Below are 235,542 nucleotides of genomic sequence, written 5' to 3' on the forward strand. Positions count from 1 at the left end.
AAAATGATGAAAAATTAGTTCTTGTAAGGGCTAGACTTTGTCTTTTGATGATAACACTGCAATACGCTGTATCTAAGAGATCATCACTCGCTTTAAGAACCTACATGTAGACCTGTCAGACCATATAAAAAATATGAGTGTTTTTAGTAACCTGACCCATCTTGCTGACTCTTGACACTTTTTTCCACATTTTCAAAACAGTATTAGCAAATGCTTTAACTTTCACCATATTTAATCAGTCTCCGCCATCAAAAATAAAATAAAAGCAATTCCTCCTACTTACTTACCCTAATTATTGGAGGCATGTAACCGTAAACACACTTTTTTATCTGGCTTTATTAAGAAAAAAGATAAGATGTTCAACAGTTATAGCTGTTATCCTGACACGATCATAATTGATAAGTAATGTTAAAATATTTAGAGTCCAGAATAAACGACATAATGACCCTATATTGATTGAGGTTCACGTGACCATTGTGTCCTTCATCATGTTAAATTTGTGATCTTTCAGAGGACATGACTTCTTCGGTCAGAAATTAGTGATGTGGAAACTTAGTGAGTTTACCATGCAATGCATCTAAATGAAAAAGTACACAAAAGTATGGATGCAAACAAACATAACATCCACAACAAAACTCCAGTGGCTTTACCAAAGTTTACATTGACCACAAGAAACGGGTAGCTGAGCTTTAGAGTCATGAGTTGAAATCATGATTATTTACTGTTTAGAGAGAATACCAAGTCAGAACTATGACCGTGTTTTACTATGTAATACTAAAACAATGGACTATATTTGTGATGATCTGTGCAGCGAATTCGGCATGATGCAAGAAATATTGTGTTTTTGTCAAATATACTCATATTTGTAAATTCAATTACATCATAAACAATATTTACACTTTTGATACGACTATAAATTGCACCTTCTGCTCCCATGTTCAGACTGGTCAAGGGGGTTGCTCAAAAGTGGAGGACAAGAAGGGGGGGGGGCTACTTAATTTTCTTGATATGTACTGAAGCATTTAGTGAAGTTATGAATTAATACAACAATAATAGTAAAGAACAGCAATAAGTATGCTTGAGATATGTATGTTCAAACCTGGTATATGTACACACACACACACACACACACTCACACACACACACACACATATATATATATATATATATATATATATATATATATATATATATATATATATATATATATATATATATATATATATCATAATACAGGTGGTTTCAAGTAGAAACTAAAATCTCATTACACTATGTGTTTCACGTTATTGTGATTTTCAGACGAGAATTATCAGCTATTCGACGTGGCAAGCCTTATGTTAGAGGCTAGTACTGAGTACATTTTTCAGTATTTCCTGATTAAAGATTGATATACTTGCCTGATCATTCATGAGAAACATCTGCTTTCTATATTCTACATTGTATAGGTTACCGATAGGGGAAAATGTGTAAAGCGAGCTAATTTAGATTCTATAAAGTTTTTGCAGGAAAATGATAACAAATAATAAATGTGAATAAATGTATGTCTGTCGCTATTTTTTGTTTTCAAAAAATGTAATCTTCATTGAAATCAGTGAACTGGAATATAAGTATTGGAATACTGTCTCAGATTTCTGTTCCTTTGAGTTTTTTATACGAAAAAAATTTGAAAAAAATACTCCCCAAGTGCCACCAAATAACACCATTTTAATCTCTTTTTTTTCAAAAGCCCCCTCCTGACCTCCCCGCAACCGCTTGCGCAGTCGCTTGTGGTGCTTTCACACCACATCGTCGCCCTGTTGTAAAAAAATCCTACGGAGAACACTGCATGTCATCAGAGCACTGGATACAGACCTGTACATCAGCCCCTGTCACAGCAGTGGAACCTCTTTAATCAGGGTCTGTACAGGGCCTGTCGCAGCAGCAATCCATTTTACTGTATAGATACTGAACTTTCCCAATCTTTTTTTTCTTTTTTTTTTTTTTTGGGGGGGGGGGGTGTCACTCAAAATTTCTGTAGCAGAGAGCGGGGGGTTACTCAAACACGTCATGGTTGGCAAGGGGGGGTATTCGAAATATTGGAGTTTCTAAAGAAATTCCTACGACCCCCCCCCCCGGGCCATAAATAATGACGGCTCCCTAAAGGCAGGAGACTGGCAGTTTGCAGATTTGTTTCATGTGCCGTTTTTATGGAAGAAATTTGTCTTTTTGCAAAAAAGAAAAGAATGTGCAGCGACAAACAAGATAGAGGACTCTGTGCACATAGCCTTGTTAATTAGTCCCCACCCCAGCGAAGAAAAAATTCATGACTTTATGAACATTCATGAACATTGATGAACTATTCAACGTAATTCATAAAAAAATCACCTGTCAGTTCATGTATTATTTTGGCTTGTACCACAAAACTCCTGTACATGAATATTTGATGAACATTTATGAATAAGAAAATATGTTAATGAACCTTTGATGCACATTTTGTGTATTGCTCATCAGTACATTTAAAATTCATGAAACATTCATCTCAATGTTGATGAAAATTTCCAGACCTTTGATGAATTTAATAAGTTCATGGTTTATTCATGAAATTTCATTGTGAATTTTTCATGAACTTATTAAACTCATCAAAGGTCATGAGTGAAATTTAATGACAATATCGTAACTTCTGTAGTAAAAAATATTGCATAGTGACCCCTATTTGAATGATTTTGAAAGAGCATGATTAAAACGTTCCTGACGATAAGTTGCAGCAATAGTAGACGGCTTTCATCGAGGCGCATGCTACCTTAAAGTGTTTCATGTCTCTGGAGTTGCACTTTGAATTGAAGATATCGGTAAAACTTGGGTAAATGGTAATTTCTGTATTTGAAATTATTCCACGGTGACTCCTAATTTTTATTTTTTATTTTCAAAAAGGGAATCTTTAAAATATTTCTGATGGCAAGTTTCAGAAATGGTATAAGCCTTTCATTCAGACGTATGCTACCTTAACGTTTCCCTGCCTCTGGAGCTGCTCTTTTAATTGAAAATATTCGGTAAAACTTTGGTCATTTGTAATTTCTGTAGCAACAAAAAATTGCACGGTGACCCCAGTTTTTACTTTGCTAGATAACTACTTTGGTAGTTTCCCATGATAAATGTTTTGCTTTGTCGTCATTATCTAATACAGTTCCAACAACCATCATTTTTCAAAGTAAGATCAGTGACCCTCCTTCCCCTGCTGGCATTATTCCCTGAGTTCGAGCTGCTGGTCTTGTTAGAAGATGGCAGCAATACATCCTGGTTTTTAGAAGGGGTCTTCGTAAAAAAATATAGCAGGGTATCGAAAGGTTTGACCTTGCTTTCGTACAATACCAGTTGTAATAGACAACAGCTTCACTTTATTCATTGTCATCTCAACAGATAATTTGATGGCGGAAGTGTAAAGGTTTTAGTGTCAATGCATCGGCAATAAAATGCGAAATAATTGGCATCTTTGTTTATATCATGTTTCGGTTATTTTATGTTTATATTATATTTGATGTATATGTATATATTATTTAAGACGCTGTATGAGCAAAATATCTAAAAATAACTGTACTGTAGACGGTTAAGAATATATAGCTTTAATTTTCTTTTGTTTATTATTTCAGACTAATTTGCCTTGCGTATGAACAAAAAAAATGTTTGCCTGACAAAAGCAAAATGGCAATAACGGATTTTGATATCATACCGAAATCTCGCACCCCATGAGGGTGTTACCGCCGACAGGGAGGGAAAAGGCTGCTCTCCTACTCTAATGCCAAACCCCTTCTACAGGTCAAAGCCTGGTAGCCCCAGCACGAGATTGTTAGGTCGCGCCTGGGAAACGCCTAACTATCGCCAGGTGTAAGGAATTAAGTGCTCCTCTGTATTTAAATGACGGCAAAACAGCAAAACTCTATCATCAGTTTCTTTCAAGCTTAATTACCCGCGATTAAACACCCAAGCAAATTGTAACTCGCGATATGGTTACTTCTGTCTACACATGGAAAAAAGGAAAGAAGGGAGAAAGCGTGGAAAACGTTGATTATAACGTTGAAGGAAAGATTTTTCATCGAAATTTTCTTACGCAGCGTTCAACAACAACGTTTCACGTTTTAACGCATCTGCATAATAGTCATAAATTAAGCCAAGACCCAGGCCTTTACACACTGCATAATTAACACCTACTTGTTTAACGGCTTGAACGGTGTGGTTAATTTTGCGGCTGACTCGCAGCGTGTTTGCAAGGTTATATCTGATTGGTCGATTGTCACTATTCACAGCAACTTAGGGAGTCTATTTGTATTGTTTTCATTATATTGGTAAGATTCAGCCACCCAATTGGATAACAGCTTCGAAATCGCTGCGAGTCGGCCCTAATTTTGACCATAGACCCTCGAAGGTCTATGCTTTGACATGCAATGCTGGTCAGGACTAGTCACTATAAAATTCAAACAAAACAATAATAGTGAAGTCTACAAATACAGACGCTATTTATATGAACTGCAAAAGAATAAGCGGGAATATTCTGCCAATTCGGGAATTTTATGCGCTTCACATTGCTCCTGATTGATTTGAGGTAAAGTATTGAGCCGATGCACGATTCTTTCGCAGTTAGATCTCCTTTAAAAGAATGTATATCTAGAAAGAATGTAACACTCTTAGTGTTTCAATTGAATTAAAGTTTATCCGCGTGGGGAGGCTAATCATCCAAAAACTGACCTGCAAGGAGGCTGTATGTTGAGAGTAGGTCAATTATATGTTTGAATATAAACTAAATATGCAAAGCAAGTTTAATCATTTCAATTTTAAGAGAAAAGCGGAAATATTCTGCCAATTGCAAAACATTTCACAGTCCCCCCGTATTTTTATTCTTAATTTTGAATGAGCGTGGTTAACATATTGCTAGAGAAAGCGTGGACGAAAGTTTAAGTCTTTCATAGAAGTGCACACTACTTAAAAGTTTTTCCTGCCTCTGGAGCTGCACTTTGAATTGAAAATATCGGTAAAACTAAGTCTGTCATTAAGGCGCATACTACCTTAAAGCATAGACCCTCGAGAAAAAGAGTCTATGCTTAAAGTTTACCTGCCCCTGGAGATGCACACTGAATTGAAAATATGATTAAAACTTCGGTAAATTGTAATTCTCTAGTAAGAAATATTGCACGGTGACCGCCGATTATTATTCTTGATTTTAAAAGGGCATGGTTAAATTATTTCTGACGGTAAGATTCCGCAAAAGTAAAAGCCTTTCACTGAGGCACATACCACCTTAAAGTGAACCTGCCTCTGGAGGTCCACATTTAAAATATCGGCAAAACTTTGGTAATTTGTAATTTCTGTAGTGCAAAAATTTGAACGGTGACCCTCAAATTTAATTCCTGATAATGAAAAAGTATCATTCCAGTATTGTTTTAAAAAAACTTGCGCGACGGTTTAAGTCTTTTATTGAGGCGAAAACTGCCTAAAGTTTACCTGCCTCTGAAGCTGTGCTTTGATTTGAAAATATGAGTAAAACTTCGGTAAATTGTAATTTCTCGAGTGCGAATCTTCGCACGGTGACCCACTAGTTTCGTTCCTGATAATGACAGAGTATTATTGAAATATTGCTTGCAAAAGCTTGAGTGAAAGTTTAAGTCTTCCATTGAGGCGCATACTACCTTGAAGGTTAACCTGTATCTTGACCTGCACTTTGAATAGAAAAGATAGTCAAATTTAGGCATTTTTTTTAATTTCCCTAGGACGAAAACATGCACGGTGACCCCCAATTTTTATTCTTGATTTTAAAAGAGCATGGTTAGGATATTGCTCGAGAGAAGCTTGAGCGACAGTTTAAGTCTTTCAATTTAAAATATCGGCAAATCTTTGGCAATTTGCAATTTCTCTAGTGCGAAAACATGCACGGTGACCCCAAAATTTTATTCTTGAGATTAAAAGAGCATGGTTAAAATATTGCTTGAGAGAAGCTTGAGCGACAGTTTATGTCTTTCATTGAGGCGCATACTACCTTAAACTTCACATGACTCTGGAGCTGCCCTTTGAATTGAAATTATCGGTAAAATTTCAGTAATTTGTAATTTCTCTGGTGCAAAAGTTTGCCCGCTGACCCCCAATTTTTATTCTTAATTTTGAAACAGCATGGTTGAAATATTGCTTGAGTAAAGCTGCAGTCAAAGTTTAAGTCTGTCAATGAGGCGCATACTACCTTAGAATTTACCTGCCGCTGGAGGCGCACTTTGAATTGAAAATATTGGCAAATCTTTGGCAATTTGCAATTTCCCTAGTGCGCACCTTTGCACGGTGACCCATAATCTTAATCGTGATTTTAAAAGAGTATCATTCCAATATTGCTTCAGAAAAGGTTGAGCGACAGTTTAATCTTTCATTGAGGCGCATACTACCTTAAATTTCACCTGACTCTTGAGCTGCACTCTGAATTGAAAATATGAGTAACAAGTCATTGACAATGACATAGTCCCCACTTGTAATAGGGGAGTATTAGTCTTCATGGGGCAGGGAAATGTGGTCATTAAGAAGTATCACTGGAGTGTATATGTTGAGATCTATGGGCACATAGGTCTATGTCGTTGTTCCCAATTTGAAACACATGAGGCATGTCTAAGTGATGGTTCTAAATCGGGAAAAAAGATCAGACCTCTAGCTGTATTGGCCAGCCAAGAAATACATATGTGCATAATAACTGAGGTACAAGATGTGACATCTTAAGGTCTAATATCCTATCAAAATTGGAGGGTTCTTAAAGACCATACGACAGTCGCCTGTCTCGAAAACCTACATCGTAAATATGTTGTGGTACCGATAGATAAAGTTGCAAACAATATTGCATTTGTGTGCAAATCGTTCTATATAAAGCGTCTCCTTACTGAAGTGGGTATCATGAACGGAGGGTCAGACACATACGCAATATCAACAAAAGATGTGACATCTGTTATCACGAACAACATTGCATTATGTGACAGATTTGGACTTAAAGTATCAGAGAAAGAACAAAAACTACCACTAATGTACTGGATGCCCAAGATGCATAAGAACCAATCCGGAGCTCGCTTTATTGTAGCATCAAGCACTTGCAGCACTAAACCACTCAATAAAGCGGTTTCTAGTGTCTTTAAATTAATTTTTGAACAAGTACACAGATTCCATCTAAAAAGTAAATTTTACAGCAACATCAAAACTTTCTGGGTTGTGAAAAATTCTTTTCCAGTAAATGAAAAGTTGAACGTCATCAACACTAGGAAAAAAGCTAAATGCATCTCAACATTCGATTTCAGTACACTGTTGCCATCGACAATTATCTTCCTCGGGGAATCGCCATGCGAGAGGATATCGGGATACAGAAACAGCGTAGAGACTCCAAGTCTTCAAAGTTAACACCGTTTATTTCTTATAAATGGATGCTACATATTGCCAGATAGTTCCTTCTCTCAAGATGTTGCCCCTTCGTCTGAGCTGGTGTTCGTAAAGACACCGTGTATATACAATTCAATGCATACAATCCTTATCTACATACAAATAAAATGCAATCTTTCCCTGACGTATTTGGTGCCAAGGTACCTACGTGTATCAATCGCCAAGACCATAAACACAAGAACAATATGTACTTGTTAGATTTCTCACCTAAGGTATAATCATCGCACATAATTAACAAAGTCTGAACCTGTCTGAACCTGATAATTAACCTTTATGCAGAATTGACGTCAGAGTCAATGAACTCTGTAACATTCCCCTTCTTTCTATGAATGCGTCCCGCATGAATTTTCAATTAGAAATAAACGGTAAAATGAAAAGCATACAACCAGTAATGAAATGAACAAAAGAAGAAAAAAATTACATAACTCAAGAAAGTGTGTTAAATAATTCTACACAACAGTTGATTTACTTCGTCATAAATATACATGAATAATGAGTAATAAGGGCCCTTTCTAACTACAATTTACACAGAATATTTTCATAATTTCTTACAAACCCAAAGTGGAAGGGTCACATCCCTTCATTCTGAAAAGTAAATCCTTCCTTTGTTTCATCTTTTTTTCTTTGTATCACTACGTATTACAGAACCATCATTAATCTCTCTCTTTTTCGAAACTTGCATTTCTATTTCATATCTTGTACAACTTCAGACACACAAAATTCACCATTATAGGAGGCAGAGTGGGTTTTATCGCCGATTTTTCAATTCAAATTCCAGAGAATGACGGCTTAAACTATTCCCGTCCTTTTCACCTCGTGTAGCTCCCATTAGGGGGCGTACTAAATTTAAATAGTCTCAGTTAAGTCTTTCATTTGGTTTCTTTAAGTGGAAGGACTAAATCTCGATACTTTCAGAAGATAAATACAACACTATAAATTCATATTTTCGTTAATTTGATCACATTCAGGGGCAAACGAATCGAGTCACGCCACTCACAAAGTTCTAACATACTTAGGCCGGCCTTGCATACACACCAATCATTCATCCCAGACTAACCGGCGACCACACATTCGTTTCACCTTTATATGTGACAAATTAGCAAATTCGTAAAAAAAACAACAATGCCTTGCCTGTAACTTTCACAGGGTGCTCTCGTAAATACTCTCGTGCGGCATCATTCAAATTATTTTCATCTTCCCATGTATTATGTTTGTGTGAATAGTCCTTCCACTTGACTAAATATTGTAATTTGCCGTTTCTATATCGACCCCTTACAACTTTCTCAACTTCATAATAAGGTGCCTGTTCACTTTCTGAGCCCACTGATCGTGGAGCGTTATCGTCATTCTCACCACCAACTGTTAAATATTCGTGAACTGAATGTTCATTGTCATCATCATTGTAAGAATGCACACTCTGACTGGAAGCTGAACTAACATCGTCATCAGGAGAATTCCTGATCTCATCAGCTACTGACGATTGAAACGGAACTTGTAATTCATCTTCAGACTCATCAGAAGTCGACGAATTAAACTCTGATGGACGCAAATAAGCTTTCTTCAACCTATTTACGTGGATCACCTTACGATAATTCTTATTGCTATTCAAAAGTCGTAACTTATAATTAACAGGAGATACCTGTTCCGCAATTATATAGGGGCCCGTCCACTTGTGAACAAATTTCTTATTTACTCCTGGCTTAATAGACGGCTTGTACAAATACACCGCATCTCCTATCTTAAACTCTTGAGATTTCTTAATACGGCGATCATAACGCTCTTTCATTTCACACTGATATTTCTCAATATTCTCTCTTGCTAACTGATTGGCTATGTTTCTTTTACTTGCCAAGAATTTCAAATGGGTGTCTATATTTCGTGTTCTACCCTCAACTGGTTGAAATTCTACATCCATAGGGAGGGTAGCCTCCCTTCCGTATAACATGAAAAAGGGAGATAGCCCTGTTGCTTCTTGTGGACTAACTCGATAAGCAAATAACACAGAAGTTATATATCGGTCCCAATCTTTCTGTTTGCTGTCTACAAACATTGATAACATGTCAACTAACACACCGTTAAAACGTTCCGTTAATCCGCTGGTCTGAGGTCTATATGGGGAGGACATTTTGCGCTCTATATTAAAATATTTACATGTTTCTTTTACTACCTGAGATAAGAAATTTGATCCCTGATCACTCAACAAAACTCTAGGACTTCCATATGTAGTAATTACTTCATCAAACAATATTCTGGCCACAGTTTCTGCCCTGGCATTTCTTAGAGGGAAGGCTAAGGGAAATTTGGAAAAATAATCAGTGAGCACTAAAATGTATTTATGACCATCATAAGTTCGGGGTAATGGTCCAACGATATCCATTCCTAGTCGATCCCATGGTCCAGAAACTGGAATCGGCAGTAATTTAGCACGGGACGGGGGCACAGCACGTTTCCTAGTATGACAATGGGCGCACGTTTTAACATACATATTAACATCTCGAGGCATTCGCTCCCAAAAGTACCTTTGTCTCAAAACTCCCAGTGTTTTAGTGTAACCAAGATGTCCACCCAGGACACAATCGTGGGCCCTCTTCAACACATAATTCCTCATAGATTTGGGGATAACTACCTGCCTAATACAATCAGTTTTCGTCGTAGCTTTCCCAGTGGGTTTCCAATAGTGATATAGAACTCCGTCAACAATATCATAATTAGGAGCCATATTTACTAATTTCTTAGCTAACTGTTCATTCTCAGGTAGTTTGTTACTCTCCATATAATTTAAAAGGTTAATCAAATACGAATCATTTCTCTGTTCCTTTCGTAAGTTTTCTATAACTTCTTTGTCAATTTCATTGTCTGCCTTATCGGTATGGGTTTCCTGATCTGAGAAAGTGTCTTGGCCTGTGGCGTAACCTTTGTTTAAGCTTTCCTTGCTCTCAACAGTCAAACTAGAAATGGTAGGAGGCTGAACTAAGTCTGTATTGACTGCTTTATCAACCATCTTGGGACTGTGATCAGGTCGATAATTTATTTCAGGAGCATTCTCAAGATCTGTGACGTCGGAAGGAAAACCTTCACACTGACGATATGGTCGCCTTGACAACCCGTCAGCGTTCATGTGTTTCTTTCCAGGCCTGTAAATAATCTCATAATCATATTGCTGCAATGTCATTATCCAACGACCAATTCGACCTTTTGGTATCTTTTGTTTGAACATGAAAGTTAGATTGGAATGATCAGTTACAATAACAATGTGATTGCTCCTTACATATGGATCGCAATATCTTATAGCATGTATAACGGCCAGGGCTTCTAACTCTGTGATAGAATAATTCCGTTCATGACAGTTTAAACTCCGTCCGCCATACAAAATTACACGCTCGACGCCATCTTGCTGTTGTGCCAAAACAAATCCAAGGGCATAAGTCGAACAATCAGTATACAAAATAAATTCTTTACTCATATCAGGGTACCCAAAATGGTGCTTCGCATAGTATCTGTTTCAATTTCTCAAATGCCTCCTTGCATTTATCAGTCCACTCAAATTTAACATCCTTTCCCAATAATTTGTGTAAAGGCCTTGCTATTATTGAAAAATTCTTAATAAACTTCCGATAGTAATTTGCCATTCCCAAAAATGACTTCAATTGTGTCACTGTGTGAGGGCGGGGATAATTCTTTACAGCTTCTACTTTACTTTGATCAACCGAAATTCCATCTTGACTTATGATATGTCCTAAAAATTTAACACTACGCTTCATAAATTGACACTTGCTAGGCTTCAATTTTAACCCTGCTTCACGTAATCTCGTCAAAACGGTGTCAATGTGTTGTAGATGGTCTTCGAAGGTGTTACTAAAAATAATGATGTCGTCAATATAACACAAAACATACTGCCAATTGATGTTACGTAGGACATATTGCATGGTGCGTTGAAAACAACTGGGGCTATTTCTCAACCCTTGAGCCAGCCTCCGATATTGATATAACCCTTGATGTGTGACAAAAGCTGTCTTTGGCCTACTTTCTTCATCCAATTCTAACTGAAAAAAGCCAGATTGCAAATCTAAAGTCGAGAAATACTTGGGATTGTTTTTACCAAGCATTTCTAAAGATTCGTCTGTTCTTGGCAAGGGAAAGGAATCAGGTATAGTTAATCCGTTTAAAAGCCTAAAGTCCGTGCAGAATCTAAAAGAATGATGATCTGATTTCGCAACTAAAACCACTGGACTTGAAAAAGGAGAAGTAGATGGTTCGATAATACCTTGTTCTAATAACTTGTCAATTTGTCGTTCTATTTCCTGCCTTTTATCAGGGGTCACTCTGTAAGGGGCGCGACGAAACGGAACAGAACCCTCTTGCAATTGAATCTTATGCTTAATCAAATCACAGTGACCCAGTTTACCACTAGAATCAACAAAAGCATCGGCATTACGCAGTAAAATATCTTTAAGTTGATTACGTTGATTATCAGTTATGTCTAACTCATCAAGTTTCAATTGACCAAGCAAGTAATCTCTCTCATATTGTGATTGACTGTGACTGCTATCAACGTTATTAATCATGGGTTCAACCAGTGGAATAATTTCACTTGAGAAATGAAGTGGTGAAAATGCTCCGACAATACTATTTTTCTTGATCTTAACATCTGTATCTAATGTATTCAAAATTCTCATTGGCATTGATTTCTTATTCGAATACACCAAACCACTAGCTACTAAAACACCAGGCGTTAGTCGGGTTCGTTTATCACAGAAACACCCTAACACTCCATTTGCATACTTATACGGCACCTTAACGGGAATTATCATTTCACGCCCTTGGGGAATTATCATATCGACAGTAGTTCTCAATGGTACATCAGATTGTAACTTAACACTATTTGCAGTAAAATCAATGACAGCTCTATAACGCTTCAAAAAATCAAGTCCCAAAATTAAATCATGAGTGAGAATATCAACTAAGTTAACATTCAACATTACACGCTTATTTCCAACATAAGCAGGTATCTTCATAAACCCAACAACATTCAATTTTCCCTCCCCCGCTGTTTGTACACAACTATATTTTGATGTCAAAATCGGATATTTCCGTAACTCGGGAATTAAATCTAATAATCGCATGGGAGCCACTGTAATACTAGCCCCTGTATCAATCAAAGAATTTACCTTTCTGTTACAGATAGACACAGGAATTAAATTTTCTTCAAAAGTATTATCTTTCCCGGAGGAACAATCTGTATGGAAAATTTTACGAGTTTCACCTTCAGTACATGACATCCCACAAACAGCTGACTTAGTAAATTTGCTCTTGTGAAACCCTATAAACTTCTTAACACATTGACGGGCTATATGCCCTGGTTTCCCACAATTATAACATATTCTACTATCGGAATAGTCTCTTGAATTTCTAAAACATTTCGAAATATTATGTAAAATACCTTGACGGCGATTAGACCGTATTGCTTTGCTGTCAGCCTTTCTTCTTCCGTATTTCTGTACTTTCCGTCGTCTCTTGCCTGTCTGTTGTGAGTCATTTTGACGCGATTGTTCATGCAAGTTCGATTCAATGTCCGACATTTCTTTCACAAGTTCTTTCAATTGTCCGATTCTTTCTTTGATCTCCTCCGTTAACTCTGCTGACTCCTCTGGCTCCTGTTGCAATTTGTTGACAACTTCGGCCGTCTTCGCGTGTTCATAGGCGCTTGTAAAATCGGTGGGATTCATTCCTGCGACGAACGCTTGTAGTGGAGGTTTCAGTCCATTCATAAAGTACGATAAAATTTCCTTGTCGGTTTTCCTGGCTTTCTCTGCCTTCAGCTGTAACAGTGATGCGTATTGGTCGACTGTCTGGTTAGACTGCTGTTTCAATTTGAAAAGCATTTTATCGTACAACCATGTAGGACCACACTTATCAAATCGCTCAAGGAAAGTCTCTCCTAAGATTTCCATGTCAGCCCGTCGATCGCCAGGTAAATTCCGAAACCACCTCTCAGCTTCATCTGATAAGTAAAGGCCAAAGCCTTTGAGTCTTTTTTCATCTGACCAGCATCGAAAGTCCGCAAAGTTAGTGTATCGCTGCAACCATCGAAGCGCATTCTCATTTTCGAGACCGTGGAAAATGCCCGGTCCTAAACAATCGCCGTTTCCAGAGACGATGTCCTGTAACTCTGCCAACCTGGCCGTGACATCGCGCTGCCATTCAGCCACATTTATACCTTCGTTCTCGGCTGCATCCATCGTACTGTACGTACTTTTTGTTCGGTGTTAACTTTTCCAACTGGAGCTTGCTCTGTATGTTCGGATTCTTCCACCATGTGTTGCCATCGACAATTATCTTCCTCGGGGAATCACCATGCGAGAGGATATCGGGATACAGAAACAGCGTAGAGACTCCAAGTCTTCAAAGTTAACACCGTTTATTTCTTATAAATGGATGCTACATATTGCCAGATAGTTCCTTCTCTCAAGATGTTGCCCCTTCGTCTGAGCTGGTGTTCGTAAAGACACCGTGTATATACAATTCAATGCATACAATCCTTATCTACATACAAATAAAATGCAATCTTTCCCTGACGTATTTGGTGCCAAGGTACCTACGTGTATCAATCGCCAAGACCATAAACACAAGAACAATATGTACTTGTTAGATTTCTCACCTAAGGTATAATCATCGCACATAATTAACAAAGTCTGAACCTGTCTGAACCTGATAATTAACCTTTATGCAGAATTGACGTCAGAGTCAATGAACTCTGTAACAACACTATACACCAAAATTGAACATAAGGATCTACTGAAAGAATTGTACAACGTAGTTGACTTTGTATTTGAGGGTGGAACTAAACGATATATTGATTTCTCTTCTTCTAAGGCATTTTGGCGCAAAGAGAAACAAAGCCTTTGTTTTTCTCAGGCATCACTAAAGTCTGCTATAAAACATCTCATAGTTGTAAGCTATTTCCAGATGGGCAACATACTCCTGTTACAAAACACAGGCATTCCTATGGGTATTGATCCAGCACCATTTTGGGCAAATTTACAGTATATCTACACAGGCATGAGTATAGATTCATGTCAAAACTCGTTCATACCGATATAGCTCGTGCTCGAAAATTTCATGGATGCGCACGATTCATCGATGACATATGTCTTCTAAATGATGGTGGAGAGTTTTGTAGATCATACGAGCAAATATATCCTGCAGATCTCACGTTGAAGTGTGAGCATAATGGACAACATGCTACATTTCTCGAATTGGACATATCTATAGTAGATGGAATATTCGTCTATAAACTCTTTGACAAGCGCGATGATTTCAAGTTTTCTATAGTGCGAATGCCAGATCGCGAAAGTAACACCCCTTCGTATATTTTTTATGGCACTGTATTGTCAGAATATCTTCGCATTGCTCGCGCAACACTTCTAATAGAAGATTTTCTTCCAAGAGTTGCCAGCCTGTACAACAGGATGTTGTCTCAAGGAGGACAACAACCTAAAATTATCAGACAGTTTCATAAAGCTATGTCAAGACATCCTCAACTTTTTGAAAAATTCAATGTAACACATCATATATAACATCAGACTCAGAATAACTTAAGGTGTGGTGGTACCTGATCATTACTGCTTTGGGAGCCAAGGCAGTTGACTGTATTGTTTTCAAATCCCCGAAACAGTCGCCTTGGTAAATAACTGATGAACACCTAGGAGATTTTGATGATGTTATTTCTTTGATGTATATTAATTGTTATAAACTAATCCTGCTGATGTCATATCTTCATCATTCATATGACACAATCATAGAGAACCCATAATGATCTATTGCTTGCACTTGCATGACGTTACTTTACATCATTGCTGTGTTTATTTCCATCCGAGTGAATTTAAACTGTTTAACTACTTTTGACTATATATATATATATATATATATATATATATATATATATATATATATATATGTGTGTGTGTGTGTGTGTGTGTGTGTGTGTGTGTGTGTGTGTGTATTATGTGTTTTTTTATGAGAGTCCAGAACCATACGTTACATACTGCCCTCTCTGTTTAATGGTTGTTACGCGTCAAATCTTTTCACTATTCTTGGTGTATAGGTGAGGCAGGTACACGTAGACAACCTGAAATTACATGCCTTGTCTGTCACGTAAAAAGCAGGGAAACTGTGAATACCAGCTTAGAGATTCCCACATGTGTAATACAATGAGAGCTCACAGAATTATGTAGTTCATTGGAGTCGTAGACGAGACCGGCAAAAGTCCAACATAAAACATCAAAATTTGGTAATATACCTAAAAAAATAGCGTCAATGACACTGTAGCTCCCATCCTGGACTATTTAGTGTTTGTTCTCTGGTCAGATATTTGAACATGTGTGAAAGGGATAAAGTGCATGAAGTGAAAATACTTAAATGAAATGTACTGGAGACAGTGAAATATGTTTAATGTAATTATTCAGAATATAAAATGGAAAAAATACAGAATTAGATATATCGAATACTGTGATACAACCATTAACTCAACAAGTCATTTACAATGACATAGTCCCCACTTGTAATAGGAGTATTAGTCTTGATGGGGCAGGAAAATGTGGTCATTAAGAAGTATCACTGGAGTGTATATGTTGAGATCTATGGGCACATAGGTCTATGTCGTTGTTCCCAATTTGAACCACATGAGGCATGTCTACGTTATGGTTCTAAATCGGGAAAAAAAGATCAGACCTCTAGCAGTATTGGCCAGCCAAGAAATACATATGCGCATTATAAATGAGGTACAAGATGTGACATCTTAAGGTCTAATATACTATCAAAATTGGAGGGTATAGAACTTGTGGTTACTGAAATATGCATATATATGTATAATCAAGGTCAAAGGTCATTGAGGTCACATGACATTTTGAAAAAAAATTATATTGCTAATTAATCCCTATATGCCAAAAAATCAGATCTCTAGCTCTATTCGCTTGCCCAGAATTAGATGTGTACATAATTAATGAGGTAAAGCGTGTGTTGTCATAAGGTCTCCCATCCTACTAAATACAAAGGACATAGCACTTGTGGTTACTTATTTATTGACATAAACATATATTTGAGGTCAAAGGTCACTGAGGTCACGTGACATTTTGCTAAGTTATCCCTATATACCAAAAATCAGACCTCGAGCTCTATTGGCTCGCTCAAAATTAGATATGTGCATAATTAATGAGGTACAATATGTGGCGTCATAAGGTGTCCCATCATACCATACATGAAGGCTGTAGCACTTGTGGTTACTGAGTTATGGACAAATATGTATATTTGAGGTCAAAGGTCACCGAGGTCACATGACATTTTGTCAAAAAAATTGTATTGCTAAGTTATCCCTATATACCAAAAATCAGACCTCGAGCTCTATTGGCTCGCTCAAAATTAGATATGTGCATAATTAATGAGGTACAATATGTGGCGTCATAAGGTGTCCCATCATACCATACATGAAGGCTGTAGCACTTGTGGTTACCGAGTTATGGACAAATATGTATATTTGAGGTCAAAGGTCACCGAGGTCACATGACATTTTGTCAAAAAAATTGTTTTGCTAAGTTATCCCTATATACCAAAAATCAGACCTCTGCTCTATTGGCTCGCTCAAAATTAGATATGTGCATAATTAATGAGGTACAATATGTGGCGTCATAAGCTGTCCCATCATACCATATATGAAGGGTGGTAGCACTTGTGCTTACTGAGTTATGGACAAATATGTATATTTGAGATCAAAGGTCATCAAGGTCACATGACATTTTTTCAAAATATCCGAGATATCTGCGTGAACGGATGGACTCACTGATGGACGAAGAGACGGACATGACCCAATCTATAAGCTCACTGGACTTCATCCGTGGGGACTAAAAATTGTGTCACTGCATCCTTTTTGCAATATGAATACGATGAGAAACTAAATTTTTATTTTTCGTGGCCTTATACATGGGAGTCTATGGAGATCTGCCTTATACATGGGAGTCTATGGACGTGTAAACTAAAAATATGCAAATTTCACCATGATTTGCCCAAATTTGGGAAAGGTCACTCCTATGCACTTCCATACCAAGTTTCAAATCAATCGGACTTGTGGTTTCAGAGCAGGAGATTTTTGACCAAAAATGGGAGAAAATTACAAAAAAATTCATGAAAAATAGCAAGTCCAAGATACTGACCCAAGATGTGCACAATCATTTCATGTCAGCCCAAAGTACTTACATGCTAATTTTTCATGTAATCTGCTCAGTGGTTATTGAGTTTTTTCAATTTTGACTGTTTTTACATTTTTTCACTTAATTTGCATATTTTTGGCAATGACAACTTCATTTGAACAAAATCTCATCTACAACCCATCATCCATGTACACACCAAATATCAAGATGAAATGTACAGCGGTTTTGGAGTTTTTGATGTTGACGGACAGACATACAGACATACAGACATACAGACGTACAGACATACAGACATACAGACATACATACATACAGACATTTCCCTAGCCTATAAGAATAGCTTCCATTGCCATATATACATATGGCTATGGGAGCTAAAAACAGAACATTTTTTAATGTAACAAAATAATGCACAATTATTTTGCATGATTCAAGTATTTTAATTGTTAAAATGCGAGAAAACAAATTTATTGGATGAAAGAATAGCAAGTTGAACTTATATACCACATTCAATAAAATTTTAAATGTTCACATGTGCATATTATAGTCCTGTCCTATATTATATCCTTATTTTGTGCAGGATAAATGATCTCAAATTTTACATCACAAAACGTTTAGGACTAGTTAGCTCTTCATCGTGTCCTTGGCGCAAACTACTACTGTTGAGTTAAAAATCAACCCATAGCGGTTGCGTATGGGAATGGATAAGCGCCATGTAAGGAACTGTCAAACTTCAAACTCACACCCTTTCCGAAAGTTGAAACGATGTCTGGGTTTGCACTATTCTTAAGCCTTAGTGGTTCCCGTTTGGAAAACTTATCGGCGGGAGCGGATATTTTTAAAATCGTAGCGACTGTGCATTTTGGGAAAGGGTGACATTCTCTTCTAAATGTTTAGTTTTTTCAAAATACGTCAGAATAATGATATGACACACGGCTACCATTTCTCAAGCTCGGCTTGTTGGCTGTCCGCATAGGCTTGAACACAGTGTTCTTTGGTCCATTGGCCACATATCATTGTTTAAACAAAACGCAGGTTGTGGTATAACTGATTTCTCTTTTTGATTATCAATATCGTGCAAGCGGATGGACCAAAGTTTTGGATTTTCGTTAAATACAAAACCAGCAACAATAAATACAGTCAATTAAGGCAAATGTATAAAACCCATCACAAAAATAAGCGCAATAACTTCTGTTAGACTTGAACATAATAGCAGTAAAATGTTATATTTCTTGTCTTATATTTACAACTTTATATTGTAACCTGTGCCTGCTTCATGTTACACACTTCAACATGCACCATGCCGTAGGATAAGCCCATATTTATATGCTTACAGTTGTACAACAATACTTTTACGTTAGGAATCGACATATTCATGAATCTTACTCTAGATTCATTGTATTGTAAAATACGCAAGCGCGAATATTCTCACCGTCGAAGTTCGCCGATGACAAGTTCGTTAATTCATGTCTCCAATTATACGGTCTCGGTATGGTAGATATTTTAAACGTTTCTTCAAAAGATGAATATGAAAGGAGCTCTCCCTGCGCTTCAGTCTGTCACTGCCAATCATAATTACGGTGCATAGCCCTACTTTACATTATCTTTCCCCCTATATGTCATCATAAGTGCCAGTGGGGACCATCCCTGTTCACATATTTAATATTCTTACAGTCGTGTATCAATGGCAACACCGTCTTCAACGGTGCTGGCATCCAAACCAGTGGTAGACTGGTCGTGTTGGGGTTCACCACTGACGGAAACATTAACAGTTCCCGCGACATTGTCATGTTTTCCTGAACTGTCGTTTTGTGGATCAACGTAGTCGTAAACAATCGGATTACGTATACCGTCAACAGCAATAGGCGAGATATATCCGGATGTACCATTGCCATTGCTCAGGTTACTGTGGGTAGGCGAAGCCGGGATTTGCATGTTGGGGTTGCTAGGCGCTTCACTGGTGATTGGCGAAATGTACCCGCTAGTGACCGGCGAAATGTACCCGGAAGTGGCCTTTCTGCCGGCTGGAGGAGGAGCCAACTGTAATGTCGGTGCGACTGCCCTGTTATTCTGGATGACAACTGTATTATCATACAGCACATTTTGAAGATGAGCATACTGATGTTTTGAGCTGTCATCCTGGACGAGCGGCATGTAATCAGAAATCCGTCCTGGATGATGTCAGAAAAAATGAAAGGAGTCGGTCGTTACACACACTGAAACCACTTAGTGTTGTGAAGAACAAAACTGAGAGGAAATATTATTTAGAACGAAATTTTTGTTTATTTGGCGAATTTGTTGTGTCCGTCAAACTTCTTAAATATGAAACCTTTTATGCCGTGGGCTGATTTTTCTCCTATTCGTCGGTCAAAAATTTCCCGCTTTGTGGAACAAATTTTGTGGAACAAATTTTGTATACTAAATATAAATTAAAACAATTTTCTCGTGATGCTTGGTACGCCCTTTACAATTATTTTTGCGTGATCGATTACCCGCTTTACGAACAACGGACTTCGCGAGCTTTTGTAAACCAGTGCACACTTTTTGTATACTTAAGCTGCATTCACAAACACCTCTGGAGGGGATTCAAAAAACCTAACAAACTCAAAATGGGTTTGCAAGTCCCCCCTTCAGACTTGCTATAATTTTGAAGTCCTCCCCCAAGGAAGGCAAAATGAGGCAGATAAAGTGCTTCGTCCAAAAAGATCAAATCATAATACACGGGAGTCTATTGGGCAAACTATTAACATTTTCCCCATAAAAACAACTATATCTCTATATTTATATAATGCATGTAAACGTAGTTTGCTTGAAGTGGCAGGTAAAAAGTGCATGTGTATACAAAACATTTGGATTTTGGATTTCATTGATAATGTTGATTCACTATATATGGTAGTCTATGAGAAAACCATGAACAATTATTTTCCAATATAAAACTAGCAATATCTGTTCATCTATAATCGTTTGATATAAATGTACTTGATTAGCATGGGGTGTTTATAGTGCATATGTGTACAAGACGTTTTATTTTAGAATTTCACTGAAGATATTCATCCACTATACATTGGAGTCTATGACATAACTGAAGATTTTTTCCAAATATAAAAATAGCAATATCTGTGCAAATATGGACCCTGGATAATTAACATGATTGTACTTGATTAGAAGAGGGTGGTTAAAAGTGCATAGATGTACAGGAAATTTGATTTTGGAATTTCACCGAAAATGTTGATTCTCTGTACATTGTAGCCTATGAGGAAACTATGAATATTTTTTTTTACAAATATATACGAAACTAGCTAAATGTTTGTATCTATACACGTTTATAATTGATTTTAATGTACTTGATCAGGCTAAGGTGATTACAAGTGCATGTTTGTTCTAGGAATTTGATTTTGGAATTTCACTTAAAATCTTGATTCACCTAACATTATGAGGAAAGTTCGGATATATTTTTACAATACAAAACTAGTTAAATCTGTGCTTTTATAAATGTTTGACAACTGATATAAATGTTAAATGTTCGTGATGAAAACAGGGTGTTTGAAAGTGCAGATGTGAACAACAAATATGATATTTGAATTTCACCCAAGTGATTATTTGTAGAGGTTAAAAAGTATTCTATGAATCAAAGTTCAATGGTTAAATAAGAAATTATATGTCAGTTTAGATATTATAAATATGGACTGTGACACGCAGGGGGGGGGGGTCAGTGTTTTTTGCGCATGAAAATTAGGGAGGGTCACTCTTTTTTCTAGCAAACACTTTTGAAATGTAACAGTTCTGTATGGAGGGACTACGTGGTCAATGCATTTTCCCAGCTGGAGTCAATTTCACGAGGATTTGGACACATAGGTTATCATCTATGACACTATTCTAAATAGTTTGTATTCTGACAAAGTCCTCAAAAATGTATAAACGGTGACGTGAACTTTTGACACTGACCTAGAACCAAAATATTGTGACTGATTGTATTCTTTATTTCTTTTTTTGCGATATGTATGTAGTGTCTTCTTTATGACTTTTTTCTTGTATTTTCAGTGAAATTTTTGAGACACTTTAATTTTTTTTCCATTCTGAGTCGTTGTAACCCTTTTCATCCCCACCATGGGATGTGTGTTAATAAAGCATTAACTTGAGTACACGTAAAATGAAAATGTACCTCACCTCTAGTTTGATGTATTAATTTCAGTTTTTTCTCAAGGTTTTTGAGTTTTACACACTTCACAACACTCAGTACGAACACGAGAAGGAGAATAGCGCCAACTGCGACCATCCCATACTCCAATGATTCTAAATGATGTAAAAGATCACCGATGGATGCTGAACTTTGATCTGTTGTGGTCTTCATCTCAAGGGACTCAACAGAAACCATTGTGGATGTGGTAGGTTGTGATAAATTGGATATTCTTGAGTCAGTTGTCCGCTCTTCGGTCTTCGATGCTGTTGTTACATCTGTGCAATTTTCAGACACTGTACGAAAAGGGAAAACAACAGAAGAAGAAATTGAAATCCAAGTAGGTATTAAAAGAAACTAGTCCGACAGGTAATAACTCAAGTCATTTCATAGATATAGAACAGAAAGAAAATATTCCCCATAATGGTGTAAACCTGGGTCTCTGCCAGTATTGTGATCGATCTACCTAAATACGGAAAGAACACGAAGGAAGCCTTTCAATCCCGAATAACCTGAGTCATCTACATCTGATCAAATTAGAGTTACACATGAATGTGAATGTATGGCAAAAGGAGTTTCTTTCAAAGTCGACGACAACGGTTTCAGGTCGGACAATCCAGGTGAGACAAAATTGATAAAATAGTGTGAATGTATAGGTAACCAACATAAACAGTATCAAGTTGAACGATGAATGCGCAAGTAACATGCGTAGAATGATCTCATGAGGGCGCGACATAGTCTTTTTTTAGTATCCTATGGTCTGAGATGTCTAGGTTAGAGAGTTTTCAGGAGCATAAGACGAAAGTGCTCTGACATGGATAATATTATCCGATAAAACAGTGTTTTTGGCATTATTCACAAACCTACTTCTAATATTAGACTCTAACTTAGGTGTTAGACGATATTACAAATTTTATCTGATAATATCCGATAAAAGCAGCATTCAGGCACGACGACTACTACTCCACGCTTCTAAATATTAGACTCTTACTTAGAAATTAGAGATATTGTCGATTTTATCCGATATTATCCGATAAAACAGCATGTCGGGCGTCGGCCACTACCCCAGTATCAGACTCCAACTTAGACGTTAGACGATATTATCGAATTTCTCCGATAATATCCCATAAAACAGCATCGAACATCCGCCACTTCCAAACCCTTCTAATCTTAGACTCTAAGTTAGAAGCTGGAGAATATTATCGATTTTATCCGATATTATTCTACAAACAGCATGTCGGGCATCGGCCACTTCCCCAACTTCTAATGTCTTCTAGTGTGTGAACAACATTTTTCTGTAGACATTGTAGTAAGTACATATGTTTTGGAGATATATAATCACAACCTTATATACATGTACCCATAGAGTACTTCATGTTCCACCCTTTCATCATAATTTTTTGGTCCAACAAGAGAGATCAATGATGAGAAAAAATGGACCTGTTTACAACTGGGGTGGACAGTTTAAAGTGGCAAAAACCCCGAAATATTTTGGGGGAAAAGAGATAGATTAAACTTACGTTGATCACAGTTGTTGCCAGTATAGCAGGTTGTGCATGTACAGGTGTAGTCAGTGCATGAGTTTGCCACGGCTGAACACACACCGCCATTCAAACACCTGTTTGGCTGACAGGGGTCTTGCAAAAACTGACAGGAAATACCCCTGTAACATTCTTCACACTGGCAAGTGCGGGTGGTACATGATGTCACTACGCAAGTCGCACCATTCAGGCAGGGGTTGGAAACACATGGTTCTTGCTCTGAATGAAGGCAATAGATATGACAGAGAATGTGTAATTATTGTTTTCATAGCCTAGAACCAAAGGATCAACCACAAGTACAATAATAATGTATAGTTTAAAGCATCAACAGCTATGTATTTTCATATTTATTTTCATGTTTTCAGATGCTAATTGATGTTTTCTTCATAGAATTATACTTACACTAAGAGAAACGTATATGCCTGTTACTACACCTGTACAAGGTCTGAATATCTGCTCTTTGCTGTTATCATTCTGATACGCATAACATCATCACAGTATTTGAATCGTGATTTGTCCACATCAATATGCCAGACAATGGTTATGACAATCTGAAACATGCTGTCCTGATTCTATGAAGTCATCACATGCAGCAAACACAAATTAAAACATCGAGAAAACAAGAATAAGACAACTAAGCAAGTCATGAGGACTTGTTAATGGGTACTTCAATTACAAGTCCTCAGAGTAGATAGAGTCCTCTTCATTAATTAGGGACTGGTCAGTTTCTTCGGCCTTGGGGCCGATGGATTCATGGGGGGATCACCCTGTTTTTGACTTTGGTGATAGGGGGGTCACCATGTTTTTGAATTGCCTAATAGGGGGGTCAGTGTGTTTTTGAATTGCGACACAAGCTCATCATTGCCTAAAATGTATTGTGTTAGCCACAAATTTCATCATTCAGTTGCATTTTCGGCGCGCCCTTCGGGCGCATAACTTTAATAATCAGACATGTCTTTCAGCATGCCCAACTTTAACATATCAGGCATACATATATCTGAGATATCTGTGTGTTCCATATTTTTCAGCGTGCTCTTCGAGCGCAATAATTTAATATATTAGACTTTTTTCAGCACGCCCTTCCTGTGCATGACTTTAACATACAAGGCATATAGGCCTATATCAGAGATATCAGGATGTTTCATATTTCGGGCGCCATACTTTAATAAATCAGAGATATATGCCAGAGATATCTTGATGTTTGCTAAGTGAAAGTGTACCGTTATGAAATCTGCATTTCATATGAAAAGCATGACAAATTCCTGATACTTTTCTGTTCTCTCTATGAGAATTCAGTATGAGAAAGTGACATGCACAAATATTTCACAATATATATTTGATACAGTGACTTATTTTAGAGATAGAAAAATGACAAGATATCTTTCGTTCTCGTTGATGCAACTGTTTTCCTTTGTGTCTCAGGTTTTCCGTAGAATGATGCTTTTTTATGACCAAAATAACAGTTAAAAAAGGCAGTTTTTGTCATTATTAGGTGTGCTTTTATGGTTTCAATGTTACAAGAAAAGGTCATCTCAGACATTGCACACATCAGATTTGGATAAAATGCCTCTCTATGGCTCCTAAGGAGATTGAATTGGATGGCTGGCAAGTCTTTAACACCCATCAAAGTTTTTGATTTACTGCTTTTTCCTCTTTGATATTAATGATTGACACCCATTCCTGTACAACAGTTCAGGACATCTGGTTAAGCATAGACAGTGTGAAATACATTCACAGCTCATTCAAAATGTACTGTATTAAACTTTCAGATTGACACTTTGAAATTCCTGTTTTACATGTCAGTTTTACTGACATGTCAACAATTTCATTAAAACACAGAATGACTGTTAAAACATAAATGTATGTAAAATATATATTATATATATATATATATATATATATATATATATATATATATATATATATATATATATATAAGCTTATATATATTATATTTTACAATACATAAGGTATGATATATATATATATATAATTTATGTCCACCTTTTGTTTTACAGTTGTCGGGTGCGGGGGTCACCCTGTTTTCGAAATTTGGAATAGGGGTCACCCTTTTTTCAATATTTGGAATAGGGGGATCAGCGACTTTTTGACGTCAGCAAAAAATAATCCACCGCCCCCCCCCCACGCCGAAGAAATTGACCAGTCCCTTAGGTCTGTGATAAAAATACTGCTATATAGATGGCGCTCCATGGCCGAGAATGAGGTCCAATGAGGTGAAAACATAAACCCATGTAGGCCGCGATCCTAATTACAAAAGGTCATTAAATGAGTCAATTAGGAATTAATCGACAGGATGTTGCCACACATTTTTGCATTCTATCATGACACTGACAGATTATCACCGGTACCATTTTTCATAAGCTTTGATGCAGTATTTCTGGACATTCACCCTAAAAACAAAAATTCATTATGTACATACAAATTATCAATTAATTTAAACGATACCGCTAAGTGCCATTTAATTGAATTTACAACACTATGAGATCAACATCCGTACCAAGTTTCATCACATTTAATGCACTATTTATGGACATATCACTCTAATTAGGAAAGTTCATTACATATGCAATTATAAATTAATTAACATGACACTGATAAATGTCTTTATTCACTGTTTAAGCAATATCAGCTTAATATCTGTACCAAGTTTCATGAAATTTGAGAAGTATTTCTTGACATATCAGCCTAATTAAAAAATTCAATAAGTGACATCATACTACTACATGTCGTGAAACAAACTGATGTGCATAATGTGTGACATATGTCAATGTCCTTGTACCAACTTTGAATGATATTGGTGGAAACATGTCTGAGTTATTGCTCTGTACATGAAAAAAATCGTAACAAATAGCTACCGGCCAGCCATTTTACATTATATTGTGACACCAATACATATGCATATTTATGACATATTCCAACTTTGAGTAAAATTGGTTGATACATGTCTGAAGTATGGCTGTGGAAATTAAAAAATCGTAACATAATGGCCGCCACGCAGCTAATGCATTTGATCTTACCGTAAAAAAACCAAAGTGCATATGTATGACATAGATCAATGTCCTTGTACCAAGTTTAATAAAATACATGCCTCAATGTCCTTGTACTAACTAACTACTGAGTTATGGTTCCGGACATCAAAAAATCGTAACAAAATGGCCGCCATGCAGCCATATTGGATTATATCCTAAAACAAATTGACGTGCACATGTATGACATAGGTCAATGTCCGTGTCAACTTAGGATACAATCGGTTGAGATGTGTCTGAGTTATGGCTCCGTACATGGAAAAATTGTAACAAAATGGCCTCCATGCGGCCATGTTGGATGGGATCACAAAACAAATCGACGCGCATATGTATGACATAAGGAGTAATCCTTGTACCAAGTTTGAATGAACATCTCTGAGATATCTGCGTGAACAGACCGACGGGCGGACGGACGCACGCCTGGATATGTACAGGTGTAAGTGAAACACGAGCCAAAGTTTTGGCAGGTTCCTCCGCTTTGACATGGGCCGCTTGAACATGGATCAACTCCCGCCAGAAACACAAGGAAAAAAGTTTGTGATAAAATCTTTAACATCTCCTTCATTGACTTCAGGAAAGTACTTCTGCGAGGTCAGTAGGATGTGTGAAAGCCACAAATAAAATTGACCTGAAAACAGAGACATCACTAGGGCATTCAACTGGCTTATAAATATTATTCAACTTCATCCAGATGATGTGCCGATGACCATTAAAATTTTCTTCAGGTAACCTACATCTAAAATTAACCAACATTTCACCACAAAAGGAGTTGAGAGAGTGAATTTAAACTTAACTTACTTTGTCCACAGTTGAAACCTATATAACACGGGGGACAGGAGCAGGTGTAATCGGTACAGGATGGGGAAAGGGACACACAGACTCCTCCATTCAGGCATGGCGATGGCACACATTGATTGATGACTGAAAATGAAAGAGCCATATGTTTTGAATAATTATGAATTATAGAACAATGTTTTCCCAAATAGTAAAATAAGTGCTAGATATATTATGCATAGCTGGATGTAAATTTTGCCATACAGTTGGAAAGTAACACATTGTTGTGACTGTCATATTGCCCTGTGATACAAAGCAATCTTTTGACATGGTTTACATGTAGCATTGTACCTGCTAAATGTCATTTGTCATAATATTTCAATTAGTACTATACGCCAAAAAGAGGGGGGTTGTTTTCATGAACATTCCTCATAGATACCCACCAGGTGAATGGATGATGATATTGTATCGTTCACCAAAGCAACACACAAGTACAGTACATAACTTATGTTGTGCTGTTGTACCAATATCAAAATGTCAAACTTTGAGGTGGTGATAACAATGTCCTTTCACGGTTTGGAAACAACATACACACACTTCATAATCAGGGGGCGGGAGTAATATGTGTGTACAGATCTTGATATTTAAAACGAGAGAGAAATTAAATATCCCACTTACAAGATTCACAGAAATCGCCTTCAAAACATTCAACACATGCACAGGAGAATTCCCGACAGTTTATGGCCGAGGGTTGACACGCTGCTCCATTCAAACATCGATTTGGCTGACAAGGATCGTATGCTGGAAGCATTTGGGTGAAAAAAAGACAGGTTGAGAAGTTACAGGACATATCAGAAGCAAAACAGAATGATATTGTAACTGGTGCAAGTATAGAGGATGAGTAAATTCTTTTGGTTGTCCCAAGAACGACTATCAAATGCATTATTGGTGGTCCTACATCCATTCTCTACCATGCAAGGCCATTACAGTGTCCTAATCCTAACTAATTGAACTTACTCAATTACTTTGAATTTACTTTTGACCAAATTCATGCGGAATCCTTTCTTACAAAAAATACTGTATGGCATTGGGCAAATACAATACTTTTTTCACCCATCAACTAGGATTTCTTTCTTTTTGAACCACATTATTATGAAATATCTTTTCTCAGCAGGTTATGTGTTCTACATATTTCCTACCCATTTATCCTCGCAGAAAAATTTGACACACATCAACACAGTACACTGCTCTCATTCATACACCGACTCAAACACAATTACTCACTTTTTGCAGTCATCTGTACAACAGTATAATATGAATTCATGCATATTCATAAGTCATTGTTCCGTATACAACAAAGCTTGATAGATGGTTACAAAACACAATTGCCACACACAAACATCACACGGGGGACACATCCAATCTTTTGCACACTGCACACTGCTGCACACAAAATTCAACACATGAATTTCTAGACGTACGTGTAGTACAGGTAGTCCCCGTCCAGCATTCTTGACAAGTACAGGTGTATGACGTACAGGAATTGATATCCTGGACACAGATACCACCATTGGAACATGGATTAGGATCACATGGATTCAACACTAAATTTCAAGAAGAAAAATACTATTGTAACTTTAGGCATGCCATTTCTCCAACTCTACATACTCACTGTACATAATGCTAGATTTTTGTTTGTTCGTTCGTTCGTTCGTTTGTTTGTTTGTTTGTTTGTTTGTTTGTTTGTGTTTCTTTCCGGTACCGGGCATCACTATCTCAGTTCATGGTAATATTCATAACTACAGTGAACATGATGTAAACTTTCAAAAAGTACTTCAAATTAACCAGACATTGCCACAGTATCTAATTTGATATGTATCACATCCATGATGTACTGTATTCCATGGCCATACCGCATACAAGTGTTTGGGGCAAGACTAGAAATTTCTGTTTTCACTAGCAGTATTTGATTCATGTTCTGCCTAAGACATGCTACAGTTTTTCATATATTTTTAAAAACTTAAAAGACTAATGTGCATAAAACAAAATTATGATGTCCGACAACGGAAGACATATTTTGCAATTTTACACACAATGGAAGCATTAGTTGACATTTCTACACACGGCAGAATTAAAACGAAGGAAAAATGCAATCAACTGAATAAATGTGTTCAGTTGTCTTTAAATAAAACATGAAAAGGGAAACAGATGAGAAAAAGAATGGAAACGACATCACATCACAAATCGATTAACCGAGAGAACTTGTTTTCTTACCTGAATAAACGTACAAAAAACAGCTATACATGAGCATTTGAGTGTTATGATAGAAGAAATATAGGAAACTTGCAAAGCAAGGATGTTCATGAGAGTGCAAAGATTCGTCAAAAGGCCTGCCTAGCCTAAGTAATTTGTTGAAATTTTCACCTCCGTATTTTATGGCCTGATATTCCGTGAAATGCTAAGGTTGAATCAAAGCAAGGGCAGACAGTGTGTTAGATGCACACTAAGATTTGGTGGTTGGTTGAACATGTCAAGGGTCTGAGGCTGTGCACAGCACATAATAATAGAAAGCGAACATAAAATTTCAGTGAAGTAACAGCTGGAGCATGCAGAACAGGCATAGGTATTAACGATTAAGCTTTAAATTTAGAGACATACATAAGTTTGAATCAAAATGTTGCTTTGTATTTGTTTATGCGCTCTTTGAAATATTTCTTTCAACAAATGATGCAACCTGCAGTTTCCAAAAGGTAATGATTGCCAAAATAAAAACTGCCTAAAATTGATAATATCTGAAATCCAAGACAGCATATACTAACACTAGCCTACATATATTTGTAACTATCAAGTAACATTGTGACCACCACATTTTGTCAGATCTACCCGTACGTTTGCTGTGAAGATTGCATTTCACATAATCAAGGCAATGTATGTTTATTTACTGGTCTTTACAGTTTTTTTTAGGCAGTCATCATGATCCTGTGATAAGTTTTCAAAATAGCCCAATGCACACTATGTTGACTAAAGAGATATATCAAATAGAGTAGCTGTACAACACAGTGCGTGGTGTGTAAGTTTGGATCAAAGCAAGGGCAGACAGTGTGTTAGATGCACACTCAGATTTGGTGGAAACAGACTGGCTTGTCTGTAAGTGAATTCCCACAAAACCTTGTAAGCTGCGTGTGTCAGAGCATTAGTGCTATAGAGTTTAAGAGAATAAGTGCAGAGTTAAGCGGGTATGAAGCCGATTTTTGTTGCATTTCAATGTCAGCTTTGTATGGTTGAAAACTGGTGCAACGTAGAATGTTTGGCAAGCGTGTTTGGGATGTTAGAGAGCCGTCATGATACATATCGAAATTAAACAACACTATATGGTTTGATATTGGTTATAGCGTGAGATTGTATATCTGTATTTTGTTGTCACGTTTTGTTGTATTTTTATAAATTTTACAAATAAATGTATTGGTATTTCACTTTATTAAGTGGGGGAGGGGGGGGGGTCAGTCAAAATTTCTTGGTGTGAGAGGGGAGTTACTCGAAATTTTGGAGTTTCCGATGACATTCCTCCAATCCCTCGGCCGTAAATAATGACGACTCCCTTAGTACATTTCAGTTTGATTTGCCGTGACAATCACAATTCAAAATAAGTTGACAGTTTGTTTTTCTGCCCAGCTTAGCTGGTTCTGATCACATGGATACTTTGGATAATGTACACGGCAAATCTTGGTTCATTCTTCTGAGAGATATGACAGTACAATTACATAGCACATAATAACATCTCCAGCTTACCATTAAGCTTACTTATATTTAAACATCTGTATAAAATCGTTATAAAAATAGTATTCGGGAGAAAAAAGTCTTACATGTATTTTTGATAAAATCTGTGAGAGTAGAATGCCAACTTACAAATTTCACATCTGTCACCACTAAAGCATCCAGCAGATGGGCACTGACAGAAGAAATTCTGACAGTCTCTTTGGCTGCATACTCCACCATTCACACAGGGGTTGGGTGAGCATGGGTTCAATACTGATAAGCAAAAAAAATGGGGAAAGTGACACCATGGGTGAAGATCCATAGGAATATGCCTGTCACTCAGAGACGCAATGATGCATGAAAAATGTCTATTACTTCACTCCTAGATGGTATAAGCTTAATACATTTGTCTAAAATTTCTTACAAATTTTTCAGAAAACCATCCTCCTTTGGTGGTTGTGATGACTAAACAGTGGCAGTACACACGTATGCACACATGCAAACCTTGTCCTTATATATACGACACTGCAGACAGAAAATCATAATTCTGACTTTGTTCCCATAACATCTCTTGACATATTTTCAGACAATACGATTAATCAAGAACAAACTTTGAAACTCCTTGACATTAAGCTTACACCTCTTATCTCAGTATTTATTGCCTGATGAATAATTTGTAAACGAGAGCGCGAGACGAAGTCTTTTAAACTGAAACCATTTTAAAATAGAATGCACCTCAGGGACAGACATTCAAACTCTTAAACTTCTACGATACATTTAGTCTTCCTATTGTTGGGGTCTCATTTGGAAGCTCATTACATAAGTAAATACAGTTTTCATCAGCCTCCTTTTGAACGAAAATCAAAAATTTCCAAAAGAGACAACATAGGAATGGCAGCCATTTTGAATTTCAAGTATCAGTAAATATTGGGTAATTTATTTTTTCCGTACCAAATTTTGCATGGTGACCCCTGATTTTTATTCTTGATTTCAGGAGGGAATGGGAAGTCAGCCAGAAATAGAGCACAACAATTAATTACTCTGGCTGTATCAGTCTTTTGAGCACCCTGTATATAATATGCAATGCCACTGTAGACAAACGAGTCCAAGTCCACGCACAGACTAAGGGACCCAGTTTTTGTGGTAAACAAAAACCACGCTCTAAAATGCTCTAAATTGAGAAAATGACCTTGTTTCAATGTTATACAGTTTTCTTGCTTCTCACATCGTGAGGTTTGAAATGCCAATAACGTTGAGAACAATGTAGAAATAGAAACCAATTAATTGAACAGCTAGTGTCTATGCAAGGATAAGTTAAACACGGGGAGGAGGGCGTGACATTCTGTGTACACTGAAAAACGTTCAATACGCAGATCAAACAAAGTGTGCATTCAGGCAGAATGGAAAAATAAAGTTCCTGTTGTGTGATATTTTGCAAATTATTAGCTCCGCTTTTTCACTTGTAATTCCAGTAATTATGATATAGTCATTGTCTTTTTTCCTGTGATATAACTCAAAAATTGGTCGGGAAGGGAAGCGAAACATTTCATGTTGTTATTTATTTCTTAATATATTTATTTAAAGACACATTTTCGCCAAATTACATCCCATCCATTTTCAAATAAATATACTCCTAACTATGCAAGGTAAGTTGCTTTCAACGTTTCAGTCTTTGAGGAAAGTAAGCCCTGACGTCCTAGAATTGAAATACAGCGGCATTTACTCACGTGTTTGACAGTTGTTGCCCTCATAGCAGTTGGCGCATGCGCATATGTATTCGGTGCATGAACCTGGAATGGGTACGCAAGTTCCGTAATTCAAGCATGGGTTAAGATAGCAGGGGTTTGCATCTGACACGAAAAAAGCAAAAGAAAGATAGATTTAATGAACGAAGATAAGAATAACTCCTCAGTTTAAATGCGACTTATTCGAATCAAGGAAAAGTTCTTGGTAACAGAATGTCATATTCAAATGATCAATAATATGAACGAAAGTCGTACAATAACTGGTAAAGTAACACCTTGCACGTAAAGTACTATAATTATTGCCCTGTAAGGTGGAAATTATACTTTGATATATTACTGTAAAGTTAACAAACGCGTTCTGGATCTGACTCAAATAGGAATGAAGAAATTGAGTTTTCAATATTGTCAACAAATCAGCGGTATTGAAATATGGAAACTGCTCTTTCCATTTTAATTAGAGAGCTTATATACCACTTTTTCGAGATTCTTGAAAACCACAAAGGTATGTGTGGATTCACATCATTTGCTTTTTTAAGAACATTACACTCTTCCCGTCAGTCTGAACGCGACGAAACGAATGTGTATGTAGAGCCGTGTCTTTGACGTTTGTCCACTTCTGACTGTGTCATTAGATGTGGTAGAACAATGGGTTCCAAGATAGATGCCTCAGAGGCGATGCAATTGACTCTGATCGAAGAGGTTCATCAATTAGTTAATTAATTAATACGCTTTCCTAAAGGTTTAATTAATTAATTAATTAATTGATTAATTAATTAATTAATTAATTAATTCATTCATTCATTTATTCATTCATTCATTTATTCATTCATACTATTAACACCAAAGAAATGCAAAGAATATCTTTTTGTCATCCTGATCAAGTAAAAATTGCTCTCCAGCAATATTATCATTGTCGAGATGACTGAGTTATTGTGCCAAATATTCACATCAAAATAAATTCAGAACATGCACGGTTACTTAATTTCTGTCAATGGAGAGCGCGTTCTCTGAACCTCTTGTTCGAAGTAATGATGGCTCACTAATCTCAGTCACTATGTCATTTATGTATTATTATTTTCACTGTCCACTCTTATCTGCATATGACAGTAATAAATTACTCCACCTCCTGAAGGATAGTTAAATGGCAAAATATACCGACAATGCGAAGCACCTTACCTTGTACCGCCGTCTGGCATGTCTGACCGGTATAACAATCAGTGCAGTCACAGTGGTAGGAATACAGGCCGTCCTGTACGCATTGTCCATTATTTGCACATGTACCAGTTGTACAATAAGTTAAACTTTGACCTGGATTAAAAAAAAGCCGATACAGGTATAAGGGAGCCTTCAATTATTATCAGGGTATGGGGAGGGCTACATTTTACAAATTTAGCCTGGGGTCATGGGGCCCTTTGGGTTCACAATTTACATTGTTAAGTTTATGATGGATGTATAAAGTCTGAATGAGTAGCGCGAAGAACTTCACAACAATCCTGCCATATATGGTGAATCAACAGTTTCCATGAAATTCCAAACCAAATTTTTTGTACACATATGCACTTGTAACCACCCTATGCTAATCAGTTACATTTAGATATAGCTAGCTTAATATTTGAAAAAAAAATTGTTTGTAGTTTTCTCATAGACTCCCATGTATAGTGGATCCACATTTTCACATGAGCAAGAATTGGAAAACATGCTTACAAAACAGAGTGATTTCGCGATACCATAAATTTGTGATTTAAATTTATTTATTATACATTGATGAAAATAGATTACAATGTGATGTGTATGGAGTAACTGAGGGAGATCAAAACGGAGTGTCCCCCCTCCTTATATAGAGATTTGGAAAATGTACAAACAAACTTTGGGTGATTTGGTCACATTTGGTAGCTCTTTTATGATTTATTGTTTTACCTGACATGCGCAAGAGGTGTTTCGACAATTATCCCTTGATCAAAATGCTATGTACATACTCCGACAGCACAAAAAAAATCCACTTTGCATTTTGTTATAGAGTGTTTGTGAAATTCATGTTGCTAAAAATAATTAATGCTTCCACTAGAATAAGACTAAAAGTTTTGTTCTCTGACATTGCTATTTCATTGGAAAGATAAATGTATCAAAATCAACAGACGGATGGTGATTTTGACATTGATGATTCCCAATATTAGGAAACTTTTTAACTTCTGTGTACCAGAAACATGCAATTTTATCGACTTTGGTTTTGTTTGATCTTAACAGCTGAAAGATTCTGTCATATTTTATGAAAATTTCATAAAATATGATAGAATTTTTCAAGTAATTTTGTGATATATATATATATATATATATATATATATATAGAGAGAGAGAGAGAGAGAGAGAGAGAGAGAGAGAGAGAGAGAGAGAGAGTTGAGTTGTAGTCAAGTAATAATGATAAACTCGTTCAGTTGTGACTCAGAGTTTCACGCTGTTACACGATCATCAGACAATATAGGGTTGTCTGATGATCGTGTAACAGCGTGAAACTCTGAGTCACAACTGAACGAGTTCATCATTATTACTTGACTACAACTCAACTCTAAATCGCTCTGCGGGTCCGTATTGAGCACGTTTTATTCCCAGAGAAGACACACCTTCATATAGTCGCGGTCTCAAATAACTTAACAGGCTGTTCGTCCGTCGCGACTTCGTATCCTATTACATTATAGCTAGATATTGCACAGTGTTGAGGTCACTAGGTCAACTTAACGTGGCTTACCTTGTGAAAGTAATGTAAAGACGCCGACAAGTAAGACAGGGTAAATGATTACTTTGAAATTAGACTTCATATTATCTTGACACTTCACGATCGTGTGAAATCGATGAGCAGTCTTTTGTCTTTTGAGTCTTCCAATACCACTATCAGACCTTTCTGGTATGTTCTTGATGTCTTCAGACGCTTTTACATTCCACTGATGTCGCATTCACTACGCCGAGTCGCTGTCTAGCTGACTGTTCTCCTAAACTGATCTCATTTAAACAGAAATAACTTTCTAGGAAACACAATGATGTCGCAAGACCTAAAATGCCGCTCCCACCATAGAAGGGAAAATGACAAAAGAAACACTCATAACGTTAAAGCATAGGAGAAGTAAAGAGTTATTTTGCATGACAATATACACACCTTCCGTCACAATTGTGCCCTGCCTGCAAGCACACACTTTAGGTCAGGAGGTCCCTGTGCGTGGACAAGGAGGTCCTTGTGCGTGTGCAAAAAGAGTATCCGAGAGTCTATATACGGATGTAGGTTTGACGTCGAACAATTTACAGTCAGCGGTATATGTCTTTCTAGTCACTCCTACAGGGGTCATGGCTTTACTCTGGTCACCATGTTGCAATCCCGTAACAATTTACTTGAAGGCCTTTACGGAACAGCCACCTCTCTTAGGCTGCGTTCACAAAAAAAACTGTTGGGGGGTCAGCTGGAGGAATCGCGATTGAAATCCTTTTTATAGATCCCCCTCGATACCCTCAAAAATATTCAAGCCTCCCCTCCCCATTTTCATATAAGCACATACGGTATGAAAAGAAAAAACAAACATGCCAATAGGGCAGTTCTGCTCCCAGATTGTCAACACTACTTGTTATTAGCAGTTTGAAGAGCCATGCTCATTTTTAAACACATCAGTGGGCTATTTTGATTTATAAGTCAAAGCTGACTTGAGTTTATCCAACTTAATCTGCCGACGGCACTGCTGAAGAACACGCAAAATGACGATCATGAGAGAGTATGCAAATTGTGAATTCCTGGCTACATTAGATGCTACTTATAAGTTTTACAAAATTGACAATACTGGAAGGTTAAAATATTAAATATTCCATCAAATAAACGTTTTAATCTCTGAAATTTTTGGTGTAATAATGGTATATTTGGTAAAATTAAAATAATTTCATTTAGTCACACATTTTACATTTAAATTAGTGTCTTCAATGCTCAAAGTTTGTGTGATTCTACGATGAGATGTGAAAATTTCATTCCGGGCATGAACTTGAAATGAATGGTTTTAATTATTGATTTCAAGTGATTTGAGAAAAATGTGGCTTTTCATCGTACATTTGTATAAAATCAAGCATGGTGACCCGATCTTTTTCCTCTAATATTTTATTATTCTCATATGCCAGAATTCAAATATCCATGGTAACTGTTAAGTCTCCTAGTCTCCTATGTGTTGACCTCTGCCCTGATCTTGTGTACAAGTACATGTATGTTTCACTGTCAATTGAATGGCCTATGACCCAAATCTTCTTAAACTACATCAGAGTCAGAGTTATCACTGTCACTGCCGATATGCAGTGGCAGTGACACTGTCCGTAGGCAGTAACAGGGCAGTAGCTGTATTAAGACACTATTTTTGTTCAGTTTATACGACTGTGTTCTTGTTTTACTCCCTACAGCATATGTTGAGCTGTCCAGTATTTAGCTTGCCAACAACACAGCCTACGTGTACCGTGCATTTATATCATTGACAAATCAACTTCCACAATTATCGCCAATATTTAGACAAACGGGCTTTGTTGACAAACTCAATATTGTGTTTTTCAGCATACTGTAAAAAACACCAAGAAGCTGTTCATACATATATTGCAAAAAAACTTATCAACAGCTGCAGCCAACTTGTAGTTTTTACGAAAATTTAATGGTATTCATACACTTTTAGATTTTTTCGGTTCTAGATTTTGTTTAACTAACATTAGAACCATCAGACTACATCAAAATGTTGGAAGCCAAAATATTTTCAGGTCCCTCTCGACTGCCCCCAGAATTTTCGAATCCCCCTGAATTCCTCCAGCCCCCGTCACCATTTTTTTGAACGCGGCCTTGTCACTGAGTCTGAAATACTCCAATTTGGTACAAAACCTATGTATAATAGCCAGCATATCTGACTTTGAATGGACCCTGTCAAAACACGAATGTCTGTTTTCATATATGCACCCTAAAATTTACAAATACATTCAAATAAAACTTCCTGTATTTGTCCTGGCAAGACACTTCACATTTTATGTTTTATTTATTGCTTTATTTCAAACAAACCATGACAAACAAAGAAAAAATTCATCTTTATGTTTCAGCTACGTTGATATTTACTCTTTGTGTATGTCCGTAAACAAAAAGCAAACAAATAAACAAACAAACAAACAAGAAAATATAAAAAATCGGAAACTGAGTTCTCAGTAACGACAGCTTGGACCATGGAGGTAAACTCAGGCTTAGACCCATAAAATACGGTAAAATTACTAGAATGAACTCAAAATTTTTTCGAAAATGCGAAAAAAATGTACATGCATGGTCGGCGAGTTTTCCTGTGGTAGGTCGGATTACAGGAAACACACACATTTGTTATTTGGCGATACTTCCATGTTCGGACTTAGGGACCGTTCAGTTTTTACCGCCTAGGGGGACCGGCAAAATCTTGTCGACGGTGTTCAAAAAATATAGACCCCCCTGCATTTTTCGTGAAAAAAAGATGACCCCCCCCCCTTTGTCAGACGAAAAAATTTGATGACCCCCCCCCACCCCCCCCCCCGCTGAAAAACAACCAAAATCCATATGTCAAATTTACCCGCACGGTTTGGATTTGAACTCCGGTACGCGGCACACTTTATTCGTGTAGCAGAGATGCCAGTGCACAAAATTCTCAGCCACATCCATGCAAACGTCTGTTAATTAGGACGACTGTAAGGCAATTTTTAACTTCATTTCCATAGACAACTTATGTCCATGGACATTGTATAAAGTAAACTTTATTGGAGTGGTTCGCAAAAGGCAGCCCTCCGGTTAAGAGGGTCATGGGCCATTACGTAAAGTCAACTGTGGCCCACTGGTAAAGAGGGTCGATTATGGCCATTGCATAAAGTAAACTTTAGTGGACAGGGCCGTTGAAGGCGACCGGCCATAAGATGGTCATGGGGTATTACAATAAAGTCAATTTATTGCAGTGGGCTGCCGCAGGTGGCCCACTGGTAAAGAGGGTCGATCATGGCCATTGCATGAAGTAAACCTAATTGGAGTGGGCCGCCAAAGGCGTCTGCCCCTTAAGAGGGTCATGGGTAATACATAAAGTATATTTATTGTAGTGGGCCGCCGAAGGTAGCCCGCCGGTAAAGAGGGTCGATCATGGCCATGGCATAAAGTGAACTTTATTGTAGGTATTATGTTTTTGAAAATGTGGTGACCTCCCCCCTTTCCTACCAGTGAAAAAGCAATGACCCCCCCTTCGCGGATTCCAAAATTACGATGACCCCCCCCGGCCGTAAAAACTGAACGGTCCCTTATTTGCAAAAAAAAGATGTTGAAGCGAGAGCTTCCGACTTCCATGTCTGCAAATAATTTCAATTAGCCACAGTAACTTAAAGCACCAGTATTTCTTACTTTTAACCTGTTTTTATGTTCGAAATTACATGTTATTCCCTTACATCCATCGTGAAATGTTGTTCAGTGAAGAAATAAGCCAAATTTGTGCTGCTGTAGTGACATACAAACGTTAAATACTGTCCGATCGAGTGCTTTCGAGAGACTTTAATGTGACATATTAAACGTTGACTGCTTGATAAAAGTGACACATTATGGATACACCATGCAGATAACAAGTTGTCTTTGAATATTTTATTTAATTCTTCTCGGTAACAGCTCAACACATTAAATATTCCAATCTCGCGAGATTTCACGAACGAGCAGAAAATACGGTTCGAATTGATAAATCACAACCACCGTGCATTAAAATGACCAAGGTATCTACAAACAGATTACCAAATCTCGAAAAATATATACAATGATAAGGATATGCTTGCAGTCCACAGGGACGCGTTATCTTTGGAATGTAGCCATGCGATGCGTAGACTGAGAGATCCGTCGCTCGAGGGCGCTCTCTACGCTCAGCGTTGAGAGTGTCCTCGAGCGACGGATCTTTCAGTCTACGCGATGCGCTACCGTGAATGATGACGAATTTTGGTACTATGTGTACCTATTTTTGAACACTATGATTCGATCTATTGCGACAGTTGTTTGCCGGGTTTGCTTTCCCATAAATAGCATATTAATTATTAATAAATATTTATATTTCAATGTGGCCAGTAAAAAACAGTATTTTCAAGATTAAGTTTATTGTCGTTGTTCTCATATAAAACATCAAGGGTGGACCCGAAAGAAAACTGCTCTTTACGTCAATCAAATTAAAACGGCAACTGTCATTAGACAGCAGGCCCATGAAAAAGAAAAGTGCTAGCAATTAAGGAATGAAGCCAGAAGAGCAACACATTTTATTGTCGTCATTCAACATCAGCTGTGAACTACTTCACAAGTTTAAAAAGAAAGGAAAGTGAAAAGATCAGACATAAACAGGAGGAAACACACAAGGTGTTCGCATTTGACACCTAATAAAATATCAACAGCTTGATAATGGAAACAAGGGCAGGAAACAGATCAGCTGTCGCCACGTTTCTGCATCAGGGTCTATGGATTCGGACTGTACCACGGCGGGTAACTCCACAAGTGAGTGTGGCTGTACAGTGTACGTAGCACCGGCCCCTGTCCAACGCCAAACCTCAATGATCCGTATTTACGCAGTAGTCGAGAAGGAAAATGTGACGTAAACAAAGAAATCTGGCTTTCTAAGAAAATGTTTCAATCCACGTTAATTTGACATGAAAATATTTAAAGTTACCTTTGATATTGGAAGACCGGTGGACGTTCTTCATATGACCTCTGAAACCGCTCGCACTTTTGTACTCCTTACTGCACTGTAGACATCGGAAGACTAAATTTCGGTTTGAAGTCACTTTGGCATCAACTTAAGAAACGACGTCTTCTTCTTCCAAAACCGACGTCCAATCAACATGCTAGCCGTCTAAATCCTCGAAATCGTCCTCGAATTTGTTTTAACTCGTGTTGCAGAAATAAGCAGGTCACGATGTCAAAGTTCATAACACCTCTCATTATTAGGGGACTATCCTCATTAACAAAAAGACAATAAACAAGGCAATAGAAACACGATCTATAACAAAAGAATTGGCTGTGTTGCTCGACTACAGTCCCCGTGTGTGGAGGGACTGTGGCTCGACGGTTTTATGGGACGGAGGGGCGGTGTTCCAATATCGTGTTATTGTGCGTCCTCTCAAAGAATATGGATACTTACACAACTTAAAACAAAAGAAATGGATAAAAAGAAACACAGAGAGCGTTGTTTCTAAGGTGTTGAAGGTCAAAAATGGTGGAATAAAGCAAAAAAACACAACAACTACTACTAAGATAAATGATAAATGAAGAACAGACTGATAACACTTAACACAAATGGGTTAAGAAACCCAACAAAAAGGAAGCAATTCTTTGAATTCATAATAAGACGAAGAGCAGACATCACACTGTGCATCACAGATTGAAGCTGATGCATGGACAAAAGAATGGGGTGGTGAGGGAATATGGAACAACTATAAAAGGAATAGCAGAGGAACGGCCATACTCTGGAAGAAAGACTGTGAACTTGACATTAAGGTAATTAAAATGGCTCACGAAGGACGAACTATTATAGCTATGTTAAAATATGACAATGTTAATATTTTACTTCAGTGAACATCTATGCTCCAAACTCTGTTAAAGAACGAAAAAACTATTTCAATTTACTCAGTGAGGAAATTGAAAAAGCCTCACAAGATCATGTATCAGATTCCATAATATGCGGGGTTAGATTTGTCGTTAAAGTTAAGCGCTGTCCTGAAACACTTGATTACTCGAACGTCACAAGAGATAGAGACCATAAAGATGACGATAACCAGCCATTTCTTGTTGATGATGGGATGCGCAGACTCCAGTAATCAAATTGAAGTTAATATCATTAAGTTCTTCAACTTGGTCTTTGAAAGGTTAGGTTCGTTTTCCACAGTGAATAAGTATGTACAGCAGAATATCTGAAATACGCGCTCATGATTATGCATTCAAATTAGAGAAAGCAATTTGGATTTGCTTACAAGTGTTGCCGCTGTAGATGGTAACTTTCTGTTCCACTGTAACGGTTAAAACAATACTAGTTTTGATTTTATGTCTTCATTGTGATATCAAAAAATAATAATAGTTTGTCTCAAGAACGATTCACTTACAAAGTACTTTCAAAACCCCAAAAATTACCCGTGACAACTTTCCAAAGTGCACACTAATTGTTTAAGTACGTTGTGGATAAACAAAGAAGCGAATGAGTATCGTACGCGTGGTCCATCCTATTAAAACCCAACTAGCTTGTCAGCCGTATCTGAAATCACGTGTTATCAATACTAACAGATAGTAACTGTTAATTACTTAAATTAGGAGGAATTCATCTGGATTACAGACCCGAGAAATTTATATGTACAAACAAGTGCACTTGTATACAGACACGCACGTACACAGAAAACAAATTTGTGAACGCACTCCGTCCGAGTGAGAGAGGGCATAGCGCATGGAGAGAGTGTCGACATTGAAAACTAATAGAGGGCGCTATGCACTACCCGTTTCGGTCTCAGTTACCGGCAACTTGATTGATCAGCAACCACGAAACAAAAAACTGATATGGTCGGTCGTTGAGCGCGCTCTTTGAAAACCTAATCCTTGGCACCGCCTGTTCTTGTTGTCATTATTATTATTATTATTATTATTATTATTATTATTATTATTATTTGTTCTTCATTAATGACGCTTATTAGCAAACGAGAGATACATAAAGGCCGAAATGTTTGGGAAAAAAATGTGTGGTTCTGCATGTTATTTTGAGCGTACCTTTCCCCCCTTCCTGGTTCAAGGCTGGAAGTTCTGGAAAATCAGCTGAAAAAATTCACTTTTTACAGCTCACAGTCACTTGAAATTATAGCATTTTCAGGAGTATAGTCAGCTGTGTTCCATGGCAATTCGTGTTCACATCATAGTCATTTTCCTGGGAGACTAAATATCATAATTCATAATTTAAAAAATGACAAAAATTGGGTAATGTTGAATATATTTTGAAGAAAGAAAACTAAAATCTGGAAATAATTTAACAATATTGCAACCTTGATGTATGGTATGAAAATCAGTATGTTAAGAACCACTATTTGCTTTTAGGAGGTAAACTATAATAATTCATCATTATTAATGATATAAATTTGATATTGTAGGCAATGTTATAGTGTTTCATCTAGACAGGGGGATGGGGGATTCCCCTTCTGTTGACATGTTGACACCCCCAAGTAATTTGTCAAGGGGGACCCGACGCCCTCCTCCCATCAAATGGTGCCAGTCACACCTTAGAGATTCAAGTAGAGCACATGAACTGGTGAAATCCTCCCTAAATTTTCTGGTAAAGGGGGAAAATCACCCCGCCCTCTTGATGCCATCCTCGATGAAACACTGTGATATTTTAAACACAGAAAACGATAAACTTCTACGCTGTGCTTTAAATTAAGAACCCTAATGTTGGGTATAAAATAGGTAAATGAACAACATTAATACCGTTTTGGAGGTAAAAATGATGATTTATTTATCAATAATGATTAAAAATGGTGACCATATTTTCACAAATAGAAATAAAGTAACAACCTTGATATGGGATATAGAAATTTGTACGTTCAGGAGCTCACAGAATGGATTTAACCTGACTATCGTTTTTGAAGTGACTTCGAAGGTCCCGCTCACAGACTCATTCTTGTTGGTGTGGATAGACCGAAAAGCTGTACATATCTCCAGCTGTACGTACACATTGACGCCTATGGCAGTGCATTGCAGTGTAACGCACCGCCGTCCGTACGTCGGCCTACTAAAATGGGTGTCTGTAAATGTAGTAACTAGCCATAACGACCAGTAACGACCAGAAACGAGCAGTAACGAGCAATAACGACCCAGAACTAGACAGAACGAACAAGTAACGAGCCATAACGAGCCAAAAAAATATGTTCTGTCCCTAAATTAAACTACAGGCGCAGTTCCCGCCAAGCTAAGAAATCACGCCCTCTATGACATTTGGTATTACCAAAAACCTCTGTAACAGTGCTCATAGAGTAAGCAATAATGAGCTAGAAATAGAAAGAACGAGCCAATAACGAGCAATAAAGAGCAAAATAAAAATGATCTGCCCATTAATTGAAAAACAAGCGTAGTTGCCACCTGTCCTTGAAATCCCGCCCTCTTTGACATGCTCTGTACAATCTCAGAACCTCTGCAGCATAGCTGTGATATCGCAGCGGAACTTGTGACGTAATCGAACGCTCGGGTCAAGGGTCATTGCAAGGAACTATGGCGATGACCCTTGACCTGAGTACGTTTGATATACGCCACAAGTACCGCTGCATTTTCACAGCTATATTCGTAGCAGTGCTCAGTAAACACCTGGCATATGAGTGAAACCCGATAAACAGTTTTCGAATAACAAGAAAAATTCACTTTTATTTATGTATTGTTGATATAAAAAGATAGAACAGTCACTTCCCGGTGGGCTTATATACTTAAGCATGCGTTGTATCCGTTTTGCATTCATGAAACCACGCTTGCCTGAACTCTGACCCTTGACGGTGATTATGGTAAGGGACTGGAGAGAAATTATAAGGGGAGGGCCCCATTTTAAAAATAAAATCACAATACACGGGAGTCTGTTGGGCAAACTGTTGATAAATTTAACATCAGAACAAGCGACATCCCTACATTTATATATGTTTGATAACTGATATATGTATTTTATTGAAATTGGAAGGTAAGAAGTGCACATGTGTGCATGAAATTTGATTTTTTTCTAATTTTACTCAAACTGTTGAATTACTATATGGCAAATCTATAAGAAAAGCATGAACTCTTTTTGCGATACAATACTGACTATATCTTGGCATTTGTAAACGTTTGTCAATTAGAATGTGGTGTTTAAAAGTGAAGATGTGAGATTTAAAATTTGATATGTGAATTTCAGTCAAAAACTATAACTCCACTTCACATGGTAATCCAGGGATAAACTATAAACAATTTTTCTCTTACAAAACTTGCTATATCCATGCACTTATATGTTTATTATGTTAAATACTTAGTATTAGGCTGTAATAAGTTTCTTGACATTGATTGTATTCTCTGTAAAACTACACGCCAAACTGTAGATGACAGTGAACATTACAGACATTGCCCCTTTCAATTTGAATAGCCAAATGCACTGCAGGCAGTTGACAGAATTATTATTGTGACATGCGATCTCTATTATAGTGGCATGTGATCTCTTATTAGTTGACATAAAACGTTACATGATGTGATTATTTTTAAGAGATAAAAGTAGTCTTTGAAAGGTTCTCTGCTTGTTTTTGAGTATGTAAATTGATGTGCATCACTGTTTTTTATGGAAACACATTTGAAGTTCACTATTCACTATTTTTTTCCTTCCTCAGCGTCACATTGAAAAATATCAGCCCTCTCACCTTATAATTTCTTTTCTGTCCCTTATCATGAGTAAACCATTAGAGGAAAACATCATGTTTTTTGGCGCTTTACTGCTCCTTATTGGCTCGATCGATCTTGTTCTGGCCCCTTATTGTTCATTATTGCTCGTTACTGCTTGTTTCTTGTCGTTATTGGCAGTAATTGCTATGCTGCAGCTCGTTACTCGTAACGGGCTACATCATATCCAAACATGCCGTAGAGGGCAGGAGTTCCAGGATTGGCGGGAACTGCGCTTGTAGATTAATTTATGGACAGATCATATTTGTTTTGCTCGTTATGGCTCGTTATTGGCTCGTTCTGTCTAGTTCTGGGTCGTTATTGCTCGTTACTGCTCGTTTCTGGTCGTTATGGCTAGTTACTACATTTACAGACACCCCTACTAAAATTCAAACTGTAATAAATCGAGAAGTTTTTTCGTAAGAAAAAATCAAACCATTACCTTCGAAGACAGTTTAAACCCACGTAATTACTCTTCTCTTGTTCCTTGGTGCGCTTTAAAACCCACGATCGTACAGAGAAGCTTGACCTCGCGATCGCTTGTCCCTTCACTGAAATGACAGAACCGTAGCTCCGTCGGTCGCTCCCCTGAAAAGTCTGGGCTCAATCTCTACATGTAGATTGCGCGGCGCAATATTGCGCGCAGATGGCGCGGATTACTAAAAACTGCCAGTTTGGCGCGCAGAGTACGACAACTTCCCGCTCGTCCGTCTGCTAATGTACATATTTCGCGCGAACTCCACTGAGCTATGGAAGACCGGTCACGACCTGTGACGTACGACCTGCGTCTTTAACTGTGATCTGCGACCTAACCCTAACCCTAACCCCTAACGCTAACTAACCCTAAGTTGTGCCCTTACAATTTTTCTGTCCTTTGGCCTAACCTCCAGGGTTGAGAGCGAAGTAAGGCTTTTACGAGAGAAAACCTAACGCCTAACCCTAACCCTAACCCCTACCCTAACCCTAACCCCTAACCCGGCGAGTCACAAAACCCGGACCGAGACGAGTCGAGACGAGACCAAAAGACCTCCTATCTTACTGATAGAAAAGTTACGTTTTTTTGCACATACGCAGCATCTGTACTAGACTTGGTTCAAGTCTGTGATTTGTGAATGTTTGAGTGGAGTGAACGCAATGATTTGTATTTTGCTTTCATGTGAAACGCGCCCGTGAGTGGACGCGATGAGTGGAGTGAACGCTATACAGCGGAGTGGAATCCGGCAGAAACTAACTCACTACTGCGCAGACTCAAACGTGACGCATTCAATCGCTGGGAAAACCTGGCGTGAGCAGCCAAATTCCGGATAGGTTGTACGAAATAGGAGAGACACAAGAGAAACTATTATACCAAATGATTTTATTTTTTTTAAATTCACCGACTTGAACCAAGTCTACATCTGTACCAATGCCAAGGGGAAAAGGACGTTGTTCCACTTCTGTCTTAGTCAAAGAAGTGATATCCCACTCCTACCATTGACTTATGCTTGTTCATTTTCTTACATTCTAGTCTGTGGTTACATAGCTCTCCGAATCTGAATCTTAATCTGAGGCTGCCTCAGATTCCACACACATAACATACATATACTATAGTATCGGTAATGTAGAAAAATGGTGCAGAGCCACTGTAATAAATAAAACATATGAGCTCTCAGTTTACTTTCCTATGTGTTTATAAATGGCGAATCTAATTTCTAAAAAATGATCACTTAAATCTCCTGTATGTATGTTTCTAATACAAGGTTACTTATTTTGAATTCACAGTAGACATCATAATAGAATCTGAATCTGGCGCTTATCGCTTAGGCCATAATGCCGACGTCGCATCGCAGTTCGCATGTTTCGAGCTCGCCTTGAACTCAAGTTGAAAAACCTCGACAAATCTTTTTTCAGTTGTTCCAATCGTTGATTGTGCTATCTCTTGCTTTGTGCATCGATCTTTGACACTCTCAACAAACTGCAAGCTTTCTGTAGTGTTGTATATATGATGTATTTACAACGCCTTGCCTGAGGGGTCATTATGGTCTCGTCTCGACTCGTCTCGGTCCGGGTTTTGAGACTCGCCCCCCTAACCCTAACCCTAACTGCAGATCGCAGTTTTAAAAACTCGCATGTCGCATGTCGTGACCGGTCTTCCATACTGAGCTGAGCTTCGATGACTCCTCATATAGACTCCGCCAGGGGACTACACACCGATACACTCCTAGCACGTGGAGTTTTGTTTGTTTTCGTCGTAATTCTTTATTCAAACTGCAAAATAATGATAAACATACAAATTTTTGATATTTTCTACAGGTTAAATCAATCCAAATGTGCGAATTTTAAACAATTTCTTTGTTTTCCTTCGGCAACATGAAATCACAGAAGTGCATATAGGGGAAGCGACGAGGGTCACGTATTGGGCTAGCTCTGCGTAGCAGGGTTGTGTGTTACCGGCGTTATACGGCCTCCCACCACAATGTGGCCACGCAGAGCTAGTATCGGGCGTTCGAAAATGGTGTCAAGTAGTAAATTGAAGAGCGCGAGAACGGCGCAATTGCATATTTCTTTATACATCCTCATGCTTTCATTAAAACCACATTTGCTAGAGTATGTATTTGAGAATAGATTAATTTTGTTAATACATTGTATTTATTTGCCAATTATTACAAGATGCTTTGCAGAACCCTGCTGAATGAAATAGTTATTATGTTCTGTGAAAGCTTTGTGCGCTACTAAAATAATTGAGAAGTGTCAGATCCAAAATTGTTGAAGTGCCTTGACATGATGGGTTAAAAGGTGAAATTCGTCACCAACATAGATATACAACCAGATATGAACTGAAAATGCTCATGACATTTTTCTTTATATATGTCAGTTATGTGTAAATTTGAACCTTTACCACATGTTTGCAACTTCATTGCAAGTGTTATTATCAACATAATGAACAATATTCACCACATATTAATTCTAGAGGTCATTAAGTATTCAAATATGTAATTAGCTAAAAAATAAAGATAATTAATTTTTTTGACTGCATGTGAGTCATTATATCACCACTTTCTATAGCAAGTGTTTGTCTCTTGTCAAGCTCTTCAAGCTATATATGCCAAACTGTGAAAGCTCATTAGATATGCAAATTAGAAAAAAGCTGACATCAAAATGCGAAATGACTTTCAATGCTGTTATAAACTGGTATATCATCAATGTACATGGCATGTTTTGCCAACTTTGATCAAGTAAATCCCAGTATCCCCAATTAGGAAAGTTCATTAAACATGCAAATTAGGAATTGACAGTGGGACAGAAAAACAGACAGACAGACAGACATACATACAGACATCACTATGACATGATAGCTCATGTGTGTGAACACGTCAGCTATTAAAAGAAAATGTATATACTTTCACAGTTTGCTTTGTGAATGTAAAGTTGGTTCGCAAGTCCTTTTTACCTCACATGTTTGCACACACATGAGCTGATGTCACAGCGATGTCTTTCTGTCTGTCTGTTTGTGCGCTTGATATCTCAAAAATGGCTCATCAGGTCAGAATCAAATCTATAGATAGATTCAGTTTGCAAATGGCAAGAATTGATTAGTTTTTGATGGGTGTGGCTTGCTTACTTTTTGCTCATTTGCATAATTAATGAGTTTAGAAAAAAAACCCAGATAATCTTTGCCGGAGAATGACTGCACACAATTTGATGAGATTTGCTACAAATGTTGATCACACCAAGATATGTCAGCCGTGAAAAATATTTAAAGGCCCAATAGCTGTATCTTTTAGCATTATTTTTGTGAACGTTTTACTTCCAAACTAAAACAATTTCGTGGGAATGTACTCTTTTAGGAGTGTTTATACAAGTATAATAAAGTGTGCAATGGGACTGCATGTGCAATTTTGAGCAAGAGAATAATAAACGTTTGCCCAAACGTAAAATGGCGCCCTTATGCAAATAAAGCAAAAATACTGTACATCATGCATATATGCATTTGAATCTTTACAGAAAAAAAACCCAGATTAGTTCAATATATAATGCACGGTGTTGAATATGGGACATCATATGCTTTGTTTTCTTTGTGTAATATAACCAGTTTTTAAAAATGGCGGGAAATCAAGATAAAGGTTAAAAGTTAAATTTACTTGTCCAATTTTTCAGTAGTAAAAGACTATATATCCTTTAAATTTGTAGAATTTAAAGAAGACCAGAGAAAAAAGAAAGCCTTTTTCAGGTCAACAAATTTCAAGAGTTACAGCTACAGGGGCTTTAAGGGGTGAAAAGAAAGATAATTTCTGATTAAGCCACCTGTTTTACTTCAGTGTCATTTTTGGATTTCTAAAAGTTTGCTGAAATTCGAACGTCTAAAGCTCATCCTCTATCTAGATTTGTGGTATTTAAACTCAGTCAGTTCACTACGATTAATGATTTGCATGGTTTTCTTGGGTACCATCGTCTCTAAACCATTGTAAAATATTATTATTTCAAAATATATGATGTTTGCCGACAGAATACATTGATTCTTTCAAATACATACAATCGACGAACTTCACAAGCAAAGAAGATGCAGTGGTAATATTTCTACATTAAACACCTTGAACAGTTCAAACTGATGAGAGACAAGAGGCAAAAACATACGGGACAAATTGCAAAGTGTATATCAATTATCAAATGTCTATAAATGCGCAGATATTGTTAGTTTTATGTTTTATATTGGCAAAAACTTGATTCTAGTTCTCTCATCATAAACTACCATGTATAGTAAATCAACATTTCATTGAAATTCCAAAATCCAATTTCTTGCACACAAATCCATTGCTAACCACACTAGTCTAATTAAGTACATTAATATGAATAATCAAGAGTACATAATTACACAGATTTACCTATTTTTGTCTTGGAAAAAAAAATTATTCATAGTTTTATCATCAGACAACCATGTATGATGAATCAGCATTTTAGTGCAATCCCAAAATCCAATTTCTTGCACACACATCCATTAGCAACCACCCTAGTCTAATTAAGTATATTAATATGAATAATCAAGAGTACATAAATACACAGATTTACCTATTTTTGTATTGGAAAAAAATATAGTTTCATCATTAGGCTACTGTATGCTGAATCAACATTTCGGTGAAATAAAAAAATCTGATTTCTTGCACACACATCCATTGGTAACCACCCTAGTCTAATTAAGTATATTAATATGAATAATCACGAGTACATAAATACACACATTTTCCTATTTTTGTATTGGAAAAAAATTATTCATCATTAGACTATCGTGTATGTTGAAACAACATTTTGGTAAAATTGCAAAATATAATTTCTTGCACACACATCCATTGGTAACCACACTAGTCTAATTAAGTACATTAATATGAATAATCAAGAGCACATAAATACACGGATTTACCTATTTTTGTTTTTGAAAAAAATATAGTTTTATCATTAGACTACCAAGTAATATCAACATTACAGAGAAATTCCAAAATCCAATTTCTTGCACACATATGCATTGGTTAATGCCCTAGTCTAATTAAGCATGTTAATATGAATAATCAAGAGTTCGTAAATACACAGATTTATCTATTTTTGTATCGGAAAAAAAATATTCATAGTTTCATCATTAGACTACCATGTAAGTATGATAAATAAACATTTCGGTGAAATTCAAAAATTTAATTTCTTGCACAAAAATGCACATGTTACTTCTAACTTCAAGCAAAGTATATAATAATATAAATATATTATCAAACATACACAAAAAATCAGTTTTAAAAATGATATTTAGATGACTCAGTTAGCTGCTATACAATTCTGATGGCAAAGTTATTAATTAAAAGGCGAAAAAAAAAATTGATGCTAGGATGTTGAAGTGGTGTCTTATTATTTTTTCAATCAAATGTTCTAAGCCCCTTTACTGAGCGCAGGTAAAAAAAAATTGAATTATATTTCGATTTGACCAGGGGATCGGACCAGTTTTAATCTCAGTATCGTTATTTTGCGGGTCGACGGGTCAAATTGCGGGTCAAAGTGCGGGTCGATTTGCTGGTCGCCCGAAAACGATAGAAATGAGACTTATCTTCGTGTAAAATTGTTTCTTTAAATAAAATGAACCATGAGAAACACCTAGTTCCTTTAAGGTCATATTTCCTTTCGTGGATACCACGAAAAATACAACATCTTTGCCGATAATTACACTTCCGGGTTTCACCGATTGATCGAAAATGCAGGTCTGAGTGCGCCACCAACGACCTCATGCATGAGAGGAGTAAGACTTTTATTTTATTACCCAGGTCGCATGTCGCATGTCGTGACCGGATTTCCATACAGTACAGTACATTCATTACCCACAATTTCTCTTGATTTGCATGCTTTAATGTTTCCTGTGCCAAGCCTGTTTTCTCTTCAACACATTTGTAATATTTTAAACTGCAAATTATCAGCTTATTATTATTTGATAAAAGTGTTCAGATGACATGCAACATTTCTGTTTGAATTACATCAGAACTCAAATTACAGAGGTGTTGAAAATACTCTGATTTTCGATGCAAAATAATCACTTACTGAGGTGGCCTACACCTGTTAACAGTCTAAAGTGAAAATGTTCTTTAAAGACAAGAATAATATCACTTTTCAGGAAAGACAAGTGCAACTGGTTTCCCTATTTTTATTGAGATATTAGATAAGGCATTTGAAAATGTCAGAAATTATACAAAAATTTAATGCAGCGCAGCAACCAGCACTTTGCAACCTCGAGTACCCCAAAGCAACCTGAAAACCCGTAAGAAAATAATGGCTGACAGTGACCCACAACTTGTAAACTGCTCAGAAAGTTGTAGCCCGCAGCGACCCGCAACCTAAATATTGGCCAGAAAGGAGTGACCCGCATTTGCCGGCAGCAACCACACTGGCCCGCAACCTAAAAACTGTCAAGAAAGGAGTGGCCCGCACTAGCCCGCACTGGCCCGCAGTGACCCGCAGCCCGCACGACCCGCACAATAGTTACACAGGGCCAACGAGTTTTTAAAGTTTCTGGCCAAGCGTATTTTGTTGCTCTTGGCTTTATCGATCGCCGTCTGGTTTTGAGATATTTTAGGAAAGAAACTGTTACAATGTTGCATTAAACAAAGGAATGGAACGTTGACCTGGATTGGTGACCCCTTCGATTACACAGTCAACCGTCTTGTGGCCCCTGCTGTTTCCTAAATCTACAATTCCCTGTCTGGCATTGCAAAACATGAAAAAATATTAGCAATAATGGACCCTCTTCCGTTCTATTTATCCTAGATTATTGATATTAAAATACTTTATTAGACTACGGTGGTTACAAATGATTGTGTGCAAGAAATTGAATTTTGGAATTTCACAGAAAATGTTGACTCTTTATACATGGTAGCTGTGATATCGCAGCGAACGCGCTCGGGTCAAGGGTCACCGCACACAAATATTTGTATATAATGTTTACAGTAGGAAAGATAGAAAGTGTTGCTATCATATTTACAGAACAATTTTGAAGATAAAATGCAGCAGGTTTGTGATCCTTTTTGTGAATCATAATTATGGAATCATGACAATAAAACTCAGGCCTGAAAGTGTTAATAATAATTCTGAAATGCATAGTAGTACCAGTATTTGAAAAATTGTAATTATGAAAATTATAAAATTTGCATGACAAATAATTTATTTCCGTTGTCCTTTCGTTTCACCCATTAAGCAGATCTGATAAGGCCATGGTCTCGGAGAACGTGTACCCAAATCGATGCGTTGCGCCAACAGAGACCGACACGTTGACTAATGATGTCCTGGAATCGATCTTGTAGAAGTGAAATATTCTTGTATTGGTCTGGAGACGTGCTATAGTGTTCGCGAGACACTTTCGCGAACAACTAATGTGTAGGTCAACCCCATTCAACGTACCACGTAACGATTTAAAATCTGCTTAAACCAATATGCGTGTTTTTTTCGATTTGGCGGGAGCTGAATTAAATATGTCAAAATGTCTGAGTAACAAAAGTGTTGCAGATTTGGACAAATAAAGCAAGTTGGAATTTTGCGGTTTGTTAAATTTTCATAGAGACGAACAGTAGATTTACTTTTGGGACAGGCCAATTGAAAATTAACAGCAAAAATATATTTTTTTCATAATCATTAAAAATAATAAATCGCAATTATGAAATATTGATATCACATAACCGAGTTATGCGCCAGTCAATGTAAACCCCCACCCACCCCACCTCGGGGTTTAGTGGGGGATTTGGAAATTAGTCCTGTGAAATCTGCCAAATACCCCACCCCCTGGGGCAAGACAATCTGGAAAATCCCCACCTAAACCAAGTAAATCCCCCACATATGGGGATGGGGAATTTGTAAATTCCTACACACAACCTCTCTTTGGAATTTCCATGTCGTAACAACCTGCATCAATATAAACAGTTCATGTTCAACTTTAGAACAATTTTTATCATTTAAAATAGGGTTTTGTGACATTTATGCTGTTCACAAATGTCTATCACAATCAACACAAATAGATCCAGGAAAATAACATACTTTTCGCATTTGTTTTTCAGCCACTTATACTGTGACCAGATAAAAGTGTTGAGGTGTCACTGTCACTTAATTCACCTATTTTGGAGCAAGAATGTACAATATTTTTCAGTCTAGTTTGCTTGTATGTTGTCAGGCATAAACATATTTCAGGCTAGAACAAATGATTTAATTAGATCAAAACACCAGATGTATCACACAAGACATGTCGCCTCAAATAAACTAATTAAAGCTGATAAACAAGATACATGATGTCCAATCTCACAAGTGCAGCTTTTTTGTCTTCTCGCTCTCATGTTACAAGCACAATAAGTCTACGTCAGTCATGCACTGATTTAAAACAAGTAGAGGAATGAAAATTCACAATGGTCTGTGTTTATTCATCACAAAACACGGCAGAAAGATACTGTGTAAAACTCAACAGAACAGATGATCAGAATGATCACACTGATGAAACAGAACTGTTTCCCTAGCTGTATGGGTCATCATGAATAAATTTGATAATACATTTAGCAGACATAAAAGGGAATCCCGTCGTGACCGAACATGTTTTCCAAATACATGAGCAACTTAAAGGGACAAAGTCGGCCATTTTTCATGAATTTTGTTTGATGTGAGATACTACTTATATTGTTTGACATGTCGAAAGATACCGAATGAATGGCTGACCATGCTTATATTCGACCCCGGTTTTAGACACGATACATGCAAACCATCGCGAAAATGAATTCATGGTCATGACCATTAATTCGTTTTCGCAATGGTTTTATTTAATTTGTATAAAACCGGGGTCGAATATATGTATGGTCACTCATTCATTCAGTATCTTTCAACATGTCAAACAAAATAAGTAGTATCTCGCATCAAACAAAATTCATGAAAAATGGCTGACTTTGTCCCTTTAAGTTTTATCAAAATAGAGTTGACCCGGAGGTCTTTTTAGTGCTGGATCATGTCGATGACGCATCGTGAACGTCCGAAATGTCACGCTCACGTGGAAAAATGTGGGAACTTTTGCGTATGGTATGTTCAATTTTTCAAAAAATAAGAATACACGGTGGATGAAAATCATTTATTTGGTTATCGATATTTCAGCCACCAATCACAAATATACTGTCATACACACCTCTGAATATTGCTGCATCGCGTTCATCAATAGCCTGTCGAAAAGCTGCTGTAACCGGCCCACATGGCCTTGACAGCCACCTTCCGCCATGCTACGGCTCTGAACAACAACATACCATTACCAGGGCCTGAAAATTTCTGTTTTTTCCCACTGGTCCCAGGACCAGTGACCTTTTTTTTCACTGGTCCAAAGGTAAAATCCAGTGGTCCTCAAAAATTTGCATAACAATACAAGAATGATTCATTTCTCATACTCATGTTATATATGCATTTCTATCAGATTTGCTTGGGATTTACATACAGCATAAACTGCCAATCTTTGTAATACAGACAAACTGCATAAACATTTACTTGGTAGTTTGCTCAAGTTCTTGTACACACACTTGACATGTTTTTTTTTACTATTGCTATAAAGTTCACTTCATTTTTATAATTGCCCAGCGGTTGATTCTTTTCCATTTAAATTGTAAAAAATAGGTTGAAAACACCAAATATCTGAGAGGAACTTCTTTTTCCTTTGATAGCAATAGCAAATTGCCATAACGCTGTTTTGACAAGCTAGGCGGTTCTTGTTAAGGTCAACTACAATCGAGCTAGGGGATCTTGACTATATAAGGAATTCAGCATGGTGACCTTCTAAATTCAGAAGCTTGCTTGCTACGGACGATCGGAAAGTTGTAATGAGACTCCTTTCAGAGAATTTTACTGCAAAATACTACTTTGATAGACAGAGATATAATATTTCCACACAATTGTGGGGTTGCTGATATTTTTAGCTGAGGCTATGGTCTGGTTTTTACCACATTAAATTTTACATGTAAAATGAGTACGTGGCCCGTCATTTGATTTTTGCAGTGCAGTGGCTAGTGGTCGCTCATCGCCTTGCTCATATCATGAATCGCAAACTGTAATAGAGTAACTGATTTTCCTTTAAGAGTTTACGTTGTGATGAAAGAAATAGACTAAATTTTAAATGTTTGATTGACTTAAAGACGCAATAATTATTGTAATTTTGTAGGTAGAAGACGTAGTCTCTCAATGGGCTCTTGGTTTTAGTGTAACCATGGAGCCATGGTGTAACTGGCTTTAGTTCGTCTCTGCTACCTCCATGGTTTCAGTAACTTCGGTATTTTGGGGGGACGTAGTTTCTAATTTTTCGTCAAAAGACACTAGAACACAATCTGGGAAAAACTGGAAATTCCCTTGCAAAATAAATTGGCTCCCGTTTGCACTGGTCTGCGGACTTTTTAGAGGTAATTTGTACTGGTTCGTGAAAAAAATCACTGGTCCGGGACCTCGGATCAGGGTAATTTTCAGGCCCTGCATAGTGCGCATGCGTAGTTATTTACGAACATTTTCTTGGCCTGTCCGTCAAAGGAATAGGGGGATCAAAACGAGGCAATTGCCCCACCCCCTCGGACACAGTTTTGTGGCACACACGGTCTAATCCCCCACATTTTTCCCGTATCGCCCGAGGTGGGGGGGGGGTGGGGGTTTACATTGACTGGCGCATTAATATTTCATCAGGATTGAGCTTCCTTTCTGGAGAGTAGCACTCGATAAAATTGCTGTATGTGTATGAGTTATGTATGACATGGGTATTCCCATTTATATATATTCTCGACCGCGGGTCATCCGGGTACTAGCGGTTATTTACGTCATTTTTGCGTCACAGCGTCGTGAAAACAAATAATCGAAGTTCGGATTTTCAACCACCAACACAATATTCAAAGTTTCAATATACATAAATGACATAACTTTTAGTTCTTTTTTCCACACAATTTCTGTATCATTCGCTCTTCTGTATCGTCTGATCTCTCATTCACCTCGCTTGTATGCGTTTCACCACGGTGTGGAGGGACTGTGGTTTCACCTACGACGTCACTCCGCGGTCGAGAATACATGGACCTCAGGCAGGTGCAGCCAACGGAGCTATTCATCGAAAAAGCTATTCCAGGAGCAATATTTGAGGGCAGGGGAAATTGTAATTTTGCTTGGGCAGGGGACATATTTTTAGGTGGCAGGGGAGCAAACTTCATTTTTTTTTGTCGGGCAGGGCAGATATCGGTTGGTTGTCCCGGGGAGAGGGCTTTGCGAAAAACGAGGAGAGGGGGAGCTACTTTTAAAACGGGTCAGGGGAGGTGTTTTCATGGTAGCTTCATGTCTGCAGGGGAAATGGAATGACCAAATTTTTTTTTGGGGGGGGGATTTTTTGCAGGGTAGGGGAAATCGGCAAGTTTTTTCCGCCACAGGGCAGGGGAGCTTCAAAAATTGACAGTGGGGAGGGGGAAAAGGCAAAAATAAGTGGGGAGAGAGTAAAAATGAAGTTTGAGTGCGGGAGAGCAAGTCAAAAAGTTTTCAGTGGGAGGGCAAATTATGAATAGCTAAATAATTACCCTCATGACTTAAAATTAGTCAGTTCACATTACTTGTCAAGCACAATATATCTCATCATAGTAAGGACCCCTTTAAAAGTACATTGTTCGTTGGCTGCACCTGCTCAGGCTTCTATGGGAGTTGGTCAGAGGTGAGAGGCCGCAGCAAGAATACCGCGTATCCGTCAGTAGACGTCATTGGGTTTTGGGACGTCACGAGAGCAAATTTTTTTTGCAGTCTGTGAGCGATTGATTTATGAGGGTAGAGCGGAATCGGGTTGATTTCGGCCGAAAATAGTTAGAAAAGGTAGTTTTTCGTGCGCGGTCCAAATCGGGACCGCGTCCGCCGGATTTTTCTATGAGAGTCAGCAGAGTTGCGAAGGAGGCCGTATAATACGCCGGGAACACGCAGCACGGTACGCAGGGCTACGTAGTACAGTAGCTCGAGGTTTCAAGTTTGCCTGGGTATTTGGATCGGACGGCAAAACCAGATTTTGCCGTCCGACCCAAATACCCAGGCAAAACCTCGAGCTACTGTACTGCAGCTACGTAGTAGACAGCCAACAAAGTAAAGTGCGATTGGCTTCCATAAAAAGGTTGCGTTTTTTAGAAAGAATAGAAAAGCAGAAAAACAGTATAGTGAGTACTTGTGCTCGGTACACTCAGTGTGACATTTTTCGGACAGGGTAGTAAATTTCGCCCAAAGTCGTTTCGTAAATGACCAGCAATACGAAATCTTATTACCGATCCTTTCGAAACTTTATCGTGGTTATCCTCAAACTCAGTTGACACGACGGGAGTGATATTTCGGGGTCAAAGTTGCCAAAGTTTTGACCCCATGTCGATGGCGTAGTAATCGGACTGCAATCCCAGAAATCGGACGTCGTGTTTGGAATGTGATTAGGAGCTAAGGATTGATAATTTGAAACTTCAAACCACCGATTTTTAATTTCGATGTGTTTAGAAAACTGTATATAAGAATATTTCATTATAATTAGTTATGTTTAATCCATGGACGACTCAACTATATTTCCACGTGTATAGCGCTTAGATATCGGACACGGGCTGTCTCCGTGTGTGTTGCTTTCGGCACCTTGTATCTTACGATGTGGCTAACTTCGCTAAGTTTGTTCAGTGAGTATTACTTATAATTGTTTCCATTGCATATTTTGTTTGTATTAAAATCGCACACAAAAATAGCGAGTATATTTCATCGTATGGAATTATTTACCTGTCAAGGTAAGTCACTTACTTTACGCGGTAAATCACTTACTACGTTTACACACATGCTAAATATTGTCTGTCCGAAAACTTGTACACTTCTTACGTTCATTAAATGTACTTTTTTTCTAGAAACAACTGCGCAGTTTTCGTTAAAACTACATGCAATCGTAGCGAACAATGGAAAGAATATTTTCAAAATCATTATTCTCCCCCACATTCAAAATTCGATGCTAAATCAGGACTTTAGTCAAAATTTCAGTTACTTTGACCTGACGGCAGTATGTTGACAGTATCACTGACGCGGTATCAGACGACAATTTGTGACCGCCGCTCGTAGCGAACTCAACAGCTTCTACCAAAAAAACTATCGAAAACGGGACAACAGTATCACCTGACATAATATGAGGTCACACGACCTGTAAAACGCTATCGATGCGGAGCGAAGTGAGTGTAACTAACAGCATGTCACTAAATGTCCGAAAACTGAGGTGGTCCGAAAACTGTCACACTGAGTGTAGTTCTGGTAGCCGATGCATACTTTTGAAGTTCAAGCACAAAAGTTTTCAAACTATCGACCAATCTGTCAGCATAGCATTGTGGGTAGGATTTACAACGCATGTCCATTGACCCCTGACATCCACGTGCAACCGGACAGCTGTGTGCTGTACATGTGCTTTAATCGAGTGACGAAGATGATTTACACATATTAGTGGTTGTTCGGACATGGTTTCACATTGACAAGGATCACCTTGTTATAGTACAGTGTTTATACTTCTTGGAAGCTCAAGTTATTCATGGATAACCTGAACATCAATATTCGCGCAGCCTTGGATTTGATAACAGAGAGCGTGGTACACGATCAGCTCGTTTCCAGTCTGCAAGTATTTCAGGCAAAACAGGTAACAGTAGTAACACCATAGTTGATTTACTATGATTTACTATGATTGCAATGGAAAAAAAAAGCCATGGCAAGAAAGGGAAGGAAGCCTTAAAGGCTTATATAATCCCTCATTCTGTTAATATGCTGGTCCAGTCTTATTTTAAAGTCACACACAGTATTGGCTTGAATAACATGCTCAGGTAAGTCATTCCAGTGGGATACAGTCCGTTGAGTGAAAAAATATTTCCTAGTGTCCAATCTGACGGTTGATTTGGCAAGCTTTAGTGAGTGTCCTCTGGTTTTGCTTGAATGGGCAAATGTAAATAGTTTGTCTACAGCTACTTTATCCCATCCTTGTAGAATCCGAAAGACCTGAATCATGTCCCCACGACGACGTCTTTCCTCCAATGTAGTTAAGTTCAAAGCCTTTAACCTGTCTTTATAACACAAATGCTGCAGCTCTGGTATTAACTTGGTAGCTCTTCTTTGTATGTTTTCAAGTAGATCTATGTCCTTCCTGTAATATGGGTTCCAACATTGAATTGCATACTCCAAGTGTGGCCTGACAAGAGATTTGTATAGTTTCATGATGATATATTTTGATTTGTACGTTATGTTCCTTTTAATCATTCCAAGTGTTCTGTTTGCTTTCATTGCTGCTGCTGCACATTGATTGCTTGGCTTTAGTGAGTTATGAATTAAAACACCCAAGTCCTTTTCTTCTGTTGCAACTTTCAGCCGAATGTCATTCATTGTGTAGTCATATGCTGGATTTGTTCTGCCAATGTGCATTACTTTACACTTGTCAACATTAAAGGCCATTTGCCAATCAGAAGACCATTCTGTTAACTTAATTAAATCCTCTTGGAAATTGTTCTTATCATCAATGGAATTTACAATTGTACAGAGTTTAGTGTCATCAGCAAACTTCAACATGAATGAATTTACAGCATTGTCAATGTCATTAATATAGATTAAAACAGAACTGGTCCCAACACAGATCCTTGAGGAACACCACTTGTAACCGGTAACCATTGTGATTCCGCTCCTCTTAGTACTGTTCGCTGATATCTATTTGATATATCTATTTGATAGCCAATTACTTATCCAGCATCCAATATGTCCTGTGATACCATGGGCTTTCAGTTTCGCAGCCAGTCTTACATGGGGAACTTTATCGAAAGCCTTGCTAAAGTCTAGATATGCAATGTCTACTGGATCACCATCATCAATAGCCTTTGTTACATAGTCTAAAAATACCAATAAATTTGTCACACATGACAGACCAGAAGTAAATCCATGTTGGCTGTCCTTAATAAGTGTAAACTTTTCTAAGTGGTTGACTATGGAATCTCTTATTATCGTCTCCAGAACTTTACAAAGAACAGCTGTAAGGCTAACTGGTCTGTAGTTTCCTGCACTGTGATTAGGGCCTTTTTTGTATATCGGTGAAACATTTGCTCTTCTCCAAGCCTCTGGGATGACTCCATGCTTCAGTGATAGATTATAAATGACTGCAATTGGTGATGAAATTTCTTCAGCAAGTTCCCGTAAGACTCTTGGGTGGATGCTATCTGGACCTGGAGTTTTGTGTGGATTTAGCTTCATTAACTCTTTGTATACATCATCAGCTGTTACAATAATGTCAGTTAGCCAGTCGTTTTCATTCGTAAGAAGTAGTTTTGGCTGTGGAATATTACTGGTGTCTTCTTTGGTAAAAACAGAACTAAAGAAATTGTTCAATGTCTCAGCTGTTTCCTTATCTGAGTCTATCACTTTGCCTGTATTGTCCTTTAATGGTCCAACAGTGTCCTTGGTTTTCTGTTTCCTTCTAATATATGAGTAAAAACTTTTTGGGTCCTTCTTTATGTTACCACATAGTTTTCTTTCTTGTGCTGTTGCTCACAGCTTTCAACATCAAACTCGTACGTTTTGGTCAATAGGCCTTGGAATGCGCAATATCCCCGTGTAGGGGTACGTATTACGAGCATGTACCCAACACCGTGTTCATGCACTCATGGCATGATCTATTTTTGTTGTAATTGTACATCCATGACACGATGCACCGAACAGGTGAATATCGCGTCAGGGTACTCTGTACTACACATAGGAAATGGTTGCTTGGATATGAAGACTAGCCATGATGCTTTGATCATAGAGCTAAAAAAGGAAGACTGTTAGCCCTGCGTACAGGTCTGTGTGTTCCCGGCGTTATACGGCCTACACCACAGGCCGTATAACGCACAGGTGCTTAAATCAACCAGTGATCGCGGAGCCTCCTGTACGTTTACAGGAGGCTCCGCGATCACTGGTTGATTCAAGCACCTGTGGTATAACGCCGGGAAAATCAAAACACACGCTGTAATTCAGTGTAATACATACAATATAGACATGCTAGAGAAATAAATATGCACCAATTTGACTTGCCGGTAAGTTTTAAAAGAGGGAAGCTCAAGAAAGTTCAGCTGTTCTTAGGAAGCTGTTTTATCCCAAAGTTTAGTTTAAGAGCGATCCAGAATTACTTGGAAATTTGTTCCCTGTTTTACAGTCAAACTGAATTACATACAGTATATACACATATACATACGGTATATACACATATGTACAATGTAAATACATATGTAATTAACAAACACAGTCATACAGTGAATAAGTTGACATCCAGATAAGCAAAAGTATTAAACATTTCATTTTCCAGTACACATGTTAGGTAAGAAAGTTCATTGCTGGACATCCAGTGTTACTGTACTCTTGCACAGAGTTTTAATGATAGCGAGGAGACAGAGGTGAATATGGAAGGTGGTTGTCATTCAGAATAACAGAAACATCGATCCTCAATTATTATCAAAGACTATTCAACAAAACAGAGCTTACATTAAACTAAAACCTTACACTGAATGCAGCATGACATCAAGGGCAATCATAGCCGTGAATTTCCAAAAATGACGTAATACCGTAAGCTGTCAATCCTTCCGAACCTCAGTATTCTGTCTTTTCTCTGCAAGTGGCATCAAACACACAGTGTGAAAATACTGGGTGACAACTGAACTCAAAGACTATGTGACATCAACTATCATATACAGTATATATATATATATATATATATATATATATATATATATATATATATATATATATATATATATATATATATATATATATATATATATATATATATATATATATATATATATATATATATATATATATAACTACTTTCAGAAAATCACCTCAGAACCCCAACATATTTGGCAGGAGCATAGAGGTTTGCAGATATTGCAAAGATAGTGTTTAACACAGTCTTCTTGTAAGCATCTGTGCATTTTTGATTGACTTAGCTACTATCGCAGTGTGTGCGATAACTTCATTTGTTACTTCTTACTTGACTGTCTTGCCAATCATGTCAACTTTAATAACTGTATCCTGTCTAACTTGATCTCAGATATGGACACCGCATGACAGACATGAGATATTGGAAACTCTAGCCAAGTACTTGATAGTTCCCAGTTGTACCATTAGTATTGGCAGGGCGTTCAGACCCCTTATACTAGATTTGCTAGACAGAACACTGAGTAAAGCATCCAAGGGGAGACATTGGAAATATGACCAGCATGAACAATTATGTATTGCCCTCGGAAAGTTAGTGCACATAACTCCAGATGCTCTTAGGTGAGTATTTGGATGATTTAAGTCTCATGTTATTTGTTACGTGTAACATACCCCATTCAGACAGGCATCTTTGGGCTACTGCTGCCCTGATTATGTCTTTGAGTGGCATGAGATGTAGTATGAAGTTTCTGTAACACAAGCAGTCAATGTTTTCGATCTGTCATGGATGACAATCTTCATCAGAATGACAAAAAGAAATGAATAATTTATAGTTGAGCACTAGGTGGCGGCGTGAAAAACATTGACTGCTTTTGTTATAGAACTTCATACTATTACTACATATGCACCTTCTGTAGAAAATGATATGAATGGTTCTGTGAAGTGAAGTTATACAAGTGTACATGGTGACACATTTAGAGATAGAAAATTTGACTGTAAATGACGGTTTTTGTTTGCATCAGCCATTCAGGGGAAGATAGCTTTACCTGCTCATTTCATCAGATGCATTCATGAAAGTGTGTTGAACTTTCTCTGAAGTGTTCAATCTTATTCTTTTTCTTGGTCTAAAGTTTTACCATAAAGTATTTCCAGACTGCTCCACCGTTCTTCCAGCGGCTTGTAGATGAATCAAATACAGGAAGGCCACCACCTCTGAAGAAGGTATGTAACAAACCCTTTACCATGACAACGTAACGACAACGTAAAGTACTTTTTAGCAAATGTTAGCAGAGTTATCATTGAATTGATGACATTCATAGACATTTGTGATTGATTTGAAATAACAGTTAGTTTGTTAGACTACAATTATTCTCATAGCCTGGATAGGTGATACTAACTTCAACAATTTTCCCATCTCTCAGTACCCCACAGTGTATACATCCAAGGTCACTTACTGAAGATTTACTTCATTTCTCATTCCAGATTAAAACCAGTACAATTCAAAAAGGTGAACACTGTGACCTAGCTGTGACTGCATATAGATTTCTTAGCGTGGCGCCGGATAAATTCCGGGATCTCTGGAACTGGAGTCCGTTCATGCAACTTGTGCAGGACGAAGACGCAAAAACGAGATGGTAAGAAAAAGTTGACCTTGCTGTCAACAAGCATATTTCCTCTTATGAATATACAGTACCTGTATAACTCTGTTACTGTGCTTTGAACTCTGAACTCTGTCATACCCATGTGCTTTGAACAATGGAATCATTATAGTTTTCTTTCTACATTTGTATGAAAGACGTACTTCAGTTATTTAGTGGATTAAAGGGGTAGGTTTTGTTTCAGCTTTATCTCTGAGCAAATTGACTGTGCACAACGTTCAAAGGGAAAGAAAGGACTAAAATCTCACAAACAGTCAATGTAAACAACCACTAATGTGAGAACCAGGGACTGAGGACTTCCCCTTTAAGTAGTTCTCCATACACATTGGTATAATTATAGGTAGCTAAGTGTTCAATATCTGTCTTACTGTTGGCATACAATCACATTTATCTTTTCTACAGGTTTGTGACCCAGAGCATTGCTATTGTACTCAGAATGACAGATTTACAGAGGAAAGAACTAAACATGAAGCTCTTCACAACGGAAGATATAAGAAGTTACACACTCAGGTACATTAGAAATATGCCCTGATCTGTAGGTGGCTTTGAACACAGTCCCTCCATCACGCGATTGAGGGACTGTGTTTTGAAGGAGGATGTAAATACAGTATTTTCAGTGTTCTTTCCAGTATTTAATCATCCTGGTTCTGCCATGCTGACTTCCTCCACTGTTAAAATGGCCATATGACAGCCATGTTCCCATGTCCATGATGCTGCTCTGTATTTGTAAAATCCTTTCACTTTTGCTGATGTTCCTTGTTTCAGAAAGAGGTTTTTTCTTTTGCGTTCTTAGGTCACTTGTGTGACACATGTGGGCTTATGGTTTAGCAATGTCTGTGTGTGTATATGTATGTGTGTGTGTGTCTGTCTGTCTGTCTGTCTACACAATATCTCAACGGCTGGAGTGATTTCAACCAAATTTTTTTACATTTCTTCAAATATCAAATGAGAAGAAGTGATTAGATTTTGGTGGGCGTGGTATGCATATTAATGAAGTTATCAAAGTTTCGATTTTTCTGTTACATGGTTGTCTATGGGACACGTGATGACCATAGTGTTATATACCAAGACTTACTGGACTAAATATGGTGAAACTTGCCATACAAATAGTAATATGCAAGAAATGATAATATTTGAAACATCATGCCAATTAAATGCTATTTTGAAAATTGTAATTAGTTATAAAATTCTGAAATTGGTTCACCAATTTTGATAAAACATGCAGATATTGAAGTGACAGACATTTGACAGTGCTGTGAGACATTCAGCAGAGCCATATTAATTAGCAGCTCACAGTGTTGATGGTATAATCTGAACCTGTGAAGGAAAGGACTGCTGAGTACTGAATGCTGGATTTTTCACGTCTTTGTCACCTCAGTCCTGTGGTGAAAGAGGCTAGTGATAGGGCCACTGCTATGTGGAGTATGAATATGTTAGTAAAACGATAGTTTGACCATATCGGCCGGTTGAGGGCGCTGTAAGTACAAAAGAAAAGCTTTCACCGTCTTAGATTTTCAAAAATCGAAAATTTTATTTTTTCCCATAGAGTTAACACAGGGATGGCGGCCATTTTGAATTTCAAATATCGAGAAATCGCAAGTTATATGTCTCTCTAGTACCAAAGTTTGCACGGTGACCCCTGATTTTTATATGTATGGAGTGTGACTCGACAGAGACTTTGAATATCAACTGGAATAACTATAAAAAGTCCTTGCTCCAGCTTTTAAATTCAGACAAAAAGTGTCAGCAATGCGGTAAATGACCTAAACTGGAAGATATATCATAGAGGTTTAGTCACAGAAAGTTTGGCAAAGAATTTCAAAGTTAGTGATGGGAAATGCCACATCTGTGGGGACGAAGAGACCATTGAACATGCAATTTTGATTGCAGATATGCAAACAAACTATGGGGTAAATGCAAATTGTTCTTAACAAAAGAGCATGGACTACATGAAGACACTGACTTGAAAAATATGGCAATAACTAGAGCAATAACTTGAACAAGCATGAACTTATCGAGGTTTCACTTCAGTGACAGGAAAATACTATAGGGTTATTCACAAAATAAGGCCCTGTATGGACGAGGGCTCAGTCAGTGACGTATTGGACGAGCCGAAGGCGAGTCCAATACGTCACTCACTGAGCCCGAGTCCATACAGGGCCTTATTTTGTGAATAACCCTATTATTATACACCTTCCTCCATTAATCGTCCGTATAAACTAATTCTATGGTAAATTTTGAGGGATGCGGCACGTGCGATATGAGTGGAACGCATGCGATCTACTGCTCCGTGGTACAAGTCCCTTGCGTTGGCACGAAGCCAAAATTAATTTTCAGTGCAGTACAAGCAAACTTTGCTGAATGTTTTCAATTTAATTAGTTTTTAAAATAAAAATCAATTGCATTTAGACTCAGTTTTGTGTTAAGCTTGTTTTAAACCTTATACTACGAATACATTTTGGTGGAAGTTGTTATTATGTCTATAACTCATCGTAAAATAGTTTATTTACATCCGATAATCGCTAGGTCAAAGGTCAAACAGGCGCATCGCGCGTCTCCCGTATTCGGGACTCCGCGTACTATACAAAATACGGAAAGTTATTGGACGGTCAAACTCCCATAGGTTACGGCAGTAGGTGTATATTTACTTTAAAGCTAAAATCGGCTAAACAATTCAAAGTGAACAATGTCCACAAAAAGTAAAACCACATCAAGGCGTCATATTTTTTTAAAGAAACCTATTTATTCCGTATAGTTTACAATTAAAATTCTATATGAAAGTGCTGATATAGTGGCAAAAAAGACATTTCAGGATAAGCAAAATTCTATCAAAATTGGGGGTACGTGAAAGCGTCCTCAATGCCAAAGATTGAGAGAAATTGACCGTAACTTCTGCAACTGCACACATGAGGGCGCACTTTCTACTCCACTCCACTTTTAGGTATTGCTGTTACATAAACAAATCCATACTGTACCCCTCTTCTACAAAGACATTTCCAGGAAAATTTGTATAATGAATGTAGGGCAACACTCCAAAATCTAATAGCATGATCATCTACACTGTATCAAACCAAAGGAGTAATTTCTCCAAACATTCTGTGATCAACTTTTATCATCATTTATTCTGAAAACATATTAGCATATTAATCTTACAGACATCTTTCTGCACTATGTGACGACATTTAAGAATGAAACTCATCAGCCACTAATTACCATATCCTGTAATTAATCACAAAAATTGATGAAACTTGCTACTTTACGCTTATATCACATACCACTCACATTAGAACCTTATTAGTGTTGATTGTACTGTGAACAAGATGGAGTCTTACTCAGCTGAGGGTATATTAATAGTTACATACATGTAGTATTGTAGTCAGTGGTAAGGTGTGAATGCAGAGAGTGTTCTCCCAAAATGCATCAGGTTTACAATACTGATACACAGTAGATATTACACAATGTTATAAACTCACAGGAATGGTTCCTGATACTGGAAGCAGTTTTGCTAGGGCAATACTCTCCTTGCTGCATGTTGTACTGCTGTCTAGGCACTGTACTTCACTGGATAGTACTGCTGCAAGATTGCCATTCACATTTTTGTCATTGCACTCTTTCACAGGTCTGATGAAGTTATCGACCAAAATACAGAGAAAGCTGTCTTACTGACCAACCCCAAGGAACAGGTGGCAACTGAGGTCTCTGATGCATTGACGCACACACAAGGCAGCATTGTCAGTAGCGATCTCAGTGATACCCTGGTATCTCTATGCGGTGTTGTATTACAGAAGATATCTGTTGAAGAGGTAACCATTCTTGCCTGTATGGTGGGTTTAGGGTAGTTTAATTTGTGCTATCAGCTTTGACCAGCTATTGTGGCATTCCTTGTTGGTACGGCTCAGTACATGTGTAGTTAAAGTGATGTCTTTTCCTTTTACAAACTCAGTTGTTTCTTTTGATAGAAGTCTTGACACAAGTGAAGATACTATCGGAACTCTGTTCAGTTATAGTTTCAAAGATGGAGTCTTTTTGAACAGCAGAAACATTTTTTTTTACTTTTAAAAATTCACATTTGAAGGTGTGTCTCATTGCATTGTTTACATATGCATTGTGTAAAATTCACATGTTAAAAGTGTGTCCAAAGCATAACATGCGCTGTGTGGCAGACCTGTATATACAGTGTAAGAGAAGCATGTCTTCTGAAATTTATTCCATGTAAATTTGTTTGAGAAAATATGCGCTTGTTCAAATTTGCACAGTGTGTAAAATGAAGCACCTCTGCTCTGTGATGTTAGCTGTGATTGGCATTTGATATTAGTCAGTGGTCAGACCTAGTAAGCTTTTCTTCTTCATTTGTGAAAGAAAACTTCCTCGTATTGCATTATTGTACGGCCATATAGGTTATTCTGATGTTGTCAGGTCTAATTTGTTATGCATTTGTTTGCTTCCAGACACCACCAACACATCTAGTGCCTGTGCCGTCAACACTGAGGAATCTCCACAGTCTAGCCCTAGCGGTAGCCAACAATCAACCAGTCTTACTGGAAGGGCCCGTGGGCTGTGGTAAGACAGCCCTTGTGGAGCACCTAGCAGCTGTCACAGGCAGGGTGAAGACTCCACATTTGATGAAAGTACAACTGGGTGATCAAACAGATAGTAAGGTACATGTAATATTGAATAGCTCCTGAGTTTTGTGAAACATCCTATCAGGATATCAGTGTATTTACCAGTGTATACCCTGAAGAGACTTCGAAACCACTTTGAAGTGTTTTGAAGAGGCTATTCTTACTGCTAAATAAACTATCAAATAACCAAAATATTTTGCTTACATAACTTTTGAATCCTTACTTTGAAATTGTTGTTTGAATAGTATCATCATTTTGAGAGCAGGGTGTGTGCATGCGGTGAAAGTCTTTGAATTGCAAAGCCTGGGAAAGCCGTTGGAAAAGAATCCTTGAAAGTCCTTGACAATTGGAAATTTTTGAAAATTCAAAAATTAATATTGATGACACCACAAATATAGTTTGTAAAATGATATGCTTATCCATACTTGAAATATAGTATTTTGGATCCCAAGAATCAAAAGTCCTTGAATATTGCTGAAAAAGTTGTTGAATTTCAGGTGACTTGAGTGTGTGGAACTTGTGGGAAATGTCATTAGTTTTAGGATGGCACTCTTTTCCTGTTAAGAGTAAATTTGAACCCGTGGAAAGCCCTCAATCTGATTAAAACCATCCACAATTCTACAAGAATACGAGTCACACAGCAGAATGGCTGCCTCAATTGACCCATTCACCCCGATTTCCTTGAACCATTGATAACACCGACTGTGCACATTCTTCCATGATGTTGGAAGGGTTAATCTAAGCGCTTGCTAAAACCATGTGACTGAAATATGTTCCAGTGCTTGGCCATTCAGTTTGGTCCAGCCACCTTTGAAGAATATGATGGTTTCGATCGGGTTCAAACTCACAACATACGGTACCCAATCACCTAGCAGAGAAGCCACAGTCAAAACCTCTCGGCCCAATCCCCAATCTCAAAAAGATTGGTTCAATAACCGAGCTAAGTTGTTACAATTCTGACTGTGACCTCTCCACACACTGTAGAGTTTGTGAAGCACTCGCGCTCGTACGCTCACTACCATACATTGCACACAAACTTTATCGAAGCAAAGCAATGAATACATCACTTAAACTGGGCGAAAGACAGCCTCCGGGACAATTCTGTCCACCAGCAGAGCTATCAACCCAGAGTAGAGAATACGATGGTTTCAATCGGGTTCAAACTCACAAGTATTTCCAGACCAAATTGTTTGATGGTGGAAACTGCACTGGAAACCTCAACAAACTCAACCGTGATTTAGAGGGATGTCATTAAGTCGCGTTTCTATCATTTGATATATATGATACATATCATGAAATGTGAAAGAAAGAAGAAAAGAAAGGCATAAAATTTCATACATGGTTGGTAAGTTTTCGCCATTAAATCTTGTTTATATTTCTTTGTAGGCACTTCTTGGCACTTACAGATGCACTGATGTTCCGGGAGAATTTGTATGGCAAGCTGGCGCCCTCACTCAGGTAAGATCCACTTTTGTTTAAAACTTTCAAAAGAATGTACATTGATGAGACATTGTTTAAAATTTTCTATGAAGTTTATACATTTGTGAGTTAATCTCAACGTCTAGTCATGAACAATGCTTTTTTACCAGTTAAGTACTAAGCTACCTTTAGAAAAGTCAAATTTATAAATGTACAGTGTAAAGGGAAAATGCTTTTGTATGTTGTGTTTCTATAATTTTACCAAATGTAACATAATTGATATAGATTTAAAAAAAATGAATGTTAGATTTTGTAGCAGCATACACACTCACTCTATGTAAGGGATATTTTCTTGTTGATTTTCTTTTCAAAGGGAAAAATGTACTATACATTTTTACACATTTTGTAACTTTTTTGTACTTTGTCAGTCAACCATTATACTTGAATATTGATTGACGGGCATAGCTCTGTTTTCATTTCATACATCTCGCCAAATTTTACGTAGATTTTGACTGGACGGTGCTTGTATTGTTCTTCAAAGTGAAATAGACATAATGGAATATTTTTTTAACCTCATTGAATTTCACTGAACATTTCTGTTGAGCTCATGACATCTTTGAAGATATAAGGTGGCAAGTGAATTCTGGTGTGGACGAGAATCCAAATGTAAATACTAACAGTGCATTTTGCACATATAGAGGCTGTGTTGACAAGCTAAGAAGTGGGTGATTCGACAGGGAGTAGAACAAGAACTCACACTTGACACAAAATACAAAACTAGTGAAAATCCATCAAACATCAAAATAGTGAAATTAAATCCCTATAAAAATTATGAATTGTACAGGCAGTGACCCAGGGTCATTGGATTCTTCTGGAGGACATTGACTATGCTCCGATGGATGTCGTGTCAGTTCTTGTACCGCTTCTTGAATCTAACACTCTGTCAATCCCTGGACATGGAGACACCATCAGAGCAGTACCAGGGTTTCAACTTTTTGCATCTCAAAGGTAATAGTATTCTATGCCTGTTTAAGATAAGTTGGAATAGATGTGCGTTTCCTGAAAGGACATGATGAATGGTGTGTGTGATGGGGAGTAATGATAGAGGTATGAAGTGGATTTCAGAGAGGATAGTTTTTAGCTCATATTTGGTTTTATATATAAATACCAAAAAGAGCTTATATGATGAGTCTGAGTGGCGTCTGTATGTCTGTATATTTGTGGGTATGTGCGGATGTATGTCCGTCACACACAAAGGCTCCCATACCGCCAAAGCTACCGTCTCAGTATTTGGTGTACCGGTAGATGTAGGGGTTGAGATGTGAATTTGTTCAAATGAACACATCAGTGTCAAAAATGTGCGAATGAGGTAAGAAAAAGGGAAATTCTGCAAATGTTCAGGAGTGGTGGCATGCCAGCATGCTACTCCACTGAGCTTGAGTCATTTCCTGTCATTGTTTATGAACTGTTACATATTAACAGACCTGCTCAAACTAAGGGATGGACCATTAGATCTTGGAAGGGGGTGGTCACAATGAAATTGTGAACATTTTTTTTACAATTGTAAATTTCTAAAAGCTGTGCTAATTTTGTTTTCTGAGTAAATTTTAAGATTTATAATTTATTTTAGTTCGACGCTGTCTGAGGATACAATGTACATCCATATCACTAGCGCAAGTAAGATTGAGTGCTGTAACTACAACATACATATGGCCCAGTGATTTATATTGCTGAGAGATTTCGCGAAATGTTGCAGGTCATCTTTTGACAAGCTGAGAAGCTGTTTGCAAAAAAATGTGGTGAAATTCGAATATTTGTGTATTTAGGACAATTTTTGCCCTTTTTTGATCAAAACATCTATTTCTCTGTTGCAGCGTGTCCAACTTTTGTCAACTTGTTTTTCTGGTTTAAATATTTCTTGTATTTTTTCTGGTTGTACTGTGCAGAAATCATTGTCATAACATTGAAAATAGAATTTTCCTGCCCTGAACAGATAGAAACAACATTAATTGTTGATCTTTGGTACCCATACTGGTATGTGCCAATTCTGATCAAATGTGAGCGACACCGTATAATTGCGGTATTTTTACAATACATGTAATTCTGCATAGCACACAGTCCTTTTCAGATAGTACAGTGGTTTGCAATGAACAGTTGGTGATATAGGAACTAGACAAGCTGTCAAAATTGAGGAGTTGACAACACTGTCAGGTGTAATTATCCTCTGGGTGGTAATATCAGTCAATAAGAAAGAAATCAACTCTGCAAAAGTTGAAACATTGTCTGGAAGGAGATCATGGGTAGTCAAAGCAACGCCATACATCCACACACTCCTGCTAACTGTCCAGAACTTATCATTTACAAAATATTTGTAGATGGTAAGCCTGCTTCCCGTATTGCCAATTGTTCAATGCAAACCGCTATCAATCAATCAATCAATCAATCAATCAAAATTTTTCAAAGCGTCAGTATCCTATGTTTCCATAGTTCAAAGGTACTGAACAGTTTTGAAGCAAACGCTTCAGTAAATAAGTAAGTTTTAAGATTCCTCCTGAAGCTCGTGGCTGAGGGCTTCTGTCTAAGTTCAAGATGAAGTTTATTCCACAATCAATAGTTTCCTTGTTCCAGAGAACATCAATGTCCTACTTGAGACATTGCAACACAATTGTAACCATAGATTTGTTATTTACTTTAGGCTGCTTAGCAGTACCAGTGGCTTGTACAAACAACACAATTCCAACTCTACTTTGCTGGAGAGAATGTGGACAAAAATAAGTGTGGAACCGCTGTCAAGGGATGAACTCAAAGAGGTAAGTTTCTTTTCCATGTCAGAAAGCATGTACATGATTTTAGTAAAAACAGTAAAAACAACAGCCAGAAGGATGATATCAGAGAGGGTACTACAGATATGAAAAGTGGATATCATACTATCCATTCACAGACTTATGTCTTTGAAAATAGATTCTTGCCAGTGTTCATAGCTCAGTTTGCCATTAAATGGTTCATAGTAAACTGAATACAAAAATAAATTCAAATATCAAATGTTGCAAACAGCTCTCTGTTGTGAGGCATGTGTTGGGTATGAAAAGCCCCCTAGTTTTGTAGGGATTCATCTTTGCAGTGACCACTTGAGCTCCCAGAAATTGGCATTTCTTTACCACTCTTCCAAATACATACAATGCACATTATGAAGGCATGTTTTGTGAATATATCTATGGCATAACATGGGTGTAAAAGTCAGTCAAATTGGGGAAAATGTCACAAAGCTCAAGTGTGCATTGCATGGATACTACTTAAACATTTGTGTTGACTTCATATTTAGATTCATCAAATATAATGGGTAAAATAGAAATAAACTGAAAAAGATGTCATAAATACTATGAATTTTCTCCATAATGTTTTAAAAAAGTTATTACATTGTGAAAATGCTGTCAAGGGAAAATAAAAGACGTACTCTGCATAAACAGTCAATATCAACTGATGAAAAGAATCTTGTCTTTTGCACTTAGTATGTAATCCTTCTTTGCCTTCTTCAGGTGATTGTGACATTATATCCAGGACTACTTTCTGTAGTAGATAAATTACTAGATATCTACTCTATGCTGTCTGCTGGTAGACATGATTTGAATACTGACACTGAGAGCAGTGAGGAATTTTCAGCCGTGAAGATTCATCACCATGAAAGCCGACCCATTTCAACAAGGTAGGGTTTATTATGAAGGAAGTGTCATGGCTACAAATTGTTTTTCCAGTAATGAGTTTTATCTGTTCAGTATGTGGGATTGTTGTGTTTTCATCTATCAGGTGTTGAAGTGTATCTCATTCCTGAAACAAAAAGCTGTCAATCACACAATAGATATCAATCAAGGTTTAGTGCAAAAACAATGTCCTATGGTAAATCTCGGTCCCTCTATCACCGGTCTGGCAACTGCAGGTTTCCTATTGTCCCTATCCGCGTTGACGGCAAACAAACCTTTCACACTTGATAGGGAGGCCAGCAGGTCGCCCAGGACGTGCTGAATTGACACTCAATCACCAGTGACTTAGTCATGTTCAAAATTGAAAAACATCGATAACGGGAAAGAAAATTGTGGAAAAAATACATGAGGCTAAAAATTAAAAATCCAGCTATTCTCTCATATGTTTTTTATTTCTTTATATGAACTACTTACTTTTTGAATAAACTGCAAAATTGAGCTAGAAACGGTACCGGGAACGGCGATCTGAAATATGGCAGCACCTAATATTTACATCGCCGATTTTGAAACGCGTGTTTGAAGGTGAGCCAATCAAAACATCCCTTACATCGAATACTCATTTGAAAGCCCAGATCTCGCTCTTTCTCGCGATATAAGGTTCTTCACCAACATAGGGCAGTGTATATGACCAAATCCGAGACAAAAAATTGAGAGCGATTTTTCCGAGACCTAACCCGACCAACTCTCAGTGAAACGTCCTCTAGTACGCAGTTTATCATTATTTCTTTTGAATTTTTGCTAGAAAAATGAGAAATTTTGAACAGCTCACGTATTTATTGACGGAGATATTGACCACGCTTCACAGTAAGTGAGGCTACCCACAATTCTCCATGATCCGTACACACGGAGATCACTCATTGAACTGGAGCAAATTTCTTCTGTACACAGAACAGCTCGCTCCATATATCAAAATTCTGGGACCATAGTTTTGATAATCATAATTCTCTAATTTCTCACGGTGAATAATAAGAAGATCAATCCCTTTTGCGCAGAGGAGATAGCAATTTTGTGATTTTGTCGACATAGATTTTTGACAGCCATACACAATATTTTCAAGGAAACTAAGGGTATAAGTTGCATCTGTGTTGGCAAAAGAAAGGGTATTGATTTTTTTAAATGTTTGTAACAAAGGAAATTTGCATGTCTGACAGGTGGTATGATGAGACCATCTTAGTTGCTGATAACTTTACCATGACAAGTATGCAATTTTTAGCACCTCCAAACATTGACTTCTCATTCACTTTACTCAGGAATTTTAAAGATGATCAATAATTTTGGAACATAGTTTTAACCAATAATCCTTAAATTAAATTCTAAGTTTCAAATTTTTCAGAAACTGATAAAATTGAAGAAGCCTTTACCAAATATTGTCAAAACTCCACATGGCCCCAGTGGTGATGTTTTGAAAGCCTTTATTTGGATAAAATACTTTTTGTAGGTAGTTTTAATGCAGTAGAGCTATTCAAAAGTGTCATCAGCTCAAAAAGACCTTCAATTTGATATATCACTTATGCCATTTGAGCTTAATATTTTCATTTTGTCATATCTCGTTAAGTGTCGTTCATCCGTTGCCATGGATAAATCCAATATGGCCACCATCGTAATCGCGTGATTTTAGGATACATTTGTGTGTGCCATTGAAATCTATCTCCATGCCAAATTTGGTACAAAAAGATGTTTTATTAACAAAGTTACAGCAAATTTACTGTAAATTTCAGCTAAAACTCCTTCATTTTTGTCCCATTGTTCCCATTGTTATTATATGTATTGTCTTTCTACAGAAAGAGTAAAAGTGAATGTTTTAAAAAGCTATAAAATTGTAACCGTTCATCCAATTTCGAAAATTAAAAAAATGTTTAGCTTCTCTCATTGAAATCTAAAAAACTACATTAATTAAAATGCAGATTGAACATTTCAAAATTTCAGTTGGCCTCCCTACAACTTGATATCGATACCCAACAGGTTGCCGTCTTATGAATATTCAGATCTACGTCAGAAAAATCACCAGCATGCAATGTAGTTTGGAGGGAGTTTTGTGCTTGCGTACTGCGCATTTATGTACAGTTGATGTAATAACAAATGTAACGTTACTGCCGCGGTCAGAGCAGAACATGTGTAAATGACGTGGCGATTTTGTCGTTTGGACAATTAAAATACTAGTATTGATTGGAACTTCATTCTCGAAGAAACTGTCGACATGGAATGCCAAATTTGACATGTTAATGACGATGAGGTGAACGCCAACATTCAACAGCTGCCCGGGGCCAACGTCACATAAGACAGCTGGAGAATGAGCAAACTGATTGCAGCAGAGTGGAACGTAAACAAATCATGTAAACAAAATAAATACTACGAAAATTCCAAACTCGGAAACAAGAATGTTAAAGTACCTCACCAATTTATAAAAGACATTTTTTGTCCATTTAATTCAAAATGAATACACTGCATTTGACTTTCAAGTTGTAAAAGAATCTAAGCTTCACATTAGCTGGTCGGTCATTGCAAACTAAGGATCATCCATTATTATGCATTCATCGGATCGCACCTACCGAAAAAAGACTACCAATGTCTCATTTCGTGTAACATTTAGATCGCTCAAAATCAAGAATCCACATTGTTGTGACCGATTTTAAACAACTATCACAAGTTCATGTACTAATATAACTATAGGACATTTATCGACGAGGTTTAAGTACACGAGTTACTGCTCACGATAGCCACCATCTTGACTCAAAACAACAATCACTACTTTGAAAAAACACTTGATATTTCAAGCGGCTTTATGATATGTAGTCATCAAAAACCTGCCCACCAATTAAAAGTAGGTTTAAAGCATACGATGAGGACAGTAGTAATTTTTTTCTTGAAATGTACACCAAGAAAAAGAGTCTACAACATCGAATACGTTTCGATCGGCATACAAGCAAAGGAGATCAAACATGAACACAAAAATCATTGCAAATGTTACAAGGAAATGCTGCTAACTATTCATATAGGGCAACACTCACCCGAAAAAATGTACATTTCTGCTCACTGTAAGATGATTTGGACTCAAAAGGTTTGCTGATTTTACAAGAAAACGGCTATAAACTGGCTATAAACAAAGAGCACTGCATTCGAAAATGGTGTCCAAAACTCCGTTGATCGCATCGCTATGGACTGACACAATGGTCACGGTGATTCACACCTTTGACAATTAATGGAAATTAATCTGCATTGCCAGACCGGTGATAGAGGGGCCGTGGATAAATCTATGGGTAGTTCAAAATGATCAGCTATGGCTGCCGCATGCAAGGCAAATGTATTTCAGAATGTTTTTGATGAAGCGCTAGCACTTAGATGCTGTGGCACTTGTCTCATTCAAACTTTTCAAACGTAGTATACTGTGATGTAAACATTTTACAAATGTCAGTTTGGTCCAACTCTTCAAAGTAACTCACGGTGCATATATTCTGAACTGGTTTCTCCCTAAAGTAACTTCCTCTATGGTTTGTCTTTGTTGTGTGTTTCAATATAGCTGAATAAGTCATTTTGTTCGAATCACTCCATTCATGGGTCAGTTTATCAATCTGTTGGGCCTTGTGACATTGTTATACATTACTTTAGCAGCCCTGTTTATGTCCAGCAGACACATCACAGACAATGGTTTATTTTATTCAGAGATTTGGTGAAATGGTGTGCAAGAATTGTATCTCATTACGAAGTTGTATTGTCTTCGACTGCCAATATGGTCTTTCAAGAGGTAAGGTCAAGGACATATTATGTCTAATTATCTATCCCCAGACTCAATTATCAGTCATGCGGTTGTTCTAGCTTTAACTTAGTTATATATGAAAAATGTGTTCAATAATGAGATAATGACTTCTGCATAAAAATATGGCCAGTTACATGTAGCTCAGCTGTTGTTGGTTTGTAGCCTATAGAATTTGTAGAAGTTGTTTGTCAACATTTTGGACATCTTTGGCTTCTGATGAAAATCTCCTCATCCAATAACCTGATACATGTAATTGTGTCATGTTTTTCTAGGTATTGTCGCCCCTGTCTGATTTTTGTTCACACTGTGATAAAATTGCACATTTGTATGTTTGATGATTTTGATACGTAGTCTTTTCCTCATATGTGCATCAGGCAGGACAAAATTACCAGTCATGCATGGCATAAAATCTGATCAAAAAAGTTACACGCTTTATCTCAGGATGGTTGATGACAACTGTTTGCCTGTCCAAAAACTTTCAACATTTAATGTCACTGTGATCGTACAATGTTTCAATAAGAAAGAGTGACATTACAAAACAGGAAAGTATTCAAAAAAGTCATACATGTAAGTGGAGAAATGTACTGGCAACATTGAAGGAAGCCCTTTCCTGTGTCCAAATTAAATGTACAGCCATATTTGGCCGGTGAGCAGTTTTACTTGGTCTGCAAATCTCCACATTTCTCAGTTTTTTTATATCCTAACAAAACCCTGATGAAGTGACCTCGACTGAGAGTTGAAGTCGAATACAAAACTCTTTTAAAAGCATTTTTAATGAACTCTCCAACTTATTCAAGACTGCCAATTTTAACACTTTCACACACCTACTTAGTTGTTGACTCAAACACTACATTTTGTATCATTTAAAAGAGAACCCATGGGGTAAACTATAAAACAAGCATCCCTCTGAAGGGAGGATTAATGGTTTGTTCTGTATTGCAGGCCTTGGACTGTTTTTGTTCCATGTTGTCAAAACCCACGAGGCGACTCATGACTGCTGAAGCCATTGGTGCAAAAATTAACATCAGCAAAGAGAAAGCCAGTTTTTACTGTGAAAAGTATAAACCAAACATTGAAATTACAGCGTCATCTGTTCAGGCTGGGAGAGCAGTCTTGCCAAGGAAGGAGAAAGAGACAGCTAGTCTTGAAAAGTGAGTTTAACCCTTTCACCAACATGGTTTGGCCCAGCCCATTGTTTGTATTGGGTAGTGTGAATTTGATGCACAGAGTACTGGAGACGAACAGGTTAAGTAATGAATGCTACAATATTGATAATTAGATTTATTTATAGCATGTTGAAGACAGATTGTTGTCTCCTTTCTACCAATTACAACTTTAAGATCAAGTTTCGAGTCCCTAGGATGGTTGATGGTTTTGGTCATGTCCATCCATCTGCCATCCATCCATCCATAAGTCATTTTTGGATATGCTTGGAACCATTCTTTCAAACGAGGACATAACCCTAACTCATTGTGCACATTTATTTGTTGTCTATACTATCCAATGTGGCAACAAGCCGGCCATTTTGTTTTGATTTTTTCATATCTTACCTTTAACCAAGACATACCTGGATTGATTTCTTTTAAAAGTGGTACAAGGACATAACCATATGTCATACCAGATGCCTGTGGATTTGTTTCCCTACACGGTCCAATATGGCTGCCAGGCTGCCATTTAAGGTCTTAGTGCTGTAAATAAAGACATGCCTTGACTAATTTGTTTCAAAGTTGGTATGCGTGTTTGACATTTTCTATGTCCAAAACCTTTGCACAGACATATTTGAATTAGTTTAATTCAAACAAATGATACAACGATTATGTACTTTGACTTACATACGCATGTCAGTTCTTGTCGTGAAACAATCAAATGTGACTGCCAGCTTGCCATATTAGCATGATTTTGTAATGTCCATAGCTATTATACAGACATGACTGAACAGATATAATGATAATGTACACATGCATGTCAATTTTGCAGTCTCTATACAATTTTGGATACCATGCTGCCATTTTCTTAGGAGATTTTAACCAAGTTAGTCCATTCAATGAACACTAGGACATTGTACCATGAGTTATTATGCATGTCAATTTGCGTTTGGCTTAGTTAATTGCACCATATACAAACAAAAGCTGTTACACTCAAAACAGGGATTGACAGTTCCCAAGAACATTTGATCCAGTGGGGACTATATCAATAATGATGACTTGGTTTTACTAAGTTGCTGTCATAATGCCACCCATGAAAAGTCATTCTTATTCTGTGATTAATTTTCTGTGTTAGGACTGTACCCTCAACGTTTGCACACACAAGACATACAGCAGCATTGATAGAGCGAGTGGCTGTGTGCGTGGCAAACAGTGAACCTGTACTACTGGTTGGAGAGACGGGCACTGGGAAGACGTCATCGGTGCAGTACCTGGCAGAAGTCACAGGTCATAGGTTGAAGGTCATAAACATGAATCAGCAGAGTGACAGCACTGATCTGTTGGGAGGGTGAGTCTACATTTATAGAACAAGTTCGAAACTGCTTCTGATAAAAAGGGGTGCAGAAAAACTAATTTTCTATTCAATACAAAGCAACTCTTGGTGCAGAAGGAATAAATCTAGTGAAAACTGTGTTCTTGCTTTGTATCGCCATAATATTAATATTCAAAAAGTTTATCAAAATTGAAAATTGAAAAATGATCAGAAGTATGGCAGAAAAAAAATCAGAAAATATTATAGTTTAAGAAATCCATATCTTGAGAACTACAGGTCTGATCTTGGTCATTCAAAGTTTGCTTTGCTTCTTTGGGTGAGGTCTTTCATCAAAATCATGTTGTGTTTGGTTTATCATTTCATAAAATATTAAAAAATAGCCTGATAAGCTACTTACAGTATTTGTATAATTAAATGCTACATTTATCATATTCAGTTTTAATACTTATATGAGTTTCTAAAATACTGTGTACTGGTTATCGACATTTAAAATTAATCTGTGATGTGAATTCACTCAAATGACACAGAACTTCTGCCCAGATCACTTCAATTTCATCGAAGTTGTTTTTCTCTTTTCCCCCAAGATATAAGCCAGTTGATGTCAGGCAGCTTGTAGCTCCATTCAGAGAACACTTTGAAAGCGTGTTCTGTCAGACATTCTCCAGGAAGCAGAATGCCAAATTCCTGGGACATATCCAAGACTGTTTTGGACGAAGGAAGTGGGATGACCTCTTCAAGTTGATGGGTCATGTGATTGATGCTGCACAGAGAAGATCTGAACAACCGACAACTGGTATGGACTTATGCATACGATAACTTCTGTAATATTTATGGTTTTTCATAATTTTTTAACGGATGATATGAGTCGTTTTTTTTGGACTTTACCTTTTATTAAAAATCGGAAATGACAGATTGTTCAGTGAAAAATATCAACAATGTTTTGTAAACTGATCTGTGCTTGACATTTTTGTGAACAGAGGTCCCAACTTTAGAGAAGACCATGCCATCAGAATGGCAGGTGATTGGTCGGAGACTCCAACAATTGAAGACACAGGTGAAACACGCTGAGAGTGCCCTAGCATTCTCCTTCATTGAGGTGAGTAAGGTCAACTGATGGTACCTTTTTGCCATTGTCAGCAGTCAATGAATGCGATCTGGATTGTCTCAGCAGTCAAGACATGGCAGTATGTGTCATCAGTGGCAGTACATAGAGAGGAATAGTTACTTAGTGCATTACTTCTGACAATAGAAATTAATTTATCACTTATGGCAATATCCAGGTCTAGCTATTAAAGGTATACTGTCACCTGTTCCAATTTTGCCACAGTTACCATGGAAAGAGAAAATCTAACTAATAACAGATTTTACGCAGGTGGCCGCTTTTTTAAAAACAGCGCCCTCACATGGGCATTTTGAATACCAAGGAATGCCCCTTTGACCATATATGGGCATATTTAGATTACAGGTGACTGTATACCTTTAATTTTTCACATCCATTATTCACAGGTAAAGTGAGGTCTTTATGTCCTTACAATGTTATTATGCTTGCATCACATCTCGTGTAGCTTGTGTCACTAATCTAATGAAATTCCTATTGAGAAATGCATGGTGACCTGATAATGACCATCATTCTGTCAGTGAAGACTGCTGCTTTACAAGGCAGATATTCAAACATTTATATATCTGTTCATTTTTACACCATCTGCCAGGGAACTCTGGTAAAAGCACTGAGAAGAGGAGACTGGGTGTTACTCGATGAAATCAACCTAGCAACAGCTGAGACTCTGGAATGTCTTGGCGGTTTGCTAGAGAGCAAATCTGGATCAGTGGTTCTCTTAGAAAGAGGGTAAGACACTCAGCATGTAGAGGATAAAGCCACCACATATTAGATGTAGCCCAGTCAAGAACTAGCCTTTTTAAAAATCATGTACCTTCTAGAAAATTGATATTTTTCCCAATATCTCTGAATTCTAGAGATCCAACACATGGTCATCAAGGACACTGCATGGACATTTACACAGTAGAAAAAACACTAGTATTTGCATGAAACTTTTCAAATGCTGGACACCATAAAACCCTTGTCAGGGCATATGAAATTTTTGCACAAAAGTTTACTATATTTATTAATGAGGTGATAATGGTACTTTATTGTGTACTGGTACATGTACTTCATTGTGTACATGTGTAATATTTTGTCCATGCAGGGATACTGAGCCAATCATGAGGCATGAAGATTTCCGACTGTTTGCGTGCATGAACCCAGCTACTGATGTCGGCAAGAAAGACCTCCCTGCAGGAATCAGGAACAGGTGATTGTTACATCCAGAAAAGAAAGCATTTGTCAGAATTGAAAGTATACGCATTTCAGACAGAAACATTAGAGCGCCGGTAACTTTAACTGTTGATGACTTTGTCATTGATTTTGTTTTGTTTTAGATACACAGTGTTGAGCTTGTCAACTCAACCTGTATATGTGTAGACAACATTGTTATTGTTGACAAGTGAATCCTAGTCCTGAATAGAATTCAAATGTAAACAATATCAGTGCATTGTATACCTACAGATGCTGTGTTGACAAGCTGAATAGCAGGTCTTTCTACTTGCTTTGGGCAGCACAAGAACAAGAACTTGCAATCAACATACAAAAAATAGCAAATATATCATCAAAAGTTACAGCGTCTGTACATGTACAATGCACTGTCATTGTTAACATTTGAATTCTTGCCTGGACCAGAATTCACTTGTCAAAAATAACAATGCAGTCTATATGTGCACAGGCTAAGCTGACAAGCTCAACACTACATCTCAGCATGCTATGAGAGAAAAACAAAAAACTATGGCTGATATGAAAAACAGAAATGAAAAAAAATCATCAAAGTTCCAGTTACTAGCCCTTTAATTCACAAAATGTATATTGATGGGTATTGTTCAGAGCCACTGTCCAGGTATAAATAACAGATTAGAAATCATGAACTATTTCTTCAGGGATTTATGATGCTTCAAATCACTGTGCTTGCTTTTTAAAGTTTTATTACATGGGGGCATTGTAAAAAGAAGCAGTCTTTTTTTAGCTCACATTTGGTTTTACCAATGTGAGTTTATCGTATAGGCTGAAGTCGATGGCGTCTGTATGTATGTATGTATGTATGTATGTATGTACGTACAGTATGTCCGTCAACATCAAAAACACGCAAACCGCTGCACGTTTCAGCTTGGTATTTGGTGTGTGGATGCATCCTGGGCTATAGATGGGATTTTGTTCAAATGAAGTCTGCATTGCCAAAATTATGCAAATGAGCTTACAAAATGTGAAAATGGTTAAGAATTAATAACTCAAGAACCGCTTTTTTGATTGCTTTGAAAATTTGTGTGCAAGTACCTTAGGTGAACCTTATACAGTTTTATGAATATTGTGAAGATATCCTTAATTTTGTATTTTTGCTGAATTTTTTTGTGATTTTTCTCATTTTCACTAAAAATTCTTCTTCTCTGAAACCGCTAGCCCAATCGCTCTCAAATTTTGGTTGTCTCTTTGCAAGGGTGTTACTCTTCTAATTTGTTGAAATTATGACAAAATTGGGAAAATTACTATTTTTGTGCAATATTGTCATTTTTGGTCAAAAATCTTAGACAGTATTTCCTTTTTAAAACCCCTGGACAGACAGCTTTCATATTTGGTACACAGACGTACAGAGATGACAATAGTTAGATATGAGGAAATTGTCCTGAAATATAAAAAATTGTATTTTTAAGACAATATTGTCATTTTTGGTCAAGAAAACTTTATCTCAACATTACTTGTTTGATAGCTTTGTAATTAGGTATAAAGTCCCTTGTTTGATAGCTTTGTAATTTGGTATAAAGTCCCGAAAGATGTTATTAGATAAATTTTCTGCTCAAAGTGTTGGGAAACCCCAAAATTTGTATACTTTTCTCAGTTTGTGACCTTAAATGACCTACACCAACCCAGGATATGTTGTGAGACAATTTTGAAGGCTGTGAACATAATTTTGTCATATTTGGTACCAATTTGTAGGAAAATTTGATCCAGAAAACAAAGCTTAGGTGATTTTTTTCATTTTGGACCAATTTTTGCAACTTTTCTATGTAAGACATACAAGAACTGATGAGAAATTGGGATCCAGGATAATTCCAGATGTTATAATCACCACACACAGTGGAAGGCATTTCACTATCTGTAACTAACTTAAGTGCTGTTTACATTAGAATGATAACACTCATGGCATTAATTAAAAATCTCCAAGGTTGTGTAAATGTACTTCCTGTCATTTGGTCTTATGTAACACCAAGGGGTGGAACATTTGATATTCAGGAGGCGGTAGGGTCTAGAAGATTGATGATGTTGCATTACTTTTTTACCAGATCCCTTGTACATTTTTTGCCCACTCCCACCTTTTCTTTTATCAAGCCTTCTCTGTTTTTTGTTGTTGACATTTGCTTTTGTATTTAGGATCTGCTTCTCCCATTGCTATAGAAGTTGATATGTGTGTTCCTAAAGATGACCTCCAGTACCTAAGTTGGAGACCTTATTTGCTTTTGTCATTCTTGTTTTTCCTGGTTTAAATATTTCTCGAATGGACCAATTCAAACTGAATGTGAGCACATAGTGTCCTTGACCGTATTTTTCCTGAATTTTGCTGAACAAACTTGTAAAGTTTGAACATACGTGTATTTTATTTAGTATGTCATTTGCAGCATCTCTACCTTGTGATAATTTGTCATATTTTGTGTTGCTGTTTCAGGTTCACAGAGTTCTTTGTTGATGAGTTGGAAGAGATATCTGATTTGAAAGTACTGGTAAACAGTTACTTGGAGGGACTTTCATTGTCTGCAGCTCAGGTTGAAGGCATTGTCAAGTAAGTGCCAAAAAATGATTGCATCCCCATTTCTCTTAACGCTCTGCACTACCAGAGCACCAGGCCACCGGTAAAAACAAAAGAATGAGCAGTTTGAACTGTGAGGACCCTGAATGGTCCACAGCTCAACAGAGGCACAAGATATTTTTCATTCAGATTGCAAAACATTAAGTACGTGAACGTGTGCTCCTCATTGTTGACTTTTAGAACCTAGTGGTGAAAAGCTAGTGGTGGGGAAAATTTTACCACAGGTGTTAGTAGTAGCATTATGATAGATTGGTTTTGTTAGGCCAAGAGAAAATATAAAGTATATTTCTCATCCTAGACATATTGCAAAAATGAAGCACATTTTTTTATTCTTCAACCAACACTGTAGCAACATTTCTGCAGTTTGACTTTTAGTGCAGCAATGCACAGTTTTGACAGCTTAATATAACGGTGACATATGTGTACAGTTGTGAATGGAATGTTAATGTCAGTTATTTGTTTACAGTTCTGTTTTATACAGCACTGTGTTATGCACTATCTTCGCTTTTTTTTGCATTTTTTTTGCATTTTCTTTCATCATGAGCAGAAAAAAAGGTTGACACGGCGGGTCTGAATTGACGTGCGCGAGGACGAGAAACAAACTTTTTATTTTTCTTGGCCTTAGTTAGTGTCTCAATATTTCAGTTTAGACTTTTTCAAAATCAGTTACCCAAAGCATAGTGATTTGAAATCAATTTTAGTAATCAAAAAGCAGTTCTGATTGTAGGGATTTACTATGTTCTATCAATACAATCAATGTTGTTGTCATATGATAAATTTGACACTGTGTATGTGAAGTGTACATGTTCAAAATGTCATAAGGTTATAATTATGTATATTTTTGGATTTTCCCCATGTTTTCTGTAAATTTAGGCAAACAAGCTTGTAAAGTGTTACAGTGAAGTAGCCAGGATGTTTCAAATCTAAATATGTGTAGACTTTGCTGCAGTACAAGCAATACATCCTATGCTTTGCTGACATAAACAAAGTGTTGTAGTCTCTATGTACTTTTTAACGGGCACTTTTGAAGATTTCTTTGAGGCGGAATGGGCCTCGGGGACAGATATTCGGACTCAAATTTTTACAATGCGGAGTAAATAAAGCGTTGCTTTTGAAAAATTGAAATTTTCGTTCGTGAAAATTGAAATTTTCATTTGTGCTGCCATCAGACATAGCAGTAAATGTGTGTAATTAAACATCGCATAGTCATCAGAGATGTGTGGAACAAGTCCCCTGATCATTGGAAATCTATTGAAGTCTTCTGGATAGACTTAGAAATAGTATATTGGACCTCAAAGAGTCCTTGAAAATCACTGAAAAGGTTCTGTAATGTTTCCTTGATTTTTAAGTGACTGAGTATATGGACTGTTCCATTCTCACTTGAAATTGATTGTTGTCATTGTAATTGGCAGGTTCTACTTGATTGTGAGAAATGAAGCTGTCAAGAAACTGACTGATGGAACTGGGCATAGGCCGCACTACAGGTAAAAATATTTTATAAACCGCAAAGATTTCTCACCATCGACAAATCGTCAGTTGATATCATTTACCTTGTGTATACATCACGGCCTCATTTAACTGACAACAAGCAAATGCAGATCATCAAAATGTTGACATTACACTCGAATATGATGCAATATTGACCAAACTTTGTATTATAACCCATAATAAACCCCTAAATGTTATGCATTGAAAGTGTTATTTGGATTTTGTCTTTTGTGTGTGTAGCTTGCGTACACTATGTCGAGCACTGAGACAGGCTGCCAGTAATCCATATGGTAATATACCAAGATGTCTCTATGAGGTGAGGACATTACCTGTGTATTGCCTTGATAAATTAATGAAAACAAATTAAGAAGATAGCAGTTGAAGGGGCCAGTAGTTGCAAATTGAGATGCTTTTTTTCACTATATGTATTTTTGTATTCACATCAACTACATGTACAGTTTCATGTTCTAATTCCAAAGCCATATTGAGATATACACTATTCAGCTTGTCAACTCAGCCTGTACATGTGTAGACTGCATTATTATTGTTGACAAGTGGATTCCCATCCAGACTAGAATTCAAATGTCAACAACAATAGTGTACTTTACAGGTTTACAGACTGTGTTATTAATCAAATACTTTCCACTCACACAATAATACAGTGTGTTTAGAACAAATCAATTTTACACTGGTGTTCTCACATTTCCAGCATACTATGGATGTGAGAAAGAGATTTTTGTAATTTTTGTTGATTTTTGTTGCACATTTCATGTACAAGCAAGTCGCATAGACACTTTTTCAAGACTTTCTTACTATTCACCTCACTTGCCTCTTTGTATGTTGTTCAGAGTTTCTGTCTTAGTTTCCTGACTCAGCTAGATAGATCCTCACACCCAGTTGTTGAACAACTCATCTGTAAACATATCATCGGCCGTAGCAACATCAAGAGTGTCCTCAAGCAACCATTACCTCCTCCAGCTGCCACAAATATTACTAAAATTGAAGGATACTGGGTTTCAACCGGTGACTTGGAGCCAGTGATTCCAAAAAACTACATCCTGACTCCATCTGTGCGGGCAAATCTCCGGGATCTCTGTAGGATAACATCTGCAGGGTATGTTTGTTTCAACATTTTTGACCGAAAGTGTTTGGTTTACCCATAAACAGACTGTTACACAGTACAATCAGACTGTTACACAGTACAATAAGTTTGTTTAGGGTTAATGAACAACCCTGATGTGAAAAGGATACTCAAGGCATTAAAATACATTCCTGAAGTAAGATTAAGGTAATATGTGCATCTTGATATTGAAACGATTTATAAGTAAACTTTTGGTCAAACTTATTGTAAGGACACTTTGAACCATTTCCTTTCAAAATCAAGAATAAAAATCAGGGATCAGCATGCAAAATTTTGTACCAATGAAACAAAACCCAATATTTAATGGCTGCCATCCCTGTGTTAACTCTGAGGGAAAAATAATGTTCTATTTTCACAAAACTAAGACGGTCACAACTTTATTTACACCATAAACTTCAAACTAAGCCTCTACAAGTGACCAACAAAAAAGGTATTTTAACGGTTTTAAGGGTCTGGTAGTAGGTTCACTAATTGTTCATTTTCTTCCTATCTTTAGGAGATATCCAGTTCTATTGCAAGGTGAAACTTCAGTTGGAAAGACAAGTCTGGTCAGTTGGCTTGCCAAAGCCACCGGCAACCACTGTGTTAGAGTCAACAATCATGAACACACTGACTTACAGGAGTATGTTGGGTTCTATGCTGCTGATGAGACTGGCAAACTGGTTTTCAAAGAAGGTAGTGCTTTTCTCAAGTATCTATTTCATGGCTTTTCCAGTTTGAAAATCTGAACACATGTTCAAAATTAGAATTAGCACTTAAGTGTTCCATATCCTATCATGTCCATCATATTCCTTAGTGTGCATCCAACCTATGGCTGATAATGCAAACTTGAAAAATATATGTATACACATAGAACCTCACCCAATTCATAAATCTGCACCATCACTAATTTAACACGGTGTGTCTGTTACAGTGACATTTACCTGATAACTGTTTTACCTTATGCAAATATTTTCCTTCTCACCAGGTGTGCTTGTCTCTGCCATGCGTAAAGGTCACTGGATTATTCTAGATGAATTAAACCTTGCTCCAACTGATGTTTTAGAAGCCCTCAATCGTGTAGGTTGTTTCACTCTTGTTTTTAATGATCTATCCAAGCTATTTGCTGTGCTTTTTTTGCTGTTTGAAACTCAAGTGCTCTGTGGCAACTGACTCAAAACAGGAAAAGGAGTTTGAAGTAGTTATGGGATGATGATTTGGAAATGTATCAGAGGTCTAAGTGGAGTTGATTATAAAATAATCTTTTAATGATTTCAAACAAAATTTTAGAGGTTGTTACGTGCAGAGAAAACGAACAAAAGGGTGAACTCAGCAGTTTACGTTTAAACAAAATTTATTACGAAAACAAAACTAATTGCTAAGTCAGGGACAGAGTACAAGCTTAAAAGTGTACAGACTACTTATCTCAGCTGGGACGGCAAAGCTCCAGTCTCAGAGTTGTAACAGTCAGTCGGATGAATGAACAGTCCTTTGGCTTGCAGGCTTGAAGCTGCACAAAGTCCACAGTATAAATCCAGCGTTGACAGTGAAGGTCTTGAAAAGTCTTGAGAATGACTACTGCTGGAGTTTAGTAACACACAAGAGACACGATCCCAAAAGTCTGACTGGAAGCTGAGCACGTCCCTTTTATAAAGGCATATAAGAACAATCTAGAACTTTTATTGACATGCTAATTACTGTTCTAAAATTATCTCTCTTACACAACTAATCAACTTTCCAGAACATTCCAAACATGACTAATTGAATTCAAGGTTGTGAGGTCATTAAGGGCAGTGACCTTGAGAATGTTCTAGACTAATTGAACTCAGGTCATGATGAGTGTGGGGGGAAATGACCTACATAACACACCCCCTCTTCAAAAAAAAAGAAAATTTTTCAAAGAAAAAATCTTTCTTTTGCAAATGTAATCTTGAAAAAGATTTAAGTACTCAATTTTTTTTTCTTACTCTAAAGTAAAACTTCTTGAAAGTGAACAACAATAAACTCTAAATACGAGAGAGACAGTCTGCAATTAAATTCTCTCTGCCTTTGATATGTCTAATGTCAAGATTAAACTCCTGTAACATTAAACTCCATCTTAGCAATCTCTGATTTTTGCCTTTGAATTTCTGCAGAAAAACAAGAGGGTTGTGATCAATATAAACCACTATTGGCTGATTTGAAGAAGTAACATAAACTTCAAAATGCTGTAAAGCTAATATCAAAGATAAACACTCTTTTTCAATTGTAGAGTAGTTTCTCTGGGATTTGTTAAATTGCGTGAAAAATAGCAAACAGGATGATCTATACCATGACTATCCTCTTGCAATAAAACAGCACCAGCAGCCGTATCACTAGCATCTACAGCTAATTTGAATGCAAAGTGAAATCTGGTGCAGACAACACTGGGGCACTTTGCAGTATGGCTTTAAGTGTATCAAATGCCTGTTGGCATTGCTCTGACCAAACAAACTTTACTTTCTTTTTAAGTAAGTTAGTCAAAGGCTCAGTAATTGTGGAGAAATTTGGACAGAATTTTCTGTAGTAACCAGCCATACCGAGAAAGCGCATCAGTTGTCGTTTGCAGTTTGGTATGGGAAAACTTGAAATGGCACTGATTTTGGCATCAACAGGTTTTACCTCACCTCTGTCCTACAGTATGTCCGAGGTAAGTTACCCTTGCCCAACCAAACTCAGATTTGGCAAGGTTGACAGTCAACATTGCTTTGCTCAGTCTCTCAAAGAACTTCCGCATGAGCTTGATGTGTTCCTCCCAGGTGTCACTATACAGGACGACGTCGTCACAGTAGGCTGCACACCCGTCTAGCCCGGATATGACGTCGTTGATCATCCGTTGGAACGTTGCCGGAGAGTTCTTCATTCCGAATGGCATCACCTTGTACTGGAACAATCCGTCTGGTGTAACAAAGGCGGATATTTCACGAGCACGATCCGTCAGAGGGACTTGCCAAAATCCCTTCAGTAGGTCAAATTTGTCACATACTTGGCTTTTCCCACTCGGTCGATGCAGTCATCAATCCTCGGGATTGGGAAAGTGTCTGTCTTTGTTAAAGTGTTGACCTTCCTAAAGTCCGTGCACATACGATAACTGTGATCTGATTTGGGAACAAGTATGCACGGCGAACTCCAGTTACTTTTACTGGGTTCAATAAAGTCATTGTCCAGCAGGTATTTGACTTCTTCCTGGAGATATTTCGCTTTTGTTGGATTCAGTCTGTATGGATGCTGTTTTACAGGCTTACTGTCCCCAACATCAACGTCGTGATAGATGACGTTTGTCCTCGTTGGAACATCTTGAACAGGTGTTTATATTCATGGAGCAGTTCTTTCACCTGTTGTTGTTGTTCTGGCTGGAGGTGTGCCAACTTTGTAGACTCCAGCTTCTCCAGGATTTCTGAGTTCTGAAGCTTGACCGAGCCCAGCTTTGAGTTTAGAGTATTTTCACTCAAGTCAGTTTCAGTATCACTATCTTCATAATGGTTTGAACTGACTGCACTGACAGGCTGAGTTATAGTAGGATTATCCCTATCAAAATATGGCTTAAGCATATTTATGTGACATAGCTGTTTTTGTTTTCGCCTGTCAGGTGTTATTATGATGTAATTTAAATCACTCAATTTCTTATCAATTAGATATGGCCCAAAGTAACGAGCATGGAGTGGTTTGCCAGGAATTGGAAGTAGAACAAGAACTTTTTGACCTGGTTCAAACTTCCGTTTTGAGGTGTTTTATCATATTTGGTTTTCATTGACTGCTGAGATGACTCAAGATTTTCTCTGGCTAATTCACATGCTTTAGAGAGTTTTGTATGAAAATCTGACACATATTGTAAAATATTCAGACAATCATCATCGTCTGATAGGAATTTCTCTTTAACGAGCTTAAGTGGGCCACGGACTGTATGTCCAAATACAAGCTCAAATGGGCTAAAACCAAGAGACTCTTGAATTGACTCTCTAACAGCAAAGAGCAGAAAATGAATTCCTTCATCCCACTGCTTCTCTGTGTCAAAACAGTAGGTCCTAACCATGTTTTTCAAAGTTTGATGAAATCGCTCAAGAGCACCCTGACTTTCTGGATGATAGGCGGATGACCTATACTGTTTAATGCCTAGCTGATCCATTACTTGTTGAAAAATACCAGACATAAAGTTGGAGCCTTGATCGGACTGGACACATTTAGGGAGGCCGAATAAAGTGAAAAATTTGACTAAAGCTCTCACTATAGTCTTTGTCTTTATGTTTCTCAGTGGTATGGCTTCTGGGAACCGAGTTGATGTACACATAATTGTCAACATGTACTCATTTCCTGATCTTGTTTTTGGTAGGGGCCAACACAGTCTATTAGTATCCTACTAAATGGTTCTTGAAATGCAGGAATTGGCTGTAAAGGGCCTTTGGAATAGTCTGATTCGGCTTTCCTACCATTTGACATGTGTGACAAGTTTTACAGAAATGTGCTACATCCTGCCTGAGATTAGGCCAATAAAAGTGACTGAGAATTTTATGATAAGTTTTCCTGACTCCTAAGTGACCAGCCCAGGGCGTTTCATGGGCCAGGCGCATATTTCAGCACGGTAGGGCTTTGGAACCACAATTTGATGTTTTATAGCCCAATCGTCATCAACCAAAACATCTGGAGGTCTCCATTTACGCATGAGAATACCAGATTTTGTATAATAGGAAACAGAGCTATCTGAAGTTTTACCTTCATCATCTACCCTGTCAAACAAAGACAAAATATCTGGGTCTTTGTGTTGTTCTGCAATGAGATTTGATCTAGAAAATGTCTGACTTTGGTCAGCAGAAGTTTTACTGGAAGTTTCAAATCCACGAGGGATAACGGAATGATCCGTGTCAAACACCTGACTGAGAAAGGTGTCATTTAAGTCAACATCTGTGACATTATTTTTGAGAGTATTTTGATTCTCGGAAGTTTTCTTTGACATGGCTCGAGTAATAGCACATGAAGGAAATAAATCGGGTATCTCTTGTTCAATTGGCTCTGGATCCTGATCTAAACTAGGATTATCAGTCACAAGTGGATTAGTAATGACCTTGTCCCCAGCAAGGTCGTTTCCAAGAAGAAGGTGAATCCCTTCAAAAGGCAAAAAAGGCCTAATACCTAAAGTCACAGGTCCAGAAACAAAGTCCGAGGACAAATAGACATTATGGAGAGGAACAGGAATGTAGTCATTACAATCTACCCCCTTAATAAGAACTTTAGAACCTGAAAATGACTTTTCAGAAAACGGCAGGGTATCTGCCAACAAAAGAGACTGGGAAGCCCCGGTATCTCTTAAATTTTGACAGGGGTAGCGGAAGAAAAATCACTAGAAAGTGATATAAAACCATCGTGAATAAATGGCTCGAAAATACCCATAATGCTATCTTGAGAAGAATTGACCTTGACCTCATTAATTGGGATGAGAGGGTTTAACCTCAGAAAATGTGTTACACACATTATTAGACTCTAATTGAGTTGATGAAGAAATAAAGCCAGTGGGCTTAGATCCACTTTGACCACTTTGACCTTCACGTTTCTTTTCAATTTGAAACACTCTGACATTAAATGGCCGTCTTTCTTACAATAATTACAAGAAAGTGTACCGAACTGTTTGTCAGAAGGAGATTGAGACTTGGGATCTGATGATGTGGGAGTGTTACTTGAACTCTGTGAACTGTTGTCATTTGATTTTCTACTGTCCTTTGAAAAATTCTGGATGAAAAGGAGGAGTTAAATTTACCTGCATTGTTTCTGTATGAAAAGGACTGGGATGGTTTGCTGAGAAAGGAAGATTTGTGGGTCAATGAATAATCATCGGCCAAACGTGCAGCAACCTCCAATGTATCTGCCTTTTGTTCATTGATAAATGTCTTGATGTCACTCCGAATGCACCTTTTAAATTCCTCAATCAAAACAAGTTGTCGTAATTTGTCATAATTCTGACTGACCTTTTCCGAAGAACACCAACGATCAAACAGTTGTTCTTTTGTTCGAGCAAATTCAACATAAGTTTGATCCTTCACCTTCTCACAATCCCTAAATTTCTGACGGTAAGCTTCAGGCACCAACTCATAGCCCTTGAGAATTAATTCCTTCACAGAATCATAATCTGAAGCCTGCTCTACTGACAACTGAATGTAAATTCTCTGGCTTTACCCACCAAAGCACTCTGCAAAAGCATAGACCAGGACTCCTTAGGCCAATTCAGACTCTGAGCAATTTTCTCAAAATGGAGAAAATATTTGTCAACATCCTTTTCTTGGAAAGGGGGAACTAACCTGAAATGCTTAGTGATGTCAAACTTGTCTGAAGGAAGAATTTTCCTGACTGTCCAAGCTCTAAACGTTTTATTTCTACCTGTAATCGCTGTTCTTCTAATCGCAATTCTTTTTCTCTCTGTCTTTCTTCCATTTCTAATCTTTCCTGCCTTTCTTTTTCTTTCATTTCCAATTCCCTCTCTTTCTGTCTTTCTTCCATTTCTAACTGCATTTGTATTTTTTCTTTTCTAATGCCTGTCTCTCCTTTTCCATTTGTAATTCTTTTTCTTTCATTTGTAATTCTTTTTCTTTTTCTAATGCCAATTTTTTAGCTCGAAATCTGCCTGTATTTCTAATTCCAATTTTTTGAGTTCGAAGGAAGACTCAGGCTCATAATCTTTTAAGGCAGACTCCTCAAAATGGCCAGAATTAACTAAATGTTTTGCAATCTTGAACTGTATTTCTCGCTTGCGCATAGATCTTTTGACTTCTACTTTAAGGAAATTGGCCAGTGTTATGAGGTCGTCTTTTCTGAGGGAATCAAATGTGTCCTGATCAAGGTCATCCATTTCCTCTGGTTTAAATTCCGCCATGATTAAATTTCGCTGAGTTCACAGTATACAGTAGTTTTAAAAAGGCTGGCAAAATGTTGTCAAACGGCTCAAAATATTCGTCTCCCGGACGAGCCCCCAATTTTGTTACGTGCAGAGAAAACGAACAAAAGGGTGAACTCAGCAGTTTACGTTTAAACAAAATTTATTACGAAAACAAAACTAATTGCTAAGTCAGGGACAGAGTACAAGCTTTAAAAGTGTACAGACTACTTATCTCAGCTGGGACGGCAAAGCTCCAGTCTCAGAGTTGTAACAGTCAGTCGGATGAATGAACAGTCCTTTGGCTTGCAGGCTTGAAGCTGCACAAAGTCCACAGTATAAATCCAGCGTGACAGTGAAGGTCTTGAAAAGTCTTGAGAATGACTACTGCTGGAGTTTTAGTAACACACAAGAGACACGATCCCAAAAGTCTGACTGGAAGCTGAGCACGTCCCTTTTATAAAGGCATATAAGAACAATCTAGAACTTTTATTGACATGCTAATTACTGTTCTAAAATTATCTCTCTTACACAACTAATCAACTTTCCAGAACATTCCAAACATGACTAATTGAATTCAAGGTTGTGAGGTCATTAAGGGCAGTGACCTTGAGAATGTTCTAGACTAATTGAACTCAGGTCATGATGAGTGTGGGGGAAATGACCTACATAACAAGGTACTCTGACAATCAGTGTTTTCTTAACAATTTCAGATCTGGTACAAGTTTTTCTGTAACTGTACTTTTTATCCTGATTCATCATTACCATAGTAGGAAAAAAGATTGACTAAAATTTGGTGGCCAAAGGATTTAACCAGTGATCGCTATATCACCATAATATGATAAATTGCAAATCTAAGTTTGATAATGTGCCACAGAAAATGGAAGTGTTTTTTATCTTCATTTGACTTCCTGTAAAATATTCACAATTTACATGGTTCTTCTCACCTTTGACATTGTCTTAACAGCTTCTTGATGACAACAGAGAGCTGTTTATTCCAGAAACTCAAGAAACAGTAAAAGCACACAAGAGATTCATGCTTTTTGCGACTCAGAATCCACCGGGACTGTATGGTGGAAGAAAGGTAGGCTTAAACTTTTTTGTGAAATTTATAACCAGACATTTACTTTTGACCAGGCTTGGATACAAAAAGCAAGTAAATAGGTAAATACATGTAGTCAGGTTGGTACATAGTTATATGAATAGGCACACTTTAATTTTGGGTAATTATGTGTAAATTATGTGAATGTTTAATATTGTTTTTACCACTTTTGTTTGTAATGCCAACTCTTCTCTTTTTCTTATCTTCCAAGCATGTTTAAATACACAGAGTTCAGCTTGTCAACTCAGCCTGTACGTGTGTAAACAGCATGGTTATTGTTGACAGGTGAATTCTGGTCCAGACTAGAATTCATGTTGACAAGAACACTGCAGTCTACATGTATTGATACTGACTTCACAAGGAAATAGCAGGTGTTTAGACATGCCTTGTTAACTTGTAAAAAATTGTAAACTCCTTTTGTCAATAAATATTTGTAAAAAAACTGTCAAAGTTACAGATACTGGCCCGTTAATGTTAAAAAATACATATTTTTCCAAAGTTTCTTTTTACCAGACTCTTGAACAATATGCTTCCAAGAACGGCACAATTGGTACTTTCTTTCTGCCAATCCGATGATTGACATGAAAACCATGTGTCAAGGGACCCTATCCCACAGGGCAGCCATTATTACGGGTGTAAAGAGACAAAACTTTGTCCTGAATTTCTGTTGGCTGAAGCCATTTTATGTATACAATGTCATATTTAGTAACCAACCTTTTATGCCAACAAGTTCTTGTTAATTTCTGTTCAATGTCAATTTACCTGTATACATCAATTTTCTGCTTTGTGCAAGAGTCATCTAAAATTTGTGTATTTTTCCAGAACAGTTGACAACTTATGACCCTGTGAAGATGATCAGTTTTAGCTACTATAGACTATAGTCTATAGAAGCTATTGGGATGGGTATCCGTCTGGCGTCCGTCGTCAGTCTGTATGTATGTATGTATGTATGTATGTATGTCCGTTTGTGAGGCGTCCGTCCACTCAAATATCTTGAGAACCGCAGTACTTACTGATTTGATATTTGTTGTGTAGATGAAAAATATGATTTTGAGAAACTATTTTTTTTTATTTTTTGATATTGTTGAAAATAGGCAAATTAATGCCAAAAAAGGTGTTTTTGGTAAAAAATCTTCTTCTTCATAACCGCTGGTCAGACAGCTTTTTTATTTGGTATACAGGTCCCTAGGGATAACCCAACTTAGATTTGTTCAAATTGTGATGAAATATGCAAATGTGTATTTTTAAGGAATTTTTTTGTCATTTTTGGTCAAAGTTTGACTTACATTGTATGTAATTCTTGTACTGTATAAACCCTATCAATTCACCCAGAAAAAAATTAATTAATATAATTTTAAATAATTGAATTAATTAGGAAATCATCAAAGCCAAAATAATTTTAGTGTGGAATTATCAGGAAGTTAAACTTTTTTTGACAGTTCATAGTGAATTGAGGATCAAAACATGTAAAGGCAACTTTCCTGAATCCCAACTTTGATATATTCTGAACCACCATTTATGTTATCTAAAAGAAATTGCTCATAATAGTTTATCATGATAGGGTGGTCAAATAAATAGAGATAGAGAAAGTTCTAATTTCCATTTATGGTTCCCTAGGATGACCTTAGTGAGATAATTTCATACAGTCAGGAAATACTTATTTTGTATCCATGTCTATGGCCCTATGTTTTACATATTGACTCCCTTCCTCTCAACTTAGGTTTTGTCCAGAGCCTTCAGAAATCGATTTGTAGAGCTTCACTTTGATGAGATTCCAAGCAGAGAGTTGGAAACCATACTCCATCAGAGATGTGAAATACCTTTGTCTTACTGCAAGAGAATGGTTTCTGCTATGCTAGATCTGCAGGTATGTATAAGCAGTCTTGACAGTACCCAGTTATACATTACTTTTCATTTACTTTTCAGTCATACCTTACTTTTCAAGAATGTCAAAATCTTGAAATATTTGGAAACAGCATCATTCACCTCTGACCTAGAAGAGCTAAGTCTTGGTGATAATAACCGGTGTCTGGTCATTTTTATAACCCCACTTTCAGAATCATGTCGTGATTTCAAGTTTCTTCTTATATCAAGACTAATCCATTCATAAACTTTTTTTCATGCAGAGCCATACATTATATAGATTATGAAGTAGGATTAGATTTTCATCAAGCAGATTTTTATACAATCCTTCATTTCAATTGAAAGTCAGATCTATCAACCATTGCAATTGGAATTTAGATATACCCATCAATGTGTAGTCCTCAAATTACATTGAAACGTCCCTCTATTTAGCTTGTCAACACAGCGTCTGTACATGTAAAATGCACTGTTATTGTTTACGTTGGAATTCTAGTCTTGACCAGAATTCACTTGTCAACAATAACAATGCAGTTTACACATGTACAGTCTAAGTTGACAAGCTGAATACTGTGTATCTTAATATGTTTTGAGGAGAAGGACAAGAAATTGTAGTTGACATTAAAGACAAAAAGTATGTAAAAGTCATCAACAGTTACAGCTATTGGCTGTTTAAGTCCATAATCATGACATCATTACTACTATCCACACACTTACTTACAATGCAGTTTTACAGGTTTAAATTCTGTTTTGTCAAACAAAATAGTGGATCGTGAGCAGAAAAGAAAATTCAATCGAATTTAAAAACATAAATAGTGAAAAACTCATTAAAAGTTACAGCCAGTGGATCTTAAAGGGCCTATGACATGCCACAAATTCAGATACTGCACCTGTAGCCCTATATCCAGATTGTACTTTTGTAAACAATCTCCTCTCAGGCCTTCGACACGGTTTTCATACTGGCGTACGTGAAGCACCATGCATTTTTCGTGGTCTGTTCAATTCTCCACCTGTGTGAATCCTCCCAGGCTCATATCACATCACATGACCCCCTGGGCCCGAGTCACCTGTCTGTTACAGAAAAGTGAAGTACTGAAGTAAACAGCAAGTTATATAATACACAATGAGCAATGCAATATTGTCAGAGAGTTGCTATACCCCTTCCCATCACAAAAATATTTCTAAATACACATGATTATTTTTATTGCTCTGTGAAAATTTGAAATAAAATGACAAGATCATCTACTCTGCAACTCCATATTATGTCAATGCATATGCTACTAGTTTCTTGTTTGTCTTTTTGTACTTCCAGGCAAGGAGGAGGGGATCAGGTGTGTTCGCCGGCAAACAAGGCTATATCACTCTAAGAGATCTGTTTAGATGGGCTGAGAGGTACAGCATGACTAGCTCTGAGATCACTCAGAAATTCTATGACTGGGACCAACACATAGCTGATGAAGGTAATACCATTTTAAAGCTTAGTGTGGAATGCATCTTAGGGACAGATATTCAGACTCAAAATTTTACAATACTGCCTTGTCTACAGCTTATGTACACTCAGGTTGAAGCTCGTTCAGTAAACAAGGGTTCCACTGTTCTGTTTTTATGAAAATAAGAAAATTTAATTTCCCCTCATAGAGTTAATACCTCGATGGCGGCCATTTTGAATGGCAAGTGTTAGTAAATATTTGGTAATTTGTTTCTGTAGAACCAAATTTTTTCCATAGTGACCAGTCACCATGGTGATGTTGAAGAGAAACTGGTTTCATTGTGTTTTGTAGACGTGACGAAGTAATGGAACAAGGCTTAGAGTATCTTAAATGTTGTGCTGTTATTCGTAACCTCTAGAATTGTACCATTGTTTACCAGGGTAATGGGTAAAAAATCAGGTACGATGTAATGATTGAAGAAGATAAGAAATGAGAGCATAACAGCAATGGGTTAAACCCAGAACAGGACTTGACCACAGTGTAAACAAAACCATGTATGCAAACCTGCATAGAAATATATGTATTTCCATATGCAATTTTCCATGTGGGTTTGTTTGTACCACCATCATGTGATCTCTTTGGCATACTGAGTCTGCTAGAATATTCACATTCCCTTTATTCTGGAGTATAACCGTAGTAAGTTTAGTTTCATTGGTCTTATCCTTTAGGTTTCATGTTGCTTGCTGGTAAAGTAAGACGTTTTGAGGAACAGCTGGTGATCCAAGAGGTCTTACAGAAACACATCAAAAGGAAGGTTGATCCAGTAAAGTTATTCAGCCTGTCAGATGACACGTCTGCCACATCACGTCCAGTTCTACAGGAAGTGATGCAGAAGCCTCCACAAGGGTTTTCACACATTGTGTGGACGTATGGGATGCGGAGATTGGCCGTACTGGCGGGACAAGCCATGAAGTTCAAAGAACCTGTCTTATTGGTTGGTGACACGGGGTAAGTAAACATGTATTTTCACTCCTTCATTCATTGTGTAGACCCATCTGAGGATGGTTCAGTAATGATTTAGAAAACATTCTCTCCTGAACATATTCTTTTCCAAATTTTGTTTTGAATTCGTAAATCACTGAAAAACTTTGTGAGCATATATATTTTTGTACAGTAGGCGTAACCCTCTCATTACTTATTTCCCATGATATTGAGAAAGTATACAGCTCAAAATGCATTCTCATTATATAGTCTGGCTGCTGCTATGTGAGGGAATAAAGTCAAAAAGGAGTCTTAAAAGGGCAAATTAAGGCACTGTAAAGTGGTAAGGGTGTTCGTGATGTCACAGACCATTATTTTTTTTCAAAATTTTTACTTTTTCTGTTTCTCAAACGCCATGGCTAATAGTTTTTGAATTTAGTTTGTAGCTGCCATAGAATGACTTCATTCAGAATTGATTGCACAACAGTGAAATATGCACATGTAAATATTTAGTCAAGATTTATCTCTTGAAGACAAGCTACATGATAGCATTCAACTTTGGTATATTAAATTTACTTCCAGTTGCCTCTCGATTATATTTGTATAAAACAGAATTGGTCATCTATATGTATCTCCTATTATGTTTGACGAGGAATAAATGCATTTTCACCTGCTTCATTTTATATCGAGATGAACAAAACTTAAATTTCAGGCAATTCACTTTCCTTCAGACTGAAACAAAATTAGCAACATGACATTCTGAAAATTTTCTGTCGTTTTTGCGTTTGTGGATGAGTAAGCACGGTCTTCTGTCTTAACAATATTTTTCTTACCACTGAATGTCTGTACACCATTGGTGACATACTTGTTCATGTCAAATCTCTATTTTCATGGACATTACATATTCTGTTAGCAGCTACAGCAGAAAATTATTAAGATGTACCCTTAGTTAACAATTTTCTGAAACTCAAGCAACATTAAGAATATTGTCTTTTCTACTAACAGGTGTGGTAAAACAACCATATGTCAACTTTATGCCGCTTTGGCAAAACAGAAGCTATACACAGTGAACTGCCACCTGCATACGGAAACATCAGACTTCCTAGGAGGTCTGAGGCCAGTTAGACACAGGGCAGTGGATGAGGTAAGTACATGGGGATGACCGGGTTATTCAAATTTATCGTATTTCAAAAGGAAAATAAAATGGAACAGTACTAGAAATTAGGGAGAAAAAAGCTGCTGGTCAGAACGACCAACTCGGTCAGAAGAAAGAACTAGCCTTATTTGTGGAAACTGTTGGTCCTTCAGACCAAGAGTATATTGATTGGCCTGTGGGTTCAAAATTGAGTTCAAAGCCTTTCAGACCCGTATGTAGATGAATACTGGTAAACAACTTGACTGATTTCTCTAATCAATAGACAGGAATAAATAAATTGGTGTTTATTTTGAGTTTTGTTTTGGTGCAAACAGCATAAGAGTGAAAGAATGATAATTGTGCAATACATGATAACATGATCTGACTCGGATCACAGTGCTGTGCATATCACAGTGCCCAGTAACAGAAACATCTGTTAAGCCATAATTGATCATGAAGATGCACTTCTGTAGGCACATTTTGTTTTGTTTTGTTTTAAACTCAATGATAGTAGAGATCAGCTGTTTGCAAGTAATACACCATTTTGGTGTGTCTGCCTTACATCTAAACTTAATTGAACTGTCAGGGATAATATCCAGAATGATTTCAAGGTGACAGGTTACAATGATAACAGCCATGTTAAATTATCCATGTGCGTTAGCTGTTCCAAAAAGAGACGTTGAATTGGTTTTTACCAACCACTCACAATCTCTGACGTGATCAGGTCAGTGATCCTTATGACTTGTAAACTGCTGTACTAATTAGAGAAAATGACCTAAAAAATACCGTTTTTGTGAAGAACTCAAAAACCAAGATGCTGTTAAAATACTGGGCCATAGAAATAATCCAGGAGATATTTTGGGTCGGTCACAAGGACCATCTCCTTGTCAAAACTCACAGGAAAACAGTCTGTCTTCTTTATGTGTACCGTTATATTAGTACAACACTTTTCAGTGTAGAGAAAGCTTTTCCATTTTCGATTTCAGAAGAAATTTGTAAACTATTTCTTCTGCATTGATCATTGACTATAAATATTTAATATGCAGATGGAAAAGGACTTGAAACAAGAAATGAGTCTGTGGAGCAAGTTTGAAATTTCTCAATATACATTAGCCATTATATCTGTCAGCCTTGAAAACCATCAGCTGCCTTTCTAATCTTGTTCATTGTCACAATTAACAGGAGTCAGAAGATGAGCAGAGGTTGTTTGAATGGTGTGATGGCCCCCTAGTGTTGGCAATGAGAGAGGGCGCTGCATTCCTTGTGGATGAAATTTCCCTGGCAGATGACTCTGTGCTGGAGAGACTGAACAGTGTGTTGGAACCGGAGAAGACGCTACTGCTTGCTGAGAAGGGAAGTGGAGAGAGTCTTCAAAGTGATGTGGAACAAATTGTTGCCATGGAAACATTTAAAGTGGTTGCTACAATGAATCCAGGAGGAGATTTTGGCAAGAAAGAGGTAAGAAAGAAATAAGATTCTTTTTTCAAGTTGATCATTATTTCTGTTTATTTTATCTTTGACATTGTTGGAAACATGTGAGAAGAGGTTACTAGTGACCAACCAAAGCAAAACTATCAACTTAAGCAAGCTTCTATTTATCAAGAAAGTAGAAAATATTATATTTGAATAAAGACCAATGATGTTTGAACATGTCTTTCATAAGGTTTTGTATTTCTTCTTTCTGTTATTCATGTCTGTTTTAGACTATTATTGGAAAAACTTTTGCGGTAGAAAGAAATATATAATTACAAGATTTGAATTAGAGGCTTACAGAAAATGTACTACAAAAATTCATGTGAAACTGGTGATACCGAGGTTAGTCGGCAAATATATATGTGAGTGTGAACCTCTAGAAGCTGTCAAGTTTAATTTCCTGCTTGTTTTTATACATTTAGTTGTCCCCGGCCCTGCGGAACCGTTTCACAGAGATCTGGTGTCCTCAGTCCAATGATCGGGAAGATCTGGTTAACATCATAGAACATAACCTTGCAGAGGGAATACAATTATGCAACCAGGAAGATGGAACAAGTGGAATAGGAAATGCTATCATGGACTTCATGGAATGGTTTTCAAACAACGAAGTTGGCAAAAGGTTTGTGATGTAAATTGTGTTGGAAAACATGAACAATGCAATAGACCGTTACTCTGACCTCATATGTTGCTCCAAATACCCTACTGAAACCATCAAGTTTTATGCAAATCTGATTACATCGAGACTGGTGCTGACCACTTGTGTAACACCTTGATCTTCCCCATGTTGCCTGTGGACAGCCATAACACTAGTATTGAAAAATAAACCATTGGATTCTCCCTAGCCTCCACTTGATTTTTGCATACAACAAGACTGACCAGTCTGCTCAAATCAACCAAAGAAGAAATTAGGTTCCATTGTAGTAGTGGACTGTGTCTCAGAAATTTTAGCTGAGGAAGTACAAACTTTGCGCCCACATACCTACCAGTGTATATAAATTTTGTAATGTTTGTAATCCTCCTCCTTGTGTTGTTACGGTGAGAAAGATAATTGTAAGGTACATGTACATGATATCCATGTATGTATCACTGTATTCCTTGAGCCAGAACCTGATCTGATAACCAATGTTGAAATCTTCATACTACTGTGTGGGAGATCAGTTATTTTTATCCACCTTGCTGTTTTTAGTATGAAGTTTATGATGAATTTTTCCTTCCTCTTTCCATCAGATGTACTGTTAGTATACGAGACATGCTCTCATGGGTTGATTTCATCAACACAGTATGCACAACAGACAATTCAGACATCACAGGACGCTGTAAAGGCCTGGAGCCGTCCGTTTCTTTCATCCATGGCGCATGTCTGGTGTTTCTTGATGGCCTTGGTACTGGTAAGTCTCCAGAGTCATTGTATAGTTTGTAATTTCATTAAAAGAATGTCCATGAGAAGCAAGCATGTTTTTAATTTGCTTAGTTCTGTATGGTGGTATTGTTAGGCTGCTATTATCTGAGAAGAGGGAATGCTAGAGAACTTTGAATCATCAATTCACAGAAAAGCAAATCGACTTAGTTTTTGAAGATCCTAAAGGAGCGTAAATCTAGTGGTCCTGTAGACAAGTTTGTCGGTCTTGCATTCAGTGTTTACCACTATGTTTCCTTAGTGCATTTGGGCAATTGGAAAGTTATTCTACTGTATCATTACAAAACAAATGTCTGTCTTTAGGAAGATGCATATTCTTATGTTAGAAGCAAGAAATCATCAGTCATGCTTAGAATGGACTGATGAGATGTGCCCGTTAGTTTCAATATTAATTTCAACTGTTCCCAACACATGTAACTAAATAATGCTTTGAAATATTAGACTTGGTTGGTATAATACATGAAGTCGTTTGATATTAACTTACCATATGAGCTTCTGATAACAATTAGCGTTAATATTATATAGGGCTCAGCCCTTGGTGTCGTGCCAGGGGTTAAGATTGGCAATGTTATTTGTATTGATTCATGATAAACTGTAATTGTTACTTCATAAACGTTTATATGACAACTATGCCCAGTTTCCCTCTGATGAAAGCAGTTCACGTACTTACACGACGTCAAACCCTGCAGCAGGGCAGGTATAGATTTTCTGTAGCGTGTAAAAATTTTGGACAAAAATTGGCAATTTTTACAATGATAACAGCCTATTGCGTTAAACAAGGGACGTATTATGCAATAATTATCATTGCAATGGTAACCGCACTGCCCACCTTCCACTTGCAAGCTGAAAACTATAGCGTTCCGTCTAAAAACTTGCAATTTTTTAATCTAATTATTGACACAGGGGGCGCTCTTCTATAATTCAATCCCAGCATTCTTTGCGTATGCCCCTGTTCATATGCACGACAGTTTTCTCCGTTTATCTATATCAACGATACTTTGTATCAGCGACAAGGTGTATAATAAGATTTACTGGCTAATAAAAGAGGTATATTTTATAAAAGGCATGTTATATCATGGTAATTTGTTTCGTATTTGTTAATTTACGAGTACTCAAAAAAAAACAACATGGCGGCGCCCATGAAAGAAGGGTACACTTCCGGTTACTCGCATAGTATATTATGAATAAGCGCATGCGTAGTCAGTAAGCCGCTGGCGCGACTATTACACATGCCTCAATGTGAGTGCAAGCGTGAGTGCATTGACTTGAATAGGAACATCTGGGGAGTTAGCAGGCCCCGTGAAAGATGTACTGATAGGTTTCCATAGTTACCTGGTCCAGTGAAGCCCTTTCAACATTTTCGACGCTAAAATAGACGCTTAACGTTAGATGTAAAATATCCATGTGCGCACTGCTATTTTGACTTGTGTTAAAATGTGTTTGGATGCTGGTCGATAATGATAAAATTGTTTGAGAATGCCCTGCAAGTAACTAAATGTTGTATAGTGTTTATGTGAAGATGCATGTAATAAAAATATTATCGCCTGAATACATGGGTTTATATGCCCTCGCAGCAGGAGACAATTTGCCCTCCTGGCGTCGGGCAAATTGTCACCTGCTCTCGGGCACATACATGTAAACCCGTATATTCAGGCAATATTATATAAAGGCAGAACCAGGGTGATGAAAGGTTTTGTAGATGATAGGAGAAGCAGCCACATAGGAAGAGAAAACAGGCATGGTTCCGTCACTATTACAAATGTGACTGACTGGAAACTGATATACATAACATTATTAACATCACATAAATTTTCCTGAAAGATCTGTGTCAGTAAAAAATACTGTGAAAACTAAAGTTTTTATCCTTTCCAGGAACCACCAGTGGCTCCTCTCTCTCACCAAATGAAGCCAGAACCATGTGTTTGCGATTCCTTCAGAAGCAGATTTTTGAGATGACTGGTCAGGCAGTAGACATGACATCATTAATCGTCAATTCTGATCCAGAAGGTGCCGTGTGTGCTAATCCTGTGGAGCTCACAGATCAAGCCTTTGGGATTCAACCTTTCTTCATACCAAGAGGTAAAAATCCATGCTTTCAGAATAGAGCACCCTTTGTTATGTATCAAAGCAAAGCCCTTTCCTTTTGTTTGCTACATAGCAGTACATCAAGGGTTTTAACACTTTTGCTATGGAATTTGAATAAACTCATAGTGAATGACTGGTTTAAATTATTAGTAAAATACTCTCCCTTTTCTGCAACAATTTGTAATGTATTCTCCTGAGTGAAGTCACTAAATGTAACATTTCTGAACACAGATAATGCCAAGGAGTCACTTCAAGTTGTAAAATGAAGGTACACTTGCAAGTTCAAAGTTCACACTACCATTTGATCTAGCCACATTTTGGCCAAGTGCTAACTGATGTGTAGATACTGCTCTAGAATCAGTACCATGTGTCCTTCCAGTTTAACCATATGTGTCATTTTATACTCAGGGCCAGCAATCAACCATGCAGCTCAGCAGAACTACACTTTACACGCTCCGACCACCGCAATGAATGCTCAGAGACTGCTCCGAGCCATGCAGCTGCCCAGAGCCATTCTATTGGAGGGTTCACCAGGTGTTGGGAAGACCAGTCTTGTCACAGCCATGGCCAAAGCCTCTGGTCATGAGTATGTCAGAATCAACCTGTCTGAGCAGACAGTAAGTGAACTCATCAAAAAAATCCAACACCTTGGTTGTAAATTTGGCAGTCTTTTCACAGTGTGTCACTGGTCACACCCTAGAAAACAGTTTATTCTATTGCCATAGTATACTCTAAATTATAGTGGCCTGGTGGGGTAACACATAACTTGCTGTTAAGGGAGGGTATTGTAATTGCACAACTCTGTGCTTTTTGTCAGATGTTTGTATTACATGTATGTTTATCGCACAACCGTCCCACACTTTCTATGATCTGCAGTTAAACATTCATATTTAAAAAAAAACAAAACTATTTTATGTCAAAGAGAAATTGTAGAAGACAAAAACATAGTAACATGATTTGATTATTCAGCAATCTCATAAATGGGAATTACACAACTTATCGACAGACAGTGTTTGCTGAAAAGATGGTCAAACATGGCAGTAATGTCCCAGCTTGGCATAGTGTTCTTTATCCCTGTTGAAAAATCAAACTGCTTATGTAATACCCTGGTAAAGAAATGACATTTATGGGAAATTTTAGTTTTGAATTAATTCTTGAAGGAAAGAGAGATGTAAGTACAAAGATGACAAATATCAAGCTGATCTGAATCAATTGACATACATGTCTTTCATAAAAATAACAGAGCTTTCTAAGAAGTGTCAAGTAAAATGTAATGACGTATACTTTTGGACAAACTGTACATATGTGTAAAGTCACTATGGGTCATAGTTTCTTCATTGTTTGATACATATCCATTGAACTCTCACTATACATGTACAACTAGTGAGCGCACAAAAAAACTCCTTCACAAACATGCAGCCATTTACTTTCTCTCACATATAATGACATAATTCCTTGCCGGCAACCTGATGATTGACCTTTTACCTCTGCAGGATGTCACTGATCTGTTCGGTGCTGACTTACCTGTTGAAGGAGGGGAGGGTGGTCAGTTTGCCTGGCGAGATGGTCCACTGTTGAGAGCTCTGAAAGCTGGTCACTGGGTGGTCTTAGATGAGGTAAGTTGCTGGTTTTTGTGTTGTACTGTACTCTCTCATTACAAAAATCAGTACCAAAGTTCATCCTAAAATTTCAGGAAAAAGTCTTTCCTAAACTTCTGCAAAGTTCAGATAAATTGCACTTCATTTAACCCTTTCACCCCCAGTTCCCCGTATACAGGTCCAACTTTACCATAGAAAACAATGGATTTGGGACAAACCATGGTGGTGAAAAGGTTAAAGTGCTAGATTTAACTGAATCTCCACAATCTTAACAGAATTCCTCGCTAATTTTTATCTGTCACAGTTAAATCTTGCATCACAATCTGTGTTGGAAGGACTCAATGCTTGCCTAGATCACAGAGCTGAAGTCTTTGTCCCAGAGCTTGGCAAAACGTTTCACATCCAGCACCGTAAAACCAGGATATTTGCCTGCCAGAACCCTCTGAACCAAGGTGGTGGACGTAAGGGACTGCCCAAGTCATTCTTGAACAGATTCACACAGGTGAGAATCAAAATATATTTTTCACAGGTAGCAGGAAAGAATAGCTGTCATGAGTTCACTCATATTAGTTCTCATATATTGTACTGATGACCTTTCCTGAAAAAACTCTTGTCTTTTTTCCTTAGTTTGAGATACATTTTACAGTAGTTTGCATTGAACCTTTGGCAAAACAGGAACTGGACATAGTCTGTCTAAATTTAGGAGTTTCCAACATTGTCAGACATAATTATCGTTGAGGTGGTAATACCAGTCGCTAAAAAGGAAATTGGCTCTGTCGAAGTTGCAACATTGTCTTGAAGGAGCTAGGAGCTGTCCAGAATGCATCATTTGCAAACATTGTTTATGCTGATCTGATGGTGGTGTTTTGACAATGTCTGACATCCTTCCAGACAATGTTCCAACTTTCGCAGAGTTGATTTCTTTGTGATCAACTGATATTAGATGATAGTGAGACTTGACGGTGTTAGCAACTCATCAATTTAGACAGTATGTCTAGTTCCTGTATAGCCAAAGGTTAAACGCAAACCACTGTATGTTGACTAAAAATGTCTTTGACTTATTTTCAGGTTCACATAGAGCCTTTGTCAGCAGCTGATCTGCTGTTTATCACTCACACAGTTTATCCAACAATTGGAACTGAGACACTAAAGAAAATGATTCACTTCAGCAACAAGGTAAGAAATGTTGTACACTACTTCTGTACAGGAGGTTTTTCACAAATTTGTTATCAGGTTGATTGAATGTCACGATATGCACAGCTGTTTGAACATCTAGCATAAAAACGGATAATTTTATCAAGTACAGTAGTGTCAACTTGTATCATAGACCAAACTAGGTAAAGTAGATGTCCTTGCTGAGAGCAAGTACTGCATAATGCAATAAATCACCCATAATTCAGTTTGATTTGTACTAGTGAAGGCTACTTTTCTGTGAACCTTTTCTGTACTATGGGTAAGCAGTAATGTGATGCATCTAGATAATTGTTTTCATATATCTAGTGAAAGATTGTTAAGATATTATGGTGAAAATGTCAAAATTGCCTTTCAAATAACAGTGAAAATCATGGTCTGCAGGGTACTACAAATGCCCATACTTGTTGGAAGCATTTATGACAAACTGAAGGGGTCTTTCTCTAGGAAAAATTAACCATAGACCCTAAAAACGGATTAGGGTCTATGAATTAACATGTAAATTTCTTTTGTCAATTTCATTTTGCAAAAAACATAAGAAGGCAACTAGTGTCTCTATTTTCCATACTACACTCTATATGGCTGTGGACACACTGTTTCTCCATGACAAGCCGCATTTTTTTAGGGACTCTCCAAGGATACAAATCATAATGAATCCTGGGATGTTTCCGGTATTGTCAAGTGCTATCAGAACAACTACAGATCAAGTGTTCTCTAACCTCCTATCAGCTGAATTCCTAGGTTCAGTCTGGTACATGTTACACATCAGTACATTAATGACATTGTGCTCATGACATTGATCTGACAGCTATATGATGTAACCATGGTAGCATGTGAATGGGGTCAGAGAGGAGGACCATGGGAGTTCAATCTCAGGGACTTGTTCAGATGGTGTGACTTGATGGTGAAAAATCAAGATGGCATGCATATGAATCCCGGTGAATACGTCAATCTTATCTATGCACAGAGAATGAGAAGTAAACCGGACAAGGAAAAGGTAAAGTCATAAAATTGATTTTGATTGGAACATCCTCAACCTCTGTTAGTAATCTGTCGGTGTCACTTGGTTGGGATGACTTTGGTTCAAGTGCATCACTTAGATCTGCAGGAAGGGTTTTCATGCACTGCCTGGTCTTGGTAAGGAGTCGCAGACTACTTCACAGATCAACAACTGTAAAAATGCTTTAAGTGTTTGTCATGTCTCAGGTGGCTTTGTGTATTTTGTAAATTATGATATCAGCTCTAGCCAGCTGCATTATCTTGAGTCAGTTCAAAATGCTGCAGCTTGCCTTATGAGCAGATATCGCAAATTCAATCATAATATTCTTGTTCTCACTGATCTGCGTAGGCTACCAGTTGAAGGTCACATGAAGTTCAAAATGTGATCATTTACTGTGCTGCATTGCTTTATTCAATTGCGTTCATTCCAGCAAGGAAACCCTGTTTACCTGATACAGTGCATTTGATAAGGCATTGTAGCAAAATTCAATGAGGTGTGTGGAAAGTGAGTATTTTCTGTTTTTGTGCCTTTTCTATGGAACTCACTTGCCATCTTAAATTTGCTAAACTTGAGTTGTTAGCTATTCTGCTGCAAAGTCACAGTCAAATGTCTGCCTTCCATAGCTGTAAATGAGGTTAAAAAACCAATCGGTTTATTCAATACTATTTGTAATTTGAATTTTCTATCTCATTCATAAAATGCACTGAGATATAAATGTATTGTGCCTTTTGTAAGAATTAAAACAATGAAATAGCAAAGTTATTTATCATTGAAACTTAAGCCTTGCATTGCATGAGAGAATGAAATATACCAAATGAAAATTCAACTGTCTTGATCTCAGTAATATATCAGTCTTTCACACATCCGGTTGCACATCTTTGCCATCCAGATTCCCACCTATTCTATGGAAACCTGGATCTTCCTACTGTGTGCTAAATGAAAACAAAGGATAATTAACATCTAGTTGGTATCTGATAACTAGATTGTCAGTCTCCTTTGGACAGAGAAACATTACCTCAGTGAACAAAGATATTTGTAACACAAGTCCCCGGGCAGACAAATGTATGCTGTTACCTTCATAGCCAGTCAATATGTGTAAACTCTGACCTCACTTTGATTAGACAGATTATTGAAAAGAAGACAGTATGAAAACCTAATGACAAAAGAACTCCCCAAAGAGTTCAGTGTATGGTTTGACAAAAATAGAAATCTTCATATTTTTCAAAGCGTGAAAATAAAAAGGACACGTCAATAAATAATTAAGTAAGTGAGTACCAATTTTCGAGGTATAAAGAAAAGATGAAGTTGACACCACAGTGAATGGTATGAACAAATCTAACAATAGTTTGTAAACGTAAAATGTTCATGTATTTCCTCAAAGAGGTGAAGATGGCTACTTTGATATTTAGAATGATTACCGTTGGTCATGTGTGATGTGTCCTTCATCAACTTTTGATGTTACCCCGCCAGGTTTTGGAACTGTACACATCAATGCTCTGTCACTCAGCTGACAAATCACCATGGGAACAACTGTACCAGTCCAGCAGATACTTCCATATTACACCAGAAGTTGTTCAGGTAAGTCACTTCATGGTGTGGATATCATAGTTGCCGTGGTACGCAACAGCTACTGTGTCATTGGCTCACTTGATTCAACATAACACAACCGTAAACTTTTTATAGATTGGCTGTCACACAAAATATAGTACTGGTCACATAGATAAAACACTAGAGTGCCCATTGTCCCCCTTGTTAATGATTTTGCCAGATGTTTAAGTGTAATTCTCGGTACCTTAAATAAAATTTTGCCACCTAAGTGAGTTATAAAAGTCGACGGTGGTTGACCATATTTTCAATCATGGCAGATTTCTACAGGTAAAACATATGATTACAAAAGGTTGTGCAGGAATTTTTTACAAGAAATGCCTAAAAAGATGAAAAGGTGCATGTGAGTTTAGCTAGTTTAACAAACAAACAGAATTTTCAGCCATTTAAACAATTGCATTTATCTCACGCCGCCCTGGAAGATATCCTATAATGCATTGCTGTAAGGCCAACGCCTAAACCGGAAATAGGCTCATTTGGCGTCAAGACACCAAGGCGAGCGGATCGGCTTGGCTCATCCAATCTTGCCGCATATGGCAAGCAATTGCGATAGTGATGAATGCCTTATTTCCAAAAATCAGTAAATGACATGCTTTATCCATCCCCACTTCAGAGAGACACGTTCCCTAGTCAGTAAATGACAATGGGCCGGGGTACCCCAGGCCTCCCATGGCCAACAAGTATCAGATTGTTCACAGTCCCGGGGATTGTTGTAGCAAAGCCAGCAGCTTTTCTCACAGAAACAAGTTGCATAATGTACTCAGTAAAACGTTGTCAGGTACATGTAACATGAAAAGTGCCTGAGGTCGAAGTGACTGAGGTCGAAGTGACTAAGGCATAGGGATTGATCTGACCACAAACAACGACAAGAGGGTGTGAATTACTTGGGCCGAAACGGACAGGGGTCGAGGTGACCTGCTGCCCCGGCCCCCCAGCTGCAGGCCTAGCGGCCTGGCTATGTTTACATAAGGCGTCCACATTTTAGAAAATCGCTAAAAGTAGGCAGAAAGAAAGCCCCCATTACGTGAAAACGCTAGGGGTTGATAGGGGTTGATAGGGGTCGGATGACAGTTTGACACATTTCGTACCATTAAGAGTCGAATGATACTACATTGACTGGGTTGACCATATGACTTTCATCAAAAAACGTCCGGGGAAAAGTGAATACATTGGATGTTTGACCAAACTTTACAAAGCATCAATTTTTCGATCAAAAAATTCATGCGTAGAACTAATGAAAATTCGTAAAAAAATACCACTGCCTTGTACATCAGGCAATAAAATGTCGTAGGCGTGAAAATGAGTTTACTAGAAAATACATAGTGGCTCTTAAAATTAGTTTGAAAATTTAGCGTCTTTACCGCGGTATCGCTAGATGGCCGTCATTTTTGAAGCGAAGATGAAGTGGTGGATTCTGGGATATCTTCCAGGGCGGCGTGCTTTATCTCAAACTCTTGCAGTGGTGAGAAGTCTACTGTATACCCACAATGCATTTTAATATCATGTAGTCCCCCCTCCCCCTAGCACAAGACAAAAGCAAGTAAAGGTGACAAGAATTTCTTACAAAGTAATAGGATGGTCAAACATCAATAGCCTGTTTTGTGTAACAGGTAATGGCTTTGTATGCCTAACCTCTTGGTCAATGATAGATTGTGAACTGGCAGCACATCCTTTGTAGATTCCATATCCTACTGCACATATTTGCCATCCAGATTCTTTTACATTCCATAGAATCCTGGATCTTCTAGTCGTGTGCTATAGTAATACCAAGGATAATTAACATCTAGTTGATATCAGACAGCTAGATTGTCAGCCTCCTTTGGACATCATATTTCTGTGTTTAATATTTTCAGTGATCATGACAGCTGATTATCTGACAAACATGTAACTTTGTCGTATTATTGCAGGCTGGTCATTCATTCCTTCTCAGAAGTCAACAAGACAATATGAATTCTTTAAGTCTGAGAGTTCCACTGAAATTGCTCCATCATCTTTTGGAACCATTGGAAGCCTTAATGACATGCATTGATATGAACTGGATGGCCATACTGGTAAGTGCAGTTCTCTTTGTACAGTCTCTTGAAGGAAAAACACCTGGCCTGCTGCTGTGTGCAGTTTTCATTTAGTTATACATAGTCAGTATCCAATCTAGAATTGACTGAAGTTTCTACACTGGGTGAACAGTTCTGCTGGTGTTCAGAATTGACCCAGAGGCTCTCTAAAGTCAAGTTTAGTGATGTATTTGTTGCTTTGATTGAGTTTGGTGCAGTGTATGATGTCAAGTATATATGTAAGAGCGCTTCGTGAACTTTAAAGCATGTGGACGGGTTGCCGTCAGAAAACTGTAATGACTTAGCTTGGTTATTGAACCTCCTTTGATAAAAGTGGTGGGTCAATTTAGTGAAGTGTTTTGACAGCTGCTGTCTTTGCTAGGTGAATAGGTTTGTTGTATATTGTGGATTTGAATCAGACCAAGAATTTACTGAATTATTAACCAAATTTGACTAGAAAAGGCGTAATGTACTGTAGGTGATTATCTTTTAATGGAAACATTGAAAGTTTTTAGGCAAAATAGAAAACACTAGCTTCACTTTAATTATGTGATATTGTGATAAAATGGTTGATGATTCAACATACAAATAATCATAAAACAAATAAATTGCATTGTTGTTAATCTGAATTGTAAATTCGACAGGTTGGTCCGCATTCCAGTGGCAAAACATCCCTGGTTAAACTCCTAGCACAGCTGACTGGACACACATTGCATGTGATGGCAATGAACAGTGCAATGGATACAACTGAACTCCTGGGAGGATTTGAACAGGTCAGACTGACTGTCTGTGACTTTGTGATTGTTTGATTTGAATGTGATTTATCCTCTTGTATCAAGGGAACATCAAGTTTAGTTCAGTCACAGTAACCTTGATATGATAAACTGATTCATATGTGATATGGTTCTCTTGAATGTCATAGCAAACATCACTTGTGATTAAAGAAACTTACGCCAAGAGCATGTCATTGCAGTATATGTAAAGAGCCAATATCTGTAACTTTTGATAATTTTTTCAACTTTTTCTGTTTTTCATATCAACTACAGTTGCTTTTTCTACTCCCCGCAGCATGTTTAAACGGCAACTATTTAGCTATTGATCTCAAACAAAACCTTGATAACAGCAACAGCGTTTCTGACATGACATGGTGTTGCAACTTTGTGACGTTCCTGGGATATCCGTGTGTTTGTTTGTTGTAATCAAATATTTTACTGAGTTTCTCAGAACAAGCATCTTTGCTATTTTGCAGTTGACTGTTGTGCTACCCCGTTGGCCCTGTTCTTGACTCCATTTCTATTTCATTTCCACACACAGGCTGATTTGAATCGTCACTGGGAGCAACTGACTCAACAGTTTCAATGTCAAGTCCTGGCTGCCATCAGATATCTAATGCTGAAATGCGATAAGAAATGCAGACAGCAAGCACAGCAACTGCTAAACACATGGTTTAAATTCTATGAAAACTTCCAATGTGGTGAGTTTTATACTTAGCTGAATGTCCCAACCAGATAAAGTCCAGAACATAAGCACTTCAATGTAAGTTTGCACATTATTGCATGTGCAGTTACATGTAAATGGTCAAGAAGGGTGAACCAACTGTTTTCTTTCAAAAGTTGTACATGTATACCACTCTTTTGTGTATGTACTGTAACTTAAAGGGGCAGTCCTCAATCCCTGGTTCTCACATCAATACGTGTTGACATTGATACGTAATATTAATTGATTTTTCCCCTTTCAAAGTTGTGACAGGTCATACTTCGAGCACAAGGTCCTAAAAGCTAAGAATGCAAACACCAGAGCAACCTAATATTTCAAAGGCTTTGCTGTACCTACACTGGTTTTATTGTGTTCAAAACCTTGAATCGGTAGTCTTGGTCAGTCTAGGAAACACACAAGTGGTATGGGAGCCTTCCTAAATTGTTCCCTGAAAATAATCAGTCCAATGTACCATGATAACATGATTCAGCAAACCTTGTAGCGTTTGCTTGTGTACACCTCCTGAAGAAAAACACTGTCTTTGATGTCAGCTATAACCGTGAAGGAGATGTGAACAAGGAAATATAGGTCAGTAAAGTCTCTAGTCTGAAACTGATGAAAGGAATGTTAGAAAAGTACCTTAGCATGTGAGTTACATTTTTGGCTGTTTTTTGTAATATTTTGTTGAACATCTGTTGATATTTCAATCCTGACAGGGTCAGTTGTTGTGAAGGACATTGGAGACAAGCCAACACAGACAGGAATGTCAAAGAAGCAATCAGATCCATGGACAAGGTGCTCAGTCTGGTCGAAAAGCTTTGCAAGAAATATGATATTTCAGATGTCAAAGGTCAGCTCTTCTTTGATTGTTACACTTTTGTCTTCTCCAAAGTGAGGCATTCTCTCACACAGCCATGATTGTATAGCAGTGAATACTAACAATCAATCTGTGAATATTGTGACATATATGCAACTCTTACCATATATCAACACATTAAAAATTTTATCAGTACGCAATCCACCCCTGCCATAACTGGAAGCTCCCTTAGGTACACATAATTGTATGGAATATGACAGCTTACAATATGCATAGTACAGTTCATAACGCCAACATGCAATACATTTATTAGTTTGTTCAATAACTTTATACACATCATTGACTTTCTGTCATGTCCAAAGTCTTGGTTCAGTAATCTTTCCACATTCAGAATTTCTGAGCTTCAGCTTTGGTTACACTTCTAGCATAAGAAAAAACATACTGCTTGGTAAAAAAGTCCTATGTAAATTTTCTTTTATCAAGTATTATTTTTAATCGATGGAATCTTTTATCATTTTTTTCTGTAGAAGAGTTATCTGCTGTCAAATTTAGATATGAAGAATTAAGAAGAAGGTTTGAAAATGATATTCTCCGTGATGGCAAAGGTGGGGGTAAATTTGAATGGGTTGATGGACTCTTGGTGCAGGCTTTACAAAGTGGAGAATGGCTCCTGATTGACAATGTCAACTTCTGCAGGTATTATTTTTACTTCTGTTCACTTGTTGAAAACATGTCCTCCTCTTTCATGAGTTGTGTGCTTTCTACACAATACTACATTGTTTTATGCAACTGTCTGTGATGCAAAGTGTATCACAAGGTTGATTGTACAGTGTTGTCCAGCTCCAAATGCCAATCCAACCACTTGTCAAAAACTTTGGCTATTACCTCTGTAAATAATGATTAAAGTTTTCAGCAAGTTTTCATCGGTAGAGCCCTTGTATCTTCATTTGGATTTGTGATTTGAGTATGATGAAGTATCACTTTCGCTTAAACTGTAATGGAAGATATCTGTATTTGGTCTGTGTATTTCACATTGTTGCTTGTCCGTGTTCCAGAGCAAGCCCTTCTTGTACACACAAAACTTTGGGCAAAAATGGGATTTTCCTTGAGTTTCTTAATGTCATGATTGGAATAAAGAAATTTGTACCAGTAGAATTTATCAATGGACTTGGTGAGAGGGAAGTGAAATTAATGTGTTGTACACGTACCTTGCCTCAACTGTTCATTTTGGGCATTTCTTTCACCCTTGCTCACCCTTGCTATGAATAACCATTGACAGTCGGTGCATTGACACTTATTAATTCCTTGCAAGGGTCACGGAAAATTGCAATTATCAGCTGATAAGAAAGAGGAAGAAGCATACTTTGAAGGTGACATTTGTGATGTCTTTAAGTAATTATTGGATTTGTCATTCATCTCCACTCTTCTCTGCACAGTCCATCTGTACTGGACCGATTGAACGCCTTATTGGAACCTGATGGAGAACTCAGTATCAATGAAAGAGGAGTCATTGATGGAGAAATTCCAACCATCAAACCTCATCCAAATTTCAGGTAAGATGAATTTAGCATTCTCTTGCATGGTCTAGTGAGAAGGTTGACTTGAGTGTTAATGGGCATGCATTTGGTGTGCTGACATAGCTGACTGAACAGCTGGTGAATGCTGGTATGCGCTGAGAAGCCCCGGATTTATGATCTTTGATGTGATATTTCTGTTTGTGTACAGGTTAATACTCGCCATGGATCCCAGAAATGGTGAAATCTCAAGAGCAATGAGAAACAGAGGTGTTGAAATCTACATTCTTGGAGAGGTAAGTTATTACCACCCTTTTCAGTAATAGAGCGCGAAGCCACTGCAGTGAACTCCAATAAAACTGCTCACACTAATTAGTTTCAGCAGTAGCCAGCTGGCAAAGTCGACAACATTGTATGTCCCATGCAGACAGTTTGTCTGGGGAAGTTGAAATAAAAAAGATTTGTACATGGACCAGTGCATGGTAATGTTACATTGTATCTTAATCTTGAACACAGGGTGCCCATCGTAAACTCTCATTTACAACTCGAGCCTCAGACAGAGCTAGTTTTGCCTTTGTACAAGCAGACGTTTTTGGTCTTTATCAAGTAGCCTTGTTCAACACCAAAGTGGCCACGGCTACAGCTGAAACTAATTAGTGTAAGCAGTTTTATTGCAGTTCACTGCAGTGGCTTCGCGCTCTATTACTGCAAATGGTTGTAAAAATTGTGACTGACTTTCACTATAGAATTTTTGTATATATTTCAGGCATTGACATCAAACAATCATTTTTAGTGTCCAGTGGTATTTTATTCAAAGTGGAGCTGAATTTTCATGAATTGACGTTCTTTTCTCAGTGACTGGCTTTGTTATTTATTTACTGGCTTTTAACAATAGGCTAAAGGGCTTCAGTTGAAGTTAAGCCAAACTTTTAGTGTTACTTCATAAATGCACAGTGTCAGCAATACTGGATCAGTGTCTTGAGATCTTGCAATATATGAAGGTTAGGTTATCACATAAGAGTTAGATCTTAAGCAAATAACAGGACTGATACAGATTTCATGAGTTATTATATCTCCAAATTCATGAATGCAGGGACTGATAATTCAGCCGTTGACATCTGTGTCTTCAACTCTTGTCCTTGAGAGATCATTCTACAGTGTTTAATGGATGCATATAGGACAGAGAAGATGTCATAATAGTATTATTTCAGTGTGAGAAATACATGTACATCATTGAGAAACATCCAGGAGAAACAAGTCATTGTGTCATTCCAGCAAAAACACATCACGTTTGTAAGTCCAGGATAAACATAGGAATTTATCATTCCAGCTGAACACATCACTTTATCATTCCAGCATTAACAAGTCATTGTAATTTTTCCATTAGAATGAAGGCGGCAAATTTGGATCCCATGATTTGAAGAGTTTACTTCATGGCATTGGACTTGTTGGTCAGCAACCTTGCCAAGTTTTGATCGAACTACACACAGCACTCAGGACAAAATTAACAGGTACAAATTTACTTTTCATATAATGAACAATGCAAATTTTGTGTCGTCTCAAGCCCATCAGGTTTGCTTTTAAAGTGATCAATTTTGAAATGCCTGACTGTAACTGAGAATCCTAAACATGTACAATACATGTATTTTAAGTAAAATTTCTACTGTTCTCAACAATTCTAACTTACAGTTTTGTGTCGCTAATATTGTCGCAATTGTGAACTATTATTGATTAGTCATTGCAATATGAAATGCATAAGAGAATTATAAAAACTTATTGGTTCATTGACAGGAGCGGAGCCTTGCTCTCTTTTGGATCTGCTTCATGCTGCATCTCTCACAGTACAGGAGCTACACAGAGGAAATCATATCATCTCAGCCATGTTTGCAGCCTGCATCAATGTGTATGTCAGAGGTCAAGGGTCATATGCTAATAGGCAGGTCAGTATCAGGAGAAATATATCTTGTCTTTACATAGCTTAAAGGGAAACCTAAGTCCAGCGCATGTCACCCTTTATCCCTTCCAAAATCACCCCTGAATAAAATGCGGCCGGAATTTTCAACGTGCTCGCACGCGTAAACGACTACGGCGCGACGAAAAGAGAATTTGAAGTAGACGACATTTATGAAAATGAGCTCCGAATCCCATGGGCGCGAAAGGGCTCATGGGAGAAGCGGGCGTGACGTCATCGGCGATACACAGACGATTGTGTAGCCCACTGACAATCTGCGTGAACAGTCTTAGCGCGTTCGCAAGACTGACTATGGAGAGTTCGGACAGCGATATTTCTGACACAGAGTGTTTCTTTTCCCCGACTGAAATCAAACCATACCAATTTGAGCCAAGATACACCGAAGGCGAAGTTTCAGACAGCAGTGACGATCAGGATGAGAGTGATGACAGTGTTGGCTCTGACAGTACTGAAGATTCAAGTCGGCAGACTAACAGTGACTGGTGTCACTGTGAAAATTGTATAGCGATGCCATTACTGTCAGAGTGTGTTTGCTGCCTTGAGAATGATGCCATCGAACAGAAGTTAGAAGGTAAGTACTAAGTTTGCATGTTCTGTCAACTGACTTCACCGTAAGGTTCAGAAAACGAAACTTGATATATTTTTGTAACTGACTTTCAAGAAGCTCATCGCGTCTATCATCCGTCTACGCTATGGAAAATCGTCGAGTGTTACGTTTTCCTACTGGTAATTGAACGACGAACCGTCGAGCCAGCTTTTATACTCATGTGTTACTTACTGTAACTCAAACTTTATTTTATTTTCTACATAGGTGAGACATGTATCACAAGCGGCACAACAATTTTCAATCTGTTTGCCTGAACCAAGCTGTTCTGGAAACTGCACTATTGAGGTTGCAAGACCTGCGTTGCGATAAAATTACCAATCCAGTCGAAAATCGGTAAGTTCTCAATTTCTCAATGCATTTTTATTTCCTTAGCTGATAGTTCGTAACTTTTTTTCAGCTCTACGACTAGCTTTATTCAAATTTTGTGTTGTTTACAGGCACTTCCCAGTGTCAATTCACACCCATAGAGAACATCGATCTTGGTACATTTACATAATACATGAATGCATGAAAGATGACACACTGAAAGTTTAAGATGGATACCTGAGTTTGATCGATCTGTAGATTGATATTTTCTAGCTCTTAGTTATTTAGAAAAATCACGTTTAGTTTCATGTAAGAGAAACCCTGAATCAGCTACTTCTGTGCATGGAGAGATTCACTTTCTCGTAAGCGTTTCACACATGTACATTTGAGTTTGCATAAGAATGAAAGACTATAAAGACTAATATATCGATGCAACGTCATGACTACCAACACTTACTCACTAAAAAGTTTTCTGTGTCGTTTATCTGTAGTACGTATCGCTGGGCAGCATATACACAGTTCACTTATTGGATCTATGGAAGGCTTGGACGGCGAGTAAGGAGAGTTATTCCCGCCTGTGTTGTATTGGCCATTAGAAAGTTGTATCCAGAAGAGTCCGGAGAGTACGTTGGCTTTAAAGATTGTCACCTTCCATTTTAATGTGTGTATACTAAGACTGATAGAGGAATGGTGTAAATAAAATATCAAGAAATAATCTCTGTTAGCGTCGAGTGAATGTGTAATATTTTTGACAAGCCCCATTTTCCGGTTTTCTGATCGGTTCTTCTGCCCTATTTTTTACATTTTAAAAACGTTATGCGTTCATTTTCTGAAACCTACCGTTTTCTGAGGGTCACATCTGAAAAATCGATGTATTTAAACACAACCCCCTTGCAACCCATCGAAACTCTATTGTGCATATTCATCGAAGTTCAGAAACGCTATATCCGTAAGGAAGGTACGCCATGCTGATTCGGCATTATTGACAATATGTTACTGGCGGAATCTAGTCAGGTGTGCGGTAACAACATCTTCAACAGGGGGTCTTGGAGTTGGTGCGATATTGGCAGGTAAGTCTGGAACGTTGATGTTTCCATCTTCACGGCCACTCCTTCTTCTTCCGATGACATCGGACATCATTTCACTGACATGACAGTAGGATTTCTTCTCCTTAATGGGTTTAGCCACCCATGCCTTCCTGTTCTTTGGGAACACAGTCCTGTACCTATGTTCCCCTTGTCTGTCACCATTCGTAATCGATGCGTGGTTTCTGCCGGAGTTTGCATTATGGTCTAATGCAGCAAGTTGTGCTCTCGCTACCATACCTGTAAGATATCAAAAATATTAAATTGTAAATAGTATTTTTATATAGTCAATATTCAAATGTACACATTCTTAACCATGAAATTAACAGTGCAACGCGAGATGTGAGAAACAATATTTTTGACGTACTGTATGATAATGACACTGCAATAAGGTAAGATTATTTGTAAGATTAATTTTACCTTTATATGAGAAATGTTGTCGCTTTGGACAGTACTTGGTAAGCAAAGCATGAAATGACTCCAAACTACCAGTATGGCAGAATTCTGAAAGCTTCTCAGCAGCTGCCTGGATCTTTTTATCAAAGACCACCTCTTTCAGTACGTCATGGCTTGGTTCTCCTATTTTCAACCACTTGATGCTTTCTCGTCGTCTCTCTCAAGCGGTGGGTGGGCACAGCCATGGAAGTGTGTACATCCATCCCAATCGTGGACATTGGCAGTATGATGAACGATGGACAGCCATTTTTCCCGAAGGATATCTGGATTTCCATCACACGTTGCGGCGCTCCACCACAGATGGTTTGAGACGGACTGAACCCATGGCTTCAAATCTTTGTATTTCTTCCTCTTGGTGTACTCGGTTAGCCGTTGGTTATAGACTTCGCGACGTGCCAGACATCAAACTGATGGGAAATTTCAGGGTAATCTTTCTTCATGGTGTTCGCGATTTGTAGATGCCTGTCAGTTGCTACTGTTGACACTTTGACTTCGTCGGTTAGAATTCGATCGAGGGTTTCTTAAAGCCTGCCTTTTCCATCGCGTTAGAGTTTGCAACCTGCGACACTTGGGTAACTGTAAAATCGACCACTTTCTCGCTGCTCTGTTCGATAAACGAGTACAGTCCGTATTTTGCACTGTATCCAGGAGAGTCGCAGCGTCCATCGCCGGATAGCTTCACTGTCTCCATATTTCGCAGGTCGGCTTTAACTTGTGTTGATTCTCTTTCCCATGCAGTGTTAATGACGGGAAACAGATACCTATTTTGTGTTGACAAATAGGTAACCTCGCTAAAGAACGTGAGATTGAGAAATGAGAAGCACTGTGCTATACGATTGAACGTGTTCCCACTGAAAAGTATTGCGGCAGCCATAAGTAAATTGCCGACAGACATTCGGTTTATAATTGGCTGTGAGCGCCAGATAACGTTATGTGAACGTATGCATGTCATCTGTACTGTCAACATCGATCCGTTTGTACTTCTGGAGACTTCTGTTACAATTTCTCCGCATTCCGAACACCTCTTGAATAGTATATCTAGGCAGCTTTCAAACACGATGAATTTCCTGTCACCAAGAAAGTCTTTCTCGTGTTCTCCTTCGGAGTCGTCAATTGTCTTCCCACTTTCGCTTTCGTCACTGTCGCTTTCAGCAGTGAATGAATCATCTGCATCTACAATACTTGACATCGATACATTTAAGAGAGAACATTTATTTTCAAGGTCGTCGACAATTCTTAGTGCCATGGTAGGATCGAAATCACCTTTGTCAAATCTGTCATAGTGCACGTGAGGACTGTTCTCACACCCTACATCCTCTATGGCGTTGTGTAACCTGGCAGTGATCTCACAAACTGCGTTTGTGTGCGTAGGAAATTTTTCACTGTCAACCATAAAAGACAGGTCTTGTACCAGTGGATCTATTTCTATATCAGTGTCATTTGTACATTGTAATTGCGTCGGTACAGATATCGGGGAATTTCCTGCGTTATTCCGCCTCTTCGTTGATGAAAACGTGTCGCTAGAGTATGGATGGTCCAATTTTACAGACATACAGTGGGGATTCTCGATGTTGTAACAGCTACATGAACACACTGTCTCAGTTTGCGTACCAACGTTTATCGATGACGTGTAGGCCTATAAAAATGGAATTATAATTATTATTATTACTATTATCATTATTATTAATATTGTTGTTGTTTTTGTCAAAACCGGCTACGTTGTTATTGAAAAGGATTTTTCTTATGGTTAATTCTCACCTGAGTTGAAGCATCGCAGCTGTTGGCTTCAATTGTAGTATCATCATTGGCGTACATCTCGCACGTGACGGGTAATTGGGGACTTTCTGTAGTCAGGCTATTGACAATCTGTAGGGGAAAAACCGTACGTAAACATAAATTTTGTACTTTAAAATTGTGTCTTTAAAATTTTCAAAAGTATTAAACCTTAAGTTTCGAAAACAAGAGTACGACGACCAAGTTCGATGTTCTAAATCGATTAACTTTACCTGACTCGTCTGTTTTCGCGACTCTCTCTTTGCACTGAAAATCCTCTTCTTGGGGGATGACAAGTGTTTGAAAATCGTAGGAACAGCATCGTCTTTCAACTGTCGACGTAGCTTAGTACCGAGCATTTCGTGCTGAAAAAGACATTCAGAAATAATATTACAAATTGGTTACAACATGGTTTCGATGGAAGTATCGACAAAGTAATTTCTGTAATCGTTCTTGCTTTCATTAACGGATCAACAAGTCCAATATCACTTGATTTATATGAGAAAACACGTTGCCGTGTGAGATAAATTCGATTGACGACAGGAAAAGTTTGCAAACACCAAAGCAATTATAAACACACCAGTCAGTCATTCCGTGGTGAATAAAAACATTTATAATTACCTGCAGCCCGATCTGACTGGACATGCGTGTATAAGACAAGGTATAGTTTTACAACACAAAGAGATTCACTGGATTTGTTTTGTCTGTGAATTTGTCGACATATTCGAACTCATGAATGTAAATTGGCCTCAGAGCATGGAGCTAAAACAGGAGCACCATGCCAAGAGTAACCGTGATTTGCCAAAAGGCTAGCAGTGACTTTCAATTTGCGACGAATGCATCAGTATTCCACTAATACATCACAGTTGCCGTGTAGTGAAATAAACATGTTTTCAAAGGAATTTTACACGTACTTTATTTTGGGTTTCGTGCTCAATTTACTAAACAGGCGTTTTTTCTGTGTATCCAATAATTAACACTTCGCATTGTATACCATGTACGGAAGTTAAACTATCTGTGCGAAAACAAGCCACACTTTGACGCCTCGTTCGACAAGCCTAATCACCCGCAGACTGACATCCTCCTACTATGTTTTTTTTGTCCAAATCACCTGCCGCAGGACATGAAATACACGTACTGAAGCTGCTGAAACATCCCATCACGAAAAAAATCCACATTTCTGCAAAATTTCTGATCGCGATTTCAAGCTACTCTCATCTGTATCACGATCCTTTATGGAGGGACCGTGTCTGTATCCATAACAAAGTACCGTTAATTCCAGATGAGTCGTAATGTCTCAGCAATTAACCGCGACCAGTATTTTTTATATTTCTCTAGGGGATCAAAAATGATTGAAAACTTACCTTCAAATCCCTTATAAAACAATTATCCTTGAAATGTGCAGAACATAACTTTGCATCTTTTACAGTTTTTAACAAGTTATCACCTCGCCCGACTTTCTTGAGCCACTGTCTCCGGAAAAGCTGACTTGTGGGGAATCGGTAAAAACTGACACCGTTTTTGTTCTTCCTTGAGTCATTTTTGCACCCAACTGCACAACAGTAAACCATTTTGCATGCTACTGAGCAATCAATAAAAAAGCTGTAACGCGCAGAGATCAAAACTTATAAAACTGCACTACTATAGTCATAGACTCTAACGCTGTAGTGCGTTGTAACACACGTCTGTGTATCGCCGATGACGTCACGCCCGCTTCTCCCATGAGCCCTTTCGCGCCCATGGGATTCGGAGCTCATTTTCATAAATGTCGTCTACTTCAAATTCTCTTTTCGTCGCGCCGTAGTCGTTTGCGCGTGCGAGCACGTTGAAAATTCCGGCTGCATTTTATTCAGGGGTGATTTTGGAAGGGATAAAGGGTGACATGCGCTGGACTTAGGTTTCCCTTTAACCTTTCTTGTGAGTCGCATTTTTCAATGAGCAAGTTAGAGAATATCACCAAAAAAATTACAAACTGATACTGCATAAAACTTCTTGTGAAATTTTAGATTCTGATGTGGCAGGTTAGTAAGTGATCAAAAATTACAGTTTTCTTTGATCATATTTGTGTGCAATTCTTGGCTAACAAACTTTTTGTCCAACAATCCTTTTGTTTGGCATAGTCCTCTTTATTGCCCTTGTCCTCAGGATAACCTTCAACCACATGAAAAGAAAATAGTAACCAATCTGTGAAATATTCTTAATCTTACGGCACAATCATCAGCAGTTTTCATCGACAGATATGCTCAATAGACCTTATTCTTAAATGGCGGACGAGATCTCGTTTAGCCCGAGAAAGCGCGTGAGTTTTGCTTTGGGGGGCAACTTTACTTCCGGGAAGCCATGCGTGCGTTCAGTACTATGGAAGTCAAGGGTGGACACGATTCCTGTAGCGCATATGGCTATTTTAAAGGAAGAGATTAGTCTTATATGTCATTTCACCAATTCATAAACTTTTTAATATTCTGAAAAACAACCCGCCCACAACCAACTCACCCAGTTCCAACTCGCCCGGTACGAACTCACCCAATTCCAACTCGCCCGATACCAACTCGCCCGATTCCATCTTGCCCGATGCCAACTCGCCCGATACTATTTTGCAATGTTTTGAGTACCTTTTATTTCTGAAAACAAATATTGCTAACATGGAGAACCACAGGTGCCGGCTTGAAATATGTACCAACACCGACAAGATTTTATTTGTAAATTTCACGTTTTACAAATCTCTTGAAAGAATAAATTTCGTTTGACTTCTTTACGTATAGGGATAGTTACTGCAGTTACTGCAGTTACTGGCTCACGTCTTTAGGAACAGCAGGACAGTCTTTCACGTCTTTCACGTCTGGCCCGGCATGAAAATAGCTGGCCTCGGGCCATCGGGTTAGCGTACATGGAATCTAAAACTACACCCATCTCAAACAACGGGCGAGTTGGAAAAGGTGCGAGTTGACTGTAATGCCTGAAAATCATACGTCAACACACAACAAAAATATCACTATGGTGTAGATTCAGAGACGATATTTTCCTGATCTTCATTGGAACAGAACACAAACTCCACGAATTCATAACACTAATTAACAAAATGCAACCTACTTTCAAATTTTCATATGAAAGTTCTTCCCACACAAAATAACACATCTTGATCTAGTCATTTACAATGACAAAAACATACTGGACACGAGAACACACACAAAACCAACAGATACATTTAAGTTCTAACAGAGAAAATCATGTCATCCAAAATCAACTTCAAGGGCCTGATCATGAGGACATGTTACAATGAAGAGGACTTTAACAACAAAGTAAAAAAATTTAATGAAAAGTTAATACAACGAGAATATTCACAACAAGAAATATCAAACATAAATGCGAAAACAAATTACGCAACACTACCGACACACTCATAATGCACAAGTACACAGCTTGCGAAATTCACGCCAACCCGATGGCCCGAGACTAGTTATTTTCATGCCGGACCAGTGACTCCTGAGGGATGTCCTGCTGTTCCTAAAAAACAATGGCCAGTAACTTTCGCTATATGGAAAGACGTTTTCCCAAACGTTTTGCTAAGCTTAATACATTACAAAATTATTCAAAGACAAGAAATTTATTTTTTTCAAGAGATTTGTAAACTATGAAATTCGCAACTAAAAACTTAACAGACTGATCGGTACTGCATCTAGCTATAGGCGAAAGACCTTACCTCATTTTTTTTTCGCAAGAGTAGAACGCTATTCAATATGCTCCCCATTTCTGAAGCATACGTGAAATCTTGTTGTAGTCATAAAAGAGTCCTTGTTTAGCGTATCGACCGTGTCGAGGTAAACTGGATTTCCAGGACACAGCGACATTGCCCTTTAATATTATATCGTATACTGACAGCAACTAGACAACACAGTATCGAAATTAGAATTGTTATGTGAGTTGGTGAAATTTCCAATATAGGATATTTACCCACAGTTTTAGACAAGTCTAGTATCGTATAGTAGTCGGACTACGGAAATCGGGCTCGGCCAGACCGCTGGGCTAGATCTGTAATGTAGTGAAATCCCAGATATACATCGAATATTTACCCGCAATTTGACAAGTATAGTATCGTCTAGTATCGAAGTAATAGTCGGATTGAGGAAGTCGGGCTTGTCAAGATCTGTGAGATGGTAAAATCTCATATATATTATTGGATATTTACCCGCGATATGACAGTCTAGAATCAACTAGTATCGATATTAGAGTTCCGAATATTTATCGGCAATTTTACATAGACCAGACGTGCCGGAGACACAAGGCAAGTCATTCTAGTATCGATATTAGAGTCCCAATTGCCGATAAAGATGAAGTAAATATCTGTGATTTCACAGATCGGGTGTGTCTAGACGCAAGGCAAAGTCATTTTGGAATTGTGTAGTATATAGATTATTAGAGTCCCAGCCTGAGGTAAAATATCGGCAGTTTCGCAAATCTGGCGTGCCACGACACAAAGCAAGTCTTTCCTGTGTTGTCTAGTATCAATATTACCGTATACCCGATATATAGATTGTTATGTATGACAGAAATATTTGGCTTAAATCTACACCAATAGCCGAACACACAAAATCAAACATGAAAACAGAGAACATAAAAATAGTGTAGGCGATGTGGGGAGCAGCTTTCCCTTTATTACATTAAAAATCTAGTTTGATTGTTAGCTTCTATGTTTTGTACGTAGCCTGCATAGAACAGTCGATAGGATCGCAGAGTTTTGTATTGCCGCATGGAGTCACCATCCTTTCATTTTCTCCATGCCAAAATCACTAGGAATTTGATGGAACCGTAGAGAGATATATATTGCGATCCTTTAGAAATGCTTTCAGCTCAGACGCCTTCCACCGTTTCAGTATTTTGTAGGTCAGAGTACTTTTAGGAAGATCGGCTGTGTTCTGCTCATCACTGTCGTACGCCATACTGATGCTAGTATTCACGAACCGGAAGTAAAGTTGCCCCCCAAAGCACAACTCACGCGCTTTCTCGGGCTAAACGAGATCTCGTCCGCCATTTAAGAATAAGGTCTATTAAGCCTTAGCTTTTGCAATGAAATCCAAAGTCATAGTTCTATACCTGCTGTCTTTACAAAATGTAATGATTACCCCTATCAGGTTGCCAAGCAGGTGATAGAAGAACATCTTCTGCATGTTGATTTTCTGGCCATGGAAAGAGAAAAGAATCTTTCAGTTTTGACTGAAGAGGGCCAGTGGCCAGACTCCTTACCATCCATACAAGAATACAGCAATGATTCAGAATTGGCAACAATCAGAAGACAAAGCTGTGTTTTCCTTCATCTGCTTAATCAGTTGTCCCTTCACAGACCCAACAGGTGAGAAAGACAATATTCTAACGAGAAAAAAGAAAGTTGTAACAAAGTGTGATTGTTACAAAAACTTCATTTTGTGAGAAACTTATTGGTATTCAGCTTGATTTACCTGAAGGATTTTATCATAGAAAGTGTATTTCACTTCCACAAAGTTTTCAAGTTTGTGAAATTTACATGCAGAAAATTTCTGACTTGTCGATATCTTGTAATGGTCGGTGATTTGGTCTTTATCTAGGAAAGAACTGTTAACACTGACAGAACTCTCAGGAAAGACACTCAAGATGGACGTGCAAGAGACAAGCCATCTTGAGAAGTTACTGCTACCAGCAATGCTGACCTTTGTTGAACTTTCATCCGTCCATGATTGGAGACTCCGGCTTGATTACATCTGTGATGTCATCAGACGTAAACTGCCATCGGTCAAAAGCAAAAAGACAAGATTACCTCACACATACGGAAATGAATTTATGCAACATTTGCCAGACACCATCTCACATATAATGGACAGTGTTTTCAGTCATGAACTAATGAAAAAACTTCAGTGTGCCGTCAGAGAGATGGGTCTTTCAGAATCAGGTAATTGTCCCTGTCATAACAAAAGTAAATTTTAAATATGCCTATTTGAACATCTCAGCAACTATTTTGTCTAAGGCTAAAAATATTTCATTTCAACAAATGTTATAAAGGAAAACTATATCAATAAACCTATCGGTAATTACATTTTTTCTGTGAAAAAACTTGCCATTCGATTTGATTTGAGTTTGGTACCGAGCAAAATATGTAGATGTGGCATAGCTACCAGTGAAGGCCACATGTGTGTTCTGTAATGATCTATTTCAGTATTGTCACTCTCGTTAAGTTGTCGTTGAATCAAATGATTGCAAAATATGAAAGTTAAGAGCTGTTCACTCACTATAGTTTTATTCCCTTTCTTCAGACATCAAGTTGTTGGCCAGCTTTCCATATGACATGCAGTGGAATGTACAGTTGCAGGGTTATCTCGAAGCGAAAATAAACAAATTACGAATTTCTAGAATGGATACAGACAAAAATGGCAGCCCTATGAATTTTGATACAATGAGATCTATCACCAACAGGTAAGATATTTGGTATGATGTTTCTCATTAGTATAGATGTAGTTTAATCATAATGCTGATTGAGATGTATTCTCATAAGAATCTTGTTTTCAACTTAGAGTCAATAGGCATGGATATTTAATCACCATACGATACCCTCTTTCGTGCAATGTGCTTTTGTGGACATCGGTTTTCTGCCTACACTGTATGTCATCACCAAAAATATAATTAACTCAAGTTCAAAGTGATCCTGTCCCTGTAATATTGACATTCAAAAATAAACACCAATGTCCACACTGCAAATGTACATTGAATAGATGATTTGTTGGACTGTGAGTTCATTAAAAAAAACCAAACATTTGACATACTTTCAAGGAAATTCAACTTTGCAATTTATGAAGTGCAAAACCTGGTCAGAAAGACGAAAGGTTAGGTAGGCTGTAAGTGTCATGCATAGGACACTGAGACAGTGTATTGTGTCTTGCAGGTTGTACATTGTTATGCACAGGGCCATGAGACAGTACACAGAAAACACAGTTTATGTTGAAGTGAACAAGAAGCAACAAGCCAACACATTAATACAGTTATCCTTTGCATTTAATAAAGGTGAGTTATTAATCCTTTTCTTATACATTTTAACTAGCTTAAGGTTCCAAGACAAGAAACTGACCTTTTTAAGCTAACAATTCTCTACTAGTTAATAAGCTCAGAACTCCCGTAAATTATATATTTTCAAAAAGCCTAGATATAGGGGAACATTTTGGTTACCAAAGTGTTGTCATTGTTTACATAACTATCACGTGACAGGTAATTTGCATAACCTTTCAAAAATCGGTTTTCTCAATGTTTTGTCTCAATGCTTTGAGATACGTGGCTGAAATTTGTATGAGTGCAAGCTGATATAAGGATCTTGCAAAGTTTGTCTCAGAATTTTTTTAAACTTTCTTGAACAATTTTTATGCCAGAAAACCTTCCAGAGTGGTGAATTTAACCCTAGTAGGTTTCTTTAAAAATTGTGCTCCAAAAAAACGAAGCAAGATATTGAAAATCTGAGGCACACTTTGAAAGAGCGTTGTAACAGCTTGCATTCCAGCAAGTTTGAGTAAGATATTTTGAAGTATCGAGACAAAACATAAGGAAAACCGATTTTCGAAAGGTTATGCAAATTACCTGTCACATTATAGTTATGTAAACAATTGTGACACCATGGTAACCCAAATGTTCCTCTATATATAGGCTTTCAGAAAGTATATAATTTATGGGGGTTCTGAGCTTATTAAGTACTACAGACTTGTTTGCTTAAAAAGGTCAAATTCTTGTCTCAGAACCTTAAAGGGTCAGTAGCTATATCTTTTTAGAATTTTGTTTTGAAATTTAGAAGGCATTATTGGCAAAGGTTAGGGTACTGGCTCACTGTTGGAGGATGGTGAGTTTGAGACCCAGTAAGTCCGGAGTAACAGACTTACTATCGAAGGATTGTGAATTTGAAACTCAAGCAAGGTACTATTTCCTCTTCATTGCTACATATTATAGGAATCAGTCAAACAGGCAGAACAGATTGACATCTTTTATTTGATTGTGAACCCCAATCAACCAGATGTATGTGGGGGATTGGCAGTGGGTACTTCAACCTTAATCAGGTGATGAATTGAATGAAAAAAAATAGTTACATTATTTAAAGATAATTCAAATTTATGTAAAATTATTTAAAATTCTATTTGGTCTCTATTTTTTGTCATCTCTAGGTTTTACAGCCATCGAATCTCTTCCGGATCCAGTCATTGTTCACCTCTATCCTTTCTTTGTTCAGTTTGACCAACACATTGCTTCATGCCTACAGGCAGATTTACTGTTGACTGAGGATGGTGTGAATCAGGTAAGTTCTGCTGCATTATCTGGCAGTGCCATTTCACTGTGTGGGCATTTACTGCTCATCCAACTCAGGTGTGTATTTTGTGTTTGTGAAAAAGGACTTTCAATTACTGATGAAGTTAACTGATTGATTGACTTTGTAAACGTTAGCATTTTGCAGTCAGTGTTCTGTTCATTAATACTTTTAGTTTGCTATAGAGAGCCGCTGATGTTTACTTTAACTGTTTATTTGGTGTCAATGTCATGTAACATAATTTACATGTAATGTCCGTCCCTTTGACTTTCATCCGGAAAGGAGATTGTAAGTAAGAGTTGATTTTTTCCAGGTATTGGAAGCATTGTCATGGAGAGACAGACTGTGGGATATCTCTAACCAGTCTGTGTTAGATAGACAACATATGACCTTGTCACAGCTTAGTTTACACTGGAATTGGGTTTTCAAGAAGACATTGTTTACAGCTACAGAATATTTGGCTGGCAGAGATGCTGAGTAAGTTAAGTTTTAAGAGTGCTCACAACTTAAAGGTAATTCACACCTCAAAAGTGAAAGACTTCAACTTTTGCTCAAACATTCCTCAATGAAATTTTCGACCATCTCTTACCAAATCAAGAACAAAATCAAGGATCACCATGTACATGTACAATGAGAGAAACAAATTCCCTAACATTAGTGATATTTGACATTCAAAATGGCGACTATCCCTATGTTAACTCTATGGGTAAAACTGCAGTTTTCAATTTCCACAAAATTAAGATTGTGAAAATTTTTCTTATCCCAAGAGCTTTAAAATGAGTCCTCACAAGTGGGTAGATCAAAAAAGTATTGAAAAAAAAATTTGACAGATTCTTGTTCTACTCCCCAAAGCATGTTGATATACACAGTATTCAGCTTGTCAACTCAGACTGTACATGTGTAGGCTGTATTGGTATTGTTAAATTCTAATCTTGATTAGAATTCAAATATAAACAATAACAGTACATTTTACAAATATAACTTAATATTAAATCAAAAATAGTGAAAAACATCATTAAAAGTCATGGCCTCTGCACATTGCATCCATATAAACACCATTGGTCTTCTATCTTCCGTAGGTTACCATCAGAATTAAGTACCGTTGTAAGCAGAATCCTTCAGTCGCTGACAAATGATACAAGGGCATCCCAGGCCCAGTTGATCGTTTGGAGAGATCTCGGATTTCCAGTTCCATACAAGAGTGCTATTGTTGCTGATCTAACACAACATGTCCACAAACTGTGTCAGTGCATAGATGTGTTTGGCAACAACAATGATGTCGCAGTGTTGAAAGTGAGACAGGACCAAGAGAAGAGGATTAGGTTTCATCTTGCAGATCGGCAAAGTGTTTGCAGGCAGCTGGAAGATATCCTAATGGAAGTGTACAGTATCAGTGAACAAGGAAATGATAATATAGGTATTTGAAAGTTTGGTTTTTCTTTGCTTAGGTTAAAGTTTCTGTGAGGGCCTCTGTTGTCAAACTTTTACTGGATGATATTAAATTGATAACAATCACCAAGTGAAAGTGGGACTTAGCTTCCACTATAGTTAAAATAGATGACTTTATAACTTATTCAGTTTATTTTACTTTTTTCATTTTCTGATATCTACACACAGGAAATTATTCACACTTTTACTGAAATATTCCTGCTGAGTAACAGCAGCAATAAGCAGGGTTTTCATTGAAGTAAATGAGCATTTTTAGAATTTTAAAGTGCTTTCTTCAATGCAGGAGTATAAAATGTTGTGTTCTTACAGTGGTTTGTATTGAACCTTTGGCAATACGGGAGCTAGATATACTGTACTGTCTAAATTGAGAAGTTGTAATATCAGTCAACCACAAAGAAATCAACTTTGCAAAAGTTTAAACATTGTCTGGAAGGAGCTTGTAGGTCAGACATGGTCAAAACCACACCACCAGATCTGCACAAACACCCTCTGTAAATGATGCATTCCTTACAGTAAAGTGGTATGTGTGTGGTGATATTTTGTTTATGTGTGAGTTGCTTCCAGACAATGTTTCAACTTTCACAGAGTTGATTTCCTTTTTAGTGACTAGTAGTACCGTCATATGACAATGTTGGAAAGTCCTCACTTGAGACGGTATTTCTAGTTTGCGTATTGCAAATGGTTGAACACTAACCACTGTAATAATGTTGTCGTTCATCACATATATCTTTAAATTAATAGATAACCTGTTGAATGGAGTTGATACAGTTGAATCTTTGTTGGTCAGACATCAACTTTATGATGATGCTGACAGTGTGACCACTCTGATGGAAGTTGACAGAGATCCAAATGAAACCATGGCAACAGAGGGCACAGTCTCTGATGCAGAATGTGAGATGAGAGTTCAACTGTGGCCAGTATATGAATGGTTTGGAACGCAGAGAGAATGCCAATTATTGGTTGAATTACTCAGTCGGAATGTCAGCCATTCAGGGAAACAGTAAGCAAAATATCTATTCCTTAAATTTTATGGTGATCAATGTAATCTGTACAAGAAATGTGAGAGGATATATATATGTGCTTTGGTTTGATCATATATTGCCATTATTCTATCACTCTTGATTCAAGGATTGCTTTGAAAATTACAAAAATTGTTTTCGAATACATAGATATTATTGTAATGCATCAAATCTGAAGGATGACAGTGTGTTTGATATTATTAGTTTTCTGTGGTTCTTGAACCTTAAATCTTACAGAGTGGAGGATCTGAGTATACCGAAACCGGCTAAATTTCCAAATGCATTGTGATAGATCTTTCAAATATTAATGTTATACTATTTTGTAATTTTTTCATGTTCAATGTTTTGTTTGTAAGTGTCAATAGTAAAGGAGAACATGTCAAATTTTCCTTCACAAAGCATTCGAGAAGCATAATACTGCACTGTAATTTTACTTGTCTTTAACCATCAGGTTATATTCTTATGCTCCTCATCCGTTTTTCTCTCAGAGTACACATGGAAACGGCTCAGCGCCTGGAAAAATTCCATCAGTACAGAGAGTCGCTGACTCCATGGCAACCACTACAGCTCATCCTGTACAGGAAAATGGCAGATGCTAAACACAGTCAACAAAACATCAGAACTATGACATCTGAGGCGCTGATGACATACTTACAGCATTTATGGTCGTCAAGTGTTACTAGACAACCGAATCAGTGGTTGGCATGGAAACCAGCCTTTGACAAAGATTCTGATGCTACTTTCCCCAAGAGGAATAGTGCATTCAACATTGAAAATGTAAGTTCTTGCAGGAAGTGTTGATTTTGTGATTCGTTTGAAATTTTTTAAAGCCAATGTTATGACCTGCCAGAGTACGGCCCAGTCTGCACTTTGCATCATTTCAGCTTCTGCGAACAATAACCATTGTTGATCATTTTGTTGAATTATCCACGCAACACAAAAGCTGCAAAAATATAATGATTTGTTTTTTTTTCACAATCTCAGTTTTTTCCAGAAAAGGTTCAGTACGTATGTTAAGTTACTTGATTCTAGAACATCAAAAGATTTACATGACTCATAGCAAAATATCAATTTTCTTAGCTTGATCTCTGTGATACAACTCATTTCTCATAACTATTACAGAGGGAAATGTCTCTTGAAGGTTACAGAAATGTACTTATGCATAGACCATTTAGCTATGATAACGACAGCATTTACAACTTTCTACAGTTTGGTTGATTAAAAATAAAATTCTTTGCTCACATCAACAAAATGTTATTCAACTGGCATTTGAGACAAAAAAATCTAATGATTGTTAACCTTTTTATTGCCAGGGACCTGGGTCGTTGTACTTAAGTACAGTTGGAATTTTCTCTTTCCATCTGTTGCTTCAAATTGAAGATCATCATCAACATGAACCCAAGCAGCCAAGGAGATATCTCCAAAGTCATGGACTATCTCTTGGAAAAGTTCATGAGAAGATCACACAGATTCAAAGATTGTCAGAGTTTTTGTGGACCAATGGAAGTAGTATTGCTGATACGGCACAGCACTATAGGTAAACTTTACTTTTTTAACATCCATCCAGTTTAAATTATAATTCATTACACATATTTTTGTAATAGTTTGAGCCCCAATTTAAAAGTTACAATATGACTTTATGTTGTTATAGCATTCGTTGTTATACCATTGACGTATGGCTCGGCCAATCTGTTTCCATTTTTCAGATGAAAAGGTGCAAAAATAATCACAAACAATGAACCTTGACGGGACAGATATTCAGTCTGTTAAATTTTTACAATACATTTTTGGTCTACCACTTGTGGGAACTCATTTTTAAGCTCTTGGAGTAAATAAAGTTTTCATCGGATTATTTTGGTGAAAATTGAACATTTTGTTTCCTCCCCACTTCCCATAAACTTAACACAGGGATGGCGGCCGTTTTGAATTTCAAGTGTCAGTAAATATTCAGTAATTTGTTTCTTTGGTATCAAATTTGCACAGTGACCCCTGATTATTATTCCTGATTTTGAAAAAGGAATAATTTAAAGTTTTCTTTATGGAAAATTTTTAGCAAAGTGTAAGTCATTCAAGATGCAGACTACCTAAACTCATGTCATTTGTACTCAATGGATTGTGATTGAAATTGGAGTACAGTGTCATTGATACTAATTTTCAACATTTCCTCAAACATATCAGAGTTATGCTGTGGCATGCCAGCACTTTCCGGTATCCCTATATTAAAAATGATAGTTTGCTCAAAAGATTGACTTGTACTAGTAAGGTATTACCTGTGGCCCTTTTGACTTGATTCTTATCTTTTTAAGAAAAGGAAAATGAAATATCAAGGACATGCTATCAGCAAGTATCTAGAATTCTGGTTTTGTTTATTTTCCAGATCAAACAATTGGAATCTCTTGGCAGCAAACCTTGCAAATCTCATTTATGCCGTGAGATCCTTCGTCTATGAGGAAAACAGGAATGCCTTTATCAATGGGACCAACCTTTTGAGTGTTACCAGTGATGAAGTGACTCCAGATGGTTTAATCAACTTCCTCAACGAACTGATACAAATGCTTCCATTTGAAGAGGAGACTAGAAGACAGAATCTTTTTGATCCTCATAAAAGCAGTGTGAATTTGCCAGCATATGTGGAAGACTTGCTCAGGAAGTGCATAGACTGTATAAAAATGAAACACATGTCAGAAATCGATCAAAGACAAGCAGACCACATTGGCCAATCAGGGGGCTCAGGACTTCATGGTTGCTATGCTGACCAGCTGCATTGTGGACTTGGCTGGGTGCATCTCGGTCTGTTGCAAAGTTTGCTTCTGGCGCCACAAGGACCGGTTGATCCAGCTGAAAAGACGGCCATTAAACTTAAATACAATGAAGATGAAGTAAGCTTTAGGATTATATTTGTTATTAGTAATTTGATGTTAATGTTCTTGGTGAATAAAAAATTTTCAAACATTTATCTGAATAATGCCCCAACTTAGGCAAATGAATATCAACCATTGATAATGACTCATTATTGGTTAATTTGCATACTGAAGCAATGATCATCAATATACTTTGCATAAATGAACACAATTCTCGAGGAAATTGAGCATTAGACAACTTTTCCAATGAAATGCCATCAAATCTTTTCATGGTCATGTACTTGTGTAAGCTGTAAATCTTAGGTAAGCGTCATATCTGTTTGGATGACTGTCGTCTTCTTTCATTTTTACAGTTTGACAACCTTGACAGTGAGCTTACTGTTAGAGACAAGATGTCAGAATTGTTGACTGGGCAGACACTCAATATGTATCAAGACTCTGTGCTGCCACCAAGAGTCAAATATCTTCAAAGAAGACAGACCAGTCTCAAAGAAATGGCGGCTGATCTTGCCAAGAAAACTGCCTGCAGACCTGTACCTTCCAAAGTGAGTTTGTCATGAAAACAGAAAACAATGACAAAATCTTTGTGACAATTCAGACAAATGGAAGCTTTTTACTTGATTTTACTTGATTTTAATGAACGTATTGTTGAACTGAATTCATCATAATTTTCATCACAGTGAGAAAGCAATATTACTACCAAGCAGTTTGTACATATTAACCCTTTGAGCAGCAATGTCAATTTTTATCGCCATTATAAAATATATTCAAGTCAATTATTTTTTAGAATTTTACAGATATCTTGAAAAGCCATTGAAAGCAAAGAAAAATTCAGTATCTGTACTATACATACTTCTGTAACATGTTCAGAATGTGATAAATTTCTGCTTGTTCTCTCTTTCTCATTTTCTCCCCAAACTCTCCTCCTCTTCAGTTTGATGTTCTTCTTCAAGACATCGGCCACTTTACTTCGAGCATTGGTTCACTCAACTCTGTCCAAAAACTTGTCGACAAGCTGATGAAAGCCTTTGGAAGTCAGAAACCAAGACGTGGAATGCAGTCTCTTCTCGCAAACATCCTTCAAGAAGAACAGGCTTGGCAACGTTCTGTAAATCAATTCATCGCACGCATGGAAAAAGAATACCCCATGTACAAAGACTTGACTGTTCCATTTCTCTCAGGGGTAGCACAGCTTTCCCATGGCATGAGAACCTTGGCTCATGCAGTGTTCTGTAAAGATATTCAAGCAAAATTCCAGAAATCTTCGTCGACATCTTGTCAGGTACATAGTAACATCAGACATTCATTAGAAACTTTATACATTAGACAAACTTAAGAATCAGTTTGTTGTGTATACCTTCGCACAGTGAAAAATGTTTCTTTGGTGCCGAAGTGTTTGAACAAGGACCCTAGAGTGCCAATGCCAGCGTCATGTCTTATATTGTTAGAATATGTGGTTCTGCGTTTCATTTGTGTGTGAAATTTTTGTTGTTTTCAGAAAATTTGTGGCATTTTCAAGTACATTGTTGTTCACAGCAAACCTGCTGATGTACAGTGTGCTCGGAAGGTTACATTGTCACTATTCACAGCAACTTAGTGAGTCTGTTTGTATTATTCAATTATTACAGTAAGATTCATCCACCCAATTGGATAGCAGCTTCTGAGACACTGCACATTAGCCCCAGCAAACTTCATAGGACTATAATTTTAATAAGCTACCTGCGAGATTGTACAAGAAACTGTAATACCAGATGATTTAGCATGTGCAACATTACATGGGTTCAAATTTTGAATTTTACAGATCAGTTCTGTTCAAGATTTACTTCTGACACTGGTCAGATTTCCGTATCAGACAAGAACCTTGCCGTCGTCACTGAGTGTAGCTGAAGCTTTGTGTGAGGAAAATACACTACAACTCATTGATAATATTGAATCTGTCCGTGAGAAACAAGACGATGCTGAACTTGATGATGACGTAAAATCTGTACAATTTGATTACAAGGCAAAGTAAGAATCTTGTTTGTTTTTTTTGTAAGTTGATTTCTGTTTTCTGTCTTGTTCCTAGAAGACTTCGCCAAAGTGAAATCTTGTACACAGCAATAAATGTGTAAAATTGCTGTAAACTCCGTTAGATACAGGTCACAATTCTGAATCTACCGGACATCTGTTATACCACAAATCTTGTGATGCTATACAAAGACTATGCTATGTTGGTTTAGCACATTTACAGTTTAAGTAATAATGCCATAACAAGAATTCGTCTGAACTATTCTTTGCAATGGAAGACCTGTAATAATTACTTTGTTTTATATTTTGTAAATTGCATGGAAGGTACGATACATTTAGTCTTCAATGTACATGCACCAATTGGTTGCACTGGAAGCATTTTGCCATATCATGTCAGCTTCATAAAGAACACAAGAAGATTGATTCAATTCAGTTGTCACTATATTGCACACTACAAGGCATGCATCATTATGTAACGTGTTGTTATCATTCCAGACTTCTGAAGGTAGCTCTTCTACACACCTGTAACCATGCCTTGCAGAGGGGTCAATTTGAAGAGAAGACGCTGGAGCTCCTGAAGCAGTTGCTTGATGCCGTTGTCACTTCCTGGAAGGAGGCTGAGGAGGAGGCAAGAAGGAAAGAGGAGGAGGAAGCCCAGCTGTACAAGTACAGAGTAAAGGAACATGGCGATGGTTTGACGGAAGAGGAACGGGAAGAGCAGGAATTCCGGAGAAGTTTCCCAACATTCCACAAGGTAAAAGAAGTCATAACAGTTGCACAGACCGTGTTTAACTTATACAATTGCCTGGTTTGCAAGAAATCTTTGATGACATCGACAATGTGTATATTTCAGAGTTGTCTCATTTGTAAAGCCACTATTACTGTACCTTTTACTATCTGTCAGTTCCACAGTGTAGCTGTTTATTGTTCTTGTCACTCTACCATAGTCATTCCCATTTAAACATCAAGTTTAATTGCAAAAAAATAAAAAGGGATAGACAAAAATTACATGTAATAGAGTAACAGTTGTGTTTGCATGAAATATTAAGGCAATGATATGATACTATCAATATTTGGTGCTATCAATTTTATTGTGGCACTCACTGTGCCATATGTAAACATGGCACCAAGGTTGTAATTTTGCGATGAGAGCTTACACAAAACAGGTGTTAAACACTACGTATAACACAAAACTAATGTCTTCATTTAGGATTTTGAAGACATGACAGAACCACCATCACTAGAGAGCAATGACAATGAAGAAAAGAAGAAAGACTTGCATAGACCACGAACTGAAAGTAGCAAGACGGATGTGACAGAAATGGCTGAAGTTTGTAAGCTACATCAGGTGTTGTATTGCGGTCTGACAAGAACTCATTGGCTGTATCCTACAGAGGCAATCTTGGGGACCATAGACTATGTGGAACCATTCTCATTGGCCTATCAGATTTCCAGAAGATTGGTACAAACAGCAAGGCCAGCTACTGGTAATGAAGTTTCTTCAAAAATTTCAGGATATTGGTCTCTGCAGACATTGATAGAAATTGTTTCTGTCATTCCATCTGTGGCCTTTTGGGCATTATTTTTTTACATCAAGAACTATTATCTGACATGCATTAAAAGATTTATCGAAAGGAGGTGTAGGAACAATATACCATGTACATGTAGGCATGCCAGTTTTTGTTGCAATACAATCCATAGATAAGTCATCTCCAAACCTAAGGAAACAAAAGCTCTCAAAAAACATTTGATCCGACAGGGACTACAGTGTATCATTTATGATGACTTACTCATATAAGATTTGCAAATTTCTACAAAAATAAAACATATTCCATCTTTCTTTTCAAATGCCTTTTCATCAGAGCTGTGTACATTAGGTCATTGTGAATAAACTTCACCTGTATTTCTATGATGGAGATATCAGATTTATTTGTGTTTTTCCCCAAATTTTGCAACTTTTACAGACAGCAGCTTGGACATTGGTCTACTTGGCGGTCATTTACTAATGGGCCGGCGGCTTCAAACAATGACTGGTCTACAAAGCAGTGAAGACAATTCCAAAGAGACGAAAATAACCAGCAGTATTCTGTTCAATAAACCGTTTGACATCTACCATGATTCCAACACTGAACAAGCTGTCCAATGCAGACCATTAATGGAGAAGTTCCTGGCAAGAATCAGAGAGCTGCTTGCTGAGTGGCCAGATCATCCTACACTTAAACAGGTATCGTATGACACAAACATTTTGTATTGTCTTGGCTTTCTCACTGACAATAATGTGAATAATTTCCTATAAACCTCAGTAATGTTGTTCAAGTACATGTATTTGATACATAAAGGATACAGTAGTTCTCCTGATCTGTCTTTGGCTGAGTGGCCAAGTCGTCTCAAGACAAGAAAAACAAATCAATTTGGTGATGACCAAAGATTGTACTTCCTTTCTACAAGGCAGTTATTGAGAGTGTTTTTACATTACATATCACTGTTTGGTACAGTAACACAAGACTGCAGGAAAAATACAGCCTTGAAAGAATAATCAAGACTTCTTCCAAATTGATCAGATGCAATGTTTCATCCATTGACTCACTGATAACATTTGTGGGTAAATTTTGTGCTTTTAAAGAGGCACTCCCACTTGGTAACATTTTTAAAACACATTTTTTTAATGCCGACGGTCAATATTTGACGTGGCAACTCCGCGCGGAGTGCGAGATATCGATAAAAACATCTCATCCCGAAGTTTTACGATCGATTCTGGTTATGACCCGAAATCCTCCAAAAGAGTGTTGTTGTGCTGATTGATGATATTCTAAGGAGTCCAAAAATGTTCGAATGACGCAATTAATTTACCTCCTACTGCGATGATTTTATATACATCATTATCAATGCCTTTACCTCTGGTAATTCTTTTTTAAAACTTCTCCTAAGTTTTTGTCGTTTTCATTATTCTCAATCAGTTGTATTAAATTTTTAAACAATACCACATAGATATCAGTTTTTACGTGTAAAATATTAGTTGCCTCTGATGACTACATTTTGTCGTCTGCCACACAGTTACGCGTGGTTCGATACATAGCGGCCGCCGCGTGTGGTATGCGTGCATACCACGCTGCGGCCACTATGCATACTATGTATCAACCGCACCTATCTGTGCTAGTCACCTATGCAAATTCTGGTGGAATCAGCAAACTTTGTCTTTCGTTTTTTTGCCGAGTCAGTAGGACTCGGCTTTCTCCCATGGGACATGACCGCTAACCGACGCGAGTGGTACTGCTGTGGTGTACAGCAGCGTCAGCGTAGACTCGTACTCCATAGCTTAGTTGACAATGGCCCCAGTGCCGAACGTTCTATGTTCGGAAGCTGAATTCAGGTGGGCCACCGGAATTCAAACTTTAACTTTTTTGAGGACATGTTTTTATCGATATCTCGCGATCCGCGCTCAGTCGCCATGTCAAATATTGACCGTTGGCATTAAAAAAATTTGTTTTAAAAATGTTACCAAGTGGGAGTGCCTCTTTAATGTCCTTGATATTTCTTATTTCAATGTATTGTTTCTTTATTACTTTTAAGTATCAGTGCTTTGGTTTTTAAATATGCGTGGTTTTTTGTGTGTGTCTATTTATGGCAATGCCAAGGAACAGTCCTCGTGAATTTTTCTTGATTTGGCTGATAAATAGTTATTATTGAAAAAGCTGAAGGTTATTCACAAGATATCTACAAAATACTTGAAGTGAAGGATTTAGCAGTATTCCTATTCTTCTTTTACAGCTTGTTGAAGTGATTAACAGAATAATGGCTTTCCCTGTGACAAGTCCGCTGATGAAATTTGTGACCGGCTTAGAAGTGCTTCTCCTGAAGGCTCAGGTATGTTCCCCAACAAAAGGACACACTGAACCCCTCACTGGCGAGAACAGTTACAAATGTGCATATGGCCATAGATACAGCTACACACACTCTGAATGAAACTCAAAATTTTATACACATTGATGCCATGCTTACATCTGTAACTACAGTTGATTAGTTTACAAATAAATTCACAAGCAATGTTTGATGTACGGTGTTATCCAAAATGTAAAGTGTAAAATGTAATTTGACCAGAAAGATTTGCTAGGCCCTACCTCAAAAGTGAGGAAAACAAAATCACAATGAAGAATTCATAATAAGTGGAGGTGTGTGTCTTTATTGTTTGTTAATTCCAGGAATGGGAAGCCAATGCGTCCAGGGCAGTGTCAGTTCTGATACATCTTGATAACATCACTCAGATGATTATTCAATTGAGGAAGATTGAACTCAGGTAAACTTGGCATTGCAATTTGTAATTTGATGTGAAACCTTGTTAACATATCCCTCTCTGCCATAAAATTTCCATTAAACACTACAGCATTGAGGAAAGTCAAATCGGATTTTTTAGAGGTTATTCACACTTACTGTCACATGATTGTTATGTGACAATGATTGCAAAATGCAGGTCATAGCGTTTGCCAATATCTTGGCCCTCAGAAAATGTATTCATTTATAGGGTTACGATCTAAATTGTTTGCTGCGAATTAATTGTAAGGACCCAGTACTTGTTTTGGAACTGTAATATAAGTAGGCCATCCATTCTAATATGAAAGAGGAAACTCAGTAAAATTTACCCGGTTCAACCTTAAGGTAGTATGGGCCTCAAAAGTGAAAGACTAATAAACTTTCTCTAAAATTTTCCTCAATGAAACTTTCAACCATTCTCTTAATATCAAATCAAGAATGACAATCATGGGTCACAGTGCAAAGTGTAGTAATAGAGAAATACATGTAAATTACCTGATATTTACCAATATTTGAAATTCAAAATGGCTGCCATCCCAGTGTTAACTCTATGGGGAAAATAAAATTTTCAATTTTCAAAAAAACCAAGACTGTGAAATTTTTCTTACTCTGTGAATTTTAAAATTAGCCCCTATAAGTGGTAGATGAGAAAGAAACTAAAAAAAAATGAGAGATCAATTATCTGTCCCCAAGAAGCATTCTATCTTAACAGAGAGTCTTAATTTAGAGTAAATGGGTGATTGAACTGAGACAATAGGTCAGACCCGGAATTCAAATGGACCACGGTACAAACAAACCCATATGCGCAAACGCCCATAGAAGTATGTGTATTTTCAAACCTATTTGTACACATGTGGGTTTGTTTGAACCATCATCACATGATCTCTTAAGGGCGTATTTAGTCTGTAGAACACATTTTACATGGTGCCCTTTTTATTCTGGAGTAGAACCATTGTGGCTGTTTGGTTTGAATCCCATAAAACTTAACTAGGAGAGAGATACTGCATTGTCAGATGCATTTAATATTAAATTATACACATGTATGACACGCGTGACCTGAACAAATTGTTTTGCTGTAGTATGGAGTATGTGTACCCATTTCGAAATTCACCAAATTGCTCAAATTATAATTTTGAAGACTTGCTGACACAAACTTGTTTGTTTTTTTATGGCTCAGCTGTTGGTCCTCATGTTTGGACATGGTAGTGTACAGGTACGCCCTCAAAGCTTGCAAGAAGTGGTACTACGTGTATCAACTTATAGAATATCACCTGAACACTTCAAATGAAGACAACGAGGACAATGCTGCCATGGAGTGTGACTCAGTTGCTATGGCACCGGATGATGAAGAGAGTGGTGACAAGATGGAGGGTTTGAATAAGTTTGTAACCAATCTGCATCAGTTCATAGAAGGATCGAGTGTTGGAGAATTCTCTGTCAGACTTCAGATGTTGATGACATTTCACTGTCAAGTTATCCATGCAGCTGAAACACCTGACCAAGGTAAGTATGGGATTACTTTCATTCAGTGTCACACGATGTAAACCATATTGTCAGAGCTCTATGTAGATGTACCAAAGTAGAAAGTTTCAACAGACCCACATCTACTCTCATAACACCCCAGGCTACTCATAAACAGTCTGCCTACTATCTTTCTATTGAGTTGATAGATCTCCATAACAGAAAACCAGGGAAGATAAATATCTTGATACCTCAGTTGTATAACTTTATTGCTGCACAAACATGACCAACTGCATGAATTTATGTCTTTAGCATTTCATGGCCATGAAAACTCGCTAACATTGGCAAGTAATGTATACAATTCAATGTCATATTTTCTTTGCTAAAGTGAAAAACTTTTGCTTTGCATATGAAGGTCCAATGACAATGATAAAAACAAATGAGTTGTGCTGTAAAAGATTATAAAACTCAAAGAGATGTCAACTATTCCATCTGTTATATTGCAACAAATATTTGTATTTGACAAAAGTAGAGCTGTGCATGTACAAATACTTGAGAATTGCTTTTCAAGCGACTGCACAAGGAATGCATCATTGTCTGTGAGTCATGCCATTGTCTTATTACACAGGTAAAGTGATGACTATACTATGGAATGTTCACCAGTACTATAAGCAATTCTTGCCAGCAGTTGAGAAAAAACTTCAGGAGTTGAGGAAACCCTTTGAGAAAGAACTCAAGGTAACAAAGTCTTCCACTGTTCTCAAAGAGCAAGAAGCTGTAAACATGATTGGAACTTATTTGGGATAATTGGATGGTGAAGTAATGCCGATTTAATCTACAAATGTCATCTCATCTGCTTTTCTTTTTACATTACACACTTGTTTTTATAAGTAATTTTTAATATTGCAACATTCAGCTATATGGCACCTAACACTTTTGAGAAATTTGAAAAATATGAAAATCCAATTATCCCAAATTAGTTCCAATCGTGTTTGTAACTATTGGTGATTTTCTTACTGATTTTGCTTTGTATGTAAATTTGAAATTTTTGTTCTACCCTTGCAAAGCCTGTTGTTACACCAACGATTTAGCTTGTCACCACATTGTCTATACATGAAAAATGTTATTGTTTACATTTGAATTCTAGTCCAGACAGAGATTCTATAGTCAATATTGACAATGCAATCTGCACTTGTACAGACTGAGTTGACAAGCTGAATACTGTGTGTTTCAACATGCTTTGGGGAGTAGAACAAGAAACTGTAGTTGACATTGAGGAAAAATAGTGAAAAATCACAAAATGTTACAGCTACTGGCCAAAGGTATCTTTTAAAAACAGAATTCTATGTTCCTGTAGATGATGAAATAAGTACTACCTCTTGCCTTTGATTATCTCTCTGTAAAAGAGTGAAATTTTCAAATGTGGCCTTGGGTGTTCTTCCATTTCCCTGTAGTCAGTAAAATTACTTTAATTTTCAACAAAAAAATTGAGAAAATGACAAATGACAATGCTGCCAATCTAGGAGGCCAAAAGCAGGATGACTTATCATATTCAGATAAAGATAAAAATATTTGCAATATCAAGACACACAGTATGCACCTGTACCGTGTTGAACATGAACATGCGAAGTGCTGTGTGCACTCCAGTATTTAAAATCCTGGAGTTTGCAGTGTTTCGAGGCAAGAAATATGAGCAATGACATTTCAAAGTGAGTGACCGCTGGTTTAAAATCTTGGTGTTTTTCTCATTAAGCTTTTCTTTTCTTCATTGAAGGGCTTTGTCAAGATTGCTCGCTGGAGCGATATGAATTTCTGGGCAATGAAGCAGTATGTGGAGAAGTCACATAGAACGCTGCACAAGTTTAGTAAAAAGTTTGAGGTATGTCAACTGGAAGAATTCTTTTTAAGAAGTCTTTGATGATTAACAGATGCTCATGATGAAAATCACTATCAAAATGATTTCAAGTAGGTTGTATCTAGATTGTTGAATGACCAAGGGACTGACCAGCTGGCATAACTGAGAGATGCTAAACTATTATATTTATATTTAGTTCTCTATTTTGAAGTGAAAATGCCTAGCTAAATGCTAACGTTGTCATCATCATTTGACCACCTGCCTGTGGAACCGTTTATCAATGTATCATTCACCTCATATCCATTCATTCCCTCAGTCTTTCATGTATTAATATCTTTACTGATTCTTGCCAAAGAGTGCCCTTCTAGAGCCAGCAAGAAATTTATTCATGGATAGTAACATCGGTGAGATTGAGAAGAAGGAATCGCCTTTGCTTTTCATCACTGCATCAGATATCAGTATCGGCAAGTTTGTGTCATCCAAGAGCCTACAGGTATTGTACAGGTTTCATTCTCTAAAGAACTGATTTCCCTCGTCTGTCAAACAGCAGTGGTTGGGGAAATGGTGTAGTATGTTTGTTTAAGTTGGCAATTTAGTCAATATATATCAGGCAGGTTCAGGACAGGTGTTGCATTAGGAACTTTGAAAAGTGAAACTGACAAAATATGAAATGTAAGCCCATTTCAGAAATGTTACAGATCATTGTTGCTGTTATATCAATTTCTTGATTCACGATGATGTGCAAAACCACCATTTTGAAATACCAACCACCTTACAATATCAGCATTTATATGAAAGGGCTGATTTTCATATCTGAGCATGAAATTGATTTACTGGACACAACTTTCAAAGCAGAACAAAGATACAACATCATCTAAACAGCCAATGTTAATGACCATTAATGCTAGAGCCAGCAACCAAACTTTAAGTACTGCCCCTATTAGATGGAAACATTATCTCTGATTTTAGACCAAAGCATTATTCCCCTTCAGATTAAAGTATTGGACATTTTGACATGAATTTTTTGTCACATCATTGCAAGTGATATCTGACTATCTTTGCTGAATGACTTTCCTTTCCCAGACATGTTTTGAAGAGATGGATGCTGACAATTTTGGTGAAGGGATCCTGCAGAGATTACCAACATTGTTTGCTAAGATGACAAAACTCTGCAGCAGAATGTTTAAGAATTCCTTGTATCCCAGTCTGATCACATCCCTGGATGAGTTCACGGGAAACATCGTTGAAATGGTTCATCAACTCCAAGCTTTGGATGTCTCAAAGGTATTCACTCAGTCTAGATCCAACCACTGAGTTTTTTGCCACCTGACTTTTTTTTAATTAATCTGTTTGAGTAATTTCCCATGATTTCCTTAGCCCAGGGGAAAAAACAAAAAACACAGCTAGTCAAATGCTTGATTGTGAAGAATTTCTCAACCAAGGAAACGCATTGACGAGCTCTTTCCATTGATGCAATGTAGACCTTGTTATGACATGTGAAGGGTATTCTTTGCCCGGAAACTTTTGCATGTGATATAAATTTCATTCCTTTGCATATTAAATTGAACTGTAAACCTGTACTGGGCAATAAAGTTCTGTACAGTTTTGTTACACTTGCCTCATTCTGTATAGGTCACACTATGCTGAATGGAATTCTTGATTGTACTGATTTATATCACACAGAGAAGGGGCTAAACATACCTGCACTACTCCACAAGATGTTTTTATACTTAGTGGTTTGCATTGAACTGTTGGCAATATGGGAACTAGACATACTGTGTAAATTGAGGAGTTGCCAACACTGTTAGGTGTAACTATCGTCTAGCAGTAATATCAGTCAATAACAAAGAAATCTGCTCAGTCTGTGAAAGTTATCACACTGTCTGGAAAGAGGTCCGAGGTGAAATGTAGTCAAAAGCACACCACCAGATCTGCAAAACCAACTCTTGCAAATGATGCATTCTGGACAGTAAGTTGGATGTGTAGATGTACGGTGTTGCTTTGACTACATGTGACCGCCTTCCAGACAATGTTTCAACTGTTGCAGAGTTGACTTCTTTGCTATTGACTGATATTATTGGCAAGACGATAATTATGTCTGACAGTGTGGGTAACCCCACAGTTTAGACAGTATGTTAAGTTCACGTATAGCCAACGGTTTAGTGCAAACCATTGTATTAAACACTTTATTATTTCATATTTATCAGTACACTTTTTCCCTTTTCTGAAAATGAAATGCAGGATGCAGACAAAGAAAAGCAGAAATCAGAAGCTAAACACATCAACCTGAGAAAGAGAAAGTCTCTGGCCGATCTCTTCAAGTATCTGTCACTGCTTGGTCTGTCATATAGGAAAGGCCTGATGTATGCCAAACAGAGAGACCAGAACTCAGGTCTGCAGACTGCTGTCACAGATCTCAGCGTTGCATTCAAACACTCTTCAAGCAATATTGATTTCCACAGGTTGGTTCAAGGACATTGATATGCACGTCAATTTGTTTTGTGATACGATCCAATATGGCCGCCAGTGTCCATTTAATTACGATTTTTCCATGTACAGAGCCATAGCTCAGGCATGTTCCAACCAATTTTATTCAAGTTGGTTCAAGGACATTGACCTATGTCATACATATGCACATTGATTTGGCTTTTTTTACGATCCAATATGGCCGCCTGATATGGCCGCCATTTTGTTACGATTTTTTCATGTACAGAACCATAACTCAGGCACATCTCAATCGATTTTATTCAAAGTTGGTACAAGGACATTGACCAATGTCATACATATGCACATTGATTTGGTTTTTTTTACGATCCAATATGGCCGCCAGGTGGCCATTTTGTTACGATTTTTTCATGTACAGAGCCATAACTCAGGCATGTTTCAACCAATTTTATTCAAAGTTGGTACAAGGACATTGACCAATGTCATACATATGCACATTGATTTGGTTTTTTTTACGATCCAATATGGCCGCCAGGTGGCCATTTTGTTACGATTTTTTTATGTACAGAGCCATTTAACTCAGACATGTTTCAACTGATTTTATTCAAAGTTAGTACAAGGACATTGACCTATGTCATACATATATGCACATTGATTTGTTTTGTGATACAATCCAATATGGCCACCGTTTGGCCATGTTTTTTCGATTTTCCATGTCCTGAACCATAACTCAGACATGTATCAAGCAAATTTATTCAAAGTTGGTACAAGGACATTGACTTATAGTATACATATGTACTTCGATTTGTTTCTCGATATGGTCCGATATGGCCACATGTTGGCAACTTTTTTATGGTTTTTTTCATGTCGAGAGCCATAACTCTGGCAAGTCTCAACTGATTTTATTCAAAGTTTGTACCTTGACATTGACTTATGTCATACATATACGTGTTGATTTTTTAAACAGTAAGATCAAATATCGCTGCGTGGCGGCAATTTTGTTACGATTTTCTCATGTACTGAGCCATAACTCAGACATATTTCCACCAGTATCATTCAAAGTTGGTACAAGGACATTGACCTATTTCATAGTAACATGCTCGTCAATTTGTTTCACGTCATGTAGCAGTATCATGTCAATTATTGAAGTTTCATAATTACGCTGATATGTCAAGAAATGCTGCATCAAATTTCATGAAACTTTGTACAGATGTTAAGCTCACATTGCTTTAACAGTGAAAAAGACATTTATCAGTGTCATTTTAATTAATTTGTAATTGCATATGTAATGAACTTTCCTAATTAGAGTCACGTGATATATCCAAAAATACAATGTCAAATTTGATGAAACTTGATACAGATGTTGATCTCATAGTGTTATAAATACTGCATTAAACTTTATGAAATATGGTACCGGTGATAATCTATTAGTGTTAGGATAGTATGAAAAAATGTTTTGCAACATCCTGTCAACTAATTCCCAGTTGACTCATTTAATGACCTTTAGGATAGTGGCCTATATTGGTTTTATGTTTTCATCACCATAAACTCATTCTTGGCCATTGAGCGCCATCTGTATCAAAGTATTTTTATCACAGACCTAATTAATGAAGAGGACTCTATCCTCTCTGAGGACCTGTAATCAAAGTACCCATTTACAAGTGGGGACTGTGTCATCAACGATGACTTGTTTCTTGACTATTCAGAAGAATTTCAACTCTGTACATTTTTCTATTTGTTGCTTGGACCTGGTAAATTACATAATGTTTACCTTGAATGATACTGATTATTAGAACCCGTTTTGATGTCATGTTGATACGTATTTGCAGTGATCAAGTGACATCTGAAGCAATTGCATTGTGGGAAGGATGCCAGTTGTATTACTATCGATGTATTGCACGAAGTGCAACCATGCATGCTGCCATGGTAACGCCATCAAAGGTAAGAAATGCACCAAAAGATCTTATATAAATTGTCACACTAATAAAACAGGCATAACTTTGACATTTGTAATCATATTGACATCTTATTTGAAATAAGTATTTCAGTTCAGATTGACAGATTTTCTGGTGACAATAAATTAGATATTTTCATGACAGCCACTATGTTACCAGAAGATTGAATTCAGATCTCTTCCCAAGTTACTGTCATTAATTCAAGTCCTTTCATTTCAGGAACTTGGTGTCAGTAATATTGACAGATGTAAAGGCTTTTCAGAACATCTTATAAAGCTATGTCACAAACAGAGAGAAGATCTTGCAGAAATTGTTGAAGGAGCAACATCAATACGGTAAAGTTTCCCAATGATATCTTGTCCATATCATTTGTAAGATATATTACGTAGTCAGCACATGTATTAAAGATGGATTGTTCAAGAGTAGTACATCAACATTGTCTTATTCCTTAAATGAGTCTTAAATGAATCTTATTAAAGGTAGTAATAATATAATAATAATTTTTATTTTTCTATACCGTAAATCCATAAAATGCTCTAAACGGTTCACAAATGTAAAAAATAAACAACCTTCGACACTAAAAAACATGCAGACACAGGAAAATGTATAAAATCTTAAAAGGACAATTAATTAAAAGCTTTGCGGAAAAGATGCGTTTTTAGACGTTTCTTAAAACAATCGATGGTATTGCACATTCTAATATCAGCCGGTAAATCGTTCCATAAACGCGGAGCGACATGGCTGAAGGCCCGTTTGTATATGAATGAAGACCTCGTAAACGGAACCTCAAGCAAGCCCGAATCTGAAGAACGTAGACGGCGCGTATTACTCTTGGGTGTTAAAAGGTCAATGATATAGATAGGCGCAAGACCATGAAGTGCCTTAAAAACCAGTAATAAGACTTTGAATTCAATTCTACGCTCGATTGGGAGCCAGTGAAGTGATCTTAAAACAGGAGATATGTGATCATACTTGCGGCAGCCAGACAATAAGCGAGCCGCGCTATTTTGAACTAGCTGTAATTTCCGTAGTAAACATAAGGGAAGCCCAAGAAACAATACATTGCAATAGTCCAACTTAGAAAAAATGAAAGCATGAATGAGCCTTTCAAGTGACAAACGTGGGAGAAATTTACAGATGCGAGCTATATTCCGTAAATGGAAGTATGCACTCCTGCATGTGGATGTCACATGCCGCTCCATCGTCAATTGGCTATCGAGAAGAACACCAAGATTTTTGACAACTGGCGCCGAATTCACGAGGGAGCCGCCTATTGCAACATCCACAGGCCCGAGACGGAAAGGGAATGCCTCGTTCCAAAGCAGATGACCTCCGTCTTACTGTCATTCATCTTCAAACGGTGACTCAACATCCAATACTGCACACCCCTGATACAATCAGAAATCTGAGCAATGGCGGGTGCAGAGTCATCAACCTCAAACGAGATGTAAATCCCCGTATCATCCGCATACAATTGATGTGAAACACCGCGATCAGTGAGCAATTCAGCTAATGATGATGTGTATAATGTAAATAAAATGGGACCGAGTACACTTCCCTGGGGGACCCCACATTCCAATTTTTTGGTGGCGGACACAGCACCATTGAGAATTACACATTGATCACGGTTCGAGAGATAGGAAGAAAACCATGATAGCACATTTCCAGTAATGCCAATTGAACAAAGTTTGTGTAACAAAAGATCATGACTAACAGTATCGAAGGCTGCCGACAAATCAAGCATGACAAGCAAAACAACTTTCTGTTGACCAATGGCACAAGCGATATCATTATGTAGTCGGAGTAGAGCGGTCTCAGTACTATGATATTTTCTATATGCAGATTGACGAGGTACATGTAAATTATTGACATTCAGATGGCTCTGTAATCGGGCCGCAACGACTTTCTCTGTAATCTTTGATATAAATGATAAATTTGACACTGGTCGATAATTGTTTAAAACATCCTGATCCCATGATGCTTTCTTGAGAATTGGAGTGACCATTGCCAGTTTCAGTCGATCAGGAAATTTCCCTGTTGACAACGAAAGATTGATAATTTTGAGAAAAACAGGGAGCAGTGAAGAAATACAGGCTTTGACCAGTTTAGTTTGCAATGGATCCATAAAACTCGACTTGTTTGGGCAGTTCATCACAATGCGACGCACCTCGTCAGCTGTAGCAGGTTCAAAGTGCCCCATTTAATGTCCAGATCAAAGCCATAGCTCTCGGAGGCAGTGATAACGTCAGTGTCAATAGCTGGGAATCCAAGCTGAATTTTCTTGATTTTATCCGAGAAGAATTTGGCAAAAGCCTCAACCTTCTCAGACGGGGTTGTATCCGATAAGGGATCAACACGAGTTGTATGCACCTTCAACTTTTTCTTTAAACTTTCCTCAATGAAAATTTCAACCATTCTCTTACCAAATCAAGAATAAAAATTAGGAGTCACTATGCAAAGTTTGGTACTAGACAAACAAATTGCCCAAAATTTTATAGCAATTCTTGAAATTCAAAATTGCCGCTATCTCTGTGTTATCTCTAAGGGAAAAACAAAATTTTTGATTTGTGAAAAACTAAGACATTAAAATTTGTCCCTCCAAGAGCTTTAAAGGGGAAATTTACCCAGCCATTTTAGGTAATCAGGTCGTTATTTAGTGAAAAATAAACAAAATAGCGTTGGTTTCATTCACTTTTACTCGCGCGTATTAGCGCAGTGGCTACAAGCTGAACACACAGAAACCGTAAGTGACGTATCAAACTTGCTAGTCGTCGTGTACACAGCGGGTTCAAAGCAAGGTCACTTACAGCCAAGCTCTTCTACGCCAAGTAGAGGACGCGTACGTGGTACACAAACCTCAGCGCTCGACTGAAAATCATAATGGCAAAGATAATCGGCAATAACTTCCAACCTGAACGAGCAATCGATGATCCAAGACTGACATCGTCAGAAAGTTATAGCGACTCGAGTTCGGAAAGTGACTATTCTAGCTCCGATGACGATGTTCAAATTCCTCTCGGCGATCCATCATGCCTGTCATTGTCAACCCATGGATGCATGTGTTGCGTTTGCAATCGCTGTGAAATCATGCCGACGCTGAAGTAATGCCAATGCTCGTAAGAGATCGACATTAATTCTAAAAGTGCGAGCATTTTAATGTGTTACAGAACACCCTGATGCAGCCATGATTAGTCTAGAACCAGCAGTCCTGTCTACAGCTTTCCGTTTCTAGTGCCTGAGGGTACGTACTGTCCCATATGTACAAGCAAAGCACTTGGGGCTGGATATGCCCCGGACAGTTTTCTTTTACGCTTGTAGTTCAGTAGTTGGACTTGCAACTTTCGCTAAAAGCAGCCCTTCTCAAAGTGGTATTCGCAGAAAACTTTATTTCTGCTCGACTTAAACATCGACACCGAGTGCTTGACCCCTATATTCTGTAGCCATTATATACACTGTAACTGGAAAAGCTTACAGTTGCACATGTCGACTGCTTCAATGACCAAGTTTACGACGTCACTTCCGGTATTTTAGTACACCGCTGTTTGTTAGCCAGTGAGTGAAAGTGAATAAAATCGACTCGAAAGCCTTTCAATGATCATATGAGTTTGATATTCCAAAATTAATTTTCAAGTTAAATTTCCCCTTTAACCTCTTCACCCCAATTCCCTGTAAACAGGTCCACAGCCACCATTGATAACAATGGGATTGGGTCAAACCATGGTGGTGAAAGGGTGAAAATGAGCCCCCACAAGTGGTAGATAAGAAAAGATTTGTAAAAAGTTGTGAGTCTGAATATCTGTCTCTGAGGTGTGTTCTTTCTTAAACAGAACATCTCTGATTTTCTTTTTTCCAGAAATCACCTGAGCACTTTAGAAAATCTTCAACGAGTCCAGAGTACAACAGAAGCTGTAGACAACCTGGCTGTGGTGACATACGACACAATTATTCCACCTCAAAAGGAAGTCTGTCAATGGATCTGTGACAGTAAAGAGATGGCAGACATGTCTATGGACACACTGCAGCAGTTTGAACTAATATTACATTGTTGTCCTGAGAAGAGAGTTGATTCCGTGTATCCGTCACCAATTCCACAGTGTGACATGGCTGAGATTGAATTAGCAAGGAAAGGTGACAGTACATGGACTGAGGTGTTTCAGGTCCTGCAGGTCAGTACACTCTTCAACCAGCCAAATGTAATCTGAAAAAACCTAATGCCATTCCAATAGGATTACTGATTTTGTATACTTTGTAATCATGAAACAAATTTGTGTAGCCATTTGTGTGATTCTATTTTGATCAACATAACGGAAAAGAATTAATATCACAAATGTTTTGATTTTAATTTCACATTATTTTTTGTCATAATCATACTTTGTATTTCTCCAATCAGAGTTCTCTGTCAGTTGTAAAGACAGTGAAAGAAAAGCTTGACTCACTTACTCTGAAGATGACTTGGTGTGATGGAGTTTCATCATTGTACATTGTCACATGGTAGGAAATTAACTCTTAGTTTTTAGCATTACACAATTGAGCATTGATGGAATTTATGAATGGGCAGATGGAACTTTAGATGTGATAGCGTTGCAGAAAAGATCATTTTCAAAAAGTGAAAATTGCCATGTGGTTCTGGGTTTCAGTCCTTCTAACACCCAGTGTTATATCTCTGCCTTTTATTTTCATCACAGTCATCAAATTATGAACCCATAAGCTCAGTGTCCTTCATGATGGTAGAATGCACCTCAGGGACAGATATTCCATCAATATATTTGGTCTAGCTAACACAAGTTAGAAGCTCATTTTAAAGCTCCCCTTACCGAAATTTTAGGCCTCCCGCAAACTGTTACTGCAAATTTGCCGCAAGCTTTGCATTAAATTTGCAACAAACTATTTGCCGCAAATATGCGGTGGTTCATTTTTCAGATGCAAATTAGGTTTCTTGTGAACTTGCTGCAAATATGCAGCAAACTCCCTGCCGCAACGTTGCTGCAAACTCTTTGCAGCAAATTTGCGGCACAATCCTTGCAGCAAACTTGCGGCAAATTAATTTGAATGTTACTGAAAATTTGCCACAAACTCCATACAGCAAATTATTTTATTTGGGCTGACCATTGTTTCTCGTGAAACTGGTATTTCAGAGTTTAGTTGGATAAAACACATCTTGTGCTGTCCACAGTCCGCCAATATATAAATAATATTATATAGGGCTCAGCCCTTGGTGTCGCGAAGTTTTGGCAATGTTATTTGTATCGATTCATGATAAAATATAATTAGTTGTTACTTCATATACGTTTATATGACAACTATGCCCACTTTCCCTCTGATGAAAACAGTCCACGTACGTACATTGACGTACACGACGTCAAACCCTGCAGCAGTGCAGGAATAGATTTTCTGTAATGTGTAAAACTGTTGGATAAAAATTGACAATTTTTGCCATCAAACAGCCTATGGTGTTAAACAAGGGACGTTTTATGCCATCGTTACCATTGCAATGGTAACCGCACTGCCCACCTTCCACTTGCAAGCTGAAAACTAGAGCGTTCCGTCTAAAAACAGGCAATTTTTTAATCTAGTTATTGACACAGGGGGCGCTTTTCTAAAATTCAATCCCAGCATTCTTTGCGTATGCCCCCCCCCCCCCGTTCATATGCACGACAGTTTTCTCCCATTTTCTACTTTTTATGCGTGATATTAACGATATTTTGTATCAGCGACAAGGTGGATAATAACACTAACTGGCTAACAAAAGATATATTTTATAATGGCATGTTATAAAATAATAATTTGCACGTTTTGTATTTGTTTATTTACGAGTCGAGTACTCAAAACAACATGGCGGCGCCCATGAAGGTAGGGTACACTTCCGGTTAGTCGCATAGTATATTATGAATAAGCGCATGCGTAGTCAGTAAGCCGCTGGCGCGACTAATATTATATAGGGCTCAGCCCTTGGTGTCGCGCCAGGGGTTAAGATTGGCAATGTTATTTGTATTGATTCATGATAAACTGTAATTGTTACTTCATAAACGTTTATATGATAACTATGCCCAGTTTCCCTCTGATGAAAGCAGTTCACGTACTTACACGACGTCAAACCCTGCAGCAGGGCAGGTATAGATTTTCTGTAGCGTGTAAAATTTTGGACAAAAATTGGCAATTTTTACAATGATAACAGCCTATGGCGTTAAACAAGGGACGTATTATGCAATAATTATCATTGCAATGGTAACCGCACTGCCCACCTTCCACTTGCAAGCTGAAAACTATAGCGTTCCATCTAAAAACTTGCAATTTTTGAATCTAATTATTGACACAGGGGGTGCTCTTCTATAATTCAATCCCAGCATTCTTTGCGTATGCCCCCGTTCATATGCACAACAGTTTTCTTTCTCCGTTTATCTATATCAACGATACTTTGTATCAGCGACAAGGTGTATAATAACATTTACTGGCTAATAAGAGAGGTATATTTTATAAAAGGCATGTTATATCATAGTAATTTGTTTCGTATTTGTTTATTTACGAGTACTCAAAAAAAAAACATGGCGGCGCCCAAGAAAGAAGGGTACACTTCCGGTTACTCGCATCGTATATTATGAATAAGCGAATGCGTAGTCAGTAAGCCGCTGGCGCGACTATTATTTATCCAACTAAACTCTGAAATACCAGTTTCACGAGAAACAACGGTCAGCGCAAATAAAGTTATTATAAACAAAAAGATGACAGAGAAAAAAAGGTTAAATTCAATTGTGGTACAATTTATTTTATATGCCATGTTCATTTCATGCCACATAAGTGTCATGATCATGTCAAGATTTTCTTTTGACTTGAGAAGTTTCATGTAACATTTACATTACTGTTAAAGGCTGCGATTTGGCTTTCTGTTCTCTGAATTTCTTGTCCCCTTTAGTGTACCAGCATGGATTCTGAAAATATAAATCGTTCAGGGAAGAGTGTAACCCTTACCGAAATTTTAGACCTCACGCGAACTGTTACTGCAAATTTGCCGCAAGCTTTACAGTAAATTTGCAGCAAACTATTTGCCGCAAATATGCGGGTGGTTCATTTTTCAGATGCAAATTAGGTTTCTTGTGAACTTGCTGCAAATATGCAGCAAACTCCCTGCCGCAACGTTGCTGCAAACTCTTTGCAGCAAATTTGTGGCACAATCCTTGCAGCAAACTTGCGGCAAATTAATTTGAATGTTACTGAAAATTTGCCGCAAACTCCATACAGCAAATTATTTTATTTGGGCTGACCATTGTTTCTCGTGAAACTGGTATTTCAGAGTTTAGTTGGATAAAACACATCTTGTGCTGTCCACAGTCGGCCAATATATAAATATTATTTATCCAACTTAACTCTGAAATACCAGTTTCACGAGAAACAATGGTCAGCGCAAATAAAGTTATTATAAACAAAAAGATGACAGAGGAAAAAAGGTTAAATTCAATTGTGGTACAATTTATTTTATATGCCATGTTCATTTCATGCCACATAAGTGTCATGATCATGTCAAGATTTTCTTTTGACTTGAGAAGTTTCATGTAACATTTACATTACTGTCAAAGGCTGCGATTTGGCTTTCTGTTCTCTGAATTTCTTGTCCCTTTAGTGTACCAGCAATGGATTCTGAAAAATATAAATCGTTTAGGGAAGTGTAAGGCTTTACCGTTTGACCAAACATTGTAAATTTCATGAAAGAAATCGATAATTATTTGAAAATGAGACAAAATCAAGTTGAAAAATTGAAGCAGAAAATGCATAAATATTCATGATCGAAATTAAATTAATAATGATTAAAATGTCCGACAGCGGACAACTCGCCGTATGTTGTTTACATACACGACGGCGACAATCTGCAAAAATCTCAGCACTTACTGTAAGTAACTGTTGTGAAACGAAAGTGAATTCAGTATGAATCAGTACTCAACGAAAATTTATCTTTAGGTAAAGATTGCAATACAACGATTACAGAACATAATTATAGCGATCGATGTACAGACGAACGGTACATTGACTTACATTTCTGAACGGCTCGCAGACGCTGGATGATTGCCGGTCCGGTTGCAGGTCTCACTGTGCTGTCTGTAAATACCGTACTCAGAAAATATAGTCGGCATCTTTACTGCCGCTCACGTTCACAAATTTAGAACTCCGCCTGTCCCTGGTAATGTATACACGTTTCTGCAACTATGTGATATAATTTGACTGGCGAGATTCCATAGAAAGATCACGAAACTGTCCACTAGAAAACTCCCTGCTCACAAGTACGCAGCCGACACTGGCCGATGGTACTAAAATCTAACTTCGCGCCGATCAAGCCTCATGACGATAACGGAAGTGCGATCTATAAATCATTACGCGATTGATAATGTAGTCCCGTTTTTAAATGCTGGAATTGACTCTACATCTGCACCAATCCGTTATATTTCATACTTAATATAGCATTTAATTTATCAGTTTAATGAAAATGGTTATTTTTATCATAGAAAGACTAAAAAGAGAGTAAAAATTCTTTCAGCACGAAGAATCAATATCAATGCGCGAACTGACCTTGATGAACCGTGACCGGAGAGTGTAAACATGTCGGCTGCTCGCAGCTGATACACAGGACGTGTTGGACGTTGGTGAAGCGGCGCTTTGAATTTTCGTACAGCGACTCGGGATGGAGTGTAATCCTAAATCTCAAATTTGTGCTCGGCAATACAACTCTAACGCTGAAAACATGGACAAAAGCCTTTTACCTCGACCCATGTTATCAGAAGGCGAGACTTTGTCAGCGGCATCGATGGGACAGACTGTAAGCTGCAGTGCATTGTACGTACCGTATACTGTACATGTACTATATTGATGGGATGAATAGCTTGGAGCACAGCCACTACTCTGCTCGGAGGTAGTAGCGGAAACATTACTGTACAGATTTGCAGTAACAAAAGTCTACGACGTGTCCTTACAGACCATCATCAAACGCACATTTCGTTCGAAACTGTTTGCATTTTGGTATCATTCGCAGAAAATACAGGGTGTAACTTGCAAGACAGACAAGTCCCTGTTTCAAAAATTTGTTTCCCTAAAAATTCAGTTTTCGATCCAACCATAATTTACCCAACCAGATTGTCAAAGGGCACTTTTATTATATCATGTCACAAGATGCTTCGCTGAACCCTGCTGAATGAAATAGTTCCCGATTATGTTGTGTAAGCTTATGAGCTTTATGCGCTACCAAATTGATTGAGAAGTGGATATGTTAGAGACAATGATAAGCTCTTTTTTACAGTTATTTTGTTTTTGATATACAGCAAGAGTTGGGGATTTCAAAATGATATCTCAATCCCTTCTACGGTATTCTTTAATTATTTAATTGTCCGAAAATATAAAACAGGGAAGGTAGGAAAAAATGATCAAATAAATCAAATTCTTGTTCCCGGCATCTTGTGTCTATATCTAATGTGTCTCTGCCATTGGAGGGGCTTGGATAACTCGTGATCAGGTTTAGATTTAGATAGGCGAGAATCATGAATCTCAAGGTAAATACATGATGTTGTAGCTGAGGGACAACGTTTGAAATCAGGTCATTTATAGATATGATTTGCTGATTGCTGATTTTTACCAGGGTTATCAATATCAAACTCTGGCCCGAAACAGCAACATGATATTTACAGCTACACTAAACCATACTAAATGTTACCTTATTTCCATTCATTCATTCTGTATTGTGTAAAGCATATCGAGCAATAAATGATTGATGTTTATTCAATATTCATTTCTAGACACCCCTAAAAATCCAAGTAGATGCCAAACTAATTTCACACTATATTTGTACACTCGGTATTTCTGGATACACTGGTTTATTTCTGGTATCAAATATGATTATTGATATCTACTTATTTTTGCCTGCATTCAGTTGTACTCACAAAGATAAACTACCTCTTGCCAAATTACTCACAAAGATAAACTACCTCTTGCCAAATTATTTCTTGTACTTCAGTTCCTTCCCCAGCAGCAGCTTTATCCAGTGTTTGCTGAGTTTTGTAATTTTTGCCTTACCACACTCCTTGAGTGTGTTATTGAGCAATAAAGTATTAGTATTAGTGTATTCATTCACGAATGTAGTATTTGAAATTTCATCATAATAAACAACTCTTTGCTACACCGTTTTCTGGTTCTTGAAGGTGCCATAAATTGTTTTGAGAGAGTGGAGGTGCCACAGCTAAATTGTGTTGAAGAATGAATTACGCAGAGGATGATGAGAGTCATCGATAAAAGAACGAGTCAAGTGTTGAATTTATGACCTGAAATGATACAGAAGTGTTAAAAATTATAACTGTATAGAAGTGTTGAAAATTATAACTGGGCAAACGACAGGTCAAAGGTCTATCCTGGATAGCTTCGTGGAAATGTGTCAGAACTTTCCCCCATTCAATAAGCTTATTTGCTTCATGATCATTATTTTTTCATTTTGTGAGTTATAGGCCTAATACGTGATCAGTTGAAAACTGATCAATTCATTAAAACCTAATTTTATGACAATGACTTTCTGTCATATATTTTTGTTGTCATGTCCTGTTATAAAAACTGATGGTAACAAAGCTTGCTCAGTAGGTAATCAAACCTACCAATTTTCCAAACCCATCCTGAAACTTTCATTCATTTTATAAGTTTTTCTTGAAATGCTACATAAAACTTACAATGTATTTGTACAAAGGTCTATCCTTGATTTCTCGGATATGTGCAGAACTTTCCCCCATTCAATCTTTGCTTCATCATCATGTTGTTTTTGTGAGTTGTAGGGCCTAATTTATACATTTAATCAGATGAAAAAGGATCAATTCATTAAAACCTAATGACTTTCTGTAATATATATTTGTCGAAGTGTCCTGTCATAAAAACTGATAGTAACAAAATCTACATACTCGTACTCAGTGGGTGATCCGACCAACTCATTTTCCAAACTCCTATATCCTGAAACTTCACTCGTTTTACAGGTTTTAATTCGATCTAGCCTACATAAAACTTACCGTTTGTAAGATTTATGCATTAAAAAGTGACACTGTATATTTTAGTTTTCTGAGATATCCTGATATACATAAGGTCAGCTGAAAATAGAGGCAATAAACCGATGGATGGATTTTATCGAACTTGATAGCCTACCACTCATAAGCATCCTGTTTTTATAAAAATAGACGCATGATTCTACTATTGAGATCAAGGTGTCAGTATGGTGTTGAATCTCAACTATTTTGGAACATTTTTGAATAGAAACATGCAATTACCACCATCCACGTCATCGTTCGAAAGCGGTTTGGCAGATATGGATGCAAATTATCGGACAGGGCCTCACACTCTCAGCCTTCGATCGACTTTTTTAGCCAGGCAACACGGTGCTGCGAGCACCTCTGACGACGATGGGCGGCCGGGTGGTCTATGCTGACTTCCTTCACCTCCAGTGGGGACAAACATGGCCATGGTACAATGCAATGCTTTACGATAAGCACAGAGTGTGAACCCGGGGTGTGAACTAAATCAGGAAGCAAGTTTGATGGATCGTATATCAAAGCTTTAAAAACGATATCGGCTGACCATTCTCATATCACCATTCTCAGGGCTCATTTCATTGAAAACGAAAGTTGTCCATCAAGTGTTATCGGGACCACAGGTACTAGGTACGCATGGGTGCAGTGTTGCTTCAACTTGGATACTTATCATAGTCGATCGAATTCGGCCCTGGATCGAAGTATGCCGCACCGAAGGCTGAAACTAAGGGACTGACTGGTGTAAAGCGGTACCGAGGTTCGGCCTTCGGCCTCACACTTTCGATCGACTACCAAGCAACCGTGACGCTGTACGCACCATGTACCACCTGCACCTGTGATCGATATCAGTTCACTTCACTACTACTAACGCGTACATCCTACGGTACACGGTAATTGCACGCGTACTGTACATGACCAGTCAGCAAGTTAGAAAATGTCTTTGTGAAAAATGCAAAGATATATCGTCATTAGATAATAATACATTTTGTGTCAGAATTTTAAAACTTCAGTAGTCGTATGAAAGCCGACACGCTACGACAGAACTGCGTATGTATCCCCGCCCAACCGCGGCCCTAGCTCCGCTGGCCTAACCCTGACACCTAACCCCAGCAGTCACCGGGTCAGTAAACTTGTGATATTTGGCGCGCAGAATAAGAAAACTTCCCGCTTGCTACATTTCCGCGCGTAAACTCTACTTGAGAGTTCGATGACTCTATATGGTTATACCACGCCAGGGGGGCGCACAGCGATACACTCGTAACATGTCGAGTTTTATACTTTTCGTCATTAGGCGCAGGTAATTCTTCATTGAAACTGCGAAATATTGATAAACATACAAATCTGCAAGATACCTTTGAGGTTAAATCAATCAAGATGTGCCAATTCTAAGCCATTTATCTGTTTTCCTTCGGCATCAAAAAAGCACAGAACTGCATAGGGTAAGCGAAGGGGGTCACGTATCAATGGCGTTCGAAAATGGTGTCAGGCAGTAAATGGAAGAGCGTCACTCACGCTCTCGACCGACCGAGTAAAAAACAGAAAAGTGCAATTTCTGCCGAAAATCGAAGAAATTAGCGCATGAAAATATTCTAAATTTAATGACATACAAATTAAGGGTTACCGACTCCAATTTTCTTTTGCAAAAATCGCGTTAATTAACCATTTACCACCGAAACCTCCAACGGGGGTGCCGACGACTGACGGAATAAATAGAATTTCATCTCTCTCGCGAGACTGAAACGGGAGTTTAAAGAATCGCATTTTTAGTCAAATTTCGGGATTTTTATCACACAATTTGTATACCACCATATTCCTGAAATCGTAGAGAACCTGGAGCCCCAGAATCACGCCGTTCTTCGACCTATAGCCCGAGAACGGGGCAAAATAAGAAACGAGATTACAATCGTGCACCGGCAAAAGATTTTACTATATAGGAGTAACTACAGTATATACTATAGATGCACTCTATATCCATGCAATGCTTTCACCAGCATAACTGAAGCTGTTCATTATCTAGCATTACCAGTTATTATAATTTAAAAAGTGGATTGTCTGTTATGAAATAAAGGAACATAAATATAAATGAAAGATCAATTTATGTTGCTTACACATGACTGGTCACGAAGTGCAACAGTACTCAGTGTGTAGTGTGTACTCCCTGGTAATGAAATAGTGGGAAATATGTCAATCATGTGTTGCTGCATATTTGCAGCAATAATCTGGTTTGCCGCAAATTTGCAGCAACTTAGTCGTTTACGCAAATTTGCTGCAAACTGACTTAAGGGTTTGCAGGAGGGTCACATCTATCTGCAAACTTCTGCAACTCCTTCCTGCAAGCTATATGCTTGCTGCATATTTGCAGCAAACTTACGGCAAATTTGCAGTAGAAATAATTTTCGGTAAGGGAAGTCTTTACCGTTTGACCAAACATTGTAAATTTCATGAAAGAAGTCGATAATTATTTGAAAATGAGATAAAATCAAGTTCAAAAATTGAAGCAGAAAATGCATAAATATTCATGATCGAAATTAAATTAATAATGATTAAAATGTCCGACAGCGGACAACTCGCCGTATGTTGTTTACATACACGACGGCGACAATCTGCAAAAATCTCAGCACTTACTGTAAGTAACTGTTGTGAAACGAAAGTGAATTCAGTATGAATCAGTACTCAACGAAAATTTATCTTTAGGTAAAGATTGCAATACAACGATTACAGAACATAATTATAGCGATCGATGTACAGACGAACGGTACATTGACTTACATTTCTGAACGGCTCGCAGACGCTGGACGATTCCCGGTCCGGTTGCAGGTCTCACCGTGCTGTGTGTAAATACCATACTCAGAAAATATAGTCGGCATCTTTACTGCCGCTCGCGTTCACAAATTTAGAACTCCGCCTGTCCCTGGTACTGTATACACGTTTTTACAACTATGTGATATCATTTGGCTGGCGATTCCATAGAAAGATCACGAAATTGTCCACTAGAAAACTCCCTGCTCACTGGCCGCTGGTACTAAAATCTAACTTCGCGCCGATCAAGCCTCATGACGATAACGGAAGTGCGATCTATAAATCATTACGCGATTGATAATATAGTCCTGTTTTTAAATGCTGGAATTGACTCTACATCTGCACAATCCGTTATATTTTATACTTAATATAGCATTTAATTTATTAGTTTAATGAAAATGGTTATTTTTATCATAGAAAGACTAAAAAGAGAGTAAAAATTCTTTCAGCACGAAGAATCAATATCAATGCGCGAACTGACCTTGATGAACCGTGACCGGAGAGTGTAAACATGTCGGCTGCTCGCAGCTGATACACAGGACGTGTTGGACGTTGGTGAAGCGGCGCTTTGAATTTTCGTACAGCGACTCGGGATGGAGTGTAATCCTAAACCTCAAATTTGTGCTCGGCAATATAACTCTAACGCTGAAAACATGGACAAAAGCCTTTTACCTCGACCCATGTTATCAGAAGGCGAGATTTTGTCAGCGGCATCGATGGGACAGACTGAGCGTGCATTGTACGTACCGTATATTCATGTACTATGGGACCGTGACTATATTGATGGGATGAATAGCTTGGAGCACAGCCACTACTCTGCTGGGAGGTAGTAGCGAAACATTACTGTACAGATTTGCAGTAACAAAAGTCTACGACGTGTCCTTACAGACCATCATCAAACGCACATTTCGTTCGAAACTGTTTGCATTTTGGTATCATTCGCAGAAAATACAGGGTGTAACTTGCAAGACAGACAAGTCCCTGTTTTAAAAATTTGTTTCCCTAAAAATTCAGTTTTCGATCCAACCATAATTTACCCAACCAAATTGTCAAAGGGCACTTTAAAATTACATCATGTCACTACAGTATATACTATAGATGCACTCTATATCCATGCAATGCTTTCACCAGCATAACTGAAGCTGTTCATTATCTAGCATTACCAGTTATTATAATTTAAAAAGTGGATTGTCTGTTATGAAATAAATGAACATAAAATATAAATGAAAGATCAATTTTATGTTGCTTACACATGACTGGTCATGAAGTGCAATGGTACACAGTGTGTAGTGTGTACTCCCTGGTAATGAAATAGTGGGAAATATGTCAATCATGTGTTGCTGCATATTTGCAGCAATAATCTGGTTTGCCGCAAATTTGCAGCAACTTGGTCGTTTACCGCAAATTTGCTGCAAACTGACTTACGGGTTTGCGGAGGGTTACATCTACCTGCAAACTTCTGCAACTCCTTCCTGCAAGCTATATGCTTGCTGCATATTTGCAGCAAACTTACGGCAAATTTGCAGTAGAAATAATTTTCGGCTAGAGGTCCTGTCGTTTTCACTGCTTAATGTTTTTGAAACAAAAACTGAAAGTGTAATTTTTCCCCATAGACTTAACACAGAGATGGCATCCATTTAGAATTTCAAGTGCTGTGAAATATTTGATCATTTCTTTCTCTAGTACAACATTAGTGTCTTGACTCCTGATTTTTAGTTGTCCCCTTTTAGAAAGGGAAAAGTTTTACAGAAATTTTGTACAAAAGTTATGTCTTTGAATTTTGAGGTGCATATACGCCTTAATCAAACGAAGTCTTTACGCAATAGTGAAGCACTGTTTAACCCAGCAATTGCATTTTACCCCAGACAGATATAATACAATGTATTTGATCCCTCCGCAATTTGCCATTCTCCTTCAATGCACTTCAGTTTATCAACTGTATACACTTATCTACTGTAGGTCAGAGGTCAAGCTTTTGTCTGATGTCTTCCAAGATTTCCAGAATATACACGTATCAATGGAAAAGATTGTGAGCTTCTTCTCTGTATCAGATGGCAAGAAACACTCACCATTGATCTCATCATTAGTACTAACCATTGATGACATCAGAGACAAAATGAGCAAGTTCAGTGAATGGTTAGATAGTACCAGGACGTTGTCAAAGGGTGATAATACAGACAGGAAGAGTAAAGCGGAGGAGTTTGGACACAGATATCAAGATGAGGTAGAAGCCGTTGTTACCAGGATATTGGTCACCATCCAGAAGATGGTCAAATCAAGGAATCCAAAAGAAAAAGATGATGGTGCAGATGACAGAAATGAGCATGATGACAATGCTGATAATGAAGGCAAGTTTTGAAAATATTAGTTTTCAATATTGTTATGTATCTTATGTGACTATGCTTCTTATTTACACTGAAATCCAATGTTGGCAATGTTGTGATAATATATGGAATATCAAAAGGCCAGCAACTGTAACTTTTTGATGATTTTTTAGCTACTATAGACTATAGTCTATAGAAGCTATTGGGATGGGTATCCGTCCGGCGTCCGTCGTCAGTCTGTATGTATGTATGTATGTATGTATGTATGTATGTATGTATGTATGTATGTCCGTTTGTGAGGCGTCCGTCCACTCAATATCTTGAGAACCGCATACTTACTGATTTGATATTTGTTGTGTAGATGAAAAATACGATTTTGAGAAACTATTTTTTTTAATTTTTTGATATTGTTGAAAATAGGCAAATTAATGCCAAAAAAGGTGTTTTTGGTAAAAAATCTTCTTCTTCATAACCGCTGGTCAGACAGCTTTGTTATTTGGTATACAGTCCCTAGGGGTAACCCAACTTAGACTTGTTCAAATTGTGATGAAATATGCAAATCTGTATTTTTAAGGAATTTTTTGTCATTTTTGGTCAAAATTTGACTTACATTGTATGTAATTCTTGTACTGTATAAACCCTATCAATTCACCCAGAAAAAAATAATTAATATGATTTTAAATAATTGAATTAATTAGGAAATCATCAAAGCCAAAATAATTTTAGTGTAGAATTATCAGAAAGTTCAACTTTTTTTGACAGTTCATAGTGAAATGCTTACCATCTTGGAGGATTAAAACATGTAAAGGCAACTTTCCTGAATCCCAACTTTGACATATTCTGAACCGTCATTTATTGTGCCCTGTATGTTATCTAAAAGAAATTGCTCAAAATAGTCAATAGAGATAGAGATAGAGATAGAGAAAGTTCTAATTTCCATTTATGGTTGACTTGGTAAGGATAAAATAAAATTACTTTTTGAGGAAAAAAATAGAGGGGTCAATTAAAAGAGTGGTCAAAGTGATAGGGTTTTTATGGTAAAGCTGGGCTGTAAAAGATTCCTCATGTGCTATTTATAGCAATTATGCAATCTGTGTAAACAGTGCATGAAAGTGTAACATGATTCCTTATAATGCTTTTGATGACCTTGAACTTCTTAAGTTTCAAACCTTTGTCTCTTCAGTGTGCTTTCTCTGAGTATGTACAGTCTCAACTTATTAAACAGAACTCACAATGTTAATCAAAGATATCCACCTTCTTCATCAATACATGTGTCACAAAAGGTTATTCTCTACATAACTCAACAGAGCTCTGTCAACTGTTGAGTTGCTTGTTCTTTCAAAACCGCTGGTCAGACAGCTTTAATATTTAGTTTACTTGTCCGTAGGATGACCTTAGTGAGATAATTTCATAAAGTAAGGAAATACTTAATTTTGTATCCATGTCTATAGTAGCTTCAGGGACTTTGGCCCTATGTTTACTATGTTTGTCATGAATGTCAATTGCAAATTCTTCTACTCTCCCAAAGTATGTTGAAATACCCACTATTTAGCTTGTCAACACAGCATCTGCATGTGTGAAGTGCCCTGTTGCTGTTTACGTTTGCATTCTGGTGCGGACCAGAATTCACTTATCAACAGTAACAATGAAGTCTACACATGTACAGGCAGAGTTAACAAGCTGGAAACTTTGGAGTAGAACAAGAAACTGTAGTTGGTATTTACAACAAAATTAGTGGAAAAATTGTCAAAAGTTACAGCTACTGGCCTTTGAATCTGCTTTATCAATTAGTAGATGGTTTGTTTGTTAACAATATGTCCGTACTCTGATTTATTGTGACAGAAGGCATTGCTGGTGACTTACAAGAGAGCCACCTCAACAAGTTGGTAGATGCTGGTCTGGAGATTGATCACAACAACTTAGACATCGAGAAGACAAACAGGAGTGTATTCAAGTTAATCTCTAACCTCAAAAGTTTAAGAGACAGTTGTCAATCACCGGCAGAAATTCAGGTAAATCCCGACCTCACAAAATTTTGTTCTGTGATTCGATGCAAGCATATCATTTACTATGGTTGATATTTTTTGATGAGGAATTAAGAAGTATCGGGTACTCTGGTCAACGATACTACCAAGAGATTGTAATTATCTGAGGTGTTAATGATTACCGATTTTGAGATCACTAAAAATCCATTGCTTTGTGAACATCCAACAGTCTATTACATTCTGTGGCCTATTAACAATATTTTTCTGAAATGCAAAGTACTAGAAAACCAAAGTGTATGCAGTATTTGACATGTATTTGACTGCTCAGAATCATTAACTGGTACAGGATGGTTGGAGTGGTTGCCATAGAAACAAGAGTCTTTTTGTGTAACCAAGTAACCTTCCATGGATGGCTTTGACTTTTCTTAAGAGAACTTAAAGTGAAAAGAGTAGACCTTTCTAGCTTTGACACTCCTCTAAACAAAATTTTGCGTTTTCATCATTCAACGTGTTTTCCTTTATGGTAAAGAACTTTGTGAACTAATCTAGCTCCATCCTCTCTTGGAAAAAAGAAATATTACTCCCATGTTCATTTACAACTTGACTTTGTCAAAATACAACCGCAAATGAAAACATCGTGAACATAAGGATGATTACTGATTTTCTCACTGTGTGTTGAATTATTTCCAGGAATGCAATCGCTATGCCTCATCATTGATACGCATAATGCCACTTCTACATCAGTATAGTGGAGTTGTGCATCATCATCTGACAATGATACTGGCCAGTCATCGTACTACCTGTAAACTCCTGTCAGTGTTGCTGGGAATATTCTCAGAACTTGCAACAAAGGTATTGAACGTATATGGTTGATCCAAGCAAACCCATTATTGTATACTAATAATTTCATTGAAATGAAAATCTGCAAGTTATACGTCAAACAAGAATGGCAGTTGAAGTACTGGGATAATATTTAATGTCAGACCACTCTTATTACTGTATCCATGTTTGCTAAATTTCATTTTTTGTTGTTGCCAATTTTCATATTTCATTGGAACTGAAAATTTGAAGTCATTTGTTGAGCAAGGACAGCAATTGAAGGATGATGATATTCTACATCAGATCACACTACTAACATTTTATTTTGTTTCATTGGTTTTTGAATGATAAGAGATTAGTGTGTTATTTTATAATTAAAGGCCCAGTAGCTACAACTTTTATGATTTTTTTCACAATTTTTTTCGGTATGTCAGTGGCAAGTTCTTGTTCTACTCCCCAAATGTATGTTGAAGCGCCAAATATTTAACATGTCAACACAGTGTTTAACATGTAAATGCTCTATTATTGTTTACATTGAATTCCAATATGGACCAGAATTCACACATCAACAATAACATTGCAATCTACACATGTACAGGCTGAGTTGACAGTTGAATACTTAGAGGTTATTACCCAATATCGCCTGTTCCTGTGTCGTATCAGCATGAGTGTCATTTGTGCTGCGTCAGACACGAGACGAAGTCGAGTGTCTGACGCAGCACAAATGACACGAATGCTGATACGACACAAGGAACAGGCGATATTGGGTAATAACCGATTTATCATATACCCATGCCCATAATTTTAGGGAATTTTTACTAATAGAACAAAAAACCTTTAATTTTGAGGCTTTACTTTATTACGCCTTGCGCATAAATATCAGAATGTTTATGTGAACAGGCTTCATTCATAAAGTATACGACGAAGATGTCAACATCACGCGCGACATCGCTGCAAGTCGTCCATATCTCAATGAAACCCATGAAGAAAGACACCGGGATACAAAAATCGTCATACAGAAGGAACATTTTAAGGTGCAATATGCTATTACAACTGTAACCGATCAAAAACTGCTCAGCTTTAAATCTATCCTGATTTCGATCGTCGTGCGGCACGGAGCTCGCGCGGAGAGGGGACGCCATTTTGTTAGTTTACCTTTAGAGTTGCCATGTCAACAGTCGTCGCGCGCGCGACATCGCTGTCACGCCACGCGCTCACTACCTGTTCGGTGGAGACCGTGCACAGTGCCGGCGCCGTGCGAACGGCAGAATGTTTGCTAGAACTTCACCAAAAAAATACCATGGGAAAACATTTCAAGACTCAACGTGATATTTCCGTATTTTGCAACCAGAAATACCCGTGTTCCTCGAAGCCCTTCAAGTTTTTACGTCGGCGACATCGCTTCGCAGGCGGGGAGCGGCAGCCATTTTGTTGTTTACGTTGTTTACCAACAAACAGCTAATGTAGTTCGGGAAAACTCTAAAACTGATGACGTTCATCGTGCATATCTCGACGTTTACCGTGAAATATCACGGCTGATATATTATGTTATACGTCACTAGGATGTAGCAATATGGGCATGGGTATATGATAATGTGTATTTCAACATGTTTTAGGTAGTAGAACAAGAAACCATAGTTGACATTAAAGATAAAATAGTGAAAAAATCATCAAAAGTTAAAGCTCCTGGCCCTTTAAAAAAGAAAACAACATATCTATCAAATTTGTTCATTTATTCTGATCACCTTGAAAGGGCATTCAGCCTTTCTCTGTCAATCTTGAAATGATCCCATGATATGAAACCATTTTTAGCTCCCATAGCCATATGTATATATGGTAATGGAAGCTATTCTTATAGGCTAGGAAAATGTCTGTATGTCTGTATGTCTGTATGTCTGTATGTCTGTCCGTCAACATCAAACTCCAAAACCGCTACACATTTCATCTTGATATTTGGTGTGTACATGGATGATGGGCTGTAGATGAGATTTTTTCAAATGAAGTTGTCATTGCCAAAAATATGCAAATTAGTGCCAAAAAAGGCGTTTTTGGTAAAAAATCTCCTTCTTCATAACCGCTGGTCAGACAGCTTTGATATTTGGTATACAGGTCCCTAGGGATAACCCAACTTGGATTTGTTCAAATTGTGATGAAATATGCAAATCTGTATTTTTAAGGAATTTTTTGTCATTTTTGGTCAAAAATTTATTTCATCAAAACCGCTTGTCTGACAGCTTTGATATTTGGTATACAGGTCCCTAGGGATAGCCCAACTTGGATTTGTTCAAATTGTAATGAAATAAGCCAATCTGTATTTTTAAGGAATTTTTTTGTCATTTTTGGTCAAAATTTATTTGATCAAAACGCTCGTCTGACAGCTTTGATATTTGGTATACAGGTCCCTAGGGATAGCCCAACTTGGATTTGTTCAAATTGTAATGAAATAAGCCAATCTGTATTTTTAAGGAATTTTTTTGTCATTTTTGGTCAAAAATTTATTTCATCAAAACCGCTCGTCTGACAGCTTTGATATTTGGTATACAGGTCCCTAGGGATAGCCCAACTTGGATTTGTTCAAATTGTGATGAAATAAGCAAATCTGTATTTTTAAGGAATTTTTTTGTCATTTTTGTTCAAAAATTTATTTCATCAAAACCGCTCGTCTGACAGCTTTGATATTTGGTATACAGGTTCCTACAGATAAACTAAATATAATAAATATAATATATACAGAATATATGATGAAATCTGCAATTTTGTATTTTTGGTGCAATTTTTGCCATTTTTGGTCAAAAAATGTGTTTCTCAAAAACTACTTGTCTGATGCCTTTGATATTTGGTATACAGGTTCCTGGGGGTTCTCTTAGTGTGATATAGTGAAATTTGATGAAATCTTCAATTTTTGTATTTTTGGGTCAGTTTTTGCCGTTTTTGGTCAAAATATTTGTTTCTCAAAAGTTACTCATGTGATAGCTTTGATATTTGGTATACATTTTTATACATAAGTATGATGAAATCATCAATTTTGTATTTTTGCAGCTAATTTTGCCATTTAGGTCAGGCCATCCTGAAATGAGCTATCAAAGATCTCAACCTTCTTCATCAATACATATGTCACAAAACGTTGCTCTCTTCATAACACAGCAGAGCTCTGTCGACCATTGGGTCGTTTGTTAGCTCCCATAGCCATATGTATATATGTTTACAAGTTTACATTTTATTGAAAATCTCAATAGCCACTGAGCAGATTAGATGAAAAATTAGCATGTAAGTACTTTGGGCTGACCTGAAATGATTGTGCACATCTTGGGTCAGTATCTTGGACTTGCTATTTTTCATGAATTTTTTTGTAATTTTCTCCCATTTTTGGTCAAAAATCTTATTCTCTGAAACCACAAGTCTGATTGATTTGAAACTTGGTATGGAAGTGCATAGGAGTGACCTTTCTCAAATCTGGGCAAATTGTGGTGAAATTTGCATATTTGCATTTTTTGGCTATTTTTTTCATTTTTGATCAAAAATTTTTAACTCTGAAAACACGTCCGATTGAGTTGAAACTTAGTGTAGAGGTTTTTACGGGTGACGTCAGTAAGATTTGATCAAATTCTGGTGAAATTTGTATAATTTTATTTTATTGGGGGAATTGTTTCTATTTGTGATAAAAAAATCTTTTAGCTTGATTTTAGCTTGTTTTGATAACTATATGGGAGCGACCAGTGACATTGTCACTATTTTTAACTTTCATCTAGGGATTCTGTATGCCTGCTGAGTTGAGTGATGAAGCAGGAGGCGAGGGCGCTACTCAGTTTGAGGACACTGCAGCTGGTGGTATTGGTGATGGAGAAGGTGTCAAGGACGTCAGTGATCAGATTGAAAATGAAGACCAGGTGAGACAAAAAACACAGAATTTAGGGTGATAAAATTCAGTTCAAAATTTGTGACCCTCTCAGCCTTATGTACAACAAAAATTGATACAATTTGCCATTTCAGCTGCTGAGACTTGAAGAATACATTTGTTATTGCTCAATATGTGCCTGAAATTGCAGTAATTGTCAGTGATTTCAAGCTATGCCACTATGAAAACATCCCTCAGCATGTATCAATACTGGTTTTTGTGTTGCAATATTTTTAGAATATGCATTGATTTGGATTTTCACATGATCTGTTGGTATGAATGTGCAACAGATGCATGTATATGATGTAGATTGTTTGTCAGGGCTAAGGCATACTTTTTAAAAGTGTTTTGTTTTTTTGCTTACAATGGCTGCCGTTCTCAAACAACTGAACGCTTATTTGAATGTTAATTGTTACAGTTCCAAGTAAACTTTCAGTAATTTTAAGCAAATAGTCAAAAAATTCCAGCCATGAAAACGGTAAATTGCTATAATTTCTGTACTAAACCAAACATATCCATGCATCAGTCTATCGGGAGAGCTATGTCAGTATGTAAGATGAATCATTACAATAAATAGAGATTAACGTACTGGTGGGACCATAGATTTGTATCATCAGATACATGCACTGTTGTAAGTTTGTAAATTTGTACAAATATATTCTTACAAAATTTCATATACGAAGTTGAAAAGGTCAAAGAATCAAGATAATGAAAGTGTAGTATGTCTCCACCGACTGAATGTATCAATACTTAGGAAATGTGCTGTTTCTTAAGGGAAACATGCTCTGCTTCCTAAACGTCTTTACTCATTTCTCAGGGGGTGGACCCAAAATAGAAACATATACAGTATTGAATTTTCAGGTTCAAGATGTGAAAAAGCCAGGGGATGAAGAGAAGGAAGATAACTTTGATGATCAACCAGACATTGAAGATGAAAAAGAGGGTATTGAGATGTCGGATGACTTTGAAGGCAAACTTCATGATGTTGAAAAAACAGGTATTGTAAATATGGTACCCTTTTCCCAGTACAAATCAAGGTTTACTTTTCATTGCTAAAACATCCAGCAATACTGTAATCGTGAAGAGATTACATGATGATTCAGTTTTTATCTGTAAGGACTACTGTGAAATCATTCACTTTTGTAAACTGTAATTTTCACAGCACTTTTTCTTATGTGTTGGATTTAGAATGTTTAAATTGATAGTGCAAAAACGTAGTCTAATCCTCAAGACAAATTGACACATGCATAGGCTCTGTAACCTTCACTGAAATCCTTAAGTATTGCTAAGATTGTGGCATGTTTGATTTGTCATTTCTTGTCAAGAACGAGATGAAGGGTCAGAAGGTGAAAGTGAAGATGATGAGAATGAACTTGACAAACAGATGGGTGATGTTGGAGATGAAAATGAGAAATTGGACGAGAGGATGTGGGGCAGTGATGATGAAGATGATGGAGATGGCGACGAAGATGAAGATAAGAAACAAGAAGATGGACCCGGTATGGATGAAGAGAAAACCCAAACTGTTGCTAAGGATGATAACCAGGGTAAGAGAACTCAATGATGTGATACAGATAGAAAATAAAACTCAAACAATTAGTTTTGTTGTACATCTTCTCACCCTTTCAGACATACTGCATCAAACTGTGGATTGAGAGACTGTGATCAAGCTGTTAGCTTATGCTCATTGAAGTTGAAATAAATTATCCACACAAATTCCGTTTTGTTAGAGAGATTGATTCTTGTCTTTGATATAACTGATTCTATTACCATTAAATCAATGAAAATTTTTCCTATAGTTTGAATTTGTGTGAGACATTCAGGAATGTCCAGGAAATAGATATGTTATAAAGATTAACTCATATTGAAGACCGCGGCTTTCTTGAGCTGTACAAATCATAGATTATTAATTCATTCAAGACTTTTTAATAGTACTCACCATTTTAATATACCTTAAGGTGGTTGGAAAGGCTAGAGCGTCAGTTATAAATTTCAACAAAACTATTAAAATATAAAAGTAGTCAACATTCTCTGTGGAATAAAAAAACTAGACATTTGGGCACAAAGGCATTGCAGAGTTATAGCCTGTTAAAACTTCTGAAAAACTGACCAAATAAGAAGAAGTTGGGGAGTCCTTAGTGTATTAACTATGGTAGAGGTCCCCTAGCTTTTAATAAAATGTTTGAAAAGGGAAAGTCATTATTTGCTGTTTTTCAGGAAAGTTTGACAAGGCGGTGCTGGCATTCAGAGTGAGTGACTGCTATTGTAAATGCATTTTTAGATTCTTTGAGTGTCAAAGAGGTGTCAAAGTGAGATTAACCAAAAAAACTGCTCTATGACTTCAAAAGAGGGGTGCAAATATGGCTTGTTTTCAACATTTTTGACAGAATAACAGTTTTCCTACATAATTGTATACCGATTTAATCCAACTTTGAAATGAGATATGAACATGGAATTTTTACAGCCTATTAACAAGGTTACAGATAAGATTTGTACGGCACAATTTTCCTGTATTTGAAGTACTTTTTGAAAAATCACATTTTGAAATTTGAAAGAATTTTTATAATTTTTTGATATATAACCCATGTAAAATCATAAAAACAAATTTTATTTACAAATCCTGCCGTACAAATCTTACAATAAATAGTGTCAACATATTTATAACTAATTTGGTAATATTAATACTATCCAATTATTATTAAATTCAAATATGTAAAAAAAATATGAAAAATTAAATTTTAATATTTACTGGTGTCATATTTCAAAATCATGGCTGCAAATATACAATTTTTATATTCTTTGGAGAAAATATTAACTAAGGGAGATATTCCTGAAATTTGAACTAAATATCTTGATTCTAACACTTGAAACTTGACATTAACTCTGAGAAAAGAATTGGTGCAAAAATAGCCTTTCCAACCACCTTAACTGTCATCTTGATTCATTCACAGACTTTTTACTCTAATTTCAATTTGTTTCCTTTAATCGTAAACACTCTGTAATAATCTACAACTGGATTTTGCAATTTATATCCTGTCCATGGGACTTGTGCAATCACTGAAGCCAGATGAATGAGATCAGACTAGGCCTCACAAACTCATACTCCCATGTGTATTTACATTGTCTTGTCATTTGTATTCACATCAGGTGCAGTTGATGATGATGATGAGAATAAGAAGAGAAAGGATGAAGAGGAAGAAACAAAGGAGAAAGATGTACAGCCTCACAATCTTGAACCAAAAGATGAAGTAAGCTTTGTTTCAGTGACTTCTTCCAGTATATTGCAAAATCTACTAGTGCATGAGCAAAAAGAAAATTTGCCATAGGATAAATCTCCAGTGAATTCAATTTTTCAGAAAAAATGAATTGTCAGTATACTGATAAGCGTGTAAGTTGTCAAGTGTAAAGAATTGTCTGCCTCATATGTCAATATGTAAATTTAGCCTGTTTGGCAGACAGCAACCAATCTAATAAATCTTGTAATTTTGTTAAAATGAACCTTTCCTTTCTTCCTTCAGAGCGAATTTGATGATGACAAAATTGATCCAAACAACACCAACAGAGAACCTACAGAAGAACCGGAAGATCTGGACTTGCCGGATGATCTCAACTTAGACGGCAAAGACAATGATGATGAAAAAAGTGATGATGACACTGAACAAGGTAATGATTGTATTATCTATGTGTGAAGTCCTATATTGATGAAAGGCTCGTGAAACCCTCTTGTATGCAAATGGTAGAATCACTCCTGGCCCCCGAACATGTTATGTTCAATTCTGTTGTAAATTTATCAGGCATGTTTACTGGATAATAGACCAGTCAACATTTCTTTCGCCTTTCCAAGGATTGCCCAATCTTTACATATGTACATAGAAAAAGTTTATTATTACACATAATATTGTAAAATGCTATGTTTAAGCAATAAAGCACACCCTGTGGACGGTATACCACAAGATTTTGACCAGTTCACGACATATGCATGAGCGATAGCGAGTACAAGTATGAAGTGAACTGGTCAAAATCGAGTGGTATACCATCACTGGGTGGGATTTATTGCTATTATATCATAACAGTACATTGAAATTCGGCGTGGAACCTCAAAAAAGGATGTTTGCTCTAGCTAAGAGCTTGCTTGTGTGCCAGCCGTGGTATTTCGCGAATATACCACGGTTCTTTTCTCGTCTCGACCAATCAAATCACTGTATTTGCGCCACCAATATACGGATATGATATGATAAATGATATATCAAATGATTTACCAAGAAAGTGATATCTTGAAAATAGTATTTTGGACCCCAAAAAGTCCTTGAAAATTGGCTGAAAAAGGTCCATGAGAGCCCTTGCGTTTTAAGTGGCTTCAGGTGTTTAGACCCTTATTATGGTCTAAACAAGACTATGAAAAAACCTCTTTGCCTTGAGGAAAACCTTACATTGAATCAGTTTTGTGTGTATTTAATTTCTATGAATACCACAGAAGAAAATCCATTTGATATTGAGAATGAAGAGAAAACAGAAATGAAAGATGTAAGTGAAAATGATGCAGCTGATGAGGAGGAGGCGGCAGAGGAAGCAGAGGAGGTGAATCTGAGTGAAAACCAAGACAGAGAGCAATCAGCAGACCAGGAAGAAGAAGAGGATGAAATTGGAGAGGAGAAAGATGACAGGAACATGGATGTTGATGATAACGATGATGAAGTTATAGATGAGAATGAGAATGATGAAGAGGAAGAAGTTAGTGAAGATAAAGTGCCACCTCCAAAGGTAAAAGTAATTCTGTTTTGAAGGGGAGTTTTTTCAATTGTGTTGCATACTATCTCATATGCGTGTATTGAAGTAAACAACTTGCAGTAAGTCTTACGTTTCTTTGAGTGTCAGGGTGACATCATTGTCTTGTACAAACAATCATCATATTCTGTCTCTATTGCCATTCTCCCATAGTTTGAGAATGTTGATCTGAATCTGCGTTTTAACATGTTAAAGTATGAATCATATTTTCAGTGTGTGTCCATATTTTGACTTGTTGCTGTGCAGCTCATCAAAGTATGGCCACATTGCTTGAATAGGATGTGATTTCAACCAAACTTCATGTAATGACCCAAAAAATATTACTGATATCATCATCACTTTTAATGTAAAGATGCAAAAGTGATCGTTATCTCTCCCAGTATGATGAATGCACATTTGCGTTTCAATCTTGTCCTGAATCTTTCTCAATGGAAACTTTATAACGTAGGATGAAAACCAGATGGAGGAAGATGATGTAAGGACTGATGAAGATAAGAGAGGGAAGGATCCCAATGAAACCAAGGAAACTGCAGAAGCTGCAGAGGATCATGGGAAGACTGACACCAGTAATGACCCAGTACAACTCAGTGATAATGTAGAACAGCATGCTGGGAAAAGTGAAGAGAAGGACAAGAAAGAGGTATCTGTGAAAACATATTTGAAATTTCTGTCTTAAAAATTGAGTTGAAATGAAATGTAAAACATACAAATACAATGTGTGTATACACACACTTGATCCCAGGGATTGAGTCTCTGGCCTTAAATATATCCGCAGTTGTGTTATACACCGTGGCCACTTTAGTGACGATTAAGCCTGTCTGCAGCAAGCAGAAATTCTGTTTGTATAAACGAAACAAAGTGGTGATCGGTGTAATAAATGTAAGGTTCACTATCGGCACCCCACTGTTAGGATTGAGATAACGTTCTACTAAAATGTCTCGCCTGCCCAATTCAAATCGATCACAACACTGCACTGTAGACATGCTGTAAGTCTGCACTCCGACAATGAACATCAACGGTCGCTAATATCATAGGGGCAAATACTTCAGTGAGGACGTAGCAAGCTTGATTGTTCAAAATATAAGAGATTGTGGTGGCAATCCGGCACCTAGCGAGGTATCACGAGGAGCTTACAAAGAAACAAGCAAGCGTTTTAAGATAAGCGTGGAGGGAGCCAGAAAAGTTTGGAAGAGATATACATGTATCAGGACAAGTTCCCTTCAACCGGGATGAGAAAAGTGTCGTTCATGGTTACACACATGTGAATACATGTACATGTAAAATGCTACCCCGACTGTACTTTACTCTTACCTTTCCGTACCAAGTGAAATTGGAGTAAGTTTATTCACGGTTTGTAGGAAAGAAACATGGCTTAGTGCAAGTGAGTGTTTATTTCGAAAGTTTTGCAGTCAAGACGGGCGATGTCTGTAATTTAATCGCTAACATTTTCAAAGTGGCATTTTCTCAATTCCCGCGTCTGAACAAAGTCTGAACACGACACTTGCGATACACACTATAGTATCGTTGGTATTCATTCACTGCAATATTGAAATCGGCACAAAATTGTGATGTTCTCTAACACTGACTACATTTGAAACACATGATTTTAGCAGATACTGAGTACTGATAGGGCAAATGCTGTGGTCAACATCATTTGTATACAGTGTATTTTATAATCACTCCGTAATTTCAGGCTAATCGGCATGTCCACGGGTACCGATAGTAGGATCATTATCACCACTGATACAGGGTAAAGTAACCGTTTTATCACCCTCCTGCAGACAGAAATTCTGCTTGTACCACACAGGCTCAATCACACTAAAGTGGCTACGGTTATTTAGCATGAATGTGATCCCCCAATGTTATTTCCATCTCTGATATTTTTACCTGTAAAGTTGCATACACCAGTTTGTACATTGCATTGTGTCCATTTTTATAATCAATTGGACTGAGAAAGGTTAAATTCATCTGTTTCTGACAGGAACAAGGCACTGGAACGGCAGAATCTGAGAAAGACAAAGGTCATGAAGGTGATCTGGTATCAGAAAGGATACAAAGTAACACTGAACAGCAACAACAGGTAAAGTAGTCTTTTGTCGAAAGACATAAAACCAAAGCCAACATTTATATCATTTCAAGTCTGTAGCCATTACTCAGATGTGCCTTGATCAAATTACTGTAAGTTTTGCACAAGGAAAATACAGTTGCTCAGCACACAATGCCTTCATATTAACAAACAAAAATGCAGATAAATATATTATAGATGTGATCCAATATGGTAACCTGGCTGCATTTTTTTGTTGATGCTGTTTTAACATCAATGGTAATTTCTCAGACTTGCCAATACCACTTGTATCAATTGAAAGTAAAATATACAAGGATAAGAAACAAGGAAACAGATAAGCATATTAATTTATATATACGGCAACCGTGCAGCCATTTATTTGATTGTTTCACATCGCTAGCCATTACTTAGATACAATGTGTTTGCTTATGATACCAGAACAGAAGTGTACCCTGAGTGGTGGCAGAGATATGGGAAAGTAGGTCATCCCTGATTTGCACATTGCACACTTTTACATATCGCGACATCTGGCAAGCACAGAAACTTAGTCCAAGTTCCTCCAATCATCAGTGGAGTACTTCTCTTTAAATTCCACAGTATATGCTCACAGTATATATGATTTTGCTCTGATAAAAACAAAAATCATGTGTTTTTGTTGCAAAGCTATTTTTTGTAAATTAGTTTTAAAACATACAAGTTGTGGTGCACATTAATGTCTAATTACTGTTCCCCCACAACTTACTACTTTTCCATGGGGACTGTGTCATCGATGATAACTTGCATTTGTAATGTCATTGCTGACTTTCCAGCATCAGAAGAGAAAACCAGGCCAGTCCAGCAGTGACCGCAGTCTTGGATCTACCGAAGAAAAGATAAGAAAAGGATTGAAAATTGTTGACCAACAGGAAGAGAGCAAACCGCAGACAGAGAGGGACAGCAAGGTAGTGGTAATGATTTTATTTGTCATGAAATGTTGCTTTGCATCTGTTTAAAAGCTCATTAATTGTTGATAAATTTTGTAGTTTAAAGTCGAACAGGCCTTTGGGAAAAGATGTTCAGACTCTCAAACTTTTACAGTGTTCTTTGGCCTACACTTGGGGAGGGGGTCTCGGAGGGGGGTCTCATTTTGAAGTTCATGGAATGAATAAAGTTTTCCCAGACCGAGAACACGGGGATGGCAGCCATTTCAAATTTCAAATGTATCAGTAAATATTGAGTAATTTGTTTCTCTGGTACAAGAATTCGCTCGATGACCCCTGAATTTTATTCTTCATTTTAAAAGTGAATGGTTGAAAGTTTGCTTGAGGAAAGGCTGAGCAAAATTTTTCAAGGCATGGAGTTACTTAAACAGTCATATTCCTGAAGAGACTAAACTGAAAAAAAATTCAACAATACTAAAATTTAATGGATGTGCAAAGGTCGAAAAATATGCCCCTTTAAGTGAATTTGCAGTTTTCACTGCCCGGATTTTGGATGAATTCAAACATCCCTTGCAATTTCTTAGAGATTTAGACATTTCATACCTCTGTGGTGCCATGAAAATAATGGCATTGTACCTTCCATGATACTTTGTATTGTACTCTTAATGATACTGAGTTTTACATAAAACATGCCACATGTAAAATTTGCTCAGCTGCCGTGTTTTAAAAATGTCACTCCTGTAAGATCACATCAAACAGTCTCTCACCATAACATATTCATTTCTCGCTATACTCTAAAACAAAACAATAGCTACAAATAACAGGCTATTTTGCAGCAAGTATTCTGACGTACTATTGCAGCAAGTATTCTAATGTACTATTTACAATTCCCAGGAACAGGAAATGGAATCAGATCTGTATGAACACATGAAAGACTCCACTCAGTATGACAAACAGACACTTGATGCTGCAACACAAGAACAGCAACAGGAAGAACAAGCTGTGCCAAACATGGATAGTGAAAGTGACGTTGAAGCCATGGAAACTGGTGATGAAAATGATGTACAACCTCTCCAAGATGCCAAAGATGATTCAGTGAGACCATCCTCTTAATTGATGTTTAGTTTCATGGACTTTTGCATATATCCAAAACCAGACTATATGGCACAAGATCACTAATTCACTTCCGGGTTCGTTACCCACGAAGATAGTTCAGAAGAAAAATAGTGCAGACCTTGAAGTTTTGATATCTGCATGGATGCTTGTTTAGTTTGAACTTTAACGTCAAGAATTTTTGTAAAGATATTTTTCTGCCTGAATCAAAATGCAGACTGTTGTGAATAATGGCTGAAGCATTTGGTGGTAATATGAGGAGTTCTAGGGCTAATAGAAATCATAACAATAAGCCTGAATTTTGTCAAAAACACCACTGAGGGTGCTATTTTCATCGCTATCTCAAAATTTCCGTGGACTTGCCCACAAGAAAAATTAATCAGCAGTCAAGCTGACATTGATTTAACACCTGTTAAGAGGATTCATGCCGCTGAATGTTTTAAAATAGAAAATCGAGCTCAACGCTACTGTGATGGCCTATGGGAAATTAATTAGTGGTCTTGTGTCATATGACAGAGCTGTAATGTGACATGCTGCAGGGAGGTTGTACTTAATATTCTTGAAAAGTCTTTGTATTTTGTCTGTATCCTATACTTCAAGAATCATATTTTTTGCGATAAATCAGTGATCAATATCATAGCAGGTGCATTTTTTGATGGACACATGCAATAAGGTTGATGTCTCATTTGTGTTGAACCTTCTTCAGGAGGCAGAGAAGACAGACAGTTTACCATTGGCACATCTGAAGAGTGAGAAAGAGACAGATAAAAAAGTTGATGATGGTGAGGGAGATGCTGAGCAGACAGAGGACAACAAAGGAGATGGAGACGGGGAAACTGATGAAAGCGAACCAATCAAAGAAAGGAACAGAGAATCAACAATTCATACTGCCAGAGATGTCTTGATGGAGTTAGAGAGTAGACGTAGTGAAGTGGATGTAGAGAGACTAAGATTTGAATTGACACAACAACTGACAATTTTGAGTTCCACTACCGGGACCAGTGAGGAGGTAAGCTATTTGATGTCATTTTAATACTGGCACAACATCAATATCTAATTTTTATGTGATCTTAGAGTAACTGTTAAATAATCGTTGTGATTGGTAAAATAAACACATTTCAGGTAGTTCCCTCTTTTTTGTGACTCCAAGATTCTTAGTTGGTCTTGTAATGACCAGATTCTGCATTTTTTGTGTAATTCTACTAGGCCCTTTATATAGTACATTTAGAAATATGACATCATTCAGTATGCTTCCCAGACATAACTTTGAATATTACTGGCAAATTTGGATAATAAAATATGCTAATTACATTTTATTTGTATGTCAACTTGAAAAAAAAAACATATTTTTGATTTATCCGTTATTATATGTAATAGAAAGCTAGTTCATGAAAACACAGAAAATGGTGAAGAAATCGGTAGAAGGATAAAAGTAGCATAATTTAATCATTTCATACACTTTGGGCAAATTATTTAATCCATCAGTGACTTTGTTGCTCGACAACAGACTGTATAATTTCCTTCTTCACCAGAACCAGTGTGACAAACAGTGGCTGCTGGTTTTTTCCTGCTAATCAAAGTGGTCATGTAAATTCTAATGCTCAGACTCAGTGGTGTGTAAATTATCACCTACATAGGGAGTTCATGCTTTCAATTATCTTGTGTGAAGATAGGGAGTTCATGCTTTCAATTATCTTGTGTGAAGTAGATCCAATTGCCTTTTCACCATCGTTTTTAGGATGGAAACCTCAAAACAAAGAGGTTTGTAGTCATAGCAAAATCATTTTGAGGGGACTGGTGACTTGATAAACTGTGTATGTTCATTTAAAATTAGGCGTCACTGAGTAGAACCGTTGACCTAAAATGCCAGCTCAACTCATAGTTTCTCAAAAATTCACTTGAAAGATCATGTTTGATAATAAAAGTCTGATAACCTTTTGGTTTTATAATGCACTGACCATTATCTCTTTACCTGAGATATGCATAATCAACACCTTTATTCACACTTTGTGGAAACAAACTTTTCCAGAAAGGAGTTCAATCATCCCATTGTCATTACAGAATTTTACTGCTCTTCCTTCCTTCCTTTGAAGTACATTAGAATTGTTTCACACACAAGCTCACTGCGATGAAAATGAAAAAACTTGCCACCACGAAACAATAGATCACAGGATAAAGAGTAGCAGTACAGAGGATAAGAAACGGTATCTGCAAGAAAAAAAAACAGTATCGGGCAAAAGATAAAGAATATCAAGGCTGATGCTTTTTAGCTACTATAGACTATAGTCTATAGAAGCTATTGGGATGGGTATCCGTCCGGCGTCCGGCGTCAGTCTGTATGTATGTATGTATGTATGTATGTATGTATGTCCGTTTGTGAGGCGTCCGTCCACTCAAATATCTTGAGAACCGCAGTACTTACTGATTTGATATTTGTTGTGTAGATGAAAAATAGGATTTTGAGAAACTATTTTTTTAATTTTTTGATATTGTTGAAAATAGGCAAATTAATGCCAAAAAAGGCGTTTTTGGTAAAAAATCTTCTTCTTCATAACCGCCGGTCAGACAGCTTTGTTATTTGGTATACAGGTCCCTAGGGATAACCCAACTTAGATTTGTTCGAATTGTGATGAAATATGCAAAGGTGTATTTTTAAGGAATTTTTTTGTCATTTTTGGTCAAAATTTGACTTACATTGTATGTAATTCTTGTACTGTATAAACCCTATCAATTCACCCAGAAAAAAATAATTAATATGATTTTAAATAATTGAATTAATTTGGAAATCATCAAAGCCAAAATAATTTCAGTGTAGAATTATCAGAAAGTTCAACTTTTTGACAGTTCATAGTGAAATCATGTAAAGGCAACTTTCCTGAATCCAAACTTCAGGGCTCCCATAGAGAGCTAAGCCGAGCATGTGAACACCCTACATGAGCAAAAAAACATTAGGCTGAGTGTGAAAACGCCCTACATGAGAGAAAAAACATTGGGCTGAGCATGAAAACACCCTACATGAGTAAAAACATTGTTGCATTGTGGGTATTTTCAAGATGGCAGCCGCCATGACAGCCTGCACTGAAAGCTCTGGTGAGTACATATTTTGGTCGATTTTACCGTTGAGAAATATTATTTGGGAAAAATAAAAACATCAGAGTATGCAGCAGTGTTTCAAGTGTCTATGCACATAGTTCATTACATAGCAGAAGCTCAAACTACAAAGATTACTTCAACACAAAATCGCTCAGTGGGTGATTAACTGCTACAACTTTACTTCACAGTGTGCTGTAAACTGTGTACAAGAGACTGAAGCAATGGATGTGCATGTTTACGAGTATCTTTGGGGTCGTAAACAGATTTTGTCCTCGACTAGCCAGCTCCAATAACTCAAGTCTACTGAAGACCATTCAAATTATGTACAAAGGATGTGCTTATACTTTTATTCACGATTAATGCAAAGCTAAACCTTTCTGTAAACTGCGAAAAATGATCATATTTCTGCCAGGGCTCGAAATTAAGGGTAGTCCCGCGTCCACAGACTACCAACTTTACCCTGGGGCTACCAAAGTGCATGAAATGGTAGCCCACACGGACTACCAAAGCCTGGGACAAATGCTTGACGTGCGATGCCCGTCACTTTTGGACGATGTAAATGCAGTCAACATGCAGTTTCATTTGTTTGAAGCAATTATCCTTTCATCTGTGAAGAGTTTTTTTCCTTGCGACTATTACAATTTTCACTGCTATGTTATTGTTTTCACAAGATGCAGAGCGTTTGATACCAGAATGTTGAATTGCTTTTCCGTGTGCAGTCTTTGCATGCCAGTTCCCACTATGCTGTTGATCGGCAGCATACAAGACGTACCTGTGTCAATTTTTTTTTTAAGTTTTGGTGTTTTGAAGCTGAAATTTCACAAAAATGCCACTTCTGTATTCAGAGACTGTGTTATCAGTTTGATTTGAAATAGTAATTTAAAACACTGTGTCAGACAAGCTTGGAAATCGTGGCTGAGTTGCGCTGTCCTTTATCTATGGTTGTCGATCAGTATCAATGTATTACAGTCTGTATGGAGAGACTCGGTTGTAACAAAGCATGCCAGTTCATAAAGATCATAAAAATATATTTTTCTTTGTTTTTCTTTACTCAAGTTACAAGTTCTTTGGATGTATAAGCCGATTTTGAAAGTGATTGAAAGAGTTCAAAATGTACATACATTAGCAAAAATTAAGCGTTCGTGACACATAACATAGGGTTTCTCGAGTGGAAGCTCCTATAGTTTTACTGCTTTTTTGTGTTGCTGAACCGGGGCTTATACTTGGACAAGTACAGTATCCCTAAACTAAAATATGCATGGACTACCAGACATTGTTGCTGGGCTACCGACTTCAGAAAATGGTAGCCCAAGTGGACTACCAGGGTAAAAAGTTAATTTCGAGCCCTGTCTGTGGTTCAAAAACTCCTAAACTTTTCTTCATTTACAACAGCATGCAACTCTACATACCTTGCTATACGGATGGTCATGGTCAACTTGTCAGAGGAAGATCATTGCTTTGAGAATGCCACTCAAATCCCAGATGACAACAATAACAATGAAACTGTAACAGCTGATGAAGTGAATGGTACTGATGACAATGAAGGGATTCTAACATTCCAGTAAACACAATCATATCTCTAAATTATTTAACAAAAGACAGTTTTGTATATTGTTCTACAAGTTTTTCGCTCGATAAGGCATGTAGATCATCTGTTATTCTATAAATAGAAAAGCAGAATAATAGGCAGAAAAGGAATCTGTTAGCTTTTCTGTCAGCTGTATTTATCCCAGTAGAGTAAAAGCCAACATGGTCTTGTTTTGTATTCTGCAGCACCAAAGTCTGCTTCGGTCAGTGAGTTTTATTGGCATATTTATGGAGATGTGTTCTTTCAGGAAAAGGGCTACACTTGCTGTTTCATACAGTTCTATATTATTATATTCTGTTTATTTCATATTATTTAGTTTCAATAACATGATTTCATTTACTTTGCAAGAAGTAAATATATTTGAATAAATAAGTGAAAAATAAATCTTTTCCATAAAATATTATTAGTTTCTGTATTTCATAAAATGTGAGAGTGCTGGTGAATTGAAGGGAAAGTCACTATTTTTGACATCACTTTCATTTCATTGTATATGTACCGGTACCTAGTCTAGTATCATCTTTGGATTTCTTAACGTTACCCAAGTTTAGTTTTGCACTATTGCTTCCAACCTGGTACTGGATAACCAACGTAGACAATATGCAACTGGCTTACCCTGGAAGTCAATCAGAGAATATGACCCTCTGTTGATTGGATTTAGGATGATAGTGCAGGCAGGGGTTACCAATAACTAATTATGCTTATCAGAGTTACACCTTAGTGATCAAATCATTACTGGTTACAATGAGTAGAAACACATTAACTTTTGTTGACTTCCATGGCAAGTCCTCTTGCATTCTCCTCAGCATGCTTGCTCTGGCATTAGGTTTGGAATTACACAAAATGCTAGAATCTGTGTTTGACAACATAAAAAAGACCAAGGACATACTTGATTAATGTGTTACACACTGTCCACAAATATGATTTTATTCTCAAGTTTTACAAGTTTTGCCATTTTGATCGGTGCCAAAAACTATCAGTGCCAATAACCCAGGGTCTTCAACTACTAATATAGCATACATGCAATTACTAGAAAACAAAAACTGTATTGATTCATCAATTATTCCAAAATAATAAATGAATGTGACAAGTCAAGCACTGTATCTTCTTACATGTAAAATGCATGTGCTGAAAGCTAGCAAAACTGGGCCATACTGGCTGTTCTGATGGTGAAATTATCCTCTGACCTTAATTTTTCAAACTTTTTCCAATTCTAATCAACAAATTAAATTTCCCATTGAGATTGTGGTAATGTCAAACCCCCCCCCCCCTTTTTTTTTTGCTGCCTCATCTAAGTGAGACATCCCAACTGGTTTGTGTGTTGCTCATCTTCTGTTTTTTCTCTCAAACAAGTGGTTCTGGAAAACAAAAGAGAAGCTGTCATGAGTTATAAAATATTTTAATTTTGATGATATATGTCAAGTTCAGCTGTAGATTGTTGTGAAGTTACTGAGTACAAATTTGATTAGTTTCTGCTAATAAGACAGTTACATCACAACAGCTAGCTATGGTTACCTGTACTTTAATTAAAATTTGGACCTCTAGAAAAATACAGGAGCAGAGAGAGTCAAAAAGAAAATGTCAAAGACTATGACAGGCATATCCAGATCTGAACCTTCATACAGTACATCATGAAAAGATATTCATTTATTTTGATTTAAAAGTCGACAAGTTTGACTGTTTCGAATAGATGGGCAATGGAATTCCAAATATTCACGGCATTAATAAAGCTGATGATCTCTCTGACCTGTAGCTATTCTTAACATTGGTGGGTGAAGGTACCATCATTAGCACAATGATACATGTATTTTCTCTAATATAGTGTTCACTGCCTCTTAATGGCGTCTCTAATTCTCTGCTGAATAGTAAAGCTCACACAAACATGCACATGATGCACGACAAATAGCAAGCACATTGATATTTTGGAGACTTTTTCAATAATCCTTATCTTGAATGAAAAGTGACATATTTTAAATCATATTAATGTATATGTAGGACACAATCTGACTCAGCATTATGCATTCAAGTGTCTATGCACAGTTCATTACATCTCAGATGCTCAAACTGTAATAATTACTTCAGCTCTAAAACTCGAAGTAGGTGAATGACTGTAGCTGTAAACTTCCAAAACATTTGAGCTGTACAGTGTACAAGAGACTACATGCATCGCTTGTCGGCTGTGCAGTGTGTAAGAAAGTTCTTGCAGTGCTTCAGAGCATTGGTAGCTCTATGTTCAGAGGCAATGCTAGCTCTGCATGGCAGGGCTGTGTGTTACCAGCGTTATACGGCCTCCCACCATATACCGTATAACGCCGGTAACACACAGCCCTGCCATGCAGAGCTAAGGCAATGCATGTGTTATCCTAACCCACTAAGTGATTTTGTGTTGAAGTAATCTTTGTAGTTTGAGCTTCTGCTATGTAATGAACTATGTGCATAGACACTTGAAACACTGCTGCATACTCTGATGTTTTTATTTTTCCCAAATAATATTTCTCAACGGTAAAATCGACCAAAATATGTACTCACCAGAGCTTTCAGTGCAGGCTGTCATGGCGGCTGCCATCTTGAAAATACCCACAATGCAACATGTTTTTTACTCATGTAGGGTGTTTTCATGCTCAGCCCAATGTTTTTTTCTCTCATGTAGGGCGTTTTCACGCTCAGCCTAATGTTTTTTTTGCTCATGTAGGGTGTTCACATGCTCGGCTTAGCTCTCTATGGGAGCCCTGAAGGACTTTTGACATATTCTGAACCGTCATTTATTGTGCCCTGTATGTTATCTAAAAGAAATTGCTCATAATAGTTTGTCATGATAGGGTGGTCAAATAAATAGAGATAGAGAAAGTTCTAATTTCCATTTATGGTTGACTTGGTAAGGATAAAATTACTCTTTGAGGAAAAAAATAGAGTGGTCAATTAAAAGAGTGGTCAAAGTGATAGGGTTTTTATGGTAAAGCTGGGCTGTAAGATTCCTCATGTGCTATTTATAGCAATTATGCAATCTGTGTAAACAGTGCAATGAAAGTGTTACATGATTCCTTATAATGCTTTTGATGACCTTGAACTTCTTAAGTTTCAAACATTTGTCTCTTCAGTGTGCTTTCTCTGAGTACGTACAGTCTCAACTTATTCAACAGAACTTACTTACAATGTTAATTTGAAAGTTAAAATGTGCTTTGTTAATAGGATGGAAATACTGATAAAGATAACCAGCTTAAGATTCTTTATAACCTGACAGATACATATATGCTGTTTTTTATGATGTAAATCTTGATTTAAGCAAGTCTTGTTTACTTTAATTAGAATGTAATTAACTCTCGTTTATTAGCTTGTATGGTCACTAATATAGTCTATAAAAGCTATTGCGATGGGTATCCGTCTGGCGTGCACCGTCAGTCTGTATGTATGTATGTATATATGTATGTATGTATGTCCGTTTCTTAGGCGTCCGTCCACTTAAATATCTTGACAACTGCAGTACTTACTGCTTTGATATTTGTTGTGTGGATGAAAAATAGGATTTTGAGAAACAATTTTTTTTAATTTTTTGATATTGTTGAAAATAGGCAAATTAATGCCAAAAAAGGCGTTTTTGGTAAAAAGTCTTCTTCTTCATAACCGCCGGTCAGACAGCTTTGTTATTTGGTATACAGGTCCCTAGGGATAACCCAACTTAGATTTGTTCAAATTGTGATGAAATATGCAAATCTGTATTTTTACGGAATTTTTTTTTCCATTTTTGGTGAGGCCATCCTGAAATGAGCTATCACAGATATCCACCTTCTTCATCAATACATGTGTCACAAAAGGTTATTCTCTACATAACGCAGCAGAGCTCTGTCAACTGTTGAGTCGCTTGTTTTTTCAAAACCGCTGGTCAGACAGCTTTAATATTTGGTTTACAAGTCCCCAGGATGACCTTTGTGAGATAATTTCATACAGTCATATATCCATGTCTATCGTAGCTTCAGGGACTTTGGCCCTATGTTTAACTGGACTGGAAGAAAACTGTTAAGATTTTTTTTTTCAAATTTCAGGAGAAGTTAGCACAAGAAACATGGCATAGGTATGAATCATTGACATCCAGCTTGTCTCAAGAACTATGTGAACAACTTAGACTGGTCTTGGAGCCATCACAGGCAACCAAATTAAGGTGAGTCTACATGTATTGTGATCATATTGCCCTTCCTAATGCTTAGGTTAATGTCTCAAGTCCAGAAATGAGGAATCCTGTGCAGGACTATACCTTTGATATCTTCTTGATTATTTTCTGTTCATCAGAGGTGACTATCGCACTGGCAAGAGACTGAACATGAGAAAGGTGATCCCGTACATTGCAAGTCAGTTCAGGAAGGACAAGATATGGTTGAGGAGAACTAAACCGAGCAAGCGTAATTATCAAATTATGTTAGCTGTGGATGATTCATCAAGCATGGCTGATAATCGCTCCAAACAGGTAATGATAATATGCCTTGTGGCTGTTTTCAAATCGGTATTTTCATGCGCTATATTTCACAGCAGATGTGGTTGTATCACCCAAGTAGAAGAAAATTAGTGTAAAATGTTCACATTGTTAATTCTTGCTACCTGCTATCTTCTGCATTCTTTAAAAATCATAATTATATTCTTTATCAATATAGCCATGCTCATATCGCTCTATGATGGTGACATTTTAGCACGAAATATCAGCCATGATATTTTGTTATAAATGTTAAGATATGTTTGTTTAATGTCATCAATATTGGACTGTTGTGAACTACATTTGCAAAAGTTAACAAATAAAATTCTGTGCAACTGGGTATGTAATAAACTTGTCATTACCCAATATTGCCTTTTCCTTGTTTAATAATAGCATAAATGTCATCTATGTTGCGTCCAGACGCTCAACTTTGACTCCTGTCTTACAAAGCACAAATGACACTCATGCTGATATCACATAGATAGGAACAGGTGACATTTTGTTATAACTCTAAATATCCTATTTAGGATCTGATGCAGGTTTTCCCTGTTTTTTTTATTTCAGCTTGCTTTTGAGTCAATGTCAGTAATAAGCAATGCATTGACGTGGTTGGAAGCTGGAGAGTTGGCTATCTGCAGGTAAGCAACTCTTTGTTTGTGTACCCAAATGCACCAAATCTAAAAAAATATAGCAAATGTGTTACATGAAACGTAGTTCACAAAATCAATCGATCACATTCCATTCCAATTTGTACAATTTGTCATTTCATCTTGCAGTGTTTACATCAATACATTTTTGGTTCTCATGTTATACTTAATCCTAGAAAATCTTACAATTAAAAAAAAAATAATGTCATTATTGTCAATGCGTTTTTTTTTTTTTATCAGTTTTGGAGAATCAGTGCAGTTATTACATCCATTTGAAGAGCAATTCACCAGTCAGTGTGGGGCTAGGATGTTACAACAGTTCACATTTGAACAAAAGAAAACTAAAATAGCCGAGGTAAGCCAGTTGTGTAAAAATCAAGGTACATGTATTAGACTGTCTGTCTTTGTCTGTGTCTCTTATGATCACAGGATTTTAGAACTAGGGTCAACTGTACATCTGATATGGGACGTTAATATACCATGTGATGTAAATTGCCTTGATATTTGGTATGTAGATAATAGGGTACACTTAATGCAAATGGTATATGTTGACTTTTCTGATTTCCAGTCAAAATGAGAAATATCATGTGTTCCATTGTTTTGTTCTTTTACTGATGATCTGAAATTATTGGATGTAATTAGAGGTTATAAACAGAACGCTCAGGTATTCGGTGGCGGATATAAGACCTCTGGGGTGAAAATTAGCATATTTGGGTGAAATAAGTGAAAAGTAAAAAGTGAAGTGAGTTGATAATTTCACTCAAATATGCTAATTTACACCCCAGAGGTCTTACATCTGCAACCAAAAACCCGAACTCGAAATTGTAACACTTCGGAGAATTATCAAGCATGAAAGAAAGGTGAATATTTACAATAAATTTTACTCTTGTAAGCTCCACATTATAAGCTAATTCACAGTTGTTTTGTCTTTCACCAGCTTTTGAATAAAGCAATCAGTGTTATGATGTCAGCTCGTATGAGACAACATCAAGGTACGGCAAACATAGACACCTCACAGTTACTCTTAATCGTGTCCGATGGACGAGGGCTTTTCCTTGAAGGAATGGAGGCTGTGAAGTCAGTTGTAAGGGCAGCCAGAGAAGCTCATCTGTTTATTGTCTTCGTCGTTCTGGACAATCCTGACAATAAGGTAAAATGCAGGGAAATCCTCAATTTTGTCTTGTTTTTCTGCTTTTGACATTTACACTTGTGACCAATTGTTCGGTTGCATGGTGTGAGCAGTGATCTGTTGTACTACTCTTACATTGAACAACCAAATGTCCAAATAACGGTAAAATAAGGATGACATAAGTTCCAAATAAAGATGTCATTACCGAATAATGAGAATAAATGACAAAAACATTAAATAATAAATGTATAATGAGATAATGGCACTCAAATAATAATATGGGGGCAAAAGGATGATCAAATATTGATATATTAAAGGGACAAATTCAGCAATTTTCAGGGCTCGACATAAGCGCTAGCCCACTAGCCCGAGGCTAGTAATTTTCAAGAGGACTAGTAAAAATGTCTTCGGAGGTAGTCCTGCGGACTAGTGCAATTTTCAAATTCCGTAGCTGTCCAGGAAAGTTTATCGCTACAAACTAATGGGACGCCGGGCCACTCATTCGATAAGAATGAACCAAGCCTCGATCATTTTATATAAAAATAAACTAACTTTTACCCAAACAAATTGGACAGTGAAACAGTGAAGCAAACTTTATTGATCACCAACTTAAAATGAAACAGTTTACCTGCTACGGAGAATCAAATTGTACTGTACATGCCAGTAACATGGCCCCGGGAAACATGGCTCAATGCAACGCTGAGCATCAAACGGAATTGTCTGCACGTCGTGTATTTTGGTTTGCTTGAAGCTCATCACTTCGCCTAAAAACATGAGCAACCCCACAATTTCGTTCAAATACAGTATCCTTGCCTTTCAAAGAAGATTTTTCTCAAGATTTCTTCAGGAGCATTCCCAAACAACACCTCCGGTAGTTGGTAGCCAGCTTGACCCTGCTTTAGAATGCCTCCACATGCTGACCTCCATATATAGTCAAGACCCCTAGCTTGATTGAAGCTGATCTAAAAAGAGCCATCTAGCTTGCCAAAACAGTGCTATGGCAAGTTGCTACTGCTTGTACAGGTGAGGGAATTCCTCACAGATAATAACTTGGTGCTAGCAACTTATTGTTTTGCCATTTTAGTGGAAAAGTGTAAATTATTGGGGCAATAATAGTGAAGTGAACCTTAAAACAGTAGTGAAAAAACAACGTATGAAATGGGTGTATCAGACTGTTGTATCCAATCACTTCTGTGAGTCATTGGTTATTTTTGTGCTAATCACATTTTGTTACCAGTAACTGGCAAAAACTCAAAAAAGACACAAGCACATGAAATGATAAAATGCAACATTTTTAATTTACTATTAAAAACAAAAATTTTTCACAAACCATTATTACAAATGAGAGGTCCTCCCCACAAGCTGGTCAATTTTAAAATGTGATATGTGTCAAAAATATGAAGGCACTCCACAGGAACATTTGTGAATGGCTGTATGAATTTCAGTTCAGGAGAAACAAATCTGTCCCCAGCCATGGACAAACATGTTCTTTGCAATTAATGGCGCACTACCTGAGCTATGAAGGATTTTCCAACAAATTCATCCCTACCTCTGATTTTATTCTTGATGGCAATAGGCTATTTTCATGACCTCTCCTCCTACACAGGACATTTCATTCAGGTTATTTTTGTGGTTTATATATGATTCAAAGTTAAACATTTTGCAGTAAGCAAATGTGCTAGTCTTGCATGAAAGTTAGTTATTGGGTTTAAAAACCTTTGCGACAAAAAATATGAGAATGGTCATATACACCTCTTTACAACATGAGAGCAACATTTGGCTTTGCTTGAGCAGGACTAGTAGATTTCATTTAGGACTACTAAAAATGAACTGCTACTAGTCCTTCGGGCTAGTGGATGATTTGACCTTACGTCGAGCCCTGATTTTTCATGAATTTTGTTTGATACGAGATGCTACTTATATTGTTTGACATGTTGAAAGATACTGAATGAATGGGTGACCATGCATATTTTCGAACCCGGTTTTAGACACGACACATGAAACCATTGTAATAATGAATTATTGGTCATGACCATTAATTCATTTTCACCATGGTTTCATTTAATTTGTCTAAAACTGGGTTCGGATATATGCATGGTCACCCATTCATTCAGTATCTTTCAACATGTCAAACAATACAAGTAGCATCTTGCATCAAACAAATTCATAAAAGATGGCCGACATTTTAATAGCTGAATAACCAAAAAATGGTATAATAATGTTGACTTTAATTCCAAATCAAGAAAGCAAGCTAATTTATGGGGTGCTCCAACCCCGGAGGAAAAAACACAGAAACTGGTTCGCAGTACCAATTTTATGTTGTTTTTGTTTCAGGATTCTATTCTAGACATCAAGGTGCCAATCTTCAAGAGTGCCGGTGAAATGCCAGAGATCAAAGCATACATGGAGCAGTTCCCATTCCCATTTTACATCATTCTCCGAGACATCAACGCACTGCCATCTACTCTGAGTGACGCCCTCAGACAATGGTTTGAGCTAGTCACAGCAGATACTGGTTGAAATACACGTGTTGATAACTTTGTATCAGAGTGTTTTATTGGTCATGACATCTGAAAGATCAATATTTACAACCTATCAGAGGCTCCTTTACAACATGTTCTGGGTGCAATATTTGTATGTTGCATTATATTTATTTGAAAGTCCTCTTGTAAATTCATTTTACAGTATGTCTAGGTTTTAGATTAAACAATGAAAACCGCCCTCTATTGTCCTCTTGAAACTGTCTTAATCCCCTTACTTTTATGCCTACAGTCAATATTTGACCCTAAATTATGGGCGGGTCATGCAAAAATATGAGAAGAAATGATCGTTTCCGGGGAAATTTTCAAAATTCAATGTCCAGTAATGAGTAGTAACTCCCTTGCCTTCAGACTTTTTGTTTGTTACATGAAGGAAATATGTCAGATTATAGACTGTATTTATATTTTGCTGTAAGTTATGGTAAATATGTTGTTGATGTTAAGTTTGTTTCAGAAATTGGGTCTTTTTGGAGATCATGAGAGTAACCCAAACCATAGCCATTCCACTCCAAAGCATAAATTGTCATGGCTAGCATTTTGCATAATCTATGTCAATCACGATATCAATAGAATTGCAATGGCTGTGCTGTTAGGGATGAAATAAAAATCAAAACAGTCGGTACGCGTAGGAGTCCCTCGAGACTACGCGGGCCGCCGAGGAAAGCCATCCATATTCATGAGCTCCATGCATATTCATGACTATAGCAATGCAAATTCATGCAGAAAGGTGTGAAATATTAGTGATATGGCTGGCAAACTCTGCTCAATGCTGATCTTGGCTTGGTTTCTTTCAAGCGTATAAATAGCCAAAAAATCATGATACAAAAAATGCGATTTTTATGGGTAATATTTTGAGGATTGTTGTATCGTCAAGCAATACTCATCGATGGGTTACCTCTATATGAAACATACCTCTGTAACCAGTGAATTTTGGCAACAATTGCTGTTATTGTTGATGCATTTCTGACTTAAATTTGTTCACCCACTGATCATCCATGCCTTCAAGCTGCACTTGTCAACACATAAACCATTGCACCAAGAATGCAGTATTTGACAGTGTACACACTTATTCAAGGAAGTTTGAGCAGGACAAGATAAGATGAGTGTACTTTGTGTGGAAAATCTTTATTGAATGACCATACGTGAGCAAATTGGATCATCTCAATATGTGACTCAACAGAGTAAATACAGAGAGTAATTTTCACAGAAATCAAAGCCTTGATAATCTGCTTGATGAAATAACCACTTGCAATGAATAATTTGCTCTGATCGAAATTCACAATTCTTTAATATATATTACAGCTTTTCCCTATACTGATCTAGACATGGCCAGATGTTGCGATCACAGCCTAGACAGACAACTGGCCACGTCTATCAATATTCTTCAGTGTACATTCCCTGTCAGCTATCAAACTAATGACACTTGAAAACTCACAGTTTTGCTGGTATGATAGATATGTAACCCCAGCTTTTAGCTGACAACAATCTGAATAAACTTGAAGTCATTGTTAGGCTAACCATGTAGAAATGAACTTTCCTGTGTCTAGCAAATTAAATTGCATTGTGGCCCACATTACAAGTCACGATGTATACAGCATTATAGCAAAAGTTATGACGATCAGCTTTAATGCTAATGAAACTGACAGCAATGGTGCAATAGATAACTCAAAATAATATTGGTAATAGACAACTCAAAATCAGGCCAGTACTTTCTTTACATACCATCCGTAGGAGCATGAAGCATTTTTTATCACGTCTTTCACATGTTAATCTCAAGTTCAACAAGAATTTCTGCATGTCGGAAAACTGGAACTTGGGTACAACTTAGCCTGCAGATTATGGATAACTAAAGTACTCCACATGACAGTGAAATAACTAATCTCCGCAAAGTTTCCATCGAACTGAATAGGATAAGGAGAGCAAAACTGATTTCTCATCAAAATTTCAAATCTGAAGCTTTAGTTAGTTAAGTTAGGCAAGAGTACTCGAAATCAGGCACTACTTTCTCTACAGACTATCTTCCTGGGTAACTAAAGTACTCCGCATGACAGTGAAATAACTAATCTCCAAAAAGTTTCCACCGACATTGAATGTGATATGAGGAGCTAAAACTGATTTCTGACCAACCTTTCAAATCTGAAGATTAAGTTAGTCAAGTTAGGCAAGAGTAAAGACAACTCGAAATGAGGCACTACTTTCTTTACGGACAATCTTCCTGGCTAACCAAAGCACCACATGACAGTCAACTCACTCATCTATGCAAATGATCCACCCATACCGGAAAAAAGTTCAGACTGGGAGTAACAAAACAGGGGATAACAACAAAACAGGAAAATTTGGCTATTTGGAGACGATTTACCCGCTCTGGCAGAACCTTCTTTTTTGTATGGGGTACCCCAAAACGTCTAGGCTCTGCTTGTGTAAGTGCGTGCGTAGTAAGATGCGCCCTCTTGGGACGTATGTTTGTGTTTGTGTAAGTGCGTGCGTAGTAAGATGCGCCCTCTTTCGATGAACGCTTGCTTCCGCGTGACATGAATATTTTGCGGTTTCTCACTTTTAACAATCGTAGGAGCATGAAGCGCCTTTTATCACGTGTCTTTCACATGTTAGTATGAAGTTCAACAAGAATTTCTGCATGTCGGGAAACTAGAACTCAGGTACAACTTACCCTGCCGACTATGGATACCTACTTACCTACCTACAACACGATTTGAAGTAATTCGGGATAATTGGATGGTGAAGTAAGGTCCTTTTAACCTGCAAATGTAAGCTCATCTGCTTTTCTTTTTAAGTTATACACTTGTTTTTATGAGTAATTTGTAATATTGCAAAATTCAGCTATATGGCACCAAACAATTGAGAAATTTGAAAAATAGATCCATACTGGGAAAAGTTCAGACAGGGCACAAAAACAAAGCAACAAAACAGACAATTTTCGTATGCTTGAATATAAGCTTGTTATGCTCAGAAAGTTTACTTTTTTGAATTTCGAGATAAAAAAGGGAAAAATTCTGCCATTTCGGGACGGTTAACCCGCTCCGGCGGAACCTTATTTTTTTTATGGGGTACCCCAAAACGCCCCCACACGGCCGATTACTCGCCTCTGCTTTCTTGAGAGGGACAACAGTTTCTGACACTAACAATAGGGAATTATTCAGGGACAATAAATACTAATATGCTAAAAACCAAATAAATTTCGTTGTCTACAAGTTTTTTTTCTGTCTGCCTTTCTCTTACCTCTACGCTCTGCTCGCTTGAGACGTGTATGTGTGTTTGTGTAAGTGCATGTGTAGTAAGATGCGCCCTCTTTCGACGAACGATTGCTTCCGCGTGCGACATGAATATTTTGCAGGTCTTCTCTATACTCTCATTCAAATAAATGAATTACGTTCCACTCCATTCATTCATTAATGATGGATCAGCCAGAGGTGGCAGTTTCATTACAGACAAGAAGAGCAAAGTATACAGTACACATTATACCAGGGTGCGGAAGCATATGGCGGGAGCAAATGAAATGAAATACCCGCGTCACCTGTGCATGCCGTCCGGGAAAAACCAGAGGTAAAAAAACCTAAGATAAGGGAAATTCTCTGGAAACCTGTGTCCAAAAAAACAATGCATAACACAAGACTATGGGGTGTTGTCGGACTTCACCACTTTCATTGATTCCCTCAATACCCAAACAAAACGGCATCTTTGTTTTTTTATGATAACTTGGACGAACCCGTCTGTAGGCTACTGAAGTGTCTTGCTAGACTGAATACATTATATCTACTTCCTAACTTCCCACTTATAGCTCCGTAGCCCTACCTACACATTATTTATCAATGCCGCGTGTCAAATTCACGTAACGCGAAGACATTAATTTCTCTCTATATTATCGAACCGCGAGAAATTATATCTCTTTCCACAAGTATAGAGGGCAGTATAGCAATCAACTTCTCTTATACTAACTATCGAGCCGCGAGAAATTATGTATCTCTTTCCTTAAGTATAAAGGGCAGTATAACAATCAACTTCTTTCTCATACAAGTACACATGGATAACCTACAGATTACCAACAGACATTTGCATAAATTTATAGTTATATTTGATTTATTTCAACAGGAAGGAAAGGAAGGAAGACCACGTCACGATCTTCAAGAAATTTACATATGATTTATCAAATAATTTATTGAAAACTTTGAATAAGTTAGGTAGCACCTGAGGAAATGTAAAGTTGATGATGAACCTTGGTGAAATTCATGAAATAAATGAAAGCTTCACAGCGACACAACATAAAAACACCAGTGTTATATACATAAAAATCTAGCAATCAAGGATTGTGTGCGTGGGCATTTCAAACAAGTTGTTGTTTGAACACGATCAGAGGCCAAAAATATTGCTGGTAAGCCCACACATCATTTGAAAACTGTGTGTCAACCCTTTTCTGTCCGGGGTGGGAGTGCAGTGATCAACGATAGAAGGATACATACATACATACATACATACATACATACATACATACATACATACATACATACATACATACGTACGTACGTACACGTACGTACATACGTACATACGTACGTACGTACGTACATACGTACATACATACATACATACATACATACATACATTCATACATACATTCATTCATTCATTCATTCATTCATTCATTCATTCATTCATTGACGGAAACTGTTTTTACTAACTATGAAGTTTAGACACTAGATATACCCGTGATTACCTTTATATTGCTGACGATGGTGTGAGTAGATTTTTGATTGAATTATGGATGTCTTCTTCTATCAGTTAAGAGGTTAGGGGGCAGTATTATGGCCTGTTTCAAAGTGTGTGTATGTCGTGGCTTTGATAAATACCATGTTCTCCGTAGTATGTAAAAGCGCCATCAGTGTCCCCTCACATGCAAAAGTTGTAAACTGGTCCTCATCCCTTTCGCTATTTTAATGATCAGTAGAAATTAATTGTTGGAAGCTTATGTGTATTTTATATTTCATGACAAACTTGTATTGTTAGAGCTGACTAAAGATACGAGAATTCTCTTGAAGCTCTCACCTACACTAAAAGCAATGATGGCACCGCCAATATGGGATGATTTGCCACATTGAACAGAACAAAACTGAGAGGAAACAATTAATGTATATGAAAGCAGCGCGTTGCTTCTCTACAAAATCAAAGAATACGTACTGCAACAAAATGTGTTTCTATTGATTTTGGTTTAAGAATTAAACCAGTGGGAGCTCTTCCTCCTTGTTTATAAGTGTCTGTGTTTGTTTCTGTGTAAGTGTGTGTGTTTCTTTATTTGTTATTTCTAAAAAAATAGCAGCAAAAAGCTGTTTTGTTTATATTTGTCAATAAAGAGCAGTTGATTTATTTATTTGTTTGTCCGATGGTTAGGGTTAGAGTTAAGTTAAGGTTAGGGCTAGGGTTAGACTTGCAAGTCACTCTCTCTAAATTGCCACACAAGGTCTGGTAATATAGATGGAGTGACTTACAAGTTTGTATATATGTATTTCCGATGGTTAGGATTAGGGTGAGGCTTAAGTTAGGCTTAGGCTTAGGGTTAGGGTTAGAGTTAAGTTAGGGTTACGGTTAGGGTTAGACTTGCAAGTCACTCCCCGTGAATTACCACACAAGGTCTGGTAATATAGGTGGAGTGACTTACAAGTTTATATATATGTATTTCCGATGGTTAGGGTTAGGGAATCGGCTTAAATTAGGGTTAGGCTTAAGTTAGGATTAGGTTAGGGTTAGACTTGCATGTCACTCCCTCTATATTACAAGACCTTGTTTGGTAATATGGAGGGAGTGACTTGCAAGTTTGTTTAAATGTATTTCCGAAGATTAGGGTTAGACTTGGGCTTAAGTTAGGGTTAGGGATCGGCTTAAGTTAGGATTAGGGTTAGGGCAAGTCTTGCAAGTCACTAACTATATATTACGTTGGAAGTCTAACCCTAACACTAACCCTTACTTAAGTCTTACCCTAAACCTAACCCTAATTTAAGCCTTACCATTTAGTACCAGACCTTGTCTTGTAATATAGAGGGAGTGACTTGCAAATTTGTTTAAATGTATTTCCGATGGTTAGGGTACGGGATAGGGCAAGGCTTAAGTTAGGGTTAGGGTTAGGGTTAGACTTGCAAGTCACTCCCTCTATATTACACTCGAGTAATAGAGAGGGAGTGATTTGCAAGTTTGTTTATATGTATTTCCGATGGTTTGGGTTAGGGTTAGACTTAAGTTTGGGTTAGGACTAGGCTTAGGAATAGGCTTAATTTAGATTTAGGGTTAGGAAGTTAAAATTAGGGTTAGGTTAGACTTGCAAGTCACTCCCTCTTATTACCAAACCCCGTTCTGGTAATATACAGGGAGTGACTTGCAAGTTTGTTTATATGTTTTTTCCGGTGGTTAGGCTTAGGGTTAGGCTGAAGTTAGGGTTAGGGCTAGGGTTGGGTGAGGGTTAGGGTTAGGGTTAAGTTAGGGTTACGGTTAGGATTAGACTTGCAAGTCACTCCCCGTGATTTACCACACAAGGTCCGGTAATATAGGTGGAGTGACTTACAAGTTTGTATATATGTATTTCCGATGGTTAGGGTTAGGGTTAGGCTTAAGTTAGGGTAAGGGTTAGGCTTGCAAGTCACTCCCTCTATATTACAAGACCTTGTTTGGTAATATGATGGGAGTGACTTGCAAGTTTGTTTAAATGTATTTCCGTAGATTAAGGTTGGGGTGAGGCTTAAGTTAGGGTTAGGGTTAGGCTTAAGTTAGGATTAGGTTAGGGTTAGACTTGCAAGTCACTCCCTCTATATTACCAGACCTTGTTTGGTAATATGGTGGGAGTGACTTGCAAGTTTGTTTAAATGTATTTAAGTAGATTAAGGTTGGGGTGAGGCTTAAGTTAGGGTTAGGGTTAGGCTTAAGTTAGGATTAGGGTTAGGGTAAGTCTTTGAAGTCACTCACTATATATTACGTTGCAAGTCTGACCATAACCCTTACCATAACTTAAGTCTCACCCTAAACCTAACCCTAATTTAAGCCTTACCATCTAGTACCAGACCTTGTCTGGTATTTAGAGGGAGTGACTTGCAAATTTGTATCTATCTATTTTCGATGGTTAGGGTACGGGTTAGGGCAAGGCTTATGTTAGGGTTAGGGTTAGGGTTAGACTTCCAAGACCCTCCTTCTATATTACACTCTAGTAATATAGAGGGAGTGATTTGCAAGTTTGTTTATATGTATTTCCGATGGTTAGGGTTAGGCTTAGGCTTAAGTTAGGGTTAGGACTAGGCTTAGGGTTAGGCTACATTTAGAGTTAGGGTTAGGAAGTTGAGATTAGGGTTAGGTTAGACTTGCAAGTCACTCCCTCGATATTACCAAACCCTGTCTGGTAATATACAGGGAGTGACTTCCAAGTTTGTTTATATGTTTTTCCAAAGGTTAGGCTTAGGGTTAGGGTAAAGTTAGGGTTAGGGTTAGGGTTAGGGTTAGGTTTAGACTTGCAACTTAATATATAGTGAATGACTTGCAAGACTTACCCTAACCATAATCCTAACTTAAGCCGAACCCTAACCCTAACTTAAGCCGAAGCCAAACCCTATTCTTTGTAAATACATTTAAACAAACTTGCAAGCCACTCCTTCCATATTACCAAACTAGGTCTGGTAATATACAGGGAGTGACTTTAAAGTCTAACCCTAACCTAATCCTAATTAACTTAAGCCTAACCCTAACCCTAATCTTCGGAATATATTTAAACAACTTGCAAGTCACTCCCTCCATATTACCAAACAAGGTCTGGTAATATAGAGGGAGTGACTTGCAAGTCTTACACTAACCTTATCCTAACTTAAGCCTAACCCTTACCCTAACTTAAGCCTAAACCTAACCCTAACCATCGGAAATACATATAAACAAACTTGCAAATCACTTCCTCTATATTACTAGAGTGTAATATAGGGGGAGTTACTTGCAAGTCTAACCCTAACCCTAACCCTACCCTAACTTAAGCCTTGCCCTAACCCGTACCCTAACCATCGGAAATACATATAAACAAATTTGCAAGTCATTCTCACTATATTACGAGACAAGGTCTGGTACTAGATGGTAAGGCTAAATTAGGGTAAGGTTTAGGGTAAGACGTAAGTAAGGGTTAGTGTTAGGGTTAGACTTCCAACGTAATATATAGTTAGTGACTTGCAAGACTTGCCCTAACCCTAATCCTAACTTAAGCCGATCCCTAACCCTAACTTAAGCCCAAGTCTAACCCTAATCTTCGGAAATACATTTAAACAAACTTGCAAGTCACTCCCTCCATATTACCAAACAAGGTCTTGTAATATAGAGGGAGTGACATGCAAGTCTAACCCTAACCTAATCCTAACTTAAGCCTAACCCTAATTTAAGCCGATTCCCTAACCCTAACCATCGGAAATACATATATATAAACTTGTAAGTCACTCCACCTATATTACCAGACCTTGTGTGGTAATTCACGGGAAGTGACTTGCAAGTCTAACCCTAACCGTAACCCTAACTTAACTCTTACCCTAACCCTAAGCCTAAGCCTAACTTAAGCCTCACCCTAATCCTAACCATCGAAATACATATGTACAAACTTGTAAGTCACTCCATCTAGTTTAGCAGACCTTGTGTGTTAATTTACGGGGAGTGACTTGCAAGTCTAACCCTAACCCTAACCCTAACTTAAATCTAACCCTAACCCTAACCCTCACCCCAACTTCAGCCTAACCTTAAGCCTAATCATCGGAAAAACATATAAACAAACTTGCAAGTCACTCCCTGTATATTACCAGACAAGATTTGGTAATATAGATGGAGTGACTTGCAAGTCTAACCTAGCCCTAATCTTAACTTCCTAACCCCAAATCTAAATAAAGCCTAACCCTCAGCCTAGTCCTAACCCTAACTTAAGCCTAACCCTAACCCTAACCATCGGAAATACATATAAACACACTTGCAAATCTCTCCTTCTATATTACTAGAGTGTAATGAAGAGGGAGTGACTTGCAAGTCTAACCCTAACCCTAACCCTAACTTAAGCCTTGCCCTAACCCGTACCCTAACCATCGGAAATACACATGAATATATTTGCAAGTCACTCCCTCTATATTAGCAGACAAAGGTCTGGTACTAGATGGTAAGGCTTAAATTAGGTTAGGTTTAGGGTGAGACTTAAGTTAGGGTTAGGGTTAGACTTGCAACTTAATATATAGTGACTGACTGCAAGAATTACCCTAACCCTAATCCTAACTTAGGCCGAACCCTAAACCTAACTCTAGCCTAAGCCAAACCCTATTCTTCGGAAATATTTAAACAAACTTGCAAGCCACTCCTTCCATATTACCAAACAAGGTCTGGTAATATACAGGGAGTTACTTGCAAGTGTAACCCTAACCTAATCCTAATATAAGTGTAACCCTAAGCCTAAGTTAAGCCTAACCCTAACTCTAATCTTCGGAAATACATTTAACAAACTTGCAAGTCGATCCCTCCATATTACCAAACAAGGTCTTGTAATATAAGGGAGTGACTTGCAAGCCTAACCCCAACCCTAACTTAAGCCTAACCCTAACCCTAACCATCGAAATACATAAATATACAAACTTGTAAGTCACTCCACCTATTTTACCAGACCTTGTGTGGTAAATCACGGGGAGTGACTTGCAAGTCTAACCCTAACCGTAACCCTTACTTAACTCTTACCCTAACTTAACCCTAACCCTAACCCTGACTTAAGTCTAACCCTAATGCTAACCCTAATTTAAGCCTTACCATCTAGTACCAGACCTTGTCTTGTAATATAGAGGGAGTGACTTGCAAATTTGTTTATATGTGTTTCCGATGGTTAGGGTACGGGTAAGGGTAAGGCTTAAGTTAGGGTTAGGGTTAGGGTTAGACTTGCAAGTCACTCTCTCTAAATTACCACACAAGGTCTGGTAATATACAGGGAGTGACTTACAAGTTTGTATATATGTTTTTCCGATGGTTAGTATTAGGGTTAGGCTGAAGTTAGGGTTAGGGTTAGGGTTAGGGTTAGAGTTAAATTAGGGTTAGCGTTAGGGTTAGACTTGCAAGTCACTCGTCTGAATTACCACACAAGGTCTGGTAATATAGGTGGAGTGACTGACAAGTTTGTATATATGTATTTCCGGTGGTTAGGATTAGGGTTAGGCTTAAGTTATAGTTAGGGTTAGGGTTGGGGTTAGAGTTAAGTTAAGGTTAGGGCTAGGGTTAGACTTTCAAGTCACTCTCTCTAAATTACCACACAAGGTCTGGTAATATAGGTGGAGTGACTTACAAGTTTGTATATATGTATTTCCGATGGTTAGGGTTAGGGTTAGGCTAAAGTTAGGGTTAAGGTTAGGCTTAAGTTAGGATTAGGCTAGGGTTAGACTTGCAAGTCACTCCCTCTATATTACAAGACCTTGTTTGGTTATATGGAGGGAGTGACTTGCAAGTTTGTTTAAATATATTTCCGAAGATTAGGGTTAGGGTTAGGCTTAAGTTAGGCTTAGGGTTAAGCTTAAATTAGGATTAGGTTAGGGTTAGACTTAAAGTAACTCCCTGTATATTACCAGACCTTGTTTGGTAATATGGAAGGAGTGGCTTGCAAGTTTGTTTAAATGTAATTACAAAGATAAGGGTTTGGCTTAGGCTTAAGTTAGGGTTAGGGTTCGGCTTAAGTTAGGATTAGGGTTATGGTAAGTCTTGCAAGTCCTCACTATATATTAAGTTGCAAGTCTAAACCTAACCCTAACCCTAACCCTAACCCTAACCCTAACTTAAGTCAAACCCTAATGCTAACCCTAATTTAAGCCTTACCATCTAGTACCAGACCTCTTCTTGTAATATAGAGGGAGTGACTTGCAAGTCTAACCCTAACCTAATCCTAACTTAAGCCTAACCCTAATTTAAGCCGATTCCCTAACCCTAACCATCGGAAATACATATATATAAACTTGTAAGTCACTCCACCTATATTACCAGACCTTGTGTGGTAATTCACAGGGAGTGACTTGCAAGTCTAACCCTAACCGTAACCCTAACTTAACTCTTACCCTAACCCTAAGCCTAAGCCTAACTTAAGCCTCACCCTAATCCTAACCATCGGAAATACATATGTACAAACTTGTAAGTCACTCCATCTAGTTTAGCAGACCTTGTGTGTTAATTTACGGGGAGTGACTTGCACATCTGCCCTAACCCTAACCCTAACTTAAATCTAACCCTAACCCTAACCCTCACCCCAACTTCAGCCTAACCTTAAGCCTAATCATCGGAAAAACATATAAACAAACTTGCAAGTCACTCCCTGTATATTACCAGACAAGATTTGGTAATATAGATGGAGTGACTTGCAAGTCTAACCTAGCCCTAATCTTAACTTCCTAACCCCAAATCTAAATAAAGCCTAACCCTCAGCCTAGTCCTAACCCTAACTTAAGCCTAACCCTAACCCTAACCATCGGAAATACATATAAACACACTTGCAAATCTCTCCTTCTATATTACTAGAGTGTAATGAAGAGGGAGTGACTTGCAAGTCTAACCCTAACCCTTACCCTAACCCTAACTTAAGCCTTGCCCTAACCCGTACCCTAACCATCGGAAATACACATGAATATATTTGCAAGTCACTCCCTCTATTTAGCAGACAAGGTCTGGTACTAGATGGTAAGGCTTAAATTAGGGTTAGGTTTAGGGTGAGACTTAAGTTAGGGTTAGGGTTAGACTTGCAACTTAATATATAGTGACTGACTTGCAAGAATTACCCTAACCCTAATCCTAACTTAGGCCGAACCCTAAACCTAACTCTAGCCTAAGCCAAACCCTATTCTTCGAAATATATTTAAACAAACTTGCAAGCCACTCCTTCCATATTACCAAACAAGGTCTGGTAATATACAGGGAGTTACTTGCAAGTGTAACCCTAACCTAATCCTAATATAAGTGTAACCTAAGCCTAAGTTAAGCCTAACCCTAACTCTAATCTTCGGAAATACATTTAAACAAACTTGCAAGTCGATCCCTCCATATTACCAAACAAGGTCTTGTAATATAGAGGGAGTGACTTGCAAGCCTAACCCCAACCCTAACTTAAGCCTAACCCTAACCCTAACCATCGGAAATACATATATACAAACTTGTAAGTCACTCCACCTATTTTACCAGACCTTGTGTGGTAAATCACGGGGAGTGACTTGCAAGTCTAACCCTAACCGTAACCCTTACTTAACTCTTACCCTAACCTTAACCCTAACCCTAACCCTGACTTAAGTCTAACCCTAATGCTAACCCTAATTTAAGCCTTACCATCTAGTCCCAGACCTTGTCTGGTAATATAGAGGGAATGACTTGCAAATTTGTTTATATGTGTTTTTCCGATGGTTAGGGTACGGGTAAGGGCAAGGCTTAAGTTAGTGTTAGGGTTAGGGTTAGACTTGCAAGTCACCCTCTCTAATTACCACACAAGGTCTGGTAATATACAGGGAGTGACTTACAAGTTTGTATATATGTTTTACCGATGGTTAGTATTAGGGTTAGGCTGAAGTTAGGGTTAGGGTAATGTTAGGGTCAGAGTTAAATTTGGGTTAGGGTTAGGGTTAGACTTGCAAGTCACTCGTCTGAATTACCACACAAGGTCTGGTAATATAGGTGGAGTGACTGACAAGTTTGTATATATGTATTTCCGGTGGTTAGGATTTGGGTTAGGCTTAAGTTATAGTTAGGGTTAGGGTTAGGGTTAGAGTTAAGTTAAGGTTAGGGCTAGGGTTAGACTTTCAAGTCACTCTCTCTCAATTACCACACAAGGTCTGGTAATATAGGTGGAGTGACTTACAAGTTTGTATATATGTATTTCCGATGGTTAGGGTTAGGGTTAGGCTAAAGTTAGGGTTAAGGTTAGGCTTAAGTTAGGATTAGGCTAGGGTTAGACTTGCAAGTCACTCCCTCTATATTACAAGACCTTGTTTGGTTATATGGAGGGAGTGACTTGCAAGTTTGTTTAAATATATTTCCGAAGATTAGGGTTAGGGTTAGGCTTAAGTTAGGCTTAGGGTTAAGCTTAAATTAGGATTAGGTTAGGGTTAGACTTAAAGTAACTCCCTGTATATTACCAGACCTTGTTTGGTAATATGGAAGGAGTGGCTTGCAAGTTTGTTTAAATGTATTTACAAAGATACGGGTTTGGCTTAGGCTTAAGTTAGGTTAGGGTTCGGCTTAAGTTAGGATTAGGGTTATGGTAAGTCTTGCAAGTCACTCACTATATATTAAGTTGCAAGTCTAAACTAACCCTAACCCTAACCCTAACCCTAACCCTAACTTAAGTCAAACCCTAATGCTAACCCTAATTTAAGCCTTACCATCTAGTACCAGACCTCTTCTTGTAATATGAGAGGAGTGACTTGCAAGTCTAACCCTAACCTAATCCTAACTTAAGCCTAACCCTAACTTAAGCCGATGCCTAACCCTAACCATCGGAAATACATATATATAACTTGTAAGTCACTCCACCTATATTACCAGACCTTGTGTGGTAATTCACAGGGAGTGACTTGCAAGTCTAACCCTAACCGTACCCTAACTTAACTCTTACCCTAACCCTAAGCCTAAGCCTAACTTAAGCCTCACCCTAATCCTAACCATCGAAATACATATGTACAAACTTGTAAGTCACTCCATCTAGTTTAGCAGACCTTGTGTGTTAATTTACGGGGAGTGACTTGCACATCTGCCCCTAACCCTAACCCTAACTTAAATCTAACCCTAACCCTAACCCTCACCCCAACTTCAGCCTAACCTTAAGCCTAATCATCGGAAAAACATATAAACAAACTTGCAAGTCACTCCCTGTATATTACCAGACAAGATTTGGTAATATAGATGGAGTGACTTGCAAGTCTAACCTAGCCCTAATCTTAACTTCCTAACCCCAAATCTAAATAAAGCCTAACCCTCAGCCTAGTCCTAACCCTAACTTAAGCCTAACCCTAACCCTAACCATCGGAAATACATATAAACACACTTGCAAATCTCTCCTTCTATATTACTAGAGTGTAATGAAGAGGGAGTGACTTGCAAGTCTAACCCTAACCCTTACCCTAACCCTAACTTAAGCCTTGCCCTAACCCGTACCCTAACCATCGGAAATACACATGAATATATTTGCAAGTCACTCCCTCTATATTACCAGACAAGGTCTGGTACTAGATGGTAAGGCTTAAATTAGGGTTAGGTTTAGGGTGAGACTTAAGTTAGGGTTAGGGTTAGACTTGCAACTTAATATATAGTGACTGACTTGCAAGAATTACCCTAACCCTAATCCTAACTTAGGCCGAACCCTAAACCTAACTCTAGCCTAAGCCAAACCCTATTCTTCGGAAATATATTTAAACAACTTGCAAGCCACTCCTTCCATATTACCAAACAAGGTCTGGTAATATACAGGGAGTTACTTGCAAGTGTAACCCTAACCTAATCCTAATATAAGTGTAACCCTAAGCCTAAGTTAAGCCTAACCCTAACTCTAATCTTCGGAAATACATTTAAACAAACTTGCAAGTCGATCCCTCCATATTACCAAACAAGGTCTTGTAATATAGAGGGAGTGACTTGCAAGCCTAACCCCAACCCTAACTTAAGCCTAACCCTAACCCTAACCATCGGAAATACATATATACAAACTTGTAAGTCACTCCACCTATTTTACCAGACCTTGTGTGGTAAATCACGGGGAGTGACTTGCAAGTCTAACCCTAACCGTAACCCTTACTTAACTCTTACCCTAACCCTAACCCTAACCCTAACCCTGACTTAAGTCTAACCCTAATGCTAACCCTAATTTAAGCCTTACCATCTAGTCCCAGACCTTGTCTTGTAATATAGAGGGAGTGACTTGCAAATTTGTTTATATGTGTTTCCGATGGTTAGGGTACGGGTAAGGGTAAGGCTTAAGTTAGGGTTAGGGTTAGGGTTAGACTTGCAAGTCACTCTCTCTAAATTACCACACAAGGTCTGGTAATATACAGGGAGTGACTTACAAGTTTGTATATATGTTTTTCCGATGGTTAGTATTAGGGTTAGGCTGAAGTTAGGGTTAGGGTTAATGTTAGGGTCAGAGTTAAATTTGGGTTAGGGTTAGGGTTAGACTTGCAAGTCACTCGTCTGAATTACAACACAAGGTCTGGTAATATAGGTGGAGTGACTGACAAGTTTGTATATATGTATTTCCGTGGTTAGGATTTGGTTAGGCTTAAGTTATAGTTAGGGTTAGGGTTAGGGTTAGAGTTAAGTTAAGGTTAGGGCTAGGGTTAGACTTTCAAGTCACTCTCTCTAAATTACCACACAAGGTCTGGTAATATAGGTGGAGTGACTTACAAGTTTGTATATATGTATTTCCGATGGTTAGGGTTAGGGTTAGGCTAAAGTTAGGGTTAAGGTTAGGCTTAAGTTAGGATTAGGCTAGGGTTAGACTTGCAAGTCACTCCCTCTATATTACAAGACCTTGTTTGGTTATATGGAGGGAGTGACTTGCAAGTTTGTTTAAATATATTTCCGAAGATTAGGGTTAGGGTTAGGCTTAAGTTAGGCTTAGGGTTAAGCTTAAATTAGGATTAGGTTAGGGTTAGACTTAAAGTAACTCCCTGTATATTACCAGACCTTGTTTGGTAATATGGAAGGAGTGGCTTGCAAGTTTGTTTAAATGTAATTACAAAGATAAGGGTTTGGCTTAGGCTTAAGTTAGGGTTAGGGTTCGGCTTAAGTTAGGATTAGGGTTAGGTAAGTCTTGCAAGTCACTCACTATATATTAAGTTGCAAGTCTAAACCTAACCCTAACCCTAACCCTAACCCTAACCCTAACTTAAGTCAAACCCTAATGCTAACCCTAATTTAAGCCTTACCATCTAGTACCAGACCTTGTCTGGTAATATAGAGGGAGTGACTTGCAAATTTGTTTATATGTGTTTCCGATGGTTAGTGTACGGGTTAGGGCAAGGCTTAAGTTAGGGTTAGGGTTAGGGTTAGACTTGCAAGTCACTCCTTCTATATTACACTCTAGTAATATAGTGGGAGTGATTTGCAAGTTTGTTTATATGTATTTCCGATGGTTAGGGTTAGGCTTAGGCTTAAGTTAGGGTTAGGACAAGGCTTAGGGTTAGGCTTAATTTAGATTTAGGGTTAGGAAGTTGAGATTAGGGTTAGGTTAGACTTGCAAGTCACTCCCTCTATATTACCGAACCCTGTCTGGTAATATACAGGGAGTGACTTGCAAGTTTGTTTATATTGTTTTTCCGATGATTAGGGTTAGGGTTAGGCTGAAGTTAGGGTTAGGGTTAGTTAGTTAGGGTTAGGGTTAGGGTTAGACTTGCAAGTCACTCTCTCTAAATTACCACACAAGGTCTGGTAATATACAGGGAGTGACTTACAAGTTTGTAATATGTTTTTCCGATGGTTAGTATTAGGGTTAGGCTGAAGTTAGGGTTAGGGTTAGGGTTAGGGTTAGAGTTAAATTTGGGTTAGGGATAGGGTTAGACTTGCAAGTCACTCGTCGGAATTACAACACAAGGTCTGGTAATATAGGTGGAGTGACTGACAAGTTTGTATATATGTATTTCCGGTGGTTAGGATTAGGGTTAGGCTTAAGTTATAGTTAGGGTTAGGGTTAGGGTTAGAGTTAAGTTAAGGTTAGGGCTAGGGTTAGACTTTCAAGTCACTCTCTCTCAATTACCACACAAGGTCTGGTTATATACAGGGAGTGACTTACAAGTTTGTATATATGTATTTCCGATGGTTAGGGTTAGGGTTAGGCTTAAGTTAGGGTTAAGGTTAGGCTTAAGTTAGGATTAGGTTAGGGTTAGACTTGCAAGTCACTGTCTCTATATACAAGACCTTGTTTGGTTATATGGAGGAAGTGACTTGCAAGTTTCTTTAAATATATTTCCGAAGATTAGGGTTAGGGTTAGGCTTAAGTTAGGCTTAGGGTTAAGCTTAAATTAGATAAGGTTAGGGTAAGACTTAAAGTAACTCCCTGTATATTACCAGACCTTGTTTGGTAATATGGAAGGAGTGGCTTGCAAGTTTGTTTAAATGTATTACAAAGATACGGGTTTGGCTTAGGCTTAAGTTAGGGTTAGGGTTCGGCTTAAGTTAGGATTAGGGTCAGGGTAAGTCTTGCAAGTCACTCACTATATATTAAGTTGCAAGTCTAAACCTAACCCTAACCCTAACCCTAACCCTAACCCTAACTTAAGTCAAACCCTAATGCTAACCCTAATTTAAGCCTTACCATCTAGTACCAGACCTCTTCTTGTAATATAGAGGGAGTGACTTGCAAATTTGTTTATATGTGTTTCCGATGGTTAGGGTACGGGTTAGGGCAAGGCTTAAGTTAGGGTTAGGGTTAGGGTTAGACTTGCAAGTCACTCCCTCTATATTACACTCTAGTAATATAGTGGGAGTGATTTGCAAGTTTTTTTATATGTATTTCCGATGGTTAGGGTTAGGGTTAGGCTTAAGTTAGGGTTAGGACAAGGCTTAGGGTTAGGCTTAATTTAGATTTTAGGGTTAGGAAGTTGAGATTAGGGTTAGGTTAGACTTGCAAGTCACTCCCTCTATATTACCGAACCCTGTCTGGTAATATACAGGGAGTGACTTGCAAGTTTGTTTATATTGTTTTTCCGATGATTAGGGTTAGGGTTAGGCTGAAGTTAGGGTTAGGGTTAGGGTTAGGGTTAGGGTTAGACTTGCAAGTCACTCTCTCTAAATTACCACACAAGGTCTGGTAATATACAGGGAGTGACTTACAAGTTTGTATATATGTTTTTCCGATGGTTAGTATTAGGGTTAGGCTGAAGTTAGGGTTAGGGTTAGGGTTAGGGTTAGAGTTAAATTTGGGTTAGGGATAGGGTTAGACTTGCAAGTCACTCGTCGGAATTACAACACAAGGTCTGGTAATATAGGTGGAGTGACTGACAGTTTGTATATATGTATTTCCGGTGGTTAGGATTAGGGTTAGGCTTAAGTTATAGTTAGGGTTAGGGTTGGGGTTAGAGTTAAGTTAAGGTTAGGGCTAGGGTTAGACTTTCAAGTCACTCTCTCTCAATTACCACACAAGGTCTGGTAATATAGGTGGAGTGACTTACAAGTTTGTATATATGTATTTCCGATGGTTAGGGTTAGGGTTAGGCTTAAGTTAGGGTTAAGGTTAGGCTTAAGTTAGGATTAGGTTAGGGTTAGACTTGCAAGTCACTCCCTCTATATTACAAGACCTTGTTTGGTTATATGGAGGAGTGACTTGCAAGTTTCTTTAAATATATTTCCGAAGATTAGGGTTAGGGTTAGGCTTAAGTTAGGCTTAGGGTTAAGCTTAAATTAGATAAGGTTAGGGTAAGACTTAAAGTAACTCCCTGTATATTACCAGACCTTGTTTGGTAATATGGAAGGAGTGGCTTGCAAGTTTGTTTAAATGTATTTACAAAGATACGGGTTTGGCTTAGGCTAAGTTAGGGTTAGGGTTCGGCTTAAGTTAGGATTAGGGTTAGGGTAAGTCTTGCAAGTCACTCACTATATATTAAGTTGCAAGTCTAAACCTAACCCTAACCCTAACCCTAACCCTAACCCTAACTTAAGTCAAACCCTAATGCTAACCCTAATTTAAGCCTTACCATCTAGTACCAGACCTCTTCTTGTAATATAGAGGGAGTGACTTGCAAATTGTTTATATGTGTTTCCGATGGTTAGGGTACGGGTTAGGGCAAGGCTTAAGTTAGGGTTAGGGTTAGGGTTAGACTTGCAAGTCACTCCCTCTATATTACACTCTAGTAATATAGTGGGAGTGATTTGCAAGTTTTTTTATATGTATTTCCGATGGTTAGGGTTAGGCTTAGGCTTAAGTTAGGGCTAGGACAAGGCTTAGGGTTAGGCTTAATTTAGATTTAGATTTAGGAAGTTGAGATTAGGGTTAGGTTAGACTTGCAAGTCACTCCCTCTATATTACCGAACCCTGTCTGGTAATATACAGGGAGTGACTTGCAAGTTTGTTTATATTGTTTTTCCGATGATTAGGCTTAGGGTTAGCCTGAAGTTAGGGTTAGGGTTAGGGTTAGGGTTAGAGGTAAGTTAGGGTTAGGGTTAGGGTTGGACTTGCAAGTCACTCTCTCTTAATTACCACACAAGGTCTGGTAATATACAGGGAGTGACTTACAAGTTTGTATATATGTTTTTCCGATGGTTAGTATTAGGGTTAGGCTGAAGTTAGGGTTAGGGTTAGGGTTAGGGTTAGAGTTAAATTTGGGTTAGGGTTAGGGTTAGACTTGCAAGTCACTCGTCGGAATTACAACACAAGGTCTGGTAATATAGGTGGAGTGACTGACAAGTTTGTATATATGTATTTCCGGTGGGTTAGGATTTGGGTTAGGCTTAAGTTATAGTTAGGGTTAGGGTTAGGGTTAGAGTTAAGTTAAGGTTAGGCTAGGGTTAGACTTTCAAGTCACTCTCTCTAAATTACCACACAAGGTCTGGTAATATAGGTGGAGTGACTTACAAGTTTGTATATATGTATTTCCGATGGTTAGGGTTAGGGTTAGGCTTAAGTTAGGGTTAAGGTTAGGCTTAAGTTAGGATTAGGTTAGGGTTAGACTTGCAAGTCACTCCCTCTATATTACAAGACCTTGTTTGGTTATATGGAGGAAGTGACTTGCAAGTTTCTTTAAATATATTTCCGAAGATTAGGGTTAGGGTTAGGCTTAAGTTAGGCTTAGGGTTAAGCTTAAATTAGATAAGGTTAGGGTAAGACTTAAAGTAACTCCCTGTATATTACCAGACCTTGTTTGGTAATATGGAAGGAGTGGCTTGCAAGTTTGTTTAAATGTATTTACAAAGATAAGGGTTTGGCTTAGGCTTAAGTTAGGGTTAGGGTTCGGCTTAAGTTAGGATTAGGGTCAGGGTAAGTCTTGCAAGTCACTCACTATATATTAAGTTGCAAGTCCAAACCTAACCCTAACCCTAACCCTAACCCTAACTTAAGTCTAACCCTAATGCTAACCCTAATTTAAGCCTTACCATCTAGTACCAGACCTCTTCTTGTAATATAGAGGGAGTGACTTGCAAATTTGTTTATATGTGTTTCCGATGGTTAGTGTACGGGTTAGGGCAAGGCTTAAGTTAGGGTTAGGGTTAGGGTTAGACTTGCAAGTCACTCCTTCTATATTACACTCTAGTAATATAGTGGGAGTGATTTGCAAGTTTGTTTATATGTATTTCCGATGGTTAGGGTTAGGGTTAGGCTTAAGTTAGGGTTAGGACAGGCTTAGGGTTAGGCTTAATTTAGATTTAGGGTTAGGAAGTTGAGATTAGGGTTAGGTTAGACTTGCAAGTCACTCCCTCTATATTACCGAACCCTGTCTGGTAATATACAGGGAGTGACTTGCAAGTTTGTTTATATTGTTTTTCCGATGATTAGGCTTAGGGTTAGGCTGAAGTTAGGGTTAGGGTTAGAGTTAAGTTAGGGTTAGGGTTAGGGTTAGACTTGCAAGTCACTCTCTCTAATTACCACACAAGGTCTGGTAATATACAGGAGTGACTTACAAGTTTGTATATATGTTTTTCCGATGGTTAGTATTAGGGTTAGGCTGAAGTTAGGGTTAGGGTTAGGGTTAGGTTAGAGTTAAATTTGGGTTAGGGATAGGGTTAGACTTGCAAGTCACTCGTCGGAATTACAACACAAGGTCTGGTAATATAGGTGGAGTGACTGACAAGTTTGTATATATGTATTTCCGGTGGTTAGGATTTGGGTTAGGCTTAAGTTATAGTTAGGGTTAGGGTTAGGGTTAGAGTTAAGTTAAGGTTAGGGCTAGGGTTAGACTTTCAAGTCACTCTCTCTAAATTACCACACAAGGTCTGGTAATATAGGGGAGTGACTTACAAGTTTGTATATATGTATTTCCGATGGTTAGGGTTAGGGTTAGGCTTAAGTTAGGGTTAAGGTTAGGCTTAAGTTAGGATTAGGTTAGGGTTAGACTTGCAAGTCACTCCCTCTATATTACAAGACCTTGTTTGGTTATATGGAGGAAGTGACTTGCAAGTTTCTTTAAATATATTTCCGAAGATTAGGGTTAGGGTTAGGCTTAAGTTAGGCTTAGGGTTAAGCTTAAATTAGATAAGGTTAGGGTAAGACTTAAAGTAACTCCCTGTATATTACCAGACCTTGTTTGGTAATATGGAAGGAGTGGCTTGCAAGTTTGTTTAAATGTATTTACAAAGATACGGGTTTGGCTTAGGCTTAAGTTAGGGTTAGGGTTCGGCTTAAGTTAGGATTAGGGTCAGGGTAAGTCTTGCAAGTCACTCACTATATATTAAGTTGCAAGTCTAAACCTAACCCTAACCCTAACCCTAACCCTAACCCTAACTTAAGTCAAACCCTAATGCTAACCCTAATTTAAGCCTTACCATCTAGTACCAGACCTTGTCTGGTAATATAGAGGGAGTGACTTGCAAATTTGTTTATATGTGTTTCCGATGGTTAGGGTACGGGTTAGGGCAAGGCTTAAGTTAGGGTTAGGGTTAGGGTTAGACTTGCAAGTCACTCCCTCTATATTACACTCTAGTAATATAGTGGGAGTGATTTGCAAGTTTTTTATATGTATTTCCGATGGTTAGGGTTAGGGTTAGGCTTAAGTTAGGGTTAGGACAAGGCTTAGGGTTAGGCTTAATTTAGATTTAGGGTTAGGAAGTTGAGATTAGGGTTAGGTTAGACTTGCAAGTCACTCCCTCTATATTACCGAACCCTGTCTGGTAATATACAGGAGTGACTTGCAAGTTTGTTTATATTGTTTTTTCCGATGATTAGGGTTAGGGTTAGGCTGAAGTTAGGGTTAGGGTTAGGGTTAGGGTTAGGGTTAGACTTGCAAGTCACTCTCTCTAAATTACCACACAAGGTCTGGTAATATACAGGGAGTGACTTACAAGTTTGTATATATGTTTTTCGATGGTTAGTATTAGGGTTAGGCTGAAGTTAGGGTTAGGGTTAGGGTTAGGGTTAGAGTTAAATTAGGGTTAGCGTTAGGGTTAGACTTGCAAGTCACTCGTCTGAATTACCACACAAGGTCTGGTAATATAGGTGGAGTGACTGACAAGTTTGTATATATGTATTTCCGGTGGTTAGGATTAGGGTTAGGCTTAAGTTATAGTTAGGGTTAGGGTTGGGGTTAGAGTTAAGTTAAGGTTAGGGCTAGGGTTAGACTTTCAAGTCACTCTCTCTAAATTACCACACAAGGTCTGGTAATATAGGTGGAGTGACTTACAAGTTTGTATATATGTATTTCCGATGTTAGGGTTAGGGTTAGGCTTAAGTTAGGGTTAAGGTTAGGCTTAAGTTAGGATTAGGTTAGGGTTAGACTTGCAAGTCACTCCCTCTATATTACAAGACCTTGTTTGGTTATATGGAGGAAGTGACTTGCAAGTTTCTTTAAATATATTTCCGAAGATTAGGGTTAGGGTTAGGCTTAAGTTAGGCTTAGGGTTAAGCTTAAATTAGATAAGGTTAGGGTAAGACTTAAGTAACTCCCTGTATATTACCAGACCTTGTTTGGTAATATGGAAGGAGTGGCTTGCAAGTTTGTTTAAATGTATTTACAAAGATACGGGTTTGGCTTAGGCTTAAGTTAGGGTTAGGGTTCGGCTTAAGTTAGGATTAGGGTTAGGGTAAGTCTTGCAAGTCACTCACTATATATTAAGTTGCAAGTCTAAACCTAACCCTAACCCTAACCCTAACCCTAACCCTAACTTAAGTCAAACCCTAATGCTAACCCTAATTTAAGCCTTACCATCTAGTACCAGACCTCTTCTTGTAATATAGAGGGAGTGACTTGCAAATTTGTTTATATGTGTTTCCGATGGTTAGTGTACGGGTTAGGGCAAGGCTTAAGTTAGGGTTAGGGTTAGGGTTAGACTTGCAAGTCACTCCTTCTATATTACACTCTAGTAATATAGTGGGAGTGATTTGCAAGTTTGTTTATATGTATTTCCGATGGTTAGGGTTAGGCTTAGGCTTAAGTTAGGGCTAGGACAAGGCTTAGGGTTAGGCTTAATTTAGATTTAGAGTTAGGAAGTTGAGATTAGGGTTAGGTTAGACTTGCAAGTCACTCCCTCTATATTACCGAACCCTGTCTGGTAATATACAGGGAGTGACTTGCAAGTTTGTTTATATTGTTTTTCCGATGATTAGGCTTAGGTTAGGCTGAAGTTAGGGTTAGGGTTAGGGTTAGGGTTAGAGGTAAGTTAGGGTTAGGGTTAGGGTTGGACTTGCAAGTCACTCTCTCTTAATTACCACACAAGGTCTGGTAATATACAGGGAGTGACTTACAAGTTTGTTTATATGTTTTTTCCGATGGTTAGGCTTAGGGTTAGGCTGAAGTTAGGGTTAGGGTTAGGGTTAGGGTTAGAGTTAAATTTGGGTTAGGGTAGGGTTAGACTTGCAAGTCACTCGTCGGAATTACAACACAAGGTCTGGTAATATAGGTGGAGTGACTGACAAGTTTGTATATATGTATTTCCGGTGGTTAGGATTTGGGTTAGGCTTAAGTTATAGTTAGGGTTAGGGTTAGGGTTAGAGTTAAGTTAAGGTTAGGGCTAGGGTTAGACTTTCAAGTCACTCTCTCTAAATTACCACACAAGGTCTGGTAATATAGGTGGAGTGACTTACAAGTTTGTATATATGTATTTCCGATGGTTAGGGTTAGGGTTAGGCTTAAGTTAGGGTTAAGGTTAGGCTTAAGTTAGGATTAGGTTAGGGTTAGACTTGCAAGTCACTCCCTCTATATTACAAGACCTTGTTTGGTTATATGGAGGAAGTGACTTGCAAGTTTCTTTAAATATATTTCCGAAGATTAGGGTTAGGGTTAGGCTTAAGTTAGGCTTAGGGTTAAGCTTAAATTAGATAAGGTTAGGGTAAGACTAAAGTAACTCCCTGTATATTACCAGACCTTGTTTGGTAATATGGAAGGAGTGGCTTGCAAGTTTGTTTAAATGTATTTACAAAGATACGGGTTTGGCTTAGGCTTAAGTTAGGGTTAGGGTTCGGCTTAAGTTAGGATTAGGGTTAGGGTAAGTCTTGCAAGTCACTCACTATATATTAAGTTGCAAGTCTAAACCTAACCCTAACCCTAACCCTAACCCTAACCCTAACTTAAGTCAAACCCTAATGCTAACCCTAATTTAAGCCTTACCATCTAGTACCAGACCTCTTCTTGTAATATAGAGGGAGTGACTTGCAAATTTGTTTATATGTGTTTCCGATGGTTAGGGTACGGGTTAGGGCAAGGCTTAAGTTAGGGTTAGGGTTAGGGTTAGACTTGCAAGTCACTCCCTCTATATTACACTCTAGTAATATAGTGGGAGTGATTTGCAAGTTTTTTTATATGTATTTCCGATGGTTAGGGTTAGGGTTAGGCTTAAGTTAGGTTAGGACAAGGCTTAGGGTTAGGCTTAATTTAGATTTAGGGTTAGGAAGTTGAGATTAGGGTTAGGTTAGACTTGCAAGTCACTCCCTCTATATTACACTAGTAATATAGTGGGAGTGATTTGCAAGTTTTTTTATATGTATTTCCGATGGTTAGGGTTAGGGTTAGGCTTAAGTTAGGGTTAGGACAAGGCTTAGGGTTAGGCTTAATTTAGATTTAGGGTTAGGAAGTTGAGGGTTAGGGTTAGGTTAGACTTGCAAGTCACTCCCTCTATATTACCGACCCAGTCTGGTAATATACAGGGAGTGACTTGCAAGTTTGTTTATATGTTTTTTCCGATGATTAGGATTAGGGTTAGCCTGAAGTTAGGGTTAGGGTTAGGGTTAGGGTTAGAGGTAAGTTAGGGTTAGGGTTAGGGTTGGACTTGCAAGTCACTCTCTCTTAATTACCACACAAGGTCTGGTAATATACAGGGAGTGACTGACAAGTTTGTATATATGTATTTCCGATGGTTAGGCTTAGAGTTAGGCTTAATTTAGGGTTTGGCTTATGGTTAGGGTTAAAGTTAAGTGAAGGTTACGGTTAGGGTTAGACTTGCAAGTCACTCCCCGTGAATTACCACACAAGGTCTGGTAATATAGGTGGAGTGACTTACAAGTTTGTTTATATGTTTTTTCCGATGGTTAGGCTTAGGGTTAGGCTTAAGTTAGGGTTTGGCTTAGGGTTAGGGTTAAAGTTAAGTTAGGGTTACGGTTAGGGTTAGACTTGCAAGTCACTCATCGTGATTTACCACATAAGGTCTGGTAATATAGGCGGAGTGACTTACAAGTTTGTATATATGTATTTCCGATGGTTAGGGTTCGGCTTAAGTTAGGGTTAGGCTTAGGCTTAATTTAGGGTTAGGGTTCGGCTTAAGTTAGGATTAGCTTTAGGGTAAGTCTTGGAAGTCACTCACTATATATTACATTGGAAGTCTGACCCTAACCCTAGCTTAAGTCTAACCCTGAACCTAACCCTAATTTCAGCCTTACCATCTATTACCAGACCTTGTCTTGTAATATAGAGGGAGTGACTTGCAAATATGTTTATATGTATTTCCGATGGTTCGGGTAGTTGGCGCACAATGACAGTTTGTGCACAATTATTTGCATTCCAAGGCCACCGGCCCATATGCAAAGGGTTACATTACTTAATATAAATATAACATCAGAAAACACCATACAAACAGGTGTCGGAAAGAGTAATTAATCTTAAACTTGTGTAGTACAAACAGTCTTCATTCTGAGATTGAAAGCTTTGAAAACAAAATAACACAATTGGAGTAAAATCTTTGGTTTGACGAATTCAAAAGATTGATAAATTTACAAAAATTAGGCTGATTTATCACATCTCGTGGTAATATTGCTTTCGTAGCTTATCATAAAAATGGGCAAATTAGCAGAAAGTGGTGTTCGTCTTCCACATCACCCAAATTACACAAAGTACAGACTCTCTCTGTTCGGGTAACGGGTTAGGGCAAGGCTTAAGTTTGGGTTAGGGTTAGGGTTAGACTTGCAAGTAATCCCTGTATATTACACTCTAGTAATATAGAGGGAGAGATTTGCAAGTTTGTTTATATATGTATTTCCGATGATTAGGGTTACGGTTAGGCTTAAGTTAGGGTTAGGACTTGCTTAGGGTTAGGCTTTATTTAGATTTGGGGTTAGGAAGTTAAGATTAGGGTTAGGTAGACTTCAAGTCACTCCCTCTATATTACCAAATCCTGTCTGGTAATATACAGGGAGTGACTTGCAAGTTTGTTTAAATGTTGTTTCCTATGGTTCGGCTTAGGGTTAGGCTGAAGTTAGGTTAGGGTAGGGGTCAGGGCAAGGCTTAAGAGTAGGTTAGGGTTATGGTTAGACTTGCAAGTCACTCTCTCAAAATTACAACACAATGTCTCTTTATATACAGGAGTGACTTACAAGTTTGTATATATGTATTTCCGATGGTTAGGGTTAGGCTGAAGTTAGGGGTAGGCTTAGGCTTAGGGTTAGAGTTTAGTTAAGGTTAAGGCTATGGTTAGACTTGCAAGTCACTCTCTCTAAATTACCACACAAGGTCTGGTAATATACAGGAGTGACTTACAAGTTTGTATATATGTATTCCGATGGTTAGGGAGGCATCATGGGCCAGTGGCTACAGCAGTGGACTGACGATCACAGGATGGTGAGTTCGAGCCCCGGCATGGCCATGGTGTTGTGTCCTTGAGCAAGGCACTTTATTCTCTCATTGCTCCTCCCCACCCAGGAGGGATGGGTACCTGGTAGGACAGTGGTTGTAATGTGTGTGTTTAGCTCTGCTGCGCTTATTGGCTGCACATGTGAGCTGTATGTTTGCTCCCCAGGAGTTGAGTGGTATCATATTAGGTCCATGTGACCAGGGGTAATAATAATTGTAAAGCGCCTTGATCACATGTACTTGTGGATATGTGCGCTATATAAGAACCCAATATTATAATATTATTATTATTAGGGTTAGGCTTAATTTAGGGTTTGGCTTATGGTTAGGGTTAAAGTTAAGTGAAGGTTACGGTTAGGGTTAGACTTGCAAGTCACTCCCCGTGAATTACCACACAAGGTCTGGTAATATAGCTGGAGTGACTTACAAGTTTGTATCATTAGTTTCCGGTGGTTAGGATTTGGGTAGGCTTAAGTTTAGTTAGGGTTAGGGTTAGGTTAGAGTTAAGTTAAGGTTAGGGCTAGGGTTAGACTTGCAAGTCACTCCCTCTAAATTACCACACAAGGTCTGGTAATATACAGGGAGTGACTTGCAAGTTTGTTTATATGTTTTTTCCGATGGTTAGGCTTAGGGTTAGGCTGATATTAGGGTTAGGGTTAGGGTTAGGGTTAGATTTAAGTTAGGGTTACGGTTAGGTCTAGACTTGCAAGTCACTTCCCGTGAATTACCACACAAGGTCTGGTAATATAGGTGGAGTGACTAACAAGTTTGTATATATGTATTTCCGATGGTAAGGGTTAGGTTTAGGCTTAAGTTAGGGTAAGGGTTAGGCTTAAGTCAGGATTAGGTTAGGGTTAGACTTGCAAGTCACTCTCTCTATATTACCAGACCTTGTTTGGTAATATGGAGGGAGTGACTTGCAAGTTTGTTTAAATGTATTTCCGAAGTTTAGGGTGAAGCTTAGGCTTAAGTTAGGGTTAGGGATCGATTTAAGTTAGGATTAGGGTTAGGGTAAGTCTTGCAAGTCACTAACTATATATTACGTTGGACGTCTGACCCTAACCTAACCCTTACTTAAGTCTAACCATAAACCTAACCCTAATTTAAGCCTTACCATCTAGTACCAGACCTTGTCTGGTAATATAGAGGGAGTGACTTGCAAATTTTTTTATATGTATTTCCGATGGTTAGGGTTCGTGTTAGGGCAAGGCTTAAGTTAGGGTTAGGGTTAAGGTTAGATTTGCAAGTCATTCCCTCTATATTACACTCTAGTAATATAGAGGGAGTGATTTGCAAGTTTGTTCATATGTATTTCCGATGGTTAGGCTTAGGCTTAGGCTAACATTAGGGTTAGGACTAGGATTTGGGTTAGGCTTAATTTAGATTTAGGGTTAGGAAGTTAAGATTAGGGTTAGGGTTAGACTTGCAAGTCACTCCCTCTATATTACCAAATCCTGTCTGGTAATATACAGGGAGTGACTTGCAATGTTGTTTATATGTTTTTTCCGATGGTTAGGCTTAGGGTTAGGCTGATATTAGGGTTAGGGTTAGGGTTAGGGTTAGATGTAAGGTAGGGTTACGGTTAGGTTTAGACTTGCAAGTCACTCCCCGTGAATTACCACACAAGGTCTGGTAATATAGGTGGAGTGACTAACAAGTTTGTATATATGTATTTCCGATGGTTAGGGTAAGGTTTAGGCTTAAGTTAGGGTAAGGGTTAGGCTTAAGTCAGGATTAGGTTAGGGTTAGACTTGCAAGTCACTCTCTCTATATTACCAGACCTTGTTTGGTAATATGGTGGGAGTGACTTGCAAGTTTGTTTAAATGTATTTCCGAAGTTTAGGGTTAGGGTTAGGCTTAAGTTAGGTATAGGGTTACGCTTAAATTAGGATTAGGTTAGGGTTAGACTTGCAAGTAACTCCCTGTATATTACCAGACCTTGTTTGGTAATGTGGAAGGAGTGGCTTGCAAGTTTGTTTAAATGTATTTCCGAAGAATAGGGTTTGGCTTAGGCTTAAGTTAGGGTTAGGGTTCGGCTTAAGTTAGGATTAGGGTTAGGGTAAGTCTTGCAAGTCACTCACTATATATTAAGTTGCAAATCCAACCCTAACCCTAACCCTTACCCTAACTTAAGTCTAACCCTAAACCTAACCCTAATTTAAGCCTTACCATCTTGTACTAGACCTTGTCTTGTAATATAGAGGGAGTGACTTGCAAATTTGTTTATATGTATTTCCGATGGTTAGGGTACGGGTTAGGGCAAGGCTTAAGTTAGGGTTAGGGTTAGGGTTAGACTTGCAAGTAACTCCCTCTATATTACACTCTAGTAATATAGAGGGAGTGATTTGCAAGTTTGTTTATATGTATTTCTGATGGTTAGGCTTAGGGTTAGGCTTAAGTTAGTTTTAGGACTAGGCTTAGGGTTAGGCTTAATGTAGATTTAGGGTTAGGAAGTTAAGATTAGGGTTAGGTTAGACTTACAAGTCACTCCCTCTATATTACCAGACCTTGTCTACATAGAGGGAATTACTTGCGAGTTTGTTTTTATGTATTCCCTGTGGTCAGGATTAGGGTTAGGCTTAAGTTAGGGTTAGGGTTAAGGTTAGACTTGCAAGTTACTACCTCTATATTATCAAACCTTGTCTGGTAATATACAGGGAGTGACTTGCAAGTTTGTTTGTATGTTTCTCCGATGGTTAGGGTTAGGGTAGGCTTAAGTTGGGGTTAGGGTTAGGGTTAGTGTTAGACTTGCAAGTCACTTGTTTTTATTACCAGACCCCTTCTGAAAATATAGAGGGACGGAGTGACTTGCAAATTTGTTTATATGTATTTCTGATGGTTAGGATTAGGTTTAGGCTTTAGTTAGGGTCAGGGTTAGGCTTAGGGTTAGGCTTAAGTTAGGGTTACTGAGACAACCGAAACATCACTCACAGTCGGGTTGACTGCTATTACCGAACAACTCAAAGACATTCATACGCAACTTGCCTGCTTGCCATCCGTATTAACGGCCTTACAGGAGAAGAAAAATACTACACAGAACACCATGTCAACATCGTTGGATTTCTTCAACACATTGGTTGAAGAAATGAAAGGATCTATCAAAGTTTTAGAAAGCGAAAACGAAGAACTGCGAAAAAGAGTGAGTGAACTTGAGAAAACACAAGAGGAACAAAACCAATACAGCCGAAGGCAGAATTTGGAAATTCATGGTATTCCTGAACTTCCTGTTGAGAATACGGATGATATAGCACTGAAGGTACTGGAAAAGATAAACGGAAATGTAACGGCTAGCGACATAGAAGTGACACATAGAATTGGAAGGCAAGATGCACAATAAAGGACCACAACAAGCAACACAAACCCACGACCAATCATCATCAAGTTCGCCCACAGAAGGAAGCGTGACGAAATTTCTACAGAGAGAAAGAACATTAGAAACACTACAACAGACTCATTGGGTTTCACAACAAAAATCATATTTACATAAATGAGAATCTGACAGTTTCTAAACGTAACCTAATGTGACTGGTAAACGAAAAGCGTAAATTGTGTAAGTATAGATTTCTGTGGACATTCAATGGAAATATTTATGTCAGAAAACAAGCCGGCACTCGATCTACTGTCATTCATAATGAAGCTGATCTTGTCAAAATTGTGTAATTGGTATGTGTGTAATTGCCCAGCTGTGAAAGTCGCTTGTTCATCTTGTTGCATGAATACGCACACAAATCCTGGAAATTTATTTGATGTAGATTGTGTCAGTAATGCCCTCACCCATTCCGACTTCAATAACACTTACAGCTCAATGTTTAAAAATTCATTTTCAGTCTTTCATGTAAATATTCGTTCTTTACAGAAGAATTTCGATGGTTTCAGGTTGCTGTATGACGATCTTCTAAATGGGGATTTTAAAGTCATTGGTGTTTCTGAGACCTGGAAGGTTATCAATAGTAATCTTTTCAATTTAGACTCCTACTCATTGGAGTTAAATTGCCGCGATACTGAAAGGGGTGGCGGAGTTGCTGCATACGTACACAACTCAGTCAAATATCGAGTATTATCGTATAATGTTGAATGTACAGAATCTCTTTGGTTGGAAGTTGTTGATAGAAAAAAAAACCTTTATAGTAGGAATCCTGTATCCTGTATCGAAAGCCAAATGAAAATGTGTTAGAGTTTCAATATAGCCTTTTACATGTTCTCAATTGTATCAAAATTCTTGATAATAAGCAATGTATTCTCATGGGTGATTTTAATTTGGACCTATCAAAACATGATAATAACGCTGAGCAGTTATGTTCAATTTTGAAGTGTCTCAACCTACAGCTGGTAAGCTTAATTTGGACTCCCACACGAATTACTGTTGTTTCCGATACAATAATTGATCACATATACACAAACATAAGCCACTGTCCTATTTATTCAGGTACTATTGCTGGTGACGTTTCTGATCACCTGCCAATCTTTGCAATATTTAATGATCTCTTCTAAAAAGAAAATGTCAGCAAGAATGTTTTTAACAGGTGCTATAAAAATTTCAAAGGAGATGACTTTAGACACGAATTATCTCAACAACACTGGGCTGATGTTTTATTCTTGTACTAATGTTAATGATGCGTATAATTACTACGCTGCTTTATTTGTGGAAAATAGTAGAAATTCATCCAAGACTTGGAATATCAATAATCAATTACTGAACAGCAAGCAAAAACATGGTAGTTGTTTACCAGATCACCTCACATCTGCAAATGATGAAACTCCATCCAATAACACTACGCCCGGTGAAATTGTGAACGAATTTAACAGTTACTTCACAAATATATTTTGGTCCAAATTTAGCAAGCAAAATAGAGCCTCCTGACTCTTTATTCCATGATATTTATCACGCCCCTCAGACAACTCACTGTTTTGTACCCAACTACAGAAATGGAAATTTTCAAATATTTGGTAGATCTAGACAAAAAGAAAAACACTGGTCATGACAATATACCCGCAAAACTTCTTGTTGATGCCACTGAGCACATTGTAAATCCCTCATCATACATCTTCAATATTTCCCTTCAGTATGGCAAATTCCCGGATGCGCTGAAAAAAGCTAGGGTTGTCCCAATTTTTAAAAAGTGTACAAAAGACACGCCTGGGAACTATCGCCCCATTTGAGTATTGCCCTTAATTAGTAAAATTTTCGAGAAAGCTTTAAACAAGCGTGTGCTTTCATTTTTAAATAAGTATGATTTATGGTATAAAAACCAGTATGATATGGCTTTCGAGAAAAGTTTAGTACTAAGCTGTCTCTTACTAATCTTATGGGAAAGTCAACAATTGGAATTTTCAGCGACTTCACCAAGGCGTTTGATACTATTGATCATAGTATACTTATCTCAAAATTACAACATTATGGTATCAGAGGCACTCCACTACTTTGGTTTGCCATCTACCTAAATAACAGATCACAATATGTTCTTGCTGATGAAACCATGTCTGAATACTTACCGATTACATGTTGGGTACCCCAAGGGTCAGTTCTTGGGCCAACATTGTTTTTAATTTATATTAATGATCTCCCCAACTCGTCTGATTTCTTTGACTTTCGCCTGTCTGCTGATGACTCCAACCTTTTCCATACATTCTCTAGTGACACACATACAGTGGATCTTTCTATAGTTAATACTCACCTCCTAAATGTTGTGCGTTGGTGTGATACCAACAAATTAAAATAATATCAAAAAACTATGTACTTTTTCGTAGCAAGCACAAAACGTACTTTTACAAGGTAATTATATGAAAACACTGTCATAAATATTGCCTCCTAAGCATCATTTGTGGGTGTATTATGTGATGAATATCTCACTTTGAAGCAACACATTGTATGAGACAATAAGCACATTAGACAAAAATTGGAATTCTTTTCAGATTAAGAAGTTATGTACCACAGCATATTTTAATTTTACTACGTAAGTCTTTCATTCAACCCATTCTTACATATGGTCTGAAAGTTTGGGGTAGCACCTACTCATCCTAACTTAAACCCATTTACATCACCCAAAATATGATTGTACGAATCACACATTCTGGTTTCGAGAAAGTAGTTCACCTTTATTCCAAAAATTAGGTTTGTTAGATACATATAAACTTCACTCGTTACTTTTAGGAAAGTTTATGTTTGATTTACATCATCATAATTTGCCGAAAGCTTGCGTGACTTCTTTGAAAATGTAGATCATTGTCACGAGACACGTTTCAAACAAGGTTCAAATTTGTATCTGCTAAAAATGCGTACGAGAACTGGTCAGTTTGCAATTTCGTAAGCAGGCGCTAAACTCTGGAATAATTTACCACGTAATGTAAAAGCAAGTACTTCAAGAAATGCATTTACACATTCCCTAACAGAGCATCTTTTGAATATGTACAATATCACGTACATATCTGTCTATTAATTTTTTGTATTAACATGTTGTATCTTTACCAGTAATTGTCTCATTTAAGCCCTCGTATTATATAGTGCAAAGTAATATTGTATAGATGGGGCCAGACTCGATTAGCTGTAAGCTATTCTTCTGACTTACTTATAAATGCATAATTGGATTTATTACATGTTTTGTGAACAATTTAAATTGGCAATAAAATTAAATAAACAATGGAAGAGTGTTGATCCTTAATTAGAACCTGCTGACACTGATCAGAAAGATAGGACCTAAACCATGAAAAAACAGTTCCGGTAATTCTAAAACAAGTCTGTAACTTATCAAGTAAAATACAGATGTCAACAGTATCAAAAGCTGCACTCAAATCTAAAAGAACTAAAATAGAAATCTTCTTTCCATCCATTGCCATCAGAAGATCATTTTGAACTCTAATTAGAGCAGTTTCTGTGCTGTGAAAATTCTTATACACGATTAGGAACTTTACAGCCAACGAATTCCTGTTGATATGAGCGAGCAATTGATTGGCCATTGCCCGTTCAATCAATTTAGAGACAAAACTCAGATTCGAAATCGGTCGGTAATTCTTAAAAATCAAATCAAGCCCTGGTTTCTTTAGCAAAGGGATCACCGAGGCCTCCTTAAATAATTTCAGAAAAATACCATTAGCAAGTGACGAATTTACAATACATGTAATACTTCAGAAACTTCATCAAGGCAACGCTTTAGCAACTTGGTCGGAAAAGGGTCTAAACACACGACTTAGTAGGAGATTTGTTTATAAGAGCAACAATCTCACACGCAGACAAAAATAGTAGCAGAACAATGACGTGATTCTGTAGATTTTTACAATAAAATAACTGTTGAAAGCATTTGTTGCCAGTTTCAAAGACGTATCATATGTGTCCTTCTTTGGATGAAGGATATTTTGAAAAATACTAAACAACTGTTTCATATCTCCCTGGTTCTCCTTAACTAAACTTCTAAAATACTCCTCCTTCAAAGTTATCATTGAAACATTAATATCATTCCGCTTATTGCGAAAATTAATATAGTCATCACGTACGACGCCACACCCTTTCTAGTCTACGATTCTTTATCATATTCCGCAATGTAGCATTAAACCATGGCTGACGCACACGCGCTGGCACCTGGCAGCAAAACAATCAATGGTTGTGCCTATATGATCTTCATAAACAGAGACCATGTGATCGATATCCATATCACATGAGATATTCAACGTACGAGAAACAGAGGAGCGAAGCATGGCGATATCACTGATATCAATGTTGTTCAACTTTCTGAACTAAACATCACTGTTCGTTTGGGAAAGTTTCATCAATTATAAACTACAAGAAATGGCAGCATGATCTGAAAAAAATCATCCAATAGCAGATGGGTAAACAAATCATCAGACACCCTGGGAATTATTAAATCAAGCATGTGGCCCATCCTATGTGTATCCCCACGCACATGTTGCTGTAACCTCATACCACTAAATAAATCACCAAATTTCCTAGTTTCAACGTTATTCAGGTCATCAAAGAGCACATGAAAATCGCCTGTGATCAATAATCGGCCAGACATTAAACATAGAGAGTCGAGGTGCTCTGAGAAGCCATACAAAAAGAGTTGAAAGTAATTTTGTGATTGGGCGCGCGAGTAAGGTATACGATAGATAACAAGTATTCTACTGAAAGCGTACCATTTTGAATGAATATTTCCATACATTCATATGAGACTTTTGAACCCCGGTCAATAATTGCAAGTTTGAGGGCGGACTTGTGTAAAACAGCGACCACCACCTGAACGGTCTGGTCTGTTTTATATATCAAAATTATAACCATCAGGTGTCAGATCACCCCTCAGTACAGTATCATCTGACTTCAACCATGTCTCAGTAAAAACACAACATGTTCTGAAATGACACAATCTAATTAAGTGTTTACCTTATCCTGACAGATTGTGCATTGATAGTGCAAACGATAACATTCTTGTCCGGACAATGTTTTGATGATGAAAAACCATCATGATTACATTTATGTATATTATATTGTCATGGGATACACAGTTGCTACGTCTGTTAGAGAAAGTCCGCGGTAGAGGAGAAATACGAACAGATATCAGTTGAAAAGTTTGTACATCGGCGACATCATCTTTGCTGAGTCCCTAGTAAATGTTGCCAATACCTTTGTTTATGAATATGGCCACGACACAACCAGCTGATGACAGGTAAAGTATGCTTGCACTGATGTTTCATGTGTCTACTTTCACCGTAGTTGTGGCAGACCTCTTGGTTACTAACACGTGATCGAGCTCCTCGAAAAACGTTATCCGTTGACGTCGTGTTGGACGATGTAAACTATTGCTTGGTCTACGTTGATAGCCACCATGGTTACGGGAATTCGTCGAAAGTGCGGGGACATAGTTCATCCAAATTCTCACTAGTTTTCCGGTTCCTCTACGGTTCAGATGTACATGATCTACATACGATGACACAGCTGGGCTGTATCTATTGTGAGGAATTGCTGTGTTATCAATAAACGAAATATTGAGAAAAGGTCAATTAAATGCTTGGATTACAAGTTGGCCTTGAAAACGAGTTTATTTCTTTGAATTTCAAGAGAAAAAAAACGGAATAATTGGGCTTATTTTAGCAGCTTTGCCCGCTGCCGTGGACCTTCTTTTATTAGCTGGTTTGCCCAAAAACGTCATCACACGCCGGCTCTTCTTCCTCCAGGGGACAGCATTTTGTGAAGCTGTTCTCCTCACCTGCATCTACTCTCTTTCCCTAAAACTAAAAATCTAGTACGGTTTGCAGGCGTACAGTCCAACTATCAGTAATCTTTAGTAATTTGACTTCTCCAGTACAAACATTTGCGCGGTGACCCCCAATTTTTAGTTTGATGTTGCCAGAGTGCTAGTATGATTGAAGTAGGCTATTCCTGAGGAAAGCTAAAGCAAAGTTGAAGTCGTATAGGGTACCTCCATTGTTTAACACTCCGACACGCTATACCTGCACACCAAGTACAATTTTTTCAGTCATAGGGATGTGTAAATTCAAGAGAGAACTGTCCCCTGAAGGTAGCAGTCGAGCCCTCCGCCATGTGATGGCGTTTTGGGGCAAACCTGCCAAAAAGCCAAGGTCCGCCGCAGCGGTCGAAGGTGGTAAATCGGCCGAAGTTTTCCGTTTTGTCTCTTCAGATACAAATAAATAAACTCGCTTTGAAGCCGCTCTATAATTCAAGCAGGTAATTGACCTTTTCTCAACATATAGTACCCCTGCAGGTCATTTATTGAGTAAAAAGCCTTTCCGGAGGCAGGTAAACTCTAAGGTAGTATGCGCCTCAATGAAAGAAGTGTTTAAACGATGGAGGTTCACTACACATGGTTTTTCTGTAGTACAAACATTTGCACCGAAACCCTAAATTTTTATTCTTGATTTTAACAGACTATGATTGAAATATTCCTTGAGAAGTCTTTAATTAAGGCACATACTACTTTAAAGTTTGCCTCCGAAGGCTTTTTTAGACAATAAATGACTTGCTGGCGGCTATATACTGAGAAAAAGTCAATTAAATGCTTGAATTACAGATTGACCTTGAGAGCGAGTTTATTTCTTTGAATTTCAAGAGTAAAAACGGAATAATTCGGCTGATTTTAGCAGTTTTGACCGCTGCCGTGGACCTTTTATTAGCTGGTTTGCCCAAAAACGCCATCACACGGCCGAGTACTCTACTAAGCTCCCTTCAGGGGACAGCATTTTGTGAAGCTATCTCCTCACCTAAATTTACACATCCCTACGAATAAAAAACTGTACGTGGTTTGCAGATATAGTGTGTCGAAGTCAAACTATCGGTAAATCTTTTGTAATTTGTAATTTCCCCACGAAGATAGTCCGTAAAGAAAGCAGTGCCTGATTTTGAGTTGTCTGTTACCTGACCAATACACTTGCCTAACCTGACTAACTTGAGTTTCAGATTTGAAAGGTCGGTGAGAAATAAGGTTTGAGCTCCCAATAGCTTTGTTATTTCTCTAGTACCAATTTTGCACGGTGACGCCTAATTTTAAGTTTTGATTTTGAGAGAGTATTATTGAAATATTCGTTGAGGAAAGCTTGAGCGAAAGTTGCAGTCTTTCATTGAGGCGCATACTACCTTAAAGTTCGCCTGCCTCTTGAGCAAGTTTGAATTCACAATATCGGTAAATCTTGGGTAATTTTTAATTCCCCTGCTACAAGAATTTGCACGGTGAACACCGATATTAAGTTTCGAATTTGACAGAGTATGATTGAAATATTCGTTTAGGAAAGATTGCGCATAAGTTGAAGTCTTTTATTGAGGCGCAGACTACAATAAATTTTATCTGCCTCCGGCGGCTTTTTACCCAATAATTGATTTGCTGGCGGCTGTATGTTGAGAGAAAGTCAATAAAATACGTACTTGAATTACAAGTGGACATGCAAAGCGAGTTTTTTTCCTTGAATTTCAAGAGAAAAAAAGGGAAAAATTTGGATGATTTTGGCAGCTCTGACTGCTCCGGCAGACTTTTTATTGGCTGGTTTGCCCCAAAACGCCTTCACACTGCCAAGTACTCGACTCTGCTTCCTTTAGGGGACAAACTTTTCTGATGCTATCTCTATACCTGAATTTATACATCCCTAAGAGTAAAACTTTGTACCTGGTCTGCAGGTATAGTGTGGAACTACCCTATACATGCTAATCAGGTATAGGGTACTGTAGTGTTTAAATAATGGAGGTTCCCTATACATGGTTTTCTCTAGTACAAACAATTGCACGGTGACCCCCCAATTCTTGATATTGAGAGAGCATGGTTGAAATATTCCTTGAAGAAAGCTTGAGCAAAAGTTTAGTCTTTAATTGACGCGCATACTTCCTTAAAGTTTGCCTGCCTCTTGAGATACAGTTTGAATTGAAAATATTGGTAATCTGGGTAATTTATAGTTTCTCTAGTACAAAAAATACACGGTGACCCCGATTTTTAGTTTTGATTTTGACAGTGTGATTAAGACATTCTCTGAGGAAAGCTTGAGCAAAACATTAGAAAGCTCACAAATTTTCCATTAAGAGTATAAAGGAATATACAGAATGTACAATATATTCATGCATAAGTTGATAGAAAATAAAAAGATTTTGCATGTGAAACAATAGAGGTAGCCTATATGTGGTTATCAGATAGGGTACCGTAGTGTTTAAACAATGGAGGTACCCTACACACAGTTTTCTCAGACATTTGCATGGTGACCCCAATGGCTTTTTTCATTTTGACAGAGTATGATTGAAATATTCCTTGAGGAAAGCTTGAGCAAAAGTTGAAGTCTTTCTTTGAGACAATACTTCCTCAGAGTTTACCTGCCTCCAGAGGCTTTTCACCTAATTGATCTGCTGGGCGGCTGTATTAAATTGTGATTATATCTGTGTGTATGTAAGACCTTAAATATCAGAAACCTGAGCATCTTGGTCTATAGAAAATAGTCACGCAAGAAACATAGTTATATTTCTATGAAAATATTATTTTGTAATCTTTGCATATCATTGGGAAATATACTGATCTCATATAATACATTTTAAATGACAATTATAAAAATGATAATTCAAAAAGAAAATAAATTTCATATCATATTACACATGGTAGCCTTTGGAAATTAGAAAGCTCACAAATTGTCCATTACGAGTATAAAGGAATATACAGAATGTACAATATATTCTTGCATAAGTTGATAGAAAATAAAAAGATTTTGCATGTGAACCGTTCAGTAAGATGATGAAGACAAAATCAGGGAAAAATTCATTTGAACAGGGTAAGTATTGATGTGGATAATTGGTAGAATTCAAAGGAAATAGATTTTCAGAGTATTGACTAGAAAAAATGTACAACAGAACAGAGAAATCTCAGATGGACAAAATATAAGACAAACATCTTCAGTACAATTCAACGCTTTGTAAAATCTGTGCACAATTCTCTGTGTTTGCTCACACAGGCATCAGGCATGATGTTGAAACTTTGCACACTTAAAAATTCTACACCGTTGATAATGTGTCACTCACAGCACTGATATCATATTTAGACTATTTTTTAACCCTTTGAGCGCTGTAATTTTTGCCGCCAAAATTTAAGTGCAAAATTTTACCAATTTTTATGAATTTTCTGTAATTTTTTGATAATTTTGGACCAAATGGACATCACATTTCATTTGCTACAGTTTTTTCTCAAAATTTTGGCAAAACTCTGAGAAAAATTGACTTGGG

General features: G+C 37.6%; 4 protein-coding genes and 1 long non-coding RNA gene across 5 annotated transcripts; 2 read left to right on the plus strand and 3 right to left on the minus strand.

Annotated features, from left to right (window-relative positions):
• Positions 1 to 18,052: 18,052 nt before the first annotated feature.
• Positions 18,053 to 35,759, minus strand: LOC139151026 (neurogenic locus Notch protein-like). Its single transcript, XM_070723546.1, has 10 exons — positions 35,414 to 35,759; positions 33,847 to 33,978; positions 32,653 to 32,775; positions 31,076 to 31,198; positions 28,651 to 28,773; positions 27,848 to 27,970; positions 27,194 to 27,316; positions 23,328 to 23,567; positions 21,798 to 22,103; positions 18,053 to 19,801 (listed from the first exon to the last, which is right to left on the minus strand). Exons 1-10 carry the CDS (start codon positions 35,616 to 35,618, stop codon positions 19,299 to 19,301), a joined length of 2,001 nt encoding a protein of 666 aa, XP_070579647.1. The 5' UTR covers positions 35,619 to 35,759; the 3' UTR covers positions 18,053 to 19,298.
• Positions 35,760 to 59,014: 23,255 nt separating this feature from the next.
• LOC139151028 (midasin-like) lies at positions 59,015 to 197,672 on the plus strand. The gene is given in 98 exon segments (XM_070723548.1): positions 59,015 to 59,252; positions 62,676 to 62,902; positions 63,412 to 63,502; positions 63,764 to 63,915; positions 64,342 to 64,449; positions 67,559 to 67,742; positions 68,388 to 68,597; positions 69,948 to 70,019; positions 70,825 to 70,988; positions 72,676 to 72,790; positions 73,517 to 73,683; positions 77,399 to 77,480; positions 78,435 to 78,643; positions 79,773 to 79,985; positions 80,555 to 80,763; positions 80,948 to 81,066; positions 81,680 to 81,816; positions 82,175 to 82,279; positions 84,734 to 84,847; positions 86,287 to 86,358; positions 86,603 to 86,678; positions 87,211 to 87,476; positions 88,000 to 88,178; positions 88,471 to 88,562; positions 95,327 to 95,443; positions 97,182 to 97,328; positions 98,634 to 98,781; positions 99,480 to 99,759; positions 100,738 to 100,876; positions 102,050 to 102,325; positions 102,763 to 102,959; positions 103,568 to 103,728; positions 105,630 to 105,836; positions 106,251 to 106,459; positions 107,336 to 107,458; positions 107,745 to 107,942; positions 108,509 to 108,616; positions 109,440 to 109,628; positions 111,102 to 111,209; positions 113,144 to 113,287; positions 113,932 to 114,060; positions 114,602 to 114,761; positions 115,480 to 115,487; positions 115,490 to 115,613; positions 116,108 to 116,276; positions 117,017 to 117,133; positions 117,306 to 117,390; positions 118,482 to 118,605; positions 118,886 to 119,034; positions 128,423 to 128,640; positions 128,873 to 129,213; positions 129,575 to 129,734; positions 130,201 to 130,319; positions 131,459 to 131,589; positions 131,912 to 132,075; positions 132,678 to 133,015; positions 133,789 to 134,047; positions 134,555 to 134,843; positions 135,380 to 135,603; positions 136,444 to 136,945; positions 137,281 to 137,472; positions 137,862 to 138,209; positions 138,729 to 138,934; positions 139,430 to 139,688; positions 140,145 to 140,421; positions 140,899 to 141,158; positions 142,703 to 142,798; positions 143,134 to 143,228; positions 144,420 to 144,745; positions 145,332 to 145,441; positions 146,478 to 146,582; positions 146,914 to 147,051; positions 147,642 to 147,842; positions 148,800 to 149,020; positions 150,833 to 150,944; positions 151,178 to 151,293; positions 154,812 to 155,124; positions 155,349 to 155,449; positions 166,753 to 167,141; positions 168,960 to 169,129; positions 169,793 to 169,954; positions 173,671 to 173,808; positions 174,678 to 174,813; positions 175,142 to 175,363; positions 176,964 to 177,064; positions 177,335 to 177,479; positions 178,291 to 178,577; positions 179,050 to 179,241; positions 180,583 to 180,681; positions 181,476 to 181,607; positions 182,481 to 182,681; positions 183,406 to 183,708; positions 191,418 to 191,533; positions 191,662 to 191,836; positions 192,404 to 192,477; positions 192,727 to 192,841; positions 193,424 to 193,636; positions 195,950 to 197,672. Coding segments are annotated over 98 exon segments (17,061 nt in total). The 5' UTR covers positions 59,015 to 59,147; the 3' UTR covers positions 196,136 to 197,672.
• Positions 119,110 to 120,583, plus strand: LOC139151027 (uncharacterized). Its single transcript, XM_070723547.1, has 3 exons — positions 119,110 to 119,637; positions 119,878 to 120,006; positions 120,471 to 120,583. Exons 1-2 carry the CDS (start codon positions 119,241 to 119,243, stop codon positions 119,925 to 119,927), a joined length of 447 nt encoding a protein of 148 aa, XP_070579648.1. The 5' UTR covers positions 119,110 to 119,240; the 3' UTR covers positions 119,928 to 120,006; positions 120,471 to 120,583.
• Positions 120,973 to 121,618, minus strand: LOC139151731 (uncharacterized). The gene is made up of 2 exons (XM_070724707.1): positions 121,485 to 121,618; positions 120,973 to 121,304 (listed from the first exon to the last, which is right to left on the minus strand). The coding sequence occupies exon 2, from the start codon at positions 121,300 to 121,302 to the stop codon at positions 120,973 to 120,975; it is 330 nt and encodes a 109-aa protein (XP_070580808.1). The 5' UTR covers positions 121,303 to 121,304; positions 121,485 to 121,618.
• Positions 158,402 to 159,120, minus strand: LOC139151029 (uncharacterized). Its single transcript, XR_011556327.1, has 2 exons — positions 158,984 to 159,120; positions 158,402 to 158,590 (listed from the first exon to the last, which is right to left on the minus strand). It is a non-coding gene; the product is annotated as an uncharacterized lncRNA (long non-coding RNA).
• Positions 197,673 to 235,542: the final 37,870 nt, after the last annotated feature.

This window comes from Ptychodera flava, chromosome 15, assembly GCF_041260155.1.
Source record: "Ptychodera flava strain L36383 chromosome 15, AS_Pfla_20210202, whole genome shotgun sequence".
Taxonomy (NCBI): domain Eukaryota; kingdom Metazoa; phylum Hemichordata; class Enteropneusta; family Ptychoderidae; genus Ptychodera; species Ptychodera flava.

Excerpts from the sequence above, each read along its gene's own strand:
- LOC139151026 (XM_070723546.1), bottom strand. The coding sequence starts at position 35,618 with ATGCGACATCAGTGGAATGTAAAAGCGTCTGAAGACATCAAGAACATA. Across the intron at positions 28,774-31,075 it reads TGGTGACAGATGTGAAATTT|TGTTGAATCCATGTGATCCT; the intron begins GTAAGTTGGCAT and ends CTTGAAATTTAG. Across the intron at positions 27,971-28,650 it reads GGGGACTACCTGTACTACAC|CATACGATCCTTGTCAGCCA; the intron begins GTACGTCTAGAA and ends AAATGCTTCCAG.
- LOC139151027 (XM_070723547.1), top strand. The coding sequence starts at position 119,241 with ATGGGCGCGAAAGGGCTCATGGGAGAAGCGGGCGTGACGTCATCGGCG. Across the intron at positions 119,638-119,877 it reads CATCGAACAGAAGTTAGAAG|GTGAGACATGTATCACAAGC; the intron begins GTAAGTACTAAG and ends TTTTCTACATAG.
- LOC139151731 (XM_070724707.1), bottom strand. The coding sequence starts at position 121,302 with ATGGTAGCGAGAGCACAACTTGCTGCATTAGACCATAATGCAAACTCC.